General features: G+C 48.7%; 8 protein-coding genes across 20 annotated transcripts; 2 read left to right on the top strand and 6 right to left on the bottom strand.

Annotated features, from left to right (window-relative positions):
* Positions 1–7599: 7599 nt before the first annotated feature.
* Positions 7600–12534, bottom strand: TMEM151A (transmembrane protein 151A). The gene is made up of 2 exons (XM_067748252.1): positions 12294–12534; positions 7600–10066 (listed from the first exon to the last, which is right to left on the bottom strand). Exons 1-2 carry the CDS (start codon positions 12369–12371, stop codon positions 8735–8737), a joined length of 1410 nt encoding a protein of 469 aa, XP_067604353.1. The 5' UTR covers positions 12372–12534; the 3' UTR covers positions 7600–8734.
* Positions 12535–14713: 2179 nt separating this feature from the next.
* Positions 14714–19043, top strand: YIF1A (Yip1 interacting factor homolog A, membrane trafficking protein). 4 transcript variants are annotated; one of them, XM_067748253.1, is made up of 8 exons: positions 14848–15108; positions 15801–16012; positions 16177–16281; positions 16418–16496; positions 17821–17878; positions 18049–18204; positions 18654–18747; positions 18817–19043. In XM_067748253.1, the coding sequence occupies exons 1-8, from the start codon at positions 15078–15080 to the stop codon at positions 18985–18987; spliced, it is 906 nt and encodes a 301-aa protein (XP_067604354.1). In that variant the 5' UTR covers positions 14848–15077; the 3' UTR covers positions 18988–19043. The 4 variants fall into 4 exon arrangements, with proteins under 4 accessions (XP_067604356.1, XP_067604354.1, XP_067604357.1 ...); XM_067748254.1 differs by having other exon boundaries at positions 14861–15108; positions 18841–19043; XM_067748255.1 differs by lacking the exon at positions 18049–18204 and having other exon boundaries at positions 14714–15108.
* Positions 19044–19429: 386 nt separating this feature from the next.
* Positions 19430–25359, bottom strand: CNIH2 (cornichon family AMPA receptor auxiliary protein 2). Of its 2 annotated transcripts, none has more exons than XM_067748265.1 (6): positions 25200–25359; positions 21338–21406; positions 20860–20907; positions 20511–20623; positions 20266–20409; positions 19430–20071 (listed from the first exon to the last, which is right to left on the bottom strand). In XM_067748265.1, exons 1-6 carry the CDS (start codon positions 25278–25280, stop codon positions 20044–20046), a joined length of 483 nt encoding a protein of 160 aa, XP_067604366.1. In that variant the 5' UTR covers positions 25281–25359; the 3' UTR covers positions 19430–20043. The 2 variants fall into 2 exon arrangements, with proteins under 2 accessions (XP_067604366.1, XP_067604367.1); XM_067748266.1 differs by having other exon boundaries at positions 21338–21515; positions 25200–25331.
* A 907-nt stretch (positions 25360–26266) lies between these two features.
* On the bottom strand, positions 26267–33609 carry RAB1B (RAB1B, member RAS oncogene family). 2 transcript variants are annotated; one of them, XM_067748263.1, is made up of 6 exons: positions 33456–33609; positions 31742–31814; positions 31354–31449; positions 31142–31237; positions 27832–27963; positions 26267–27739 (listed from the first exon to the last, which is right to left on the bottom strand). In XM_067748263.1, the coding sequence occupies exons 1-6, from the start codon at positions 33467–33469 to the stop codon at positions 27545–27547; spliced, it is 606 nt and encodes a 201-aa protein (XP_067604364.1). In that variant the 5' UTR covers positions 33470–33609; the 3' UTR covers positions 26267–27544. The 2 variants fall into 2 exon arrangements, with proteins under 2 accessions (XP_067604364.1, XP_067604365.1); XM_067748264.1 differs by lacking the exon at positions 33456–33609 and adding an exon at positions 32723–32817.
* Positions 33610–34270: 661 nt separating this feature from the next.
* On the bottom strand, positions 34271–43990 carry KLC2 (kinesin light chain 2). 6 transcript variants are annotated; one of them, XM_067748259.1, is made up of 16 exons: positions 43852–43990; positions 42747–43021; positions 40192–40422; positions 39981–40050; positions 39101–39323; positions 38361–38448; positions 38169–38270; positions 37898–38071; positions 37696–37795; positions 37004–37053; positions 36829–36896; positions 36285–36393; positions 36023–36181; positions 35824–35948; positions 35548–35605; positions 34271–35244 (listed from the first exon to the last, which is right to left on the bottom strand). In XM_067748259.1, the coding sequence occupies exons 2-16, from the start codon at positions 42972–42974 to the stop codon at positions 35161–35163; spliced, it is 1869 nt and encodes a 622-aa protein (XP_067604360.1). In that variant the 5' UTR covers positions 42975–43021; positions 43852–43990; the 3' UTR covers positions 34271–35160. The 6 variants fall into 6 exon arrangements, with proteins under 6 accessions (XP_067604360.1, XP_067604362.1, XP_067604358.1 ...); XM_067748261.1 differs by having other exon boundaries at positions 42747–42985; positions 43852–43946; XM_067748257.1 differs by lacking the exon at positions 43852–43990 and adding an exon at positions 43704–43821.
* Positions 43991–55761: 11771 nt separating this feature from the next.
* Positions 55762–195782, bottom strand: PACS1 (phosphofurin acidic cluster sorting protein 1). 2 transcript variants are annotated; one of them, XM_067748270.1, is made up of 24 exons: positions 195224–195780; positions 94158–94245; positions 83048–83137; positions 81786–81911; positions 79243–79387; positions 78914–79005; positions 78739–78819; positions 76146–76205; positions 75192–75352; positions 74737–74830; positions 70188–70268; positions 68451–68566; positions 68177–68312; positions 66769–66873; positions 65962–66068; positions 65135–65289; positions 64890–65000; positions 64159–64261; positions 63704–63746; positions 61503–61545; positions 61116–61251; positions 58686–58912; positions 57418–57537; positions 55762–57254 (listed from the first exon to the last, which is right to left on the bottom strand). In XM_067748270.1, exons 1-24 carry the CDS (start codon positions 195568–195570, stop codon positions 57139–57141), a joined length of 2883 nt encoding a protein of 960 aa, XP_067604371.1. In that variant the 5' UTR covers positions 195571–195780; the 3' UTR covers positions 55762–57138. The 2 variants fall into 2 exon arrangements, with proteins under 2 accessions (XP_067604371.1, XP_067604372.1); XM_067748271.1 differs by lacking the exons at positions 55762–57254; positions 57418–57537; positions 58686–58912; positions 61116–61251 and having other exon boundaries at positions 61503–63014; positions 195224–195782.
* A 1474-nt stretch (positions 195783–197256) lies between these two features.
* On the bottom strand, positions 197257–211008 carry SF3B2 (splicing factor 3b subunit 2). Of its 2 annotated transcripts, none has more exons than XM_067748268.1 (22): positions 210824–211008; positions 210615–210661; positions 210262–210339; positions 209227–209475; positions 208964–209014; positions 207718–207835; positions 206914–207014; positions 206458–206554; positions 206201–206292; positions 205598–205813; positions 205308–205445; positions 204908–204988; positions 204473–204700; positions 203501–203650; positions 202782–202871; positions 202562–202669; positions 201486–201593; positions 201057–201199; positions 200864–200965; positions 198136–198235; positions 197845–198030; positions 197257–197506 (listed from the first exon to the last, which is right to left on the bottom strand). In XM_067748268.1, exons 1-22 carry the CDS (start codon positions 210957–210959, stop codon positions 197435–197437), a joined length of 2691 nt encoding a protein of 896 aa, XP_067604369.1. In that variant the 5' UTR covers positions 210960–211008; the 3' UTR covers positions 197257–197434. The 2 variants fall into 2 exon arrangements, with proteins under 2 accessions (XP_067604369.1, XP_067604368.1); XM_067748267.1 differs by having other exon boundaries at positions 210615–210664.
* Positions 211009–213984: 2976 nt separating this feature from the next.
* Positions 213985–221859, top strand: GAL3ST3 (galactose-3-O-sulfotransferase 3). Its single transcript, XM_067748269.1, has 3 exons — positions 213985–214182; positions 217581–217814; positions 220139–221859. Exons 2-3 carry the CDS (start codon positions 217693–217695, stop codon positions 221298–221300), a joined length of 1284 nt encoding a protein of 427 aa, XP_067604370.1. The 5' UTR covers positions 213985–214182; positions 217581–217692; the 3' UTR covers positions 221301–221859.
* Positions 221860–236206: the final 14347 nt, after the last annotated feature.

Below are 236206 nucleotides of genomic sequence, written 5' to 3' on the forward strand. Positions count from 1 at the left end.
GGTGGGGGCTAGGAGGATGGGGAATTGGATGAATGTAGTCAAAGGTACAAAGTTCCAGTTATAAGATAAATAAGTACTAGGGATGTAATGTACAACATGACAAGATAATTAACAGTGCTGTATGTATTATATGAAAGTTGTTAAGTAAATAAGTTTAAGAGTTTTCATCACAAGGAAAAAATTTTTTCTATTACTTTAATGTAAGTCAAATCATTATGTTGTACACCTTAAATGTATACAGTGCTATATGCCAATTATATCTCAATAATACTGGGAAAAAGAGGAATACGTAAGGTGAGACCACCCAGGGCCCTGCTCAGGCAGGAGAGGGTGGTGATCTGAACCAAGGCAGAAGCAGAGTTGGGATGGGAGGAGAGAGTAAAGTTGAGAGGTGGTTGGCAAGTGGATTTGGACCGGATCCAGTGACCGGCTGAATGTGAAGGAGGAGGACTGTGGCCGCCGGGTTTTGGCTCCCCCTGGTGGTGCCATTCATGGAGGCGGAGACATGGAAGAAGCAGCCACTTTGGAGAGATGGGTGCTATTCAGTGTGGGCTCTACTGCGTTTGCCGTATTTGGAAGTCACCCAAGTGGGCTACTCAAGAAGGTACCTGTATGCCTGAATCCAGAAGGAATTCCTTCCTCCTCAAGGAAGAGGGCCAGGTTGAAAATGGAGATTGGAGCTTCCTTTCTACCCCACGGTTGGCGGTCCCTGAAACCACCGGAGCTACCACCTTCACTGGTGAGTCCTTCACGTTCCACCCCTTGCTTTCCCAGCAAACAAACGAGCGATGCGCTTTTTTTGTTTTTGTTTTGTTTCGTTTGGCTGCACCGCGTGGCTTGCGCGATCTTAGTCCCCCAACCAGGGATTGATCCCGGGCCCCAGGCGGTGAGAGCAACGAGTCCTAACCACTGGACCACCGGGGAATTCCCCTCCAACTCCTAACTTCATAACTGTCCACAGAGTCTGAAATTTTCAAGGATCTTATGTTTGTTTTATAAGTGTTTTTTAGAGTTTTGAACTTGATTTTTATTAAAATATTAGTCTAATATTAAAATATTAGTTATAACACATTGTGGTTTTTTACAATATTTATTTATTTAGCTGCGTTGGGTCTTTTTTTTTTTAATTAATTAATTTATTTATTTTTGGCTGCATTGAGTCTTCATTGCTGCACACGGGCTTTCTCTAGTTGCAGCCAGCGGGGGCTACTCTTCGTTGCGGTGCGTGGGCTTCCCACTGCGGTGGCTTCTCTTGTTGCAGAGAACGGCCTCTAGGCGCGTGGGCTTCAGTAGTTGTAGCATGTGCGCTCAGTAGTTGTGGCTCGCGGGCTCTAGAGCGCAGGCTCAGTAGTTGTGGCGCACAGGCTTAGTTGCTCCGTGGCATGTGGGACCTTCCCTGATCAGGACTCGAACCCATGTCCCCTGCATTGGCAGGCAGATTCTTAACCACTGCGCCACCAGGGAAGTCCACCCACATTGTGTTTTATAACACAAAAATTAAAACTCTTCTACTGGAAAAAAAAAATCAGTATTTTTATTTTGGTCAGTTTTATTTTATAAGTTTTACAAACAGCAGCCAAAAAGAAGAAAAATACAACTGCCTTTTCCTGGGCAACCACAGGTTACTGAAAATTAGCCGATTTTGGTCTCAGCTGACATACCAGACAGAAACTCCTCCTTGGAGCAGAGCCAGCACAACCTCTGGCACTTGGTGTGCAGTTATCAATTTGGCCGCTCTGCTTTTCTTCGTTGCTGTTGATCTGACTCCCAGGGGCTTTTTGCCTTCACCCAGCGGGGCAGCAGCTCGCCTTTCCACCCTGACTCAGGGACGTGTCCTTGTCCTTTCCAGCCACTTCAGTGATAAATTCATACTCAGGGGCTCTGGAGGACAGAGGGCAGTGGGTGTGACCTGGGAAGGAAGATGAAACTCACAAAAAGTGCACGGGCCTGCCACCTGGGGGTGCTCTAGGGGTCCGGTAGTTCTGGGTCTGCATCCACAGAGGGGACACAAAACCTCATGGGCTGCTCTGGGTTGGGGAGGCAGCACACACTTCCCTGGCTGCCCTTCTCGGGCCCATGGGCCCACTTCCAGTGAGACTGAGTGATGCAAATCTCCTTTGGCAGGTCTGGGCCACAGGATAAGGTGAAGCGGGCCACCAGCCAATCCTCAGGACCTTGTAGCCCCAGTAACCCCAGAGGTGTTGGTAGAAGCTGTGGAATCATTCACTTAACACATGTTCACTGGACATTGACTGTATGCCAGGCGCTGTTCTGGCTGCTGGTGAGTGTGTGTGCACATGCGCAATATGGACCTATTTATCTATTTATTTATTAATTATTTTATTTATTTTAGCTGCATTGGGTGTTCGTTGCTGCGTGCGGGCTTTCTCTAGCTGCGGCGAGCGGGGGCTACTCTTCGTTGTGGTGTGCAGGCTGCTCATCGCGGTGGCTTCTCTTGTTGCGGAGCACGGGCCCTAGGCACGCGGGCTTCAGTAGTTGTGGCATGTGGACTCAGTAGTTGTGGCTCGCGGACTTAGTTGCTCCGAGGCATGTGGGATCTTCCCCGACCAGGGCTCAAACCCGTGTCCCCTGCATTGGCAGGCGGATTCTTAACCACTGCACCACCAGGGAAGCCCTGGAGTACCTATGTATAATTAATAACAGTAATAGTACAAATGATGATGATAGCTAAATTTATTGAGCACTTGCTATGCTGTAAACCCCGTTTTTAGCATGGTGGCATATTATCTTTTTTTTTTTTTTAGTACTGTTGTGATTTTATTCTTATTTATTTTTTATAGTTGATTTACAATCTTGTGATGGTGGCATATTATCTTATTTAATCCTTATGACAACCCGTGGAAGTCAGAAAATTCTATTATTATCTCCCATTTTGCAGCTGAGAGAGAGGATAAGTAACTTGCCCAGGGCCACTCAGGTGGTAGTGGCAGAATTGGAACTCCGTCAGACTGAAAGGTCTGCACCTGTTACCATTTGCCTCCCATAGCTTAGTTCTAAGAGAAGAAACAAATAATAACCTCATGCATACATAAATAAAAATAATTGCCACTTATGGTGAATGGCAGAAAAGAAATGCAAAGGGAGCTGAGGTAGAACAGTGGATGGCTTCAGACAGAGCAGTCAGGGCGTCTCGGGAAGAGCTGGGGATGCGGAAGGCTCCTGGAGCTAGCACAGCATGTGCCGAGACCTCGAGGCGGGAAGGAGCCTGGTTTGTTGTAGGATCAGGCATGAGGCCACAGTGGCTGGAGCTCCAAAAGGAGAGGGGAGCTTGGGGTTGTCCGCCAGACCTCACAGGGGTCTGAGGACCAGGGCAGGAGTCTGGGTTTTCCTTGAGGCACTGATACATACATATATATATATATATATATATATATATATATATATATATATATATATATATACACACATACATATACATATATATATATATATATATTTTTTTTTCGCACCACGAGGCATGCGGGATCTTCCTTCCCTGACCAGGGATGGAATCCGTGCCCCCTGCAGTGGAAGCACGGAGTCTTAGCTGCTGGACCGCCAGGGAAGTCCTGAGGCACTGGTATATTTTGAGTGAGGTGAAGATGTGATTTGGTTTATATTTTAAGGTGATTCTGCATGGGCTGGAGGGGATGCGAGGAAGGGGAGGCTTGTTGGAGTCCAAGGTTGTCACTGGAAGAGGACCCCCTAGGGGGACCTGGAGCAAGGTGGTGGCTTGGAGAGGACTGGGGGTGTTTAGAGAGATGTGTTGTAGGCAGAATCCTGGGTGTAGATGTCACATCAGGGGTGAGGGAGGTGTTCATGGATCAAATGTTACAACTTCCAGATCTTCGAGATAGTCCAATTGGAGCGGGGAGAAGTGGGGCAGGGGGTGTGGGTGAAATAAGACTGGTCCTGGTGGGCGATGGCTGCGGCGCTGGGCGCTGGAGACGAAGGGCCTTGTTGCACCAATCTCTCTACTTTTGTGGTCTTTGAAATTTTACGTAATACAAAGTTTTTAAAAAAAACTATGAAGAAGAAGATTGCTATACAAGCGCCTGGCTTAAGCAACAGTGGTGACACTATTTCCTGAGATGGAAAAGATCGAGAGAAGCAGGGTTGGGGGTGTGGAGATCGGGCACCTTGTTTCAGCTGTGCTGTGTGGAGCTGAGTCAGGCCTCGATCAGAGAGCAGAGGCAGAGGTCTCTGGGATCTGGGGACAAAGCTCTGCCCCCTTCCTCAGCCATTATTCTCCTTTGAGAATGGTTTAGAATGGGGTATCCTGGTTCACTGTTGGCTCAAATAGAGACCCAACATGAACAAGAGACAGCAGACCACCAGATGGGAGCTGTCCAGCAGACACTGGGGTTTCCAGTTTCACCAGGCTTTGCAGGCCTAGTGACCCTTCATTAAGAGGTGGAAATGGGTTCAGAGCCTGTATCAGCTATCCATTGCATGTAACAAACCACTCCAAAACTTAGTGGCTTGAAACGACAAGGATTTCTTATTTCTCACCATTCTGTAGGTCAGCAATTTGGGCTGGGATCAGCTCGGTGGTTCGTCTGCTAGTCTGCTACTCTTACCTGGGGGTCACTCCTGTGGCTACAGTCATGTGTGGCTCCATCTGGGCTGGCATGTCCAGGCTCTTGGCTGGGGCATGTGACCTCTCATCTGTCAGGAGACTAGGCTGGGCATCTTCACAGCCTGGTGGTCTCGGGGCTCCAAGAGAGCACAGGTGGAAGCTGCAAGTCCTCTCGAGGCCTAGCCTCCAAAGCTGTGCAGCCTCACTTCTGCCACATTCTACTGGACAGAGCAAGTCATAAGGCCAGCCCAGATTTAGAGAGCAAGGAAATAGATTCCACCTCCTGAGGGGATGAGCTACAGAGAGTTTGTGGCCATATTTAATCTACTGTAGGCTAGAGGGCCCAAATAAATGACCTAAGCATGTCATTCTGCCCCTAGTAGGCCCACATCTGATATACCACCACCTTCTCCCTCAAACAAACATTATAAAATGGTTGGTGTTCAGGAATTCCCTGGCGGTCTACCGCCGAGGCCTGGGTTCAGCCCCTGGTCAATCCCACAAGCTACACGGTGCAGCCAAAAAAACCCCCCAAAACAAACAAAACACAAAAAAACGGTTGGTGCTAATTTTTCAGACCAGCCTATAGATGTTGGTTTGTTAGGAATGGCATTTGGCTCATTGGCCAACTGCATTTTTGAAGATGGCCACTAATAGATCTGCCATCCCACGTGCTAATCTTACAATGCGATGTTGGCAAGCCTCCAGTGAGAGGCGGGGTCTTATGTTCCCTCACCTTGAAACTGGGTGGACCTTTGTAATGGCTTTAACCAATAGAAAGGGGCAGAAGTGATGCATGTGACTTCTGAGGCTAGATTGCAAAGGGCAATACAGCCTCCACTCTCTTGGTACACTTGTCCTTGGAACCTAGACACCAAGTTAAAAGGAAGCCCAAGCCACATGGAGAGGCCCTCTTTTGGTGTTCCAGCCAATAGCCCTAGGTAGGCCCTCAGCCATCCGCCAGCGTCAACTGCCGGCCACATGAATGAACAAGCCTCATGGATGATTCCCGGCTTTTGATTCTTCCAGCAGAGGCCCTAGACATCATGGAACAGAGATAAGCCACTCCCACTGTGCCATGTCTGAATTCTTGACCCACAGAAACCAGGAGAGATAATAATGATTATTGACGTTGTAAGCCGCTAAGTTTGGGGGTAATTTGTGATGCAGCAGTAAATAGGTAATAATATGGGCTGCTGGTAATAGAGACAAGAAAAACCAGTGGCTTAAACAAACTAATGGTTTATTTCTCTTTTTCACTGAGAGGGTTTGAAAGCAGGCAACCCAGGGATGATGTGGACACACCTATGGTGTCATCAGAAGCCTAGGGTCTTTTTTTTTTTTTTTTTGGCCACGCCGCATGGCATGCAGGATCCTAGTTCCCTGGCCAGGGATCGAATCTGTGCTCCCCGGTAGTGGAAACTCAGAGTCCTAACCACTGGACCATCAGGGAATTCCCAGCCCCAGGTCTTTTATCTTGCTTCTCTGCTATCCTCAGCACATGGCTACAATTCTCAAGGTCATCTCCAGGTCCCAAGTAGCTACTGGAGTTCCAACTATCACATCTGTGCTCCAGGCGGAATGCAGGATGAAGCAGAGAGGACAGAACTAGCCTTCACCAATATTGTTTCTATTTCAAGGAGCATTTTTAGAAATCCCTTCCAAGACCTTCTCCTTATATCTCATACCCTAAAATTAGGTCACACAGCCACACCATATGTGCAAGGGAGGCTGGAAATATTGCCTTTTAGCTGGGCTCATCGCCATCTAAAGTAAAACTGGAGTTCTGGTATTGAGGAGGGGAGAATGGATAGTGGTTGGTGGGCCATTGGTGGCTGAGGTGTTAGAGCAGGATGGCGGAAGAGGGAAGTCTTCCCCATGGGGACGAGCCGGAGCCACACGTTGCCCCCCTGCCTGCTGCAGCCTCCTTGAATGTTTGGGCACCACGGACTTTTCCACCTAAGTTGCTTCTGAACAAAGGTTTGACTTCACCCACTGTGAGGCAGTGGGCTGATGCACAGGGAAAGCTCTGGTCTCTAACTCCACCCTCCCCATGTGGCCAGCAGGCAGCTGGAATTCTGCTAAAAATCCTAATATGCAGTCCTGAGCTTGTCACTTCCCTGCTCAACCACCTTCCAGGGCTCCAGTTTGCCCCAGTTTAAGGGCAATGCCTCAGTTAAGGGATTGGTGTTGAAGGCCTCAGCCACCTCTTCCACAGCTCTGCTTCCACCCTTGCTTCATGCCCTGCACCCAAGCCTTTGTGCAGGCAGCTCCCACTGCCCAGAGCACCCTTCGCCTTGTCTCTGCCTGGGGGAATCCCATCCATTCTCTGCACTCTTCTAGGGCCACCACTGGCCATTATGGTGCCTTTGCATGGATTAGAAAAGGGTGCCCTTCATCCAAGCAGATGCAGCTTCGTGCCAGGGCTTGAGGAGTGGCCCACAGGTGGGATTCCACCCACACTTGCCTCTTGCACAGTGAACACCCTGCACAGCTGTACAGGAAGATGTCACTTCCAAGGGCCGCTCGAGCTCCACCACTGAGGGAGGCCCTTCCTTTGCCCTCTTCCGTCTTCAGACCCCATGCCCTGATTTGGGGCTGGCTGTTTCCAGCTTTGCGTCCTCTGACCTGCTCAGTGCCCATTCCCCCAGATTCATGACACCAGCAGCCATCGGGGGAACTGAATTTGCGCCACAGGCCGTACCTCTTCCTTCCCACTTTGGGGACCAGCCACACTCCCTTAGTCCTCAGCACACCCAGCAGCAGAATGGAAACCGCTGCTGGGCTGGAAGAGGGGCCATTTGGACAGTCTCTTAGAAGCGACCCAGACACCGGTCGGGTGGTCAGCTGCTCAGAGCAACCTCAATCTGAGTCTCAGAGACCCCAGGCCAGGCAGGGAGCTCACCCTCTCCTGGGGGTGCTGCAGCCCCACCCTGCATCCCCTCCCAGACCCAACATGGCCCATTGTGTTTGTTGTAGTGGCCTTGAACCCACCACCCAGGAATGCACGTGAGAAGACCTTCCATTTCATACCTTTTATTTTATCTGCATTTTCTCTGCCTCCTCCCTCCCCCACCGGCCCATGAGAGTGGGTGGAAGCCCCAGTTGGAAGGGAAGGGACTACTCTCTCCTCCCTGGGGGAGGGCTGGTGTCCCCTGGGCCAAGCCCCAGGGACGGGGGAAGCAGGGGCCTCCATGGCAGAGCAAGGGCATCGTCCAAGAGGCTGTGGCCGGGGCCAAGGCCCCTCGGATGCCCGATAGCCCTGAGCCCCGTGGGTCATCAGGAAGGTAAAGAGCAGAGAAGTCAGGGGGCGATGAGAGGACACAGCCTGGAAGGCGTGTGCGCGGCTGACAGAGGCGGACATGGACTTCTGGGGCCAGGAGCAGAGACCAGGGAATATGGAATTGAGATGGGGCCCTGGGAAACAACCCCGGGTTACAGGGGTGACTGGATGTGCAGGGGAGGGTGGACCAGGGAAGACAGAGGGGTGGGGTGGGACAGGGCTGTGCTCCAAGAACCAGGCTCCTGGTAGAGGGGCCGCACCACAGGGTCTGATCAGGGACTGGCCCTGAGCAGAGGCCAGAGGGCAGGCAGGGACGGGCCTGTCAGGGAAGGAGGATGGGGACTTTGGGAGGGTGGTGGGGCCGAGGCCGTGGTGCTGCCGTAGCCGGCTCTTCAGGTTCATGGATGCCAGCCCAGCTGGGCGGCCCCAAACCACCGATTTGTGCTTCTGGGTTGCTCGAGGGCCCCCGACGTGGCTTCAGCCATGCAGGGAAGAGTCCATAGGCAGCCCTCTACTGCAGGCAACAGCTGTCCCTGGGACTCCTCCCCCAGCCCAGGCTTTCCGGAAACTTCCTTCCCTGCGCAGCCTGAGAGGCCCCCAGGCTAGATCGTCCGCCATCGCAGGGGGTGGGACGTGGTGGTGGTTGGAGGGGAGCCATGCTGGGATGGTACGTAGACCCAACCGCGGTGGTGTCCCTCCGCCCCCAAAATGACCGTGGGTCCCTGCATGTTAGCCTGTCTAAGGGCTCCAACCCCACCCCATCCGTCGTGTGCTGATCTGTCTTCCCTCCTGTTCTGGATAACAATTACTCAGGCATGGAAGCCCCGTGGTGGGATGGTGGGGGGAGGGCCAGTGTGGGGGCCGCGTGGGTCTCAGAGCGCACCCTGCCCGTCCCCCTGGCAGCCGCTGTCACCGTGGACGATGAGCACGGGGAAGTAAAGGGCATCCTCGTAGCACGGTGGGCTTTCCAGGGGCTCCGTGTCCTCTCCACGGCGCCCCAGCGGCCCCCCGCTTAGGCTTCGGAAGACCCCCGGCGTGGCGCGGCCCCCGGCTCCCAGCGAGAGGCGGCTGCGGCTAAAAGGCAGGCGGGGCCCGCTGGGCCGGGCGGGGGGCAGCGAGTTGCTGCTGACAGAGCGGCGGCAGCGCTGGCAGCCACGGAGGTAGGCGCCCGAGCTGGCGTCCATGACCACGGCCTCTGAGTAGCTGGGCACCAGCTGCCGGTTGGAGCAGATGTGCCACTCGAGCTCGGTGAAGTCCACCGTGGCCACACGGGAGAGCGGGGGCCCGCTGGGCCCGGCCCCGGGTGCGGGCGAGCTGGCGCCGAAGAGCTTCTCCACCTGGTAGTGCACGTGGGCCGTGCCGTAGGCCGCCACAACGCGCAGCGGCCAGGACAGCGTGGCCGCCGACACCAGCCAGAAGACCCAGGCGCGCGCGTACCACGGCGGGCTGCGAGGGTCGGCGAAGACCATGAGGGACTCGCGGAAGTCCACGTCCTTCAGGTGCATGCCCTCCCGGGCCTCCAAGTAGTCATCCAGGCCCTCGTTGGCGCTGAAGAAGCGGGCCCGCTGCGTGAGGTACGAGGCCTCGGCCTCGGCGCTGCCGAAGCTGAAGCACTTGGTGAAGCGCAGCCGTGTGGCCGCGTGGTCGGCCAGGCCCACGAGCTCCTTGGAGACGTCGCGGACGCCGTGGGCCGAGTAGTCGAACTCGCCCCGAGCCGAGCGGCTGTCGGCCCTCTCGTGGTAGACCTGCGTGGTGGTGTAGGCGTCGCCGTTGCGGTAGCGGGTGATCTGGCGGGTGCGCCGCACGTAGTGGTAGCTGGTGGCCTTCCACCAGACGCAGGGCGGCGCCTGCTGCAGCCGGCGGATCAGGGCGAGCACCGTGTTGGCGTCGGTGCGCGGCGCCTGGCAGGAGCGCACGTGACAGTGCCAGCACTCGGCCAGGTAGAGGAGGTAGAGGAGGGAGACAAAGGCCAGTGGGATGTACAGGTAGCCATCCGAGCAGGGGCTGGCTGGGTAGGTGGGCGGCGGGCCCCCAGCCCCCTGGGCCAGGGCCGCCTCGGGCCCCAGGATCAGCCGTGGCACCGTGGCCAGGCGACACCAGGCTACCACGGCGCCGCAGGCATGGATGAGCAGCGTGAGAAGCAGGCACTTCCAGTGCGACTCGCGGCACAGGGAGCTCCCCAGGGACTGTTTCAGGGGCCGCTGCTGCAGAGTGGGCAGAGAGAGGAGAGGCGTGGGTCAGCACGCGGCCATCAGCTGTGCCTGCTGCTCTGCGGAAGCCACTGGACGAGGTGGTGCTGTGCCCCCACTTTACAGAGGAGGAAACTGAGGCTCTGAGGGACGGGGCAACTTGCTCCAGGCCTCACCCTTCTAGCCAACTGACAGTCGAGCTGCAGGACTCAAACCCAGGCCTGTCTGCCCCAAGCCTATCCTCCACCGTGCCCTGTCATCTCTCGGTCAGGGGCATGTAGGACAAAATAGACCCATCTCTGCCAAAAGAGGAGAGGACCCCCCCTCCCCCATGACTGGCCACTGAGAAAACTGAGCTCTGGTCCTGACTTTGCTCCCGATTTGCTGTGTGATTGTGGCCATATCCCTGCCCTCTCTGGGCACTGATTCCTGGACCTGGTGGTGTGGGAAGCCAGGGTGGCAGGGGTCCTAGGGGTGAAGAGCATGGGCTTAGGAGCCCAGGATTGGGTGCTGGCTCCACCACTCACTGTATGACTTGGGCAGTTCCCTCATCCTCTCTGGACCTCAACTTCCTCCTCTGTAAACTGGGGTTGTTGTGAGGATTCATCGAGATCATAATGTGTGAAGATCTTGGCACAGGGTCTGGCCATGGGAATAAATATTATTACCGTTACCCTGCAACTCCCTCTGGTCCCTTGGTCTCGCTAGGGACAGCAGGAGACTTGGGCGAGGCTTTCAAGTAAACGAGAAAGAGGAAGAGAGGGAGAGGTGTGAGTCTGGGTGGTGGGGTGGGGAGCAGATGGAGTGCCGTCCTCCACTCCCCGTCTGTGCTGGGGGTGGAGCGGCACACAGCTGCTGGGCAGCAGGGACCACTCCCTGGCCCGGGCTGCCAGCCTGGCTCCCGCCTCATCCCCAGGTGCCTAAGGAAAGAGAAGGGGTGAAAAGGGGGAGAAGGAAGACGTGGTCTGGAGGAAGCAGCAGGGGTGGGGGGTTAAGGGGCCACCTTTTGCCCCACAGTCCCACCCCCACCAGGCTGTGAGAAACCCAGGAGGAGAGGAACTGTCCCCACCCCAGCCCAGAGCAGCCGCCCGCCACAGAGGCATACCACTACCCTGACCTGCGGGGCCAGAGGGATGCACCTGCCCTCATCCGCGACCCCCACCCCACCCCACCCTACCCTAAGTTCACGGAAGAACCTCCCACCGGCAATGTGACCACTGCCTGTATATCCAGCACACAGCAGACCCTCACCAGAGCCCAGGGCGCAACCCCCCTCCCCCACTGTAACTTGGCGCACAGGTGCACACGCATCCCCTCCCCCAACCCACCCACCACAGGACACAGATGCACATAAATGTTACACATTCACTGAAGCGCAGGGACACGGCAGCCCCTTACCTACCACGGTGCACATGCCCCCACCCCTACTGCGACCTGACACCCACACCCTACAGACTACCGGGAGAGACCCACACACCGCAGGACGATACACTCACATGCACTCACACGTGAGCATTTCACCCAAGCCACCAGACCTTCACCTGCCTATAGGGCACGTATATTCCATTCGAGGTGTGCGGAGCACGCACTGACATTCACACACCCACAAGCAACCTCTGTCCACCGAAACACACACAGAGATCTACTCACCACCCACCACCCCCAACACCCCACACTGGGCCCTACAGCCCTGCAGACCCTCTTCGTGGCTAGGACTGAGGAGGGGCCATTCTGAGGGTCCCAACCAGCATGATGGGCCCTGGGGCCTCACCTCAGGGAGAGGGAGAAGGGGTACCAAAGGCCACCTCCCTCCCTCTTTCCCCTCCTCCCTCCGCTCCCCGCCCCCCGAGTCCCCGCTACCGCTGCTGCATTGCAGGCGCCGCCCCGGCACCTCGTGAGTGCCTGGGGGCCTGACCCCGGGGCTCTGGGGGTGAGGGGCAGCGCTGCAGAATGGGGCCGCGCAGGGGCCAGGTGCTGACGTCACAGGAAGGCGAGGCGGGATGAGGGGGCGTCGGGGGCGGGAGTTGCCCCCATATCCCTTCCCAGCCAACCCCACCCCTACCCCCACGTGGGCCCCTAGGTCCCAGGACCTCTTGCAGGACGCAGGCTACCCCAGTGACGTCATTGGCCACAGGGTCTCCGGACTTCCCTCCTCAGCCCCCGCCTCGGGGGTCGCCCCTTCCCTTGTCCCCCTCTTCCCGCTCCAGCCCCGGCTCCGGCCCCCACCACACAGAGCCGGTACCTCCTCCCGCAGCGGCTCGCCGTCCGGGATGAGCGCGGGCACCTCCCCGCCGTCGCCGCCACCGCCGCCCTCGGGCATGGTGTCCTGGCTGCTTGGGCGGCCCCCGCCTGGGCCCGGGGCATGATAGGGGGGAGCGCGGAGGGCTGCGGCGCGGCCCCGGAGGGCGTCCGCTCGGCTCAGCGGCCGCGGAGGGAGTGCGCGGAGCTAGAGCCTTAGCGCGGCGGAGGCGTTGGCAGCCGCGGTGGCGTTGGCAGCCGCGGTGCCCGGCGCCCCGCCCTCCGCTGACCCCGCCCCCGCGGCACCCTCTGCGCCGCCGGCAGCGCCTGGCACCGCGGGTGCTGCCCCCACCCCTGAGAAGCCCAGGCTGGGCGGACGGACGCCTGGGTTCCCTTCCTGCCGCGATCGAGCTTGCGACCTTGGACAAGTCCTTGCTCTCTGGGGCCTGAGACTCCCCTGCTGTAAAATGAATCTCGAAGAGGGTGGGTACCCGCGGGGTCCTATCTCTGAGTAGGCCCAGGCCTGAGCTCACCCAGACCCCACCCCTGAAGCCTCGCTTGTGGTGGTGGAGGGGGCAGTTACAGCCTTGAAAGCTGTGGTGAGCCTCGTTAGCTGGGCAGAGGAGCTGGGCTCCACTTAGAGCAGGCAAGCAGGAGGCCAGGACACCCGGGGCCCTAGGCTTTGTGATCTTGAGTCGGCACCCTTCACCCCCAACCTCAGTTTTCCCACCGGAGAAATGGGGATGGAAAGGTGCTGGATTCAATGCACATTCATCATGCTGTCCAGGCGAGTGGGATTCGTCCTGCATGAGAGGACCCCCTCCCAGGTACTGGTGGCCCCAGTGCAGCTCTCTGACCCTCAGGGGCCTCAGACCTTCACATCTGCCCCGGGCCAGGGCCTAGCCCCCAAGGTAGGCAATCAGTGGGTGGGACATAGGGAGCTGCAATGCTAGGTGGGGTTTGTTTTGTGATTTTTTTTTTTTCCCAAAGAGCAACTCGAAGACCATTCTGTTCAACACCCCTACACATTTAAAGATGAAGTAACCGAAACGGTAGAGAGAAAAAAGGACTGAACCAGAGTTTCATCCATTTAAAAAAAAAATTATTAGGCGCAGATGTTTATTAGGTGTCTTCTATATGCAAGTACTGTGAAGCATGCACGAGCATCGCGAAGACAAGTGTAGAAGTGGAGAATGACACAGTCCCTGTCCGCATGGAATTTACATCCAGGGCAAACTACTGCACCCAGAGGGAGCCTAGAGCCTGGCCTCCGGCCTCCGTTCCAAGCCAGGACTCTTCCCTCTGTCTGAGAGGCACAAGTTGAACTGACTCTTAAAGGATAATTAGGTTTTGGACAAGTGGATATGAGGGGGAAGGGCATCCCAGGTGGAGGGGACTTCTGGGCAAAGGCACTGCAATTGGACCACGTGGACTGAGTTCGGAGAGCAGGAAGGTCACCTGGTGTAACTGGACGCTGCGTAGCTAACTAGAGGCAGATCGAAGAGGACCTGATCTTGCTCTGTAGAAAGTGGTGGCTGGAGGTCTGTGTGAAGGGAGGCCCCGAAGACTGTCTCCGGGGAAGGTGGGAATGAGAGAAAGGTGGAGAGAAAGGAGCCCCTGAGGTCATGAGTGAGGCTTGGGGTCTCACTTCGAGATGACTGAAGGGCTGGCAATGACTCAGGAGTTGCAACCACAGCTTCAGGAGGCGAATCGGCACACCTCCACCCACAAATCATCTGGACCACGGGAGAGTCGACGGGACAAGCCTGGTGCAGGATCCTATCCCAACTATTACCACCCACTTTATTACCACCCAATTTCTGGGACTTCAGACCCGGACCTCGGTTTTTCAATACATGTAGTGTGTGTGTGTGTGTGTGTGTGTGTGTGTGTGTGTGTGTGTGTGTGTGTGTGTGTCTGTATGTAGAGAGCCCAGGTGTGTGTTTGTGTGTGTGTGCGTGTGTGTGTGTCGAGAGCCCAGGCCCTCGGAGTCTGCAGGATGGCGGCAGTAGCGGTAGGGAATTTCAGCACCAGACAGCGGACAGCACCCGCGCGGAAAGGAGTGGTGGGAGGCGGGAGGAGGAGTCAGCATCCCGGAGCTCGCTGGGCCGCGCAGTCACTGCTCGGCCCGGGCTCCTACCAGCATCCCGCCCCGGCTGCCCGGGCTCCGCGCCAGTACTGGGGGAAGTATGGAGGACGGGGAAGGAAAGCTAGCATTGAGAAGGAGGGGAAAGAGCCCCGAGGGACAGGGCTTGGTCATAGCCCCACCGTCCCACTCCCTCTTGGAGTACGTCCCGCGAGCGAAACTTCATTCCCGGAGTCCAGCCGCCGCCAGCCTCCGCCGGGTCTCTTCCCGCCGTAGTCGTGGCAGGTAGAGCGTCAAGTGCTCCAGTGCGCAGGCGCGGAAATACTTCTCAACCTCCTCCTACTTTAACCCTTCTATTGGCTGCTCCGCCGCGAACTAACAACGGCACTATCCAATCCGAGAGCGCCTCAAGTTGCTCCGCCTATTCCCCCGACCGGAAGTTGGTTATTGCCGAATCCACTTCGGCGAGGGCACGCCAGTAACCAATTGGGAGAGGGGATGGGCGAGCCGGCGCCGCCAAGGAGCCAATGGCAGGCGGCAGAGGATGACGCTGCGGACATGCTGCTGTCGTCGGACAGGACGGGGACGTGTCTGGCTGCTCGGTAACCTCGGTCGGTGCTCAGGAAACGAAGCAGCTGCCTCACTAGTATTCGTACCACGAGGCGACGCAGCGGGTCCTCGGAAAGAGCGAGCGTCGGGGCCATGGCTTATCACTCGGGCTACGTAGCCCACGGTGCGTGGGGCGCGGGGTGGGCGGGGGCGCGGGCCGACCGGCCCGAGGAGTGTCGGCTGCGCGGCCCGCCCACTCTGAGGGAGAGGGGCGGCCGTGACCGCTGCCCAGGGCGGCGGATGTCATTCGGACTCCTGCCCCGTAAGACTGTGCAACGCGTCCTGGACTTCGCCCTCTCGGCCCAAACCTGAGATCAGATCGGGCGGTGACAGCACTGCTGGGATCCCCGTGCTCTACTCGGGCATGAATGGGGTTTGCTTCCCAAACTTCCTTTCCCTGTCATGACCCTCGTAGGGTTTCTCACCACTGCCCAGGGCCTCCGCGTACCCAGCCGTCGCCTTTCCCACCCTTGTACATGCGGGAATGCCCTGCCGATTGTCTTCACCTAGCAAACTCTGTCTCCAAGGCTCAGTTCAGAGATCAGTCCCCTTGAGGAGGCCCCCAGGAACCCTCAGACGGGCAACCACTTCCAGGGGCTGCCTCAGCTCTTTCTTTGCCCACATTTAGCACCTCTCCAAAACGATCCCTCATCAAAGTTCTTTCTGGGTCAACTACTCCTCATCCAGCTAGTTTCCCGCACAGATTGCTTGGTGCTCCCAGGACCCATACAGGGCTTCCCAGCCTGGGGAAGGGGCAGTGGTTTGGGCTCATGCTTGGTATTCCTGTCACCTACTCTGGTACCTACAAACCCACAGGCTCCAAGCACAGGGCCCGGGCAGCTCCGGATCCCCCTCCCCTCTTCGATGACACAAGCGGTGTTTACTCCAGCCAGCCGGGGGGATACCCAGCCCCAGGAGCCGACGTGGCCTTCAATGTCAACCACTTGATTGGGGACCCAGTGGCCAACATGGCTATGGCCTATGGCGGCTCCATCGCATCCCATGGGAAGGACATGGTGCACAAGGAGGTGTGGCCCACCCCCAGGGCAAGGGTGGCAGGATTTCTGGCCAGGGCTGGGGCATCACGGGATCCCACCTAATCCTCACAGCAGCCCTCAGGGAAGGAGCGCATAGAGGAGCACCCTGAGGTTTGGGGTGCAGCTTGCCCACAGCCTCCTCTCTCCCCTCCCAGCTGCACCGTTTTGTGTCTGAGAACAAACTCAAGTATTTTTTCGCTGTGGACACAGCCTATGTGGCCAAGAAGCTAGGGCTACTGGTCTTCCCCTACACACACCAGGTGAGCTGCCTACCAGGTGAGCTGGTGGACCCCCTTGCCTCCCTCATCCTGCCCTAGAGTCTGGCCCCCAGATCTCAACCCCCTTCTTTCCTCTCTTGTCTTTTCCTCCTAACCTGGCTGCTGCTGCCACCACCAGAACTGGGAAGTGCAGTACAGTCGTGATGTGCCTTTGCCTCCGCGGCAAGACCTCAACGCCCCCGACCTCTATATCCCCAGTGAGTCTTTGACCTGGGCTAGGGGTTACAGGGGGACTTGTGCCTTGAGGCGCCAACAAGAAGAGAGAGGCTCATGTGTTGGTTCAGCATCTGCTCTTGGTGCTTTTGTGTGTGGCTTTTGTGGTGTCCCCAGATGCCAGGTAGACCAGGTAGACAGAGTGGGGTGACCAGTAAGCAGCTTCCTGGGTGTGCTCTCAGGGTACTCCCTTTTGAGACCTTCCTGCCACTTGACTTAGACCATGTCCCTCCCCAGCCTGGAGCCTTGGGTTTAGACCTGGCCCTGCAACTTCCAGCTATGGGACCTCAGGTGGCTACTTTCATGCTCCTGAAAAACTGGAATGACAACAGTTCCTACCACAGAGGACTGTTTTGGAAATTCAGCGAAGGGATGTGTGTGCTCAGCCAGCACGTGGCACACAGGAAGCACGCAGTAAATATTAGCCATTATCACTGTTATTACGTGTCCTCCAAGGCCTGCTTCAGTATCCCCTTCTTTGAGGAGGTGGTCACTCCCTTCTGGGTTCCCACAACTGCCTGTCTACATGGCATGGGTCAGGCCGCCCACACTGTGCAGTGGCTGGCAGACTCTGCATCTGACTTCTCTCTGTCCTGGGGCCTGCACAAGGCGAGGCCCCTGGTGGACACGCTGGAGGAGGGGTGAGTATGCCCGGGCCAGCCCTCAGAAGGGCTACCAGGAGGGCAGCCAAACAGCCCAGTTGCCCTGGGAGAGACACAGTTTCTTCTTCCCTCCTTCATTTTGTTTCCCTCTCATAGTCACTGTGTAAGGCAGGAACTGCCATCCGTGTTTTACACGTTGAAGCCAAGGCTCAGAGAGAGTTGAGTATCTTTGAGGATGCACAGCTTATAGGTGGTAGAGTTGGTTTGCTGTCTCCAGACACTGTGCCCTCTTGTGGGCACATCAGTTCTGGTGCTTAAAGGGGGCAGAGGACAGGACTGAGGAGTTGAAATTGCTGTGAAAACCCAGCTGCCGTCTGAGCTTTTGTGAAAATAGCAGAGGTGACTCTGGCCTGTGATGTAGTTTCTGAGACACAGCAGGAAACTTTGGTGAGTTTCCTAGTACAGGGACGGGGAAGGAGGTGGCTTGGTGGTCCTGAGAGAAGGGTCAGGTAGCACTTACACAGTGGGAGAGGGCTGAGCAGGAACAGGCATCCCAGGCAGGGCACTGCGGAGCTGAGTGTGGAGGTCGAGCATGTTGGGATATGCAGGGAAGGAAGTACGGGGGTGTCAGTGGCTCTGAATACCTAGTGGGGGGTGGCTCTGGTTGAGGAAACCAGGCTGATGGCATCTCTCTGGCTCTTGGCAGCAATGGCCTTCATCACCTACGTGCTGCTGGCTGGGATGGCGCTGGGGATTCAGAAAAGGTCAGTGCCAACCCCTTCCCCATTCCCACCACTTCCCCACTCCTGACTCCTCTCTTCGCCTCCCTAGGGGATTTGTGCCAGCTCCCAAGTCCACTCGTGCCCCCAGTCTTGCACCTGCCACGGGATGGCTGGTTTGGGGCTCCCCTCACCTCACCCCCACACGGCCACAGGTTCTCCCCAGAGGTGCTGGGCCTGTGTGCGAGCACGGCACTGGTGTGGGTTGTGATGGAGGTGCTAGCTCTGCTCCTGGGCGTCTACCTGGCCACCGTGCGCAGCGACCTGAGCACCTTCCACCTGCTGGCCTACAGCGGCTACAAATATGTGGGGTGAGCACCTGTGGGCCGAGAGGGAGGCTCGCCTGGGTCGGGGGTGCCTACCGCTCTGGGTTCCCGGCCTGCATAACTACAGCCTCGAACTGTGACCCTGGACCCCCTCTAGCTCCTCTCTACTAGAGGGGGCGCCTGTTTTCAGCAGCCTCCTCAGGGGCTGCGCAGTGTTGCTCAGGAGGTCAGGAATGTGTTGAGAGTCACCCCGGGAGCACAGGGGAGAGGGGTGAGCTGGGGTAGTGAAGGGGGTCTCAGATCCAGGTCCTAGGGCTGAGCCCTGGCCCTCCCAATTCATTTTGAGTCTAGGTCCCTGGGGGGACAGGTTGGGGGGAAAGGGCCCTGGTGATGGTAGGCGGGGTCTAGGCTGGGCTCTGGGGCAGTCTCAGGCCTGGACCCTTGCGAGGTCTCCAGCCTTCTCTTCCTCCCTCCCCCACCCCTGCCCGCTGCAGGATGATCCTCAGTGTTCTCACGGGCCTGCTCTTCGGCAGCGATGGCTACTACGTGGCGCTGGCCTGGACTTCATCCGCGCTCATGTACTTCATCGTGAGTCTGGGGCTGGCTCCTCTTCTCCTGGGGTCGGAGCTGGGGACAAGCTTCCCCTTCCCGGCCCAGCTTCAGCTCTCTCCTTTATTCCAGGTGCGCTCTTTGCGAACAGCAGCCCTGGGCCCCGACAGCATGGGGGGCCCGGCCCGCCGGCAACGTCTCCAGCTCTACCTGACTCTGGGAGCTGCAGCCTTTCAGCCCCTCATGATATACTGGCTGACCTTCCACCTGGTCCGGTGACCCCCGGTCCCCACTGGCACTGATTTTTCCATACATTGAAGATTTGGTTTCCTTGATTTCGTTTGAGCCTTGTTTCTGGGGCTTATGGGGGGATTTGCCGACACTTGTGGGCCTTTGCATTGCCCAGGGGACCAGGCTCGGGCTTTCTCCAAGGAGGGGGATCCAGGGAGGGCTCCCTGGAGTTGGTGGCCTTGATACTGCCTCGGAAGGCAGATGGAAGTGTTTCAGCAGAAATAGTTGTTTATCTGTGGCTGAGAAAGTGAGAATGGAAGTGGGCAGCTGCTAAGGAGACCTCAAAGGCCTCTGATCCATCTGAGGAGGTCCCTAGTGGGGTCTGTAGGCTAGTGGCGTGAGGCCAGCTGTGCTAAGGATTTAGCTCAGGACTGCCCCCTATGCAGTCCCTTTCCCCCCATCACCTCTTTAAGCCTTTTAGGAGCAGACGTGTTTGCAGTAGTTTATTCATATTTTGTCACAAACGGCCGGGGAGGGGGTGCCGGACTCCTCCAGGCAACATAGAAAATAGGTCCAAGAGACAGGGTGGCTGGGGTTGGGGCAAGGGGGGACAGGGAGGGGTCTGGAGAGAAAGCCTGGGGGAGGGGGGAGGGCAGACTAGGGGTGGGGCTGCCCCCCTGCTGAGCCTGCTCATTCCCGGTGTGGGTACCGCCCCACCTGCAGGGGGAGCCCCAGGGTGGGGGTGGTGGTGGAGGGGGCGGCCCAGAACTTCCAGGGTCAAGCCCTGCCCCGTGGCAGGGCCTAAATGCCCTCTGAAGTGGACAAGGCCGGAGGTCCCGCCCCTTCCAGGACTGACTGCCATGCCCACAGGCTGGCAGAGGAGCTCCTGCCCCTATTTAGAGCTCTGCCCAGCCCTAGTCCAAGGGGAGGGGGCTCTGAAGGCGGGAAGTCCCCGTAGCAGCAGTTTGGGGGTGGGGGAGAGGAGGCTGGGGGCACCAGTGCCCCCTCCCTCCCCAGGGCTGAGGCCTCTGCGGCCCAGGGGCAGGGCTGGGGGTGCACAGGCGTCCGGTCCGTTCTGGGCTCGCTCCCTGGCCGGCTTCCCCCTTAGAAACTCACCAACGTATAAACCATACTGTGGGAAGACGAGGCAGTGAGCCAAGTCGCGAGCATGCCCACTACTGGCCACCCACCCTGTCGCGCCCTAGGTTGCCCTCAGTCATCAAGGGCAAAGGGCAGGAACTTGGGGCCCAGCCATTCCTGGGATTGGAGGGATGGTGCCTGGAGCATCCCTTCCCTGACTTCTGACCGCCATGGGCAGGACCTCACCTGTACAGGTAATAGAAGAAGGAGAGCAGGTAGAAGGCGAGTTTGCACCAGGACTCCTTCTGGCAGTAGTTGAGGATGTCAGCATTCATGATGGAGACCGCGTCATACATGACCTCAGAACCATCCGCAGGACGGTGGAAGTACCTGGGGGGAGAGAGGGGCCTGAGTGCCCACCCTCAAGGCTCCCACCCACATCCTGCCCCGCTCTCCCATCTCACCCTCCCGAAGGCAGCTGCTACCCTCACCTCCAGAGGTGGTAGAAGAGGAGGGGGATGTTGAGGCCCAGGGTCACCCACTCTGCTGCACACAGAAACATCAGACAGAAGAGGCCGTGGATGGAGTATTCTGGGACCACCAGCTGGGGAGTGAGGGTGAGAGGTCAGCGGCCAGGTGCTAGGACAGATCCAAGCTTCAAGGGCACTTGGGAGGTGCCCACCCACCATCACCTCTGGGGACTGAAAGGGCTTCTAGCCTCCCACTCCCTCCCACGTGGCAGAGCAGATCAAACAGGCCGCAGAGGGGGAAGGCCCGGCTCTGGGTTACAGTGGCGCTGAGCTCGGCTAGGAGACTCCTGCCCCTAGCCCTGACACTGACCTTCCTCAGGAGGCAGCAGATGCGTTCGATGTTTTTTAAACGCTCGCGCTGTAGGGAGAGGAAAAGACCGCAATGGTGGAGGTGAAGGAGCGGGCACTGGGGGCGCCCCGCCCCCCTCCCACGCCCCCCCACTCCCTGCACGTGGCCGCCAGGGGGCGCCAGAGCAGACTCTGCGGCGTTTCCGGCGGCGCGGCAGGAAAGCAGCCGCGCCGTCCCCATAGCGACCGTCACCATGGAGGGATCTTCACCCGCGTCTCCATGGCAACAGCCCAGAGCCTGGCAACGGCTGCCCCGCCAGGAGGAACCCGAGCCCTGAGCCCGAGCCAGGTGTTTGCTGGGGGCTGGGACAAGGCAGAGGAAGGGGCACGGCCACCGTCCCCTCTACCTCCGTCTTCCTGTCCTCCCGCCGTCCTCCACCCGCGACATATGGCAAGACAGACGGACGGACACACCTCGGCACAACACATGTATCACTTACTGCCCGCGCTGGGTTCCCCTGGTCGATGGGGTTCTTGAAGTCGGTCCGCAGCTCGTCAAAGGCTATGATCTGGGGGAGGGGCGTGTGCCCGTCAGGGTTGGGGCAGCAGCTTATGGCCCCCCACGCATTCTTCTGTGGCATAAGATTCACACATGGGGATCGGACGAGATGGGACGTGCTGCAAAGGTGGAGAAACTGAGGCCCAGAGAGGGGTGGAGCCTGGCCCAAGGTCACACAACAATTTGGAATGGAACTCTAGTGTGCTGATGCCCAGTTCAGGACATGTCCACTACACCTCCATCCAAAACATCCCAAGGGATAGTGTGTTCTCCGCTGGGCCCCGTGCTGAACACTAGGGTCCCAGAAGCCTGGGACACAGCCCCTGCCCGGGAGGAACCCCAGACTTGGGAGAAAAACTGTGAACTACATCCAGGGTGATCAGGGCTGTGGAGTGCAGGAAGAACCTGGGGTGGGTGCCTGATTCAGCGTGGCGTGGGGATGGGCAGTTCAGGCTGGACTCTTGAGTAGGAGTTTGATGAACAAATGCGGGAAAGGCAGTCTGAACAGCAGGAACAGCAGGTACCAAGGCAGAGGGTTGAAAGAACAAGGAACATTCAGGAAGCTTGCAGGTTCTATATGGCTAAAGTGAAAGTGTGAGGCGAGCAGGAAGAAAGACGGGAATGGTGAAAGATGGGCTGGGGAGGTCAGCAGCGCCAGACGTGGGTGCCTTGTGAGGCCGGACCAGATGTTTGGACTTCAACACAGAAGTAAAGGGGAGCCATCGAGGGGTATAAAGCAGCAAAGCAGGGTGGTTAGGTTGATGTTTTAGGATTGACCGAACAGGAAGTACAAACTGGCTAACGGTCCCAGCCAAGACATACATGATGCTTCCTCCATGCCAACAGGCTTTATGTTTGTTAACTCATTTGATGCTTACAACAACCTGATGATGTAGGTGCTGGTATTATCACTTCCATTTTGCAGATGAGGAAACTGAGATAGATTAAATGACTTATCCAAGGCCACATAGCCAGTTAGTGGCAAGCCAGGTTTCTAAACCCGTTAGATTCCAGAGTTAAAATTTTAACCACTTTACTACACTCAGGCCAGACCAGTCAGGGGACTATTGGGAGTGTTGCGGCTGGGGCTTGCGGTGGGGAGGTGTGGTGATCTGAGTGAAGAGAGGGACAGTGGGGATGGAGAGGTGGGGATGGATTCCAGAGCTATTTAGAAGCCAGAATCCAGAGGGCTTGAATGGCAGTGAAGTGGAGGCAAAGGGACCCAAGGTGACTTTGGGTGTTGGGGCATCTGGTGGACGGCACTGTCCTCACTGGGATGGGAAACTCTTGGGGGGAGCAGGTGTTTGACAGGATGATGGGACAGACCTGGGGGGAGCTGGCATGGGAGAAAGGCTGGCAGAGGAGCCTTCTGGAGTCCCCTCCCCTGAGCACCAGCCCTAGGATGAAGCAGCGGGCCCACCCCCCAAGCATCCCGGACCCCTTAAGGCTCGAAAGGAGAGAACACGGGCTTCCTGGAGGGAGCTGGGGCCATCTGGAGCAGCCCCACCAACTCCCCATTGACTCTGTCAGGCACAGCAACAGGGTCCAGCAGGGAGCGGAAGGGTGCCGTCTGTCTGCCCCAGAGCTGGCACCACCAGCAGGCGGCGAGTGTTGCACCTCCCACCCCCCAGGCTGCCTGGCGCTGACTCAGCCCCCTGGAACAAACAATCCCCCACGGTGACAGCAGACACGCGTCACTCCCCACCAGGGTTGCCTAGCGACCAGTGGGGCCTGGTGGGATCTGGGGTCCTGCCCTGTAAGGTTCTATCTAATTCTTACCAATTTGGATTGAGGACCACACCTCCTCTCCCCACCTGCACACCCCTTGGCAAGCCTTGCTCTGGGCTTATATACACTCTGCTGTATATACAACAAGCCCACTTTACAGATGAGGAAACAGACTCAGGACAAGAGACTTGCTATGATCGCCCAGCTAAACAGCTGAGCGAACACAGTGCCTGACACGTAGTCGGTACTCAATGAGTATTTTTGGGGAGCACTTGGGCCCTCTCTCCCAGCCTGGGAGCCCCAGAAGGGCGAAGCCTGAGTCTTATTCATCCTTGTCACTCCCAAAGCCGACCAGAGCCTGGTTCTCAGGAGCATCGACAAGTGTGTTGGATGGAGGTCTGCTCTGAGCATCCCCTGAGGACAGGGACCCCCATAGAGGCTGTTGGGGGCCTCTGGGTGGGGAGGAGCCCAAAAAGGGGCTTCTTGAATTCCAGGAGCCTTCCTCCCAGGAGCTGGTTAGCTCTGTGTGCCCAGCCTGTGACTCTCAATTCCTTCCAGTCCTCAGGACTCCAGCCCTCCTGCCACCACCCCACAGGATTTTCCAAGGCCCTGGGATGAGATAGAAGGCTCAGAGAGACGAAGATGGACCTAGGGGAGATGGAGGAAGGGAAATAGAAATAGAGAAGGGGGCAGAGAAAAGAAAAAGCAACTGAGAGACCTAAAGAGAGAGAGGGCTGCAGATGGGGTGTGTGTGTCTGAAGGTGTCTATGGGGGCTCACTCCTCACACAGAAGGGGCGCAGTCAGAGTCCATGGAATCCTGATGTAAAAGAGACAGACAGCAAGGGGACAGCAGGGGAGGATGAAGGGAGAGACTGATCAAGGGCCAGGGAGGACCACGGAGCAGGCAGGCAGCAGGTCCCAGGAAAAGAAAGGAGTGATGAAGTGGGGAGACCAAGAAAGAAGCAGGTGAGGCAATGGGGAGGAAGAGGAAGGAAGCGGGTACAAAGAGACCGATGGGGGATAACGCGATGATCAGGGAGGTGTGTGCTGGACGTACAAGCAGAGGATGATGAGCTGAGCGGGCCAGGGCCAAGATGCACAGGCCGTGTGGAGGGGATAGGGTGGTGGCTGAAACCTCAGGGTACATAGGAGAAGAGAGGGCAGTAAAGGGGGTGGGGAGCAAGGGTCCCAAAAAATAAGCTGGAAGCTGATTGATAGTTCTGTAGTGAGTGGAAGGGAGACAGGCAGGGGACCACTGAGAAGGCCCCAGACAGTGGGGGAGAGGGACTCTCTCTAAAGGGAGGCAATCAGGATAAGGGATGAGAAATGAACGTTTTGAAGAACCAGGTGTGAGGCAAGGCTGGAGAGAGAGACAGACCAAAGGAAACAGGAGACAAAGAGGAAAGTGGGGGCAGGAAGAGGAGGAAAGCTGGAAAGTGGGGAGGAAACCTAGTAGGGGGAAGCCCGAACAGGAGGGGGTAGGGAAACCCAAGGTGAGCTGGTGGTCGGGGTTAGGCCTCTGGGGCTGCTTAGAGCCAATCACTGCTGGGTCAGGGAGTGGGGGTGGGGGGCGGGAATGGAAAGGGTTAATGGGCTCTGCGATCTGTGGGTCCTGTAAACAGATGCAGTTGCCATAGCAACTGGCTCCATCACTCTGGCTGGAAAAACCCACAAAGGGGGTGGGGAGAGTAGACAGACAAACTGCCCGACGGACAAACGGGGGCGACTAGATGGCGGGGGTTGGGGGGTGGGGAAATAGGAGGGAAAGGAACAAGAATCCCAGAATTCTGCCTCACACCCCAAGGCTGCCATGGGGCAGGGGAGGGGGGTCAGAGACCGACTGACATACCCACAGATAGTCGGGGGCGGCGGAGAAAGGGGGGGGGGCCCGGGAAGGAAGCCGATGATGGGGGGTGTTTATGGGGCGAACAGTAGCCGACTGATGGGGGATAGCGGAGAGGAGGCTCCAAGTTTCTCCGGGCCGTGAGACCATCCGTCCGTCCCCCTCCTGCTCCCAGCGGCCCCTGCCCCCACTCCGACCCCAGCCCCAGCCCCAGCCCCAGCCCGGCCTTACGTGCCAGATGACAAAGAAGATGAGAGAGGCGCACAGCACCAGGGTGAGCATGTAGCAGAACGCGGCGAAGGTGAACGCCATGGCCCCCGCGCCGGGCGGCGGCCCGGGGGGCGCCAGCGCGGGTCCCGGGCGCAAGGGGACGCCCCCCCGGCCCGCGCTTAGGGCCGGCCGGGCATGGCCCGCAGGGCTCGGGCGCGGGCTCGGGGGACGCGGGCGGCGCGGCCGGGATCGGGGCCGCGGGGCCGTGGGGCGCGGGCCGGTGGGCTCGGGGGGCGCGTCCGCTGCCGGCTGCCCGGGCCCCAATCGCTCATCCTGCGATCCCTCGCCCGCGGCTCCCTCGCTCTCCAGCCCGCGAAGCCGGCGGGGCGGAGCCGGGGGCGGGGCCGCCGTGCGAGCAGCCTCGGGCGGGCGGGGCTGGGTCTCTGTGCGCCCCTCCGCCAGCGCGGCCCGGGCGCCACCCCCGCCCCAACCTCAGGGACACGTAAGCATGGACGCACATCCCTGGCATAACCCCCCCCCCCCCCCGTCACACAACGAGCCCACCACTGCCACACTCGGCCCACTCGGACGGGTGCCCGCACCTCTGCCCTCATTCGCCGGCCACGGAGGTCGGACCGAGGTCTTAAGTGCAAAGCACTTGTCACCGTCCGAGGGGTCAGAGACACCTGGCTTGAACCCAGAGAAAGTCGGGAGAGGGGGCTGAGCCAGGGGGCTGAAGGGGACGCGGGCCAGACACAGCGGGGCACAAGGTCTGCGGCCCAACTCCCCATCCCGGACCCGCCTGTGTGGGTGTTGGCGGCGGCGGCGGCTCACCAGGTGCTCACTGACGGCCGCCAGCCGCCCTCCCGGCCGGCCGGAACCGTGCTGGGCCCGTGGGGACAGACTATAGAAGCACAAGCAGGCAGCTCTCCTGGCTTCAGGAAATGGGTCAAGGCCTTTCAACAGCAACCCTAGGACACACAGCCCAAGCCAGGACCCCCTGTGCAGCCCACCAAGACCAGGGCTCCAGTTCCTTCCCTGCCACCCAAAGGCAGCTCCCACCACAGACCACACTCAGCCACCACAACTTCCTTGCAAAAACCCTCGGCTCACCCGAGGGCCAGTGGAAATTTATTTATTTATTTTTTGTCCTTTCCGTCTTTCCCCAAGTGGCTTTTCCTTGCAAAATGCCTGACATGACACCAGAGGGGAACCTGGGAGTGGGGAGGGCACCCCAAGGGGCAGCCCAGGGACTTAAATACAAGCTGGAGAGGAGGGCACAGGTGGGACAGGCAAGAGACAGCACAAGGGACATGGCTTCTCAGGTAGAGATCAAAGGTTTGTTTTTCTGCAGGAAGAAGCTGTGTCAGAGGCAGGGGGCTAGCATCCTGGGTGGGAGGGAGTTAAGTGGAGAGGCCCCCCCCACCCTGGGTTGCACCCACATTCCCAGAGAAGTAGCGACAGAGGATGAGGATCCGCCCTCATAGGCTCCAAGGGACGGAAGGGGGAGAATAAGCCAGATGTGCTGCCTCAGGGAAAGGGAGGAGGTGCTGGCAGAGTGAGGGTTAAGGCTGGTGCCCAGCCTCTGGCACGGTGGGCCTTCCGCCTCCGCCTGCCTTGGGGACAAAGGGGCATGGTGGGCAGGCAGCACACGGGCCTGGCTCTGGCAGGGCAGGGAGTGGCAGGAGCAGGCTCCCTCTGGGCTCAAGACACAGGCCCAGCGCGGCTGCCCACCCACCTGCCCTAGATGTGCTCAGACCCCACCGCAGCTGGACGGCTCGAGCTGTGAGTGTGTGTGTCGGGGGGAGGCAGGGAGGAGAGGAAAGTGGGCTGCTGGGCCCCTGTGGCCCCATGCCCGTCCTGAGGTCCAGCCCAGGGCCCTGCATTCCAGGGCCCTGGATCCCCTGGTCCCATTCCTGGCCCCAGGTGCTGACTACAGCCAGGGGCAGTAGAGGCCAGGGAGGCCCTCGGCTCCTGGGGAAGGGGGGTGGCGCAGGGGAGGGGAGGAAGAAGAGTAAGGAGAGAAACCCACTGCAGCATACACGGGGGGCAGGGGGAGGGAGACAGACAGAGGAGAGCCCTCATCCCAAAGGTGTGTGGTGGGGTATCTTTTAAAGTCACCCAGAGGCAGCAGCAGAGCAAGCCCGCACCCTCACCCCAGCCAAAGGTCCTGGGTGTCCTCTCTTGGGGGCCCTGACAGAACCGGGGCGCAGGGCGGCAGGCAGACAGGCCAGAGGGAGATGGGGAGCCCAGGACACCCCAAAGCCACAGATTCAAATGCCCCGGGAGAGGGAAGTACCTCCTGCCCCCTCCAGGGGCATCATCTGGAGAAGGTGCCACCTCCGGTCCCACCCCACGAGCCCCTCCTAGCAACAGCCGCCACCAGCCTGCTTCACAGGGGTGCTGTCAATCTTGAGGTTGGGCCGCTCACCCCCTGACGCTGCCCCAGGCCCCATCCGCTTTTTGATCTCAGCAGCCATGGTCATGAACGCCTGCTCGACATTGGTAGCATTCTTGGCACTCGTCTCCAGGAAGGGGATGCCCAGAGAATCTGCAAACTCCTGATAAGGGGAGAGGAGAAAAGAGAAGGGGAGAGGAGGTGAGGGGCAGCAGGTCCCAGCCCACCCGGGCGGCCTGGCCCAGGCCTGCTCACCTTGGCTGTGGTGTTATCCACCACCTTCTTGGTGGTGAGGTCGCTCTTGTTGCCCACCAGGAGCTTATTGACATTCTCGCTGGCATAGCGGTCGATCTCCTGTAGCCACTGCTTCACGTTGGCATAGGATTCCTAGAGGGACCAGATCAAAAGTTACTTTGCTCCCACCTCCCGCCCCTACGCCAGCCCTGGAGAACAGGGGTTTTCAGGGGAAGATGGCTGTCCTGGGCTCCTGAGAAAGGCAGGCGCCCTGGGCTCAGGGACCCAGAGGAAGCTCCTCCAGGCTTAGCGCTCCTTCCTGCGCTCCTCTGTCTGAGACCCCAAGAGCCAAGCCCAGCAGAGCCCCGGCTGTCTACCAACAGCCCCGACACCTCAGCAGCTTAGACCAAGGGCCAGCCAGCTCTGCTTCCTGCAGCTGCTCGTGTTTACCCGAGACACAGAAAAGGCCTAACCACGTGGAGGGAGCAAATGGCATCAGGAGAGAGGCCAGAGGAAAGACAGAAACAAAGGATATCAGGTTAGCAAGAATTACAAAGTCCCCACAGTGGCCTTAAAATCCCTTTAAGGTTTGAAACCTTGGAGCCCAGTGGTAGGTGGAGGATCCTCACAGAGGAGACCCTGGCCTACGGGGGAGACAGGTATCCTGGGAACAGGGCCTGACATTTGTCCTACTTCTGACACTGACAGCCTCCGTGCTCGGCCTGGCTCTCCCGGCAGCCTGCTGCACCCCACCCCCCGACGCCTGGCACGCCGACAAAGGACAGAACTTTTAGGAATATGCTTGAGCTAGAGCCGCTTTCCCTTCTTAGGAGCCAGAGGTCTGCTGATATCACACTGGGTTCAAACGTACACCTCCTGCCATGTCCCAGGCGGGGCCCTGTGCTGGGCACTGGGTTCAAATAATGGAATCATGCCTGGGCCCTGCCCTAAAGCACTCAGGGGACAATGGAGGACTAGACTAGGGCACACACAACGGCAAGACAGGGCGACCAGGCGCTGCAGGGATAGAAGGCAGGAGCAGGTGGAGCTCCAGGATCATCTCTGCCTGGGGAGATGACAGCCGACCTACACCTGCAGGGACGAACTACCCCCGTGTGGGTGCCAGTGGAGGGACGGGGCAAGATGCAAGGGGAGAAGCAGACATATGCCGGGTCACGGGATGGGATGGGATGGGCGTGCTGTCTTTGGTGAGGGGGAAAAGCTAAAAGCGGCTGGGACACAGTCCCTGAGCAGGGAAGGAAAGGAAAAGGAAGCAGGCCCAAGCAGGGAGGGTCTTAGCCTGGCCAAATCTTAGACAACCAGGAGCCAGTAGAGGTTTTCTTAGGAAGGAAGCAGCAAGAGCACACCTGTGTTCTGGGAAGATAGTCCTGGCAGGAGTGCAGAGGCCAGATCAGACCGGCAAGGAGACGGAGACCAACTGGGAGATGGTTGGCATAATCCAGGGAAGAGAAGATGTGCCCTGAGCCAGGGAATGAGGCAGGCAAGAGCACAGGATTTAGAGTCAGACCACCCTGGGTTAAGCCCCACCTCTGCCACTTATTGTATGATCCTAGGTATGTCACTTGGCTTCTCTGAACCTCAGTTTCCTCACTTCTATAAAACAGTACCTCCTGGTGGGGCTGTTGTGAGCATGGGATAATGAATGCAGGTTTGTCTCCTAACAAGTGCTTAATTAGCAAGAGCTGCCATTATCCTCATCACTGCTATTATTACAAGGGAACGGATCTGGGAGAGATGATGGGGGAGAACAGAGGGGCCCAGGGACTGACACGATGGGGGAGGGAAGAGTTTTCTGGTCAGGCCAACAGGGACTCTGTTATAAAGATGAGGATGCAGAAGCCAGTTCAAGAAGAGACGGGGAGACCAGCACCAGACAAGCTGAGTTCTGCAGATGGTCTGGAGCTCTACAGATGGCCTGAAGGCGGTCTAGAGGCAGGAAAGGATGTGCTGGGAAGCAAAGAACCCTGGGTTCAAAACACAGGCTTTGCCTTTCCTGACTGTGAAGCCAAGTGCAGGTAACTCAACATACATCTAAGTGTGTTTCCTCATCTGGAAAAGAGGGATGCCACCACTGAGTTCACTGGGTTCTACTGTGAACATGGGAATTAACACAGACATAAAGTGCCAGCAGAACGCAGGACTCAAGAGGAGATCCACAGTGACAGCTCTTTACTTGTAGAAATCACAGAACAAGAAGCCAAACCACAAGGTGGCCAGAACTGTGCAGGGAGTCAGGAGGCGGCTTGGGGCAATCAAGAGGCACTGAATCTGGGGCCGTAGCGGGGCAGGATACGACGGACCAGTGAGAAGTCACTGAAAAGAGAATCTGCTGCAGCAGGAGGTGGCAGAGCTTGACACAGTAACTTTTTTAAAGAGAGGGAAGAGAACAGAGTTAAAAGCCATGAGAGATCAATCATGGCAAAAACTGAAATGAAGTCACAAGTTTTGGCAGTTAGAGGTCCTTGGTGACCTCTGAGTGGAGCAAAGTTCACCCACAGCTTGTTATCCAGGAGGCAGCATGAGTCCCTGGTGAGCTGAAGAGCCCAGCTGCCCCTCAGAGCAGGGACTCCTCCTGACCTGGGGCTGATACAAGTATCTCCACGTCTCCAGGGCCTGACCCCCATGAAGCAACGAAGTTTAAAGAAAACAAAGCAGGTAGAATCAGTAGGCCTGGGCTTTCTGTCTCTGCCACTTAACTAGCTGCAGGGCCTAAGAAAGTCCTACCACCCCGACCCATTTCTTCATCTGTAAAATGGGAATATAACACACACCTCTTTGGAGTGTTACAAGCATCAAAGGGCTGTGACAGAACCTGTGAACTCTAACGCGTGACAGGACTGTTTCCCGCTGTTAACATCACCACTGATGCCAATGACACAAGACTAACGCTGCCACAGCAGACACAGGGCTCCCAGAACTCTGCTCACACTGGGCCCAGAGTGCAGGGCTCCCTCACTTCCTCGTGTAAGGCCCTCCAATCGCTTCTCCACAGTGTCTTTACCCAGAAGGCCACGGGCCCAGCACAGCAACCAATCAGCTGACTAACCCCCCCACAAAAGACAGGTGCCTGGAAGGTCTAGAATAAGGTGGCAAGTCCGACAGGGAGGTGAGGCCTGGTTCTGCCAAGGCCCTGCAGCGGGGCCTGGGGAGCATCCAGGTCTGCAGCTATTTCCCTCCTTGTGAAATGAGTCCGAGAACAGTCTCCTTTCCGGACAGCATAAGAAAGAGAGGATGGGAACAGTAAAAAGCAGCAAAAGCCAAAGACCTGAGGCTGAGGAGGCCAAGTGGGGGATGGTGAGCCCAGGAGTACCTGGTCGGTGACGTCGTACACCACGATGATGCCGTGAGCCCCCCGGTAGTAGCTGGAAGTGATGGTCCGGAACCGTTCCTGACCAGCTGTGTCCCACTACAAGACAGCAGGAGAGAGGGGCAGGTCAGCCCTGGGCTCCATGCCCCAAGGGACATCTCCCCTCCCAAGGGAGATGTCTCTGCACCAGAGATTCTGGGAGGAGCAACACTCACGATCTGAAGTTTGATGGTTTTGCCATCCAGCTCAATGGTTCGGATCTTGAAGTCCACCCCGATGGTGCTGATGTAGCTCTCTGTGTATGTGTCATCCTGAAAGATCAGGGACCAGTGAAATGGCCTGAGTGAACAGGTCTGAGGCCCATCTGGAAAACCTCCCTCCAGTGTCCTGCCCCAGCCGAGCTCCCAACTGCTGAGCCCCAGTTCTCAGCACCCCAACCTGCCAGCCCTATGCGCCTGTTCAGTCAGATATGTTGCTGGCAAGTCCTGCAACTTCATCCTTGGTCTCCCAGGTCTTGCAACCACTATTCTCTGGGTTGCCCCCCTCTCCCTCCGGCCACCAGCCAGGACCCCAGATGGATGGTAGGGGAAGCTTCTTACTTACAGCAAACCGCAGGAGCAGGCAGGACTTGCCCACGCCCGAGTCACCAATCAAAAGCAGCTTAAATAGGTAGTCACTGGAGAGAAAGGATGGGAAGGTGTGAAGGAAGGCAGGGAGCCCACCCGCCATTATCCTGGAGTCAAAACTATAGCATTCTCCCACACTGTGAGGTGTGCCTTGGATTAGAGTATTAAAGCCCTCACAAGATCCTCCCACAAGTCCTGGGATGGGGAGGGTTGACCACTCCCCATAACACAGCTGGCCCAAAGGGGTGCATCTGAATTCCCACTTTACAGAGAAGGAAACGGAGACACAGAGAGGGACGTGACTTGCCAAGGGTCACATCAGTTAGGTGACAGAGCTGGGTATCCTACCCTGATTCCTGATAGACTCCATGGTTTCGGGTCCAGTAGGGGCTATTTAGGGAAACCCTCCTACACTGCCCAGTGCCATACCTGACTTGGCAGGGGAGACCACAGAAGTGGAAGCCAGGGCCCAGCCTAGAACTTAACTGAATACCCATGTAAAGAGCCCGGTATGAAGCCTCCAGAAAGACATGCTCAACAAGCGGCAATGATAATAGCAGTTAAAACGTATCCACTTCCTACTTGTGCCTGGCCTTGTGCTAAGTACTTCAAATGCATCATCTCATTTAAGCCTCACAACAGTCCAATGAAGTGAGTGCCGGTTATTCCCAATTAATGAAGAAACCAGAGGCCAGAGAAGGGAAGCGACTGGCCCTAAGTTACACAGCTGTTAACTTTAATACTGGAAACCAGGTTCAGACTCCAAAGTCTCTGTGAAAGCATGTTGGTTCCCTTCTCTGTTACCCCTTATAATCCAGCTCAGAGCTTCACCCTTCCCCAAGGAAATCTGAGGCCAGGATCTGGAGGAGAAAAAGCAAGTGGCAAAAGAGGAAGAAGATAACTGACACTAAGGGAAAACTGTCGATGAGAAGTCGGGGCAGAGATGTGGGCCACCTACCCGTAGGGGGAGTGACCAAGAAGTGAGGAAAGTTTGAGGAACAAAGAATCCCACTGGAAGGTAGAAAGCAAATGCCACATTCATCTAAACTTCTCCGGCAGGGTGACGGCGAAGGGAAGTGGGGTGACGGCGGCGCCAGGGGCTTGCGCAAACGTGAGGGGAGGGCGGGAGGGGACCAGCCTCTGGGAGCGACAGGGCATTTTGATCCAGGTAAAGGGCAAAGCGGCAGCCCCGGAGGGGAGAACCTGCGGAAAAGCTACCCAGCGGATTCCGGGAGGGCTGGAGAGCAGAATATACGACCCGACCTAAAGGGCCCGAAACTGGACCGAGACCAGAAACTCTGGGGATGGGCTCCACAATGCCAGGACCGTCGTCAGCACCCAGACCGCTACTCTCAGGCAGCAGGTGGGGAAACTGAGGCCTGGAAAGACCGGGGCTGCGGGGTCACCTGACCGACAAGGCCTGCTAGTGCCGGTGCCTCGGGATCCAAGTGGTGCCCCTCGGGGTCGCAGTCTCCGGGCCCGGGTGCAAGAACTCGGGGCGTCGAGCCGGGGTTCTGGGGCCCCCGGGGGAGGGGCAGAACCCGGATGTGAGGGGGGGGAGGTCAGCGGAAGAGAGACCCGGATGTGGGGGCGCCGCGCTGTCCTGACCCAGGCCGGACAACCCCGGTAAGCGTACAGCCCCGTACTCGGGATCGAGGCTGCGCTGCACGGCGCGGGCGGGGCGCACTCACTATTCGGGGTTCATGGCGGCAGCGGCGGCCCGCTCGGTCGCTCCCAGTCGGCTCTGCTCCGCCTCCCGTTTCAAGATGGTGGCCGCTCCGCCCCAGAGACCCCGCCCGCGACGCGCAGGCGCAAACACTCGGTACTGGGACCTCGCCGCGTGGCTCCTCGGAACTTGTAGTCTCCTTACATTGTGCAACTCACCCCGCCCCCCGCTGCGCAGGCGTAATCCTAGCCCACGCCCCACCATCGCCGCGCGTTGCCTTCTGGAGCTTGTAGTTCCCTCCCTAGAAGTACCTGGGCTTGAGGACCGCGCTCGGGAGCCTGACAGCGTCCCGGCGTTAGATCCTCAATTTAGTGCTGGCGTTGACACGTTTCACGTCTGTCTGACAGAGGCATTCATCCTTACACTCCCCGCAGCGTTGGTAAAAGTTCATTTATCCAGGGTTCTTCGTGTGCTGGCGCTCCTAACTCCCAGCAGAAACCCCAGGAAGGTGTCACCCACATTTTATAGATGAAATCGAGACTCGGTAACTCGCTCAAGGTCAAACAGCTTGGTAAGGGGGCAAAGCTCGATCAAAGCCCGTGGTCTCCAGAATCTCAGAGATGAAGGTTGTTAGAAAAAAATCCTGAATCTGTGGGGCTCCCGAACAATTCCGGGATAGGAGAAGCCTATCTGGGTTGCAGCTGCGCAGGACCAGACGTGAGCGAGACACACACACAAACACACACACACACACACTCGCAGCCTCTCCTGTACCCACCCCCAATGTAGAGACGTAGAGACGCCAGGAGCCCTCGGGCTCCGCCCCAAAACAAGCCCAGCTCAGAGTCAAACCGTCTTTATTTCTACAGCAACATTTGAAAATAGAGAGCGACCGCCTCACCTCCCAACTGGGGCAGCCCCTCCTGCCACAGGGGTCCATCACTGCCCCTAGCAAGAAGCTGCAGGTGTGGGAGGAGGCGTGGCAGGATGGCTCTACGGGCGGTGCCCGGGGCGGGGTCAGGCCGAGCCTGGGCAGGCCGGGCGGGAGGAGCAGTGCATAAGACCGGGCTGCAGGGCAGAGCCCGGCGGTGAGAGGACGGACAGGGGGTAGGCTCTCCGTCCTGGGGCACGGGGCAGGGCGCACCATTTAGAGGCCGGGAGGAAAGCGAGAATGCCTAGGGAACCCTTTGGGGAGGCACCGCCCCTGAGATGTGGAGCCTGGGAGATACCACCGCGCGGAATGGGGGTGATTAAGGCCTGGGCGGTACCACTAGAGAAGGGTGGGGTGAGGGGAGGCCGGATAGTACCAAGGACTGAGGGGAGGAGTGCGGCCAATAACTTATTTCTCTATATACAGAAGCAACGGCCGGGGGAGGGCAGGGTGCTGAAGGGACGGCAGGTGCTTAGTGTTCTTGGATTTGGGGTCTGCGGAGGGGGGGCCACTGAGCCTCTCTCTACCTTTGGAGACCCCGGCCAGCCCCTCCGCTGGCCCTGAACCTAGGGAAGAGGGGGCCCTGCTGGAAGGAATAAATAAGGGGTAGAACTGGAGTGGGCAGGCCCAGCCTCCAGGGCTCAGGCTGAGATGACAAGGGAGGAGGTTACCCTGAGATTGAACAGAAAAGACAGGGGTCCTTGGGAGAGACAGGAGGGGCAAGCAGCAGGCCCATGCGCAGGGCTGGGGTGGGGATGGTGCCGGGTGGAGGCTCTGGGGACCAGCTGCCCCTTCAGGATTAGCCCACAAGGGAGCTTCGTCGGGAGAGGTCCATGGAGCTGGAGCTGAGGGTGCGGCTATCAGAGAGACCTGTGCCTCCAGGCTGTGGGCAGAGGGGCAGGTGGCTCAGCCTTGGGCTGCCGCCAGTGCGCGCTTCCCTGGCCCGAAGGGTCCTGACACTCCCACCCACCTCCATAGTTACTGTGCTGCCACTGGCCGCTCACAGGCAGGAGCTGAGTTTCCCTCATTTGTCTCCCCAGGGTCCAGCCCAAAGCCAGGCCTGGGATGGAGACAGGAAGTGTGGCTGGATGAACAGACATGCTTGAGAAGCTCGGCAAGTACACAGGACATGCAGGCCTGGGGCCGGGGCCTCAGCTGCCCAGTGCCGACAACTATCCACCCGTACCTGGACTGGCTCTTCCACACTTTTGTTGAGGAAGTTGAGGGAACTGGCCCGCTTCATCCTGAGGGGAAAGGGCGGTCAGGATTTGCCCACGGTGGAACTGGGGGAGGATGGGGGAAGGGGTCAGCTTGGGGCAGGGGAGGGAGGCTGATGGGAAGGGAGATTGGTGGTGGGTGGAGCTTGAGCGAGACAGGGAGTTCACCCTGGGTCTGAAGTTCAGCTGGGGTTGGTAGGTTGTGGGGTGGGTTCTCGAGAGGCTCACCTGGGTGGACGGCTCACCTGGGGTTTGGGGGCTCCTGGGGGCCACCACCCTGCAGCTTCTTCACCAGCATCTCACTGCTGCGCCTCAGGGCATCTCGGAGCTTCCCGAAGGAGCCACTGCGCCGCAAGGAGCCGCTGCCGTCCTGTGGGGTGGACAGGTTCGTCTCTGTGCCATGCCGGCTACACAGCCTCCTGGCCCAGTCCAGCCCCTACTCACCCCGCTCCACTCGGCTGCAGGCCCTGCCTCCTCGAGGTCAGCCTCAGACCGAGCCCCGGCACCCGCGGGCATGTCTCGGCTGCCACGGCGGTCTCCGCGCCCACCGCTGCCGTCTTTCAGCAGCTCCACCACCTTGGTCTGGCTTGCAGGGTCCAGGCCCTGAGGGGGGGGCGGGCGCATCAGGTGGAGCAACGGGCCCTGACTGGATCACACGCAGGGCCACGCAGGTCCCTGCCCACACCCCTGCTGCCTGTCGCCCTACCTGCTTGCGGCTGCGGCTGGCGCAGTCCTCCAGCGTGTGCGCGGCTTCTAGCTTGCCCTGGCGCCGGTACAGGGCCCCCAAGCTGCGCAACGTGGTGTTGACTGTGGGGCTGTGGACGGGAGAGCGGGACGGGCTCCAACTCCGTGTTCCCCAGGAGCCAGGGCCCATCCTGACACCCAGCCCACGCTGGCCCTGAGGAACCGTCCAGCCGCCCAATATCGAGCCTTTCCTGTGTGTCAGGCCCTGTGCTAGGTCCGCCTGGATTCCCCTGTTTTGGGGAATCACCTGAGGGCCCTAGGTGGGATGTTGCCACCAGGACTAAAGGCTGGGAAGCCCAGGAGTGAGATAATCAGGCTGTCCTGGGACAGAAAACCTTCTTGGGACAGGTGGCCTGTGACCTGGGCCTTGAAAGATGAGCTGACAGAGAAGAGGTGTGTGTCCTGGGGCTGAGCAGTATGGAGTGTGGAGCCTGGCCGCGGCCCCCACCCAGGACGCCGCTTCCCAGCTCTCTGCTGTCCCAGCAGTCCCGCCCCGCCGTCCTCACCTGTCTACTTTACAGGCCTTGTACCAGCTGCCATATTCCCCATAGGGGGTGCTGTCCCGGCGCTTATCCTGGGGGAGAGATAAGCGGAAGGTAGGAGAAGGCCCTCCCCTCTACACACCCCCAGCCCCACCCTCCCTCCACAGACATCTGCCACGGCCCTGCCCCACAGAGCTACCTTGCTCTCCTCCCGTTCCTCTGCGTGCATCCAGATGGGCTTGTTGTTCCCTGTAGGGAGAGGGGGGGCTGTCACCACCCTCTCATGTGGGCCTCTGCTGGTTGGGCTGGACACATGACTGGGGTCTGGGGGGAGGTCAGGGGTACTCAAGAAGGACCAGGGTTGGGCTTCACTGAATGAATGAATCGACAAGAAACAGACCCAAAACATGACTGGCGCTCCTCTGGAACAGAGATGCCTGTGGCCCAGGCCTGTGCTTGAGGGGCCTGTGACGGGGGGTGGGGGAGCACACCCTTACAAACCTCAGGCCCACGGTGCGAGACGATGCAAGGCCTGAATGATGGGCCGGGCCGAGGGGTCCCTGAGCAGGAAGTGACTGACCGTGAAAGACCAGAAGGTGGCTTCCCAGAGTGGGAGACATCTGGGCTGGGCCCTCACGGTGAGCGTGAGTTGCCCAGTGGAGAAAGGGGAAGAGGCTCTGGGCCGAGGGCATGGGTATGCAAAAGGAGGGCATTGCAGGGGTACAACCTCCCAGGGGGCTGTGTGAGTTGGGTGTGTGTGCTCACGTGTGCACACAAGTGGCTGCGGACCAGCCAGACCCTAGGCGTGAGGCCGGCCCGGCTGAGGTATTCGTCCTAGATGCTGACGGCTGAGCGGGCCTGCGAGCTGGGGCACACAGCAGCCATGCTCACCGCTGACAGAGCCGAACTCCTTCTCATGAGCGCGGGTGAGGATCTCCTTGTACAGGGTCTCTGCATCCTGGTACTTGCCCTGTTTCAGGTAGCAGGAGGCCTGGAGGGGCAGGGCCCAGAGGGTGAGCAGGATGCAAGGAGTCAAGCCTTTTCCTCTCCTCCCTCCCCCCCGCTTCCTCCAGCCCCCTCTAGCCCAGGACACCAGGTTGTTCTTGGTCTTGGCCACGTTGGGGTCGTCAGGCCCAAGGCGTGTGGCGTAGATCTCCAGTGCCCGCCGGTAGTAGTATTCCACCTCCTCGGCTTTGCCCTGGTTCTGGCACAGCAGGGCCAGGTTGCTCAGCTGCTTGGCCACGTCTGGATGAAACTTGCCCAGAACCTGGGACAGGAGGGGGAGCCGGTGGCTGGGCTCGGGGCCGGCCTACGTCCCCCGTCTGCCCAGCCCACCTGGCCTGCCCAGCCCTGCCTGCTCCCACCTTCTCCCGGATCTCCAGTGCCCGCTTGCAGAGGGGCTCAGCCTCCTTGTACTTGCCCCGCTTGCCATACAGGACCGCCAGGTTGTTCAGTGTCGCAGCCACCTAGGGGGTGGGAGAATGGAGGCTCCATGACCCGGGACCTGGGAGCTGCAGGGGGAGGGGAAGCCCCACCTCCCACCCAGCCTCACTCACAGCTGGGTGGTCCTTGCCCAGCGTCTTCTCGCGGATGGCCAGGGCATCATTGAGCAGGTGTGCAGCCTCCTTGTACTTGTTTTGGTCCCTGGGGGCAGGTGGGAGATGATGAGGGGTATCCTCCAGCCCAAGGCCCTCCTCCTAGTGGCCCAAGATCCCTGTGGTCACTCTTCCTATACTTACTAATGAGCGAGCATGATGGGGCATGACCCAGAGCATGGGGAGACGTGGTCAGCCCCTGCTCTCTGGCTTGGGGGGCTTTGTGCAGGAAGGGCGTGCAGTGCTGGGGTACAAGCCAGACTCCCCCAGATCCCACCCTCACTGCTCCATGCCCAGTGCACCTTGTCCTCTGTTCCCCAGGGCCTCTGCTCATGGTGTCCTTTCTGCCAAGGACACCTTCTCCGACCTTCTTGTGCTCTGGGCAAACTCAACTTTCACCAAAGGCCCTCCTCAAGCCTTGGTGCCTGGAGAAGGTGTGCCCCCCGCGCCCTCGTGTGCCTTCCCCTCCCTGGTTATGTCCAAGCCTTTGTCCACCACTAGACTGAGGCATATGCATGTCTGTAGCTCAGGCACCCTGTGGGCTTGGCCCTCTCCAGGGACAAGATCCTTCTTTCTCTGTCACCCAACTGCCTGGTAGAACCCGAGTCCTGGCCCACTGCAGGCACTGAGGATTTGTGACCAGGGCTGGAGCCTTCAGGAAGAATGCTCCCATGGGTGACCGAAGCCGGAGGAGCCCTCACCGATAGACCAGCGCCAGGATGTTCAGCATGGTGGCCACGTCAGGGTGGTCATGGCCTGACGTCTTCTCCAGGTCCTCGAGGGCCTGCTTGCAGAGTGGCACGGCCACCTCATAGCGGCCCTGAGAGGCGTACTGGATCACCAGATTGTGCAGGGTGCGGAGCCGTGCTGGGATTTCATAGCCCCCGTGCTGGGCAGCCACGTCTCCTCCTCCAGGGCTGGGGGCTGCAAAGCCAAGGGCGGGAGGTCAGATGTGCCAAGTGCCTCCTGAGCTGGGCCGGCACATGCCAGCCATACCTTTGACCGACCTCACACGTGGCCCTGGGCAAGTCACCGTTAGCTCTCGGTTTCCCTGTCTGTAGAGTGGGTCTAGTCACCCCACAAGAAGAGTGGGTAGAGTCCCAGCTCCGGTGCTTCAAGCTGTGTGTCCCAGGGCAAGTCGCCTAACCCCCGAGCCTCAGCCTCGTCACGTGCAGAAGAGAGGCTCTGATACAAAGGCCACACGATCAGCAAGGCCAGTACTGGCCCGCGGATCAGCACTGTGCATGCGTCCTCCTTTAACCCTCAGAGGAGGCTCAGAGGGGAAAGAAACTCTACCAGTGGCCACCGCGCAAACGCAGGCAGAGCAGGGCTCGCACCCAGGTCGGACGGCTCCAAAGCTCTGAACTGTGATGCCTGCTCCTCACAGAACTTGGGAGATGAGAAAAGCAACATGTAAAACCTGCCTTTTAAGCTCTAATGCTGGGATGTTATAATCAGAAACGAGGCAGGAGAGAACACAGCAGCCACTCAGACCTTGTTTTCTGTGACCTCTGGGTCCCAAGGACCAGGAGTTCACACAGCCTTCCTTTCCCGCCCCCAGAGCCAGCTGCCCCTCCGCACCTGGGCTCTGCTCCTCCTCACTGGGGAACAGGTCATCCAGAGAGTCTTTGGGGACGTCCCCCTTCTCCTCCTGGGGAGGAAGACGGGATGGGCGTCAGGGAAGCAGGCGGCCCAGGGGTCGGCGGGCTGGGTCGGAGCAGCGTCTGCTCCCTGCCGCCCCTCCCTGCTCCCAGGTGCCCCCGCCCCGCCCAGTGGCCACGGTAGGGCTTACGCTGGCGGACGTGTCCTCGTCCAGCTTGCGGATCTGGCTCATGAACAGCAAGTGCTGCTTTTCCTCCTCGAGCTGGGCCACGGCCTGCTCGCTGCGCTGCAGCTTCTGCTGCGTCCCTGCCAGCTCCTCCCGCAGCCACTGGTTCTCCTGCACCAGGCGCCGTACCTGAGCCCGCAGCTTCTGCTTCTCCGACTCTACGGCCCCCAGGTGGCTCGACAGCGCCAAGATCACCTGCGCAGCCAGCCGGAACAGAGGTCAGAGCCCTGCTGACCCCCCAGCCTGGGCCCCAGAGAAGAGCCAGGCCCGGAGGAGCTGCAGGGCTGAGGGCCCTGAAGTTCTCCTCTCGTCCAGGGAGTTTTGCCCCAGTGCCCCAAACAGACCAACATAGCCTGAGACCTGAAACCAGGAGGCTTGGGGATTCCTAAGTCCTTCCTTCTGCGGTCAGGACCCAGGCTGGCTGTGCTGGACTCTGAAATAGCCCATCCCCTTTCCTGGGCCTCCAGCTAGTCCTCCACATCGATGGTCCAGTTCCCACCTTGTCGGGGTGCTCGGATCATTAAGAGCACTAGCTGGGGTGCTGCCCTTTCCCCGAGCTGTCCACTCGTTCCCCGTCTCTCCTAGGAGTTGTACTCAAGCCCTGTAGCCAGAGCCACTATACCGCTGCCCCTGGCCCAGGGCTAGCGCTTTCCCAAAGACCTTGATAGACGACTGAAGGGCTACCGAAAGACCCCATCCTGACTTCTACCAGAGAGCCAGGGCAGCCCCTGTCCTCCTGCAGCTCCCAGGGAGGGAAGGGGGGGGTGTGTCCTAAACCTCCAGTGTCTGGAAAACCACAGGGGCAGGTAAGGGGATCCAGAGGCCTCAGCCTCAGCCCCCATCCCTCCCTCCAAACTCCATGACTCCTTTCCTGAGCTTCCAGGCTCTTCCCGCCTTGGGGCCTTGCCTAGACTCTACCCTTTCTCCGTCCTTCATGGTCAGGGTCATTTCTGCAGTGAAGCCTCTTATGCCCTCAGCCCCCGGAAAGCATGGCACCTCCCCCGCCTCCATGCCATCCTGTTGTCCATCTGTGCCTGTATACACTGGGAGGGGGCCCTGGTGTGTTCACCTCCGCACCTGGCAGTCAGCCGGCCGAGGAGTGAATGCCCGACACATTGCCCTCCCAGAGAGCCAGGCAGTCTGGGACTTTGTACTTTCTAGTTGATTAGCAAACGCCTAAGTGACAGGTGTTTTCACAACCACTAGCTATTTTTAAAAATATCCTAAACAGCCTGTCCGTATTTACGGCAGATGGCACGACCCCTATTCTAAAAACAAGGAAACCAAGGGGATACCACCTGCCCAGGACTCACAGAGCCAGGCAGTGTCTCAGCCAAGATCTGAGTGGGCCAAGACTCTCTGCCCGAGAGTCTAACTCCTTGTACACCCCAGCACCTCCTGGATAGCTCTGTCTGCATGTCATCCTGGCAGCCTCAACTTAAGAGGGCCCAAACAGAACTCCTGACCCATCCAAGCTCTCTCCTCAATTTCCTCAAACCACAAACCTGGGACTTTCCCTGCCCCTCTCTGTCTCCTTTAGTCCATCCCCAGGCCCTACTGGACCTACTTCCAGAACGTCTAGGACTGACCCCCTTCTTACTACCCTCATGGCCCAACCCACCATTTCTCATTGGAATTCTAGCAGCGGCTTCCTAACACCTGCTACCTCCTTCCACCCTGACCCACAATCATTCATTCTCCACCCCTCAGCCAGAGAGTTTTAAAACCCAAGCCAGACTGTGTCCCTTTACTGCTTAAACCCTCCAAAGGCTTCTGACTTCCTGAGAATAAAACCCAAACTAATAAGGCACAGCATGATCTGGTCCCCGCCTTCTCCACAGGCCTTTTCTGTCCCTCTCTTTCCTCACGAAGCTCCAGTTAGACAGGTCTCTCAGTTCTCCCTCCACAACAAGATCTTTTCCACTTCAGGACCTTTATACATGCAACCTCTCACTTTCCTCCCTTCTCTGGTTCATTCCTTTCCTCAGGTCTTGATTTAAATGTCATTTCCTCAGAAGTCTTGCTTGACCAATAGCTAAGGTTGTCACAAGATCTTGTTTTTTTCTTTGGAGAACTTACCATAATATTGAATAAATATATGTGTATTTCTGATTCTCTTCCTATTGGACTAGGGCAGGGATCTCATGTCTTGTTGGACCTGTAGCCCTGGCACCTAACACATTGCCAGGCATATAGTAGGCACTTGATAACTTACCTGTTAACAAATTAATAGAAGAATGAGTGGGGGGATCTTTAAGGATTTCCTCTGTTTTTTTAGGCCATGCAGTCTCTGCTACCTAGCAGAGAAGCCAGATGATCAGGCTCTCCTGGGGCCAGGCAATGCCGGGGTCTCCAGAGCCCATTCATTTCTTCAACAGGTATTTACTGGGATCCTACCATGAGGCTCCAGGGGACAGATTCTTCCTTCCCTTCTGATTCTGTTACTACATTGCCAGGATTCCCCTGGAAGGCTCCACCCCTCCCATGACCTCCCTCCTCAGCACCCCAGACCAGCCTACCTGGGCCTCCCCCAGCCCCAGTTCGATGGCCTCCAGGGAGCGGCGCAGGAGGACACAGCGCTCCTGTGAGCCGGGCTCTGCCTCACCAGCTTCATGAGCGACGAGGGGAGCGAGAAGGGCACGATGCTCCCCGCGCAGGGTCTCTAGCCCTTGGATAACGGCCTTGGTGCCCAGCACGATCTCATCCTGGCTCAGCTTCTCCTCCCGAGGAAGCACCATCGTGGCCATGGCCGTGCCGCCTGTGAAGGCGAGAGGGCGGGCAGGGGCTGCCGGGCCTGGGGCCACGCCGCCGTCCGCCCCGGATTAGGTAAACACCTAGGGTCCCCGGACGCCTGGGTCCCCGGGGTGCCCCGTCCCCCAGGCAGCAGCCCGCACCGTGCCCGCGCTCGGCCTACAGGGGGCGCGCCCGGCTCGTCTTGGCCCGGGAGACGCAATGCGGTGCGACCGGCGAGGCTGGACCCGGATTCGGCCCAGACCACTGGCTCAGGCCGGCTTAGGCGACCCAGTCTCGGGGCTTCCCTGGAGACTCCCTTAGCCAGAGCAGGGCGCGCCAGAGGATGGACCTACGGGGATCTTGGGGGTTTCACTCCCGTGCGGAGACACCGTCCCTCTGGGAGTTCCGGCCCCAGCCCCCCTCGGGCAGCCCCCTTCCCAACAGGCTGGCCGAGCCACAGAGCCCCTCCTCTTGGGCAGCTCGACCCTGGGGAGACCCTTCCCCTAAGGAGCTGAGATCTCGGGTTCTTCGTCCCCCCCTCCCCCCAGGACGCGCCCCATAGGCCAGCACGACATCCTGCGGACCCCTCCCTTGAAAAGGCCGAGCTCCCGCCCCCGGCCACCCAGGACCGCGCCCCCTCCCCGCGGGCTGGCCGGGCCCTCTCACAGGCCGCGCCCAAGACGACCCCTCCCCTAGGCCGACCCAGAGCCCCCCCTCTCCCGGCCCGATCGGCCCGCGTGGACCTGCGTCTCCCGCTCGGGCCCGCCTCCCGCTCCAGCTCCGGCTCCCGCCCCGCTTCACCCCGACCAGCAGCCGTGAGCAGGTCCCACCGCCTCCATCCCGCCGGCCTTCCCAGCAGTCCCTGCGCCGCCTTAAAGGTGAAGCCTGTACCTTGGCGGCGTCGGAGGGGGCTAAACACTCCTCGGCCCGCTGTCTGCCTTAAAGGAGCACGCCGGCTGGGCCCACTCCAGGCAAAAGGAAGGGATCCGGGGGCGTGGCTCTCGGGGATGGGGCGTGGTCATTGAGGCGCCGGGCGTGGGCTTGCCCGAAGCTTAGGTTCATAGCGGCCACCTCCCACTCTCCTGCGGCCTCGGATTCCTCCGCTGTAACCCGCCCCGAGGCCACAGCGGTGTGGACAGCCTGGGGAGGATGTGCACAGCCTGGGGAGGATGTGCACCTGAACTTGCCCTGTACCGCTGCCAGAGAGGGCGGCGGAAGAAACTGGGGCCCAGGGAGAAGGCCCGGCCTCCTCAGAGTCCAGAAAGAGACAGTTGACATTTATTGACATTTATTGAGGTAGTTGCCACTTTCAGAGCGCTTACTGTGTGCGGGGCGCTTGGATGCCTTAAGTGCGATGACACATTTAATGCTTGCAAAGACCGGATAAAGCGGGCACTGCTATTATCCCAACCTCGCGGATCTGACCCCAGGCTCATTTGTCTCTAGAGAGTGGTTATGCCCCACCCAAATCCTTCGGAGCTGTCCTTGTCCCAGTAGGGGATTCTCGGCATCTTAGGGCTGCTTCTTGGGGGGAAGGGACGGAGGCTTCCGGGCGTGAGGGAGAAAAGGATGGCAAGGGGCAGTTGGGCATCGGCCGAAACAGACTCGTGACCCTGTGGGTGAGCACCACCACAGATTCTGTGGGCTGGATGATCAGGACGAGGTGATGATGACGTCATCTCCTCCCAGAGCCCTTCCCTGATTCCCCACCCCCTGTGTAGAGCAGTCCTCCAGCCCATTTCAAGCACACATTTAATTCTCTCTGTAGCATTTACTCCTTCTAACATTTTCCTTGTCAGTTTCTGTCTCCTCCCTAGAATGCAGGCCAAGATCTGCCTGTCTTGTTCACTCTCAGAGTAGCTCTTGGCTACTACATAGCAGCACTCAGTAAATGCTGTTTTTTTTTAAAAGGCAGAAGGGCGCACCTGTTGGCCCAGGTTTGGGGCTGGTGCTCTGCAGCCCTGGGTTTCTGGCTACCCTAGCTCTACCTGCACTGCTTCTAGGTCGACATCCCAGTGGGTAACAGCAAGTTAACCACACTGAGAGACAAAACGTGCCAAGCAAGGCCTGGCACTGGTATCCAGGGGCCTGGGGCGTTCCTCATGAGTCAGGGTGGGTTCAGACTCAGACTGTACCCGGTTCAGTGTCCTTGTGGATGTGAGAATCCCCTCGGCATGATCTCTGACAGAGAGATGGTCCGGCACCCCGCCAGCTCAAGTATGTCCTATGACAGGGAGCCCACTACATTCTGCTGTGAGATGGCTCTAAAAGTTAGCAAGCTTTCCCTTAGCCCCCAAAGGACCTGCCCACAGTGCCTGCCCACACCAAACTGAAGCTCTGTCCTCAGGAAGGACAGCCTGCTCCCTTTTGCCAATGAAGATATTTGGAGACAGTGATGGTGCCCCATACAGTGTTCCCCCCGCCTGGGCTGACAATCTGGGTCCCTTTACCCACTCCTGTGCAGTTTCTGACCCTTCCCCCTCCCGATTTCTCTTTTCTGGGTGTGGCTTAGCATGTCAGTCCAGACACTACTCCGAATGTGGTGCTCAGTCCAGGGCGCAGGGGTACAGACAGGGAGTGAACTGCACAGATCACAGAGGGAGAGTCCCCCGCTAAGGAGCACACCACCTGTCCACCGTGAAGCTGAACGTCAGGTTGACTTTGACAGCCACGGTACGGTGTCTGCTCAGGGTAAGCTTGTCAGCTAAAACCCTAGACTGCATGCATCCCACTTATATCCAGCCAGGTTCTTCTGCCGATTCTGTGCTTCTGCCAGTGATATTTTCCCAGGGATTTTTTTTTTTTTTTTTGGCTGCACCACACAGCATGTGGACTCTTAGTTCCCCTGCCAGGGATCAAACTGCACCCCCTGCATTGGAAGCTCGGAGTCTTAACCACAGGAAGGCTAGGGAAGTCCCTCCCAGTGATTTTTAAAGACAGTTGATACATTCACATGATGCAACATTCAAAAGGCATATACAAGTTACAGTGAGATGCAGCTCCTTCTCACCGACCACTGTCCTCAGTCATGCAGCTGCCTTCCCCCGAAGCACCTGCTGTTACCAGTTTCTTGTGTCTGCTGATTACTTTGTTTGCCTCAGTCCAGAGCTTGTGTTTATCTTTGTTAGTTTCATCGAGTCAGTTTTCATCCAGGACCCTAAAGGTTGGAGTCTTTTGCATTCGAGGTCTTTAGCCTACACAGCGGCCCTATTTCCCACAGTTGCACTGGCTGCGGTGTGATAAGCCTGCCTTTGTGCAAACAGACTCCATCATACCATGAATGCACGCCAGCTCGCTGTCAAGTTCATGGGGAGGAAATGGAATCTGGAGCCCAGGGCACCTTTGCTGTTCTTACCAAGGCTAGGTTTCAGAACCTCTTGGGAAGGAACTTTGTTAGAAGGCTCTCCTAGAGATCGGGATTCAGTAGTGCCAGAGTGGGTCCTGGGCATCTCTTATTATTTTGAAACTTCAGTGGTGCCCATGATGTGCTCCCTGGGTTGAAAGCCAGTGCTTCAATGTCCTTGTTTTACAAGTATGGAAAGTGAGACCCAAAGAGGGGAAGGCAGCTGCACGAGGTGACCACTGTGTCCTTCTCCAATCCAGAGTCCACATCATTTTGTCCCAGTGTGTAAGGGAGACTGACCCCATAGAGTAGAGGTCAAGAGGACCGAGGTCATGTTGCTTGTTCACAGCCACACGAAGCACAGACGCACGCACCCTCAACACACAGCCTCAGGCAGGTTCACCCAGGGGCACTGAACACCCATGTGCCACACTCACACCTCCACGTGCATGGGTTTACAGGCCCACGTACATGCATGCACACCACACATACTCGGGCTCAAACACAAAGCCCGGGCTTTCTAACCTTGTGCTCTCTCTCCATCTAATAAAGGAGCACATTCCTTTTATCACCTTTTTCCAGGTAAACGGAGAGAAGATTTTTCAATCTCCTTTTATGATTTTTGCTGGGTTCCTGTTCCAGCTTTTCCGCTAGCCTTAGGCTTCCGTGGTTTCTTTGTGGTTCTCTTTAGGCATCTGGCCCTGCTTCTCCCCGTGTGCCACGCAGAGGGAAGGCTGGGCCTTCCCTGCCGGGTTCTCAGGCTCTTATCTTGCTTTCAGTTCGTAACCTTGCATGTGTTCAATCTTTTTAGCCACTCGGCTTTTTATCTTGTCTCTGAGGATTACGCTGTGCTCTCCCAAGGGAAGGGACTGTTACTTCACCCTGCTCTGTTCCCCGCTCCCCGACCCCCCACCCCGCAGCTGCTGGTCTGGTGCCAGGCTGCTGATGGGTGCTCAGTTAATGGAGAAGAAAGGAAGGAGTCCATGCCCAATGGTGATTCTTACACCATTTTCCACGGAGCTCATCAGCTTGCCTCCGCCTGTCCCATGTCTGCAGAAGTTGTTCTCCCTACTTTCAACATTGTTTTCTCCCTGAAAATCACTCCCACTGCTCCCACCCCTTCCCCTTGGATCCTTGGAAGCACTGAAATCTGCTTTCTTAAGTCAATCTTTTCCCTTTGGCTAGCTTCCTGCCTTTTCTTTGAAGTGGGGGTGGGGGTGGGTGCTTTTCCCAAGCATATCATCCCCCTTGAAACATCAGCAGGTCGGGACGTCCCTGGCGGTCCAGTGGTTAAGACTCCACGCTTCCACTGCAGGGGCCACGGGTTCGACCCCTGGTCGGGGAACTAAGATCCTGCATGCTGCATGGCACAGCCAAGAAAAAGAGAAACATGAGCAGGTTCACCCATAAGCGCTCAAGATTGGAGGTTCCTTAAAGACCATGTCTCACGCAACCCCTCCTCCGTGACCGTGACGGGCAACTCACCACTTCCCGAGGAGCTGTTTCACCTTGAACACAAGGTGCCAGTTTTGGTTGTGGTTGCCAGTTTTTCTGCCACTGAGCTAAGAATCAAGTCTGCTCAGAGCTCCCCTGAGAGGCTTTTGATTCCTGTCCTGGCAGCCACGGGGCAAATCTGCACCCTCTCTTCCTTGTGGCCTCCCAGCCAGACTGGAAGGGTCTGTGTCCTGCTTAGCGGGAGGGCACACAGGCTTTGGGGGCGGACTCAGCTGCGTCCAGAGCTGCGTTTCTCCGTTTGCTGGCCAGGGAGCTTTAGGCATGCGCTGCAACTTCATCTGTTTCCACATCTGTAAAATGAGGTTCCTGATACCTACCTTGTTGGGTCCTCAAGAGAACAGAATAAAGTAGCAGAGTTAAGACCTTAACATCATGCCCTCTACATAACAGACACTATTACTAGTAGTTATTATCATTAGTGTCATCAAGTTTACTATTTGGCAGACCCTGTGCTAGTGTATGGAGAGCCCTATATTTCATGTAGTGTATACATGAAATATAGGGCAGTCTCTGCTTAGGGTGTCGTTGGAGGGAAAACACATTCAGATTGAAAGTGAGGAACAAATGAGGCAGCAAATAGGCGAGTCTGAAGATAACGGGTGCTGAGATGTTTGGTGCTGCCAGGAGGTGCCCTGTGTGGTCAGGACAGAGGGAGCTCAGCCCGGCCAGGACCCATCTCACCGTCTCCCTGAGATCAGCTTTTCCCCATGCTAAGGGTACTCAAATCTCCATCCAGCCCGGAGAACTTCCCTGCACTCCATCCAGACCTACATGTTCAACTCCACCTCTGAATAGCACACGCCCACCTTGCCCTAAACCCACCATCTCCCACCCAACTCTCCTCCAGGGATGTTCCACCATTGGCCGGTTCACCCAGCAGACGGCCCGTCCCCATCCTCGACTCTTTCTCCTTCGACCCAGTTTTCTAACCAGCCACCTACACCTCGATTCTGCCTCTTAAATAGGACTCAAGTCTCCATTTTCCTCCACCTCCTCTTCTACCCTTATCTTAGTCTATGTCTTCATCACATCTTTTCTAAATTGCTGCCACACCCTTCGAACTCCTCCGGTTTTCATTTTTCATTCTTATTTCCTCCAACATGTTGTAGCAAGGTGATCTTTCTAAATTCTCTCATCTCAGGGACTTCCCTGATGGCACAGTGGTTAGGACTCTGCGCTCCCAATGCAGGGGGCCCGGGTTTGAACCCTGGTCAGGGAACTAGATCCCACAAGCATGCCGCAACTAAGAGTTTGCATGCCACAACTAAGGAGCCCGCCTGCTGCAACTAGGGAGCCCACCTGCCGCAACTAAGGAGCTGGCGAGCCGCAACTAAGGAGCCCTCGAGCCACAGCTAAAGGAGCTGCCTGCTGCAACTAAGACCCGGCGCAACCTAAATAAATAAAAATAAACAAATTCTGTCATCTCATTTTTCTGCCTAAAATCCTTTATTGGCTCCCACTGATCTCACGATAAATTACACAGTCCTTGCTCTGGCTCAGCGTAGTAACAATAATATCTACAAGGCTCCTCAGTGCTCTGGCCACTTCCTTTCTCTTCTGCCCCATCACTCACCATTGCTTTCAGCCCCACTAAAGCACGTGTGAGTCTCAGAATAGGCCAGACTCTGTCTAATCTCTAGTTTTGCTATTTCCCGCACCAGAACACCTGTCATGTCGGTCATCGTTTCCTTTGAGACATCTTCTTGTACACCCCTTCCCAGGCTGGCTTAGCTGCCCCTCCTGTGTGCTCCCAAGCAAACTTTCATGCTCTGTGGCAATTGTCTATTTGTCTGTCTCCCCTGCGAGGCTCAGAGTTTCCTTATAGGTATGGGTAAAGACCCAGCCCTAGATTCATCTGTGTGTCATCATACCTAGGACAGGAACTGGTCCACTTTAGGAACTTAATACATGTAGGACAGATGGAGGGTTGGCAAGTTGGGATCTGAGCAGGGCCTTGAGAGATGGCCTGGAGTCCGATGACCTGGGTTAGAAATCTGGATCCTTCTTGGCCACTCTGAGTGTGTCAGACAAGTGACTTTCCCCCTTGCTCATTCCTTTATCTGGCCTTTGAGCGTTTGCCTTGTGCCAGAGTGATGGGGGCTGGGGACACAGCAATGAGGCAGCCTGAGTCTCTGCCCTCCCTGAAGCTCTCCTTCTAACATGGTACAGACATTTATTGCAGGTGACAGTGGATGTCCCGACTGAAGAAAGGACCGAGGTAGAGACTAACAGTGGGGTTTGGGGCAGAGCAGTTGGGAAGACCTCTCTGAGGAGGTGATGTGCAGGCTACATCTAAAGGAAAAGGGGACACTCAGCAGGCCAGGGAGAGCGTATAAGGTGGAGAGAGGAGGAGGGATCTGATTACTGTAAGTTCAGGTGTGGCCCGAGGGTGGTGAGCACTGGGGGGGCGGGGGGGGGGGCGAAGCTACTCAAAGTGAAATTAGAGAGGTGGGGTGGGGAGACCGTGCTGGCTGAAGGACCGTGGGGTTGGGCAGCTGTATTCAAAGGCATTAGGAAGCCACTCACTGAAGGCCTCTAGCAAGGGAGTGAGGCGCTTGCGAGGCAGAATGGACAGGAGTTGCCAAGATGACAGAGGCTGGCTCATTGGTTTCTGGCTTGAGTAATAGGAGGGATGCTGGTGCTACTTACTAAGACTGGGGAGGAGCAAGGGACATGGAGAGTTCTGTATTGGCCATATGAGGTTCGAGATGGCTGGGTGTATTCAAGTCAAGTAAATGGTTAGAAATGAGAGTTGAGAATTGGGAGGCGAGGCTCTCTGACCTTTGGCATCCTCCTTGGTAAAAAGGAAATATCAGGGCTTCCCTGGTGGCGCAGTGGTTGGGAGTCCGCCTGCCGATGCAGGGGACGCGGGTTCGTTCCCCGGTCCGGGAGGATCCCACGTGCCGCGGAGCAGCTGGGCCCGTGAGCCACGGCCGCTGAGCCTGTGCGTCTGGAACCTGTGCTCCACAACGGGAGAGGCCACAGCAGTGAGAGTCCTGCGTACCGCAAAAAAAAAAAAAAAAAAAAAAGGAAATATCAGCTGAATCAATTTCCTAGGGCTGCTCTAAGAATTCAGTGAAGTAAACCACGGGAAGCACTCAGCAGCAGCCTGGCTAAAAGAAAATGTCCGTAGTGACCGTGACAGGGCGATTTCTGCCCTTAGTCCTTGGACACAGCAGTGGGTGATGAAAGTACAGTAGCTGAACACATTGATCTGAAATCTGTGGTACAGAATTCCAAGTAATGAAGGGAAAACTCCTCACTCCCTAAGTGTGGGCTGTGCGTGGTAACCTCCTTCTGAAGAGCGCAGTTTGGAAAGAGGGTGACACCTGACTAGTCAAATGATCAAGGTTAACATCATCGGGGATATCGCGCCGACGGCATGTGCCCTTGGTATGGCATGCTGAAAAACCCCCGTCGAGGGGCGTCCTACAAAATGCCTGGCCAGGACTCCTCCAAACTGTCGAGGCCACCCCAATAGGGAAAGTCTGGGAGAATGTCATAGCCCCAAGTGCCAGACGTAGTGTGGCATCCTGGATGGGATTCTGGAATTGAGAAAAGACATTAGGGAAAAACTAAGGGATCTGAGCCAAATGTGGACTCTAGTTAATCATCATCATTAGTTATGATAGATGTACACGCCAGTGGAACACATACACAATAGAGGAAACTGGGTGAGGGGTACACAGCAGCTCTTGGTTCTATCTTTGCAACTTTTCTGTAAGTCTAAAACTATTCTAAAATAAAAAGGTTATTTACGTATCTATTTATATGGGCCGCGCCAGGCGGCTCGTGGGATCCTAGTTCCCCGACCAGGCATTGAACCCAGGCCCTCAGCAGTGAAACCGCGGAGTCCTAACCACTGGACAGCCCGGGAGTTCTCCAAGAGTTTATTTAAATAAAAAATAAAACCTGGGAGCTTCCCTGGCAGCGCAGTGGTTAAGTATCCGCCTGCCAATGCAGGGGACACGGGTTCGAGCCCTGGTCTGGGAAGATCCCACATGCCACGGAGCAACTAAGCCCGTGTGCACCACAACTACTGAAGCCCGCGCCCTAGAGCCCATGAGCCACAACTACTGACCCCGCGTGCCACAAGTACTGAAGCCCGCGCGCTCTAGAGCCTGTGCTCTGCAACAAGACAAGCCACCGCAATGAGAAGCCCGTGCACCGCAACAAAGAGTAGCCCCCGCTCGCAGCAACTAGAGAAAGCCCACGCGCAGCAACGAAGACCCAACACAGCCAAAAATAAATAAATAAATAAACAAATAGATAGATGAATTTATTTAAAAAATAAAACCAGTCCGGAGTTGGTGTGCAGATCAGATAGTGGCTCCTCTACCTTCTGCACCAAAATGCCACTCCTTTGCCTTTAAAGAACATTTCTGTTCTGGCGGCCCCGTGGGCGGCTGTGCTCTGGCCTGGCCCCTGGCGAGTCGTCTTGGGGCGCATCTTCCACCAGAGCTGCCTCGCCTTTGGAATCCTGGAAACCATTCCTGAACAACCCTCTACCTCCTCTTTGCTCAGAGTAAGAGTCTATGTTGCTGCTCCACGCCTAAGAGAAAACTCAGGTGTCCTTTAGGGCTGAGGCCTTGAAGGGTCTGAGTAGCAACTGTGGATGAGGAGTCCCATCTGTTCCAGCAGCACAAAGGCTTTTCATTCATTCTGTCAGCAAATATGTATTTGTTCACCTATGATGAGCCAGGCGGTATCCTGGGTGCCAAGGATAGAGCAGGAAAAAAATATAAAGTTCCTGTTTTCTTGGAGCTTACATTCTGGTGGGGAGAGACAAGTAATTAAATGTCAAGGAGTGAGAAGTGCTAATAAGAAAAACAAAAGGGTGAGAGAAAAGGGAGGTGCTCTTCTAGAGAGGCTGAACAGGGTAGGCCTCTCTGAGGTGGCATTTAAGCCGAGACCAGAGTGAGGGAGCAAGTCATTTGGATCCAGGGGCAGGAGCAGGATGCGCAGGGGTGGGATGGCTCGTGCAAAGGCCCTGAGGCAGTATGTGCACCGTGTGTCTGAGGAATGCAGAGGAGGCCAGTGGGTGAGGGGTAGCGTGAGAGGAGATCAGATAAGCAGCCCCAGGCAGGTCAGATCAGGTAGGCCCTGGAGGTTGTGAGGAGGTCTTTGGATTATATTCCTAGTGGGGTGGGAAGCCATTGGACAGTTTGGATCAGTAATTTAACGCGATCTAATGAACATTTTAAAAGGCTTTCTCTGGCCATTGTGTGGAGAATAGGCTACGGGAAGAGTAGATGGAAGCAGAGGTAATTAGGAGGCTATTATGACATCCAGACAAGAGAGGAGAGCAGCAGTGAAAGAGGCCAGGAGCTGCAGGGCTCTGGGTCTGTCTTCAAGGGAAGGCCTATAGGATTTGCCGGGGGGGACTGGATGCTGGGTGTAAGAGAGAGGAGTCGAGGCTGATTTTAAAGATTCCGGCCTCAGCAACTACAGAGTCGAGAAGTCTGAACACAGGGAGTGTCTCCCACCCTGGGGCTGGATGAGGGGAGAGGGGAGGCCAGAGGTCGGGAAGATGAGGAGGACACAAGGGAGGCCCAGAAAGAGCAGCCAGAGAAGAGGCGGGGAGAGGTGGGGGCCGGGGGTGGGGCGGGGAGAGCAGAGCGCCGTCTACAGGCAGAGCGAGGAGTGATCACGTGCATCAGATGCTCCTGGTCAGTCCGACAAGAAAACTGAGCCTTGGACCTGGCAACCCACGTCATCAGTGACCTTGGCAAAGGAACTCCTAACTCCTGATGGGGAAGTGAGGAACAAGCCCGAGGAGTGGGAGGACCGGAGACAGGGAACCCGAACAGCCCCTGTTGCCGAAATATCGGCTTCCCTGTGCACCAAGGCCGAACAGAAGTACGGAGACAGGGATTTTGGAGGAAGAGAAAGATGGCTTTATTTTCTGCCAGGCAGAAGGGAAGACACAGCAGGCTAGTGCCTCAAGAATTGTGCCCTCCCTCCTTGGGAATCAGGGAAGATTTTATATGTGGGGCTTGCAGTCCGGGGTATAAGATAAGGATCAAAGTAGTGAAGGTCTTGCATTCTTCTTTTCCTTTGCATTATTTCAAAGCAGTCATAGATGGCATCAGGCCGCCTGGTAACTGGGGTCTGGCAGTCTGGTAACTGCGTCCGTTTGCCTCTGGTTTATCAGCCAGTGATCCTGTTTCTGAAATGCAGAAACGATAGGGGGTGATTTGTTACCAGGGGCGTACAGAATGTGAGTGCCGGGGTGGTAATAAGGTTAGGGAGTGAGAGGCACGGGATGTAAGTCACATAAGAGTTAGGGGTGATAGGTGCCGAATGTAAATTACGTAGTGTCAGGGAGTGAGGTTAGCTTTATAAAGTACAAATCTAGTTAACTACCAATTACTGACAGTTAAAGTAAACCAAGGAGTGATTAACTCTTTCAGGCCAGGTTTTGTTTCTTCTCTAGCCTGTTTGCTGTTCCCTTTGTTTTCCCTGCTCTCAGAAGAAAGAAAACTCTCACTTCTATTTACATTGCAACACCCCCTTTTGAAGACTTTCGCTGTAAGGGGAGCAGAGACGTGGTGTGGCAGCCAGAGGGGATTTAGAACCAGGGAGCTACTACCGCGCGTCTGCACGTGGACGTGAACCACCTGGTGGAGTGGGGGAACGGATGATGCAGGAGAGGGCGCGCAGCAGGAGGAAGCCCTGGAGAAGGTGGGAGGGACCCTGGGCCAGGGCAGGGGCAGGGGAGGGTGCTGGTCTCCACGGGCAGGAGGCCGAGGCTGGAGTCAAGTCGGCAGGGAGTTCACGCCGCCTCCTCACGCTCGTCTCTCCGTCGTCTGCTTCCCCTCTCGGTTCTGAGCTGGGACCTGAGTCCACCTGTCCCACGACCGTCCCGCTCGGGCCCCCCACCAGCGCCCAGGTCCCCAGGCCCCTGCCCTGCCGGAGCCTCCGTGGGCGCCTTGGCTCTGTACCCCATCTAGCCCACCTCAGCCTCGCTCTCTCCTGGCATTTCCTCTCACTGGCCGGCTTGTACCCCTCATCTGGGAAGTAACACGTGCAGACTGCGTTTCTGGGACAACTTCCGGTACCTGACTAGACTCTGACCCTTGGAAGACGGGCACTGGTTCCATTTTCCAGGCCCAGAGAGCCTGGGTAGCCGCACTGCTGGGTCCCAGAGCCTCCCGCTGTTAGGTGACCTGGCCACAGGACTTGGGGAGCCAGGGACAGCCTGCCCCACCTGGCCGTCCGCTCCTCTGGGACTGTGTCCTGCAGGCGGTGGCGGGGGCGGCGGAGGGACACGCAAGCTCCCACTTCTGGGCACTGGCGTGCAGGCCTCTGTCCCAGGAGCGCGTGAAGAGCCAGGCTTCCAGGAAGCAGGAGCTCTGACCGTCACCTCTCAGGTTAAGGGCGGACAGGAAGGCGAGCCTGATGATGGACCCCAGCTCACTCCCTCCACCTGGGCCTCAGACTTCACCAACTTTCTGAAACCGTGGCAGGACATCAGCCTAGCAGCGGGAGAGAAGCCGAGTTCTAATCTCCAGTCGGAAGAGTGGAAGCTGCCGACGATGTGTCATTGCCTTGGGAGGTGGGATCTGGGGACGGCAGGTGCCAGAGAAAAATGGGGTTTCGGAGTGGGAATGGTGTGACGTCTGTTCCTGACCTCGGCTTGCCTCATACTGGGCAACACACCTTCACGCCTCTGTTTCTATCACCAAGCAAATAGGAAGCTGCTTCTTTCCAGCCAGTTCCCAGTTGATTTTTTTTCCTTTTTGGCTGCACCGCGCAGCTTGCGGGATCCCAGTTCCCTGACCAGGGATCGAACCCGGGGCCCCCGCGTGGGAGTGCGGAGTCCTAACCACTGGACCTCCAGGGAAGTCCCCCCAGTTGATTTTGAGTGAAGTGGCCGCGGCGTGAAGTGGGGACGAGGCTGGACAGATCTTGTGTCACAATGAGAGGCGCAGAAGCCTAAGGCTTGCTCGTTGGTAAGAAATCACCAGTTTATTGAATGAAAAATCCAACATCCTCTTAGTCCCTCCCACCCCGCCCCTCCCTCCGGCTGAGTGAGCAGCACAGCCCCAGGGACGCTCTGGACAGCAGGGCTGAGCCGGGGGAAGGGCTGGAGGAGTTTAGGGGAGGTATGGAGAATGAGAAAAACGCTTTTCAAAATGAAGTTCTGTGCAAAAACTTCTAGAAGGGGTGAGAGGGCCACGGCAAAGCTCCGGAGGCGCTGACGGGCTGGGAAGGCTGCAGCTGGAGCTCCACCCACGCGCTCCGCGTCTCCCCGAGAAGGCCAAGGCCGATGGTGCGGGCTGAGAGGCTCAGGCCCCCCGAGGCCGTGGAGAGAGGGAGGCTTGGCTAGGAGGACGGGGCCTGTCCAGGCCAGGGCTCCAGGTGAGGAGGGGAAGACAGACCGGCGAAAGGAAACGGATGGACACGGGGAGCAGGGAGCCGCAGGGACCGGGGCCACAGACGACACGTTGGATGGGGCTGCCTCCCATCTCTCCGGGTGCAGAGTTGCAGGCAGAGGCGGAGGTGTGCTGGGGGTGTGGGGGAGGAGGCTGGGGAGGAGAGCCATCAACAGGGGGAGACCCAAGGACAGGGACCAGCGCCTAGGTGAGTCACACGGAACCACCGAGAGACTGGCTGGGCGGACAACCAAAGAACCACTCAGGGACACGCGAGGCACCGACAGGGGACCTGGGCGCGGTGAACCCTTGCACGGGCGAGACCATGGAGCCCTCTCCACCCCAGAAACCCACGCGTGGCCTCAGAAATGCTGTCCTGGGATGAGTGGGCGGGAGGGCTCGTGCCCCGTCAGCCCACAGCAGTGGGAAGTGGCCTTGGCTCTGGGCCCCACTAGAGGGGGGCCGGCTGAGTGGCATCTGGCAGCTGAGCTTTAGAAAACGAGATCCTGGGGGAGATGGGGGAGGCTGGAGCCCCTGCTGTGGGCCAGGACCCTGGGTTTCCTGTTTCCGGGAAGGGAACTGGTGCCAAGTGGAGAAAGAGGTTGGAAGTCAGGCGAAGGAAGGCCCGGAGGACTCAGTTCCAGGGACCAGGGTTGGCCGCCAAAAGGCAAAATCAACATGCCTTGGGCCTGAAACGGAGGGAGAGGAGGAAAAGGAGAGAGGGAGGGCGGGGGCTGCCCACGGATGGGACCCAGCATGGCGGGGGGTGGGGGTGGGGAGCAGCGTCCCCGGTGGCAGTGGCCTTCAGGACCGGGCCAGGGAGATGCAGGCCCCGGGGCCAGGAAAGGGGACGCTGGGCCTGGGCCTGCTGGCCTCCCCCTGCCTGCAGGCGGTGAGGCTGGTGGCAGTGCCAGGAGGGAGAGTAGCCAGGAGACGGTGCCCTCAGGTGGCCTTGCTGCCACTGAACAGTCCCACTGGAAAGTGCTTGACGTGGGTGGGCCACTGGGCTGCCAGCTGGAAGAACTTGATGTCACTCCACTCGACTCCATCGATAGACACTGGGGGTGACAGGGGAGGCGAGGGGGTGACCGGGGCTGCTAAGGCCGTCTTCCCAGGGTCGCTGGGGAGGGCCGCGGCCCCCCTGCCCCCTCCCCCCTCCCCCGCCCACACCTCTCAGCATCGTCTGCTGCTGTGCCCCCTCCCCCCCCCCCCTGCCCACACCTCTCAGCATCGTCTGCTGCTGCTTGGCAGAGCAGATGAGGCGGCTGATGCCTTCGATGACCTGGCTCTTAGAATCCACCTCCTTTTCTCGAGGCTTCTTGCTCAGGAAGATGGTGGGAACTGGAAAGCAAGCAGGAACCGCCTTGTCACAGCCCCTGAAAAGCGGCCACCACTCTCCCACGTCCACTGCCCTCTCCCCCCAAGGGAAGGGAGGTGAACGGCAGAGAGCCGACTCCTCCTCCCCTGCTCCCTGGCTCCGGGCTACGTATCAGGGTCTGCAAGCTCCTGCTCTCCCTGGGCCTCGATATATTCACTGAGTAACGAGGACCCAGGGCCAGATGGTCTCTGAGTCCCTTCCAGCTCGAACGTTCCAGCAGCCTGTGGGGCAGGGGCTCTGCTGCCCTGTCGGGTGCCTCCCTCCCACCAGCTCATGCGCCTGCGTGGGGAGGCAGGTCTCTGGGTGCCCGGACGGCTCCGGGCTGTGGGTCTGGCACGGCCCTGGCCGCCCTCCAGGGGAGCTCTTCCAGAGAGGTGTGAATGGAAAGGCCCAGCTGCTTTGGATGCGCCCAGAGGAGGAAGGCGGGGCCCGGCAGTGAAGGAAGCCCCTTCCTGACGGCTGGGGGGCTGCGAGCGCCCCAGAGTCACCCTGCCGGCTTCTGCAGGCACAGAGCCAGCTGTGTGGCTTCCCGACGGGGACCGACAGCAGCGAGTGACGTCCCCACGGTGGCCTGGCCGTGGCGGTTCTTGCCTCACTTTCCCAGTGCATGGGACCCGCTCCCCCGCCACTGCTGGCGCTGAAGCCACCCTCTCCTCTGGGCTGGGCTCCGTTCCCCTGGATTCTTAACAACAGCCATGCCCTTTGCTCAGAAGGCTTGGGTGGCCTCCAGGGTTGGGTGCAAGTGCTCCGCTCCGTGGGGCTGTGGCAGGGGGACATGTCCTCCCCTGTCACACCGTCCATCCCGGAGGGCGGTGGCCAGAAAGCCTCCCTTCTTTGCGGCAGCACAAACTGCCGCAGCCCCTCAGGTGCCGATGCTCTGCAGGCAGGGACCAGTGACCCCTGGGGAGCGAGGTCTCCTCTGTGACAGAAGGAACGGCCTCGTCCCACAAGGTGAGGCGGGACCCCCGCGGGACCCCAGGCTGGATCACATGATACGTGTGCTGCCTTTGTCCTTGTCCACAGTCTCCCAGAAGCACGTCCTGTCCCAGCCCCCGAGACAGACGGGAAGGCTTGGTGGCCCTGATGGCCTGTGGCCTCACATGTCACTTACCTTTCTTGTTCTTCTCTTTGGTGACCACGGTCATTGCCATGGTGCCGGAAAGCTGGGCCTCCCCACCGTGGGGCAGGCGGGAAACCTGCACCGAGCGGAAGACGCTCTTGAGGGTGTTCTTGGAGCTGGCGTCCCTCTTGTCACCTTCCCTCCTCCGCTCCCCAGGGTGGCCCAGCCAGTAGTCCACCTGGAGGCCAATCACGTCCCCATACGGGCTGCTGGGGCTCCTGGAGAAGGGGCGACGCCGGAGAGTGGGCTCAGTTCCTGACCACAGGGCAGACGGGGTGGAGAGGGCCCCGCCAGGCTCTGGGAGGGGCCGGGGGAGGCGCCCGCTAAGTGGCTCCGGGTTCCCTCCAGCCTCACAGCACTGGCTGGTGTGGGAGTGGAGAATCAGGCTGATCTGAGGACACAGCCACGAGAGGGTGAAGACCCGAGTCCGCACGAGGGAACCGAATAAAAAGTCACACGGGAACGAGGGAACGAAGGGAGAAAGTGTGTGCATGCACACGTGTGCACACATACACAAGGACACACACACACATGCACACCCCTCACGAGCAGAGCCGGGGCAGGACCCCGCCAAGCGTGGGGGAGATTAAGTGGGGCAGAGGAGGGAGCACCGCGGCGGCTCTGGAGCGGCCCCGGGGCAGCTGGCGGAGGCCGGCCTGTGGCTTCCTCCCGTCTCTGGCGCTTCTAGCTCAGGGATAATTTTAGCTCCAAGGGGAAAAAGAGCTGATGTTTTCTTGAAAGGAGGCGCCAGACACAATAGGCTACAAAAGTCATCTGACGTCTTTCTTTCTGCCTGGATTTAGTGGTTCCATTAAAAACCCAGCTTAAACTGGATGGGAAAGGAGGTCGGGGTAAGGCTGGCCCCCAGGCCCCCAGGAAGCCTGGACCGTGAGGTCACAATGTGACCTGTGGTGGGATTTCCTCCTTTTCATGCACTTCGGCAAGTCAGCGGCAGACCCTCGATGGGAAGCGAAGGGGGAAGACAGGGCAAGGGAGGGTGAGGGCTGGGGTCTGGGCTCCGCCCTGAGAACACTTCGTATTCTGTCACTGGGGGTTCTGGAAAAGCCACTGGCCGGGGCCTACCCTCTCTGCTCCATGGGGACCATCACCAGAAGACCAGGAAGGTGAGGGTAGAAGAAAGGGAACGGGGAGGAAGAAGGAGCAGGGGCTCCTTTCAGCCCTTTCCCACCTCGAGGTCTGTTCCCTGAGCTCCGCTGTGGGACTGCCCTCCCGCCCACCCCCGCTCTGCTCAGCTCCCGGAGGCCTCCCTGCCTGCCCGGTCTAGACTTTGGATATTTGACATCCTAAAGAAATTCCCGTCCCCCTCATAGCCACCCCTCCCTGACTGTTCACAGCACTCTCTCTGTGGCTTTGGTGCTGCTGGGGCCCAGGAGCCTGGGCTCTGGAACAGGGTCCTGCCCGTGTCATTGGCCGCGGCAGCCTTTCAGTGATGGACGGACTGAGTGCCTGGAAGGAGCCGCACCCCCACGGGCCGGGCACTAACGCGCGCTCTCACTTCCGCCTCACAGCAAGACCGACGTGGCTGTTTCACCTTTACTTTCAAGGAGTTGAAACGAGGCTTCGTAACTCGCCCCAGTGACAAAGATTCTTTGCTTGACCAAACTTTAGTCAGGCTCCTGCACCTCCTCCCGGGCCCACCTGTGCACTTCCTTGGAAAATCCAGTTCTTGCAAGAAGCCCCCGGCCCGCATTTCTGGTCACCCTGGATCTCTGATCAGGCTCCGCACCCTCCACCTTCCCTCAGGAGTGTCGCCAGCAAGGCTCCTGTCAGGTCCGTTTAGCCGGAATCACACCCCTCCTCACTCCCGACGTTCCTCCTGGTGATTTTCCATCCGCTGCCCCCACGCTGCTCCTGGACTGTAAACCCAGCTGCTCAAGGGTTTGGAGTCAAGTGCCATCCCTCTCTCACTGCAAAATCCCATCGAGGTGGTCCCGACACCTATGGCGACTGTTCCCAACGTGGAGAAAGTCTCTCTTGCTTTAACAGGTGTCACTGAGTGATCTGTTCTTTAACACAAGCTAACACGGTGGACGTAACACAAACCGTGACTCAAATCCGGGTGTGTGTGACGCCCACGCCCACACTCCCTCTACCACACTGGGCAGTCCTACAGCGAGACACATGCACAGCACTTTACAGGCTGCCAAGGGCCTCTCTGCCCTTTGTCTCACTCGACCTTATACCTGTGAGGCAGACAGTACAGACGGGAGCCTGCATTTGCAGAGCTGTGTGATGACCTGCTTGGCCAGCGACCTAGCTCCACTGCTCTCGTTCCCTCCCCCCGCCACCTTCCAAGCTCAGTGTCACCGTCCTACACGCTGTGGCAGCAGGGAAATCAGTCGGGCTGCTGCCCCGATGGAAGGACGTGGCAGGAAAGACAGGAACCGGCGACAGGCTTACCCCACGACGGCCAGGGCGCTGCTCATGGACGGGGAAGAAGGAGGGGTGGCCATGGCGTCTCGGCTCAGGCCTGAGCTGGAGGGCGGCGACGTGGAGGGCACAGTAAGGCTGACCACGGGTGAGTCATCACCATCGCCTGCCAGCGGGACAGACAGACACAGTTGGGCAGGGGAAGCCGTCCCGACCCTCTGGTGCCAGGGAGTCGAGGTGCCCCCGTCTCGGCTGCAGCCTGCTCCCCACTCCGCCCCGGCCACTGCCTCGCTCCGAGGCTCGAGCTCTGCCTTGGCCTGGGACCCCCTGAGTCTTCGCCTTCTGGCCTGTTTGAATAGGAAGGAGACGGCAAGGCACCACCCTCACCCTGTAGAGGCCAAGGGGCCCCAGGCTCACCTGTAGTGGAAGGAGAGTCTTCGACCAGACCCACCTTCACCACCTGGGAGGGAGAAGAGACGCCGCATTAGATCCTCCTACCAGAGCTGGACGCGCTCTGATCAGCTGGAACCAGCGGCCGCCACCGCACACTGTTGGATCGTAGGCTTTAAGACTCTGCCGATCCCGAGCAGACCGGATAGTTAAAGAGATGTGAAAAAGCCCAGCTGCAAACAATGAGTCAGGGGCACAGGAGACCTGCAGCTCTTCTCTGGGGATGCAGGCAAGGCCACCTGGAGGGTGGGAAGCACTTTTGTGTCCTGATTTCATTTCTTCTAAGACCACTTGGGCAGGAGGCTGTCGTCTCATGTCAGAGAGAGGGGAGGACCGGGAGAAAGCCTCGGCAGACAGGAGCGGGGTGCGGCGGGGGCTTGGGGGGGCGCGTGTGCTGTGCCAGGCCCAGCGAACAGCTGGAACACGCTGACGTGCTGGGAGCAGGCCCCTCCTTTCCAGACTTCCTGGAATCTGGAGGAACACCAATGAGGAGGGGGTCCCCAGTACCGCCGCTCCCTCCCCGCAAGGCAGTGGTGTCCATTTCAGCTCCCCAGAGAATTTTAGATTCCTCTGAGAGAATTCTGGGAAGGACAGAAGGGGGCCCTCCCGTGGCCAGCAAAGGGCACAACTAGAGACAGACCATGAAGGTCAGGGCTGGGGCCTGAGGTGACAGGTGAATCCCAGCGCCCTGCAGAGGCACAGCAGGGCGGGGAGGTCATGGAAGCTGGGCCCCGGGGACGGTGGGGAGCAGGGGTCACACACGGATCAGAGCACAATGCTGCCCTTCACTGAAATTTGTTCCCGATCCTCTACACATCCTGATTTTAATTCCCAGAAAGTAACACATCGATACCCTGAACTTCTGGACACGACTCCTCTCCCCTCGCTCCTCTGGCATTGCACGAGGCTGCCAGCTCCTTTGTTTGTTTGAATTTTTAATTTTTTCTATCCCTCTGTCTTGCTGCGAGGCTGGAGTAGGCAGTGACCCCAGCTCCATGAAGACCCCACAGCTCCACAAAGACGTGGGTCAGACTGCCAGCCTCGGCTACGGGCCACGGCCCCGGGCCTCCGGCGGGGCTGTGGGAGCAGCCCCAGTGGCTAATGGGGACTGACTGGACCAGGCAGACAGGAGGCTTTACGGAGGATCTCCCCAGGATCAGGCCTCTCCCAAGATCTCTCGAGACGCCCAGGGTCTGGGACGAACAGAGAACAGGGACAGCGGGAGCTGGGCCCCTCACCCGCACATGCCCCATCTCCCCTAGAAGCTGGGAGGATCCTCAGGGAGACTGTAGGAAAAGATACCAGCTGGTCTGGAAGAGAAACTCAATCGTCTTGCACATGGAAATGAGAGTTCCCAGCCACGCGTCTGTGTCGTGCTTTGGCCCTGGGAGGGCGTCGGCTCTGTCCCCTCTGCGCTCCCTCTCTCGGTCTGTCTCTGCCTTGTGGCCTAGGCCTTTGTGCAGCAAAGGCCGGTACCACCTGACACCAAAGACACCCAAGAGGTTTTCCTTTTACGTTCAAGATCCGCTCGTGTAGAGACTCTGCCTTGACTAAGCAGGAGGAGGAAAGAGCCTCTTCCGCTTGGTGTCCACACGACTCTGAAGGCTACTGACTCCTCGGACTTCTACGAATATCATCTATCGTTATCCGCGAGGCAGCTTTCTGTTCCCTGGAGCCTGTAGAACCAATGCCCTGGACATCACTCCCTAGGCCACGGCGCCAAGTTCAGCGCCTGGTGTAATAAACGTGAGATAGCCGTGGTGAGCTGGGGATGGCCCCTGATCGGGGAAGGACACTGCAAGGGACAGCTCGGTGCCTGTCCCAGCCTGGGGCTCCCTCACCTCGGCACTGCTGACGCTCGGGGCTGGATCACTCTCTGTCGGGGGCCTGTCCTGTGCCCTGCAAGATGGTTAGCACGTCCCTGGGCTCCACCCATGAGATGCCGGTACCACCCCCATCCCCAGCTGTGACAGCCAAACTTGTCTCCAGACCAGACACTGCCAGATGTCCCCTGGGGGCAAAATCGCCTCCGGATGGGAACTGCTGTCTAGATGAGTCTGTGTGTGTGTGTGTGTGTGCGCGCGTGCATGCGCACGTGTGCACGCGCAGGACAGGAAGGCCAGGAGAATGGGTGGGTGGGGTACGTAGAACAGGGGAGTTGTACTCACGCCAATGAAGGGGATAAACTTCTGATACGAGTCTTCATCAGGGCTGTTGGGAGAGACAGGAAAGCTTTACAGTTGGGGGGTGAGACTTCATGGAGAGATGGGGACACAAGCTTTCCATGTTTTACTGTGGCTTTAAGGGAGTCCAGACACTACACAGCATCTTCCCATGGCGCCTCCGGATGGCGCGAGGAGCCACCAAATGGAGGCAAAAGCTCCGATTCTGCACACTCTACCACTGCTCCCGGGTCTGTACTGAGGGGCGCCCACACGGGTGGGGAGGCCCAGGCAAGGAAGGGAACGCCTTGGGGGGAGGCAGCAAAAAACACTCTCATATCCTCTTGAGTTCTTACCAAGGGAAATGGGGTGGGGAGAAGGAAAGTATGAAAAAGCAAAGGAGACCTAAGATTTATCTAGCCCACCCAACCTGTTTTTAAGAAACCCCTCGGTCAACTTACAACTTGTGCCTGCAGGTCAGCATGGCTTCCGCCACGGGCAGCTGGTGCGTCACGCCCGCGCCGCTGACGTACTGCATCACCCGCCCAACCACGTCCAGGTGCTCTGCAGAGAAGTCAAGAGACAAACGCCGACATTTCAGCAAGTGAGCCCGAAAACCCTCTCCGAGAGCCCCCTTCCTGCGTCCCACCAGAAGACCCCAGGAGTTGAGGCAGAGAAAGGGCTCTGAAGACCCACTGGCTTGAATCTAACGAATCCTGGAGCAAAGAGCCTCCCATCCGATCTGCGTGCTGTCCTCCCCAGCCTGCCCCTCCCGGGCTTGGCTCGCCCCTGCCTCCGTCTCTACTTGCAGCAACCTTGGAACCACTGCAGCAGCCTGCCCTCCCCATCCAACGTCTGCCCGGCACTCCCTGCAAGGCCTGTGGGAGCACTGACCACCTCCCGGCCCCGCAGAGCCCAAGCTCGCGCGCCCATCCCTGCCACCTCTCCTCTGTCTTTCAGGCGCGTTATTCATATTCCCTGCCACCCTCACAGCCCTCGTTTCCAGCTGTGCAGAGCAAATGGCAGAGACTAAACACATCCAGAGTGGAAGGGCTGCGCTTAATGGGCCTCCTTTTAATAAGTACTGAAAAAAACGAACACGCCACAGGGAGGAGAAGCGGCACGCCCCTCGCCCCTGGCTCTCCAGAAATCAGGCCACATTCTGTCTTGGTCCCTTACGAGGGGCCGTTACCTGACACCGGGGGCTCTGAGCGGTTGAACAGATCTCTCCAGCCGGAATCAAGGAAGATACTGCTATACCTACTGTCGACGGAGCCCAGGTACTTGGCCACCGGGTGAGAACCTGGTAGGTGGAAACCAGACAAGGAGAGCTGGTGAGGGGGTGAATGATGGCCCAGCCTTCGGTCTCCCTGCCCAGGAGGGCAGGGACCCAGCGCCACCACCCCGCTTCAGGAGTGGGCCCTGCTGAGCCTTTACCGAGGGGAATGATGAGAAAGCGCATGTAGCCCAGCCAGTCGGAGGTCTTGCTGGCCAGCGACTTGACGAAGAAGCGGAGGATGGAGCTCAGGTAGCTCTGGCCACCCACCGCTGCCACCTTCACCGGCCTCGGCATGGAGGAGTTGCAGTTGCAGCTGGGAAGCAAGGGGAGAGGCACAGCCAGGTCAGGTGGGCCTGCGTCCTGCTCAGAGGAAGGCCCCAAGCTCAGACTGCACTTGATCTCAACAGCCCACGGGGAAAAGCAAACCAATAAACAAAATAATACAGGGAGAGGCAATAAACCACAGTGCTTTTGCAAACAGAGAGAAACCCAGGATCAGAGAGGACAGGGAATTGTCTAGAAGGAAGGCAGAACTGGCGGAGGCTCACGGGGAGACAACTCAGCAGCACCCTGGGGTTGGCGGTGGGCATGAGCCCAGACACCCGGGAACGCCCACAGCTCCTTCCCACGGAGGGAAGACCCCGACTCTGGGTAGTCGGAGGGACGGGAGTAAAAGGTCTTGTAAAACCCTGGGCTCTCTCTGCCCGGCCTTCTTCGTCATGGGCTTAAGAAGAGGACGAGGCAACTCAAGGTGTGGCAGGGGACCAGGCGGGGAGGCAGGCGGGCAGGAAGGTGACATTTTTACCCCAACCCTCTGGGGCCAGCAGGGGCATCAGAACACCACGGTCTGACGCTGCCCAACCAGGTACCAATTACGAATTCTTGGTCTGATAAGGCCAGGAGGTCCTCTCACTGCTTAGAAATCAGGGTGGGAGGATGAGGTCAGAGGGAACCCCAAAGGGCAGGAGAAGAGCCGAGCCCTTACTAGCGCTGGATACGGGTGAGCAGGGCGGACAGCACGGCCTGGACCTCCACCGTGGAGCACGTGCACACGACGGGCTTCCGCTGGTCCTGGAGCAGCTCTGCCACGTACTGCGTGGGGTGGGGGAGGGAAAGGAGCAGGGACACAGGTGAGGCCACGCAGCAGGGGCACTGCCTCCCCACAGGCCAAGAGGGCAGCGAGGCCCAGACCGAGCTGCAGGGCCCCATCCTCTGTCGTTCAGATCACAGCCGGGCAAAGGTCAGGCTTCCGGCAGCCAGCGAGGAGAAGGCGGGGCCGGACCCCATGTAGATGGGCTCATACGGAAACGTGGGAAGACCTAGGGCACATTAGATTCTAACGCGGCCTCTGTCGCCCACACGCTAGGTGGTCCCGGGATCTAACCGGGTGGACGACGGGAGCGGGAGGGACAGGGGCCGCTGTTGCCCTGCCCCTACCGAGCGGACTTTGTGGAAACCAGGGCGCCTCTGGCATCTCACAGCACTTGGTGCTCCTCGAGGCACCTCCCTTCCGGTATGCTGCCTGAGACGCAGGGCCAGGAAGGCGGGCATGACAGGTGATACTACCGTGTTTTTAAAGCTGAGGAAACCGAGGTACGGAAAATCGGTGATTTAAGCCCCACAGGTGGGAAGACGACGGGACTGGGACTAGAGTCCAGAACTGTGGGCTAAGTTCGGGGCAGGGGGGCCTGAGAAAGGGGGGTGATTTCCTATTTCCCCACACCTTGCCTTTCAAATCTGTCTCTCGCTCCCCAGAATCTCCTCCACAGCCCTGCGACCTTCGACACTTTACCTGGCCCTGCCAATCAGCGGTGCTCACAAGGATGACGTTTTCTGGGAGGGCTGCATCCGACACCAGGATCTGATTCAGTTGGTCATATACCACCTTTCTTGGAATCTACAAGGACAAAAGCGTCTGTTGGGCAGTCCCCAGGGAGCTTGAGGGGAAGGCTGAGAATTCCTGGGGCAGGGGTGTTCAGAGAACAGCTACCAGGGACTTGTGCGGGAGACCCGGTATCCCACCGGCCAGAGCATAAGGGGAAGGAAGGAGGGGGATCAGGAACAAGCAAAGCGAGGCCTCAGAACACAGGCTGGTGCGCCAGCGGCACAGCTGGCCGTCCTGCCAGAGCAGGAAGGGCCCTGAAGGGTAATGAAGCAGGGCAGCAGGAGAGGAGGAGGAAGACGACAGCAAGCAGGCGCTCACAGGATGGAAAACGAGGGCAACGCCGGGGAGAGAACTAATGAGAGCAGCAAGGAGGCTGTGTGGGGAGCTCCCCCGGCACAGCGAACAAAGGTATTTCAGGAACAGTGATTAACAAGAAGGACAATACCTCGCCCCAGGCACCAGGCTATTCTAGTCCCGGGTTCATTTTCAGGGTTCATTTTCAGCTATAAGAGTGTCAGCTCAGAAAGCCACATGGACACAAACTTCCCTTCCAATGATAGGTAGCAGGGAAACGAACAGGCCTGCTGTTGACCTCAGGAGAGCAGGAGGTCTGTCGGGGGAGAATCCTTCCCCCGGAGACTGACCTTCAGAGGGAACAGGACTCCCGAGGGCCAGTTCCTTCTGTGCCTGCCCCAGCCACTCTTAGGTCTTTCAATCAAAACTTTTTTTTTTTTTTTTTTTGGTGGTACGCGGGCCTCTCACCGCTGCGGCCTCTCCCGCTGCGGAGCACAGGCTCCAGACGCGCAGGCTCAGCGGCCATAGCTCACGGGCCCAGCCGCTCCGCGGCATGTGGGATCTTCCCGGACCGGGGCACGAACCCGTGTCACCTGCATCGGCAGGCGGACTCTCAACCACTGCGCCACCAAGGAAGCCCTCAATCAAAACATTTTAATACTGTTGACGTGCCAGCTTGAAACCACTCTAATTGGCCCACAGCAGCACTAAGGGTATCAGAGCTCAGAGCAGACGTCCCGTGAGAGCCGATGGCTGCTGTCTCTAGAACCACTGTCCCCGCACAGTCTCCACTAAGGTCTGATGGAGGCAGAACGAGCCAGAGTCTCCTGCTCCGTCCCCGGCTCCCCAGCAATTCCTCAGCAGTAGCAAATAACAAGCATGCTAGACTTCCCCCTTTAGGTCTGCCTTCAAGACTTTATTCAGAGCCGTTCAAAGTACTCCCCGCCCCTCTCCACCCAACCGCCCAAGGAGACAACGGAACAGAGACCAAGGTCCAGGGGCGCCCGACAGGCCGGGGTACCTGCGTGCTGTGGCCCAGGTCTGGGGACCGCTCGCTGTCGGAGCTGTTGGTTCTCTCGCTCAGGGGCTTGGAGAGCTGCCGCTCCTTCAGGGGAGTGCCCCTCTTCTGCCGGGGGGTGTGAACCCCGTCCATTTTGCTGCCACAGACGTGGAAGGAGGCGGTTAAACAGCCCCCTGGCCCAGAGCCATGGCCTGCCCCCGCTTCCTGAGGCCCCTCCTGCTGGGCTTCCCTCGCTCTACCCGACGCTTTAGGAGCTTCTTCCAACCCTGAGTACCTGGGAGAGGCAGAGCCCTGGAGGTCCGTTTTACTGGACTTCATCGGAGTTTTGACTTTCTCTGGCACAACCAGACTTGCGCTCACGTCTCCAAACATGTCCTGGTCAGTGATTTCCTGCCACGGAGGAAAGGAAGCAGTGAGGGTTACTTCCCCTTGGTGACCACGGGAGCCTCGTGGTTCCTGCCAGGGCCCATGACCGTCACGAGAAAGTCAGTCCCTTGCTCTCTTTTCCAGGAAGCACAGCGTTCTACAACCCCTTCCCCACCCGACGAGGACACCGTGGCCGTTTAATTTAGCTGAGTGCACCCGCTGTGCCAGGCACCAGCTCCTGCTAGTCAGTCTGTACCCTACATTTATGAACTGACAGCCCACAAGCCTGGGCTGATGATCTAGCTTCTCTAGGTGGGAAGGAGAGTGTTTCACTCAGGAAGTGACATGACTGGAACTTCATTTAAAAAATAAAAATTTATTTATTTTTGGCTGCGTTGGGTCTTCGCTGCTGCGCGCGGGCTTTCTCTAGTTGCAGCGAGCGGGGGCTACTCTTCATTGCGGTGCGCGGGCTTCTCATTGTGGTGGCTTCTCTTGTTGCGGAGCACGGGCTCTAGGCGCACGGGCTTCAGTAGTTGTGGCTTGCGGGCTCTAGAGCGCAGGCGCAGTAGTTGTGGCACACGGGGCTTAGTTGCTCCGCGGCGTGTGGGATCTTCCCGGACCGGGGCTCGAACCTGTGTCCCTTGCATTGGCAGGAGGATTCTCAACCACTGCGCCACCAGGGAAGCCCCTGGAACTTCATTTTGAAACGACCGCTGTGCAGTATGGGCCAAAGTGGAAGATGGGTTACTCAGATTATGGGTGAACTACAGTAATGTTGAATCCAACCTAAGGGTTTGTCAGACACCAGACCCTTAATGCAGCATTATTTACTATAGGAAAAACAGCCTGAAACAATTCCTCCTCGGACCCCATTCAGCTAGCAGCTCCCACCGTAAGGCGGATGTGCAGCACACCCCCAGATGGTATTCGGTCAAGTTCTCTGTTCCCTCCCATGTGCTGGGCCCGGCCTCCAGCCCCACCGGCTGAACTGTGGCAGAACCTGCGGGCCCAGCTCAGATGCCCTACCCCCAGGTGAATGGCTCTGTCCTTCCCGGGCCCCACAGAGCCTCTGCGCCAGGTGTGCCCCGGCTGGCTCTCCTCCCGGAGGTGGATCCATGGTGTTCTCATTTTTGCACCTTCAGTGCTCAACACGTGTATGTGTGTGGAATTTCAACCTGTGTGTAATTAAATTGGGCAGCCCAGCCGATCCACCCCACGCGCCCCTGAGCAGCTCCAGCATCTCTTAGCGGAAGGAGCTGACTAGTAATCACTTGGAGACTTAATGCTGTGGGCTGTCTGGCCATTGTAAAAGCAACCTGGAGGAAGGGATGGTTTTTCGGGGGAAGATACTGGTCATCGTATCTGAGAAGTAAACCAGGGTGACAGATAGTGAGAAATTATCTAAATTAGCACTTGATCAGATCTAACTAAAGGGCAGAATGGGGACACTTCTAGTTTGCTAGTTTGGGGAACAGCGTTATATTCCACGGGTAAGGATGCTGGGAGGAAGGGCACGCAGGACATTCACAAGTCCACAGAGTTCAGCCAAAGTTTCAGGGTGGTCGTCAGGATCTTTCTGCCTTTGTTTCTAAAGGTACCAAAGACGATTTTAAACAGTTGAAACAGGAGCCCAAACCATACGTACCAGAGTGTCTGTTTCAGTCAAGCTGTCATCTTGATTTTTAATCCAAGCAGATTTGACTTTTTCTAAAGCAGCCAATTCCATCTGCAAAAATTATAATGATTAGTCATCATCAATCCAAATAACCACCACTCTAACCTGTTTTCTAGGTCCCTTGGAAGCTTAAAATACTTTCACTTAATCTGAAGACCTCATAAAATCTTTGGGACTTTCACCTTACTAGGAGCATATTTTAGTGAAAAGTGAGGTTCGGAAAGGTCAGTTATTTTGCGATCATTAAATTAATAACAGCGAGATGCGGAACCCAGAAATTCTGACTCTCACAAGATGTCACCAGGAAAGAGAAGCTCAATGTTCAGATGGCATGGCTGTGGGATCTGTCAGTCTTAACCCTGGATTCGGTAAACACCCTTGCCCAGGAGGGGCACACAGGGCCTCTTCTGCTGTCAGAGTTGCTCAGAAGAAAGGGGAATCTCAGAGTTCACGTCTTTGATTTCGAGACTAAAGACATCCATGGTAGCCAAATGCTTTTTGCGTGGTAGAAACATCTGGAAGACCCTCAAACAGAATATACTAAGCCATTTAGGTGTGAAATAATTCTCCCTTTGTCCCCAACTTCTATTGGCATTTCTCATAAATATTAAAAAAGGACTTTGCAAATACAGATACATAACCAGATTTTTCACACTTGCTAATGCTGCTTCTGGCTGTGCAGACACCAATGTCAAAATCATAAGCAGTTGTGGGTTGTGGATCTTAGCTATGGGGAAGGTCCTGGCCTCAGTGGGTCTCTGGTTCTTGTGGGGAACCAGGGAATCAGAAAGGATCAAGGATATCCCACCTCCTCCCAATGACCCAAAGCCTTTTCTCTGAGTACATAACAGAGTACAGAGAAATGGCCTAATAAGCTCAAGGGGCCACTCAGCAAACCAATGAACAAGGACCACAAAAGTAGGCCCACACCATACGCTAAGCCAGGGTTTCTCCGCGTGGGCACCGCCGACATCTGGGGCGGGTCTTTCTTTGCTCAGGATTTGAGCTGCATCCCTGCCTCCACCCACTAGATGCCAGGAACAGCCCCTTATCCCCTATCACCCCCGCTGTGAGAACCCAAAATGTCTCTAGTCCTCGCCAAATGTCCCTTGGGAGGCAAAATCACCCTTGGTTGAGGACCACTGCTCTGAGCCGTCTGCAAAACTAACCTAACACACTTTATCCAGACCCTGTGACCCCTGAGGGGGAGACGGTTTGCTCAGAGCCGCGCACAGCAGGTTGCCTCCAGATTGCACCGCTAGCTCATTTACACACTGTCTGTATGAATAACCGATGATAACAGAGTCCACGCTCCCAGAGAACTCTTCATCAGACTTAAGACTGAAGATGGTTTCACTCAATTTGGGACCTCAGCATGACAAGTGAATTAAACACGTTTCAAAGAGAAGGAATCGGGGCGATAACACCATCCTGCTGGAAGGCTCTCAGGCAGCAGCCCTGTGGTCAGCCCTCCGACAGCAGAGCAGTGTTTCATGGCACAGCGCTGTGCTGAGATGTGCCGAGCGCTCTAAGGTGGACTCGGGGTGGGGCACCTGCGGGCTGTGCACTGACTCTTCTGCACGTTTCAGTCAGCCCCACCGGGAGCAAACTCCCGATTCTCCCAGTTCTTCTTCCTGCTTCTATAAATATTTTAGGCTTTTCTCACCCCAGCAGCGCAGTAGCTGTGTTGCCTAACTGAGTGGCTCTGAGGCAGATGTGGCGGTGCAAGGCGCTGTGCCTGGGGGCGACGCTGGCTGCTGCTGCAGGGGGTGCATGTGCTTGTGTGTGTGTGCGTGCGCACGCCCGTGTGCGCGCACGTGGAGGGGGCAGAGTGCGGTGGCACTTTAGGCTCTCAATTTTACGAAGTACTGGTCTCTAGCACCACTAGTTACAGTGCTGTGGAATTAGCAACTTTTAGCAGCAGGCAGTCCTGGCAGAAAGTCTCCATCTCTTGGCCGCCCCAACTGAAGCGCTGTCGGGGCCCACTGTTATCAGCTCCAAGAACAAAATTATGTTGCTACTGTGTGCTCAAGTCTTGGGAAAACTCAACAGCTGTAATAATCTGTATCAGCAGAAATTCCTTTTGGTTCTAGGGATAAAACTGAATCCTCTGAAATTTGGGGAACAAAAAGGAAGGTTAAGAAAAATAAATGAATAACAAGGCTGGGAAATCAGGGAAGAGAGGACAAGAGCTGGGCAGCATGTGCACGCCCGCCTATGGGTGCACCATCCCCGTATGTTTTCCCTAATACGTTTAGAAGTTCTCTGTGTAAGAGCACAGCCTCGCTCTGTAGTTTCCAAAGTGTCTTTCATGCTAAAGGATTCCAAAGTTCCACACCCACATCAAGACATATGGGGCTCTTCAAAATAGAAATATCACAGAGAACCAGCTAAGTCTGAAATCTGGCCCAGGGAACCAGAATTTGAAGAACTCACTAAAAAGACATCTAGATTCTATCAATCTCAGGAGTCCAGAACTGGCACGGCTCTCAGGGTCTGTAATAACAATGGCAAAGCAGCTTCCATTTACTGATGCTCCCCATGCCGTAAATCAATCCAACCATCAGTCAAGCGCCACGCTGGAGGCTTTCGCTGCATTTTTGCACTGGATCTGCACACTGCCCTGTGAGCCATGTCCTTTTTACATGCAATTTGTAGATGAGGACACGAAGTCTGGGTAACTGCCCAGATCACACAGTGGAGTGATGGAGTCGAGATTCAAACCCAGAAGCCTGACTCCAGAGCATGTGCTCTCAAACCAGCCCTACCCTGCCCCAAAGAAATGTCTGGCCTGAACAGGGATCCTTAGGCCATCACACTGTAAAGACTGATACTCCATTGACTTTTGAGCTAACTGGGCTCCGGACCAACTCCTTTACTTCACAAATAAGGCACCCGAGGCCCAGAGCATCAAGGTGATGTTTCTCTTTAAATTTTGTAAGCCATGCAGCTGAGACTAAATGTAGAACCTACAAATTCTATCAACCCAGAAACAGCTTCATTAGTAGAGAGCAGTTTCTCTTACTGATTTAGTAACGACGATCCCTAAAATTTATTGAGCGGTCACCACATGTTAGGTGTCACGCTTAACATTTCTCGGGTATTAATCTCATTTAAAATTTGATTGCATTGTGTTACAGTAGGGCCCTTGTTCTGCATTCCTAGGACACCGTAAGACAGTCCTCCCCTGGCCAGGTCCCAGGTTTCTCTCTAGAAGAGTCATCCCTTATATTTATACTTGCTATGGAATCTGGCTCCAGGGGCCAATGATCTGTCCACGTGGACAGTGATGCTTCAGCAGGGCCATCCAGCAGCCCCCTGTGAGAACGAGCAGCCCCAAGCCACATCCTGAGCAGAACTAGTCAGGTAAGGCCTCCTCAGCCCCGGATCATATGAACCTGGGCTGGAAAGGCTGAGTGTGCCTGGTCTGCAAGTGGCGGGCCTGAGGTTTCTCGGTGGAGGGATTCTCGGTGGGGGCTGCCATTTCCCATCCCACATTTACTCGCTAAGGCCACGTGGTGCCGCTGTTCTAGGGCTGGATCACCCTGCTGCGCCTTCAGGAAGGAGAGGGATTACGTGGACGACAGCGCCACCTGGTGGCAGCAGGCAGTCCATGAGCTGACGGTCCGCAGACACCTGGGACCGGCGGCAGGCAGCCCTTCCATAGACAGCGCTTTTCAGGGGATGGAGAGCCTCACAGGCCTCAGGTCGTTTCCTCACAATTAATACCTATGCACAGGGTGAGTTTTATATTCCCTCTGTTAAAGCGGCAAGAGCAGAAGGACTTAAAGGATTCAGTTTTCTTGATCTACAGAGAAGACACTGGGCTTTCAAAGCAAACCGAAAACCACTAAAATCAGACACGTCATCCTGCCTTTGGTCATAAACAAGGGGGAGGGCAGCTTCCTAGGGCCCGAGGCGGGTACAGCATCAACCTGGGCCTCTGCCCCTGATCCACTGCTGGGGAGAGCCTTCCCAAATAGAGACAGAGCGTGGTCCTGGGGTGATGCGGGGCTCTGGGGTGCTGCAGTAGACAGCTCCTTTTCCCTCTGGCTCGCCAGGCAAAATGGAAACCAGCCCACCGAGTTCTAAATTCTTCGAGGGCACTGCTCACTTTCTGAATAAAGCCCATGTAATTTCTCCTGAACAGACCTTGGGGCCTTCCTGCCCCTTTGCATCCACCCTCTCCCCAGCCTGGATGCAGAATCGCCACCACTGGTCGGGCGCCACACTCCCAGCTACCGCATGACGGGCGTTAAGGGAGAGGTCTTGAGGCACTGCGTGTTCCGGGAGGGAAGGCGCCAGGTCATGGCGGGAACAGACCATAAAGAACACCCGCCTGGCCACAGCAATATCGTCAGAGCACTAAGAGCCCAGCAGGACTGAGATGACAACTGAGGCTGAAACAAGATGAGATGGCCCATAGGTCCCAAATGAGCCAGGAGCACAGGGCCCAGTGTTAAGCCCTGACTCTCCCCTGGTCCCACTCCCACACCCCACAGCCATTGGTCTTGCTCACAGGGCTGGTGGTGTCTTTGCCGAGGCTGCCCTTGCTGTTGAGGCTGCCAATCTCCGTCTGTGAGCTGGACTGCGACATCCCCTCAAAGAAGGGCCTGTGGCAAAGAAGCACAGCCAGGGTCAGTGGCCGCCAGGGCCCAGAGCAGCAGCTCACGGACAGCCGGGCAGGGCTGGTGTTCAAGAAAGAGCGACAACCCGGGCTTCGAGGATGCCGGCGAGGAAGGACACAGCAGAGGCTGGACCAGTAAGGACCTGGACCGAAGGACTTCAGGAGAGTCCTATCGGGGCTTTTGTCGGTTAGAGGCTAAAGCAGCGAGCTTTATCCAGACGGCAGGCGGTTCAGAAGGGGTGAGGAACCGAGATTCCCGGGTAATGGTTGGCGGGGGGTGAGGGAGGGGAGTCTAGGAGATTGCCATGGCCTAGAGAGACAGTGTGACAAGGGGGTGCAGGCCTCACTTGAGCTTGGGCTTTGGCGTGCTAAGGATGCTCTCTGTCTCCTCCATCTCGGGACCACTGTCGCTGGGATTGTACATCTCCAGACTGTCATACAGCTCGTCCAAGTCTTCTTCCACTTCTCGTATCTGTTCTCGGGATACGTGTTCCAGCCCAAAGCCCACCTGTGGGAGAAAACAAAACCTTGGAGTCTGGGGCTACCCCTATTAACAACATGGCAGACGGGAAACTCCTTCCTCCTGGGCAGGCCCCACTGGCTTCCCTACCCAGTCCCCTTAAGGGACGTGCCATAGTTTCACGCTCATCAGGGTGGTCTTGGTGTGCTGTGATTTGATCCTGAGGGCAGGGACGTGGTGAGGCCACCGGCCCCGCTCAGAGCCTCCCTAGTGCTCCCCACTAGTGCCCGGCATCAGGAAGAAGAGTGGGGTTCAGACGGTACTTCTCCCGAGGAACTGGCGCAGGGAAACCCAGACACCTGGGGCCCTGGCGGGCTCATGCTGGCCTCCTCTAGAGCCCGCAGGGGACAAATCTCCATCCCTGACAGTCCACTGAGAAGAGAGCCCACGAAAACTGGCTCTAGGCCTGCGAGCCCAGGGAAGGCACTGCTGCTCTTAGCGGCCAGTCCCTGACGCCATGGAGGAGGCCCCCACCTCACAGGCTGCTACGCACGATGTTCCCCTCGGGGCAGGAGGGAAAACTGAACGATAGCAACTGGATCTGTGCTGGACACCCCACACCCGGAAGCTGGGCAGAAGCATGTGCCCCTGCTTCGAATACCATGGAACCTTGGGTGCTACGTGTAAATCTTTCCTTCTCTTCTCAAGTAGCGGAAAGCCCTCCTTTAGCGACCCCCTCACGTGGGGCTCCTGGAATCTTGACTCCAGATTGTGCCCGAGGAATGAGGGTGAAACTCTGGGAATTCTACTCACCATCCAGCTCGGGAGTAAGGGGTCGTACCTCGTCTGAAACTTTAAACCGCTTCAGGAGGGCCACAAACTTCTGTTTGATGTTAGGTTGCTGTAGGGACAAAGCCACAGGAGTCCTCAGCCAGCAGCCCAGTCGGCAGAGTGACCGAGGGCCGGCTTTGGTGAAGAACCGGGGCCACGCCCCCAGCCCAGTAACTGCCCATGGTCACCTCCCGCTCATCCCTTTCTCTAAAACTTCAGAACGACGGTGAGAGCCACCTGTATACACACAGGCTCCTCAAACTCGAGGTTTCCAAAACAGAGCTCACCCTCTGCGCCGTGCATTCCCCCTCCTGGTCACCCAGGCACCGAGGAGTCCCCGAATCTGAACCCGGAGTCTCCCCTGACCCCCAGCCCAGGGGTGCTGCCTCCTACCCTCTTGTCCACCCGAAACCGCACCGCTTCCATCCGGCCTCCTTCCTCGTCCCTCTCTGGGGCCACCAACCGCCCTCAACTAGCTCCTCCCACCCCACTTCCAGTCTCATTCCCTCCAGAGTCCACTGCGACTGTTCCACATGCAGATCTCACCTCGTCACTCCCCAGATGCAAGGTCTTCACTGGCCCCAGAGCCTCAAGAACTTCGGTGTCACCCTGTGTCTGCTGAGGGCTGGCTCTGCCTGACCCTGGCCTCACCCACCACCCAACTCCTCACACCCCACTTAGGTGGGAACTAACTGCTTACGACTTGGCACCCCTCTGGGCCATTTACATAGTAACTTCTGCCTTGACTAAACATGTCCCCAGATCTACTTGGTGAAGTTCTATTTACTCTTAGAAAACCCATCTCCTGGCATCTTGCCCGCAAAGCTGTCCTGCTCAGAGCCGGTCACTTTCCCCTCAGGGCCATCGCTGCCCCTGACGCAGAGCTCGTCTGGCGCCTGCCCTACGGGGTTACGGTCACTTGTGTAGATGTGTCTGTGTCACTGGACACTGTGAGCTCCCTGACGGCATGGACCGGGCCTTCCTTATCTCTACGTGTCCAACCCCAGGCACGGCGACTAGCTTGTGGCCCTCAGCACCTCCTGACTGGATGACAGACTCACCGCCTGGGGATGGGGGAGACTAACTTGTGGGTGAGACTGAGCGGGGCCTTCAAGAAAGGGCGGGGCTCCCCAGGGTGGAAGGGCACCCACAGCAGAGGAGGAACGAGAGCCACAGCGACCGAGACGCAGAAGACGCTTCAGAGAACGCTGAGTCAATTAACACGTCTAGGACAAAGTGCTCTTGGTAGGGAGAGAAGGATTCGTGTGCACGGGAGGCAGGAGTGAAAGGACAATCATTCTGGAAATCTGATTGGAAAGTGCCTGCAGTTAACACAAAAAATAAAAACACCTTTCGGGGAGTGAGTGGGTGTCAAAGGAACACTGAGCTCTGGTCGTATAACCAGTGAAGCTACGGAGGCGACCACAGGAAGAGGCGATTTATATAGCTCCAGGGGGCACCTTTGGGAAGAAAACGGGGCCTCTTTGTGGTTACAGCACAGGAAAAAGAAAAACTTAGCAGAAGAAGCCACAACAGAGAGCGACCTCCAGCCTCTGCCATCATCAGAGCACAGGGTGGGCTGGAGGCCAGGATGGGCCCTACCCGGCCTAGGAGCGCCTATCGAGGATTAGAAGCCTGAGGACGATGAAACAGTTCAAACGCGCTCTAGTCATCATCCGGTGGGGGAACCAAGGCCTCAGCCTTGAGGATTTATTATACATTGAAGCCCAGGGATACCCAAGGATGCCTGGAGAGAGGACAGCGTGTTTCACGGTGGACCAGGCTCAGATACGACAGGTTCGGAAGGTCTGGCCTCCACTTATTTCACTCCTGAAGGTGACGGGAATCTCTGCTCTTGGGGTCCCTGGGCTGCTCTGCGCTAGAGAGAATCAGGATGCCTCTGGGGACAAATGAAACTGTGAACTTCTCTTCCAAAAAGCTCCTGGCACTTTTGACTCCCCCGAACTCTGGCACGGGAACCCGAGAAGAGGTCAAAGTTAACCTAGAAATTCGGGTATTAAACGTCTCAGTCCAGGACTCTAATTTCACCAAAAGTAGTGACTCCTGAGGAGATCGCGTGCAGGAGACACAATCTAAAGGCCTCTAGTCTCTAAGGTTCTGGGTCCGTTAAGGCAGGCACTGTGTCGAGCCCACAGTTCCAAGCGCTAGCCTACTATTTCTGGGTAAGTTCAACAAATGATTCCAAATGGAGATGCTCCTAGACAGGACTGGACTTATCTGTGCGGTGGACAGTACGAAACCTGAAGTAATCACCTGGAGAGGGGAGGGAGGGTGTCTGAGGGGTTCTGCTCCCCAAGGAAGCATCTGTTCCAAAGTCTACAACAAGGTTTCTCAACCTTTCTTCTATCCTAAGATAACCTGAAGAATATAACACGCTCCTATCAGGAACGCTGGTTCTCTGCAACAGTGATGCTTAATTAGCTGGTGGTGGAGGTGGAGGTACCAAGGGGTGTATCACAGCCTTGAGGGCATGGCCCTGTGCAGATGTTAAAAAGCCCCCAGGAAGTCTGAATACACCACTCCCATCCTACCCCCAGATTGCAAATCTCTGCTAAAACATTCCCCGGACCTTGGAGGCTCACCCTTGTGATGGCAGACGTTGAGGTTAGTTTCCTCCGGGTCTTCTTTACTTTCCGAAGATCCTCATCTTCATAGAACAGGTCCTAAGTGGGTAGGGGGATGGAATGAGGTTAGGAAACCCTAGGAAGGTCTGTAACTGCTTCTCGGCCGCTTTATTGAGGGGCTGTGGAAAGTTACCTGCCCGTGTAGTGGGTCATCACTGCCTTCCTGTTCTGATGAGAAACTCTCCTCCTCTTCCTCAGAATAATTGTCAATATCAGGAGAACGGTCTGGAAACAGACACCTTAATAAGATGACCTCGCAGGGCGAAGATCTGGTCTAAGAGGCTTTGGCTGGCTGGAATCATGCTCTCCTCAAGTGGAAACGCGGCCGGGGTGGAGGAGAGGGCCCCGACCCCCTTTCATTTCCAGGGAGCTCTAAGCTCCTCTTTCCTAGGAACGTGTTAGGCTTTCCTGGGATGGAGATCAGGTGACGGGGAGGGCCTCCCAACACCGCACATGTCCTACCAGACAGCTTGGATTTGATTCCTTCATGGTCAATGGGCTGGCTGGACAGGGAGTAGATCTTTATTTCTGCCACAGGCACGGAGACATCCTTCACGTTGCTGTGCAGGCCGAGTACCAGGGCGCCTTCGTTCGGGTGCTGCATCACCTATGAGCACGGGGTGGCCACGGACACACCTCACTACGGACAGTGCCGCAGAGCAGCCCGTTTTCACAAATCCCAACGGACAGGCGAGCCACAGGGAACAGTGTTCTGCTAACACATTTTCTTTTTCACTATCTTCCAGATTCAAGACTACCATTCTCCTATTGCCTGTCTCACTTTACCTTTTTTTTTTTTCCTTTTTGGCTGTGCCACGCGGCTTGTGAGATCTTAGTTCCCCCACCAGGGATTGAACCAGGGCCCACGCAGTGAAAGCACGGAGTCCCAACCACTGGACCGCCAGGGAAGTCCCCGGTCTCACTTTAAAACTACCTCCTGAAGTGTCAGCCACGGGTCAGGCCACGTGCTTAGAGATAAAAATCAAGGCCTGAGATTGAAAATGACTGCTAATCTCTGGGACTGCATTTTAGTTTAAGTCTTTCACAGAGAAACTAGCTCTCAAGGCTGTGCGAGGCTGGCCTGCAGACCGTGGCCACCTGTACCAGGCCACCTGTGCCAGGCAATAAGGGCTTGACACAGCTGGCAAAACGTGCCGTCCACATACTTCACTCCCCCCAGGCCCTCTTTCTGACACAAAACATGAAGAGGACAGAAAGATGGGCTGGGACTAGCTCACCTTTTACTATGGACACAAAATGTTTCTTACTTAATGTTCTAAAATACAGAAATAGGTTTTAAAATTGACTTGTGGCCCCTTTCCTCTTCCCCTTGGTCAGGGCTGAGAAGATTCACCAGGCATACAGGGAAGCTGCACAAACGAGCAAACATACTGAGAAGGGAATTAAAAACGTGAAAAGGAGAAAGGCTAGAGGAACCCCAAAGGTGCTGACTGGAACTGACTGGAATGTGAGCTCATGACCAGATAGATACCGAAGTGGAAACAGGTACGATGTGTATGTATATACACGTGCATATGCATGTGTACACATGTATTTCCTAGCTGCATCTGCTGAGAGGGAGGAGAAGCAATGATACCCCAGTTGGGAAAACGAGCACCTCTAGCATCCAGATCTTGGTTTCTAAATACCATTCTCCACTACAAGGAACCAGGGCTCTTTGGAGGATCAGTTCATTCTGAGGCTGGGTCAGGGAAAGTACACGATGAGCCTGTAATGTTTTGTACCAGAAAGTAAAGAAGCACGTAAAGAACGATGAGGCATATAAAAAAGGATACAGGAATCAGCTTGAAGGGGCTCTTACTGGCCAAATTCGAGAAAATTTGAGCATCAGAATAAATAATGATAGTAGCAGACTAAACCCCACTGAATTAAACAGGAATCCACAGACCCATAACTGATACAAAGAAATGAATCAATCAGTAAGTGGGGAAGAAGGGAAAGCTGTATCTTACAGCAGACGGCCAACTAATAAATAGAGCAGGAATGGTGGGATTGGAAATTCACTGTCTGGCAAACGTCCAAGTAATGACTGATTCCGGTAAGAATCATTAATAGAGGCTAAAACTACTTGGTGAAGATATGAGGGGATAAGAAACTGTTATATAGTCTCAAAATATCTCCTCCCTATAAAATGGTTTTTTTTCCATTGGTAAGAACAAAATATGTATTACTTAACTTTATACTGGAAATCCTGGCACACACCATCTTAAATTAACCAAGCGATAAGAGTTAGCCTCACCAGTAACGGAACAAATCAACACAGAGTGCTGCCTGCATGATTGCTTGCAATAATTCTGCCAAAAACGCAGAAACTGAATGTACATCTTCAGAAAACATCAGACAAATCTGAACTGAGGCACATTCAATAAAGAGCCTGTACTCTTAAAAAATGTCAAGGGCATGAAAGACAAAGAAAATCCAAGGGACTGCAGGTCGAGGGAGACTAAGGAGACAAGAGCTAAGTGCAGCCCTTAATCCCAGATGAAACCCTGGGCCTGCAGAGGACATCCCTGAGTCGCTTGGCATGACCTGGGTGGGGACTGCGGGTTAGATGGCAACCCTGTGTCGGTGCTACTGTCCTGATCTTCATGGTAGACACAGTACGTATTAACTATGTGTGATGGGGCACCAGCTTACTTTCGGTGGTTCAGAAAAGAAAACAACATGCATAACGCATATGTAGGAGAGAATAATAAGGCAGATGTGTTAACACTGAAGAATCTGGGTGAAGGGTAGATGGGAATTCTTTATACTATTCTTACAACTTTTCTCTAAGTTTGACATTTTTTTAAAGGTTCAAGAAAAAACTTTTCATGAGGGAGAAAGTTCTCGATAAAAAGAAGTGCATCCTGAATTTCCAATAAAAGAATTAATTTGTAACACAGAATAAAACACCCAAACAGCAGGCTGGGAAAATCACTGGCTGGGCCGTTGTCTCTCGTAGGCTCCGAAAGGCTGACTGTCCAGAGGCCGCCCTCTCTCACCTCTGCCATGTTGATGAGCCCCACGGCCAGGGTCTTATAGCCCAGGATGGTCCGGTTCTTGTAACGCTTTCTCCTCTGCAACATGATCTGCAGCTTGTTGGCATCTCGCTTCAGGAAATGAGGGTACTGCCGAGCACAAAACAGAGCCGAGCACAGTTAATCAGCAACTGGGTCCTCGGTGGGTCTTGGTGCTGCGAGAGGATGTGCCACCTTCCTGTGCTTCACTGGCTCCCAGCTGCACAAGGGGGTGATAGGGGCGAGGGGAGCGCCTGGTTTCCACTCTGCAGCGGGGTGGTCCACATACGCTCAGAAAACAGCCTCCTCCCTTGCCAGGTAATCAGCTGTCCGTGCACTGCAACCTGGGGTACTGGCGTTAGGCGGAGAGACAGACATACTGGGACAGATGAGGAGGAGAAGGGAAGGGATGGAGGTTGCAGTATGCAGGCAAAACAAGACTGAAGCATCCGCCTCTGCTGGGGGGCATGGCGTGGATTACTAAGGAGAGGAGACGGGGCGAGTGTGGTGGGATGGTGGGGTTAACAGCTCTGTCTGAGGAAAAGGGGAAGGAGAATGAGAGGCAAAGCATTACATACAGGATGGATAAACAAGGTCCCACCGTAGAGCACAGGGGACTATATTCAGTAGCCTGTGATTATCCATGATGGAAAAGAATATGAAAAAGAATGTATACACACACACACACATATATATATGTATAACTGAATCACTTTGCTGTACAGGAGAAATTAACACATTTTATTTTATTTTTTAGTGCTTTTCATTCATTTATTTACTTCACATCTTTATTGGAGTATAAATGCTTTACAATGTTGTGTTAGTTTCTGCTGTACAACAAAGTGAATCAGCTATACGTATACATACATCCCCATATCCCCTCCCTCTTGAGCCTCCCTCCCACCCTCCCTATCCCACCCCTCTAGGTCATCACAAAGCACAGAGCTGATCTCCTTGTGCTATGCAGCAGCTTAACACAACATTTTAAATCAACTGTACTGCAATTAAAAAAAAAAAAAAAGAACGATTTGTGGTGTACTTTTCAGCAGCCCATCTGGGTCTCGGCGCCCTTGCTGTGGCTGTCTGGGTGATTGCTCTGGTCCTCCAGGCCAGCCACAGAAGCTCAAGGTGACTTTAAATCATTGGGCTATGGCTGTTTTCGGATAAAACAGTCTCCAGATTAGAGGACTGTTCGGGATTGGGCTGGACATGGCATATTAATGATCTAAGACTGAGCAGGCTCTCACCTGGAGGGAGAAGGTTAACTGGAGCTCTGTTTCCACCAATCCACTGGCTGGAAGGATGATCTCGTTGGAGCGAAGAATCCTTTTTGAACCCTGAAACCAAGAAAATATAGGTCAAAGCTGTATCACCAAAAATCAGACCAAAAGAAATACTGTTTGCAAACAACATCTAAACTCTATAAAGATTCTTACCAGTTCAAGTATTCCACCCGTCTTTTTGTTGTACTTGATCACAATCAAGCCACTACCATAGATGTGGTTTTACATGTATTATGCTGTCCGTTTGCAAAGGGTTTTCACATGAAAATGGTTTGTTATTGCATCTGAGTTCCCCTCTCCCACCGCTGCTGAGGGAGAGGCAGTGGTGTCGCACCCCAAGCCGTGGCAGTTCTCCCCATGGCACCTCGGCCGCCCTCCTCCCGTCTAACTGACACTTCGGCCACACTGTCCTGTCTCTGGGCATTTCCACATGCTGTTTTCTCTTCTTGGATATTCCTTCATGCTTCTGTACACAGCTAACCAACTCACCTTCCCAGTCTCAGCTTTGATATAATTTTTTTCCAGGAACTCTTCCTTTTAGTGCAGCTCCCCCCGCCCCCGCTCCTCCTGCCGTGCCCCCCAGCACCCCCGCTCCACCACACCTAACGCTGGGTTAAACACCATAGTGTTTTTAGCTCTTAAAAATAAAGTTGGGCTAAACTGTTCCTCAATGTAAAAAGAGATCAGCAGGAGAGCCTGAGGAATGCCAGTATATTTATAAAAATTACTTTAGGGCTTCCCCGGTGGCGCAGTGGTTGAGAGTCCGCCTGCCGATGCAGGGGACACGGGTTCGTGCCCCAGTCCGGGAGGATCCCACATGCCACGGAGCGGCTGGGCCCGTGAGCCATGGCTGCTGGGCCTGCGTCCGGAGCCTGTGCTCTGCAACGAGAGGGGCCACGACAGTGAGAGGCCCGCGTACCGCAAAAAAAAAAAAAGAAAAAATTACTTAAAAAACCATTGAGTTTAATTTAACACAGTGAAGTGCCCCTATCTCCAGTATACAGATCGATGAGTTAGTAAATGTATATACCCGTGTAACCCACATCTCTATCAAGATGTAGAGCATTGTTACTACTCTGGAAAAATCCCTTGTGATGCCTCCCAGTCAATCCTGCGCTCCTGTCTCAGAGGAAAGCACTGTTCTGAGTTCTTTCACCATAGGTCAGTTTTTCCTGTTCTAAAATTCCATATAAATGGAATCATACAGTGTGTACTATTCTGGTCGGGCTTCTTTTGCCCAACATTTACAATGTGTCTGAGGTTCATACAGGCTGTTGAGTGTATCGAAAGCTTGTTCCTTTTTACTGCTGAGCAGAATTCTGTCCCATGAACGTACACATGTGATTTCTGTTCTCCTGTCACTGAACACTTCACATTTGGGGTGTTTCTAGTTTGGGACCATTATGGTTAAAGCTGCCATTCTTGTACAAGTCATCCACACAAGTGGATGTGTCTTCTTTTTCTTGGGCCGACACCTAGGAGAGGAATGGCTGGGACTTAGGGCAGACACATATGTAGCTTCGTGAGAAACCGCCAGACTGATTTCCAAAGTGTTAGTACCACTTTCCACCTGCAGCTGCATCCGGCGTGGTCTGTCCTGGACCCGTGGATTCTACTGGCCACGTGCAGAGAGGTCCATCACTGTGGCTGCAATTTGCATCTCCCTGAGGACTCAGCCCACGCAGCACCTTCTCAGCTGTTTATTGGTCCGCTGTAAATCTCCATTTATGACGTGACTGATCAAACTTCTTTGTTTTGTTTACCTTGTTATTCGGGCGTAAGTTTTTTATTTATATAAGAAATTGTCAGGTATATGCACCATAAATATTTTCTTGCCTATTCATTTTCTTAATAGTATCTTTTGATGAAGTATTTAATTTTGATCTGGTCAACTTTATTATTATTTTTTTCCTTTATGGTTAGTGCATTCTGGGTCCTAGCTAAGAAACCTTTGCCTACTCCAAGTAATGAAGTTATTCTGCTGTATTAGAGTAGATATTCCACTCTGTTTTCCTTTAGGAATGAAAAAATTTAGTTTTAACCTTTAGGTTTCTTATCCATTTCTAATTTTTGCTTTTATAAAATACAGATTTTGTATAATGCAGGAAGGAAAATCTCCTAAATGTAGTATTTCACAATGCTTTTAAAATTAGAATAGCATTACATTATGCCAATTAAAAATAATAAAGGACGCTCTGCCTCATGCGTTAGATAATGCTTTCTGTAACCTCTATGACAAACAAGAGTCTTGGCAAAGTTTTCACCTGAATTTATATAGGTAGGCTCTTAGGATTTAAGAAGTCTCTGGACAATGAATCTCAGAAATGCTGAGAATCCAAAATGTGGTTGATATATAGCAGTGGTTTTCAACTAGGGGTAGGAGACATTTGGCAAAATTTAGAGACATTTTTGATTGTTACAGCTGGGGTATGTGCGTGCGTGCGTGCGTGATATTTCTAGAGCGTAGAGGCCAGGGCTGCTGCCGACCAGTCTACGAGGTACAGCACAGCCCCACAACACTGCTGAGAAACCCTGCACAGCTGAAACCTGCTCCGTCCTGAAGACACTGCTTCCTGGGCTGACTGCTGGGCTTGGGGGTGGGGCAGGGTCCTCCTTGTTCCTTGTCAGCAGCTCCAGAACATCCTCCCTTCCACCTCCCCAAACTCCTGCTTTGAGTGGATGCCCCTACTCTAGCCTCTCTTCCTGGCTGTGGCTCTTGTCTGTACCTGCCAGCATCCCTGCTCATTTCTTGACTTTAGCTCCTCACGCACTGTTCTTTTCCCAGCACTACTCCCGCCGTAACTCTTCATGATTTCTTTTTTTTTTTTTAACGATAATATAACTTACTGATGAAAGCATCCTTGTCTAAATGTCTTTATTTTTTGGCTGCATTGGGTCTTCGTTGCTGCGCACGGGCTTTCTCTAGTTGTGGTGAGCGGGGGCTACTCTTCGTTGCGGTGCGCGGGCTTCTCATTGCGGTGGCTTCTCTTGTTGCAAAGCACGGGCTCTAGGCACGTAGGCTTCAGTAGTTGTGGTACGTGGGCTCAGCAGTTGTGGCTCGCGGGCTCTAGAGTGCAGGCTCAGTAGTTGTGGCACACGGGCTTAGTTGCTGCATGGCATGGGGGCTCTTCCCGGACCAGGGCTCGAACCCGTGTCCCCTGCATTGGCAGGTGGATTCTTAACCACTGTGCCACCAGGGAAGTCCCTCTTCGTGATTTCGACATGTGCGCTTTCCAATGTCCTGGCCCCTAAACCCCGTGGTTTCCCTCTCCCAGTGGTCTCGTCCTCACCCTTGTCTGAGCCCCTCCACCCACATGGTCACACTCTGGGCCTTATGGTTACCGATAATGACGGCCAAAGCCTCATCTCAGCGTCATGCACCCCACTCTCTGATCTCCACTTCCCAACTTTCCAGCTCACTCTCGCTTGTTTGTCAACAACAATAATCCCTTGAACCCCCCAGGCCTACGATCCACTGATCCCCCCACCATGTTTCACTCCTCCTCATGCCCGCTGTCCCCTCTTTCCTCCTCACTCAGCTTAAATGCCCCCGTCAGTCTGGACGAGCGGTCCCTGCACACGCCCTAGCGCCTCTGCCCGCTGCTGTTCTCTGCGCTCACTTGGTACATTACAACCCTGTACAAATCCAGCTGCCCCAGCTGAACATGCCTGTAGAGAATCATACAATCAGCTAACTGTTCTGACTTTGTTTTTTTTTTTTTGCGGTACGCGGGCCTCTCACTGTTGTGGCTTCTCCCGTTGCAGAGCACAGGCTCCGGACGCGCAGGCTCAGCGGCCATGGCTCACGGGCCCAGCCGCTCCGCAGCATGTGGGATCTTCCTGGACCGGGGCACGAACCCGTGTCGCCTGCATCGGCAGGCGGACTCTCAACCACTGCGCCACCAGGGAAGCCCTAACTGTTCTGACTTTGACTTCATGACCCCAAACGTGACGTGGGCCTGCAGAGCTGCCTGGCGATCACTGCATTTTCCCCAGTCCGGGCACTTGCCCCTTCACTCCACGAGATGACCTCCCATTCTTCTTCACACCCCAACGCCTCCTCACCCCTTCCCTCATTCTAAGCGAATAACCTTGATTCCTACCTTGCCGAGAAAATGGAAGCAATAGGAAAAGAACGCCCACCACACTTAGCTCCTTGCCCAGTCCGTATGCCCACAGGTTCCTCCCCTCCGGTTACACGGACGGGCTCCCGGCCCCCACCCGATGTCAGCCGCTCCATCCCTCCATCCCTGCTCACGGACTCAGGGAGGCTCTTCTAACCATTCTCCCCTCTCCTATACAATCAACTTCCGTCTCTCTTCTGGATCATTTCCATTAGCAAACAGGCTAATGTTTTTTCTCTCATTAAAAAAAATATCCGCTCTTGTCTCCCTACGTGCCCTGCAGGCTGCCACCCCACATCTTACCTCCCCTTTATAGCAAACTCCTCAAGAGCTGTCTACATTTTTTTTTTTTTTGTGGTACGTGGGCCTCTCACTGTTGTGGCCTCTCCCGTTGCGGAGCACCGGCTCCGGACGCGCAGGCTCAGCGGCCATGGCTCACGGGCCCAGCCGCTCTGTGGCATGTGGGATCTTCCCGGACCGGGGCAAGAACCCGCGTCCCCTGCATCGGCAGGAGACTCTCAACCGCTGCGCCACCAGGGAAGCCCGAGCTGTCTACTTTGCTCTTGAAGACTTCTCTCATTGTCTCGTAACTCCGCCACGACTGCCATTGGCAGGGTCTCCGATAACCTCCATGAGGAGGACTCCTCTTCATTCGCCTCCAGCAACTCTCCCTTCATGTGGCCTCCTGGACACTCACTCTCCTGGATTTCCTCTCACCCTCAGCTGCTCTTTCCTGGTCTCCGTGTCAGGTCCTTCCTCTCCTCCCTGACATCCTAGTCTTGGGGAGCCTGTGGCCTCCATCCTTAGACCTGTTCTCTTCTCTGTAACGGCTTCCTCCACTCCTGGGCAGCTCATCCACCTTATGGTGTCAGATACGCTGATGATTCCCCAAACTGTTGCCCTCCCCCAGACCTGTCTCCTGAACTCCGAACTCACATATTCAGCTGTCTATTCACCGCCTCCCCTCTCATGTGTAACAGCCACCTCAAACACCATGTGACAGGCTGAATTTTGGATCCTTCCCCCCAAACCTGCCTTCCCCAGTCTTCCCCATCTCACTTAATGGCGTTTCCGCCCTTCTAGTCCCTGAGGCCGAAGCTCTGGTGCCGCCCTCATCTCCTGCCAGAATCACTGTCAGAGCCCCTTGGCTGGTCTTCTTGATTCCTCTTTCCCACCTACAGTCTGTCTTCCATAGCCAGAACGACCCCATCACCTCCCTGTTCAAAACCCTCCACTTCACACAGAACGAAAGCCAGAGACCTTGCCATAACTGCGCACACCCTTCCCCCTACCTCTCTGACCTCATCTCCTCCTCTCACTCCCCTCCAGCCTCACTGCCGCCCCACCCCGTCTCCGCCCTGCCAGATGTAAGCCTGCCAGCACGTTCCTGCCTCAGGGCCTTGCCTTGGCTTCTCCCTCAGCCTGCAGAGTTCTTCCTCCCGATATTTGCACAGCTTCCTCCCTCACCTCCTTCAAAGTCTTTGCATGAAAGTCATCTTCTCAGTGAAGCCACCCCTGACCACCACATACGATTTGTAACTTCCTCCACCCCAGGGCATGGCATGCTCCATCCTCTTCACCGTATTTTATTTATTTGACATCCCCCGCCCCCCCACCCCCGCCACCTCCCCCCCCACCCCGGGACATATCACCTTCCAACAGCAGCGGCCCTCACTATTTGAACTCTCACTATCCAAATATATGCTATAAATACCTGTAAACATTTCTATCCCAAACGCATTATCTGAATTGCAAACTTGTGAACATGAACTTGTGCATGCGGGGAACAGGATGTAGCTGCGGTGCAGCCACAGGACCATGGCCAGCTCACGCGCTTCCGAAGCATGGCACAGTATTGTTCTCATCTTTGCCAACCTTCTCCAAAGATTTAGCCCTTCACGGGTCCCAGTATTTGCTTCTTCCAGGTGCCAGGCACTACCAACTTGAGTCCAATTTCAAAACTATCTGTTTTTAAAATAATTAATTAATTAATGTTTATTGTCTCTTTCCTTCCACTACAATGATTAATCTTAAACTTTTCAGTCTCAGGATCTTTTTACACTCTTAAAAATTACTGAGGACCCCAAATAGCTTTTGTTTATGTACATGCATCTTTCAATGTTTACCACACTAGGAATTAAAACTGAGATATTGGGCTTCCCTGGTGGCGCAGTGGTTGAGAGTCTGCCTGCCGATGCAGGGGACACGGGTTCGTGCCCCGGTCCAGCAGGATACCACATGCTGCGGGGCGGCTGGGCCCGTGAGCCATGGCTGCTGAGCCTGCGCGTCCGGAGCCTGTGCTCCGCAACGGGGGGGGGGCCACAACAGTGAGAGGCCTGCATAACGCAAAAAACCCAAAAAACTGAGATATTAAAAATATGTATTAATTCATTTAAAAATAACTGTAATGAACCTATTATGTGTTTACATAAAAATATTTTTATGAAAAATATCTTCTCTAAAGCAAAAACAATTTATTAAGAAGAGGGCATCGTTTTTTTATGTATATAACAGCTTTATTAGAATATAATTCAAATACTACACAATCTGCCCATTTAAAATGTGCAATTCAATGGCTTTTAGTATATTCAGAGTTGTGCAACCAGAAACACAATCAATTTTACAACATATTCACCACCCAAAAAAGGAACCCCAAACTCATTAGCTGTCTGTCACTCTGCCAACCTTCCCATCGCTCTACCCCTAGGCAGCCACTAATTTAACTTTCTGACTCTATGGATTTGTCTATACTGGACATTTCATAAAACGGAATCATATAACATGTGGTCTTTTGTGACTGGCTTCTTTCATTTAGTATGTTTTCAAGGTTCATCAATATTGTAGCATGAATGTACTTTATTCTTTCTTTAAAAAAAATTAATTAATTAGGTTGCATTGGGTCTTAGTTGCAGCATGTGAGCTCCTTAGTTGTGGCAGGCAGGCTTCTTAGTTGCGGCTCACGGCCTCCTTAGCTGTGGCATGAGAACTCTTAGTTGCTGCATGCATGTGGGACCTAGTTCCCGGACCAGGGATCGAACCCAGGCCCCCTGCACTGGGAGTGAGGAGTCTTAACCACTGCGCCCTCAGGGAAGTCCCTGTACTTTATTCTTTTTTATTGCCAAGTAATACTCCATTGTATGGATAGATCACATTTTATTTATTCATTCATCAATTAATGGACTTGGGTTGCTTCCACTTTTCAGCCATTATGCTGCCATGAACATTTGTGTGCAAAGTTTTGTGTGGACATGTTTTCATCTCACTTGGGTAATATTTATAGGAGTGGAACTGCTAGGTCATATGGTAACTCTGTGTTTAACCTTTTGAGGAACTGCCAGACTGTTTTCCACAGTGTCTGCACCACTGTACACACCTAACAGCTGTGTATGAGGCAGATGGTATACTTTTACACTTCTGTGAATCTCTTTGACATGTGGCTTAATAAAAGACAACCAGGTTCTCATACCTGTTTCTGTAACCAATCTGTTACAAAATATTGTTTTGGTTGAGTATATTAAAAAAATCCAGACTCAGAGAGATACGAAGTTAGAAAAAGGAAGAACATTTTAACAGCCTTTTCAAATAATGGTGGACTGTTTTTCTTTGATAGTATACCAAAACTCTACAAGTGGTAGTCTCTTAAAGGTCAGTCGCAAAGTAGAGCCTGAAACCGTATCAATAAGGTTTTATAGTCTGTTATATATTAACATCCAGTCGATTAACAGAAAAAGGATATCACTGGAAAAACTGGGAAATTTGAATAAAGTCTGTAATTTAGTTAATAGTGTTGTACCAATGATAATTTCTTAGTTTTGATAAATACCATGGTTAAGAAAGATGTTAACACTGGGAGAAGCTGCGTGAGGGGTATATGGGAACTCTATGTACTACTCCTGCACCTCTTCTGTAAATTTAAAATTATTTTTAAACAAAAAGTAAAAAATAAAATCCAATCCATTGACCTGTTTTGTTCTTTGAATGGATCTTTACGCAGCACAATTTTGTGACCTCATGCATTGGTCATTTGGAAAATACTGGTTCACTGAGTTACGCGAATCTTTCAAATGTTACTCATTACACAATATAAAAAAATCATGACAGTTACTATCACTACAGACCTTTTTAGGAAAGTCTTCAAGAACTGGGAAGCTGGGACTTCCTGCTGGCGCAGTGGTTAAGAATCCGCCTGCCAGTGCAGGGGACACGGGTTCGAGCCCTGGTCCGGGGAGATCCCACATGCCTCCAAGTAACTAAGCCCGTGCGCCACAACTACTGAGCCTGCGCTCTAGAGCCCATGAGCCACAACTACTGAGCCTGCGCTCTAGAGCCCGTGAGCCACAGCTCCTGAGCCCACGTGCCACAACTACTGAAGCCCATGTGCCTAAAGCCTGTGCTCTGCAACAAGAGAAGCCACCGCAATGAGAAGCCTGTGCACCGTAACGAAGAGTAGCCCCTGCTCGCTGCAACTAGAGAAAGCCCGCACAGCCACGAAGACCCAATGCTGCCAAAAATAAATAAATAATTAAATAAATAAACAAACAAATAAAAAGAACTGGGAAGCTGTTAAGCTTACAATGACAAAGACAAGTTTTCCAAAATTCTGGTTTTCACTTGAAAGCTCAAATGTCATTTATTATTGGCCCAAAATATTCTCAGTTGTTTCCCTCAAAGTGGGAAACTGTTCATTTTCTGAACGGGCTTACTCTGTTCATTTTCAAGAAAGTATCTTCCAAATACCTGAGTCTGAATAACCAGTTTGTCTGTAAGCCCCTCTTTCAAGTACAAATGGTGTTCCATGATAAAGCAGCTACTTCAATGCACAGCTCAGTTGTGTGAGGACTTGTCCTCGAGACAGCGGTAGCCTCCTCTGCGAAGCAGGAGCGCTGTATGCGCATTTCCGTTTCATCACACAGACTATTAAAAAGACGTGTATTCCAAGGTTGAGACAAAATAAATTAACAGTTTTTACTGCTTCTCCAAGGACATTCTTAAGCAAAACTGGCTTTTCCTCTCTTCCTTCTAGTTTGCGATGGTAGGCAATACAATGACTACTGACATCCTGATTTGCACTAAGGGCCAGCCAGCCATTTTACCAGTCATTGCTCTTGTAACTTCAATGCAAATGTCAACGTGGTGGAAAGGGCAAGTAAAGCCACAGTATTATCATGAAAACAGTTTGGATCTTACGTATCCCCTGAGACGGTCTTAGGGAGCCCAGGCTCTGCAGACCTCATTTTGAGAACTGCTGCTCTATCAGCACGTAAAGGGCCTTAAAGGCAGGGGTCTGGGTGTGTTTTGTTCACTGCTGAATCCCCTGTGCCTAGAACAATACTTGGCCTATAACAGGTGCTCAATAAATATTTATTAGATAAATGTGTAAATGAATAAATAAGTGACTGGATAAAGGAATGTGATAACATCTGTAATTACTTTCAGCTGCTTGGAAGTCAAGCAATAAAAAATTTAGGATATTTGTAGCTTTGGGGTATAATTTAAAATTTTACGGAATGCTAAATATTTAATCAGGAAATAAAAGGCATTATTTCTTTTGGCAAAGGCATTTAACTGCGGGGATGCAAAAGCAGCAAGGAACTTTCAAAACTGTACCAACAGTGTTTGCATTGGAAGGCAACTGCTTTTAGCTATGCAAATAACTCCTGAAAACTGGAACACTGCCCGTGACCTAGAAACAGGTGCGAAATCGGGAAAGGAGGAAAAGAACCGCAAGTTTCCACTCGCCCATCATGGTCCCACACTTGTTTTTTCGACCCACAGTGTCTGGAAACGTTTCACAGAATCGAGAGGAATTATGCACGAAGATGAACAGGGAGTCTGAATATAAGGGACACACAGGAAATCATAAGGAGTAATTAAAGTGTTTCAAGTTTTGAGGACTAAATTAACATAATGTATTTATCTCAGAAAGAGAACTGAGGACCTCGGCGTATGGTTCACATACTGCGAAAATGCTACAGACGTGGGTTTTAGTGAAGCCAAGAAACCGCTGCACAACAAACAGGTGAGCCAGTAATCAAATGTTCTGGTTACTAGTGAGTTTCCTTACAGCCCACTATTTTTCCATGAAATAGAACTCAGTAAATACACCATTCTTAAGCTGAAGGATTCCATCGTTTAGTGGTTCCAGAGGCACTTCAGACTCTCAGTAAGCTTTAGGGATCGTCATTAAAAGGGACTGATCGGTTAAGGAAGCCCTGGTGTCGGAGTTTAACGTCTACATACGTTACTGGCTCTCTGGTTTCTAGTCCCACTTCTGCCACCTGGTATCACCTGGCAACAGGTAAATTCCTTGACCTTTCTGGAGTTCAGTTTCTCCTGAAACTGAAATTCCAAATGCTTAGAATATGAATGTTTGTGAAATACTTTGGGTCCCCTGGAGTTACGGAGGTAGTTTCAAGGAATTAAATGTGGGGATGACTCAGAAGACAAAACACCCCAGTAAATTTTAAACTGTCAAGTCTAAAATAATAACCTACAAGTTTCTTCCACCCTATAGAAAACTGCCAAAGCTGCTTCCCCAACCCATACATCTCCTTATACCCAGAAATCCCAGGAATAAGACCGAAACCTACACAAGCCACCCTAGTAACTTCTGAATTTCTAGCCACCCTAGTAACTTCTGAATTTCTAGATCCAGAAGCATGAACTTCTGGATCTTCATGCTAATCCTGTTAGACAGGCAGGGCAGGGAGAGCCACTTTTATCCTTCAGACAAAGAAACTAAGGTTTAAAGTGACTGAGTGCTTTAACTAAGATGCAGAACTGGGACCCAGTAGGTCGCAGGAGCTCAATCGTCTTCCCACTATTGCACCTGCTTTGCTGAGTGAAGGACGAGAGAGCTGGTCCCCTACCAGCATCTCTGAAGCCCCGACAGTGGGCACAAGGTTATCTAGCTTCCTTGGGTCCTGAACAAACAATCCTGTTCAACTCACCTGTAGCTTCACAGCGATGACCACTGAGTTAAGGTCTTTGTCCATTTCTTTTAGCATGACAAGTTTCTTCAGGGTCAAGCTGAACAGCCTAGAAAAATTTTGAGAAAGAAGATCGAGTCAAATGTAAGGAACTTATGAGAAAAGTGACAGACAGTCTGTTGAGGAAATGCTGCTTTACCTAAAGGAAGAATGTTAGAATGCTGTATACTGTGTCTCCCACCAGTAAAACAGCATCCCTCTTATTTAACCTTTGTATTTGGTAAGTGTCAAAAAGGTACATTATTCCATGAATGTCTGTGGATGCCCCTTTATCTCCAGCCAAAACCAAGATGTCTTTTCACTCCTAATATGTGGGAGCCGTTTCTGGGAGCGGGGAGTAGACCAGGGAGGGGCATCAGTGTTTATTTTGCTTGCCCAGTTCCAGTTCCACCTTATGTCTAAGCACACCTGAAACATTTACCGATGTAAATCTGTAGCAACAAAGAGAAAATCCACGCAAACAAAACAGAAACCATTTGGCAGGAAATGCTTTAAATGACCACAAATTCGATTTCAGCCAAACTTTGCTTCAAACATGCAGAAAATCTTCAGTGCCACAATGAGGAAGTTCCCCTTAATTAAAAGCAATGGGACTGTCCCTCACTCTGGAGTCTTGGCATCTCTAATGTGACTCGACCTTGGCCTCCCAAGGCAGGGCTACCCTGGGCTTCTAGCAGGAGCTGGGAGGGAAACTGCAGATGCTGCCTTTCTGCTTCTGGTTTGAGTGGTTCAAGTCCTTAAAACATCCTTCTCCCTGGTGAGGTTCTGGAGGATGGTTATAGGTGGGACGCTGCCGACCCGAGTCAGGTCCTGAGACCCCGACTTGGCCTGGGGCTCATTTTCCCCGTTTCCCATCGGTCTCACCTCTGGGCCTCCTCCTTACTCTCTAAGCTCCAGTCGCCCCGAATTCATTTCTGCTCCTCGCGTGCCCACTCTCTCACCTCTGGGCCTCCTTCCAAAGGGCAGGGCCCAGTACAGCTGCTCGGCAAATATTTGTTAATGAAGTTTAACACTTTCTTAAAACGGCCTCCAGCTAAAACCAGGTGAACAAGAATACATGTTGAAGAAATTCATGTAATTCATGAAAAAAGGGGGACAAATCCAGATCCACAGAACTGAATTCTAATTTTGAATTCACCCTCACCCCAAACACTTGCTAAGATCTGCTGACACGAAGCAAATAAGACTCTTTCTTTCCTTTTGCTTTAAGTCACAATCAAAATCAACTAAAAGAGAGCCTATCAAGTCTTTTCATATACATTATTTCATCCAGACCTCAAAAACATGACTGTGTGTGTGTGTGTGTGTGTGTGTGTGTGTAGGGGGCGGGGTGGGGTGGGGCAGGGGTCACTGCTCTACCCGTATAACAGAAGAGGAAATAGATTCTTTTTTTTTTAATTTTATTTATTTTTGCCTGCGTTGGGTTTTCGTTGCTGCACGTGGACTTTTCTCTAGTTGTGGTGAGCGGGGGGCTACTCTTCGTTGTGGTGTGTGGGCTTCTCATTGCGGTGGCTTCTCTAGTTGCGGAGCATGGGCTCTAGGCGCACGGGCTTCAGTAGTTGCCGCACACGGGCTCAGTAGTTGTGGCACATGGGCTTAGTTGCTCCACAGCATGTAGGAGCTTCCCAGACCAGGGATCGAACCCGTGTCCCCTGCACTGGCAGGCGGACTCTTAACCACTGCGCCACCAGGTTAGTCCTGGGAAACAGATTCTAAACAGAGTAGTGACTCAGCTAAATTCCCACAGCTAGTAAGTGACAGAGCTAGATTCTAACTCCAATCTCCCTGTGGTAGGCAAATAATATCTCCTAATCCTCAGAACCTGTAAACTTTTTACAGGGCCAAAGGGACTCCGCAGATGTGATTAAATTAAGGTGGAGAGATGATCCTGGATTATCTGGATGGGTCCACTAAAATCACAAGTCTTTATAAGAGGGAGGCAGGAGGGCCCAAGTCAGAGAGTGAGATGTGACCACGGAAGCAGAAGTCGGAGTGATGTGTGGCTGGCTCTGAAGATGGAAGAACCCCAGGGTCAGGGGCCAAGGAATACAAGCAGCCTCTAGAAGCTGGAAAAGGCAAGAAAACCGACGCTCCCTGGAGCCTCCAGAAGAAATGCAGCCTTGCCACCGCCTTGATTTTGGCCCAGTGAAACCCATTTTGGACTTCTGATCTCCAGAATTGTGAAAATAAACGTGTGTTTTGTTTTAAGCCACTAAGTCCATGGTCATTTGTTACAGCAGCTGTAGGAGCTAATACGCTTCTCCTCTTAAGACCTGAGGCCTCCACTACACAGCTGCCTCCTCAGCCAATGACTGGAGCTCCCACACCTGTGCTCCTAAAACACGCTCAGGTCTGTTAAACTGGAGTCACCACGGTTCATGCTCGCCGCCCCCTCTCCCCTGCCCATCAACAGCTACCCACAGCATCACTTGTTTCTCCTTTCCCTTCAGAGTAGAAACGTGCTGGCCCAAAAGGAACTCTGGTTCTGCCAACACCCAAGGGATTATTACATTTCACATAGTTGACTACTAAGAAATGTTACTAACTACACTGTTCAGCTGATTTTCAAGCCTTGTTGGAGAGGAAAGGGAAGGAACACAACTGGGATGAGCAAATGGAAAAGAATGGATATGCCCAATTTTGTTCCTCATCTAAGGCTGCCGATTACAAATGCTTCTGATAAGTTGGGTTTTCGTTTGTTTCCAAAGCACCTACAGACGGATGCGCTGGTGCTGAATAAACTCACTGCAAGAAAAAAAGAGTCACAGGAATAAACTGGGAACACGCGTGTTTCTTCCCCTCTGCTTGTGATCCTTCACCCTCTCACACATTCCACATGTTGAGAGAGCATCTCCTGTACGCCAGGCACTGGGTTAGCGGGAGTTTAGAGGACATGGTCCACAGCCTCATGGAGATTACACAGTCTGGTGGGGAAGACAAGCAACGACTTACACGACACTTCTTGTCCTCAGCTCTTCTATGCCCCATGAGGCTCTGGACCATCTTTCCTCTTACATAACATATAAAATATTGTAATAGGTAATATGGTGGAATTTTGTTAGGAGGGAAAAACACATCATATACCAATAAATATTTGGTGAATAAATAAACAAACCTTTAGGCCACAGCACCTTATGTCAAGAAGAAAGCCAACAATGATCTAGTACCTTAGGTAACAAAATAATAACAAGACTGGATGTGTTTAGTGTTTGCTCAGAAACTAGACATGCCACATTGATTTCCATACTATTGGCAATCAGTTCAACAGGTCTTTTTGTTTGTTTTTAATGGTATCACTCAAGGGGATGTGGGGACTTAAATGTATTCTGGTTCTTCAAAGCATAAGAAAATGTGACTCATTAAGCATCTACCATGTACCAGTTGCTTGAGATACATTTCACTATTTCATGTAAGTCTTACAATAATTCTAAGAAGTGGGGTACTCTACCTAGCTTACAGATAAGGATGTTGAGAAGGATTAAGAAACTTGCCCAAGGTCACACAAGAAAGTGGTTGAGCCAAGATGCAAACTTAGGTTTATCTTAGGTCAGAACCCAATTAAAATTAGTACAGGGGCACTTATTTGAAGGTAAGAAGAAATTACTTTAATTACAAGTAAATATTTCCAACAGATATCTTAATACAACAGAAAAACTCTGAGTAAATAAGACACATTTCTCCTTAAACCCACACTCACACAATACTGATTGAAACAGTCCCAGATATAGTTCTGAGGATGACTGAGTCTGGCAAGATGTTCCGACGGAGGTGTCTCAACAAGTAAGAGGCTGATTAGATGCTGATCCTAGGGTTTTTTGTTACTATATGTTTTATCGGTTGGGCACTTCATATGCAGTAAAAATACAGTACCCAAGGCCTGAAAGAAGAGTCCTTCCCTGACCATACTCCAGCTTTAACCAGTTTTTCTACAGCAGAAAATAACTTTACACTAAAATCATAAAGACTGGTAATTCCAAGTGCTAGTGAAGATGTGGACTAACCAGAAGCCCCATACGTGGCTGGTAAGAGTGCAACGTCAGACAGGTATCTGAGAAACAACCCGGTAGCTTATTAGTAGATATTAAATACATGCCTATTCCTCTGCCCAGGTCCCAAGAGAAGCCGAGAAAAACGAGGGCACAGGCCACACAAAGACAGAATGTTCAGAGCAGCCCTAAACTGGAAACAGCCTAAGTGTCCACTAACAGGATGGACCAACGAATTGTGGCATACAAAGACGACAAGCTACTGATGCATGGGACAACATGGACAAACTTCAGAAACACTGTGCTAAGCTAAAAAAGGCAGACACAAAAGACTATATGATTCCACTCATACGAAGTTCAAGGATAGGTAAGACCAATGCATGGCGATAGGAGCCAGTTCAGTAACTGAGGCAGGTGGAGACATTGACTGGAAAGGGTCATAAGGGAACCCTTTGGGGGTGACTGAGACACCCACGACGGTGGCCACGTGGATATTCACACCTGCAAAAATCCACAGAGCTGCTTTATGTTCAAGGCCCAGGCACCACACTGTACACAAACTACACATCAAAAAAAAGACTTTTAAGACCAGAATGAAGGCTTTAGAGTCAGACATAACCTGGTCTGAATTACAGTTCTGTCATATTACTCTGTCAGTCATCCATCAGCCTATGCTGAGCTAGTCACTGTTCCAGTCACTTGTGATGCGTCAGTAAACAAAACAGACAAAATTCTTGTCATGGAATTTATATTCTAGAGGAAAAAACTGTCAATAACAATAAACATAATTATTAAATAAATTACATAGTATGTTAGATTGTGTTAAAATAGAGCTAGGTGAGGGGGATTGTGAGTGTGAGGCAGAGGAGGGCAGGGAGCGTTGTAATTCTAAGTAAGGTGGTCAGGGTAGGCCTCACTGAGAAGTTCTAGATTAAGGGAAAGAAGTGCAAAGGAGCACACCTGGTCTGTTTGAGAAATATTAAGGCCAGTGGAGCTGAAGCAGAGGGAACAAGGGTGACAGTGGTAAGGGACAAGGTCAAACACATGCATTGTGGGTAGTGGAGCCATACCAGCTATGCAAAGCTTTGTAAACCACAGTAAGGATCTGGTTCTTACTCTGCAAGACATGGGGAGCCACTGGCTTCAAGTGAGAGAGACATGACCTGTTTTACATTTTAATAGGATTCTTTTAGCTGTTCTATTAGGACAGAATGGAGGGAAGCCAAGGGAAAAGGGGAAAAGGTTGAGAGTTTAAAAGCCACTGCAGTAGTGCAAGCAACAGACGGCAGAGGTTTGGAGGGTGGGGGCAGTGGGGGCGGTGAAAAGTGGTTTGAATTCTGGATATATTGTTGAAAATACAGGCTTTGGGGCCTGAACATCTGGAAAGATGGGGTTATCATTAACTGAGATGGGGAAAGCTCTGGGCAAGGCTGGTTTTGGGAGTTTAAGATTGAGAGTTCAATTTTGGACGTTTTAAATTTGAGATGTCTAGTAGAGATGTTGAGCAGAGAGTTAAGGTACACAAGTCTGCCTGTGGGCTGGGAACATCAAGACGGAAGTGCGGCATCAAGATGGAATTTAAAATCATGAGGATGAGTGAGTATACAGAGAAGAGGACCAGGACTGAGCCCAAGAATATTTCAACATTAAGACAGAGAGATGAAGAGGATGAACTAGCAAAGGATATGAAGAAGAATTAACCAGTGAAGCAGGGGGAATATCAAATGAACACGATATTCTAGAAGCCAAGAGGGAATGGTCAGCTGTATCACTTGCTGCTGATGGGTCAAGAGGGGCACTGAAAACTGATCACTGAATTTAGCGATATGGAAGCCACTGAGGACCTCAACAAGGGCGGTTTCACTGGAAGAGTGAAAACGAAAGCCAAACTGGAATAAATTTAAGAGAGAATGGGAGGAAAGGAACTGGGAGATAGCAAATCTGTTTCAATCTTAGCTCTATCCCCGTATCCTGACTGTAAACTTCCTGTCCAACAGAAATATAGTGCAAGCCACATTTGTAATTTAAACTTCTCCTGATAGCCATATTTTTTAAAAAGTAAAAACAAAGGTGAAATTAACTTTAGTAATATAGTTTATTTAACTCAATATATCCAAAATATTATAAACAATATATTAAAATATCAATATATGTAAAAAGAATAATATACCTCGACCAAGTAGGTTTTATCTCAGGAATGCAGGACTTCCCTGGTGGCACAGTGGTTAAGACTCCATGCTCCCAATGCAGGGGGCCTGGGTTTGATCCCTGGTCAGGGAACTAGATCCCACGTGCATGCCGCAACTAAGAGTTTGCATGCCGTAATTAAGGAGCCCACCTGCTGCAACTAAGACTCAGTGCAACCAAATAAATTAAGAAAAAAAAAGGTATCTAAGATTGGAATTTATTTTCAGATGATGTGATTATCTATATAGAAAATTTGATGTAATCTTCAAAAAATATTAGAATAATAAGTGAGTTTAGAAAAGTTGCAGGAAACAAGACCAATATAATCAATATACAAAAATCAATGGTATTTCTATATACTGGCAACAAATAATTAGAAATTGAAACTTGAAAAAATACAATTTACAACTGCATCCAAAAAAATGACATATACAGGGATAAATCTGACAAATAACATACAAGACCTACACACACTGAAAATTATACAACATTGCTGAGAGAAATTAAAGAAGACCTAAATAGAGAGACACACATTGTTTGAGTTGGATACCCAATTAAAAAAATGGAATTTCAATTCATACCTTAAGTTGTCTACAGAAATTAATTCAAAATGGACTACAAATCTAAATGTAAACATAAAATTATAAAACTTCTAAGGAAAAAAACACAGGAGAAAATATTTGGAACCTTGGGTTAGGCAAAGATTCCTTAGACATGACACCAAAGAACAATCCCTAAAAGAAAAAAAATGAGAAAACTGGACTTTGTCTAAATGAATTTGAAAGATGCTATTAAGAGAATGAAAAGACAAGCCATAGAGTGGGATAAAATACTTGCAAATCACCTATTTGATAACAGATTGGTCCAGAATATATAGAGAATTCTCAAATTTTGATGTTAGGAAAACGAACATCCCAGTGAAAAAAATGGGCAAATGTATTGATCAAACACTTCACCAAAGAAGGTATACAGAAGGCAAGACATATGAAGAGATGCTCAACCTTACCAGTCAGTAGGAAAATGCAAATTACAATCACAATGAGAGACCACTACCTTCCTGCTTGAAAATCGAAATTTAAAAGACTGGGCATTACTCACTGTTGGTGAGGACGTGGAGCAACTGAAACTCACACTGTGGACGGGAATGTAAAATGTACAGTCAGTCTGGAAAACAGTTCAGCAGTTTCTTTCTTTTTTTTTTTTTTTGCAGTACGCGGGCCTCGGCAGGCGGACTCTCAACCACTGCGCCACCAGGGAAGCCCTAGCAGTTTCTTAAAAAGTTCTACTGACACCTACCATATGATCCAGTCATTCCACTCCTGTGTATTTACCCAAGAGAAAAGGAAATATATATTCCCATACAAAGAACTGTACCTGAATGTTCACAGCAGCTTTATTTGAAATAGCCCCAAACTAGAAACCACCTAAATGTCCATCAACAGACGAATGGATAAACAAACTGGTATATCCACACAATGGAATATTACTTAACAATAAAAATGGATGAACTCCTGATGCACATGACATGAATGAACTCAGAATAATTCTGAGTGAAAGAAGCCAAAAAAGAGGTACAAAGTGTTCTAGAAAATGCAAACCTTTAGTGACAGAAGGCAGACCTGTGGTTACCTTAGGATGGGGACGGGGTGGCGGTGTACAGAAAAGCATTAACTAGCAGGCCCGAGAAAAGGCCTGCTTACAGGATGGGCCCTTGCCTGACACCTTGGATCTTGGGAGGGCTTCCAGAACTGGTCAGAGTGGCTCTCTGTGCCTGAACTGTTTTTTACAAATGATGTGGTTTATGCTGAATACATGTTGCCCTCCGTGCTAGGAAGAGGGTACCCAACTGGCCAGCCCCCAGCAAGAATCTGGGCAGTACGTCTCTAAAGAGCTTCCCTGGTAAGAACATTTCATATGCGTTGTCACAATCCAGTGCTGGAGGAATTAGGTCCTGTGTGGCTCCAATGGGGAAGGACTCTTGGAATCTTGCATCTGGTTTCCTCTAGACTTTATCCATGCACTTTCCCCCCTGACTTGGCTTTTGTATCCTGTAACTGAAATAAATCATAGCTGTGACTACAACTATATACTGAGCCCTGTGAGTTCTCCTAAGAATCATCAAACCTGGACTTCACTGGTGGCGCAGTGGTTAAGAATCCACCTGCCAATGCAGGGGATACAGGTTCAAGCCCTGGGCCGGGAAGATCTCACATGCCACGGAGCAACTAAGCTCGTGTGCCACAACTACTGAGCCTGCACCCTAGAGTCCGTGAGCCACACTACTGAAGCCCCTGTGCCTAGAGCCTATGCTCCGCAACAGCAGAAGCCACCACAATGAGAAGCCCGTGCACCGCAACGAAGAGTAGCCCCCACTTGCCGCAACTAGAGAAAGCCTGTACACAGCAACAAAGACCCAATGCAGCCAAAAAAATTAATTGATTTAAAAAAAAAGAAAAGAATCAGTGGTCTTGGGGACCCCCGACATAGAGGGGGTGGGAAGGAGCAATTACAAAGGGTACATTGGAGTGATGGATATGTTCATGATCTTCATTGTGGTGGTTTCACTGTATTTGTGTCAAAAGTTGTCAAATTATACACTTTAAATATGTGCAGTTTACTGTATATCAATTATACTTCAATAAAGCTGTTTTTAAATTTTATTTATTTATTTTTGCCTGCATTGGGCCTTCGTTGCTGCGCACGGGCTTTCCCTAGTTGCGGCGAGCGGGGGCTACTCTTCATTGTGGTGTGCGGGCTTCTCCTTGCAGTGGCTTCTCTTGTTGCAGAACACGGGCACTAGGTACGCAGGCTCAGTAGTTGTGGCACACGGGCTTAGTTGCACCGCGGCATGTGGGATCTTCCCGGACCGGGGCACGAACCTGTGTCCCCTGCATCGGCAGGTGGACTCTCAACCACTGCGCCACCAGGGAAGCCCGGCAGGAGGATTCTTAACTGCTGCACCACCAGGGAAGTCCAAAGCTGTTTTGTTTTAAAAGGAAGGTTCTACCCAGTGTGCTAGAGTCTGCTAATTGCCTACCCAACATCTATCTTCCCCTTCCTACTTAATAAAAGAGCACCAGTTTTTAGCTGAGCATGTTTCTTCCTGAAATAAAAGACCACGCTTTCCGGCTTCCTTTGCAGCTAGGTTGAGAACACGTGACTGAAATCTGGCCAATGTGTAAGTGGACGTATTAGGTAGGACATGTGGGAAGACTTTTTTTTAAGGGAGCTCACTCACGTGACAGGACCCTCTTTTGTCCTTTCTCCTTCTTTTGGTCTGTGATGCAGGCTGATGGCCTGAGCTCCGGCAGCTAACTTGGACCATGAGGAAACTGTGATAATTCAATCCATGTGTCAGGAACGTCAATTAGAAAGAGAGGAGCCAGGATCCCTGACGACACCATGGGAGGTACTCTATCAGCCCTGGACTGTTCACCTCTGGATTTTTTATTTTTTATGTGAGAAAGCAATAAGCCGCTATCTTATATAAATCTTTTCTTATTTTTTGTTATATGCAGGTAAAGCTATTCTTTTTTTTTTAATTAATTAATTTATTTTGGCTGCATTGGGTCTTTGCTGCTGCGCGCGGGCTTTCTCTAGTTGTGGCAAGTGGGCTTCTCTTGCTGCGGAGCGCAGGCTCTAGGCACACGGGCTTCAGTAGTTGTGGCACGCAGGCTCAGAAGTTGTGGCTCATAGGCTCTAGAGTGAAGGCTCAGTAGTTGTGGCACACGGGCTTAGCTGCTCCGTGGCATGTGGGATCTTCCCGGACCAGGGCTCGAACACGTGTCCCCTGCATTGGCAGGCAGATTCTTAACCACTGCGCCACCAGGGAAGTCCCGGTAAACCTATTATTAATATACGGGAATAGATTCCCAAGATGTTAGGACTTTAGTCACCAGCTCCCAGATACTTTTAAGAAAACCAGCTGAATTATTCCTAGAGTCCATTTTAATGGGTGATGCCCTATGAGGAAATCCCAACTCCCATCCTTATAGAAGGAAAGGGAGTTTTCTCAAAAGTTGAAGGAAAAAAGATTCTTTCCATGATCCCTAAAAGAACCAAATCCCTAGTCTTCTGCACTTCAGAGAGCTAACTAGGAATCTCCACGGTACAGAGGGTTGGAAGCAGGTCCCACAGCACCACTTAGAAATATGGGAGCTGAATGAAGACCCCTCTGTACCCCACCCTCCTACCCACCTCCTCATCTGGGGATGAGGTGGGACGGCAGTTCTAGTTAAAAGTCCTTAATCAAAGGGGGTTTCAAATGGAAGGTATGGCTGGGGTTCCCCAGCTAGTCCACCTCCGGAACGTCAGTGAAAAGCCAGACAGAGAAAGGCCTGCCTCTAGGTAATAGAACTCAAAGAAATCAATGGTTTAAAGTAAAACAATGTCACAAAGATGGCTGGAATCCAAAGGACTTATAAAGGAGGATCCCATGTTATTCAGCTCAAAGATAATCTTGCTCTCTGCAAAGGAATTTTGAAAATATATTGATAACAGGACTTGTTTACTGTCATTTTTAAAGACTCCACTTGGAAATCTTAGTTAAGTCCCTTATTAACAAACTAATAAAACAACAAATAATGGTCCCCTGATTACTCAAAGTCCTTCCTTCTGCATCTTGATCTTTTCCTGATCCCACCCCTTATTTCCTTGTTAGGTAACCCTGGTGACCCCTTTGCCTCAGTTTTCTCACATAAAATGAAGATAACCCTTTCTACTTAATAACACTGTGATCCGGATTAATTGAGAGACTGAAAGGCAGCACAGGGCCTGGCATATGGTGAGATGCAGTAAACGCTACACTTGGACCCATCAGCATTACCATCGTCATCATCATCATCACTCTTACTTGTTTACTGTTTAAGCCTGTGTTTGGTTAGCTCTTCTGTGGGATCAACTTCTATGGGATCAACTTCCTTCCAATAAGAGCAGTGAGGCAACTGCCCTTGTAAAGAGGAGGGAGCTCCTGGTCTCTCCCCGCATTCCCTGCACTGAGCCATTTCTCTCCCACTTCACGGGCACTCGAGACCTTGCGGAGAACATCCTCACTGCGATCATCCACAGGAAGGATGAAGTCAGAGGAACACTGATGGCATCTAGAATTGGGTTAAAGACCTTCTCTTTGCCCAGCAAGATCTCCATCAACCATTTACTGTACATCTTCTCTGAACTTCAGCTCTATGCTAGAAGATGTGAGGTACATAGAAACAGGAGGCATAATCTCTGCTTCTGAGCAGTTTTTGAGAGACGGGAATTAAGTATATTGAACAGTTTGTCAACAAATGTAACACTGCATACATAATACAAGTACTAAATTACATAAAAGAAGATCACAAGTAATTGAGCTGCGGCTTCAATGAGGACATATTATTCGAGCCCAGGTAAATTCTCTCAAGAAATTGTTTTCTTTAGATCTTATTAGACTAAATCTGAAAGAATAAAAATAAAGCTTGATAACTAGGTATACAATGGAACAAAAATATAATAAGAATCTTTTGAAACCTTCTAAATTATTCTAGTTTGTGCTTTGCTGTAAGATAAAAGAGAAACAGCCTTAAGTGCTATCTACAAATGATCTCCAATCTGCATTTAACAACTGTTTCAAACTTCTCCCCAAGCAAACCAGAACTAGAGGGGCTCACCAGGAGAGAAACAGTCTCATATTCCATCCCCAGCCCCCAGCCCCATTCTGATAGGGTATCAGTGAACAATGAAGTGGCCATATTTTAGACAGAAAAGGGGGAAGAAAGGAGAAACAAAGATCTGGATGAAATAAAAAACTGAAGAGCTGGTCTCTGAACCAAACCGACAGTCCTCTTGGGACCAGAGCAGATAAATGCTGGACCAGAAGCCAAGTGACCTGGATCATTCTTTTGTCCCAACAAGAAATGGCTGTGTCTCGTGAGCAAGTCTCGCTTTTCTCCCCTGCAGTTCTTTAATCCTAAAATGGGAAGAGTGAGCTCTGCCTTCCCTCTACAACAGCATTTATCAGGATAAAGTGCAAATCAATAGAAAAAAATTATGGGAAAGGTTTTTCTTTGTGAGAGTAACTCCATTTCTAAAACGGTCTCCATTTTAACAGGGCGCCTGTGGAGGTCTGCATGAGCTTCAGTAACAATAACGTGAAAGGTAAATTTCTGAGCAGTGTATTTTATTGCTTACGAAGTTACTTGACTACGTAGATATTGAAATTATTACTTCACGTGAAATAGCGTAATTTTCACTGTGAAACAATTAACTAAGGCATTATTATTATTATTATTATTTTTAGGCATTATTATTTTAAAATGAGTAGCCCTAAAGCAGATTTTTAAAAAGTAAAGTGACTAAATTATCATCCGGAAAGGCACAACTTGGAAGAGATGGGCTGAATGAGATGCAGAGGAGAGTGGATTTTCCAGTGAATGGATAAGAGGAAAAAAGATTTCCTGTCTCTAACTGTCTCGCAAGAAATCAGATGGCACTAGGCATTGTTCAAATGGAGAAACACCAGAGAATGAGAAAAACTTAGACCCAAACAAGAAACAGAACCCAGGAAGATGCTTAGACACGTTTTATTCCCCAGCCATCTGATATGACTCTACGAAGCACAGGAATGTAAGGTTATGAATAAATCCCTAATTTTCAGCTACTGAGCATATGTTTATCTTTGGAGTATAAATGCCAATCACTTGCACATACCAACAAGATTTGTAACATTTTCCCCTCTTTCACAAAGTTCTTGATGATAGTCTTCTGGATAGGAAAACAGGCCTCGAATGTGTGGGGAGGTGTGGAGGGGGCTTGCCTATTAAAATCAGACAGGACAATTTTCAGGTCTGCAGCCCCTTAGTAAGATAGAAGAGACTGAAGTGTACGTTCTCTCATCTATAAAATAGAACTGCCGTGTGAACTAGCAAATGGGAAAGCACCTAGCACAGAGCCTGGCACATCAGAAGTGCTCAAAAAGGGTACATGCCGTCAGCATCGGACAAGTCCCAGTCACTTAAATTACTGTCCCTCATTGTGACAACCCCTTAATCCATGTGTTTCAGTGATAGAGGTAAAGGGCATGTGTGGGAAGGACAAAAACAAACAAATAAAAACCCTCTAGGGTGCAGCCAGAAATAACAGGGGCAAGAACCAATAAAATATATGAAAACAAAAATATATCATATCCAAGGAGACTCCCAAGGCACGCATGGTTGAATATTAGGAACTTAGTAATACATGTTATCACATTAATAAGCTCAAAAAATACAATTATTTTATTAGATGCTGAAAAGGGATTTGATCAAATTCAACATGCATTCCTAATTTAAAAAGACCCTTGGGAAAAGAACAACAGAAAAATACCTCCTTAACATAAACTTTAAACATATATATTTTCCATATAGTCAGCATCAGGATTGAAGGTGAGAGACCAGAGCATTCCTTCTGAAGACAATAACAATATATAGGCCTATCTCTGTTACTTATATAAAACTGGTCTTAAAAGCTGGCTGAAGTAATTAGAAATAAATGATATAGAAGCAAGGAGGAGACAAAACTAGCCCATCTACAGGTGTGTGACTGTGCACTAGAACTCAAGAGAATCAACCAAAAAGCTAGTGGAGTCATTAAGAAAATATCAAAATAAATATATAAAAATCAAAAGTCTGCTTAATGCGGATGCTAACCAATAATTAAATATAATTGGAGGGACTTCCCTGGTGGCATAGTAGTTAAGAACCCGCCTGCCAATGCAGGGGACACGGGTTCCATCCCTGATCCGGGAAGATCCCACATGCCATGGAGCAACTGGGCCCGTGTGCCACAACTACTGAGCCCATGTGCCTAGACCCCGTGCTCCGCAACGAGAAGCCACCGCAATGAGAAGTCGCGCACTGCAACAAAGAGTAGCCCCCGCTAGCTGCAACTAGAGAAAGCCTGGGGCAGCAAGAAAGACCCAATGCAGCCAAAAATAAGTTAATTAATCAAAAATAATAATAAATATAATTGGAAAGTAGGTAGGGATGCTTGCTGCAGTATTCAAGGAGGAAATGATTTCCTAATTAACTTCAAAATGCTTCAGAAAAAAATAAATAGGACAAAATTTTAAAAATTGCTCAAGGTAGGAGATTAATATATATGGGGCTGCACTAAATGCCTCTCTCTTCTTTTCTGTAGGTTTTAAAAATTTCATAGTAACAAAAAAGAAAAAAAAAGAAAGAAAGGAAAGAAAAATGCCAAGAAACTTCTAGGGACAAAGAATAACGAAGAGAGCTTGACCCAATAGGACATTAACATGTATTCTAAAGCCAAAGTAATTAAAATACCTTGGTATTGAGAAAAGAATAAACAAAGAGATAAATGTAAGAGAACAGAGTCCAAAATTAGACCCAAGTATAAATAGGAATTTACTGTATGTAAGAAATAGATGAATTACTCAATTAATAAATAGCACTGGAAAACTGGCTAGCTATTTGAACAAAAACAATGATGGATCCCTATCTTATTCCTTACACCAAAGTAAATTTCAGCTGGATTAAAGATTTAAATAGAAAAAAGAAAGAAAGCCATAAAAGTAGCAGAAGAAAATATGGACAATTAAAAAACTAATCTTCTGTTGGGGAAAGGCTTTCTAAGCATCACACCGAATCAGAACCCATAAAGGAACTGACTGATACACATAAAAATAAAAAACTTCTATACAGCAAAATCAATAATAAAAAAAGAAATCTGAACATACTCAAAAAGATTTAAAGATTTTAATAACTACAATGAAAAATATTTGTGATATGATAAAATGTCAAATCCTTAATATGCAAAGAGTTATTACAAATCAACAGAAAAAACAAATACCTCAAAATAAAAATTGGCAAAGAATATTAACAGGCAATTCACAAAGGAAGAAAAAGGAGTGGTGAAAAACACATAAATAGATATTTAATTTTACTACTAATCAGATAAACACAAATATCAACCATACTGAAACAATGAGAAAGAGTGACAAGACCCAGAGTTGTGAGAATATGGGAAAAAGGCACTCTAATGTACTGCTGGCAGGAATGAAACCTACTAGCAATTTTCAGTTTTTAGAGAGCAGTTTCATAATAAGTATTAAAATTTTAATATGCATACCTTTTGAAAGTATAATCCCATTTTTAGAAATTTATATAAGAAGATAAATAGAGCAGTACACACAGGGAACTGATTAATAAATATTATATTTATATAAAAAGCAATGTATAGTTACTATAAGGGACGATGTAGATCTAAATATATTAAATTGAGAAAACATAATAATTATGGTATAATTCCATTTTTGTTAAATCACATTTAGTTTTCATACAAATGGAAGATCGTTCAAACAAATTCTGACAGTGGTCATTGCTGGGCAGTGGGATTCTACCTTATTCTTATTTTCTTCTTTAAGTTTTTTGGTATTGTTTACATTTTAAAAATATCTATTTTTCTTACCAAAAAATATATTTACATTTTAGGAGAAAGATTTTTTAATAGTGATAATTATTAAAACTAGGTGACAGGTACATGGGGGATCACCATACTATTTTTCCTAGTTTTGAAAATCCATAAATTAAAAAATAAACAATTTGAGTAAAAGAAACAGGCTGAACAGAAATCAGAGGGCCATACAACAGGCACATGAAAAGATGCTCAACATCGCTAATCATCAGGGAAATGCAAATCAAAACCACCATGAGATATCACCTCACACCTGTCAGAATGACCATCATCAAAAAGAACACAAATAAAAATGGTGAGGATGTGGAGGGAAGTGAACCCTCGTGCACTGCTGGTGGGGATGTAAATTGGTGCAGCCACTGTGGAAAACAGAACGGAAGTTTCTCAAAAAACTAAAAATAGAACTACCATATGACCCAGCAATTCCACTCCTGGGAATATATCCAAAAAACCCCCAAAATACTATTTTGAAAAGATACATGCACCACAATGTTCATAGCAGCATTATTTACAATTGCCAAGATATGGAAGCAACCTAAGTGTCCATCAACAGATGAATGGATAAAGATATGGTATACATACACACACACACACACACACACACACACACACACACACACACACACACACAATGGAATACTACTCAGCCATAAAAAAGAGTGAAACTTTTGCCATCTGCAGCAACATGGATGGACTTGGAGTGTACTATGCTAAGTGAAATAAGCCAGACAGAGAAAGACAAATACTATATGATATCACTTATATGTGGCATCTAAAATATACGACAAACTAGTGAATATAACAAAAAAGAAGCAGACTCACAGATACAGAGAACAAACTAGTGGTTACCAGTGGGGAGAGGAGAGGGGTGGGGCCAATATAGGGGTAGGGGATTAAGAGGTACAAACAATTAGGTATGCCATGTTTTAAATCTCAAATATTTCCCTCACATGTTAAAATTATTGCTCAAATAAAAATATGTAACGAGAATGGTCAATTTGACTCTGTAATGAGTATTTTAACAAAAAACATTTTATCTCACTTTACAAGGAAGAATGAAACTTGAATTACAGCTGAAAAATACTAGATAGGCACTTAACAAGAAAGGAAAGCAGATAGCTAATAAACATAAAAAGATGCCCAAACCAATCAGTAATAAGGAAAATGCAGATTAAACCACAGGGAGATACTATTTCACTTCCACTGGAGGAGAAAAAATTATAAATCTGACAACATCAGGTGATGTGATTACGGTGATCAGACAATTAAACACTGCTGGTGGGAGGGCAACTTGGTCTATCTACTTTTGCAAAGAGTTTGGCTTTACAAAGCAAAGGCAGAGAACACACACACCCTGGGGCTTAGTCTGTGAACAGACCCTAGGGCGGTAGTTCTCTAAGTATGGTCTGAAACACTCTGGAATCCTTTCAGGAGGTATGCAAGGTCAAAACTATTTTCAAAATGATTCCAAGGTGTTATTTCCTCTTTCACTCTCATTCTCTCCCAAATATGCAGTGTTTTCCACTCCTGTGTGACACTGTAACAAATCGAATGCAGAAGCAGACAGGAGAAATCAGTGGTTTTCTATTAAGACAGTAAAGAGATTTGAAAAAAATGTAAAACCATGCCATATTTCTCATTAGTTTGTTTTGGAAACCACAGTTTTTCTTTCAGAAAAATGTTAATTTTTATTTTATTATTTTAATTTTAAAATCATTGTTTTTTAAATAAGTTAGTAAGTAAACATTTCTATTCTAATTTGTAGTACAGTGAATATTAATAGATATAACCCACCAGGAGACATGCACAAAAATATCTTTAGCATGACTATTTGCAACTCCCCCCCCACCCCGCAAAACCCCCAAACAAAGATCAAACAAAAAACTCATTAACACCACAAATGTCTATCAACATACATGCATACACAGTAATACAATGGAATACTACTTACACATCCGTGGAAATGAATGAATTACAGATATACACAACAGTAAGAAAATAGAAAACACCCAACATGAATCTATGTACATAAAGCTCAAAACACAACACTAAATAATACACTGTTTAGGAAGACAAATATTCAAGCGAATGATAAACACAGTTATGTATTGAGGATAGCAGTTACCTCTGAGGGGGAGGGAAAAGGATGAGGAAAAAGAGGGATATATAAGGAACTCAATGACTAAATTCTTTTTCTTAAATTGGGTAGTAGGTTCTTGGGTGTTTGTTGTAAAATGATTCCTTATATATTTATATAATATACCTCTTCTAAATATTCTCAAATATCTACTCAATATTTAGTAAAATACTCAATATCTAATAAGAACAACTAGAGATCACAATGGTTCAAGACTCTGGAAAAGATGAGGCAGATCTAAAGACTAAAAATGGGGAGTAAATTCACTAAATTTTTGTTCCACATCCACCATATACTACTATGATAAGTTTTGAGGGAATACAAAATACACAAAATCCCCACCCTTAAGAAGTTCACAGGAAGAGAGGCTGGACTTCCACTTCATAGAAGAATGGAGAAGCTGCAGCAGATCAGCACTCCTGCCAAGAACAATGGACAAAGCGGCTAAAATACAGGAACGGTCTGTTTTAAAGTAGTAGAGGGCTCCCCTGGTGGCAGAGTGGTTAAGAATCCGCCTGCCAATGCAGGGGACATAGGTTCCAGTCCTGGTCCGGGAAGATCCCACATGCCACGGAGCAACTAAGCCCGTGTGCCACAACTACTGAGCCTGCATGCCACAACTACTGAAGCCCGCGTGCCTAGAGCCTGTGCTCTGCAACAAGATAAGCCACCACAATGAGAAGCCCGTGCACCGCAACGAAGAGTAGCCCTCACTCGCCACAACTAGAGAAAGCCCGCGCGCAGCAACGAAGACCCAATGCAGCCAAAAATAAATAAAATAAACAAATTTATTTTTTAAAAAAAGTAGGGCTTCCCTGGTGGCGCAGTGGTTGAGAGTCCGCCTGCCGATGCAGGGGACACGGGTTCGTGCCCCGATCCGGGAGGATCCCACATGCCACGTAGCGGCTGGGCCCGTGAGCCATGGCCGCTGAGCCTGTGCGTCCGGAGCCTGTGCTCCGCAACGGGAGAGGCCACCATGGTGAGAGGCCCGCGTACCGCGCAAAAAAAAAAAAAAGTAATAAGGAGAAAACCTTTAACAAATTAAAAAATAAAGTAGTAGAGAGTTTCTGGAGGGGCCAAGAGAAGAGAATCCTGAGAAGAGAGCTGACTTTTGCAGTAAATTACAGATTCTGAATATGGGCGGGAGGCAGAGAATCTGGGCTTTGTGTCAGATATGAGCAAAATGGTGGCTTCAAGCACACTGCCAGTTTTTCTCTGAGGATGTTTGCTGAATACTGATGGTGTACGAGGCAGTAAAAACCTAAGCAAAAATCTCCTGAAAAGCAGTTTTGTTAGACTAAGAATGTGGTCTCTATCAGGGAAGAGGGTCCTGAGAACACATGAGGTCTCAGTGGGAAACCCCGGAGGGCTGGGGGGAACCAGAGGTTAGAAAGTCTGAGCCTCACCAGAACTGCAAATTCAACTTCCATCTAGCACAGCCTCTGATTGGATTAAGGTGATCAGCCAAGCAGAGGGAAAAGTGAGCCCTGACTGGAGGAAAATCTCATCATCTGGAGCTCCTACAATTATTTTTGTATACAATGCCTGGCATTACTAAACATGGCAAAAGACAGGACCATACAATTGGAAACTAAGGGGGAAAAAAAAGACTGATAGAGACCCAAAGATGACCCAGATGTTAGGACTTAGCTGGAAAGCACCTAAAAGTAACAATAATTAATCTGGTTTAAAAAACAAACAGGAACAACAAAAAAAGAAAACACAAACAGGAGAAAAGATGAAAAAAGGAGACGAAAAGATGGAGAATTTTACCTGAGAACTGGAGACCTATACATAAGGACCTATACAGAGACAACTTATCAGTTACATATTTCCTCCAATCATCAGACTTGTATATTCAACTGCTTTCTGCCTGGCAGTTAGCTCTACTTGGAAGTATCAATGGCATCTCAAATTCAACATGTTCAAAACCCAACTTTCCTTAGTAAACTTCGTCCTTTTCACTGTTCACAATCCATTCTATTAAGCAAACAAGAAACCTAGGAGGAACCTACAACAGCTCTCTCTCCCTTGCCTTCATATCCAAACCATTATCAAGTGTTGTCAACGATACCTCCGAAAGGGCTTTCAAATCCATTTCCTTCTATTATCACCAATCCCAACCTAGTCTAAGACACCATAACCTACTTCTGCAACAGCCTCCTAACCAATCTACCTACACTCTTGTTTCCCTTCAATTTGTTCTTTACCTTGTGGTTAGAGATCTTTTTGAACCAGCAGTCTGATCATGTCTGGTACCCCTCAGCCTCAATTAATATGTCCCCAAGCTAGGCTCAGTGAGGACAGTGAGAACATCTAATTTAGCTATTTTATCTGACCACAGCAATCCAAGCACCTAACAGAGTGTCCGGCACACAGTAGGCACTCAGTGAAAATACTGTTGAACAAGTAAACATACTTTCTACAATTCTGCCCTTGAAAAATGAGTGGGAATTTCTATACAGACTACTTGATTATTCATGAGCCCATTTCACCAAGCAGTGTCAACTCCAGGCAAACAAGAAAATAGGATAAGTAAAGTCTCTTAGTGGCTGACTTTAGAATAAAGAACACATTAATTGGTCTTAGGTTAAAGGTGTCACAGTCAGACATAAGTATCGGGTTCTTTTATTCTAGATGAGTTGGTACCAGTGCAAAAAGGGTTAAAAACATTTTTTAGAAAACTGTCAGGTGGAAACTATGTTTTTTCCACTCCACTTTATAAATTCAGGGAGATTAGGCACTAAATGGGAGCTGACATTTGCCTCTGTTTAGTAATATTCTCTAACAAGCACACACCATGGCCTCTGGCCATTAGAATTGATGGAGAGTTTGTAACATGGAAGACAGATCTGATGAAATTATACAAAATGTTATCAGTGTGACAATGAAATGGTAAATATGAAATAAAAGAAAACAGAAAAGTTAGATCTGAAATATAATGAACATCTAGGAGAAACAGAGAAATCAGGGGAGGGACATTATTCAAAGAGATAATAGCAAATAATTCTCCAGAATTTTCCAAAGCCACCCATCCTCAGATTTGGAAAGTCCAACAAATCTGAAGGAGGGTAAATAAAAATGAATCCACACTCAGACATATTACTGTAAACCTGCAGAACACACCAAAGACAAGAAGACTTAAAAGCTCCTGTAGAAAAAAAGACAAATAAGAAACAATCAGACTGACAACTGACTTAAAAAAAATCAATTTTATTGAGGGTTAATTTACATGTTACATAGTTCACCTATTTTAAGCGCATAACTCAATGATTTTTAGTAAATTTACCAGATGGTGCAGCCACAATACAGTTTTAGAATGTTTCCATCAACAAAATGATCCCTTGCTGCCCATTTACATTCAATCCCTGTTCCCCACCACCCCAAGAAACCAATCCATTCTCGGTCTCTACAGACTTGTCTTTTCTGGACATTTCATATAAATGGAAATACACAATATGTGTCTGGCTTCTATAAAGCTGTACATAAAGGATATATACCTAGCATAATGATTTTGAGGTTTATCCATTTGTTGCATGTATCAGTATTTTATTTATTCATTTTTTATTACCGAATAGTCATGTTACGAACATCCACACACCAGTCTTTGTGTGGACCCATGCTTTCATTTCTCTTGGGTATATACTGTCAGTGGAATTGCTGGGTCATATGGTACATTTAGGTTTAGCTTTTTAAGAAACTGCCAAACTATTTTCCAAAGTGGCTGTGCCATTATCCATTCCCACCAGCAACATATGGAGTTCCTGTTTCTCCACATCCTCACGAACATTCATGTTAATTAAGTGTTAATTAAAACATTTTCAGATAACAAAACCTGAGAGTTTACTACCAAGAGTTTATGAGAGTTTATGTGTATTACTTTTACCTACTGCTAAATAACAATACAAATGGCTATAAATAACACACGTTTATTATCTCTCACTCTCTGTGTGTTAGAAATTCAGAAGCAGCTGAGCTGAGTGGTCCTGGCTCAAGGTCTCTCAGGAGGTTTCAGTCAGGATGTTGGCCAAGGCTGCAATCATCCTGACCAGGAGGACGGCAGGGTCTGCGTTCTTTCCAGGTGGTTCACTCACAAGTACTGGCTGTCGGTTGACAAGTGGCCTCAGTTCCTCTCCCAGGGCTGACTGATATCCTCTGGACATGGGAGCTGGCTTCCTCACAGAGTGAGTGGTCCAAGAAAGAGCAAGGCAAAGGTGCAACGTATTTTATGTCCTAGCCTCAGAGGTCACACTCCATCATTTCCACGATATCCTAATGGTTACACAGGTCAGCCTCGTTCAGTGTGGGAGGGATACTAAGTGTGAATCCCAGAGAGGGTGAATCACTGGGGCGCCTTAGAGGCTGGCTTGAGCATTAATATGCCTTCTTAAGGCTATACTATAAAAATAAGAAAATGGTCCTAGAAGATCAAGGTCAAGGATAGAAAAAGAAATGATGGACAAAGAAAATCATAAAAATGTGGGTAAATTTAAACAAACTGCTAATATGAAACAAGAATGACTGTCTAATTTACCCACAGTAAATGTTATAGCACACATGGTAAGAGGAACTGCCTGAAGTCAGAGAATATTTTTAAGGTCCCTGAATTGTTTCAGAGGAAAATGGAAACTAACTAACGTTAAACTCTTAGGTACTCACTTTCAAACTTTGAGAGCAATCATCAAGAAACTGAAAACTGAATGCCTATCTTTCAAATTGGTAGTTTAAATGGAATGTGAGAGAAAAAAAAAACCAACTTAACCAATTCAAAGGAAACAGAGGAAAAGGGTTAAAAAAAGGAAACACAGGAAGAAGAATCATAATAGAAATCAGAAGTATTCAGAAAATATTCAGAACTAAAAATTAACTAAAACATTGTATATCAAAACTTTGTTATGCCACTAAAGAGGTTCTTAGAGGAAATTTTATCTTATTGTTGTTTTTTAGAGGAAACAACAGTCTTAAGTGGTTGTATTAGAAAAGAAGAAATGGTGAAATAAATGAATTAAGCAGCCAATAAGAAGGAAAAAAAAAACAAAAGCAAAAACAAAGCAAACCAACCAACCAAACAAACAAAAAAACCCAGCCAAATAAACCAAAAAAATCTCAAGGTAAGAAAATGATGAGGATAAAGCAAATTTCATAAAATAGAAAATAAATATATATGACTTAGTAGACTAATAAAATTTAGAAACCTGGAACCGTTTTTTAAACGGACATACTCCAGACAAAGCAGAGATTTATTAGAGCATGCCACAAAACATTTTTATTTAAATAAAGTTGAAAACTTAGATGAAAAAGGCAGATTCCTAAAAAATACAATGTAACAGAAATGACTAAGGAAGCTGCAGAAAAGCTGAATGGCTGTAAAACCATTAAAGACATTGAGCAGTAATTTAAACTCTTCTGAAAATGAAAACACCAGGTCCAGATAATTTTTAGAGGCAAATTCTATCGAATATTCAAGGAAGAGATAATATTAAGCTTACACATGTTTTTCCAGAGGATCAAAAAGAGGGAACACTTTCCAATCCATTTCATAAGATTTACATATCCTTAGTACCCAAGAAAGTAAAATTAAAGGCCAATCTCATTTACGATCATAGATGCAAAATTTCAAAACAAAATATTAGCAAACTAAACCTAACAATGTATTAAAAAATGCATCATGACCCATTTGTACAGGAATACAAGGATGCCTTAACATTAGAAAACCTAATGCAACTTTCCATTAACGGATTCAAGGACAAGATATATGATCATAAAGGACAAAATATATGATTATATCAATATGATCATATCATATTAAGCATCTGGGGAAAGTAAACATCCATTCGTGATAAATGCTCTTAGCAACCTTGGAATAGAAAAACCTTCCTTGACATAAAGGGTATGTACCAAAAATCTACAGCAAAAATCTTAATGGTGAAGCATTAGAACCTTCTCTTTAAAACCAAGAATAACACACAGTGTCCACCATTCCCACTTCCATTCAAGGCTATACTGTTGTCATGACCCTAGCCAGCCCAGGGAGAAAACCAAAAAACATAAAAATACAAGGATTAAAATGGAAGAAACAGGGGCTCTCCTGGTGGCACAGTGGTTAAGAATCCACCTGCCAATGCAGGGGACATGGGTTCGAGCCCTGGTCCGGGAAGATCCCACATTCCGTGGAGCAGCTAAGTCCGTGCGCCACAACTACTGAAGCCTGCGTGCCTAGAGCCTGTGCTCTGCAACAAGAGAAGCTACTGCAAAGAGAAGCCCATGTACCGCAATGAAGAGTAGCCCCCGCTCGCTGCAACTAGAGAAGGCCCGCGTGCAGCAATGAAGACCCAATGCAGCCAAAGATAAATAAATAAATAAATAAATAAATATATTTTTTTAATGGAAGAAACAAAACTCATTATTTGCAGGTTGATATGATTTGGGAAATCCAGAAGATTTCTCATTATTAGGATTGATGAGAGTTTAACCAGGTTGCTAGATTTCTGAAAATCAATTGCATTTCTAAACACCAGCAACAAAGAAATAAAACGTAATTTTTAAAAAAGATACTATTTGCAAAACAACAAAAATTAGACACCTGAGATAAAATAGAGTAAGAGCAAAAGCTAACAACTGAGCTAATAGCTGAGCATTGTGTCTCCCTATCAAATAGAAACTCTTATTAGCCCTGTTTTACAGATGAGGAAACTGAGGCACAGAGAGGTTGATTTATCTAAGATCACACAATTAGTAAGCAGCCACGTGAAGGGTTAAACCCAGGCAGTATAGTCCTGGAGCCTTTGCTCTTAGCACCCCTCCAAGCTGCCTCCCTCTCTGCAAGATGGGCAAGGCCTTTACGTAGTTGTAGGCTATGTTGACCATGCACAAATATTGTTGTGAGAAATTAAACAAGTAAAAGAGATGCCATGTTCATGTACAAGGGAAACCCCACTATCAAGATCTCAATTCACCCTCCAAACTGATATACAAAATTAATACGACACTGATCAAAATTCCAATAGGATTTTCCATAGACGCTAATTCTAAAATTTAAAAGGAAGAGGACCAAGAAAAACAACAACACTCTTGAAGAAGAGAAATGAGGTGGGTAAATTAGCCTATCAGATATCCAGGTTTATTGTAAAGCAGTATTAGTTGAGGTAGTATGGTATTAGTAAAGGAACAGAAAGGTAGACCAATGGAACAGACCAGAGTGCCCAGAAACAATTTCACAATTGTACAGAAATTTGATAGAAGAAAAAGGCAGTATTTCAATAATTGGGAAAAGAAAAAACTATGAAATGGAAAAAAAAAAATCAGATCCACACCTCACACCATATATAAAAATAATCTCCAAGTGGATTAAATACTTAAATGTGAAACACGAAATTGTAGCAGAAATATGGGACAATATCTTTCATACTCTGAAGGGCGGATTTCTCAAACAAGACAATGAAAACACTGAGAAATTCAATTATAGTAAAATTAGGAATTTCTGTTCATCAGGAGATACCATAAAGAGAGTTAAAACACAAATCATGAACTTGGAGAAGATATCTGAGACTCATAACACTGAAAAAGGGTCTAGAATATAAAGAACTCCTATAGTTCAAAATGAAAAAGACTGACAAATCAACAGGAAAGTGGGCAAAAGATATGAACAGACATTTCACGTTTCCAGAAGAGGAAACACTAATGGCTAATAAATACACAAAAGTATGCTCACCCTCATTATGAATCAGGGAAATGCAAACTGAAATCAAAATATCATTTTACACTCACAAAATAGGCAAAACTCAATGTGGCTGAAGATGTGGGGCGACGGGAATTCATATGCTGCTAGTGGGAGTTTCAACTGGTACAATCACTCAGGAAACTATCGGGTATCATCTTATGAAGCCAAACATGAGTGAAACCCATGATCTAGCACTTTCACTCCTGGAGAAACTCCTGCCCTGTGTACCAGGAGCCACATCACTGGCTATGTGACCTTGGGTGAGCCACTTCATCTTCCTATGCCCCTGTTTCCTCATCTGTAAAATGAGGATTGTAATACCAACTCACAGAGTTGTTGTCAGGATTCATATACATAAAAGCACTGAGAAGAGTGCCTGGCCCATCGTAAGTTCGCTATAAGCTAGCTGGGCTTTGGGTGGATGGACTGTGGTACTGTTTACTGAGATGAGGGAGTTGGGGGGAAGTTTTAGGGTGAATAGGGCAGAAAAGTCAGGACATTGTTAAGTTTGAGATAGCTTGAATATCCAAGTGGAAACAATAACTAGACAGCTGGCTATATGAGTCTTGAGCTCAAGGGAAAAATTAGGCTAGAGATACAGACTTAGGAGTCCTGGCATAAAGATGATATATAAAGCAATGGGAATGGTTGAGATCTTCCAGAGGAAAGTTCAAACAAGAAAGAAGGCCAAGGATGGAATCCTTGGCGTTCCGACGCATTAAAGTCTGGCAAGGAGAAAGGTCCAGTAAAGGGGACGGAGAAGCTGCCAGTGAAGTAGGAAAACGATGTGCCTGCATGAACCTAGGAAGAAAGTGCCTAAGAAGATGTGTCAAACGCTGCTGAGAAGCAGAGTAAGCTGAGGAGAGAAAACTAATCACTGGATTTAGCAAAATGGAGAATACTGGTGACCATATTAGTCATTTCAGTGGAGTAGTAAAAACAAAAGCTTGAAGTATCCTTTCTCCTGAGAAATATAAGCAGTTGTAGATGGAGCTGAGGATGGAGGAGAAAATTTTGAGCTGGAGAAAGAGCAACATGGTACAGAAGGAGGAACTTGGTCTCCATACTGACCAGTGTTAGTCTAACAATTCACATTTTCTAGCATTCAGCTGCTTGGGAGAATGTTGGGACCAAGTGGTCTCATCTAAGGTCCCCTGTGGTGCTCAGAGTTCCCCTGGAAAAAGGGAAAATAAGTTTTATCTGAGAATGTGGGGAAGAGAGGTGACTGGAGACCTGAAATGGAATAAGTCAACCAAACAGAAAAGATTTATTTTAAAGTAGCTCTGGTGTCACTCTAGAATTATATACAGGAAAAATGATATAGCACACAAGTGCCCAGAAAGCTTCAGTTGTGTCGTGCCATACCATTATCCCAGGGTCATTACTAGTTTTGAAATCACACAGATGAGGAGCTGATCTGAATTTCCTCTGTAATAAGCCTTGACCGAGAAAGTGAATAACACACAAGAAAGAAATCTTTAACTCTGTAAAGTTCAAAAGAAGCACAGTAACAGCAGGAGGCTGAAACCAGAGATCGCTGCTCTTATCCCTAGTTATGGAGGTGTCACAGCCATCCAGATGCTGCAGCTTCACACGATCTGAAGAGCCAGGAAGGAAACACCCAACTGCTAGCGCGGCTCCTTCCCTTTCTCATGTGCCTTCTCTTGCCTTTATTCCCCTCTCCCAACATTCAGCCTCTGACAGATTCTTACAATGTTTAAACAAACAAAATAAGAAAACTGTGTAATCTGGATTCAAGGTGGCTTTCTCTACAGAGATAATTAACATTTTAAAAAGTAGGTCATGTTGGGGGCTGAAACAGCTTGCCATTTTACCTTCAAATATATATACATATATTTTAAATACTGCATAACCAGCTGGCTTCTTTTTTTCCAGAGATAATTCCATCTTTCTCTAATCTCTCTATCTATCCCACCTCAAGGCAGGACCCACATTTGGCTCCAGAAACAAACAGCTGCTCTTAGAGGTGAGGTAACAGGATAATCCTTAGGCATTCTTGATAAAGGACTTCACAGAGAGGAACTACCATTATCGTAGAGTTTGAAACCATAGAGCTTCAAATAAGAATATTCTGCACGTCACAGTTTTCTATTCACAGAGCTACCACCTTGAAAAGAAGAATGCTGGGATTTGAATGAGCATAATACCTGAAGCACATATTTTAGACCTAAGATCAGAATTTAGCTTTGGATCAGAAATGTTAGAAGCAATAAACTAAAAAATAAAATCAAATAAGCCTGGTCTCAAAGCAATTACAAATGTTGAGTGGGACTGGGATATTGGGATATGAAGACAATCAGGTCAGACTTTACCAACAACTATTTTCAAAGGAAGAACTGTAATCAATTATCTGTATTAATAAGAAATAAAATTAAGTTGTGAGTATCTTTTTTAGTACAGTTTTTTAGTTATTCTCTAATGGCAAATTTAATGGCTATGCTTATGTTTACCTGATTCAATCTCTCCTTCTCTCTCTCTCCAATTCTACAAATAAAAAGGGTCATTTTACATAGAGAACAGATTTGTGGTTGCCAAGGTGTGCGGGGGGGGATGGATTGGGAGTTTGGGATTAGCAGATGCAAACTGTTATATAGAGAATGGATAAACAACATGGCCCTACTGTACGGCAGAGGGAACTATAATCGATATCCTGTGATAAACCATAATGGAAAAGAACATGAAAAAGAATGTGTATGCATATAACAATCACTTTGCTGTACAGTAGAAATTAACACAACATTGTAAATCAACTATACTTCAATAAAGTAAATTTTTTTTTTTTTAAAGGGTCATTTTGGGACTTCCCTGGTGGTACAGTGGTTAAGACTCTGCGCTAATAATGCAGGGGGCCTGGGTTCAATTGCTGGTCAGGGAACTAGATCCCACATGCATGCCACAACTAAGGAGCTGGTGAGCTGCAACTAAGGAGTCTGTGAGCTGCAACTAAGGAGCCTGGCTGCCGCAACTCAGACCGGCACAACCAAATAAATAAATAATTAATTAAATAAAAATGGGTCGGGCTTCCCTGGTGGCGCAGTGGTTGAGAGTTCGTCTGCTGATGCAGGCGACATGGGTTCGCGCCCTGGTCCAGGAAGATCCCACATGCCGCGGAGCGGCTAGGCCCGTGAGCCATGGCCGCTGAGCCTGTGCGTCCGGAGACTGTGCTCTGCAACGGGAGAGGCCACAACAGTGAGAGGCCTGCGTACCACCAAAAAAAAAAAAAAAAAAAAGGTCATTTTATAATGCCTTTCAGAATTTTTTACATCTAAAATGATATATTTGACTCCTCCCATCCCAAATTTACTGCCTGTAAAATTTTAAGATACAACAGATGCACAAGTCTTAGAAAATGTACTTTTGTGTGTTTGCATAAAATAATTTTCCCTGACAACTTCAAATATGTCTTATTTTCATTTGTGACTGTATTACTTTCCTAGGGTTGACATAAATTACCACAAACCTGGTGACTTAAAACAACAGAAATCTATTCTCTCGTAGTTCTAACATCCAGAAATCCAAAATCAAGGTGTCAGTGGAGCTGCATTGCCTCTGAAGTCTAGGGGAGAATCCTTCCTTACCTCTTACAGCTCCTGGTGGCCGCTGGCAGTCTCTGGCATGCCTTGGCTTGTAGACACATCACTCCAATCTCTGCCTCTTGTCTTCATATAACCTTCTCCCTTGTGTCTGTCTCTCCTGTTTCTGTGTCTGAAATCTCCCTCTCCTTTCTAAGGAGACCAGTTATCAGACTGAGAGTCTACCCTAAATTTAGGATGATTTCATCTTTAGATCCTTAACTTAATTACAGCTGCAAGACCCTCTCTCCAAATAAGGCCACATTCACGGGTACCGGGGGTTAGCACACTGATGTATCTTTTCCGGGGGCCACCATTCAACGCACGACATAGACCACTATCCATCTGGCTGAGCTCCAAAAATAAAGCATGTTTGCCTCTCATGCTACTCGTCATATTCTGCCAAGAATCCAACCTGACTTGGGAAAAGCTATTACTGATAGGAAGTCAAGAGCGAATCCCTTGATACTGTGAATACTCACTTCCTAAGTTATCTATTTTTTTTTTAAAAGAATCTTCTTTTTTTTTTTTAAATTTATTTATTTATGGCTGCGTTGGGTCTTCATTGCTGCACCCGGACTTCCTCTAGTTGCAGGGAGTGGGGGCCACTCTTCGCTGCGGTGCACGGGCCCCCCACTGTGGTGGCTTCTCCCGCTGCGGAGCACGGGCTCTAGGCACGCGGGCCTCAGTAGTTGCGGCACACAGGCTCAGTACTTGTGGCTCGCGGGCTCCAGAGTGCAGGCTCAGCAGCTGCGGCGCACGGGCTCAGCTGCTCCACGGCACGTAGGATCCTCCCAGACCAGGGCTCGAACCCATGTCCCCCACATTGGCAGGCGGACTCCCAACCACTGTGCCACCAGGGAAGTCCCAGTTATCTATTTTTAAATTCAAATAAGTGTTCTCCTGTGGGAAGAAAATGTAGCCTATTGAATCTCCACTTTCTTATCTGGCTGAGCTTTCAAGTGGGAATTTATTCATTGGCCTAGTGAAATTAGATTAATAGGATCATTTTATTATCACTACCACCCACAGTATAGACATTCCTATTTTTCTTTTTTTTTTTAACTTTTTATTTTTGAAAATTAGGTCACATAGCTTTTTTTTTTGGAATTTTTGAATTTTATTTTTTTATACAGCAAGTTCTTATTAGTCATCCATTTTATACACATCAGTGTATACATGTCAATCCCAATCTCCCAATTCGACACACCACCACCACTACCACCCGCCGCTGCTTTCCGGCCCTGGTGTCCATACGTTTGTTCTCTACATCTGTGTCTCAATTTCTGCCCTGCAAACTGGTTCATCTGTACCATTTTTCTAGGTTCCACATATATGTGTTAATATACAATATTTTTCTCTTTCTGACCTACTTCACTCTGTATGGCAGTCTCTAGATTCATCCATGCCTCTACAAATGACCCAATTTTGTTCCTTTTTATGGCTGAGTAATCCTCCATCGTACATATGTAACACATCTTCATTATCCATTCGTCTGTCGATGGGCATTTAGGTTGCTTCCATGACCTGGCTATTTTAGTGCTGCAATGAACACTGGGGTGCATGTGTCTTTATTTATTTATTTATTTTTGGCTGTGTTGGGTCTTCGTTTCTGTGTGTGGGCTTTCTCTAGTTGTGGCAAGCGGGGGCCACTCTTCATCGCGGTGCGCGGCCCTCTCACTGTCGCGGGCTCTCTTGTTGCGGAGCACAAGCTCCAGATGTGCAGGCTCAGTACTTGTGGCTCACGGGCTTAGCTGCTCTGCGGCATGTGGGATCTTCCCAGACCAGGGCTCGAACCCGCGTCCCCCGCATTGGCAGGCACATTCTCAACCACAGCACCACCAGGGAAGCCCACACGTGTCTTTCTGAATTATGGTTTTCTCTGGGTATATGTCCAGTAGTGGGATAGCTGGGTCATATGGTAATTCTGTTTAGTTTTTTAAGAAACCTCCATACTGTTCTCCACAGCGGTTGTTATCAATTTACATTCCCACCAACAGTGCAAGAGGGTTCCCTTTTCTCCACACCCTCTCCAGCATTTGTTGTTTGTAGATTTTCTGATGATGCCCATTCTAACTGCTGTGAGGTGATACCTCATTGTAGTTTTGATTTGCATTTCTCTAATGATTAGTGATGTTGAGCAGCTTTTCATGCACTTCTTGGCCATCTGTATGTCCTCTTTGGAGAAATGTCTGTTTAGGTCTTCTGCCCATTTTTGGATTGGGTTGTTTGTTTTTTTAATATTGAGCTGCATGAGCTGTTTATATATTTTGGAGATTAATCCTTTGTCCATTCATTCGTTTGCAAATATTTTCTCCCATTCTGAGGGTTGTCTTTTCGTCTTGTTTATAGTTTCCTTTGCTTTGCAAAAGCTTTTAAGTTTCACTAGGTCCCATTTGTTTATTTGTGTTTTTATTTCCATTACTCTAGGAGGTGGATCAAAAAAGATCTTGCTGTGATTTATGTCAAAAAGTGTTCTTCCTATGTTTTCCTCTAAGAGTTTTATAGTGTCTGGTCTTATATTTAGGTCTCTAATCCATTTTGAGTTTATTTTTGTGTGTGGTGTTAGGGAGTGTTCTAATTTCATTCTTTTACATGTAGTTGTCCAGTTTTCCCAGCACCACTTATTGAAGAGACTATCTTTTCTCCATTGTATATAGCCTTGCCTCCTTTGTCATAGATTAGTTGACCATAGGTGTGTGGGTTTATCTCTGGGCTTTCTGTCCTGTTCCATTGATCTATATTTCTGTTTTTGTGCCAGTACCATATTGTCTTGATTACTGTAGCTTTGTACTATAGTCTGAAGTCAGGGAGTCTGATTCCTCCAGTTCCATTTTTTTCCCTCAAGACTGCTTTGGCTATTCGGGGTCTTTTGTGTCTCCATACAAATTTTAAGATTTTTTTTGTCCTAGTTCTGTAAAAAATGCCACTGGTAATTTGATAGGGATTGCATTGAATCTGTAGATTGCTTTGGGTAGTATAGTCATTTTCACAATATTGATTCTTCCAATCCAAGAACATGTATATCTCTCCATCTGTTTGTGGCATCTTTGATTTCTTTCATCAGTGTCTTATAGTTTTCTGAGTACAGGTCTTTTACCTCCTTAGGTAGGTTTATTCCTAGGTATTTTATTCTTTTTGTTGCAATGGTGAATGGGATTATTTCCTTAATTTCTCTTTCTGATCTTTTGTTGTTAGTGTATAGGAATGCAAGAGATTTCTGTGCATTAATTTTGTATCCTGCAACTTTACCAAATTCATTGATTAGCTCTAGTAGTTTTCTGGTGGCATCTTTAGGATTCTCTATGTATAGTATCATGTCATCTGCAAACAGTGAAAGTTTTACTTCTTCTTTTCCAATTTGAATTCCTTTTCTTTTTCTTCTCTGACTGCCGTAGCTAGGACTTCCAAAACTATGCTGAATAACAGTGGTGAGAGTGGACATCCTTGTCCTGTTCCTGATCTTAGAGGAAACGCTTTCAGTTTTTCACCATTGAGAATGATGTTTGCTGTGGGTTTGTCATATATGGCCTTTATTATGTTGAGGTAGGTTCCCTCTATGCCCACTTTCTGGAGAGCTTTTATCATAAATGGGTGTTGAATTTTGTCAAAAGCTTTTTCTGCATCTATTGAGATGATCATATGGTTTTTATTCTTCAATTTGTTAATATGGTGTATCACACTGATTGATTTGCATATACTGAAGCATCCTTGCATCCCTGGGATAAATCCCACTTGATCATGGTGTATGATCCTTTTAATGTGTTGGATTCTGTTTGCTAGTATTTTGTTGAGGATTTTTGCATCTATATTCATCAGTGATATTGGTCTGCAATTTTCTTTTTCTGTAGTATCTTTGTCTGGTTTTGGTATCAGGGTGATGGTGGTCTCATAGAATGAGTTTGGGAGTGTTCCTTCCTCCACAGTTTTTTGGAAGAGTTTGAGAAGGATGGGTGTTAGCTCTTCTCTAAATGGTTGATAGAATTCACCTGTGAAGCCATCTGGTCCTGGACTCTTGTTTGTTGAAAGATTTTTTTTTTTTTTTGCGGTACGCCGGCCTCTCACTGCTGTGGCCTCTCCCATTGCGGAGCACAAGCTCCAGACGTGCAGGCTCAGCGGCCATGGCTCACAGGCCCAGCCACTCCGCGACATGTGGGATCTTCCCAGACTGGGGCACGAACCCGTGTCCCCTGCATCGGCAGGCAGACTCTCAACCACTGTGCCACCAGGGAAGCCTCTGTTGGAAGATTTTTAATCACAGTTTCAATTTCATTACTTGTGATTGGTCTGTTCATATTTTCTATTTCTTCCTGGTTCAGTCTTGGAAAGTTATACCTTTCTAACAATTTGTCCATTTCTTCCAGGTTGTCCATTTTATTGGCATAGAGTTGCCTGTAGTAAGTAGTTTCTTAGGATGCTTTGTATTTCTGTGGTGTCTGTTGTAACTTCTCCTTTTTCATTTCTAATTTTAGAAATTTTTGATTTGAGTCCTCTCCCTCTTTTTCTTGATGAGTCTGGCCAATGGTTTATCAATTTCGTTTATCTTCTCAAAGACCCAGCTTTTACTTTTATTGATGTTTGCTATTGTTTTCTTTCTTTCTATTTATTTCTGCTCTGATCTTTATGATTTCTTTCCTTCTGCTAACTTTGGGTTTTGTTTGTTCTTCTTTCTCTAGTTCCTTTAGGTGTAAGGTTAGATTGTTTATTTGAGATTTTTCTTGTTTCTTGAGGTAGGCTTGTATAGCCATAAACTTCCCTCTTAGAACTGCTTTTGCTGCATCCCATAGGTTTTGGATAGTCATGTTTTCATTATCATTTGTCTCTAGGTATTTTTTTTATTTCCTCTTCGATTTCTTCAGCGATCTCTTGGTTATTTAATAACGTATTGTTTAGCCTCCAGGTGTTTGTGTTTTTTACGTTTTTTTCCCCTGTAATTGATTTCTAATCTGATAGCGTTGTGGTCAGCAAAGATGCTTGATATGATTTCTATTTTCTTAAATTTACCAAGGCTTGATTTGTGACCCAAGATGTGATCTACCCTGGAGAATGTTCCGTGCACTTAAGAAGAAAGTGTAATCTGCTGTTTTTGGATGGAATGTCCTATAAATATCAATTAAATCTATGTGGTCTATTGTGTCATTTAAAGCTTGTGTTTCCTTATTAATATTCTGTTTGGATGATCTGTCCATTGGTGTAAGTGAGGTGTTAAAGTCCCCCACTATTATTGTGTTACTGTCAATTTCCTCTTTTATAGCTGTTAGCAGTTGCCTTATGTATTGAGGTGCTCCTATGTTGGGTGCATATATGTTTAGAATTGTTATATCTTCTTGGATTGATCCCTTGATCATTATGTAGTGTCCTTCCTTGTCTCTTGTAACATTCTTTATTTTAAAGTCTATTTTATCTGATATGAGTATTGCTACTCCAGCTTTCTTTTGATTTTCATTTGCATGGAATATCTTTTTCCATCCCCTCACTTTCAGTCTGTATGTGTCCCTAGGTCTGAAGTGGGTGTCTTGTAGACAGCATATATATGGGTCTTGTTTTTGTATCCATTCAGCGAGCCTGTGTCTTTTGGTTGGAGCATTTAATCCATTCACGTTTAAGGTAATTATCGATATGTTTGTTCCTATTACCATTTTCTTAATTGTTTTGGGTTTGTTTTTGTAGGTCCTTTTCTTCTCTTGTGTTTCCCACTTAGAGAAGTTCCTTTAGCATTTGTTGTAGAGCTGGTTTGGTGGTGCTGAATTCTCTTAGCTTTTGCTTGTCTGTAAAGCTTTTGATTTCTCCATCGAATCTGAATGAGATCCTTGCCAGTAGATTAATCTTGATTGCAGGTTCTTCCCTTTCATCACTTTAAGTATATCATGCCACTCCCTTCTGGCTTGTGGAGTTTCTGCTGAGAAATCAGCTGTTAACCTTACAGGAGTTCCCTTGTATGTTATTTGTTGTTTTTCCCTTGCTGCTTTGAATAATTTTTCTTTAATTTTTGTCAATTTGATTACTATGTGTCTCGGCGTGTTTCTCCTTGGGTTTATCCTGCATGGGACTCTGCACTTCCTGGACTTGCGTGGCTACTTCCTTTTCCATGTTAGGGAAGTTTTCGAGTATAATCTCTTCAAATATTTTCTCGGGTCCTTTCTCTCTCTTCTCCTTCTGGGACCCCTATAATGCGAATGTTGTTGCATTTAATGTTGTCCCAGAGGTCTCTTAGGCTGTCTTCATTTCATTCTTTTTTCTTTATTCTGTTCTGCAGCAGTGAATTCCACCATTCTGTCTTCCAGGTCACTTATCCGTTCTTCTGCCTCAGTTATTATTCTGCTATTGATTCCTTCTAGTGTATTTTTCATTTCAGTTATTGTGTTGTTCATCTCTGTTTGTTTGTTCTTTAATTCTTCTAGATCTTTGTTAAACATTTTTTGCATGTTCTCAATCTTTGCCTCCATTCTTTTTCCGAGGTCCTGGATCATCTTCACTATTGTTATTCTGAATTCTTTTTCTGGAAGGTTGCCTATCTCCACTTCATTTATTTGTTTTTCTGGGGTTTTATCTTGTTCCTTCATCTGGTACATAGCCCTCTGCCTTTTCATCTTGTCTATCTTTCTGTGAATGTGGTTTTTGTTCCACAGGCTGCAGGACTGTAGTTCTTCTTGCTTCTGCTGTCTGCCCTCTGGTGGATGAGGCTTGTGCAAGTTTCCTGATGGGAGGGACCGGTGGTGGGTAGAGCTGGCTGTTGCTTTGGTGGGCAGAGCTCAGTAAAACTTTAATCCGCTTGTCTGCTGATGGGGGGAGCTGGGTTCCCTCCCTGCTGGTTGTTTGGCCTAAAGCAACCCAACACTCGAGCCTACCCGGGCTCTTTGACAGGGCTAATGGCGGACTCTGGGAGGGCTCATGCCAAGGAGTACTTCCCAGAATTTCTGCTGTCAGTGTCCTTGTCCTCACAGTGAGACACAGCCACCCCCTGCCTCCGCCGGAGACCCTCCAACACTAGCAGGTAGGTCTGGTTCAGTCTCCTATGGGTTCACTGCTCCTTTCCCTGAGTCCCGATGCGCACATTACTTTGTGTGTGCCCTCCAAGAGTGGAGTCTCTGTTTCCCCCAGTCCTGTCGAAGTCCTGCAATCAAATCCCGCTAGCCTTCAAAGTCGATTCTCTAGGAAGTCCTCCTCCCATTGCCAGACCCCCAGGTTGGGAAGCCTGACGTGGGGCACAGAACCTTCACTCCAGTGGGTGTACTTCTGTGGTATAAGTGTTCTCCAGTTTGTGAGTCACCCATCCAGCAGTTACGGGATTTGATTTTATTGTGATTGCACCCCTCCTACCATCTCATTGTGACTTCCCCTTTGTCTTTGAATGTGGGGTATCTTTTTTGGTGAGTTCCAGTGTCTTCCTGTCGATGATTGCTCAGCACTTAGTTGTGATTCTGGTGTTCTCACAAGAGGGAGTCGGTCACATAGCTTTTAAATTCAGAACTGCATCAAAGAGGGTGATACAGTTAAAGATCAAAATAGTCAAAGGAAACAAAATAGTTTGGTGAACAGCAAAGGATGGGACGTGTGGAAGGCTAAGATGGCCTATGATGCTTAAGAAATGCCATTCTCAAGGGCTTTGTTGATGGGTGAGCAAGAAAGTACATGTGGCTAATGCAATTTGGCACTAATATCCCAATTGATTATGCATTGGTTTTGTTTACACATGTATACATTTTTTTAAAATATTCTTTTCCACTGTGGCTTATCCCAGGAAATTGGATACAATTCCCTGTGCTATACAGTAGGACCTTGTTGTGTATCCATTCTAAATGTAATTGTTGGGCTTCCCTGGTGGCGCAGTGGTTAAGAATCCGCCTGCCAATGCAGGGGACACGGGTTCGAGCCCTGGTCCGGGAAGATCCCACACGCCTCAGAGTAACTAAGCCCATGCACCACTACTGAGCCTGCACTCTAGAGCCCGCAAGCCACAACTACTGAGCCCACGTGCCACAACTACTGAGTCCTGTGCACCTAGAGCCCACGCTCTGCAAAGAGAGCCACCGCAATGAGAAGCCCCTGCACCACAATGAAGAGGAGCCCCCGATCGCCGCAACTAGAGGAAGCCTGCGCGCAGCAACGAAGACACAACGCAGCCAAAAATAAAATAAATAAACTTATAAAAAATTAAAAAATAAAGTCATATGTCTTTTAGAGAAATTAGAGAAGAAAAAAGTACATAGTCTTTTACATTCACCATATTACTTCCCGTTTCTAGTGCTCTTCATCTCTTCCTGTAGATCTGAGTCACCATCTGCCAGTTCCCTTCGTTCCAAAAACTTCCTTTAGTGTAAGTCTCCTGGCAACAAATTTTGTTTTTGTTTTTCTGGAAATGTCTTTACCCCTCATTTTTGAAAGACAGTTTATCTGGATATTGGGGTTTTGGTTAATAGGTTTTCCTTCAGTATTTGAATATATTGTTCCAGTGTCTTCTGGCCTCTGCTGTTTCTGATAAGTTAGCCATATTTGTAACATTGATCCTTTGTATGTAATGTGTCATTTTTCTCTGTTTTCAAGATTTTCTTTTATCTTTGGTTTCAGCCGTTTGGCTATGATGTACCTACAAGTGCTTTTCTTTGTGTTTACCCTGCTTAAAGTTCATTGAATTTCTTGGATATGTAAATCAGTGTTTTCTATCAAATTTACAAAGTTTGGGGCTACTAATTTCTTCAGATTATATTTTCTGTCCATTTTTCCCCTCTCCTTCTGGGACTTCAATTACAGCTATATCAGACTACTTCATATTGTCCTACAAGCCTCTGAGGCTCTGTTCCCTTTTCTTAAATATTGTTTCCCCTCTTTTTTGACCTGGGTAATTTCTATTGCTCTGTTTCCAAGTGCAGATTATTTTGTCTGTAATTTCAAAATTGGTGAGCACATCTAGTGAATTTTGATTTCAGTTACTTTCATTTCAGCCCTAAAATTTCCTTTTTTTTTCATAGTTTCCATTTCTTTGTGGCAATTCCTCTATCTGTTCACTTATTTTTCCTTTAATTCTCTGATATTTTCTTATAATTCTTTGATCATATGTATAATAACTGGTTTGAATGAAGTCTTTGCCTACAAAATCCAACATGTGTACCCACGAAGACACTCAGAAGCAGTTTCTATTGATTGCTTTTTTTCCTGAGTATGAGTTACATTTTCCTGTCTCTTTATATGTCTAGTAACTGTAGGTTGAAAGCTAGACAATGTATATAAGATGTTGTAGCAATTCTGGACTCTGCTGTGTCCTTAAGGATTGTTGGGTTTTTAAAATTCTAGTAGGCAGTTAATTTGCCCAGATTCAGACCACATATTGGTCTTCCCCTGGTATGCAGCAGCTGATAAACCTGCTCAGTTCTTACAGCTTCTAGCTACTACTTTTTAAGACTGGCTCCCTGGGGTCTCCCCTGTACCTGTGTAATTTGGCAGACAGCCAAAGACCTGGGCAGCTTATACTCAGATTTGAGGGCTCACACTCTGCAATTTTTGTGTTTTTGTAATTTCCCTCTAATTTTCTAGCTGCTCTGCCAGTCTCAGGGTCTGTCTTCTGACACTCCAAGCCAGTAAGGCTCCAGCTTTCTCCTTCCTGAGCTGTGTAGTTTAGGAATTAACTCATCTTAAAAAAAAAAAAAAAAAAAGGCATCAAACTTACAGATCTCAGTTTGTATAGGTTTGCCTTTCAAGGACTGGTTCCTTCTTGCCTCTACTTGTTTGTTTGTTTTTTGTTTTGCTGGGTCCCTTGGTGTCTCTCCTGCACATGTGGAATTTAACAATTGTAATAGTTAATTTTATGTGTCCACTCGACTGGGTTAGGGGGTGTCCAGATAGGTGGTGAACCATTATTTCTGGGTGTGTCTGAGGGTATTTCTGGAACAGATTAGCACTTAAATTGGTGAACTGAGTAAAGCAGGTGGCCCTCCCCAGTGTGGGTGGGTATCATTCAATCCACTGAGGGCCTTAAATAGAACAAAAAGGTGGACGAAGGGCAAATTTGTTTTCTCTCTCTGCTTGAGCTGAAACATCCATCTTCTCCTGCCCCCGGACATCAGCACTCCTGGCTCTTGGGCTCTTAGACTCAATTCGGGACTTATACCATCAGCGCTCTGAACTCTGACTGAATTACACTGCCAGCTCTCCTGAGTCTCCAACTTGCGGACTGCAGATCGTGGGACTTCTCTGCCTCCATAACCACGTGAGTCAATTCCCATAATAAATCTCCTCCTATATATCTATATATCCTATAAGTTGTTTCTCTGGAGAATCCCGACTAATAGAGCAGTCAACAAGGGATTTGGGCAGCGTTTTTACTCAGATGTTGGGCCTCACCCTTTTTGCAGTTCTCTCTTGCTTCCAGGATTTCCCCGTATGTTTCCTCTGCCCTCCATCCCTGACCTCCCTTCTCTGTCACCTCTCACCTGTAAGGCTGCAGTTTTGCACTGTCACTTCATCCACTGTAGCCACCATGGGGACTGAAGCACACCTTTAGGCAAAATACCCCCACAAACTTGCAAGTCTTGCTCCTTCCAATTACAACATTTTCTCCTCCAGCTTCTGTCTGCTTTTGGGTGCTTTTAGTAGTTTCTTTTATTTTGTCCAGATTTTCTAATTATTATCTGTGGGAGGGCTTGAGCAACCACTTCACTCTACCTCCTCTACTGGAAATTTCCTAATCCAACTGAGAATAATTTACAACTCAATATACTTTCTAGATTTTTTAAAATAACACCTTACCTTTAAAAAGCATAGTGCTATACATAATATTTATAAGTAATAAAAGTTTTAAAATAATGAACAACAATCTCACTAGTAAAGACCTAATTGTCTTTAGAAAATTTAAGTCAAGCAGTCCATGTGTTGCATGTAATAAAGTCAATGGCAGAAAAGGCCTGGGGCAGTTCTTCCTATTTTAATGAAGAGGAAACATAAAGTGAAAAAAAAAGAGAAAGAAACAAAGAAAAAGAAAAGCCCAGGGCCCAAATTAAAGAAGCTAGCAACTAGAATTCTGATTCTAGAAAATGAATCCTTTTCCTGCCTAGGATCACCACAACTCAGTCTGTTCTACACTTAGCAAATGAAGGACATGGGAAAAATAAAGCTCTTCTTTTGTTTTGGTTTTGTTTTGCTTTATTTTTGAGAGTCTCAATGGTTATTTTGGGGGGAGGAGAAAGAATGTGGGCTGAATAACTGTTCAACATTTACAGTACTGGACTCCCAACTGCTGTATGGAATAATGAGATGTTATATGTCTCAAAGTGCAAATATTTACAGATGGTCTGCTATAAGCAATGCATATATGTAACAGGAACAGAGAAATGGGATGGAAGAAAAGTGAATAATGTGAATAAGATCAGTTTTGCTCCCAAAGATTTTTATGATGTACTAAATAGACATGTAAAGAAAAAAAACAAAAACAGAAGAGGAGAGACACAGGAGGTGAAAGGGAGGTAGACAGTTAAGTGCTGCTTATAGACTAAGTACCTGATTTAGTAAATCTCCAAATCACAGTTAGTGTTATGCTGTGAGTTACTTCTGTCTGCGTGTGTATGTTTACGAAGTATTACCGATACACTGTAGAAAAAATATTTAGTTTATTTTGGAAATATATAGCAAAGTGAAAGAAACATCCCTATAAACCTCCAAGGAAGATCACTGTTAAAAATCCAAGGGAAAAAAAAATGTGTGTATGTGTGTCCACCAACCTTTGAGCATATACTTCTGTGCTTCCTTTGCTCTCTCTTTTTAAACAAGTCCTGTTGTTCATATTTTACAACTTACATTAAGTGGACACCCTTCCATGTGAGTAATTTTCCTGGACTAAATCTGCAGAATCTGTCTCCTCCGTGATGTGCAGCCATGATGTTTCTACTCAGGTGCTTTCTTTTCTTTCAATTCTTGTTTCTGTTATTAGACCTGACTTCCTAGGGGTTGCCCCTGTGTCTACAAGGTTTAGTGATCAGCCAATGATTGGTTAAATGTCGTGCTCACACATCTGGAGTCAGCGAGACTTCCAACCTCTGCACATTGATTTGTGTAGGGTTAAGAACACACAGTTCAGGTCTGCCCCAACTGTGACTTTCTCCCGGGGCCTCCTGCATCTCCTCTGTACATCCATTCAGCTGCCCAGCCGACCAGGGCTGTGTGGTTAGCTTGTGACCCGTCTAGTCTTACATGTGTGCACGGCTTCCAGTCGGTCAGGAATGTGTGGAGAGTTTTTCAAGCCTGTCTGTGGCTGTCATTTCTAGGACCTCTACTAAGGTTCTGGCTAGTCCATAGTCCGTTGTTTGACCCAAGTGGGGCAGCTAGTTAGGCTACCAGAGCTGCCTGTTGCTTGCCACCGAGATCATAACTTTTACTGACAATGCCAGTGGGCGTGGGCTTTTCACCTTCTGCTCCAAATCAGGTGCGTTTCCTCTGGCAGCCAGTTGCTAGCTTTTACGGTCTGCCCAAACCCCACCCCCCCACAACGGAACTACTACATTAATGGGTTGGGGGTGGCAGGGAGTAGTCCCAGGCTAAGAACATCAAAAACTCCCACTGTCCTTATCTGAAGTTCAGCAGTTTCTTATGGACAAATGCTTCTCAATTTGCTGTTGGCACGTGTGCTCTTTCCTCAGACCTGAAATGGTTGTTTTTGACAACTTTGTCCAGTTTATCATTGTTTTTCGAGGATAGATGTGCAGAATTCCTCACTCCACTTACCGACGTCCTGCCTCTGTCCTCAGCTACTTATAAATCTTCTTTCATTTCAGTGTACCACTCGGCCACATGACATAACACCACATTATAAGTCAAATACGGGATCATAAAGGAAAGTGAGCATCCTTCATGCCCAGCTGTCTTCCTAACGCTATTACAAAGAAGGAGCAAAATATAACATTTTTAAAGATGGCTCTACAACTCTACCTGGTCTAAAAGTAAACCAATGCCTGTGTTTCCCTCAAGTCTTATCTAGGTTCCAGGAGCAGGTTTCACCTTGACTCTTTTATGGAAGAAAGTTGCTTGGCTACTTTTTGTTTTCCTTCCCTGTAAGTCACACATTCTCTCTATTGGCTGGCATCTCAAGTCACCGGGCTCCTGAGAGCTGGTTACCAGATCTCTAGTGAAGGCACTGCCCTGATAGCCTTCTGTGTTTATTTGTACCAGTAACAAACCTGGGATTTATTTTCCCTCACTCTAATAAACCTTGTTTCCTTCCTCAATGTGATACAGTTTCTTTTTGTAATAGAAACGGCTCCTATTGCTGTATCTTACCCTACTGAAACTGCAAACTATCACATGGCTTGATCTGGTCATTTAGCAAACAGGTATTATTGTTACTGTTTGTTCTTTTTCTTAGAACCCAACTCAAGAAAAAACTAAACAGGCACTTCCCTGGAAGTCCAGTGGTTGACTCCCTGCTTCCAATGCAGGGGGTGCAGGTTCGAGCCCTGGTCAGGGAACTAAGATCCCACATAACGCAGGGCGCAGCCAAATAAATAAATTACTTAATTAATAAAAAAGGAACAGTTGAATACATTAAAAAAAAAAGAAAAAGCTAAATACAGTCAGTTATCAGTCAGAGGCAGACAGGAATCAAAGTTCAAGGATTTCTGATTCTTAGTTCTACAGTTACGCGCCTCCCAAAACTAAAGCATTCTTCCATATTGTTGCTACGTTGACACTGAGTTTGTGAAAGAGCATTTATTCCACACGACCCACCCTCAAGTAACTGCAAATGGCTTTTGAAACTTTCTTAAAATGCTTTTTCCTCACAAAAGTCTGCAGCAGTACATGGCTTCCCAGACTGAGCATTATATGTTAAATCAGGGCAAACATAATGGCAAAGGGAATTTCTCACTCATTGCTTCTCTTGGGTTGGTGGTACCACGTGACAGGCTGACGCAAGAGAGAAGAGCAGTCACTGGCCTGACCTGATCCAATCCAGCTGAGGACACACAGTAAGGGCATCGGCGGTGAGATGACCACACACCCACTGCCCCTCACACTTAGCGGCTACTCCAGGATGCTAGCCTCACCAGCGTGGGAGTGAGGAATACGCCACCCGAGGAAGGTGGAAATGCTGCAGATCCTGTCTCCTCCAGACAGCAAGAGGTTTTAAGTAATCCACACGGCGTCCCTGGAAGTCAGCAGTCCATTACAACTGGAGTTAACTGATAAGGTGGGGTGGATTACAAGAAGGTAATTCAATTGCAAGACTCTTGACAACACCATAATCTAATACTGCTCGGGAGGGAAATCACTCCTTTTGTTTGGCATTTTCATTAACAGAACCACCTGACTGCAGTTTAAAAAGCTGCATTAGGAAGAACAGCCTCTCATACGGTCTTAAAGAAAAAATTTATTTATTTGGTTGCGCCGGGTGTTAATTGCAGCAGGCGGGCTCCTTAATTGTGGCACGTGGGCTCCTTAGTTGCGGCTCACAGGCTCCTTAGTTGTCGCATGCTAACTCTTAGTTGCGGCATGCATGTGGGATCTAGGTCCCTGACCAGGGGTCGAACCCGGGCCCCCTGCATTGGGAGCGTGGAGTCTTATCCACTGCGCCACCAGGAAAGCCCCTCTCATACGGTCTTTACTGGATAGAATGACCTGACCCACCTATAAATAACAGAATTTCTAGTCAAGCCACACAGCTGGAGTCAATGTAGGCTAAACTTTGGTTTGTGAGTCATTCTGTTTTCTCAGTGATGGCATTCCAGATACAAATACCATTTATGGATTTTGGGTTTTTCCAGTGAAGGTGGCTAACATGTAAGGGGACGGAATGTAAAAACCCTGGACATCATTCAGATCAACACAGTCTCAGGGCTGTTCTAACAGGAAAAGCAGTGTTAGACGGCAGCTGACTCAAAACTTCCCCTGCTCTTTCTCTTCATGAGTTCATTCCCATCTGGTTTAAACTAACGGATCTGAATTATAGAAAGCGTCAGGTTTACATCTGACAGAAATTATCCACTGCCTCTTTTTTCATAAGATGCTGATTCGTAAGAGATGAGCACATTCTACCTGGGTTACAGAAAAACAATCCCTCTCTCTCTCTATATATATATGTATATATATATACACACATATATGTATATATATACACACATATATATGCACACACATATATACATGTATATATATACACACACACACACACACATATATATATATACAGTGTTTTATATATATATATACACACACACAGTGTTAATAACATTAGGGATGAGAAAATACTTTCCAAATCCACCAAAAGAGAACTGAAAGGTATAAAAATAATAATATTGCATTAAATATATAAAAAGTTCAAGATAAATACATTTCAAGGCTTTCTAAAATGGAATAACATTGCTGCATAACAGACAATATGTATAATGTACATAAAATAATGAATGTGATGAACGTATTCTTTGCAGCATTGTTTATAACAGCAAGAAAGGGGAAACAATTTAAGCTTCTTTCCTTGTTTCCTGAAGTAGAATCCAATGAAGAACTTCTCCAGACATTCCTAACCAAAACCCTCTCATACTTTAGAAAGAAGAACTTAACTAGAGGCCAGTCAAAACTCTCCCTGTTTTTGTGTTCTGTAGCTGTAGCTTAGAAGCTTCAGCATCACTTCAGAGCCTGTTAAAATGCAGAATCCCAGGCCCTACCCCAGACCCACTAGATCAGAATCTGCATTTTAACAAGACACCCAGGAGATCTGTATACACATTAACGTTTGAGATGCACCGGCCGATAGCACATTTTCAATTAAGTTTTTAATACCATATAAGAGCTTGATTTTGAGCTCATGTTACAAGAGTCATCAATACAGAGGTAAAGGTTGGTTTCGTCAAATTCAAGGAGGCCTTTTTCGTCTGTGGTTTGGCACCACCTGAGCAACCACTGTCAGTATTTGGGGCTCAGCACGTCAGACATGCTAAGGGCAAATGGTTCCATGATGTTCTCAGGTTGTAAGCATCAGTGTCACAACGGGATTTATTTAAGAAATTAATCCTAGAAGTTGGAACTTCTAAATGTCTGTTTCAGTGCTTCTCAAACGTTGGTGCACCTGGGAATCACCGAGGGAACTTGTTTGCAAAGGAAGATAGCAAGGTCTCACCTCTCAGGAGTCCTATTAGTTCATCAGTAGTGACTCTAACAATTCTAAGAAACATGACCTCGGGGCTGGGATTAGAAGGCACCTAGGGCACAAAATTTAAGGAAGTACTTATTCTCAGGTTTACCCAAGTGCAAGATTGCCACCTGAGCAAACCTCAGAGTGCCTCCTTAAATGGGGCATCCAGGGCATCTCGCTGGACTCCCCCTGGCCTCCATCCTGTACAGGGTGAGTCTGTGGCCCAGCAGCACCAGCACGGTCTGGAGCCTTGTTAGAAATACAGAATCTTGGCCCAACTCCAGACCTACTGAATCAGAATCTGCAGATTGTCAAGATTCTCAGGTTATTCCTACGCATATTAAAGTTTGAGAAACAATGAAAATAAGGGATGCCCAAATAAAGTCTTGCAACAGAGAGTAAAATCCTAAGCTCTTCCTAACACATCATGTTGCATCTCTGATACAGGAAAATGAGCAGTGGCTTTCCACTGATGTTCAAAGGACAGCCCTACACTGACCAATATTTTTGTCACTCTTTTCATCAATGGCCTGGATAATGACAGAAAAGAGATGCTTATTAAGCTGCAGGGGGCACAAAGCAAGAGGCTGCTAGTGCAAGAGGTAAGAATCAGGCCATCCTGACAGGCCAGATGACAGGCTGAACACTGAACTATAATAAGGATAGAATAAGTTTGACATTTCAGCTAAAAATTTTACTAACGAAGGTATAAAATGTGTGATGGTTTGCCTGGCAGCAAAACATATGAAAAGTCCTGGGAATAAGTCCAAAAGTATATTGTGAATTTAATACAATGGCATTTCAAATCAGTGGGAGAAAAATGAATCACTTAATAAATGGTACTGGAGTAACTGGGTGGCTAACTGGAAAAATAAATAAATTTGAACCTCTAACTCACATCTTATATCAAAATAAATTCCAGAAGGATCAAAGATTTAAACATAAAAACAAATCCATTAAAGTATGAGAAGAAAATACGAGGAAAATATTTTTAAAATAACCTCAAAGTAGGTGAGGTCTTTCTAAGCATGAACAAAATCCGAAGGATATAAAATCCAGGGGCTGTTTTTAAAAAGTTGATACATTTTATTACATTAAGAAAAAAAATCTGCATGGTGAACACCACTGTAAACAAAACCTGAAGAAAAATGACAACAGGCAGGGGAAATTTTACAACTCATATCAAAGACATAGGGCTATTTTCTTTAATGTACAAAGACTCCCAAAATCATCAAGAAAAAAGCCCAATACACCAAAGGGAAAGCTCAGCCTGGAGAGACTAAGGAGGCTGAGAGCTGTCCTCCAATAGCAGAAGGGTATTCTTGTGGAAGAGTGAAAACATTGAGTCATGTGTTGCTATAAATGGCTGAATCGGGATTGATGGTGGAAATTCCCATGAGTTAAATGTCAGCTGAACATACAGAAGAACTTTCTAAGAATTAGGCCAAGGCTAACTGGCCAAATTTTAGGAAATTCTTGGAAGGGAGGACCAGGTAAGATGGGAAACTAAGCAACATGATCTCTGAGGTTCCGTCAAACTCTGAAATTATGCAGTTCTATCCCAAAGATTACATCACCTCTGGAAAAGTTAACAGCACAAAATCAAATAACGTTAGGCTCTCACAACTCCAAAAAGATTGGAAACCATGGTGCTTATCACTCGTAACTCTTCATTATAAGTACAATGTTCTCTGGGGGCAGGGGGACAGCGGGGAGGGTATAAATGATTTGTTGACTCCTGACTCCGTACTCAGGAGTATTTTGAGGGTTTTATGGTGGGGGGTTGGGCAAGCCTTCTTCATTCATTGCTCCTGCTCCTTCATTACTAAAAGCAAAAGAAGGGTTTTAAAAGAGAGTGAATTAGGGTTGGAGAGTTAAGTATGAGGTCTCACTAGTGTGGTTCTTTGTCGTATAAAAGCTATAACCCACCACCCATGAGAGATACGTCGACGTCAAGGTCACTTTCACTATAGTCTGATTATGAGCTAAAAAGCACAAACAAATATGGTAGAAAAATTCAGCTTACAAACAGGATATAAACCAGCAGTGAGTTTTGCAAGTCAATTGGGTAGAATCTGAAACAGCACTAAAAATGTGGAGAGCCAGAGAGAAGGAAAGCTAAGAGGAGGCGGGTCCCTTGGCCAGCCTGTCAGTGCATGCACAGTGAACCCACAAAGTACCTGAGATATTGAGCATGGGCACCTTTTCCAAGTAGAAAATACCACTGGAATACTAGCAATTTATAAGGTAAAATAAAATGGAAGAACTGTTTTATTTACTTTAAATTCTAATACTTAAGACAAAGCAAATTTAGTTGAAGAAGGCTGAGACGGTGAACAAAAATGTGTTAAGGTTCTGAAGGGAGCTCCTAATGTATCTCTCAAGAGCTCCAGAAGTTGGCAACAGTGAGTCTCTATTTACTGTGGCATCTAATTTCACTTCAAAATCTGGCGCTGCTTTTTGCCTTAATAAGGACATGCCACTGAGTGTTTTTTAGCCGTGATGGGGGAAAGTTTTTAGTTCAAAAGTATAATGAAAAGATCCCCACAGCTCCCTCAGAAGCAGACCCAGTAGTCCTGGCCCACCTGGCTCCCTCTGCTGATGGCTAGTCCTTCTGTCTAAGGCAGGATACAAGGGCCTCAAAGCCCTACCCCTTTCCACCTTTGACATGAGGGTTGAATGCTGTGTATCATGGCTTTTTGTTCATTTTGTTCTGAAATTAAAGTATGCAAAAAAAAAAGTATAATGAAAAGAATGAGTGAGGACAAGAAATAAGATGCTTTTGAGGTAAGACAGCAGTAAATAAGAAGCCCAAAGAAGAGGCAAGAAGGCTTATCTGAAGCATAACTATCTAAAATGCAAGACAGAATAAAAGTGTGTATAGGGGTAGGGAGAGAATCCCCCGCGAAGGTGGGAAAAGAGGAAGATGACACCGTGGCCAAGTTTCTCTACAGGCCATCAGGGGGCACCATCAGCCAGGACAACTCAGCCGCTCCAGGTGGCCGAGAGACACCTCTAACAGGACTTCCGATAGTTGTAGCATATTCCCAAACTGGAAAGCTCTACTAATCTATCAAGCTTTAGAAATGCTTTCATAGTCAGGTAATCGAGAAAAAAATTAAAACAAACAAAACCAGTTATCTGCCATCTGTTTCTGTATTTGCTTATCCAAATCACAAAGGGCAATGATAGTGTCATTTGGTATCCAGAAGGAAGGAATGCCAGGGAAGGCTGGAGAAATTTCTTCAAGGAGCTCCTGATGCTCTGAACCCTGAACCATCCCGGAGCAGCACACAGCGTGCTGAGGCCCCTCAGACCCAGGCTGCGGTGCAGGGGAATTAAGCGAACAGGGATTTCAGCAGGGGGCAGGGGTGAGAGGCCTGGAGCAGTGACCTCAAGGATAGATATGTTTCACGGATATGTTAAACCTAGCTTTTCATATCTCTGAGAAACGCAAATAAACATGGGGTATATTTCACAGGCGGCTGAAAAAGTAGGAGGTTAAATGTCTTGCTCGGTATCACACTTAACCAGGACAAAGATTACTGGTATAACTGTTTGGTCCAGTTTTTTTTTTTTTCCATTAGATGCCAGAGATTCACAATTGTTTTTTTAAACAAGGCAGAAAGTACTGCTTTAAGATACATTTAACAAAAAGGTCTGCTAAATATCTGAGCCTGGATAACACATACAAGCAAATCTGTCCCTTCGGGAGCTACTTTGTGTCGTCCTCATCCCTCAAACCTGCTGCCAGGCAAAATCTTTCCAAGACGTCTGTTGACCTATATTACTTTATATTATAAACCATGAGACATACTGGCTGTTCCGATGATCTGTACTGGGGTTGACAGCATCCTTAACCCTAAGAGTCAGTCAACAGTGAGGCCTCCAGCAGCCACGAGAGAAGCCAAAGAGGAGGCCGAGAGGAAAGAAGGCTGAGGGTTCGTGCAGAGAGGAGAGAAGAGAGTATAAAAATGGAGAACACAGAAAACGGACAGAAAGGGCAAAAGCTGGTTTAGTAGTTTAGACTACACAGAGTGCCCCCAAATTGTCTTTAGGTGATGTCCCTGGGTACTGACTGCTTTGCCCTGCTCCCACAGTGGAATAGGAATAATTATTCATCTGTGCAATTTTAATAATATTGGCTTAAAACTTAAATAACATAACTACATGTTAGAAATATCTTTTTCTTTTTTTTTTCCTTTTAGTTCCCTGACCAGGGATTGAACCTGGGCCCTCGGTAGTGAAAGCCCAGAATCTTAACCACTGGACTGCCAGGGAATTCCTTAGAAATATCGTTTTTACATCAGATGCTTGGTGTTTAGGAGCTGGCCCACGGAAGGGAATGAGCTTTCAGAATTCAGGGAGGCAGCTTTACTTTGAGACAGAGGGTAGGGGGCACACACTGCCAGGTGGCTGCTAGGTGTTCTCATGTAATTTCATTTATTCCTCACCAAACACCAATAAGGTACGTGTTATCTCCATTCTATAAATGACAGAACACACCTAGGGAAGACAAGTGACTCACCCAAGGCCTCAAAACCAGGAAGGGGTAGAGCCAGATCCTCATCGAAGGCTCTAAAATGACAGCTGCCTTCCTCTCACTGAGAAGCAAAGAGCAGCTCCTCCGGCCGGAAGCACGTGGGCCATTTACGACTCTGCAAGAGACGCTGCCTCGAAAGCCTATTCATTCATTCAAAACAGATGTCCTAACTGCCACCATATCTAGAGCACAGCTGCAAATACCAATACAACCGTGAAGGAGAGACTCGGTGCCCTACTCTTGTAAAGCTAGCTGAAAAGCAGGGTGAGGTAGTGATGCAATGAATATATACAACAGACAAATAACACGACATGGGAGAGTAACAATGACTACCAAAAACATGACACAGGCAGGAGAATGGGGCAAGGGTCCTAATTCAGACTGAGTGGTTAAGAAAGGCTACACTGAGGGGGCTAACATAAAGCTGAGAACTGAAAGACAAGAACCAGCCATGCAAATAGCTAGCGGCAGAACATTCCAGGTCACATGCAAACGCCCCGAGGAAGAAACAGGCTCGGTATGCAACAAAAAATAGACCTGTTTGGCTGGAGCAGAACAAGAGATGGGGTTAGATGGATGCACAAGGATAGGTCGCGTCGGTCCTAAGGCTAAGGTAAACAGAGTTTGCATTTTATTCTGTGATTGGAAATGATCAGAGGTTTTTCTAAGCAGGGAAGTGACACCCTCTGACTGGTGTTTGTGAAAGGTCCCTCTGGCTGCTGATGAACTGGGGGGAGGCTACACTGAAAGCAGGGAGGCCGGCGGGAAGGCCACCGCCGGCCTCCAGAGGACAGATGATGGCGATGTGGTTTAGGGCAGCAGCAGCGGGTGGAGCTGAAAAGACAGCAACAGATTTGTGCTCTATTCTGGAGTTAGAATGTTTAGGACTTGCTGATGGATTGGCTGTGGGTGAACATGAAAAAGGAAACAAGCAAAGAGGCCTCCCAGGTTGCTGGCTTAAGCAAAAGGGTGGATGGTGGTGCCCTTTTACTTAGATGAATAAAGACTGGGAGAGATTGTTTTTTTTTAATGGGAAAGGGATAAAATAAAGAGATCTGTTTTAGCAATGTTAAGTCTGAGATATCTATTAGATATTCAGATGGATCTATGAGGTAGGCAGCGGGTATACAAATTTAGAGATGCAACAATCAAACTGAAGATGCAAATTTAAGAGACACATGTAAACCTAATGTGTTTCTTCTAATTAGAAGAAAATATAGGGTAATTTCTTAGTGACCTGAGGATGGGAAAAGATTTCTTAAGATATCAAAAAGCACAAATCTTTATACTTGGAAAAACCAAAGAAAATGACATACTAAAACATAGGATTTCTCAGGAATTCCCTGGCGGTCCAGTGGTTAGGACTCTTCCTAACCGGCGCTTCCACTGCAGGGGGCCCGGGTTCAATCCCTGGTCAGGGAACGAAGATCCCGTAAGCCACGAGGCACGGCCAAAAAAATAAATAAATAAAATAAAATAAAACATAAAATGTAAGATTTCTGCTGAATAAAGGACACTATGAACAAAGTTAACAGATGGGCAAGGCCAGGAGATGACAGCTGCAACACTTATAACTGATTTAGGATTAATATCTAGACCATATAAGGAACTTCACTGGAAAAATGAGGAAAGGATATGACCAGGTCATCCATAAAAGGAAAATCCAAAGACTAGTATACACAGAGATTCTCGTTCTCACTAGCAATCAGGGAAACAGGAATTAAAACAAAATAACACGCTACGTTCGCCAAACTGACAAAAGTCTGAAAGTCAGATACCGCGTGCTGCACTATGTGGTGGGAATATAATGAGAGCAGTCATGCCACACTTAGTGAAATTAAATGTGAGTATACTCTGGGACCTAACAATTAGACCTGTTGGTATTTAGCTGGAGAAATTCTTGCTCAAGTCCCTAAGAAGATACACGTGAGGATTTCCATCAGAACACTTGTTTGTGGTGCAGGGACCTGGAGAACAAACAAGGCGTCCATCACTAGGGGAAATAGATAAATAATATGTGGTAGATGCTAGTGATAAAATACAATAAAGGAGCTAAACACAATATAGAAACGCAACAACATGGACAGAACCTAAAAATGTAGTTTTAAATGAAAAAAGGATCAAAATGAGAAGTATGGCATAATATTATTTAATATAAATTTACAAAACAAATCATACAAGGATACAAACATATCCAAGGATAAATACTGAACACATTATAGAAGAAGTTAACGGGAATGGGAGAAGAGATGGAAAATGACAATAATGAGAAATAATAACATGAGAGGGGTCTTGCAATGTCAGTACAATGTTGTATGATAAATTCAGCTCTGCACTTGAGATCTAAAAGGAAAAACAACAAATTTTACAGGGCAAAAGGAATGTTCATCTGTTCCAACTGTCTTTCCCAAACTGCGTGACATTCTGTCAGTTGACTCATCTGACTTAACAGGTGATTAAGGGACCTGGGAGGGAGGAGGGCAGGCACCAGGGCACAGTGCAAATGGAGCCCCGCTGTATCCTGCACCCACCTTTATCACCACGGCATTCATTACACCACTGCAACTACATGCATCCACGACGAGCTTCCCACCCTGAGCGTTAGATCGCATTCACCCTCATAAACCCAGGACTCAGCACAGTGGCTGTTGCAAAGAATAGATTCAGTCACTGCTGACTGGCTGACCTCTTTGCTGCTTGGTAGACTGGATGAAAAATAAACCAAAATTAGAACTCAGCTGAACCTTCTTGACTGTTATAATGTCGCTAAATGAATGTTCAATGAATGCTGACTGGCTATGGCTAGATGTCCCCCCTGCATCATTTATTCTAGCACCAAAAGGCATGTCCATTTGGATGACAGACACATGAACAAACATATCACAGAATTCAAGTCGACTTGATGGCTGCAAGGAAACTCAGAGATGCTACAGCAAAATCAGAAATGCAAATGATAAAAGTTCATTTTAAGTGGGGGAAAAAAAGAGACGCAGCACAAATCGGATGATTCCTGTTCCTGGCAGTGCTAGGTAGCATTAACCTCTGAAATGACCATTTGACCCTATATGTACAAAACGGAAAAACCCTTCTTATTCATTTTTAAGTCAGCTTGATTACAGTATAATTTATATATAATAAAATGCACCCACTTTATTTATTTATTTATTTTTGGCCACACTTGTGAAATCTTAGTTCCCCAACCAGGGATCAAACCCAGGCCCCCTGTAGTGGAAGTGCTGAGTCCTAACCACTGGACCACCAGGGAATTCCCGAAACGCACCCATTTTTTTTTTCAGCGCATCTTTTTATGTTTAAAAAAATTTTTTTTACATCTTTATTGGAGTATAATTGTTTTACAATGGTGTGTTAGTTTCTGCTTTATAAGAAAGTGGATCAGCTATACATATACATATATCCCCATATCTCCTCCCTCTTGGGTCTCCCTCCCACCCTCCCTTATCCCACCCCTCTAGGTGGTCACAAAGCACCAAGCTGATCTCCCTGTGCTATGCGGCTGCTTCCCACTAGCTAGCTATTTTACATTTGGTAGTGTATATATGTCCATGCCACTCTCTCACTTCATCCCAGTTTACCCTTCCCCCTCCCCATGTCCTCAAGTCCATTCTCTACGTCTGCATCTTTATTCCTGTCCCGCCCCTAGGTTCTTCATAACTTTTTTTTTTAAGATTCCATGTATATGTGTTAGCATATGGTATTTGTTTTTCTCTTTCTGACTTACTTCACTCTGTACGACAGACTCTAGGTTCATCCACCTCACTACATGGCTGAGTAATATTCCATTGTATATATGTGCCACAGCTTTATTGATTCATCTGTCGATGGACACTTAGGTTGCTTCCATGTCCTGGCTATTGTAAACAGTGCTGCAGTGAACATTGTGGTACATGTCGCTTTTTGAATTATGGCTTCCTCAGGGTATATGTCTGGTAGTAGGATTGCTGGGTCAGATGGTAGTTCTATTTTTAGTTTTTTAAGGAACCTCCATACTGTTCTCCATAGTGGCTGTATCAATTTACATTCCCATCAACAGTGCAAGAGGGCTCCCTTTTCTCCACACCCTCTCCAGCATTTATTGTTTGTAGATTTTTTGATGATGGCCATTCTGACCGGTGTGAGGTGATATCTCATTGTAGTTTTGATGTGCATTTCTCTAATGATTAGTGATGCTGAGCATCTTTTCATGTGTCTGTTGGCAATCTGTGTATCTTTGGAGAAATGTCTATCTAGGTCTTCTGCCCATTTTTGGATTGGGTCGTTTGTTTTTCTGATATTGAGCCGCATGAGCTCCTTGTATATCTTGGAGATTAATCCTTTGTCTGTTGCTTCATTTGCAAATATTTTCTCCCATTCTGAGGGTTGCCTTTTCATCTTGTTTATGGTTTCCTTTGCTGTGCAAAAGCTTTTGAGTTTCATTAGGTCCCATTTGTTTATTTGTGTTTTTATTTCCATTTCTCTAGGAGGTGGGTCAAAAAGGATCTTGCTGTGATTTATGTCATAGAGAGTTCTGCCTGTGTTTTCCTTTAAGAGTTTTATAGTGTCTGGCCTTACATTTAGGTCTTTAATCCATTTTGAGTTTATTTTTGCGTATGGTGTTAGGAAGTGTTCTAATGTCATTCTTTTACATGTAGCTGTCCAGTTTTCACCACTTACCGAAGAGGCTGTCATTTCGCCATTGTACACGCTTGCCTCCTTTATCAAAGATAAGGTGACCATATGTGCATGGGTTTATCTCTGGGCTTTCCATCCATATTTTAATATAGATCAACATAGTTTTTGTGCCAGTACCATACTGTCTTGATTACTGTAGCTTTTTAGTATAGTCTGAAGTCAGGGAGCCTGATTCCTCTAGCTCCATTTTTCTTTCTCAAGGTTGCTTTGGCTATTTGGGGTCCTTAGTGTTTCCACACAAATTGTACAATTTTTTGTTCAAGTTCTGTGAAAAATGCCATTGGTAGTATGATAGGGATTGCACTGAATCTGTAGATTGCTTTGGGTAGTAGAGTCATTTTCACAATGTTGATTCTTCCAATCCAAGAACATAATGTATCTCTCCATCTGTTTGTATCACCTTTAATTTCTTTCATCAGTGTCTTATAGTTTTCTGCATAGAGGTCTTTTGTCTCCTTAGGTAGGTTTATTCCTAGGTATTTTATTCTTTTTGTTGGAATGGTAAATGGGAGTGTTTCCTTAATTTCTCTTTCAGATTTTTCATCATTCGTGTACAGGAATGCAAGAGATTTCTGTGCATTAATTTTGTATCCTGCTACTCTACCAAATTCATTGATTAGCTCTAGTAGCATCTTTAGGATTCTCTATGTATAGTATCATGTCTGCAAACAATGACAGTTTTACTTCTTTTCCTATTTGGATTCCTTTTATTTCTGTTTCTTCTCTGATTGCTGTGGCTAAAACTTCCAAAACTATGTTGAATAACAGTGGTGAGAGTGGGCAACTTTGTCTTGTTCCTGATCTTAGAGGAAATGGTTTCAGTTTTTCACCATTGAGAACGATGTTGGCTGTGGGTTTGTCATATATGGCCTTTATTATGTTGAGGTAGGTTCCCTCTATTCCTACTTTCTGGAGAGTTTTTATTATAAATAGGTGTTGAATTTTGTCAAAAGCTTTTTCTGCATCTACTGAGATTATCACATGGTTTTTATCCTTCAATTTGTTAATATGGTGTGTCACATTGACTGATTTGCATATATTGAAGAATCCTTGCATCCCTGGGATGAACCCCACTTGATCATGGTGTATGACCCTTTTAATGTGCTGTTGGATTGTGTTTGCTAGTATTCTGTTGAGGATTTTTGCATCTATATTCATCAGAGATATTGGCCTGTAGTTTTCTTTTTTTGTGACATCTTCATCTGGTTTTGGTATCAGGGTGATGGTGGCCTCATAAAATGAGTTTGGGAGTGTTCCCCCCTCTGCTAGATTTTGGAAGAGTTTGAGAAGGATAGGTGTTAGCTCTTCTCTAAATGTTTGACAGAATTCACCTGTGAAGCCGTCTGGTCCTGGGCTTTTGTTTGTTGGAAGATTTTTAATCACAGTTTCAATTTCAGTGCTTGTGATGGGTCTGTTTATATTTTCTATCTCTTCCTGGTTCAGTCTCAGAAGGTTGTGCTTTTCTAAGAATTTGTCCATGTCTTCCAGGTTGTCCATTTTATTGGCATATAGTTGCTTGTAGTAATCTCTCATGATCCTTTGTATTTCTGCAGTGTCAGTTGTTACTTCTCCTTTTTCATTTCTAATTCTGTTGATTTGAGTTTTCTCCCTGTTTTTCTTGATGAGTCTAATGGTTTATCAGTTTTGTTTATCTTCTCAAAGAACCAGCTCTTAGTTTTATTGATCTTTGCTACTGCTTCCTTCATTTCTTTTTCATTTATTTCTGATTTGATCTTTATGATTTCTTTCCTTCTGCTAACTTTGGGGTTTTTTTGTTCTTCTTTCTCTAACTGCTTTAGGTGTAAGGTTAGGTTGTTGAGATTTTTCTTGTTTCTTGAGGTAGGATTGTATTGCTATAGACTTCCCTCTTAGAACTGCTTTTGCTGCATCCCATAGGTTTTGGGTCATCGTGTTTTCATTGTCATTTGTTTCTAGGTATTTTTTGCCTTCCTCTTTGATTTCTTCAGTGGTCTCTTGGTTATTTAGTAGCATATTGTTTAGCCTCCATGTGTTTGTATTTCTTACAGTTTTTTTCCTGTAATTGATATCTAGTCTCATAGCGTTGTGGTCGGAAAAGATACTTGATACGATTTCAATTTTCTTAAATTTACCAAGGCTTGATTGTGACCCAAGATATGGTCTATCTTGGAGAATGTTCCATGAGCACTTGAGAAGAAAGTGTATTCTGTTGTTTTCAGATGGAATGTGCTATAAATACCAATTAAGTCCATCTTGTTTAATGTGTCATTTAAAGCTTGTGTTTCCTTATTTATTTTCATTTTGGATGATCTGTCCATTGGAGAAAGTGGGGTGTTAAAGTCCCCTACTATGATTGTGTTACTGTCAGTTTCCCCTTTTATAGCTGTTAGCATTTGCCTTATGTACTGAGGTGCTCCTGTGTTGGGTGCATATATGTTTATAATTGTTATATCTTCTTCTTGGATTGATCCCTTGATCATTATGTAGTGTCCTTCTTTGTCTCTTGTAATAGTCTTTATTTTAAAGTCTATTTTGTCTGATACGAGAATTGCTACTCCAGCCTTCTTTTGATTTCCATTTGCATGGAATATCTTTTTCCATCCTCTCACTTTCAGTCTGTATGTGTCCTTAGGTCTGAATGAAGTGGGCCTCTTGTAGACAGTGTATATACGGGTCTTGTTTTTGTATCCATTCCGCCAGCCTGTGTCTTTTGGTTGGAGCATTTAATCCATTTACATTTAAGGTAATTATCGATATGTATGTTCCTATTACCATTTTCTCAATTGTTTTGGGTTTGTTATTGTAGGCCTTTTCCTTCTCTTGTGTTTCCTGCCTAGAGAAGTCCCTTTAGCATTTGTTGTAAAGCTGGTTTGGTGGTGCTGAATTCTCTTAACTTTTGCTTATCTGTAAAGGTTTTAATTTCTCCATAGAATCTGAATGAGATCCTTGCTGGGTAGAGTAATCTTGGTTGTAGGTTTTTCCCTTTTATCACTTTAAGTATGTCCTGCCTGCACCCATTTTTAAATGAACATTTTGATGAGTTTAAATGAATGCAGCTACCACTACAATCGAGATATAGAACATTTCCATCACCTCAAAAGTTCCCTCATGCTCCTATGCAATCAGTCCACATCTCCACCCTGGCTCCAGGCAACCACTGACTGCCCTCTGTCAAGATACCCATCTTTATATTTTTTTCTAGTATAAAAAAAGGTTCACTTAATATTTGGAAAATTTAAAACACACACACACACAGAGTAGAAGAGTATAGTGAAAGTGATTTACCCAACACTCAGCTTCAACGATTTTTAATGCATGACCAATCCTGTCTCATCTATACTCCTGCCCACGCCCCTGCATGGATTATTTTGAAGAAAATCCCAGACATTATTTCTCTTCACATGTAAATACTTCAGTATATATCTCTGAAGGATATTCTTTTAAAACATATCCATAATACCATTTTCACGCTTAAAATAATTAAAAATAAGCTTCTCAATACCATGAAATAATCAATCAGTACCTGCATTTCCCAGATTGCCTCACATTTTTTCCTTCATTATGTTTGTCTGAATCAGATCCATATATTACTATTGGTTCATTCATCTCTTAAGTCCCTTTTTATCTATAGGTGTCCCCTCCATCTCTTCTCCCCCACCCCCTTATAATTTATTTGTTGAAGAAACTAGTTTGTCCTATACAGCACCTGCAGTTTGGAATTTGCTGACTGCTTCCCTAAAAAACATTTACCAAGTTTCTGTCCCTTATATTCCCTATAAATTTGTAATAAGATCTAGAAGTTGTAACAAATTCAGGTTCTGTTATAGCTGGCAAGGCTACATTATGGGCGGTATCGTGGACCTCTATCAGGAGACACACATCATGTCCCATATTCTCTTTGTCTCACGTTTTGAAAACCATAGTCTTTTCCTCAACTAATTGAAAAGAAAAGCATTTATGATAGTTTATAAGATTCATATAATCTAGAAAAGTGTAAAAGTATAGGACATCGACCCCCATTTTAACAGACTGATTCTGGACAGTGGTGTTCCTACAAAGGAAAAATAGGCTTTGAGTCACTGTCTCAGATGGTTCCATCCATCATATCCACCTATCACTTACTTGAAGTCACACACTGAACACACGCTGCCACGTCCGTCTTCTGCGCATGTCTTATCTCCGAGAGGAGAGGTGCAGAGGTGGCCTCTCCTCCACCCTCATCACTGGCTCTGCACACAGGTATCACCCAGGCAAGAGTGACCATCATACGCTTCTCCGCTGAGGAAAGGCCCTTCTCTATCCCTGATGAGGTCCGCCTCCTTCATCAGCTCTTTACAACCTTCCTCCAGAGCCAGCGACATCCAGATTTTACCAATCAGAAAACAGAGGTGCAGAGAAGAAATATGACGAGTGAATCGGTGGAAGTTTACCATGAGAAATCACAGATCACTGATTGTTCGGAGAAACCTGCTGAGTTGCACGTGTTTCTACTTTAATGCCTCCTCCTTCCCTTCAGGGAGATGCGTGAGTCTAAACAATCTGAGTCTCTGAGGGAAAGGGCTGTGGATGCTGTTTACACAAGGAACCAGAGGGCCCGGTAAAGTGACCTTCCTGCTCTCTTTGGCAGGGCAAGTCCCTGCTTGACAAGAACTAAGTTATCACAAAAGAGAATAAGAATCAGTTAAATTAAAGAGATAACCTGGGACATTTGGGATGGGGAAGAGGAAAGCAAGTTTACATTCCAACCTCACCCAAGTCCAGGGGAGAGGCCCACTGTTACTGAGCCATGCGGAGGAAGTTAGAGTCACTGGCAGGACGACTGGGGCCTCTCTCTTTTTCCCACTCTGATAAACCCTCAGCCACCTGCAGCACGATGTTGCACTAATAGCTACAGGGCCCTCCACTGCCAGCCACCTCCTACTCATCTCCGTGCTGGGCTGGTTCTTACTGCCTCCAGAAGTAAAAGTTAGAATATGATAATTATTGTGCCAGTAACTACTGCCTGGTAACGTAAGTTCCAGAAGCACAGGCCTCTGCTTACAAACAGCATAACCTTCAGTACAAAAGGATCGAGTTCTCCCTCATCCTGGCCCCCACCTCTGGACAAGCACAGATTAAATTAAGAATTCTCAAAATTCCCAACGGTGTCAAGCACATTTAAAGCTGCCGGGTCAAAGATCCATTTTTGCAGCAGACAACCACAAAGGATTTCAGTGTTACATACAGTGGAAATGATTGCAAGAAATTCTAAATATGGACAGACCAGTAATTTAAATTCTTTTTCTAATGGCTAATACTTCCTTTCCAGTTCAATATCTGATTCTAAGTCAGGCTCCAATTAAGGAAAGCAAGACCCAGTTTTCTGGTTCCACTGGGATTTACTTGTTCAGGGATTACCTGGCTGCATGTCCTGAGTCTGTTTCCAGTCAGTGCTCTGCTGGGAACCCTGTGGTGACTAACAAACGTGTTTCAGGAGAAGGAAACACCCTGATTACTAGCAGTCCAGGGCAAAGTAAAGCCCAAACAAGGAACTCTCACTCCTGGTCTGGTGCTTTCCCCTGCAGGCCACTACTGCTGCGTCAAACCAGCCGGCTGTGTGAAGCTGGTAAATCAACCTACCTAGGTTTTGATTTCCTTTCTTCTAGCAGCTTCACTCATAATAGCCAAAACCACCCAGAAGTCCACCGATAAAGAGACAGACAAGGAAAAACAACGGCCCCTCTTCCTCAACTGGATATTCTGGTGTCTATCTGTGACACCTGGAATGGCGACAGACCACCTGAGACCACGGGAGCAGCCAGGACAAGCCAGTGTTCTGGGGATGGCAGGGCAGGAAGAAAAAAAATGAACGTGGCTCCCCAGCTGCTGAATTAACCAGCTTTGGAGCCACCCTACCTCCAGACTTCCTGTTGTCTGAAATACTGCCTGTGTGTTTAAGTCACTGAGTTGGCTCTTCTGTTTTTCTTGAAGGTAAAAGCATTCCAACCGATGACACTTATTGACCTAAAAGGTTGCACACCACTAGCTACGTGCAGCAATGAAAGGCAGAACTGGATCTCTATAATTAAAATAAAAAAACAAGAAAGCAAAACGAAATACGCCATTCTTGTCATTAAAACATGAGAAAGGCTTTGGGACAGGTAAAGAGCAAGGTTACGAGGAAAAATACAGTAAGTGAATCCACACGTTTAACAATTCAATAAATAAACTTGGACCCGGAAACTGGCCTGTATGAACTGATTGTGCTTCATTTCAGAAATATTCATTAGAAGACGATGACTTTACATACGGTACTTATGTGTGCAATAATCCTCTGAGAATAGTCACACTATTCCTATTTTACAAATGAGAAAACTGAAGCACAGAGAAGCTAAGTAACTGGCCAAAGTCACTCCATCCATGCACTTTTCTCCACCTGGAACTCTCCCCTTTCTGCCCTTCGCTAACTCCTACACATCTTCCAGGTTCCAACTTGAATAAACATCACTTCTGAGACTTCCCTGGTAGCGCAGTGGTTAAGAATCTGTCTGCCAATGCAGACGACATGGGTTCAATCCCTGGTCCGGGAAGATCCCACATGCCACGGAGCAACTAAGCCCGTGCGCCACAACTACTGAGCCCACATGCCACAACTACTGAAGCCTGCGAGCCTAGAGCCCACACTCCGCAACAAAGAGAAGCCACCACAATGAGAAGCCCACGCACCGCAACGAAGAGTAGCCCCTGCTCACCGCAACTAGAGAAAGCCCGCGTGTAGCAACGGAGACCCAATGTGGCCATAAATAAATAAATTTATTAAAAAAACAAAACAAAACAAAACAGAAACATCACTTCCTTAGAAGAAGGCTTCTTTGACGTGTCCAGACAAGGTCCAGAGCTCCTTGTACACTCCACTACATGCAATGCTCTACTGAAGCACTGTGTGTACTCGCGATTATGTAAATATTTGTCTTCCCCAAATGTACAGGATGTACATGCCCTGAGAACAGGTCTTTCTTGTCCACCACCACACGGCATTTCCAAAGCTGATCAGAACACCTTGCCCTTAAGAGGCTCACAGTCTGAGAGACTGCAAATGAACAGTCCCTTCCAACACAATGCGGGAGGCGGACAGAGGTGTGCACAGGGCTCTATGGAAGCAAAAGACAGTGGGTCGGGGGGAGGCTTCATGGAGGAGAATCCCCCAAGCAGAGCCCTGAAGGACAAGGAAGTTGGGAGGAAAAGAACTGAGGACAAGGGTGTCCTAGGCGGACAGAGCATTAGGTATATCTTTAGAGAAGAAAGCGGCCATGGAATTTTAGGGGAACTACGAGCTCACTACGGCTGGAGTCTGAGATCAGACAGAGATAAATGAAGCTTGAGAGACAGCAAGATTCAGTTCGATATTCAGAGATAGCAATACGTTGTAAAGATCCCTAAAATAATCCAATAACAATGGATATGATGGAAGCGCTCACTGTACATCAGGCACCACGCTAAGTACCTCATATGTATAATTTCATCTTCACAACCACCCTGAGCATTATTACTCCCACGAGGAGGTAAGATCGCACACAGCTAGCAAATGGCAAAGCCAGGCTCTGAACCGCAGCTGTATTACATGACTCCAAAGCCTGTGCTCTTAACCACAGTCTAATCCTTGTCTAGCTCACTGCGCACTGACATGATCTTATATAGTTGTATGTAATTCAAATAATTACCTTGATCCTACTAGAAGAGCTGGCTATTTAAGGAATCCCATGTCTTTTTCATTAAGCGAATCATAAACACAAATATTTCATACATTGAGATTGTTTAAAATAAAGTATATAATTAGTGTTCAATAGACATTTTTTTTTTTCGGCTGTGTTGGGTCTTCGCTGCTGCACACGGGCTTTTCTCTAGTTGTGGCGAGCAGGGGTTACTCTTTGCTGCAGTGCGCGGGCTTCTCGTTGCGGTGGCTTCTCTGGTTGCAGAGCACAGTCTCTAGGCATGCGGGCTTCAGTAGTGTGGTGCGCGGGCTCCAGAGCGCAGGCTCAGTAGCTGTGGCACACGGGCCCAAATGCTCCGCGGCACATGGGATCACCCTGGACCAGGGCTCGAACCTGTGTCCCCTGCATCGGCAGGCAGATTCTTAACCACAGTGCCACCAGGGAAGCCCTTTTCAATAGACTTTTTAAAATGAAGATCAAATGAAAATTATTCAGAGACAGAAAATGCAGTGTCTTGACTGATATTCCAATACTGTCTCTAGAATTACGTTACCTCTAAACCATCAAAAATTATGCTAAGCAAACACTAGAACTTCTAAGTCGCCTCATCAAAACTAACCTTCCTAAGGAGAATTAAACTTATTAATTAAACAACTCAATTAATTATTGAGAATGGGTGGAAAGAAAAGAAAGTAGCTAAGACAGAGGAAAGATGCTATGACACACGAAATCTCTTTTCCCCACTATCATTTGCTTTAAGCATAGAAATTGTCACTGAATGTGTTTACAAGGCAAGGTAAACAGTCTATGTGCCAATTCCAGTTAAAACATGAGCAGAAATTTTATCAGTTAGGGAAAGTCTTGGTTCAAAGAACTCAGTTTTTTCGGAAGCCGTTCAGCAAAAATGCAAATGTACTAAGTCACAGTTGATGGGCTATTAATAAACCATTAAAGCAAACTGCTGGGAGATCTTTGCTTTTTTAAATGTCTCATAATGTACAGTAAGAGTTCACAGACTGACAATAATTATCATAGTTATACCAGATTAAACATTTATTAGTGCCAGGAGTTTTAAGAACAAGTGCTCACTTCATTCTTACAGCCTCGCTTTCGTATGAGCTAACTAAGGCACAGAGAGTTTAGGTCAATTGCTCAAGGTCACCTGGGTAGGAAGTGACAGAGCCAGGATGTACACACAGGTCTGTCTGATGCCGAAGTGCATGCTCCTTCCACCAAGCAGCATCATCTCTACTGGGCTGAAAGGTGCCTAGAGATTATCTGATTTATTCACCAATCAACCCTATCATTTAAAAAGACCTGTAGGGAGGGTAAAGGACTTTCCTTACTTAGGTCCTTTGGCTAGTTTACAGCACAACTGGGAGTGAACCCCAGATTTCCTACTCTGAGGCAAGCACAGTCTGTAATCATTTTGACTCATACCAGATACTTTCTTTTTGAGAAATATTAAAAGTTTCCCCATAAAAGAGACAAAACAAGAATGATATATGTAAATGCCTGTCACTGTGCCTCGAGCTATGGATGCATCATGTTTTCGTGGGAGACAGAACAAGAGACGCCTCAAACACTTCCTGTGCATTACTTGCAACCAGCTAACAGGAGATAACAGGATTTCATGCATTCCTTTCCACCACCATCATTTTTGCCGCCTCCTGCCTTTCAGTAGGGCACTAAAAGCACGTTAGTGAGGAAAAAAAGCAGCCAATGAGCCTGGTGATGTTCCAATAAAGTTTAATATTTGGACTCAAAAATTTGAATTTCATATAATTTTCACAGGCCGTGAAATATTATTCTTGATTTTTCCCAACTACTTAAGAAGCTACAGCTTTCAGGCTATAGAAAAACTGGTAGTGGGCCAGAGGGCATATGCTGACCCTGCATTAAAACAAAGAAGTAAAAGGCAGAAGTGATCAAAGGAAAAGCAGTTTGCAACAAAGCAAGGCTACGGCCTTTTTCTTGACTCAGTTCTGGAGTCACTGATTCAGGAGGCCTTCTTGGGCCATCCCCACTCCCACTTGGGGCAGGTGTCCCACTTTTGTGTTCTTACTGAAACTTGGGTCTATCTCTATCCTAACACTTACCATAATATGTTCAATCACTCATTTGTATGTGCTTTTGTTTGTTTTCAAATCTGTATTCCTAGCCGATGTGGATGCTCAAAAATAGCGGGGGTAAGGGCGATAAGGAAAATAAAAAGGAATAAGCTCAGAAATTCTTATCTTTATACAGACACTAGATATCAGCACAGAGTCTTGACAGTGGTTCCATGACATACACCTAAGGAGTTAAATCAGTGGTTCAGCTACTTTCTGTATCTGTTAACAATCTATGTTGCTTATGCCCTATACATATGCACCAACCCCTCCATCTAGTCTCTATACTTATACCTCCCTCAAGCCAGGCATCGGACTAACTTGTTTAGACTAATCTGCATGAAAAAGATCCAAGCATAAATTTAAAATGACCACTGAGTCTCCAGAAAGGCTCGGGGTACCCTGGGGGTCTGCAGAACACAAATGGAAAAGCTACTGTCCTATAACACTAGCCTCAAAAATGAATGATGAAAAAAATAAAAATAAATAAAATAAAATAAATGAATGATGGCTTCAAATAGTTTGAAGAAAACCTGAAAAGCCACAATTACCAGATATAACGTGAAAATCAACATGGAAAAGTCTACTTCATCGTTATCACATAAAGCATAAAAGAGAAACAAATATATTTCAATCACACATGGTCGGGTGGATGACCCTGTACGGTGGGATCATTAACCTCCTCTGTGCCGGGGGGCCCTCTGGCAGTCCGGAGAAGCCAGCAGATCCCTGCTCAGAACAATGTTTTCGAATACATAAGACAGTATGCATGGTTTAAAAAAGGAAACCAGTTATAATAATTAGCCCACACCACCTCCCCCGACACTTCCTGTCTCCTTTCCCTGCTTTATTTTTTCTGCTTAGTGTTTGTCACTATCTAACACGCTATGCGTATTTTACTTCTGTTCTCTTATTTAGTAGATGTCTTCCCAACTAGAACCTTGCTCCCATGAGGGCAGGCAAGTTTATCTATTTTGTTTACCACTCTATTTCCAAAACCTACAAAATGCCTGGTAGCTAACAGATGCCCAATAAATATATTCTGAATTAGTAAATAAACGTCTTGTCTCCTAAGAGCTATTACTCTCAGAGGAATCACAGGCAGTTCTACTAGGATCTGTCATCCTTAAGCAAGATAATACACAAGGCTTCATGTTTACTAACTTCTTAATAGCGCTGGAAACCTTTTATAAAGGCAACTTCATGCCTCCACAATAAACTTAATATCTACTGACTGAGGGCGAAGAAGGGAGGTGAGGCAGAGAAGTCAAATGCCTCCAGGTTAGTCAGTGAGCAAAATCCATGGGCCAGGTCTCCTGCTTATTAACTCTGCCTTCACTTTACCCTTTGTCCTCTGAAGCTTTTGCTGCGTTGCCTTCCGTCTCTTTCCCACTGAAGGTATCTAGCTGCACGCTAACGATAAGAGACAACCCATTCACAACGAACAGCCACACTCTCCTTGGCAACAAGGTTCTAGGGCTTCCAGCTTCTCGCCAAGGCAACTCTTAAATAGAGGGAAAAAATTTTTAATTCATCTTATTCACAGTAAATTAAAAGGTTAACAAGAATGTAAACCCTCAGACACAACAGGCTGCCTATGCTGTTTGTCTCACAAAGTCTTAAGAGGAAGGAAGCTAAGAGCCAAGACAACTCGAAGCTCCAGAGAAATGTAATAATTTCTACCAACTGCAACGCCTTCACGCTGTAGTGTGATAACAGATTGGAAAGGCAAACCAGAAACCAGAAAAAGAAAGGTGGGAGGGAACATGAGGTTAACAACAAGGTCAGTTAATACAACAGAAACAGTGTCCTGAGACTGTTTCATAACTAGGCAGCAGTCAAAACCTCACCGGAAGGCAGTCTGGGCCCCTCTTGGGTGGTCACGCAAACGTCAGCCTGTTCCCCAACCCCAGCGCTGGCCCAAAAGCAGAGCGGAGGAAATGGCGCTTGTATCATGAGGGTTTTGAGACACTCAAACCCATCTGCTTAAAATATAACCTCCTAAATCTCCTTAAACATCAGAATTATCCATATATGTGTATCTTCTTACATACAGGGCAAGAAAACGGGAAGAGACGGGTTTTTGTGGGTTTGTTTTTAATATTTCAAGTGCTAATAAACCAGCAACAGCTGGTCAATGACAGAAAGTTCCACGGCAATGATGTGTATTAACAGGATTTCGAGTTGGAAGAAAAAGGGAGACAAAAACATTTTTCACGTAGGCTTGACTCCAGCTCAATGGGAAAATATTAACCTAGAGCAACCATTATAACCAACTGCTGACTTCCTGTATTGTCCTAGATCTGATCCTTAGAGATGTATGCTTCTTTTGAACTAGCCAGATAAAAACTGTAATACAATTTTGTAACTACTGTTGCTTTATAAACACACCTTAAAAGAAAGCGCTGAAGACACAATGATAAATAAAACCCACAAGCACAGAGAACTTATATTCAACCCTTTCTTTCAAAGTAAAGGTCTTCAAACAGTGTCGTTCCAACTTTACAACATCAGTGAGGTATTTCTCACCCCAATAAGCTTAGAAAATGTAGTATGGATAATTACATAACTGAATAAGAAAGAAATGAAAAACCTTAAAAACACAAATTATTTACATTAGTCTAAATTCAATTGACTGTTAAAGTGAAAATCAGAAACAAACTAAATATCCACCTGGTGGGATTAGTTAAATAAACTGTGTTTTGTCAATTCTATGGAATAGTACACAGCCATGAAAAAGAATGAGAGAGACCTCCAAGTACGAAATGGAAAAATCTCCAAGACACCTTTGTTACAGGAAAAGAGCAAACTGAACAACTCATAGTGATTCTGCTTATGTAAACCATTTACGTGAACCTGTACACATATTGTACTCAAATACTTGGGAAAAAGATCTAGAATACATGCCAAATTCTTAATAATTATTTCAACTGGGGGGGAGGTGAGAGAAGAGGGGGAGTTTGGAGAAATTTTTCACATCATTCACATATCGCTTGTATATTAAAAAAAACTTAAAGCAGAAAAGGGACTAGATGATTCTATGAATTAAAGGGAAGAAAGGGAATTCCCTGGTAGTCCAGTGGTTAGGACTCCATGCTTTCACTGCCAAGGGCCTGGGCTCAATCCCTGGTCAGGGAACTAAGATCCCACAAGCCAAGGGGTGTGCCCCCCAAAAAGAAAAAAGAAATCCAACTAGCCTTGATGGCAAATTCCAACAGCATATCTGAAAATAACCAACAGCACTACAATTAAAAAGATACTTTGCCAACTAGAGATAGAGGACAAGAGACCCAAAGGATGCTGGTACTGATTCATGAACTGGAATGCCAGCATGTCTAGGATGAGTCGGCGGGTGACTAGGGGATCTTGAAATTTAAAAGTCATCTGCCCAAGAAACAGTCAGGTAAGCAAGACAAGAGAAATCCAAAGTACTCTTAAATGCAGGCACCACAAGTTTTTTCATCAACTTTATTGAGATATAGTCTACGTATAATAAAATGGACCCATTTAAATTTTATGTTTCAATACATTTTGACAAATCTATACACCTGTTTGACTGCCACCATACTGAAGATATAAAACATTTCCAAAAGCCTAAAGGTTTTCTTGCGTCCCATTCCAGTCAATCCACTCCCACCCTGGGTTAACTACTTTTCTGTCACTCCAGATTAGATCTGTCTTTTCTAGAATTTCGTAGAAATGAAAGGATAAGTAGTGCTCTTTTGTGTCTGGCTTCCTTTCACTCAGCATAATGTTTTCAAGGTTCACTCATGTTGTACCACATATCAGTACTTCACTCCTTTTTATGGCCAAATGATATTCTACTGTACGGACCACAATTTGTTTATCCACTCATTTGTTGATGGACATTTGGGTTGTTTCCAGTTTTGAATTATTATGACTAAATCTGTGATGAACATGCAAGGCACCAGAAGCTTTTCATTCCTTTCACTTTCTACTACCTCAGCACTGTCCATATACTCTCAGCTCACCACAAGTCCCATTCTTACATTGGCCCTATGTGCAATGGGAAAAGCAATCGCTTATTCAACAAACATATATTAAGGATCTACTGTTTGCCAGGGACTGTTCAGGCACCAGGGACACAGTAATGAACAAGACAGTATAATCCCTCTTCTGTAAAACTTAGAATCTTTTTTGAGGGGAGGGACTGCAGAAGGGGAGATATACAAAAATAAAAGAAAATTTCACACAAAATAGAAAAAGTTAAAAGTAACATATTCAGAAAGTGGCTAGAAGCATGGGTGTCTAATTCAGATCCGGCAGCCAGGGAAGGCCTATCTGAGCTGAGATCTGAATGACACCAAGGAGCCGGCCATGTGACTATCTAAGATCAAAGCATCCCAGGCAAAGAGAACTGCAAGTGCAAAGGCCCTAAGGACAGACTGAACTTCTCCTCATCTAGGAGCAGCAGAAAGGCCAGTGTGATAGAAATGTAGTGAACGAGGGACTGACTTCCCTGGCAGTCCAGTGGTAAAAAATCCACCTTCCAATGGATGCGGGTTCAATCCCTGGTTGGGGAACTAAGATCCCACATGCCTCGGGGCAACTAAGCCCGCGCGCCGCAACTACTGAGCCCGTGTGCCGCAAACTACAGAGCCCACACGTCCTGGAGCCTGCGTGCCACAACTAGAGAGAAAAAAACCCACATGCCACAACTAGAGAGAAGCCCATGTGCCGCCACGAAAGATCCCGTGTGCTGCAACCAAGACCTGATGCAGCCAAATAAATAAATAAATAAATTTTAAAAATAACCATAACAACAACAACAAAAAAAATAACCATAACAATTAAAAAAAAGAAAGAAAGAAATGTAGTGAATGAGGGTAAAAGATGAGGCTGGAGAGGCGGGCAGAGGCCAAGCCAAATAATCTTATGGGCCAAGAAGTCTGGGTTTTACTGGAGGCTATTAAGCAGGGGAGTAAAATAATCAGATTTGCATTTTAAAAACATCACCCTGGCTGTGTAGAGAAGAATTGTAAAGGGAAAGAGGAGAAGCAGATTAGTTAGGTAGCTACTGCATGATGCAGGTGGTGATGGCTTGGACAACAGGGAAAGCAAAGAAAAGAGAAGAGCTGGGGATGATTTCAAGATATCTTAAAAGTAGAATCAATAGCTCTTGCTAATGGATTAGATGTAGTGGGAATAAAAAAGAAGAATCTAGGATAATTTCTAGGTGTTTGGCTTGGGCAGCTAGGTGGATGGTAGTACCATTTACTGAGATGGGGAAAATTGGAGGAAAAAGAGGTTTGGACTTGTAGTCTAGTGTATTCTGCACATCTTTCTTTGCTCTCCCTGTAGTCCAGGCCATCGCCACCAGAATGAAGCTGTGATGCTGATTAAACGTCCAAATGCAGATGTCAAATAGGCACTTGGATACATGAGTTTGAAGTTAAGACGAGAAGTCAGTGCTGGATGTATATTGATAGTATTAGAGAATAGTATCTGAAGCTGAGAAACAGATTCTACAATCGTGCTTCTGAAAATATTCTGACATATACCTCAGTGCACCTGGATCACACCAGATGAACAGGACTCCAAGAACAATTTTACTGTGATTTGGGGGTGAGGGGGTAGGGAGGGATGAATTTTATATTTGAATGCACACATGTAAAGACTAAAATGCTGGATTTACACAACTGTTCATGATTAAACATAAGATTTCAAAGCCATTTTGTGTTTGTGGCTGGCAGCCTTCGGACTATACCACAAGACACCTAGTGATACATCTTCATGTATCTCTTGGAGTATTTCAGGAAAAAAGTTGGACAAGTATCAGAATACACAACAATCAATTAGCAAAAATGTAACATATGGACTAGAGCCCAGGGCCTGAGGCTGTGGGGCTCACAAGAAGGCAGAGCAGCACAGCTGTTAGGACGTGGACTTCAGAGCCCACGGGCCTCGGTTCACATGCCACCTGTGCTGCTCATTAACTGTGGAGGCACAGGGTCACTGCAGGGGTTAAATGACAGAATACAGGCAAGGTGCTTAAGCATAGCCCCTGGTTAAACACACGCCCCAATATTTTTTCTCTACAGGGTCTCACTGTATAATAAGATCTACAAGACATAAGTATCAAAAGAAAATAATATAAGTTACATATGAAAAACGCTAAATGTGGTTGGTAGGATTGGTCGGGAAAGCACTGAAATCTGGGCTGAAGAAGATTGCTACAGGAACCCCACACACTGTTAGCGGGAATGTAAAATGGTGCAGCCAGTATGGAAAACAGTATGGGGATTCCTAAAAAAATTAAAACTAGAACTACCATATTATCCAGCAATTCTACTTCTGTGTATTTATCCAAAGAATATGAAAACATTAATTCAAAAAGCTACATGTACCCCAATGTCCACTGCAGCATTATTTATAACAGCCAAGATATGGAAACAACCTAAGTGCCCATGAATAGATGAATGGATAAAGAAGTTGTGGTATATGTATATACAATTCCATATTGGCAATGGAATATTATTCAGCCATAAGAAAAGATGAGGGCTTCCCTGGTGGTGCAGTGGTTAGGAATCCGCCTGCCAATGCAGGGGACGTGGGTTCGAGCCCTGGTCCGGGAAGATCCCACATGCCGTGCAGCAGCTGAGCCTGTGTGCCACAACTACTGAGCCTGCGCTCTGGAGCCTGTGCTCTGCAACGGCGGGGGCCACTGTGGTGGGAAGCCCGCGCACCGCAACAAAGAGTGGCTCCCACTCTCCGCAACTGGAGGGGGCCCGCGCACAGCAGTGAGGACCCAATGCAGCCAAAAATAAATTAAATTAATTAATTTAAAAAAAAGAAGAAGAAAAGAAAAGATGAAATCTTGCCATTTGCAACAGCATAGATGGTCCTTGAGGGAATTATGCTAAGTGAAATAAGTCAGATGGAAAAAGACAAATACCATATGATTTCACTCATATGTGGAATATGCAAAACAAACAAAATAAATGAACAAACCACATCAAACAAAAACAAATACGTAGATACAGAGAACAAAGTGGTGGTCACCACTGGGGAAGGGGTGGGGGTGGGGGAAGGGCGAAATGGGTAAAGGGGGTCAACTGTACAGCGACAGATGGAAACCAAAGTTTTGGTGGTGAGCACGCTGTAGTGTATACAAGTAGAAATATGACGCTCTACACATGAAACTTATATAAAGTTATACATCAATGTTATCTTAATTAAAAAAAAATTTTTTAAGATACAGGAAGACCAGAAGGCTTTCAGCTTTTATTTCTTTTTATTTTTATCTCGGGGGAATAAATAAAGGAAAGACGGTAAAACCAATGTGGAGAGGACAGGAACCACCATTTACTGAGAACTTGCTGAGAACTCTTGCCTGTCAGCACTTTTTTAAACAAACTTCGAGATGCAACTCACATGCGCTATATAATTCATCCACTTAGGTGTACGATTCAGTTGTTGTCACTGCATTCACAGAACTGTGCAACTATCACCACAATCCGTTTTAGTACCTTTTCATCATCCCCAAAAAGAAACCCCATACCCATTAGGAGTCACTCCCCATTTTCTTTCAACCCCACAAGCCCTAGGCACTCACTAATCTGCCTTCTGTCTCTATGGATTTTCCTGTTCTGGACATTTCATATAAATACAATCATACAGCATGTGATAGGCTTCTTTCCCTTAGCACAATGTCTTCAAAGTTCACCCATGCTGTAGAATGAATCAGTACTTCATACTTTTACTGCCAAAAAATATTCTACTGTAAGGATATACCACATTTTATTCATCCACCCATCACTGATGGACAGTGGGTTGTTTCTACTTTTTAGCTATTATGAGTAACACTGCTATGAACCTTCATGTACAAGTTTTTGTACGGACATGTGTTTTCACTTCTTTTAGGTATCTACCCAGGAGTAGAATTGTTGGGTCTTATGGTTAAACTGTTTAATCTTTTGAGCAACTGCCAGACTTTTCCAGTCAATAAAGTTAGCTCCAAGTATTCAAATGACAGTAACTAACTACCTGACTAACATCTTGGAGCACTTGAAGTTACTACCACTTCTCACACTTTAAAATTGTTTAATGATTTTTAAGTTGGTGGTAAAGAGTCTGTAGGAAAAAGTAAACATGTAGGAGATAGCAGATTAAAAGGCTAGAAAAAGAGAACACTATACCTTTGTTTGCTCCTTGAAAACACTGAAAAGCTTCATGAGACAAACTAGATACAAAAGCCAAACTTATAGTTCTTTATGAGAAATGAGAAAGAGGTGCTTAATATCAACTAAGTGCATCCGTGTATGAGGATGAGTGTGTACGAATGGGAAAGCTATAGCCCAAGTGAAATCTTTTGCCAACTCTTGCCTCCTCTTGGAGTCACGTTGGCAAGACTTTCTTCTGCAACTTACCTCCTCTCTCACTGTCCAACAGCAAATAAACACACTGTCTCTCAACCATGTCAGTCAAATAACTTTGATTCATGCTCCAAAACAGGCTCATTACCAAACAGTCAGAAAATTTACATTTTCAATAAATATTACAGTTGCCTGAGGCAGTATCATCTTGCAACAAGATTGTCCTTCTAGAGCTCCATGGTCCAATACGGTTATAACCACTGACCACGTGTGGTTGCTGAGCACTTAAAAGGAAGCTAGTTCGACTAAGAAATGACATTTAAATTTTTTATTTAACTTAAATGAATTTAAATTTAAAAACGGAAGCAGTGGAAATTCTTTTACATTGATCACTTGCTTTAGATACAGTGGGTTAAATAAAATACATAATTAGTTTCACCTGTTTCTTTTCCCTTTTTTCATGTGGCTATTAGAAAATTTTAAAGTACAGTCTCTGTGAATATACTAAAAACCAGTGGATTGCACACTTTAAATAAGTGAATTGTATGGTATGTGCATCCCATCTCAATAAAGCTGTTTTTTAAAAAAATACATGTGCAGCTCACACTGTATTTCTACTTGACAGTGACAGTTTCTCCATTTATGAAGGTACCATAAGTCAGTTATAGTAATACTGAGAAAGAAAAAAAAAGAGAAAATCACATTTATTTCCTGTTTGTATAATAGCCTTTGTGATAGACCTATTTACAAAACAAGGCCAGTAAAATTCTAAAGCTAATAAAAGAGAAAAGAGAATCATCTACTGAAGAAATTAACTTCACTAATTACAACCGACAGCTATCAGAGTATCAAAAAATATTCCATGTGAGGATGGAAAAGGAAAATGGTTTACAGAGACCAAAAGAAGTATGTGAAGCCCAGGGCTATGGTCAAGAGGACCAAGAAAGTTCCACAACAACTATCACCTAGTAAATGTTCAACAAATGTCCGGCAGAGGGACAGAAGAACAGATGGATGAATGAACAAGCAAAATTGGAATAGAAAGACAAAAGGAAAGGATAATAGGAAAGAAAAAAGATTTTTTAAAAAACCTTTTTTAAAAGCCTCTACTACACAATTATAAAAGCTACTGAAAATAAGTTCAACCTATGTATCAGCAGGTCACCTGTCTGGGGAAGTTTACAACCCAAGGACTAGAAACATTATATACAAAGACTTGGGAACAGAACCAACAGAAAAGAGAAGGACCACAAATAATATCTATTAGACTGAGTACTTTACGGAGTGTGCTATGAGGTAAAGCCATGCCATCAAAATCAGGAGGTGTCTGGTAGGAGCTTAGGTAGTTTATCACAGGGTCATAAAGCACTTAGGCAAGTAGTAAGTGCTTTTTGATTATTCCAAGACCATGAAGCATTAATGAGACTGAGGCAGGAGAAGGCTGCTCCCTCGATGGCCATGCTGTGAGAGAAATCAGTTACACTCTCATAAACGCGCCTGGGCACAGGCAGGAGAGCCAGCTCAGTTTAAAATGTATGGCAAGCAAAACAAACTTAATTTAATGTTATGTGTATCCCCCTGAGAAGGAGAAAGAAATGTTGGCTTACTATGTGTGGAATTCTCAGAAGTCGTAACTGATCAAATCACTTGCACCATTTATACAGTAAGAACTTCACAAAATGCTGCATCAGTAATTGCAATTTTATGAACAGAGCATTAATGTTGGCTGACAATTTCCTTTAGCATTTATTAATGGCAAACAGTAGACTCTGATGGGAACAGTTTTCACTTAGCATCAGGAACTGCCTCTGCAGAAAGCTAAGAGATGAGAACCGAGAACTAAATGTTCAACTCAACTTGTTAAGGAAAAGTACTGAGAAAAAAAAAAATCAGTAACTTTCTATAGCGAATGAGAAGAAAAGTCATGGATTGTTAAAATAAAAGGGAAAAATGTTGGGCGGGGGTCAAGGTTGGGGAGAGGGGCTGGAGGACTAAAGCCAGGGGAAGACAAGGAAGAGGGTTTAGGCTAGAGGTGGAAGGAACTGCCTTCCTGTTGCTGTATATGTGTATTATTACCATATTAGTACACTATATGCTATGGTGCTGTAACTATGGATATATTTATTGACAGATCTGCAAGAATATTACACAATCTTCTCAAGTATGCTTTCCCTGACACAGAGATGCACCCTCACAGTACTTGTCACCCTTGTCTGTCTCCTCTGCTGAGCCGTGGGCTTCATGATGGCAGGGTACAGGATATCCCCTGCATCCAGCACGCATTTTGGGACATGGTTAGCTCTCAGTAAATGCCAGCTAAAATGCTAATGAAGGCCACGCCACCTGTGTGCTATCTCAGCTGAAGCATAATGTTATTCCTTCCAGTAAAAGAGATAACACTTACGGACTGAACTGTGTCTCCTCTCCCCAATTCCCACCCCCAATTCACATGTTGAAGCCCTAACCTCCAATGTGACTGTGTTTTGAGACAGGGCCTTTAGGGAAATAATTAAGGTTAAATGAGGTCATAAGGGTGGGGCTCTAATCCAATAGGACTGGTGTCCTTATAAGAAGAGTAAGAGATACCGGAGATCTCTCTCTCTAAGTGTACACAGAAGAAAGGCCATGTGAAGGTGGCTATCTACAAGTCAGGAAGACAGGTCTTACCAGAAACCAACTCTGACGGCACCTTGATCTTGGACTTCCAGTCTCCAGAACTGCGAGAAAACAAATGTCTGTTGTTTAAGCTACTCGGTCTGTGGTATTTTGTTATGGCAGCCCGAGCTGACTGATACTCAAACTAGAAAATGAATGTTCCGTTGGTCTCACTGATAGTTGTGAAGATGTACGGGGGGGAAGCTCCTCAGTAGCAGATTATGAGATGGAGCCACATGCAAGGACATCAAGGCAAGGTCAGTACGAGTCCTTCGAAGCTAAGATTAGGTTTCTCATAAATGGGCAGACTAGGATAGGGCATGCAAGATACCAAAGCCAGCTAGCTAAGGCAGATGCAAGAGTCATACACTATAAGCTAGACTATTACACTTCTTGCATTTTCTGTACTCATTTCTCCATTGTTCTTAACACTCAAAACGTTTCCTTGGGGACATCCCTGGTGGTCCAGTGGGTAAGACTCTGTGCTCCCAGTGCAGGGGGCCCGGGTTCGATCCCTGGTCAGGGAACTAGATCCCGCATGCATGCCGCAACTAAGACCCGGTGCAGCCAAAAATAAAAATAGATAAATAAATAAATAAAATGAACACCCCCTAATGAAAACAAAAACAAAAACATTTCCTTGAACTCTCCAGCCTATCTCAATTATGCCAAAGCAGAACCAAGAGATGTTTTCACCTTTGCTCATTAAAGGGGAACAGAGTACCCCTGGGGTCAAGAGGGTATGGTAGTAACAATCACATAAGTAAGATTCCAAGTGCAAAGTGAAAGTCAGTGTCCCAATCACTGTAAATATTCAACAAATATTTACCTAGCGCTTACTATACAGCTGACCCGAATCTAACCACTAGGGATGCAACAGTGAACCAAACCAGCGAAAATCCTTGTCCTCACAGAGCGTCCATTCTAGTTAAGAGCAGGGAGGAGACAGTAAACAACAAACATAATATATAAGAAAATTATATAGTGTGTTAGAGGTTGACAACTGCTATGGACAAAAAGAAGCAGGAACGACATGGGGGAAGGAGGGCTTGGGGCAGACTTCACTGGGAAGGTGACTCTTGAGTAAACACTTAGAAGAAGAATGAGAATGAACCATGTATCTACCGGCAGAGGCAGTGCAAAGAGGCAGGTCACGTGACATTTTCAAGGAAGCGCAAGAGGCCCACTGAGAATGGAGTGACCTACGGGGAAGTGGCAGGTGGTCAGATTAGTAAGAGGGGCAGACAGCCATATCACATAGGCTCTTGTAGACCACTGGAAGGACTCTGGGTTTTACCTTGAATTAACTAAGATACTTTATCATCTTCCCATTTGCTAAACCTGAGAGGTAATATTCCCTTAAAGAGCAGGCTGAAATCGTGGGATCTTTCTGTATTTTGTTTTGCAGTGCAGAATTCCAGCCCCTGACAAGACACTCAGACGAAGCCTAGAGGCAACGGCTGGAACACCAACTATATATAACCTAGAAACGTAGTTAGGTAGAACAAACACAAACACCTATTTAAATAAAACGGCTATAAACTCACCACATCCTTGGAAGATGTATAGCGAACAACAATTTTGCACATAGAGAAACTGAGGTACAAAGAAAAGATTTATCCATGTTTTTAAAGGCAGCCTAAACGTGAAATGGGAAGAAAACCACATGACTGCTCCAAATGACTGCATCCCCGAGAAAATGCTGCCTTTCTATGGAAAAAAGAAAAGCCAGGCAGAACGTGCATCTCAGAATAAGAGGAAGGCGGAAGTACTGCTTTGAGAAAACGCAAACATAAGACATTCTCACCCAGACCACTCCTTCCCACCATGCCTGTTCATGTTCCATTTCAAATAAAAGGGCTTTTGTCTAAATGTAAGCTTACATATAAACCCAAATCAGGCTCTAACCAAGAATGTTTACAGGCATGTCCTGCTGGGAAGTATACTGTAGCAGTTTACCATGGGATAAAGTGGACCATTCACCCATAATGCCCACCAACCTTTCCAATACTAACTCTAATTTCTGATTATTGCATTATTTGTGACCCAAGCTAAAGGTTATATTTCTGGACATGGTGCAGAGGTACATGTATGGGGCGGGCGGAGAGGCATAGAAAAATTATATATTTTTAAAATCATTATTGAAAATATGAGAAAACAACAGTATTAAAGAAAAATCTGGAGAGAAAAACCACCCCAAAAATCCACTGTCTTAAAACAATGATTTCGTTTTTGCATTATCTTCTAGCCTTTGCCCATATTCATATATATTTTACAGAGGCAGTGTGCATAAGATTTTGACCCATTATAAACATGTTCCCACATTTCTACAATCTTCATAATTACTAGTTTTAGTTGCTGCTTAACACTCCTTGTATTGATGAACACTTTTCTAAACTTTGTTGGGGGAAAATTATAATGGATTTACATAATAGCATCATTGTCACCTAAAAATACATCACTCTTATCCCCCCAAGAAGCTCCAAATGTGTCTAATGCAGAAGAGGAGCAGAAACACTAATGCACTGACTTGTTTATTCAATAGTTGTTTACTGAGTGCCTGCTAAGTGTCTGGCGCTAATCCAGGCCCTGGGGATAGAGTAGTGAACAAAATATGCAAGAATCCCTGACTAGTGGGAGAGAAAGACAATAAATAAGATAACAGGCAAACAGGCAGAGAAATTCTTAGAGAAACTTGCTTTCTCAGGCTACAGAGTGAATGATCAAGACAGAACAAAGCAAACTCCCAGGCTTCTCACTCCTATACATCACAAACACGGCTGCTCCTTACCAGTACATTCAACACAGCCTTCCGCCAGCACTAAACCCAGGACCCAGTTTCCTCTGGATCAGGGGTCAGCAATCTTTTTCTATAAAGGGCTAGACAGTAAATATCTGGGGCTTCACAGGTCATGGGGTATCTGCTGCAATCACTCAACTCTGCCTCTGCAGGGCGACAGCAGCTGTAGACAATGTGTGCACAAATGGATGTGGCTGTGTACCCGAAAAACTTTACTTACAAACACTGGCTGACAGTAGGACTCGGTCTGCTGACCCTGTTCTATACGGCTCAAAACAACCACTCAAACACTGTTAACCAGAAACAGAGGGAAGAGACACCTGCTGTCTGCAACGCAACAATTCCATTGCCTTTTCCTCCACAATGACTCATATCTGCCATTTACTTTCCACTTCCATTGCCGCAGCCCTAAACCAGACTTGTAACCCCTGTCACTTACCCACATTTCCCTCAACCTGAATTCTCTTCCTCCCACTATTAAATCTTCTGTGAAGTCCAGCTCAACTGGCTGTAAGTAGTTAATATTAAGGACTTAATTATTTTAGGCGGGATAAAGGTATCGCTGTTATATACTCTTAAAACGTAAATTATTTTAGGAGGGATAAAGGTATTGCGTTATATACTCTTAAAACGTGTCCTTACCTCTTAGAGGTATATGTTGAAATTGTTATAGAAGAAATCCTACGACATCTGGGATTTGCTTCAATTATCTGGGAGTGAAAGTCGGGGTAGGAGGTAGGGATACACATGAAACAACCAGCTGATAATGAAGCTGGGTGATGAGGTCACGGGGATTCATTACACATTTTCTCTACTTTGGTATATTTTTGAAATTGGAAAAGGTACTAACAAACATGGAAAAGGGTAGGGCTGGAGAGAACCTTGAGGTATTATACTGGAAATGAAGGTGTTAGTTTGAACTCCTGGGTCTTTTACAGTTTTAAAAAAAACATATGGTTTCTCTACAGAAATAGAGAGTGTGTGTGTGTTTTTGGTGGGGGGGGCGGGTATGTGCTATAGATACTCACTTACATTTCCAGGCTCTGTTCTCTTTTTTCTTTTTTAATAAATTTATTTATTTTTGGCTGCATTGGGTCTTTGTTGCTGCACGCGGGCTTTCTCTAGTTGTGACGAGCGGGGGCTACTCTTTGTTGCAGTGCACGGGCTTCTCGTTGCAGTGGTTTCTCTTGTTGCGGAGCACAGGCTCTAGGTGCGCGGGCTTCAGTAGTTTAGCACGTGGGCTCAGTAGTTGTGGCTCACGGGCTGTAGAGTGCAGGCTCAGTAGTTGTGGCACATGGGCTTAGGTGCTCCACGGCATGTAGGATCTTCCCAGACCAGGGCTCTAACCCATGTCCCCTGCATTGGCAGGCGGATTCTTAACCACTGTGTCACCAGGGAAGCCCCAGGCTCTGTTTTCTGAGAGCACCTAGAAGTAATGACATCCTGTAACAATGAGCACAACAAACCTCCAATCTTGGCTTCTAAATACCATCCTCCACTAAAAGAACCAGGACTCTTTAGAGAAATGGCTGATTCCAGGGCCAGGGCAGAGAAAACACAAGATAAGCCTGGAACATCTTGTTCTAGAAAATTACAAGTGTTCAAAGAATGCAAAGAACATATAAAAGGGAAACAGCTTGGAAGAGCTCTCACTGACCAAATTTGGAGTACTTTGAGCATCAAAATAAATAATAACACTAGTAAATTACAACACAATGAATAAATCACAAATCCGTAAGTCCATACTGAAAGGAAGAAAAGGAGCGAGGGAGGAAGGGAGGAAGGAGATGATAAAGGCTCATCTTTACAATAGAACAATTTATAAATGTAGAAGGAATAATGGAAACAAAAAAAAATCACCATTTGGCAAACACATAGTGCTTGCTGATTTAGGGAAGACACTAATGCTGTAAGTTCGAAGTGTGATGAGGAACAGAATATTGGCATAATCTCAAACTGTCTCCACACAAAATACTCATCAGTTACAAAAAGAAAAGTCTGCAGAAAAGTAGAGATACGTCACAGACACCAACATGACCAGATGATCAAGGTTAACATCACCGGTAATGGGACTGGTTAACACCATGTGTTCCTTGATGTGATGTACTGAGAATATTCACAGAATCATTTCTGTGATATTTTTGGCAAGAAATCACAACCTGGTCACAAGGAAATACTAATAGATTCAGCTTGCAGATCATCCTACTGAACATACAACGAGCTGAGGACATGAGCGACAGGAAAAGACTAAGAGGTTATCCCAGGTTGGAGGACACGAAAAGACATGACAGGGGACTTCCCTGGTGGCGCAGTGGGCAAGACGCCGCGCTCCTAATGCAGGGGGCCTGGGTTCAATCACTGGTCAGGGAACTAGATCCCACATGCATGCCACAACTAAGAGTTCGCATGCCACAACTAAGGAGCCAGCGAGCTGCAACTAAGGAGCCCGCCTGCCACAACTAAGACCCGGAGCAACCAAATAAATAAATGAAATGAAATATTAAAAAAGAAAAGACGTGACAACTAAATCCAATGCATGTTCCTTGGTGGGATCCTGGAGCAAAATCAAAAGGAGGTATTGCTGGGCAGCTGGCAAAATGTGATTGGGGTCTGTGGATTGGAGAAAAGGGTTTTATCAACGCTAATTACCTGACTTAGAGGGCGTGTACTAGTTATTTAGGAGTGCACTTGATTCGAGGGAATATTTGGGGGTGGTAGGGCATCATGTACATAACTTGGTCTCAAATGGCTCAGAAAAACTAATTTAGAGAAAGTTAGCATAGTAGAATAAATGTGGAAAAATGTAAAAAGTTTGGGAACTTGGGTGAGGTGAGAGGGATGTGGGAGTTCCTCCCAGTCACAGACTGGAAGAAAGTAATATCTATCAGAGACACACACACACACACACACACACACACACACACACACACACACAGAGTCACATGCACAGACCTACATCTGAAAGGACTTATCTGTAATATATAAAGAACTGCTACAAATAAATTATTAAAAGACAAACATACCAATTTATAAAACAGGCAAGACTTGAATAGATACTTCACAAAGGAAGATATCCAAATGGCCAATCAGCAGATATTCAATGTCATTATTAATTAGGGAAATGCAAATTAAAACCACAAGGAGTGAACGTTTCATACCCACTCACATGGCTAAAATTAAAAAGACTGACAAAACTAAATGTTGGTGGAAATGTGGAGCAACAGGACCTTCTGTATACTGCTGGTATTAGTTATCTACTGCTGCACAGCAATATTACCACAAACTTAGCAGCTTACAGTAACACATGTTAATCATCTCCCAGTTTAAGTGGGTTAGAAGCCCAGGCGTGGCTGGGCTGGGTCCTCCACAAGGTTCCAATTAAGGTGTCGGCTGGGGCTGTGGTCTCACGTGCGGCTTGCGTTGGGTAGGATCTGTGTCCAAGCTCACCTCCTTGTTGGCAGCATTCAGTTCTTCGTGGGCTACTGGACCGAGGGCCACGTTTCCTTCTGGCTGTGGACTTGAAGCCGCCCCCAGCTCCCTGCCACGTGGCCCTCTCCATAGGCAGCTCACGGCATGGTAACTTGTTTCTCCAAAGCCAGCAAGGGAGTCTCCCACAGGGTGGGCACTACAGTCTGATGCAACATAATCACGAACATCCCATCACCTCTGACATCTTCTGTTAGGAAGGAGCAAGTCACAGGTCCCGCCCACGCTCAAAGGGAGGGGATTACACTAAAGCATAAATATGAGGGGACAGGGATCACGGGGGCCACCTTAGAATCTGCCACAGGAAGTGAGAATGTAAACTGACATAATCACCTTATAAAGTTAAGCATAGAGACATCCTGGTGGTCCAGTGGTAAAGAATCCGCCTTGCAATGCGGGGACGTGGGTTTGATTCCCGGTCAGGGAAATAAGATCCTACCTGCCCGCAGGGCGACTAAGCCCTCGTGCCACAAACTACAGAGCCCACGCGCCCTGGAGCCTGCACGCCACAACTAGAGAAGAGAAAACCCGCATGCCACAACTAGAGAAGCCCACACGCCGCAACGAGAAAAGATCCTACATGCCTCAACGAAGATCCCGCATGCTGCAACTAAGAACTGACGCAGCCAAAAATAAAAATAAATTAAATAAATACTATAAAAAATAAAGTTAAGCATAAACCTATACTAAGTCCTACCATTCCAATCCTACATAGTTATCCCCAAAGAAATGAAAATGTAAGTCCACAAAAGGCTTGTACAAGAGCATTCATAGCAGCCTTATAAAGAAAAGCCCAAAACTGTACACAACCCATATGTCCATCAGAATAGATTAAAGAATTGTAGTATTTGTTGGCAATAAAAAATAATGAACCACTAACACACAACATGGATGAATCTGGCAAAAGAAGGTCAACACAAGAATATATATGATTCCACTTATATGAGGCTCAAGAACAGACAAACATAATCTATGACCATATAAACCAGAACAGTAACTGCCTATGACAGGTGGGGAATGACTGGAAGTGACACAAACATTCTTGATTAAGGTGTTGGTTACATGAATGTATATGTTTGTCAAAACTCATCCAACTATAACCCCAAGATCTGTGCGTTTCACTGCATTCAAATTTTACCTCAATTAAAAAAATGTTTAAGTGCATATTAATAGACAGTGAAAAAAGTGTAGCACAGTAGTTAAGAGCATAGATCCTGAGGCCAGACTGCCAGGGTCCGAACTCTGGCAATGCAGCTTTCTTCAGCAAGTTACCTAACCCCTTTGCACACCTCTACCTATCTGATAATTAAATGAATTAACACGTGGACAGCAATTAGAGCAGCACCTAGTACATATTATGTATTCAGTTAACATTAGCTATTAATCAAACAAAACTAAAAAGATGATTATGGATGCTTGGAAAAACTAAAAATTGGCCAGGAAAGGAAAATCATAGTTGGCTATATGGCTCAACAGTGACTTGCCCTTCTACGGTCATAATAATAAAAGTCCTGAATAATAATATAACCAAAATTACAATTTTATTGGGAGAATAAGGTGGTGGTGAAAAAGCCAAACAATCTTCCACATTTGGAATTCACCAGATACTATCCAAAGATTGTTTCTGAAAGGAGCCTTGTAGAACTACTTGACTCTTTAAAATATATGTACAACTTTGACTAGAAATAAATACAACAACAAGGGGAAGAAAACTATTAAGGGGAAGTGGACTAGTAAAAAAAATAAAACCAGGATGGAAAATAATCAAATGTTGAAACTTCAAATGAAACCAAAATGCAGTTCAAACGAGCATCAGTCTGTATGAGAAGGTGCATTCCAGAGGTACTACGGAGACTTAGTTATGGGAGGGGGCGAGGAGTTCACATTGTAATTCAGTTTCATACGAGTATTAAGTATATTCCACGTTAAAACTGCAGAGACAGTATCCTTCCTCTCTCACAACTTACATTCCAAAATCTTATCACCTTTTCATCCAGTAAGAGGCCAGGGATTTCTCAATCCACTGGCTGGAAGGCCAGGGTTATAGTGAATTAATATGAATGAGAATTTAATTATAATAATGTAACACCTATATTCACAGGGAAACTTTCACTGAGGAACATAAAATTTGCTTAAATTTTACCAGAATCCTCAAAGCACTTCTAAGCAGTAAGATGATGAAGGAAATGGAAAGTGAGTGGTTTGCCTACTTTCATGTTGAAAACCAGAATTTGAATTAAGACACAGGAATCCCAACAGAGTAGTGCTCTTGTTGCCTTCCTATAAACACACAGCTTTTAAAAATCAGACACCACTTTCCATGAATAAGTTATCTCTAAAGTGACCAAACTCAAAGAACCCCGGACTGGGCAGATCCATACCGTTTAGGAGACTTCGTCTTGGTAATTCTGCCTACAGCTCCAGCAAAAACTGAAGTTAGCAAACTCATAGACCGACTCAATGGCTTTTCTATAGTACTCTAAGACTTAAGATGGCATCTATAAATTATTTCATCTGTTCTTCCCAACAACCCTGGGTAGTCAGCTGGATAGTCTTTTTTCTTTCTTTCCATTCTGATGAGATGGAGGCTCAAAAGGTAACCAACCCCAAATCACAGTTTTTGTTCAAGGAAGGATTTAACTCTTCTGGCTCCAAGTCCAGTGTTCAATCCACTCTACCAGTCTCTCTGTACAAACAGAAGTCTGTGAAGATTAATCATTTGCTAGTTTTTAAGGTCTAGATTAGGGATGACAACATTTGAAATTGCTGGTTTACTTTACGTCTCTTCCTAAAACAAACAAAAAGCCAAACACACTGGAAGATACTCAAGCACACTTATCATCTGGATGTAACTCTCATAACTGGAATATAATGGTGGTGCTAACGCCTCCAGGGGGCTTTCTGGATTGTCACAGTGACTAGAGACTTCACTGACATTCAGTGGTGGAAAAAACAAGAAAGCCAGACCTCCTACAACCCACAATTCCTCTGAGCCCCTCACAATTAAGAAATGACTAGCTTCCTGCACAATTTCCAACATTCACGTAAGTGGAATGTTCTGACCAGGGGTAGAACCAGGTCTTGTAGGGCCTAAAGCTTTTACAAGCTGGAGGGTCCTCTACAGGAGAAGCATGCAAATACAGTTACAAAATTAGGTCTAGGATTTTAAAGTATCAAATATATAAGAATACATCTAAAGAAAGATTTACAATACTTCTATGCTAAAAGTGCAAAATCAGTGAAAGAAGATCTAAATAAATGGAGGGACATAACACATCCATGGACTGAAAGAACCGATACTTTAAACATTTCAATTCTCTCCATATTAATCCACAGAGTCAATGCAACCCTAATAAAATTCTCAAAAAACTTTTAAGGAAATTGAAAATTTGATTCTAAAATTTTTAAGGAAATGAAAGAGCAGGGCTTCCCTGGTGGCACAGTGGTTGAGAGTCTGCCTGCCGATGCAGGGGACACAGGTTCGTGCCCCAGTCCGGGAAGATCCCACATGCTGCCGAGTGGCTAGACCCGTGAGCCATGGCCGCTGAGCCTGCGCCTCCGGAGCCTGTGCTCCGCAACAGGAGAGGCCACAACAGTGAGAGGCCCGCGTACCGCAAAAAAAAGAAATGAAAGAGCAAAGACAAGTCAAGGCAATCATGAAAGCACAAAGTTGAAAACTTACACCACCAGGTAATAGGACTATTATAAAGATAAAGGAAAGATAAAGGAGTAGAGCAGGGGGAACACTGGTACAAGCATGGACAACCTGACCAACGGTACAGACAGAAAGTCTAAAAATAGACCCACATGTAAAATGTCATGTGATTTACAATCAAGGTGACGTGCAGAGCAGTGGAAAAAGATGATCTTTTTTTTTTTTAGTTTTGTTCTGTTTTATTTTCAATTTTAGTCTAATGCATATACAATAAAATTCACCTATTTTGAGAGTACAGTTTTATGAGTTTTGACAAATGGTGTAAGCGCCATCACAATCAAAACACAGAACATTTATTTCCATCAAAAAAGATGATCTTTTAAGTAAATGGTACAGGGGTAATGGAAGATCCATGTAGGGGGAATGTATCTTAACCCTCCATTCCACACACAAATATCAATTCCAGATGGACTACAGATCTAAATGTGAAAGAAAAATAATACAGCTTGAGAAGAAAATATTAGAGAACCTCTTCATGATCTTGAATGGACTAAGATTTCTTAAACAGGACATAAAAGACACTAAATATAAAGGGGAAAATGGATAAACTGGACAGATTTAAGAATTTGTGTTCAACAAACACCACCACTGAAAGAGTAAAAAGGAAGCCCACAGAGTATGAGAAGATATTTGGAAGAAAAAGAACTCCTACAATTCAATGAAAACAGACACCCCAATAGAAAAACTACCTGAACAGACAATTCATAAAAGAGGATATCGGATGGCTGCTAAGCTTATGAAAAGGTTCCCAACATCATGAGGGAAATGCAGATTAACACCACTGGAGCAGCCATTTCACCTCCACTCAGAATAACTGAAACGCAAAAGACAATCCCAACTGATGGTAGCGATCTGACCCAAGCGGAACTCTCACACAACTCAGCAATTGCACTCCTGGCTGTCCTCTCAAGAGAAACGAAATGAACTGTACGAGAGTGCTTATGACCTCCGACAGACGGGTGAGAATGTCCATGGCAGCCCTATTCACAATATGGGAAATCTCCTATATGACCACCGCCAGCCCAGTGATTAAATAACTTGTGATACATGTGCACATGGAATACCGTACAGCAACAAGAATATATGAGCTGCAATCATATGCAACAACATGGCTGATTCACACAAACATCATGTTGAGCAAAAGAAGTCAGATACAAGAGTATACACGGTAGGAAGTACCAAAGCAGGCAGAGCTAACTTACGCTCTTACACGTTAGGATGCTAGTCATCTTTGGTGGGGGCAGAGGCAGTGATTAGAAGCAGACAAGGTAATGTTTTGGGGTGTTGGTAATGTGTTGTTTCCTGATATGGGTGCTAGTTTTGTTCAGTTTGTAAAAAGTCATCAATTGTACTTATTATATTTGTCCTTTTCTAAGTACTATATATTATACTTTTTGAATAAAAAGTTTAAAAAAAAATTAGGTATAGGGCCACAGAAGTAGCCTGAAACTTAAGTTTCATTAGCTTCATAATAAATTTGCTTTGAATTTAAGGCAAATAAAGGACCTTGAAACTTAAGTTTCATTAGCTTCCTAATAAATTTGCCTTGGTCTTGCCAGACACAAACGTATGTAAATAAAAAGCAGCTTATAATGTTCTAAGCCTAGATTTAAATAGATTTTACATAGAAACTTAATTGATTTTTTCACCAATCAATATACACTGGATTTTCCAGGAATGTAACTACAGTAAACAGAGAAAAGACTATATTTTGTTTTGTGTAGAATTTGATGAAGATTTATCCACCATTTTAGAAAACTGTATCACCGATGGCACTGCCTCATATCATGAGGCACCCATGCAGTACACCTGTGTCAGTCTCTATTTATGGGAGCCATATCCACAGAGATACGGCGATGTGTACCTGCAAGCACCTGACAGCTATGGTTTCTAATGTGCTGTGAACACTTACACATGTCTTCTGAGAATTTACATATAGAAACACATACTGTATTACAAACAGCCTTCCTTTTATTTTTCCTTTATAGTGCAGTTAAGACATTGTAGAAGGCTTCCCTGGTGGCGCAGTGGTTGAGAGTCCGCCTGCCGATGCAGGGGACACGGGTTCATGCCCCGGTCCGGGAAGATCCCACATGCCGCGGAGCAGCTGGGCCCGTGAGCCACGGCCGCTGAGCCTGCGCCTCTGGAGCCTGTGCTCCACAACGGGAGAGGCCACAACAGTGAGAGGCCCGTGTACCGCAAAAAAAAAAAAAAAAAAAAAAAAAAGACATTGCAGACATGCTGGTAAATCTGATTATCTGGGAATTTCATTTCAGGATAGAAAAGGGGCCATAAAATCTGATAGTTTTGAGAACCAGTTACAAACCATCAGTCTATCAAATAACTGTAAAGAGAATTCTAATTCTTGAATTTGGTAACTGCTCTTTTATGCTACTCACATTATCCAAATCACAAGTAATATATTTATCTAAAATGTTTTTAAAAAAAAGAAAAGAAAAACCCAGCTACCGTTTTCAAGAGCAATTACCTAAATATATCTATTATAAATTTTGCCTAGACCTGGTGAGCAGGACAAGAGGGAAACTAGAGTTCAAACTACAAGATCTAACTGAGCCCTTTTCCTTTTAAGTCAGTAAGATCCAGCTTGGCATTCACAAGCAAAGGGTTCCATTATTTTTCTGTTCTCTTTCAAAAATAGCTCCACCTTCAAGATTACACAAATTAGATCATTCTGCAGCAGGATTCCTCCTTATAGAGCAGCTCCTAGGAAGCACAGACAGGCTGTCGGCTGTAGCAAACCAGTCATTTAAAAAAAAAAAAAAAAAAACACAGATGTTTTTTATTTTCCAGTTCCACCGGGTCAGTGACAAAGGGTAGGTGCTATGGCTGTTAATGGCCTCTGCAATAGAGCTCCCTCACCGAAAGCCATCACATAGGTAAAGATCACAGAGGAGATATCAGACCAAGCAAATGTGACAGCAGAATAATTAGGGACGTTGGGACTCTTCTGCTCCAACACCTTCACCATGGCCTACAGCATAAAAAGAATTTATCTAGATTTTTAACACAATCAGTCGCCAACCTATGGATTATTCCATCACCCAGTAAATCCCCAAGGAAATTTATTCCCAGTTAATCACAAATGGCAAAAATAGAAACAAACAACCTTCCTCAAGAGCTTTGAATAGTTCTGTTACACAGATCTCATTCTCATATGTCACTTATGATAAACAGATGACAATCACTATCATTTTTTTAGTGAAAAACTGACACAAGGAGGTTAAATGAAATCTTGAAGTTGTCCTTGAATCCTTTTCTTTTGTCATATCCCAAATGTAATCCATAAGCAAATCCTTTAGGCTTGAAAAGACTATACCCGACTCTGATGACTTCTCATCTTCTCTACCACCCTGGCTGAAGGCAACATCAGCTCCCAGTACATCATCTTCATACTCCTAACTGGACTCCCTGCTTTCACCCTTGCCCTTCCCTATGGGCTATGCTACACACAAGGGCCAGTGGTTATTTTAATATGTAAGTCATTACCATGCCTCTTCTCTGGCTCGAAATTCCCAATGGCTTCCTCATCTCACTCAAGGTCAAAGCCAGAGACCTACATTGGCCCACGAGATCTGGTCCCTTCACTTCTCTGAATTTCTCTCCCACTACTCTCCACCTTGTTCACTTGGCTCCAGTCCACTGGCCTCCTGGATATTCCTGGAACCTACTAGTACTTACTGTTCCCTCTAATGACTTGCCTAAGTGTGTGCTCCACATGATGACTCACCTTCTCTGGGGTCTTCTAAACTACCTTATTTAAAAAAGTAACACTCTCTGCCTCACGTATACCCCTTTCCTGCTTTAATTTTCCCCATCTGACATACCCTACCATTTGCTCACTCATTTGTTTATTGCCTGCTGCCCCCTCTGCCCCTAGAAGGTAACCTCCAGGAGAGCTTTGATTTTACCTGTTTTATTAGGCACTCTCTCCTCGGTGTCTAAAATGGTGACTAGGCATGCGGTTTCTGCACGGTGAGTACCTGCCAACTAAATGAAGTTACTATTAGGGAGAGGACTCACAGAGACTTATGCAAACCCACATGGTGAGGTAAAGCCAAATAAGAAACCAGATTCTAGAGCCAAAGCATTTTTGGCACGTGGTTTTAAAGAGATGATAGCAACTTGCTGACTTTTTTCCTCCAGATATATTATAAGAATAGGAGGAAATACCTGAATGAGCATCAAACAAAACAAAGCAAAACAAAACAAAACCCAAACCCAAATAAAGCCATCACCACAAACGTTCTATAAAACGTTCTCTTAAATGGACTCCAATCAGACGACGCCTCAGCACACGGAGACATGGCACTCATTTATCAGTGAGGCTGCCTGAGAATGAGGCCCTCCTGGAACATAAGCAAACACATCGCTGGCCTAAGTCCAAAGCACACCAAACTAATCCTATGCCAAATCTTAGTTCAGGTCATGTCCCATTTCCAACCCAAGCATTTGTTTTCCCAGTGAGATGACACTTTCCTTTTCCTCCACGGAGAGAAAAGTCAACCAAAAAGATTAATGGGCAATGTTTAATAACATTTTAGCTGCTCCTTTTCATAAGTTTTTTTTTTAAAAGAAAGGAAAGATAGAGGGGATTATCCACAAGTAATAAAAACAAAGGGATAATGATATCATATACAGTTAATGAACAATTCTCCCCATTAAAGATAAGGGCATAAACAATTTATTGCACATCTTGGTGGCAGAGTGGAAATACAATTAAATCCATTAATAGCTACTGAGCTTTTATGTTCCCAGAGGACGCTGGTTTCCAGAGTTGCTTATTCATTTTCATCCACAGCAAAAACAGTACATGGCATGGATGACTGAATGCTGTAGTCTACCTTCCACATATTTTAATTTTGAGGAGACAATTTTATTAAACAACAGACTTAGGGTAGATTACGCTGCCACATTCTATTGGATATGACCTGAAAGTGCGAAACAAAAACCTACTTGCAGAGACAATGTAAATGATGACTAATGTAAATCAGGCCTACAAATACTATACCATCATATTCATAGTTTCACTGCCATTACCCAAAGATGTTAAGGTAATGATTTCTATGAATATAGATGCTCAAACATTTTACAAATATTTTGTTTCTCTGCACAACAAATCAACAAGGCCAAAAAGGGTATCCCCACTTGTAAAAAAAAATCAGGAGAAAAAGTGACTTGCCCAGAGGTAATCAAAATAGATTTAACTAAGCACTAGATATAGGGTTTTGCTGACTAATCCATAATAGTAATAGAAGATTAAATAGTTAAATAGAAGATTAAACCCTCACCCTCAACTCACCAGCAAGCCTACCTCTAGAGCACAAACTGGACCGAGAGGTGAGCATAACAGCCCCGCTGTGGATCTCATGCTCTCAGATTACACTGCCCATTACTCTCAGCCTCACATTGAGAGCCCGTTCCTTCTTAACATATTTGACTATATGATTCTTCAGCTCATGGAATATTAGAAGCAACAAAGCAGGAAGAAGGCATACTGATAGCAACAGGGAGAAGAGAAGACAAAAACAAAACTAAAAAAGCAAACATATGACTTTAAAAACAGTCACGCACCACGTACCGGTCCACACTCTTCATTTCAAGCCCTGATGTTCGCCATGAGGGTCCCATTCATCATGACCATCCGCACTTGAGAAGCGGTAAATCTGTGTTTTATATATTCTCAAGGAAGAACCAGAAAAACATAAATATATTTGTGGGTTTCTAACCAAAATGGGAAGATAAAAAGTCTTGGTGCTTATTAAAGGAGAAAACTGACATGTATACCAAGATCCAAATGTTTCACAATAGGCCTTAAATGTATTATCAGGTTCTCCTACAAAAGCAGAATACAGTTTTTCTATAGTTTGAGACATAAAAAGGAAAGCTTAAGGAGAAAAGAGAAAAAGATCAACTCCGTTTAAATCCTGATTTTCCTAGGAGTCGCTCAGCTTTTACTGGTGATAAATGGCTAGCTGTAAACCGGTTTAGTTGCTCTTCTGGCTGCCAAAGCGGAGCTAAAGAAGTCAGCAGGTAGAATAGGGAAGCTGTCAAGTCAAGTTGGCTCAAAACAAAGTTGTGGTTTGCAGGCCGGGCCTGAACCATCTCTTCCGTTCATATAAGCTGGCAGGATGTAGAAACAGGATCCCGACCCAGCCACTGCTTCAGAGAACCAAAATATTTTCCTTTGACTTTCTAGTCTATTAAGCTTGGGGTTTGGCAGGATCTGTGGCCAAAGTGAACCCAAGACCTTGTAATGGTCCCCCTGAGGAAATCAGAATATAAACAAGGTTGCCCTGATTCTAGACAGAAAGCAGTTTTTCGAGGGGTGTGGGGGAGAGACAGAGAAGCTAGGCTGGCAATAAAGACAGCAAGAGTAATAGTAACATTTTTAAGTGTTTTCTATGTGCCACATAAGCACTTAAAGTGTATTAATCTCATTTAATCCTCATAATAAATGAACAGTAGGGGCAATTACTATGCCCATTTTACAAGATGAGACAAATGAAGCATTAGAGAAGTTAAGTAATTTGCCCAAGTCACTCAAACACTAAACAACAGAGTCAGGATTAAAATCCTGGCTAACTGGCTCCAGAAATGACACCTGTAGCCACTGTGCTACGAAGCCTCTCACTGTCAACAGTCTGGTAATAAAGCAGCATTCTGTAATCCCAACATTAGAAAGTATAAAGCATTAAATATTATCTGTCAACCATGAGAACCAGACAGAGCTCAGGGGACACCAAGTTTTGTTTTTTTTTTAAATTAATTTATTTATTTTATTTTTGGCTGTGTTGGGTATTCATTGCTGTGCATGGGCTTTCTCTAGTTGCAGCGAGCAGGGGGCTTCTCTTGTTGTGGAGCACGGGCTCTAGGCGCGCGGGCTTCAGTAGTTGTGGCTCACGGGCTCTAGAGCGCATGCTCAGTAGTTGTGGCGCACGGGCTTAGTTGCTCCACGGCACGTGGGATTTTCCCAGACCAGGGCTCAAACCTGTGTCCCCCGCATTGGCAAGCGGATTCTTAACCACTTCACCACCAGGGAAGTCCTCCACCTAATTCTAAACTGGGGAGCCCTGCAGAACTGCCTTCACCTCCCTGGGCCTCGACTTCCCTTCCTGCGGAGGTGCTGTGCACATAGCAAACGCTCAGCAGTCTGGTTCACCTCACCCAGGCATCAGCCCAAACAGCACCTCACCAGAGGCCTTCTCTGACCACACTACCCAACCCTCTCAAGTCCACACTCCGCTTTGTTTTCCATCATGGCACTACTCACCACCTGACTCTTCACTATAGACCTAATTACGTGTTTATTATCTGTCTCCCTCCACAAGAATGTTCACTCTAGGAGAGAATGGACTTTGTCAACCAGTTTGCTGCTGGTTCCCCAGCACCTGGAGCAGTATTTGGCATATAGAAATACTCAAAAAATATTTGTTGAATGAAAGAATTGCGTAGGATAGATTTTCATTCAATAAACTTTACAAATAAACAGGCACTGTTCATTGACAAATGTATCCATCAAGCACCTATAAAGTAACTACTATGTGAAGTAATGAACAGGATTATTTCAGATGATGGTAACTGGTGTGAAGGAGATTTATAAACTCCCAGAATGGAATGGGCAGGTGAGAGAAGCTTTCCAAGGTAGCAGGTCAGCTGAGACCTGAATGATACCCAGGAGCCAGCCACACGATGACCTGGGGACACAGCATTCCGGGTAGAGGGAACAGCAAGTGCAAAAGCCCAAAGGCAGGGTGACTGTGCCCGGGCCCAACTTGCCCAGAGCCAGGTGTGCATGGGGAGAATGGCAGCAATGAGGTGGAAGCCACAGGAAGAGTCCCACCACGAAGTATCTCCTAGGTCATAAAAAGCGTTTTACTCTAAGTGTGATGAAAAGTTGTCTGATAGGGTCTCTCATCTTCACCCAACAGAATGGACACTTCATGAGATCAAGGATTTTGTTTGTGGCACATGACGGCTGGTCTACAAGCATTTGCTAAATGAGTTAATTGGGAAGATTATGAACAGGGGAGTGACATGATCTGATTTTCATTTTAACATATCACTCTGAACTGCTACTAGTGGTTACCTTCTGGGAGGAGATCAGGGTCACAGAGGATGGGTAGAATTACACATGAGGGAGTGCGATGTGCTTTCCAGGCACCGTAAATCACAGACATGGGAGGAAAAAGCTACTATCTAACCCCTGAAGCCATTTGGTGTTTCTAAACAACAGACAGGAAAAGGTCTGGGAGGAGGGACCAAATAAATGACAACTGATGTCCTAAGCCTTTTGTGTTCTCCTAAACTGTTATAAAAACAAAAACAAAAAAAAAAACTACAAAGAATCTCTGTTTTGCTTATAAAAAAAGGAACAAAAGGAAGCTCAAAGCCAGACATACACACACACACACACACACACACACACACACACAGAGTTTTGGAGAAAAACTGTAAAGAAAAAACACCTTCCTGCATCTAAGCACAATAACCAGGCTAAATTTCCTCAGGGACAATTAACATTCCACTTACCACATCCAAACTGTTACCTGGGGGGAGTCTTGCTCAGAATACTGCTCTGAGAGGCAGACTGCCATTCAGAGGAGTCTGCAGACTAAGAAGACAGGAGCAGGTGCTGTAATAGGAACCAAGTTTTAAAACATCACTCCTTTCACGCCTACCTATACCTGCACCAGGTCACTAAAAAAAACATACAGGGTAAACCACTCAGGGTGTAACTGCTAAGAGGTCTGTCACAGTTCTAAAAAAATTTTTTGCCAAAATAGGCTCTGGATATTACCTAGTGCCTCTGTTTATAGAACGAACTGCAAGTGCTGAAAGGATGAATGAAACACAGGTTCATCTGAGAGTCGTGGAGGATCATTACTTCCAAGGAGAAAAGAGGAAGAACAGTACTCGGGGTCAGAAAAATTGGTGAAGCTAGAACTAAACTCAGATATTCTGACCTTTAATGTATTTAAAAACTTTACAATCTGAAAGAAGCTACATGGGACTTTCCTGGAGGTCCAGTGGTTAAGACTCAGGGCACCCAATGCAGGGGGCACAGGTTCGATCCCTGGTCAGGGAACTAAGATCCTGCATGCAGCACGGTGTGGCCAAAAATAAAAAATAAAAATAAAATAAAAGAAGCTACACGAACATCAAATAACTAATGTGCCTCTATCAATGCCCCCCTCCTCACCTGTGCCCCACCATCCACACACCGTGAGGTGGGCAGCAGGCTAGAGCATTCTCCAGTCACCATTTTTGCTGTCAATAAAGATGAACAAGCAACTCTAGAACCAAGAAAGGAAGGTGAGTGGAGTGAAACCTCAGCTCCCCCCAATGTCTTCATCCATTCAATAAATCCTATATTCTACATCTTTATAGCGATATAAAATTTGTAAGGTTCCCTCCTTTGAGGTACGTATACAACCGAGAAGAGTTGATATGCATCTTTAAATATATATATATATATATATGTATATATAAATATTTACTCATTTATTTGGTTGCACTGGGTCTTAGTTGCAGCAGGTGGGATGCATGTGAGATCTAGTTCCCTGACCAGGGATCGAACCCAGGCTCCCTGCATTGGGAGGGTAGAGTCTTAACAACTGCGCCACCAGGGAAGTCCCTAAATATATATTTTTAAAACAACATTTACTGGTCTTTTCTGTAATACATGTCTGTTATAGAAAGTCTGGAAATCACCAAAAAATACACAAGGACAAAAATTAGTATCACACATAATCCTACCATCCAAAACCATTTTGGAGTTAATGCCTCCAGACAGTTTTCTCTGTAGATATTGACTAAGACCTAAAATTGTGAGAAAAAAATGACAGGGAAGCACCAGGAAGCTAATTCCCTCCAGGAAGAAGTGAACAGACTAGAAGGTAACAACACTTAAAGGGGGAAAACTAACAAAAGAAAACTAATGGGCCCTTGGAATAGCGAAGAAAGGGGACATTTTAAAATAACTTGGAAGAGGACAGACTGAGTACTCAGTCTAATTAAACAAATAAGGAGAAGCCATAAATATTAATATCAGAAATGCCCATACTTAGGCAGTTTTCTCTCTAAAACAGTGTTATCTAACAGAACTTTCTGTGGTCCTGGAAATGTTCTAGATCTGCCCTGTCCAATATGGCAGCCACCAGTCACACGTGACTGGTGTGAAATGAAATGCGGCCAGTGCAACTAAGGAAGAGAATTTTAAGTTTCATTCAATTTTAATTAATATTTAAACAGCCACGTGTGGCTAGTGGCTACTGTATTGAACAGCACAGCTTTAAAGATGAAATAGCCTATGATCTTAAGACATAATTGAATGTCAAAGAAAATGTTTTAAGTAACTGTTTTCTAGAAGTTATAAAAGCTCAGCAACAATACATCATCATTTACTGGCCTTCTCTACTGCGCTACCCAAGGTAGAGGCCAGGCACGTGTCTGCCTAAGCAGCTCCCTAAGCTGTGACTACAGCTATTCTCTGGTTTGTAATAACATAAAAGGGAAAGCAGGTCCAGCAGGCTTTCTAATCAGATAACTGCCCTGTGAATGACTCCAGAGTTGGTGCCCAGGCACACACATTGGTTCCCTAAAGTCCTCTGAAGTTATGCTGGTTATTCCTTTAATTAGGCCTGGAGAAGGGAGGACTGCGTCAGGGCTCGCCAATCTAGAACCAAACCGCCTTGCTCAATTCCAGCCCAGTGGGCTCTGAGAGACATTTTAAGGCCAACTTCAAACTCTTGTCTTTTCTCAAGAGCCCTTAATACCGCTCCGAACTCACACTGGAAAAAGACCAACTCTTGCAATCATTCCCACAGCTTCCCTGGATTCCCAAAGTACTCCCAGAATGTGACACCACAGGTCCAAGCCAAGCCGACTCCAAATTTCGGAGGACCCACTGAGTCTGCAAGTCCGGGCCAAAACAGGACAAGCCTCCTAGGGTGAAGGAGTGAAAAGACACAGCCCAAACACCTTCTGGCTTGCACCTCCCTGGTGCACAAAGAGACGGCACCAACCTTAATAACAGTGGCAGCTTATTGGCTCAGCTAAGAAATTGGAAATCTAGCTTAAAAGGAAATCACATAACCACTAATGTGTCCAAAAGATCTGTAAATCAATACATGTAAGACAGACTCTGTGAAAGTCATTCTCTTTCTGACTTAAGGAATCTGAGCTTCCACAGGGACGGTGGATTATATTACTCCGATAGAGAACATATTCTATTACAACACTCACAATGTGAAATTCAAATCTTCTAAGATACAAATATGCTTCCAAGACTTTTTTTTTTTTTTTTTGTGGTATGCGGGCCTCTCACTGTTGTGGCCTCTCCCGTTGCGGAGCACAGGCTCCGGACGCGCAGGCTCAGCGGCCATGGCTCACGGGCCCAGCTGCTCCGCGGCACGTGGGATCTTCCCGGACCGGGGCACGAACCCGTGTCCCCTGCATCGGCAGGCGGACTCTCAACCACTGCGCCACCAGGGAAGCCCTGCTTCCAAGACTTTTAACGCTAGGGAAATAAAAGAAAGTTTAACAGCTCTCTCTTATTTGATCAATTACATTTACTTTATATCTATCATTTAAGAAGTACTTTCTCCTGTGGATCCATAGGTCCTATTTTATATTTATTTCACCCACATCTTGGAATGGATAGTAAGTAAAAGTATTCCCAATCAATGGATGAAAATGCTAAGGTGTGGGAGAGTTTGCCCCAGCACACAGGAAGCACATACAGCAATACATCCTGGCTTGCCCAGTGCTTTCATGGTTAGAGAGGTAACTGGCCTCAAGTATCTTCATGAAATTAACACTTCTATTGCAGGACAGTCACACAAACTTGGCCATGGCCACCTCCCCTTTTCTTTTTTTTTGTTCTAAATGTGGTCTAAAGGAGAGATGTGACTGATAACCACTGAACTCCTTCCCTAAGCACACAGATACGGACAGGCAAATGTGCTCTGTACTCAAAGGCAAATGTGACACAGTTAGTGGGTGACAGAGCAGAGCACATTTTGTCTCCTGACAGTCAGTTTTACACCCCTGAGGAAATTTTGTACACTTAGGAAACTGAATAATTTTTCAGTCTCTCCTACTTAAGCAACTCAAAAAGAGAAAAGAACATCAGGGGAAATGTCACCATACAAAGACCAAAGAGAAAGGGTAAGTGAGACTCTAAAGCCCTGCCTTCAATGTCAAGCATCTTGCCACCTGGTACCTACGACAGCGCCACACCACTGTCCATACTCTGGACCACAGACCAGGGAGCACTCCTTAGTGTGGAGGGAAAACAGCGTCCACTTCCAAAGCTGTGAATTTCATAATGGAACTGTAACAGACCTACCTGCTGGTGACAGAATCTCAACCGTCAACTGTATTTCACAATGATTACCTCTGGGGAGTGAGAAGAGACACAGGGCTGGGGCTTTTCTTTACCATTTCCATCTTTCTGTACTGCTTGAATTTCTAATCATGGACGTGTATTGATCTTTTTATTTTAAGCCATGGGGATGTAATGTACAGCATAAGGAATATGGTCAATAGTACTGTAATAACTTTGTGTGGGGACAGATGGTTACTAGACTTATCGTGATCATTTCATAATGTATGCAAATGTCAAATCAAATGCAAATTAAACCAACATAATATTGTATGTCAACTATATTTCAGTTAAAATTTTGAAATTCCTTGTGAGAATAAAAATCTACTATCAGGAAAAAAACCATCTTTTTATTTTAAAAAATGCTGGTAAAAATGGCAATGAAAAGAACAATTTAGTTATTTTAAAGCCAACTATAGGTATGCTCTTCATTCATAAAAAGTAAAAAAAAAAAATACTATGGATTCTGAGAGAATTTAGTAGCTGTTAAGTCAGAGCAGAGTACATACCTGAGAAACAACAACTTTATTTAAACATCTAATAAAGGAAAAAGGTTTTTTTTTTTCCAAAAGTAAATTATATTCCTACAGGGATCAACAAAAGGAGCATGACCTTCCTAACACTCGACTTTTCAACTCGCTTCTCTGCACTAGGAAGAGGATGACAATTTCACAAGACTGAATCCCAGGACATTTTATACACATCCAACCTTAGATCATACAATCATGCGTGCATTTCTCAAGTGCATATAAATCATACATTTGTGTCTCATTTGAGTTACACAAGACAAGAATGTTAATCCTAGACGATATTCAGCGTGCTGTATACAGAGTGCTCGCTGCCAATACATTCCAAACAATGTGAACAAGCGTACCAAGGAGACTTCAAATTAACTGGATGACTCTAATCACTGGAAGGGCCAATAGCAGGCCATTTTCTCCCCACAGGGTGTTATTTTCCATCCTGCAGATAAAACAGCCTGCTCCAAAGAGCACAAGTGTTTCACAAAGAGCTGGGAGGCACAAGGGTGCCGGTTAAAAAATAAGTCAGAGCAGGACAGCTGACAATCCCAAAGATTGGTTGGTAGACATGACAGAACTGCATGCTCCCTGCAGGTGAAAACAACAAGACAGTCTAAGGCTCTCACACCAAGTCAACATAACAATTACTGATTTGATCAGGATGCCTGGCTGTTTCTTTGGCTAATAATTTATTGTGTGGACCTTTCAGTGACCAATAGGGACAGATTGGAAATCAACAGCAATCAGTGTTTTTATTTATCCCCCTCGGTTGCACAGCAGCTTCTTGCCAGTAGGCTCACGCCTTTCTGATCTAACAAGCTAGAGAAGGCAGCTGTCCAAATGTCACCAGTCAAACAGTGATAGATGTGACGGAAGAACAGGCAAGCATGCTAACACTGGACCCATGGAGGAAAGGACCCAGTGCTTTTATGTTTGAAAGAAGTAGATGAGAATACTTCAACTATAGATGGGCCTGTACAGAAAGAGAAAGGCAGGCCTGCTTAGGACCAAGAGAGGAAAACCACCACATACTAAACTCCCAGTTGCGTCTGGTGTGTGTTAGGGTACTGGCCAAACCTAACTAAACTAATGTGGCTCCTGATTACCCTGAAGAAAGGACAGAGAAAAAGGAAAGTATAAATCAGTGAAGTGAACGCTGAAACACAAGGGACACGAAGAGTAGAGAGGGGCTAATGGAAAACAATTCAGCATTATCTAAAAATGTTCCAGACGTATATCTCTCAAATAGCAATTCTACCCCTACATATAAAGACATCCTAAAGAAACTTTTGCAAGGAGCACCAAGAGTCCTGGACAAAAATATTTACAGCATTACTGTTTGTATTAACAAACAGGAAACAACCCAAATGTTCATCAAAAGGAGCTTTATGATACATTCACACAATGAAATTCTACCCATTAGTGAAAATACTTAGAGCCACCATACAACACTGATGATTCTCACGAACTTAATGTTGAGTTTAAACACACACACACACACACACACACACACAAACAGGCCACAGAACACATACAGTATGATAGCATTTATATAAACTTCCCAAAACATCCACAACTAAAAAACATAGCTTAGAGATGCACATATGTCAGTAAAACTAATTTTATAAGACAGGGAAATGATAGACACACAATTCAAAATAATGTTTACCTTTGTAGGGGGAAGAAGGGGATGTGATCAGGAAGTGGCACCCCGAGGGCTTCAACACAATTGTAATGCTCTTTCTCAAGCTGAGTCAAGTACAGAGATGTACTTCTTGTCATTTTTATTTACAATCCTTTCTAGGACATATATAATCTTGCATGCATGAAACAATTCAGAATAAAGGGGGAGGCATGGAGAAAAATAAAGAGTTGAAGATGTAACCAGACAATGCTCCCCAACCCCACTTACACGTCCATCTGCCCAAGACAGGGCTGACAGAGTAAGGAGCCAGCCAGACTCCAAGCCAACAGAATCAACTCAGTTTACAGGTGACAAAAAAGACAACCTCCAGGCACTTCTCTGGGCTTCCTGGGTGAAATCAGCTTCACAGTGTCTATTCAAGGGGTAAACTGTAGGATGTTGCACCCTGTCCCCAAAGAGTTTGAGAAAGACTGCCTTGCCAATACAGAAACAGAAAATATCCCAAACTCAGGTATATTTTACCAATGGAAGGAAAGTCCCCAGATGGTTCCAACAGACAGAGGGATGGATTGAATTTAGGAACAGGCAGTAATTTTATGTAGCCCTGCAGGGCTAGAAGTTGTGACCAGTTACTGGGGGGTGAGGAGGGAGAAGAGGATGAAAAATACACTTTAAGACACATTTAATAGGACTTTTACAAGACGTAGAGGCCGGGACACAATGTGTGTCTTTGGAGTACAAATGAACATGTGTGTTGAAGACAAACTAGAAGCGCCAAGGGTTACTATACCGGCTTTACCTGGCAGAAGGTGACAACCGAGTTTGACACGTGCCAAGTATATTGGGAAATAATATCTAAAGAGATCCATACCACATCTATGTAACATATGTACAGCCCACGGGAGCTGACAAGGCCGGGAAAAGAGTCTGTGACTTTCACAGGGAAACTGACAGGAAGGCCGGATTCGGTCAGATCAACAAGAGAAGGCCCAGGGCTGAGAGTCCAGAAGGCCCAGCTCAGAGAGGGGAAGAGGGTGGCCCCGGCCCCAGACAGAAGGTGGGGATGCCAGGAGAGGGCGGGGTCCATTCGGGAGGAGTCCCGGGAGGCCGGGCAGGAGCCAGGCCGGGCGGCAAAGCAGCCAGAGGGAATCTAGGGTCGGGGTGCCCCCTTGGGCGATGGGACGGGGAGGAATGGGAAGGCGGGGGCCTGCCACAGACCCGGCTGGGCGACCCCCGAGGGCCCGGTCCCCCCCACCCGCCGCTCACCTGGGCACGCAGCTGGACGAGCTCCGGTCCACCTCCCAGGTGGCGTACAGGTTCATCTGCACGGGGGCGGGGGTGCGGCCTGGCCCCGGGCCGCCGGGAGTCGCAGAGCCCGAGGCCACCGCGACGGCCATGGAGGTGGAGGTGGACGAGGACGAGGAGGAGGCGGCCGCCGCCGAGGTGGACGAGGACGACGAGGTGGCCTGGGCCAGCTTGGGGGGCGTCGGCTGCTGCGGCAGCTGCTGCGGCGGTGGCTGCTGCGGCGGAGACTGGGCGACCCCAGAGCCCCGCTGGCCACTGCCGCCCCCGGCGCCTCCGGGACCACCGCCCGCCCCTCCACGTTCCGCCATGGCCCGGCCGGGGATAGGGAAGCACAGGGGTTACGGGAATCAGGCGACGCCGAGCGGACGCCGAGGCTTCTCCGGCGGCGGCGGCGGCGGCGGCGGCAGCGAGGGCTCGACTCGTCTGCTCAGCCCGCCCGCCAGAGCGCGCGAGCGAGAGACTGCACGCACGCGCGGGGCCTCGCGGCGCGCGGTCCTCGCGCTCGCCCGCCGCTGCCAGTTGCGGCTCGCGCCGCCAAAGCACTGGGTGGGCGTGTCCGGGGAGGGGGCGGGGAGGCCTGGCCCGCGCCCGCCCCACCCAGCGCCGAGGGGCGGGGCCGGGGCCGCGCTCGCGCTCGCGCCCCGGGCGGGCCTGTGGGCGTGCGCGCCCCTCGCTCTTCAGGAGAGGGGTCGGCGGTTCGCGCCTCTGCCGGATCCTCTCCATAAGTTCGCGGCCCGGCGGCAGCCAGCTGACCCCCCTCTTCTCTCGCGTCGTCCTTTCCACGGGGGCGGCGGCAGCCGAGCCAGCGGAAACCTCGCTTTTCCGGGGCGCGGCCCCGGACCGGAGGGGGCTACCGCGACAGCGCGCCTCGGCCCTCTCGGGTCTGTGGACCAGAGGCCCAACCCGCTGCCCACCCAAGCCCGCTTTCCGACCGCCGCCCTGGCCCCCACCCTGCGGCTCCGGGGCTTCTTCGCCGTCACGACCAGCGAAGGGAGCGATGGAGACCCAGCGGCCGGCTGGGCGCCTGTGGGCCGGGCAGTTTCCGCCCCGCTTTTCCCCAGTGTGGGCAAGGGCTCAAGGACCTAGAGTTCAGAAGGCCTTTGGCACGGGTGAATCTGAAGTTAAGCCCTGACCCATCTGGAGCCAACCACCTATTTTCTGCCCCTAATGTCCCCCTCCCACAAAGAACCATCACAGTCCCAAGCCATCTCTACCCTCAATTTCTTCTACTTGGGATGTTTTTCTGCTTCGTCACTTAACTAAATTTCTAAAATCCTATTCTTCCCGAGGCCTTACTCAACTGCCTCATCCTCCCTGGAGTCACCCACACTCCCGGCTCCAGAAACCACCTCGAAGCCTCCTGCATGCCGGCACCCCAGATGGTGGACTTGGACCAGCATCAGTGGTACAGCGGCAGTATGCGACTTCCCTCCCCAGTGCTTGGCAAATGCCTGTTGGAACCATTGGTCCAACGTAGTCTAGCCTGTCAGAAAGACCTCCCAGGACAGGGGAACTAGAACCTGGGAAGGCAGCCCCCGCCCACCAAAACCTGGAGACTTGTTGATGAAACCACCCAGGGGCTCACATGGACTCAGGACAACCTATACAGACTTTGAGCTGTGCTCTCTCCCACGTAAGGACTTGGACGCTTGGCCACAAGGTCTATTAGGAAGGCCTGACCTGGCCTACTTCCCAAGCCCACTGTACTTCCTCAGCCCAGCCAGGGCGCTAAGCTGGCTATTTTTAGTCCCCAAGGACACACCAGTAAGGTCAAACCAGACCTGGAGGTCCCTCCCCCAGAGCCTTCCTACAAAAGCAGGCAGTGGTAAAACACACAATCTCAGTGTGGCTTTAGCTTCATCACCAGTCTCAACTGCAACATCTGATCCAAGTGCCTGCCCCCAGCCACTGGAGCAACTTCAGGTTGTAGAAAATGGCTGTTTCCGTTCTTTTGCAGGAGGGGACTAAAACAAGATGAACGAGGATGAGCAGGGTTACATATTCATCTCTTTCCTTGGGAAACAGCTTTATTTACAAAACAGGTCTAAAATAAGAACATGAAATAACAAGCCCCTGGGAAGAGCAGGAGAGCTGGCTTTTGGGGACCCACGTGTGAAGAAGCCCAGGTGTCCAGGCAAAGGGCCGAAAGGAGGGCCAGGTGTGTGAGGGGACCTAAAATTTGAACTCCTTGTATTTCTTGCTGCCCCCACGGCTGTCCTGGGGCTGAGCTTTCCGTTTCTTTTGCTGTAGGAGAGAACGAAACAGGTTACAACAGGTTAAACAACCGGCTGATCCCCAAAACAAAGAGTGGGCAGCCTGACAGAGCCACACACGTCTGTGGAAAAAGTACTGAAACTGGAATTCTCAGAGTTGGATGAGTTCCCTCCCCTCCCTGTGCCTGTTTCATCATCCTTAAAGAGGGCAGCCCACTGGAGGATTCCTAGGTTCCCAACCCCAAGGAAGCTCAGGGCAGCAGGCACTGCGTCCTCCCTCCCTCTCACCACTAGAGGACACCAGCCCACTGAGAAAGGCGGCCCTGGTCCCTGGCGCTCACGAAGCCAGGCTCCTGTGTGCGCGCCCACCTTCTGCTTGGCCGCGTGCTCAGCCACCATGTCACTGAAGTCTTCTTTCTCCACTTGTGCCTGCTGCTCCCGCACGTGCTCCTCATACTTCTGGGTCATGGCCATGGGATCCAGCTCCAGCTCTTCGGGTGCCAGGGCCACTTCCACACCTTGTAGCTCGGGGGCCGGGCCCTTCCGGCTCATAACCTGGAAGAGGAATCAGAGCCTTGTCATCTCCAAAGGGGAAGCTCAGAAGCCCTAGCTCCTGACCCACTTCCCAGCCCCCAAAAGCGGTATCCTCCAAGTGCTCACCGTGGACATGTCATAGATGTGGGTTGATCCCATCATGGCGCCCCCAACAGTGGCCGTTCTCTTCTCTGGCAACACAGTGAACAGCTGAGGCGTCTCACTTCTGCAAAGGACGAGGGGGTCAAGCCCAAAAAGGAAAGGATAAAAGGGTCTCCAGGAGGGACAGCAAAAGGAGTAAGGGCAGCATCCCCACAGAGCTCCCCAGCGAGGTTCCAAGATACCCAGGGGAAAAATTCTGCCCAAGCTGCCTCTGCAAGTCATGGAGACCCATGGGAGGAAGAAGTGCCACCTGTTTCAAGAATGCTACTCGAAATACAACAGCAAATCTACCAATACCAACCCAGACCATGACTTCATCCCCACCCCTCCCCCTGGAAGAGGTGAAAATCTATTCTCACAAAGCAGCCAGAAGGAAAAACGGAATTCACATCCTGTCACTCCTTTGCTCAAAACCCTTTGAGGCTTCTGATCATTGTTTGAATAAACCCAAACTCTTTATCATGACCTATAGGGTTCATCATCTGGTCCCGTACTTAATCCCTGCTCACTACAGTCTAGCCCCAATACCCTTCTTTCTTTTTCTTCCTCAAAACTTGAGACTTCTGCTTCTGGATAAGGAGTAACAGGGACCAGATTTACCCTCCCACCTGAAACTATCAAAAAAGGGGCAAAATATATGGAACAGTGGTTTTCAAGTCACTGGACACGAAGCAACGAAGGACAGTGACTCCTGAGAGACAGGAAACAAATGAGGTGATTCCTTCAATTGTCCATCCTACTGCACTGAGAGTTTCCAGGCTACAGAATAAAGAGGGGAACTCCTGTAGAGCCCAGAGGACTCTAGGAGTTGAAAGGATGAAGCTGAAAGTGCAGAGAGACTACGGTGACTAGAGATCACAGGACAGAGAACTGGAGAAAAGAAAGCAGCACAGAGACTCGAGAACTCAAGAGACCTACAGAGAATCCCCTCAAGTTCTCAGGTGAGTACTGTGTGGATGGAGACTACCAAGGCCAGGGAAAGAACCACCCGTTAGCATTAGTGGTATCATACATGCCTGCTCTTCACACGGGACTGGGAATAGTGCCTAGTCCCACTAGCCAGACTGAAAAACCTCCTGATTAACAGGATATTGGATAGAGTATAGGGTCTTGTGCCTCAATAGTGAAGAGGACTGAGCACTGCTTCAGTCCTGCCTAATGAACCTGAAAAGCAAGACCTGAAAGAATCGAACTGTTTCCAAGTACCTTAACTGTAACCTTGAACAAAACTAAAGAAGATTTATAGGACTATGAAAGTATTCTGGACCTGACAAGGTACATTTCACAAAGTCTGGCATCCAATCAAAAATTACCAGATATGCAAAGAAGCATGAAAATACAATCTTCAATGAGGAAAACAATCAATCCACTTAAATCAACCCAGAACTGGCACAGATGTTAGCATTAGCAGGCAAGTACATTAAAATGTTATTATAATTGGATTCCGTATGTTCAAAAGTCAAATAAGAGACACAGTAGATATAAAAAGACCCAAATCGCACTTCTAGAGATGAAAACTACACTGGATGGGATTAATGTCAGATTAGAAATAGTGGAAAAACATATTAGCAAACTTGAAGACATAGGAATAGAAAACTTCTAAAATGAAATAAAAAGAGAAATGAGAAATTTTTTAAATGAACAGAGCATCGGTGAGCTGTAGGTCAACTTCAAGAAATCTAATAGATGTATAATTGGAGTTCCCAAAGGAGAGGAGAAAGAGAAGGGAACAGGAAAAAATATTTGGAGAAATAATGGCCAGAATTTTTCCAAAATTAATAAAAACTATAAAGGCACGGATTCCAGATGCTTAACAAACCCCAAGTAAAGAAACAAAAGATGGGACTTCCCTGGCAGTCCAGTGGTTAGGACTCGCCACTTTCACTGCTTTCACTCCTGGCTTTCACCAGGTTGGGGAACTAAGATCCTGCAAGCCATGCAGCATGGCCAGAAAAAGAAGGGAAAAAACACCCCACCAAACCATTTTAACAAAAGAAAGAAATACGAAGAAAACTACACTACTATGCTGCACTACACTGCATGTCATAATCTGTTCAAAACAGTGATAAAAAGAAAATCTTAAAAGCAGCCAGAGAAAAATGGCACAAATGCACAGAGGAACAAAGGAAGGATGATGACAGATTTCCTGTCAGAAATGATGCAAGAAAGAAGACACTGAATCAACATCTTTAAAGTAATGAAAGAAAAAAAATCACTGTTAACCTAGAATCCTGTATCTTTCAAAAAGGAAGGCTACTACATGGTTATTATTTTTGTTTAAATGGTCAATTATCTTTTAGAGAGATTTAAATAATAAGAATTGTCTATTATCATTTCCAGTGTTCTTTTACTTGCTCTTACAGTTCTTTCTGCCCCAGCTCTCAGCCCAAATACCTCTTCCTCCATAAGCCTTCCCAAAGGCCTCCCCACCACCCAAATCCCTCTACATCCTATTACTCAGTTTCCTTTGCTACGCGTCTTATCCACATCTGAAATTATCTTGTTCTCTGATCCCTTGTTTACCTCGCCTGACTTTTTCACTGCAGATGTCCCAGTGCCTAGAGCAGTGCCTGGCACAGAGCTAGTGTTCAATAATTGTTTAAAAAGAAAAAGGGGGGGGCCAGAGAAAAAGTCAGCCAGTCCACCTAGAGGCTGAAAATCCTCCCCTCTCAGCCCTCCCTGGTTCCCTCACCCATCCATCGCCTCCTCAATCTTCTTCTTCCTCAGTTCAATGAGTTCAGGGGTCTCCATTCCAGCTGGCACTGATGAGAACCCTCCAGGAGTGATGAGGCCACTGTGAAGAGAGGAACAAGCTCTGGAGTAAAGACAAGGCCCCCAAAGACAGACATACCACTTCAGAGAGGCAGACTCTCTGCTTCCCCCACCTGTCTGCAGGGGTAATGAAGCCCGTCTCATCTGGCTTATCTTCATCACTTTCTTCCTCTTCCTCTTCTTCTGAAGACTCTTCATCAGATGGCTCCAGCTCCCCCCAAGGGGTCCGATCAATCTCTTCTTCCTCAGTCTTGGTCTGAAAGATATCACTCATTCATTCAACAAATGTTTACTATATACCTATTATGTGTCAAGCGGTTGTAAACAGAGGAATATGAGAGTAAACAAATAGACAATAATCACCACCGACAAAGAGCTCATATGCTAGTGGGGAGCTTGCATTACATCTCAGGAAAACATATGTCCCTTTTTCAGACTTTGAAACTTCAGAACTTCAGCTCTCTGCTAATGAAGCTATAAACCAACTATCTCTGAACTTCATAACCTTAACTAAGACCAAGCTTGCCAGCCGTGGCCCATACCTGAAATTCAGCAGCATTGGTTCCAAACACATCCCCATAGAGGGGTTTCCCGGTCTCATCTACTGGGGGTTTGCCCCAGCCACCAGCATGGTACCCAAAGGAACAGCTCTGCAAGACAGGAAAAGCAAGTCAGTTCCACTCCTATGCTCCAAAAGAAACACTGAAGCCCTAAAGAAAAGTCATGCTCCAAAGTACAGAACTAACACCTGGGAACTCTGGAGATTATGATTTCAGAGAAGAATTAAATCTTATAAAGCATTACAAAGCGAAAGTAGTAAACAATAAAAATCTGGAGGTAATAGGATGGGGAGATGGGAGCAGAAAGCATGCTAATAATTTCAGCCTTTGTGGCAGAGTCCATGCTATCTGAAACTGAAACATACACTTTAAAAAACATTACTCCAACTTCTTACTGATTTTTCCTAACTTTGGTAAGCTTTTAGAATCTATTACTCTTAAGGGACAGAAATTTTTATCTGAAGTTTAACAATTACTTCTTTTTCACTTTAATAAATCTTTCCTTAAAAAAATTTTAAAAATAAAAATAAGTTCAATGCCATTCCTGAGATAAAATTATATCTGTCTATCTCTCTGATAACATCAGAGAGATTATCTGGAAACACATTCACCAGATATTAAATTTGGTTATTTCTGAGTGGTGAAATGTGGGTGATGTGTTTTCATCTTTGTACTTGTCAATTCTGATTGACCACTTTATGACAAGCATCTCAGATTCTTTTTTAAAACAAAAACCATTACTCCTTTAAAAAAAAGAAAAAAAAGGACACATGGTAGAATGAGAAAAGGGAAAAGAAAATCATCCTCTAGTTAAAAAGTAGAGCCAGGGCTTCCCTGGTGGCGCAGTGGTTGAGAGTCCGCCTGCCGATGCAGGGGACACGGGTTCGTGCCCCAGTCCGGGAAGATCCCACATGCCGCGGAGCGGCTGGGCCCGTGAGCCATGGCCGCTGAGCCTGCACGTCCGGAGCCTGTGCTCCGCAACGGGAGAGGCCTGCATACCGCAAAAAAAAAAAAAAAATGTAGAGCCAGCTAAGAATGAAAGAAAGGACAGTACTCACCTCGGGGATAGGCGAGTTCAGCCCAGGGATTTTCAGGTTGGGGTACGACGGGGGTGGTCCATATCGCTGCATGGCAATCAGCCACGGGGGAGGGACCTTGTGGGCATTCTGCAGGAAAAAGAGGACAGGATACCATCTGCCCAACCCTATCCCCTTGTCTCTCTCCTGCCCCAATTCCCAACCCCTTCTCTACTTTCCCAGTCAGATAACTGGCACTCACTGGTCCTACTGGCATCCCCAAGGAAATCCTCAGCTCATCAGACAGATCTCCTGGCTTCTTCTCCTTCAGTCGTGTCTCAAACTCCTTCCCCTGAGGAAAAAGCCAAGCATGCTGTATTGTGGACACCAGACACACGCTGGGAGGTCAATTGCAAGAGGACGTGAGAACAAAGACGAGATGTCCCAATCCACATCAGACACACAGTCCCACTGAGGGCTACCCAGTTCCCACTCTGATTCTCATCACTTCTTTCCCTGGCTAGAGTAGGGAAAGGAATAAAGGCCAGGAAGTAGGGAGAAAGGCAAGACTCCCAGTGCAGTCACTAACCCACTATGAGAACGTGGCCAAATCTAAGGACAGGCTTTCTCATCTGCTAAATGAGGACGTTCGAGAAGATGATCTCCAAGGTCCTTCCACTTCAAAAACTGCACGGTGATTATTTCAAGCATCAGAAAAAAAATACTTTTCTCCTACCCTCAATACTAAACGTTTCCTAAAAGCATCTGCCCTTGGCCCCTCTGTTCCTGAACCACCCACAATAAACAATGATCACCTCAAAGACATAGTCTACATTTCTCTTTCAGAAAACTACCTCATTCCAAACTCTAAGGCTGAGGGGAGGGGCCCCATACCCGCTTCCAGCTTCCAAACCCCTTTTGACCAAGAGTTACACAGCCATGCCCAAAGGCCCAGCCTTGCCTCCCCGCCCCCTCCCGGACCTCGTAGTACAGGTCCCCGTGGATGGTCAGCTTTGGCTTGGTCTGCCACTTGAAGAAGGCGTCATGCAGTTTCTGGTAGTCAATGTCGATCTTCCCCATCTTGGGCCGAACCTTCTCGCGCATCTTTGACTTCATGGTTTTCTGTTCTTCCTGTGGGGCATGGCAGAAGACACACCATAAAAGGTATTCACCAAGTTCAACTCTTGGTAGGTCTAAATTCCCACTCCCAAAAGAGACAGAGGGAGACCTCATTTGGCTCATTCCAAAAGTCACCAAAATCCTTCCTGCTCAAGCCCCTCAAAATTACATGATCCACGCTGAACAAAATAGATGTAACATATGCAATCAGCCTCAGCTATCTAGGTCAAATATTTTTTAAGCCATCTGATCAAGAGACTGAGCTCATCAGTTGCCTCTGCAGAGAGCTAGGTGACTAGAATCTAACTGGGAGACAGTTTTCACCATGTGCTTTGGTACCTCCTTAATTTCTGCACTACACGCAACTATTACCTAATGAGAGTATTTAATTAAAAATTTTAAATTCAAGAAGTTACACAACCACCATACATTTCTAGCCACAAGTGCATCAGGTTCACACAGGGGGCAGAGAACTACAGACACAGCAACCTGCAGAGGGAGGAGTCACCGTGTGCAAATGAGAGAGTTGGCAAAGTGCAGGCAGGGGGACAAGGAGACAAAGGGGCAAACCGAACCGCACAGAACCGGAAGTCTCAGCGGGGGCAAGAGAGCGAGCTCTGAGCATACAGGTGAGGTCTGCCTTTTGTGAGATGTCCTTCCCCTCCTGCCCTCCCTGCCATGTGTGACATGCAGTGCTGACTTCTAAACTGAAGAATAAATAATCAGACAATTAATGTGTAGGTGGGTTTTCGGAGCCAGCTGCAATTTTGAAGCCGGTTGCTGCTAAGGACGTGGATCCCCCAGGGCAGATCTGAACCCCAGCCAGGCCCTCACCTTCTCCTGCAGGGCCTCCCGCATCTCCTGGATGCCTGTGCGTTTGATGAAGTCGGGTAGCTCGAAGGGGGGCTTCTCAATGCCTCGTTTGCCCTGCAGGTACTTGCGCTTAAAACACCAGTGGCGAGGCACGGGCACAGAATTCCGAGTGGCCTTGAGGTGAACCAAGAGCTTGGGGTCCTGCGCAGTCACGTCATGCATCTCCACAACGTCGGGCCGAGCCACAAGCTGGAAAACACAGCAGCATCCCTCTGGAAAGCCTGAACTTCTCAGATCTAAAGCTTGCTTGCTTGCTCTTCCTCAAAGGGCCCCTCCCGGGCCTCCTTCAAAGCCCTCCTCCCCACCCCGAGAGCAAACCCCCTGAGAGGTTCCGGGAGCTCCTCGTGTGCTCTCCCAGCTGGGCTCCAGGCCCTGATGGAGCGTCTCAGCTCTCACCTGCTTGAGTTCAGCCACAGTGAAGCGATTCATTCGGCGCAGCTTCTTCTTGGACAGCTTGGGGGCTTCTGGCTTCTTTTCCTAGAACAGGACATTTTTTCTTTTTCTTGGCCTCACTGCACGGCTTGCGGGATCTTACTTCCCCAACCTGGGATTGAACCCGTGCCCCCTGCAGTGGAAGTGTGGAGTCCTAACCACTGGACCACCAGGGAAGTCCCAGAACTATCATCTCTTGTGAGCAGGATTCTTAGGTGTGAATCAGACCGCCCAGCTTACCCTGAAACTAAAGCCACCAAAGGACTTCTCCCCTGCAAGAGTTCCCCATGGCCCCTCGCTGAATGCACCTCAGCTACTCGTCCCCAGAGTCCTTGTTTCCCCAACAGGAGAGCGTGGGCTTCACCTGCTCGTCATCACTGCTATCATCATCGCTGTCCTTGTGCTCCTCCTCAAAGCCCTTCTTCTTGGGGGCCGCGGAGTTCTCCAGTTTGTCAAGTTTCTCTGGCTCCTTCTCCTTCTCCTTCTTCACGTCATCAGTGAGCTGAGGAGGCAGACAGCATGGAAACCCCAGCCCTGGGCCCCTCCCCGGTTCCTGAACCTGGCACTGAAGAGGTGCCCTCCTCCCCTCGTCCTGCCCCATCCCTGCCCCTACTCTGCTAGCTCCGCCCCTTCCGAGGGCGCTCCTCCTTGTACCTTGAAAGCCTCAAAAATCCTCTTGAAGAAGATGAAGTTGGGCTCATAAATTTCAGGCTCTTCAGTCACGTACTCAATTTCCACATCAGCCGCTGGGGAGTCAGAGCCACGGGAGCGGCTTGACTCTTTGTCTCGGTCCCCAGAGCTCTCAGATGATGCCCCCCGCACCCGCTGGGGCTTTTTCTTCTTCTTTCGGTTCCGACGCTTCCGGTTTTTCTGCCAAAACATGGAAAACCAACTGGGTCAGGGAATCCAAGCACCATGCTTGCCTCCCAACCGCCAATCTCACCCAATTTCCCCAAGTGACTGAGAAAAGAGGCCTTGAAGTCAGACCACAAAGTTCTACCCCTCCCAAGCTGTGTGCCTCTGAGTACATTACTGCATCTCTCAGAACCTCAGTTATTTCAGCTCTAAAATGGAGGCAGGCATCACACTCAGAACTCAAAGGATTTAGCCAATTGAATAAAAAATACCTGTAAGACGCTTTGGACAAAGAACTGGCAAGAGACAGCAGCTACTGCTTATTGGACACTTAGAATAGGGGTTATTTTAGGGCCCAAACCCTCTCTCTGACATCCCTTCCAGATCCAGCTCCATCCATACCTCTTTTTTAGATATGGACACTGTGTCCTCCTCAGTCTCTGACGCCGAGTGGCCCAGGGACGAGCGAGTATCTGTCTCCATTTCCTCTTCGTCTGTAAGGGAGGAAGGAGGCCATCAGTCTCTTCACGGTAACCCCTCTTTACCAAGAGCCAGTTTCTCTCTAAAATCCTCCTCGGGGGAGGGAGGAGGGAAGCAAACTTGGCTTCAGCTCTGCAGGCTCTGTCCCTGCAGCCCTTGGGACACGGTGACACACTCACCCTGCTGAGAGTTCATCTCTTCCTGGCGGCTCTCCTTTAGCTGCAGGATCTTTTCCAAAGCCTGGGGGATCTTGGGGCCCACAGAGGGGTCATCCATCTGCCAGAGACAACCCAGGCAGAGGGGGTGATCACAGTGCCCTTTTTCCTCCGACTCCTACCTCTTGTACTCGAAAGCCTGCTGGCCAGGTGTTGGGAACAGCAGATAGGGGACAACACCAACTGAATTCAACCATCCCTCAGCATCCCTCAAAGTGAAGCCCAGAACCCTACCCCAGAAACGTCTCCCAGACCCTACTTCCTGCCCTACCTAAGTATGTTTTAAGTAAATATGGCTCCCCGCACCCAACCCCACGCCCAGAAGTTCTCCCATCTTCTCTGGAATCCTTCTCAAAAAATCTAGAAACAGTCCCTTTCTAAAACACTCTCCTGTCCCTAGGAGGAAATCAGCAATCTCACCTCTCTGTTCTCATCTCCAGGAGGTGGTGGGGGACCACGAGGCCGAGGAACAGGGGCCCCCATAGGCAGGACAGTGGGAGTGGGACCCACTGGAGTAGCCACTGAGAGGAGAAAAAACAAAATCTCAAGTAAGAAAAGACAAATCACACATTTTAAAAATTACCTTCCTTGGGGCTTCCCTGGCGGCTCAGTGGTTGGGAATCCGCCTGCCAATGCAGGGGACATGGGTTCGAGTCCTGGTCCAGGAAGATCCCACGTGCCACAGAGCAAGTAAGCCTGTGTGCCACTACTGAGCCTGTGCCCTAGAGCCCGCAAACTACAACTACTAAGCCCACATGCCACAACTACTGAAGCCCACATGCCTAGAGCCCATGCTCCACAACAAAGAGAAGCCAACGTAATGAGAAGCCTGCGCACCGCAAAGAAGAGTAGCCCCCGCTCGCCGCAACTAGAGAAAGCCCGTGCACAGCAATGAAGGCCCAATGCAGCCAAAAATAAAATAACTAAATTTTTTTAAAAAGAATGATTTGAAAAAAAAAATCAAAACATAAAAATTACCTTCCTTGCTTCAAAGTCAGGGTAATGGTTACCCTTGGGAGAGGGGGTGGCTAGAAGGGTGCAGGGCTTCTAGGGTGCTGGTAGTTTTGGTTCTTGGTCCAAGTGCTAGTTGTATGGATGTATTCAGTTTGTGAAAATTCACTGAACTGTACGCTTACAATATGTGCACCTTTTTATGTGATGTATACTTAAGTTAAAAATTGTCATCATCTTCCTTGCCCTTCCCTTCCATTTCCACGGTCTTACCTCGAGGACCCAGAGGAGTGCGAACACCAATTTGGCCCATGTCTTGTGGGGGCCGAGGGACTGGTGTGCCCATCTTGGCAATCTCCTGCTGCCGTTCCTGCTCCAGTAACACAGCTGCCTATGAGAGGGAAGTAGGAGTTGGAGACACCGCTTTGGAAATCCATTGGGCAGGCAGCACCTGGCAAATGCAGCCTTTCAGCCAGGTAACTGGCCCAAGGAGAACTGATTAATCAGGTACCACCCGTGTTCTGACATCCTCGCCACACCCACACTTCCAGGCTACTGATCCAAGTGAAGGAGCCCTCTCACCACAAAAGAAAACCCCTGGAAATTACACCAGTAAAAACCCTGAGAAACTTCTGGTTCCTAACAGAGAATTTAATACTTAATAAACACTACCTTCTGTTTTTTAACAAGATTTTTCTTCCCCAAGAGATTAAGTTATTTCTAAGGAACACTGAATTCTTTTCTTGTACCTGCCCCTCAAGATCTAACACAATCTGGGCAAAGACAGTACTCTGTAAATATTTCCGTATTTGTTGCTGTTAATGCTTATTTTCTAATACTCCTGAGTAACGTATGGGGTAACAACTGATATAATGCGTCTCTGTGGCTGAATGTCTTATGTATCATTTCCTAACTCAGAGCCATCACGTTTAAACTAAATCTGATACAAATAACTAAATTAGCCCAGAGTTCTCTCCAATGTACCTCAAATGATATCATGTAAGACTAGTAGGGGTCAGGAAACCTTTTCTGTAATAGGCCAGTCAGTAAATATTTTAGCCTTTTCAGACTGTCTGTACAGACTCTGTTGTGTATTCTCCGTTTGTTTTTTGTTGTGTTTTTTTAAACGATCCTTCAAAAATATAAAGACCATTCTTACATCACAGGCCATACAAAAACAGGCTGTACTCCACAGTTTACCAACCCTTGGGCTACATGAAAGAGAGAATTATTTAGGAGATACTGGAACGTAGATGAGGATGAGGTAACCTCCACGGAAAACTTTTTTTTTTTTTTTTTTTGTGGCCATACCATGCGTCTTGCAGGATCTTAGTTCCCTCACCAGGGATCGAACCCAGGCTCCCAGCAGTGGAAGCGCAGAGTCCTAACCACTGGACCGCCAGGGAATTCCCTCCATGGAGAACTTGAATGGTACTTCTCGTTTTAGACACTAAGCACTAAAAGTGACAGACAACGAATTGGACCCTGAGGTCAAAGGTTAGAATGAAGGAGGCATTACCCGCTTCTGCTGCTCCAAAAGTTCATGTTCCTTCAGTGAATGATCTCCCTGCTTAAAAAAGAAAACAAGCTCATACCGGCACCAATACCCCACAGGCCAGTCTGCCACAACTCTGTTTCCTGGCGTCCTCTTCCAGCCTAGGGCCCAAGTCTTTGGTTCAGACCTTCCCAGAAGCCTTGGCCCCAGGATCCGGCTCTCTCTGAGGCTCCACTCCCCTTTCGGGACCCTGATGAGATCCAGGCTCAGGCCGCCACCTGCCCTACCTGCTTGGCACGCTCCTCCTGCTGCATCAGCAACGCCGCCTGCTGCTGCGCCAGCTTTAGCCGCTCTTCCTCTGACAGCGCCACGGGATCGCCCACCCGGAGAGGAGGAGGGGGCCCCAGGTTTGGTGGGCGGGGTCCAACTGCCATAGGAAAGCCAAGGCCAAGGCCGGGTGGGGGTGGTGGGGGTGGCGGAGGAGGTTGCAGAGGAGGGAGTCCCATTGGGGGGGGTGGCATGGGAATCCCAGAGAGCTGTGGGGAAAATAAGACCGTTAACTAGGCAGCATTTATCTAACTGCAGACATTTGCTGGGGAACTGCTATAAGCCAGGTGCTGGGATGTGAAGTCAAATGACGCATAATTCTTGCACTCAAGAAAAGAATACTCTACAGCAATATCAAGGATATCGAGAATACTCTATAGCAATGTTAACTCTGGGGCACCAACTAATGGAAGCTATCAACTCGCTCTCCAGAAAAATATCACGAACACAGACTTTGCATACAATTTCAGGAGATTCAGGGACACCTCAAAAGGCCATCTAAGAACTTCTCATCCCACACATAGAAGTCCCTGGACCCCAAGTCAGAGCCACTGCTCTAAAGAAAGAGAGTCAAATCCTGGATCAGAAAAGACATGGAAGTTGAGAGGAGCTGGAGCCACTGTGCCCCCAAGGACTCACTAAATATAGAGAATATGAAATCAAATCAGGGAGTAAGCCCTAGTTTCTCACTGAATAATATGGCAACTGTGTGCTGGGAGGGCAGAGAAGAGGGTGATTACGTTCCACTGGGGGAGGAGTAAATCAGGCTTCCGGATATTTAAGCTGAATCTTAAATGACATGTAATATTTGGAGGAGCTGACACCGAGGAAAGAGGCAAGGATCAGGACCAAGGGAGAATTGAAGAGTTCCCAATACTGTCATCACAGTACCTCCCTGCCCAATCGGCTAGTTGCATCCCTCCCGTACATTCCATGTGAGAGGATGGGCTACTGTGAGTAGAAACGGATCTTATCAAGCCGGACAATCTCCTTACCTGAGCTGACATAGGAGGGGGAGCAGCTTTGTCCCCATCTTCACCTCTCAGAACGGGCCGATTCAGGACGATGCCAGTCTGAGAAAGAGAAGGACTCTGAGTCAGCCCAAAAGGAGTTCTTCCACTGAACAACATTCGCTCTGTTCAACAAAATTTACCCAGAGCCTGTCTGCCAGAGCTCGGACTGGACTCTCAGGAAGACCGATATATCTGAGCAGGCAAGAAGAGGCAAAAAGAGCAAGACCCCACTTGCTGTACGGAGATACGTTAAGAACGAAGACCGAGTTGTGAGGGATCATTAATGCCTCCTCGAAAAGCTCGGCCTACCCTGATGTCCCGCCACCAACACTTACCTGGCGGGTGTAGGTCTGCAGCCGCTCCACCAGCTCCTCGCGAGTCCCTGCTGGGCAAAGCACAGGATCAATGGGGTAGGTCAGGCGGAGCAGGCCCAAGTCAGGCCCCCACGGCCAGCCTCCACCCCCGCCCCCGAGTCTCCGGGGTAACCAGCTCCGCTTCCCCGCAGGCCTGCACTTTCCCGCTCTTGACCTCCCGTGCTCCTCACCCTGAATCGGAGCTCCGATCTCTGCTAATTTGGCCTGAAGCTCCTGGGCAGCCCAGGCACCATAGTGCCCAGGGGGCGGCGGCGGCGGCGGCAGCTGCAACTCCCCCTTAGGGGGTTCGGGATGCTCGGCCGCCATCTTAGCCGCAGGAAGGCGCGCGACCAACCCGGAAGCTCGGGCCAGCCTCCCAGCCCACTTCCCGGAACTTCCGGCAGCGCTCAAGGGTTGTTAGGCCTTTCCGATTAGGGCCCACCCCCTGCCGTTCTCCAATGGTGCTAAGCGGCCTGGTCGCGAAGCCTTCTGGGAGTTGTAGTGCGCAGGTCACGGTCTCTGAGGGTCAAAAGCCGGGAGGGGAGAACAGTGGCCGGCCACGGCACCGGGAACACTGGGGGCCGGAGCTGGGGCGGGGCTGCGGGGAAAGATGGACCTGCCCGGAGGGCGTGCTTTCATCGTCTTACGGGTCGCAGCACTGACCTCCCGCCTTCCGGCCCGACTCCCTGGTCGGGCGTGAGAGGCCCGGACGCTTACGTTCCGGGAGGACTCGTTCCCCCGGCGGCCGCGCGCTGTGGGCGCCAAGCGGGAGGTTGCAGCCGATGCCTGTGATAAAACAGTGTCTGATTGTCTGCCCGCCCACCCCCGGCCCAGGCATGGATGAATGGGCTGAAAGGGGATCGGAGCCGGGAACGAAGTGGGCCCTCCCGGCTGAGCTCCAGCTGCCGACCTGGGGGAAGGGCCACACTAAAGCCCCTTTTTCCACCTTCCTGGCCGGCTCAAATGTCATCTCCTCTAAGCTGTCTCCCGCCTTTCCTACCCTGGAGTGCCCGTAACACGTCGAAACCTCCACCATTTGTTTTGAATTCTTACTTGCCCTTTCTCCGCACTTCCAACTCCAAGACAGGAGTTTTTACTGGCTCGCAGTACCTGGCGTTAAGGAGGCGATCAATAAATGATTACTGAAAAAAACAAAACAAAACAAATGTAACAGTCTTTCTGGCTACAGGATTTGGGTATTTTTTAGTCTTGAAAATAACTCAGTGGATTCCCTGGCTGTCCAGTGGCTAGGACTCAGTGCTTTCACTGTGGAGCCGGGGTTCCATCCCTGGTCAGGGAACTAAGACCCCACAGGCCTCACGGCGCAGCCAAAAAAAATAAAGAAAATAAACTCAGGACCTTTTCTTCCCTCATCCCCACCAGCCTACCATTGCAGCTGACCCTGTCTGCTGCTCCCCTACCTCACCAGTGGCCTGTGCCCCTGAGGGAGGGATGGGCGGGTGCCCCATGCTTGCCCACCTTCTACTTCTCCCTGTCCTGACCAGTCAATTCAGTTAACCTTCCCCCCTCTGCCACTAGCTGTGAGGTCCCTCTCCCATTCTAGCTCTGCTCTCTCACTGACAGCCAGGCTCCCGTCCTGTGTGAGTGTGTGTGTGTTGGGTGAGAGAGCTGGGAACCTCAGAATGGTCTCCTTTCCCCCGACACCCACATCTTTCAGATCTTCTCTCTAGCATGCTCTATTTCACCAACCACCCCCAACAGAGGAGTAGCTGGGAGCAGGGAAAAAAGAATGGGATGTCAGGTCCAGGGAAGGTGAGATTTAGGAGAGACAAAGAAAAGGACTGGACCAGGAAGGTTGCTCACATCCTAACCCAGGCTAGGAAATTCTCTTTGCTCCCACCCAAACCTGGACCTTCCCCTTTTCATCACTACCACCATCCCAGTCTCCTGACACTCCCAGAGGAGAAGCCAAACCCAGAAAGGACAGAAGAAAGAACAGCAGTGCCCTCCCCTCCAGCTTGTCAGCCCACTCAGGCAGCACCATTCCTGACCCAGAGGAAGTGTCTTTCTGCTCCCTGTAACTGGAGAGCCACTGCAGGTCATCTGAGGCCAAAGGCCCCAAAGCATGTGTATGTGCTAGGGAAGAGGTTGGGGGTCTCTGAGGCAGGATAAACTAAGGGCCGATGGGTGAAGATGCAATGTAGCCAGGGCCAGAAAAGGACAGGCCAATTGGGGCCTCATTTTCTCCCAACAGCCCTGGGACCCAGGCAGGATATGACCCTCCTCCAGTTGTGCGGAAGGGAAGACTGAGGGGCAGAGAGACACTGATGTCCCCAAGGGGTCAAACTGGGACCACAAGCAGTTCTCTTGACTCTGAGAGTCCCCATTCCCTTCTCCTTAACAAGGACCCTCACACGATACCTATCTGTGTGGGTCTAGCACGGAATCCAGTCCCCTCCTTCCCATACCAGGCAAGGTCCCAGTTTGGGGTGGCTACCCCAGCTCCAGGATCCTTGCCATACCAGGCCAGGAAGGCAGGAGAAAGCAGGGGTTCCTGAGAACCACATAACTAAATGTGCGGCTGGGGCTCTTGGTGTCTGGTACGACTTTGGGAGCTGCTGCTGCTTGGCTCCCAGGTGGCTGGAGCTAAGGACAAAGAAGGCAGTAGAAAATTCAGGATCCTCACACAGAGTTCACACAGAGCCTTCACATGTATCATCTCTGCAGCCTGAGAACAGCTCCAAGAACAGCTCCCTATTGTAGAGCTGGAAGCATCCAGGCCCAGGAAGTTGCCTCTTGACTCCGGAACTTAAGTTCAACCCGGGTTGAACTTGGGTTCTCTGATTGCCAGCACACAAGTGCCTAGGCAGGGGTCCCGGGCCCACTACAGTTCTGGCCAAGAGTGAGTGGATCTGGACACTCGGTGCAGAGTAGGAGTGGGTCAGCAGCAGGGGCTGGAAAGGAAAGGGTCCCTAGGGGTGTGAGGAAAGATGGGACCAGACCCCAGGCTGGAGGGTATTTCTCGGCTGGAGGTGGAAAGAGGAGAAGGGGGTGGGGGGAAACCATGTAGGTACTTGTACATGTACCTGTGTCTCTAACTCTCCCAAGGGTGACCAGTGGGGCCCAGCAAAGCCGGAGTATCCAGATACCGTCCAGGCCTCAGTTTCCCCTCCTGTAGAGTGAGGGCAAGCAGCTGGCCACCTTGGTGTCCAGACTCTGCAAAGGCTGCCCAGGGAAGATGCCCGCATGCGAAGACGCCACTCGGAGAGTGTTCTCGGGGAGCCTGCGAGTCAGGGCTGCCCCCTCCCCTTCCCACTCCTCTTCCCCTCCCCCTCCCCTGCTCGCCGGCCCCCGCCCCCGCCCCGCCTCCGCCTCCGGTGTGCGATGGGGGGCGGGCGGCGGGCAGAGCCAAGAGCAGCGGAGCTGAGCTGACGCTGCCACCTGATCCCATCCAGGCGCGGAGAGGCGAGCGACCAGCACTCTGCTCGCAGGGCCCCCAGCGCCCTCGGACCCTCAGCGGATTTCGTGGCCAAGGTTGGGAGGTAGCGGCGACCACCCTCAACCCGGGTCAAAGCAGAGCTCGCTCAGCGTGAGTACTGCAGCGGGACGGCCTGGGGCTGGAGGCGCGGGGGTGGACCGGACCAGGATGGGGGATGCCGGCTGGGCGGGAGGGTGCCGTGGGGGCCAGTCCCCGAAGAGCATGAGGAGGCGGGCTCTTGGCCCCCTGCAGAGCAGGAGAGGACGCGGGTGAGAGAGAATCTGGCCTATCCCTTATGGGGACCAGATCCCAGTGACCGATCCCTGGGGGAGGCTGGGATGCAATTGAGGGAATGGGGGCTGGGAGGGTGGGCAGTAGTGATGGAGAGAGGAGGATGAAGGGAATTCAGAGGCAGGGATGACGTGGGGGTGGATGACAGGGAGAGGGGACTGGAGGGGGGGGCTGACCTGGCGCAGGCCGGGGGTTGGGGGGGAAGAAAGGAAGGAAAAAAAGAAGGTTGAAAAATATTTGATCTCCTGGGCCACTAATTTGCAGCCCGCTCAGCCCTTGGCCCTTTCCTCTTTAGTGCACTGGGCAGTTGCCCTACACAGTGGGCTGTGCCATCCTCAGGTAAGGATAGAGTCTCCAGGTCATCCGACGGTCAGATGCGGGTGGTCCAGGCCAGGGTGCCCCCCCCCTCCTCCAAAGGCACCAATATCAGCCCTAGAGCTTACAGGGAGAGAGCAAAGGGCTTATGTGGGAGTGGGTGGGCATCCAGGCCGGTTTTCAAAGCTTTGGCTAGCTAAACCATTTCTTCTTTGGTTCCCTGGAGAAAGGAAAGCAATTTGCAAAACCAGGCAGCAGCCTGAGGTTGATTGTTCTGACTAAAATTAGCACTGATTTTCTGATGAGGCTGGGCACCCTGACTTGTCTCGGACGACTGAGGGAAACTCTGTCTCCACAGAGAAGGCACCGGGGATGCCAGGGAGTAGTCTGAAACAAGTGAGGGGCAGGAGCCAGGGCTGTTGCTCTAAATTCTGGCCCCAGCAGACTGCCGCCCACCCCACACCGCCCCGGAGGTTACAAAGAGAAACCCAGCCCCAGGTGGCCCCCTTCCTGGGTGCCAGTGACCTGACTCCGTCTCCAGAATAGGCATCGCGGAGTGAACTTGCCAAGGGAAGGGAGGCCTCCTCCAGTGTCCGAGCAGCACCCTCTCTCGGGACCTGGAATGTTTAGCCTGGCCGAGTGCCCACCCAGAGGAGACAGGGTTACTGCTTTGAAATACCTGAAGGTCTGTCATGGAGAAAAAACGGTTCGTGTGGTGTAGCAGGGCAGTACTAGCAACCATGAGAGTGGGAGGTGGAAGGGGACAAGGGGAGGAGGGCGCCGCCAGTGGCAGGCTGATCCCAGCTGTCCCAGAGACAACTTCTGAACAGCCAAGGCTGCTCAGAAACGGACCAGGCTGTATCTGAAGGCGGTAAGCGTCCAGTCATTGACCGGGAACACGCAGAAGCTGGTGCCCACCTTGGAGGGCTGGTGTCCAGGGGATTCTTGTGGTGATGATACCCTGTACCCAGTGGGCCTCAGACTGGGGTCTGGCTGGCTGCCCAGGGCTAAGCCATGGAGGGGAGTGGGATGGAGGGGGCTACCAAGCACCCCATCACCCTTCTCTATATGGCCTGGTTGAAGCGTCTCCCAGGGAGAGTCCCACTGCAGCTCTCTCCAGGCTTGACCTCTCCTTGGCTGACCCAGAGGCCACTGAAAAATAGGGTGGTTTCAGTGAGTTGAGCAAAGATGGGAGTAGGCTGGCCCTCCACTTGGCCCCCTTGGGAAACTCCTGCCTGGTCACCAAGTCCTCTAGGCAGGATAAGTGACAGGGAAAGAAGGTGTGCACCTTGAGAGGGCCTTGGCTGTGGCTCCCTCCTGCCGGCAGCCTCACGTGGGCAGCGCCAGCCCTCCTCTGCCCTAGCCATCCTTGAAGACAGAGGGACCTTAGCTTGGTTGCCCTCTGTGGCTGGACCTTTCATACCCCTTGGCTCCTGGAGGATTAAGGCTATCTGCAGGGGTGGAGGAAATCAGGTGATGGGAACTGGAGAGAAGGGAAAGGCGTAACCAGTACACCTTTCCACCCAAACAGGTTTAAATGTAATCCAGGATTAATTGGGGGAAGGGGGGGCTAAAGGAGAAGGATTGGAAGCCAAGTGCAGGGGCCTAGGGGAAGGTCATGGTCAAAAGAGTTTTACCATTACCTCAACCCTCCTGGGACTGAGGTGTCCTAGTTCCACACACATGCACATGCCCATAACGTTCCAGGCTCCCCCTCCCCTTTGGAGACGGGTGTGTGCGAGGATGAAGCCAAACCTGAACCTGGAGACTGAGGCTGCTGAGACAGAGAGCCCACCCTAACTGGGGGGCAGTCATTGCTACTGAAGCTGACTTTCCCCTGGAGCTGCCCTTGAGCCAAGACATTCATGTGGGGATGGGTAACTGACCAGAAACCAGGCCCTTCTCCTGCCTCTCACTGCTGGGATAGAGGCCCACCTCTCCTGGAGAGTCTCAGCAGAGCAAGCTCTGTATTCCCCTCCCCCCTCCCTTGGCCAGGCACCTCTCACTGCAATCGTCTGATGAGGTGGCCAGGGTTTCAGGTGTCTGGGGATGGAATCCAGATAGGGTTCCAGGATTTCAAGTCCTCCTTTCTTTCCCTCGTGGATTTATTGGTCTTGGGCCCTCGGGGCTCAGAAGCATGCAGGATTGCCAGAGTCCAGGGCAGGGATGGGGAAATCAGTTCTCTGCAGAAGCAGCACACATACTGTCTGAGGGCATGGACTTTGGAGCCAGAAGGAACAGATCTGAATCCAGACTCTGCTAATACCACCTGCATGACCACGGACAAGTGACATAATCTCTTAGAGCCTCAGTTTCCTTGTCTGTGAAATGGGAATACCTATGTTAGGCTTGCAGCGAGGATTAAATGGGATTAAGTGTGTGGTAGTATAATATGTAGAGAAAGCCTCTTCCTCATGTCAGAGACTCAAGAAAGTGAACACCTGGTCAGTGTTTCTGAGGAGCTCAGCATCTGGGGAGTCAAGACCAACCGTTGGCTGAGGCAATGAGGCAAGGAGTCCTAGAGGAGAGGAAACCCCGAATTGAGACTTCTGTGCCCTGAGCCAAGTGCTGGTGCTAAGGCACATCTACAGGGGAGACAGACACAAATGGCCATGAGACAAAGACAATTAGGGGCAGGCAGAAAAGCAGAGACAGGGCTCAAGGAAGGGAGTGGCTACGGCCTGAAGGGCTGGCCAGACCCCAGAGCGTGTAATTCCACCCAAGACTAAGTTATCTGGAGCAGTGTGGAGATAGGGTCATGGTAACAGGAGGTAGGAATCTGATCTTCCCTGGCCTCTCTGCTCACCCCACGCTTTGCAGCTCTCCTTTGCAGCAGTCCTGTTGGGGCTCGGAGCCCATCTTCTCTGCCTGCTACAAACCTGTTTGCCTCCTTCTCCTGCCAGGCCTCACAGGAACACTGGCCCTGCTACCAGAGCCCCAGGAGCCCCCATGAGTGCCGGCGAAGGCAGTCCTGGATAGTGAGGCCCTGGCTGGTCCAGGGGTGGGTACCCCATCATGCCACCCATCCTCCAGCGCCTGCAGCAGGCCACCAAGATGAGCCGCAGGAAAATCCTGCTGCTGGTGCTAGGATGCAGCACCTTAAGCCTCCTCATCCACCAGGGGGCGCAGCTCAGCTGGTAAGGGGGCGGGGCCTCGGTGAGGGGGCGGGGCTCGGCAGTTGGGTTCCTCTAGAAGTCAGCTGCCTGGTTAGCGTTAGCAGACGGGAGCTCCCCTCGTTCTTTAAAGCTGCCAGAAGAGTCCATCTTCTGATGGGCTTTGCTCCTTCCCTCTGTTCTGAAAGCGCTTTCCATACATTTGCTTTAGATTCACACAACCTCCCTGGGCAGGGACTTCACTGAAAGGGTTGAGTGAGTAATCTGGGATTCTATTCCAGCTCGAGTCTTCCCTCGGCATCTCCTTCTGAGTGCCTCCCTGTCAGAAGGCAGAGATGTTGAATAATATTCTCCAAAGTGAGAAGGAACTTTAAGACCAAAAAATGAAGTGGGCGACTCCATAAACTGCAACTATGAAGTTTATTGTGGGTAACTTACATACAGGCAGGAAAGAACGATCGGACAGTCAATCCAGAGGCCTCCGCCGCATTCGCCGCGGCACCGAAAGGGGTACAGGGGGGTTTAAAGGGGCCAGAGCTAAAAACAGAATCTGACTATTAGGGAGAAGCACATCCGCGTGGATGGGAAGGATGAGGTTCCTCCCCGCCCCCGGGGGGGTGGGTCTCATGGCCATTAACCATCTGCATCAGCAAAAGACACTCTTGCAGTTTTCACATGGGATGAAGGCAAGCGTAAAGGTTGGCAGGGAACTTATCGGGCTTGGACGCACCCCTTGTTCGTAGGCTAAAGCTCAGTTTCGCAGAAAGGGGAGGGGGTAGGACTGTGGCCCTACGATGGAGCTGACAAGATGGAGACAGTGTGTTTCAGCCACACACTCCCAGAGAAGTGCAAACAACTTCTCACTACTGTTGTGCTGGCCAAGCCTCCTCACTTCTCTGAGCCCATTTGCTCATCTATGAAATGGGAATGATGTATGTGTGACCCAGCCAGTCACCCTGATACAGGATACCATGTGATGACTAGTAGCAACCCTGACCCTGCTCCTGGCTCACTGTGAACCCAGTGAATCCTTGCACCCCTCAGGGCCTCAATTTCACCATGTGCTACATGGTCTGCCCATGAGAACAGTGTGAATGGGCCCCGTCCCTCTTGCCAGATGATTTGCTGGTCTTCAGGAGCATCCATGCAGACGTTATCCTGAACCCAAACCAGCCACTGATAGGAAGTCTCAATGGTATTCTCAAAGCTGCTTAGAGTTGTCCTTGTTACATGACGCTGAGGATGGCAGAAAAGAAACAGGAGAGTGACTCAAAGTCTGAAGGGAACTCACAGGTCACCTGTAATCCCGAAGGCCCTTGTTTCAGGAATGAGGAAACAGAAATGAAAGCTTCATGAACGCTAGGATTATTATGTTTTTTATACTATCATATTTCTTGAGCCTAGAACGGTACCTGGCACATAGTAGCTGCTTTAAAAAAATACTACTTGAATAAATGAATAAGGTTCCAGAGGACTTAACAGAATCACATAACAACAGGTTCCTTCAAAGCCCATGCCACTCACCTACAATGTGAGTAGCCAGTGGAAAGAAGACAGAGAGCAAGAGGATTTGGTGACTTAATCTGAGTTGCCAAACTTATAGAAATGATTTTTCTCCTTCTGTTCCTCAGTTTGTACATCTGTGAAGTGGAATTCCTCAAGGATCTCCAAGGGCCTTTGTCCTTGTGTTATCTTTTATGTGTAACGAAGTTACCTCAAAACTTAGCAGCTGAAAACATTAAACATTTATTATGTCACTCCTGTGGGTCAGGAACCCAGGTGTGCCCTAGCTGCATACCTCTGGCTCAAGGTCTTTCACGGAGTTGCAATCAAGTTGGCTGCTGGGGATGCAGTCTCATCTGAAGCCTTGATTGGAAGGGCTCCACTTATAAGCCCATTCAAGTGGTTGGTGGCGGAGCCTTCAGCTCTTCAAGCAGGCTGATGGACTGAGGGCCTCGTTCCTTGGGGACTGTTCCCACCTGGTACCTCCTTGTCCCCTGCATGAGCTGCCCTAGAGAAAGTGAAAGATACCAAGACAGAAAACATAATCTTTTTATAATGTAATCTCACAAGTGACATCCCACTATTTCCGCCCTGTTCTACTTCCTAAGAGGCATCAATAAGTCCCACTCATATTCAAGAGAAGGGAAATACACAAGAGCGTGAATGCCAGGAGGTCAGCAGGGATCACGGGGGTCATCTTAGAGGCTGCCCACCATACGCCTCTACTGTTCTGTGGGTAAAGCCCAGGATGAGCCCTGGCCCATCCCCACCATCCTTGGGGAGAAGCAGGGTCAAGCCGCACCCTTCTCACTTCCTCCTCCCTGCACACCCCCTGAACCCTGCAGGTACCCCAAGCTGTTCCCTCAGAGCTGCCCGCCTCTGCAGGACTCTCCGCCGCGCCCCAAGCACATGACCGTAGCCTTTCTGAAGACGCACAAGACTGCGGGCACGACAGTGCAGAACATCCTGTTCCGCTTCGCCGAGCGCCACAACCTGACCGTGGCCCTGCCACACCCGAGCTGCGAGCACCAGTTCTGCTACCCGCGCAACTTCTCGGCGCACTTCGTGCACCCGGCCACGCGGCCACCGCACATGCTGGCCAGCCACCTGCGCTTCGACCGCGCGGAGCTGCAGCGCCTCATGCCCCCGGGCACCGTCTACGTCACCATCCTGCGCGAGCCGGCCGCCATGTTCGAGTCGCTCTTCAGCTACTACAACCAGTACTGCCCCGCCTTCCGGCGCGTGCCCAACGCGTCGCTCGAGGCCTTCCTGAGCGCGCCCGAGGCCTACTACCGCGCGGGCGAGCACTTCGCCATGTTCGCGCACAACACGCTGGCCTACGACCTGGGCGGCGACAACGAGCGCAGCCCGCGCGACGACGCCGCCTACCTGGCGGGCCTCATCCGCCAGGTGGAGGAGGTCTTCTCGCTCGTCATGATCGCCGAGTACTTCGACGAGTCGCTCGTGCTGCTGCGGCGCCTGCTGGCTTGGGACCTAGACGACGTGCTCTACGCCAGGCTCAACGCGCGCGCCGCCAGCTCGCGCCTCGCCGCCATCCCCGCGGCTCTCGCGCGGGCCGCGCGCGCCTGGAACGCGCTCGACGCCGGCCTCTACGACCACTTCAACGCCACCTTCTGGCGCCGCGTGGCGCTCGCCGGCCGCGCCTGCGTGGAGCGCGAGGCGCGCGAGTTGCGAGAGGCCCGAGAGCGCCTGCTGCGGCGCTGCTTTGGTGAGGAACCTGTGCTGCGGCCTGCGGCGCAGATCCGCACCAAGCAGCTGCAACCCTGGCAGCCTAGCCGCAAGGTGGACATCATGGGCTACGACCTGCCCAGCGGCCGCGCCGGCCCGGCCACCGAGGCCTGCCTCAAGCTGGCCATGCCCGAGGTGCAGTACTCGAGCTACCTGCTGCGCAAGCAGAAGCGCCGAGGTGGCGTGCGCCCCCGGCCCGAACCGGTCCTGGACAATCCCCCTCCTCGGCCTATCCGGGCGCTGCCCCGGGGCCACTGAGCTCCGGATGGGAGTCTGGACCCTGCCCTGCCCATCAGGATCTTGCCTAGGGCTGCCTCCAGGTCCCACCCCATCGGGGCCCTTTCTCCTGAGAGGGGCTGCAGCAGTACTTGGGGGCACAGCTCCCTGTCTGAGCCCATCTCCCGAGGGGGAGCTGAACCCCGCCTTCGGGGAGGGTGCTGTTAGGCCCGATCGAGCCCCGGGCCACCCTCTCCTCCGTCCTAACTGGTTGGTGGCTTTGCCAAGAGGTCTGAGACCCGTGCAGAACCGCCCACCCTGCCTTTTTATGGGGATTGAGGACCCCCACCTGTCTTCCGCAAGTGGATGAGCCCATGCCACAGAAAGGGGCTGAGCCCTGGGGAAGGTTGTGCTGCCTGTCAGCCTCCCCCGCTCTTGCTCTTCCTGCCAGGGGTCAGAGGCCCCCCACACTGTCCGTCTTCCAGGTTCCACCCTTCCCGCAGACCTAAGCTGCTCCCGGACCCCCAGAACCCAGAGTTCTTGGGTTGAGCTTTTTGGTTGGTTGGTTTTCCTTGTTTTTAATAAAATATTTTAAAATGTACAGATTGCATGTCACTCATTAAAAGCCAGATTCCCCACGTTTGAGGATGAGGCAGATGCCCAAGAATAGGTGTGGCTGTTACCATGAGGATGGGGCCCCAGTGAAACCAAGCAGGACCCTGTAGGGCTCCTGGCACAGAAGCCTTTTCATGTCCCCCATTTCTTGTTTGTAGGGGATGCAGACTCCCACCTCCATGACCTTCCCTGAGTTCCAAAGGGCAGATTCTAACGGTTGCTAATCAGGGAAAGGAGGGGATGCGGAGACAAGGGAGGAGAGCCAAGAACAATAGTGCAGCCTTGGGGCAGGTCCTGGTTCACCTCAAGGGACACACATAACAATATCTTTTGAGCTTTATAGAACTAAAACCCCCAATAAATGGAAGATGTCAGCATTCTTCATTCCAGAGAAGACTGCCTGAGGCTAGAAAGAACAAGAGAAGCTCATCAAGAGATTACCTGAGACCAGATTAAAGGAGTGCAGGCCCTGCACACACACTTATCAGCAGCCCCGCCCTTGAATCATTGCTATAAAACTCCTTACCAAATCCTCCCAGGTGGGACACAGTTTTCGAGGGCAGGAGCCTGCTGTGTCCCCCCTTTGCCTGGCAAAGCAATAAAGTTATTCTTTTGTACGTCCCCCAAAACTCTGTCTCCAAGATTCGATTAGGCACCGGTGCACGGAGGCTGAGTTTTCGGCGTCACCAGGCTCAATCACTGCCCTTCCCAGAGGCTCACGACACTCAGCAAGCCCTTGATTGACTGGGTTCACCAGACTGGCCACCCCAGCCCCACTCACTTCTCTTTGAGAAGATCTAAATCATGCCTTTTCATTCATTTCAGCACCATGTATTGAGCGTCATCCCCCTAACTTAGGGACACAGGGGAACAAGGCAGATAGGACCTTTATCCTCATGGGAAAACACCGACAACCCCTCCTTGGGCAGAGCAGAGGCTGGAAGGAGGATCGTTTCAGGTCAGGAGAGGCTTAACTCAGGACTTTATCTCCATTTTGAGTCACTGACTTCACCACTGGTCTTCTTTCCCCACAAGAAGACAACACTGACTCATGAAGACCACTCCCTGCCTCCAATGTCCTTTAGCACAGTAATACACCCAGCACTTTCAAATGAAACCTCTGTTAAGACCAGCAGAGAATCAGGACTTTTCCTGTTACTTTCTTCAGTGCTATATTGACACATCTGGACAAGCAATAAAAACAATAGCTTGGGCTTCCCTGGTGGCGCAGTAGTTTAGAGTCCGCCTGCCGATGCAGGGGACACGGGTTCGTGCCCTGGTCCGGGAAGATCCCACATGCCGCAGAGCAGCTGGGCCTGTGAGCCATGGCCGCTGAGCCTGCGCGTCCGGAGCCGGTGCTCCACAACGGGAGAGGCCACAACAGTGAGAGGCCTGCGCACCACAAAAAAAAAAAAACAAAAAAACAAAAGAAACAATAGCTAACATGGTATACTATGTGCCAACTGCTGTTGAAGGGCTTCACGTGTATTAATTAATGAGATAGGTACCATTTTATGGATGAGGGAATTGAAACTGGGAGAGGTTAAGTGATGCTCAGGGTCACACAGCTAGAGTTTGAACCCAGACTGATAGTTCCTAAGTGCTCTCACACTGCCACTAGAATAAAGGAGCTCCCACTCCCCAGGCTAGGCTGATGCCCAGGATCTTCCCCAAAAGAATGATAAGTGAAGAAACCAAGACATTGCTGTCAGCTCCTCTTCCTTTTACCTTTCACAGAGACAATCGTTGGCCTGGTTGGGCAATGGAGATTGCAAGGTTTAGTTGGCAGGTTATATGACTCTCCCTGGGCTTGAAAACACAGCACTTTTTACTGTGGCACTCTGGAAAAGGCAAAAGACAATAATTAGAGACCTGCAAAGACATAATTAGGTTTCTGGTGTTAAGCAGCTTTAAAGAATTGTACTAGACTCGGGCTTCCCTGGTGGCGCAGTGGTTGAGAGTCTGCCTGCAGATGCAGGGGACATGGGTTCATACCCCGGTCCAGGAAGATCCAACATGCCGCAGAGCGGCTGGGCCCGTGAGCCATGGCGGCTGGGCCTGCGCGTCCGGAGCCTGTGCTCCGCAACGGGAGAGGCCACAGCAATGAGAAGCCCGTGTACCGCAAAAAAAAAAAAAAAAAAAAAAAAGCATTGTACTAGACTCAAAGTCATCTATCCAAAAACAAGCAGTCAGACATGCTGTGGCCCTCAGGCCAAGAAGATGTCTGTCCACTACTGTCCCCCACCCCTGCTCCCCCCAGCCCTAGCCTCTGGTCATACCTTTGCCAGGAACATCCTTCACCGTGCCCTGTATCCTCCTGGAAAACTCATACATACCTTTAGATTTGCCTTCATAGGCCTCTCCTGCCTTCCTTCATCCTCAGGCAGCTGGGCCTCTTTTATAGACCTTGCCCCACTTCAGCAAAGAGCACAACTCTGGACTCAGAAAAATCTGGATTCAGGGACTAACTGGAATCATCTGGAATTATCAGGCCACAGGAGAGGGTTTCTCTGTTTGCGGTAGGAGCAAGGGCAGATCCTAAGCAGACACTGAATCAAAGATTAGCCTTCAGTGGCTGAGACTCTGGTCTGAACATCTCCAGCTTCAGCCACAACCCAGAGGAACAGGCCCCGGCCCCTGGGACCCCAGTGCCCTGCAGAGAGACTCCTTCCATCTGTGCCCTTTGTACATGTCTCCTCCTTGAGAAGCTCACGCTCAGGTCTGGGACAGATGTGTAAGCAGCAAGCTGGGTGACAGTGACTTGACGGAAGCAACTACCTCCATCAGTGCTTTGGAATTCAAACCCTGGCTCTGCCACCTACTGGTTACACGACCTTGGTCTTAGCATTTGAGCCTCACTTTCCTCGTCTGTGAAATGAACCCTCCAGAGCTTTGTGAACAGTAGTTGAGATAAGGCACTTAGCACGGTGCCCGACACATGGAAATGTCCCCAAAGTGGCCGCTCTGGCATCATCAGGGCTCCTTCGAGACAGACACCCTTCACGCTGTAGATGTTATAGGTTGGCACATCTATTCCAAGAGTTTTCCAGCAGATGGGAGAACGCACTTTGAGGTAAGGGTGGCTTTTTGCTCAAAGGCACTGTATGGACGAGCAGCAGCTTTGACTTTTATGATTATAGAAGGATGTGCAAAGCATGTGGGTGATGCCAAAAAGTCGGCCTCTGTGCATCTGTGCCTAATAAAATCTTGGAGACAGAGTTTTGGGTGAAGTAGAAAAGAATAGCTTTATTGCTTTACCAGGCAAAGGGGACACAGCGGTCTCCTGCCTCGAAAAATGTGTGTCCCTTGGGCTTCCCTGGTGGTGCAGTGGTTAACAATCTGCCTGCCAATGCAGGGGACATGGGCTCGAGCCCTGGTCTGGGAAGATCCCACATGCCTTGGAGCAACAAAGTCCGTGTGGCACAGCTACTGAGCCTGCGCTCTAGAACCCGCAAGCCACAGCTACTGAGCCTGCGTGCCACAACTACTGAAGCCCACGTGCCTAGAGCCTGTGCTCCGCAGCAAGAGGAGACACTGCAATGAGAAGCCCGAGCACCGCAATGAAGAGTAGCCCGCGCTCGCCACAACTAAAAACAAAGAATAGCCCCCGCTTGCCACAACTAGAGAAAGTCCACGCACAGCAACGAAGACCCAACACAGCCAAAAATAAATAAATAAAATTTATATATATAAAAAAAAGAAAACTGTGTGTCCCAACCCCGGAGGATTTGGAAGGAGTTTTATAGCAACAGTTGAAGGGTGGGGTTGCTGATAAGATTAGTGTGTGTGCAGGCCCTGCCCTCCTTTAATCTGATCTCAAGTAATCTCTCTCTCTGTCTTTTTTTTTTTTTAATATATTTATTTATTGGCTGTGTTGGGTCTTCCTTGCTGTGCGTGGGCTTTCTCTAGTTGCGGTGAGTGGGGCTACTCTTTGTTGCTGTGCGTGGGCTTCTCATTGTGGTGGCTTCTCTTGTTGCGGAGCACGGACTCTAGGCGCACAGGCTTCAGTAGTTGCAGCACGCAGGCTCAGTAGTTGTGGCTCAAGGGCTCTAGAGCTCAGGCTCAGTAGCTGTGGCTCACGGGCTTAGTTGCTCCGCGGCATGTTGCTCCGGACCAGGGCTTGAGCTCGTGTTCCCTGCATTGGCAGGCGGATTCTTAACCACTGTGCCACAAGGGAAGCCCTCGGGTAATCTCTCTTTTTTTTTTTTTTTTTTTTTTGCGGTAAGCGGGCCTCTCACCGCTGCGGCCTCTCCCGTTGCGGCGCACAGACTCCGGACGCGCAGGCCCAGTGGCCATGGCTCACGGACCCAGCCGCTCCGCGGCACGTAGGATCCTCCCGGGCCACGGCACGAACCCGTGTCCCCTGCATCGGCAGGCAGACTCTCAACCACTGCGCCACCAGGGAAGCCCCTCAGGTAATCTCTTGATGAGCTTCTCCGGTTCCTTGAATCCGGTCTCAGGTGGTCTTCTCTGGAATGAAGAATGCTGACTGCACTTGTTGGGGGTTTTAGTTCTGTAAAGAGCTCAAATAAATTGTTCTGTGTGTCCCTTGAGGCGGAACCAAGATCCTGCCCCAAGGCTCCACTATTGTTCTTGGTTCCTCGTCCCTTGTCTCCGCATCCCCTCCCTTCCCTGATTAGCAACTGTTTGAATCTGCGCTTTGGAACTCAGGGAAGGTCATGGAGGCTGGAGTCTGTTCCCTACAACAAGAAATGGGGGACACGGAAAGGCTTCTGTGCCAGGAGACCCACAGGGTCCTGCTCAGTTTCATGGGGAGCAGAGGAGGACAGGAGTGTCTGCCTGAGCCGTCTGGAGAGGCGCCCTGGAGAAGGTGATAGGGATAGAGTAGGATAATCAAATAGTTAGTTTAGAAATCCCACTAGGGGACTGTAGATAGACAGGGAACTTTAGGGGGCTTTGGGAGACCACAGTAAGTTAATGATCACTGAGGAAAGCAATGGGAAAATCCTGAAACAATGTGGGCTTGCTTGACTCACGAAGCAGAGCAAGGTGCTTAGCAACAACACTAAGCAATGGAGGCACAAATCATGCCTCAAGACAATAAAACAATAGTAGAAAAATAATGCCTACATCCTGCCCAGTGATGTCAACAAGATAATGACCTCTAGGGCATACTCTCTGCACTCATAAAAAACAATAATTTAGGGAAAGGTGACATTTCAAAGTGAAAGACCCTCATTATACTGAGACCTGAAATAATTTTTCCATAGTGCCATGACAGTCCCAGATGGGCCATATAGGGTCAAAAAAATACCCCACCTGACATGTCGGAGGAGTTAATGATGGAAGACTCAAAGGAGAACGAGGAAGAAGGTGGTCTTCTCCCCCACCCCTCTTTTCCTTTGATTATAAAGATGTAACCCACTAAGTACTTGGGGCAGTGCAGCGAGATGCTCACCTGCCCGCTTGTAAGCCTCACAAGCATCCTATCCTAATTAATCACTTCTTATCTATCACTTTGCCTCTCACTGAATTCTTTCTGTGCTGAGACATAAAGAACCGGAGCCCCTTGGAGTTCCCTGAGGCATCACCTGGCAGTTTCAAAGCTGAGAACAGGGACAGGGAAGGGTGCTCCAGGTAGAGAATGCTGGGCTACCAGTGTGGGGAGAAGCATGCCAGTGTCCGGTTAGGAAAGGCCTTGAATCTCACGCTTAGAAGTCCAGCTTGTTCTGCACCGGACACTGGAATAAATGGAATGGCCAGAGATGACCAGCAGGGGGTGCTGGGCTGTCCCCAGAGGGGAGGGAGTCACCGTCTCAGCCCGTCTGTAGCCCATTCCTGGCACAGCAGTGCACCAGGTAGGGAGCTCTGTTATAGATGATGGAGCCACTGAGGGAAGCAGGAGAAAGGCCTTTAATAAACTGCAGATGCTGCAGGGAGAAGGCACGGTAAGGAGGGACGTGGCACCAGCTAACATTTATTGAGCACTTGCTACGTGCTGGGCGCTTTTCTCCATGCTTTCTGCATTTTAACTTATGTGCTTCTCAACAACAACCCCGTAAGGTAGATGCTATTCTTATCTTCTTTTCACAGAAGGGGAAACTGAGGTACAAAAAGGTGATGTGCCCAGGCTCACCCACACACTCAGGGAGAGCCTGAGCAAGGACCGAAACCAGAATGCAGGCTCCTTGTTAAAGAGCCTCTTTATAAAAGCCCCTGAGAGTGGTTCGAGTGGGAGGGAGGGGCAGGGAGACACTTTGGGTGTCGGAGGTGAGGAAAGCAGGGATCTGCCAGCGCAATTGGCTGGCGGCGTCTGGGGCTGTGCGAGAGGAGTGGAGAGGGGCTGCAGGGCAAGAGAACCTGAGGAGAGGGGACAGCCCCCCAGGCCATCCAGAGAGGGGGATACAGGGCAGAAGGGGAGGTGATGGGGGGGGACCTGAGCTGGGCTCTTCTGACCCAGCCAGGCCTCAGGAATCTGGCTGGCCATCGTCTCCTTCCCAGGAGTCCCCCAGCACCCTCCAGCAGGCCGAGGACAGGACAGGAACAGCGTCCTCCACCGCCCTCTCAACCCGCACCCCGATCTCGTGGGATTTTCACAAAAGCCAGGCAATAGGAGTGCAGGAGTCAGACCCTAACCCCCCACTACGAATGGGGAGACTGAGTCCCCGAGAGGGAATGTGGCTCAGAGGTGGCCTGGAGCCAGGGCAGAGTCAGGAGTGGGGACACTCCCATGAGTGTCCTGCCACTGGAGCCCCAGGAGGCAAGGTCCTGGGCCCTCTTTCCCAACTTGGCCTCCAGCCCAGGGCTCCCCTCCTGGGTGTTCCCGGGATCGTCAAACCCACTATGTGCAAACCGAACACTCATCTTCTGCCAAACCAGCTCCTTCTCCAGCACTCTCAGTTTCAGGGACCTGCGCCCCAGTTCCTGAGGATGTTCAAGCCCCAATCCTTGATGTCCCCTTCATGTGTCCCTCACCCTTTCCCCAGCACCACCTATCCGTCGTTGCATCCTGTAGATCCAGGCGCCTGAATAACTGGCATCAACCCACCTCTCTTTCCCAACATCTTCTGTAGTCCCAGCCATCAGAGTTTCTCTGCTGGTTATGCCAACAGCTTCCTAACTGACCCACCGGCCTCAGGATCCCCACAGCAAACAGACTCCTCTCTGTGTGCAAGCATCCTTCTTAGAGCCATCTGATCTGATCTCATCACTGTTTGAAATGCCACCCCCTTTACCAGCCCACAAGGCCCAGCCTAGTCTGACCTTCCAAAAACCTTTCACCTGCATCTCCCATTACTCCTCTATCTCCACCCCCCATCTTGCTCACTCTGGATAACACATCATTTCCTGAATGCAATGGTATGCCAGGTCTGGCTCTTACTGGCTCTAGAATGCTGAATTTTGCCAGCTGGTTGTTGAACACAATTAAATTGTATTAAAAATTAAATTAAAAATTTAACTAGATTACATAAACTTACTATTAAATAAAGTATATTAAGAACAAAGGTAATAAATACTCACAACTCATTACTTCCTAATTCGTTTACTAGATTTTACTATTATTTCTGCTCTTAAGGTTATGTAGGTCTATTGTATCTGCCTGGTGGAAATCCTAGAGAATAGGATGCTCCTTATTGTCCATTTCTTCCAGACAGTGTTCAGCGACATTACACTGGTAGCATGAAATCAGCCATGGTGCAAGTAGTTATACTGCAAATCAACAAACACTATAAATCAGATCGATTTATTGTTTTGTTAATCGTCTAGACCAGGGATAAGCAAACTACAAGCCAAATCTGGCCCACCACCTGTTTGTGTAAATAAAGTTTTATTGGAACCCAGCCACACCTATTCTTTTCCTTATTGTTCTGTGGCTGTTTCTGCACTACAATAGCAGAGTTGAGTCATTGCAACAGAGACTGTGTGGCCCTGAAAGCCTAAAACATTTACCTCTTGGTCCTTCATGGAGAAAGTCTGTTACTCATTAACAAAACCAAAAAATAGCAACCAAAATTCACATCAGAACTACACATGGAGAGAGAGGTGTCAAATGCTTCCCAGCACACCACTGCCTGAAGGTGTCAGGACAATTCACACCTCTGTTCTTGGCACATGATCTTCTCTTTGCCCTTAGTGCCTTTTCTTTTCTGATCCACCTGTAAAGTTCCTCACCATTCTTCAAAACATCCATTTTCCCATGCTCCTGTATTAGTTAGCAATGTGCTGTGTAACAAACCACCCCAAAATCCAATGGCTTTTAAAAATGCATTCTATGGACTTCCCTGGTGGTACAGTGGTTAAGAATCCACCTGCCAATGCAGGGAACACGGGCTCGAGCCCTGGTCCGGGAAGATCCCACATGCCGTGGAGCAACCATGCCTGTGCACCACAACTACTGAGCCTGAGCTCTAGAGCCTGTGAGGCACAACTACTGAAGCCTGCATGCCACAACTACTGAAGCCTGTGTGCCTAGAGCCCATGCTCTGCAACAAGAGAAGCCAACACAGTAAAAAGCCCACGCACCGCAAAGAAGAGTAGCCCCCACTCAATGCAATTAGAGAAAGCCCGCGCGCAGCAACAAAGACCCAATGCAGCCATTAATTAATTAATTAATCATAAAAAAAAATTAAAAATGCATTGTTTCTCATTAGAGTATGGGTCGTCTGGGTGGTTCTGCTGATCTGGGCTGGGCTTGACTGATCTCAGTTGTGCTCACTCGTGGTGCAGGATCAACTGCAGGGCGGGGAGGGGTTAGCTAGTCTGTGATGGCCTCAGCCCATATGACTCAGCTATGCTCCATATGGTCTCTCTTATCTTCAGCAGAGGAGACTGGGCTTGTTCTCATCGCCCAAGTGTGGGTCCAAGAGAACAACGAAAAACGGGCAAGCTCTTTTGAGGCTTTCAAGAGACATTCCATCACTTCTGCCCCATTTCATTAGCCAAACCTGTTCAGATTTAAGGGGTGGGAAAGTCGATGTTTCAAAGTCACATTTCATGGGGCATTATGGATAGAAGCAGGAGAGAACTGGGGTTATTTTTATGTTCAGTCTATCATACTACCTTCCCCTCTTTCTTCAAGCGAAGGAGCTTACTCCTGATTCTGTTTTCATCCAGCACTCCTAAGAAGCAAAACAAAACCCAACCCGTCATAAGCACTTTGTTACAATAAGGAAGATACCGGAAACATTGATTTATTTACCTTTGTGCACAAAGGGACAAGAGACGAGCTGTAAGTTTCTTTAGACACAGAAAATGGCAATTTGTGTATTTTTTAAGTTACTGGGGAATTCCCTGGTGGTCCAGTGGTTATGACTCTGCGCTTTCACTGCTGAGGATGTTCAATCCCTGGTGGGGGGAACTAAGATCCCACAAGCCACATGGCACAGCCAAAAACACCAGAAAAAGCCCACCACCACCACCACCAACAAAAAAACACTCAAAAAGTAAAGTTACTGTATCAGCCAGGATTTAATCAGAGAAACAAAATTACTGGGAGCGATTATAGGCAGTAAAGTTGTATCATATGGATAAGACCCTACATAATTGTGAGGGCTGATCATATAAGACTGCCATCTTTGTTTCTGGTGCTGGAGCTAAAAGATGGCAGGCAGACAGCTGGAATGAATGTGATGTGAGGTGAGGGAGGCAAGAATGAACTTGCACCAGTGAGAATAAGCTAGTACCCACAGGATGGACCAGAACCTGTATCAGTCTCTCACTGCGTCTAAGCTTCCAACTTTAATGAAGCAGATGACCCACAGGAGAAGCTGGCACTCCACCAGGGAGCTAAACATGCACCTGAAACAAGAGTAGCAGAAGCTGGAGTAGCTGTGGACCCAGGTACTGCTCGATGCTAAAAAGGTGAGCTAGCAAATGAGGGTCATTGTGAGGGAGATGCAGCTGCTTCTGGTGCCCCTGCACCAACCTTCCTAGTGGAAAAAGGATACAACTCCTGTTTCACTTCTACTTCCCAAATCTTACACAAAATGCCACTCGTGGCCCACACTAAAGAGAACTATGCAGAGAAGGGAATTCTGGGAAGCAGTTCCAGCATAGCTAAAATGACACCACAAATTCATTGCAGCTTCAGATGTTAATTCGAATATTATTACCCATGGAGACCAGTTAGCACTAAAGGCCTTTAGAGATGAAAGGTCACATTCCTGAGGCCCTCAGATTCACGCTGTGGTTAGTTCCACCATTCCAGAATTGATTGTGAGATTAGTACTCAGTAGCTGGCAGACTCTCACGTTGCTTCCCTTCCCCTGTAGTGTGGACGATTATGGTAAAAGGACCAAGTGGAAACCTCTGGAATTGTCCCCCCACCCCTGCGAAGTTATACATCAAGTGATACAACAACCTGAAGAAACTGCAGAGATTAGTGCCACCTTTAGGGGTTTGAGAGATGCAAAAGTGGTGATTCCAGGCATATCCCCTTCTTATTTGCCGGTGGAAAAGCAAGCTTAGTGATGTGGCAATGCCAATCACAGCTGCAATTCTAGATTTGAGATCTTTATTGGAGAAACTCAGTATAAACCCCAGCAACTGTTATGTGGCTATTGAACTAGTAAATGCTTTCTCTTACATTCCCATGAATATGGGAATTTACACTGTTTGCATTTACATAGCAAGGATAACAGTATACCTTTAGTGTCTTGTCCCTGGATTATGCCATCTTCCAGCAAACTGCAAGGTCCAAAGGGACGTTGATAGTCTTTTTTTTTTCTTTTTTTTAACATCTTTATTGGGGTACAATTGCTTTACAATGGTGTGTTAGTTCTGCTTTATAACAAAGTGAATCAGTTATACATATACATACGTTCCCATATCTCTTCCCTCTTGCGTCTCCCTCCCTCCCACCCTCCCTACGTTGATAGTCTTGACAACACAGAGAATACCATCTTGACACACTCAACTGAAGCTATTATGCTAACTGTACACTATGATCAGGAAACAGCAAGCGTTAAACATATGTGTGCCAGAGAGCTGGAGATGAACCCCATGGAAGTTCAAATTGCCTGCCACATCAGGAAAGTTTCCAGGGGTCCAGAGGTCTGGGGAATGTTGCATGTCTCTTCTAAAGTGAGAGACAGGGACTTCACTGGCAGTCCAGTGCTTAAGAATCCTTGCTTCCCCTGCAGGGGGCGTGTGTTCGATCCCTGGTCAGGGAACTAGGATCCCACATGCCATGTGGCGCGACCAAAATAAATAAATAAATAAAATGTAAAAAATAAATAAAGTGAGAGACACGTTGCTGCCGCTTAACACTATATGTCACGAAGAAAGGGGAGCAATGTACGGTGTGCCTTTTGGATTTTGGAGCCAACGTAGGTCCCATTGGGGCAAACTGCTTTGACTCATTTTCTGGGTAACCTGTAAATCTGACAATGTTCGATCTGGATCTAAAAAAAGCTCTGCAAAAGTCCAGCCTGTGGTGCAAGCTGCCCTACCACTTGGGCAGGTGTCAGCCAAAGATGCCATGTGGCATATCTAGCAAGCCCCAATAGGAGGATCACAGCTAAGACCCATGGAATTTTTGTCATGCTGTCCTCTGCCAACGACTATTCTATCCTCTCAAAAGCAGCCTCTGGCTTGCCTCTGGGCCCTGGTGAACACTGAATGACTGATTTATGGAACACCTAGTGATTATCAGACCCAAATGTTCATCATAAACTGGGTGTTATCTGGCCCACAGAATCATGAAATTGGATTTTCACAGTTGTATCCCATTAGAAATTGAAGTGGTATATATGATACTGGGGAGAAGGTATAAATTAGCAGTTTGGGATTAACAAATACATGCTAGTACCTATAAAAGAGGTAGTCAACATGGACCTCCTGTATAGCAAGGGAGGTCTGATCCAGAAGACACAAATGAATTACATGAGCAGGTGCTTCAGCCTACCGTGATATCTGTTTCTAATGCTTCATCTCCTTTCCCTCTGTTTACACTCAAAGGCTTCAAGGGGAAGAGGAAAAAGGACAGACCTGGTTTATGGAAGACTTTGCACAGTAAGCCAGCGACAGCCAGAAGTGGACAGTTGCTGCACGACAGCCCCATTCAGAGTTGGCCCTGAAAGACGGTGGTGAAGAAAAATCCTCCCAGTAGGCAGAACTTCGGGCAATACATATATTGTCCACTTTGTGTGGAAGGAAAGAGGGGCTAAGGTGCAGATTCATATGGGCTCTTGAGCAATATCTGATGGGCTGGTCATTTACAGAGACTTGGAAAGAACACAACTGGGAACTTGATTATATGATGGTCTAGGGAAGAGGTCTGTGGATGGCTTCTTAAAATGCTCACAAAATGGAAAGTTACTCATGTCCCATGTAAATGCAATGTAAGGTAGTCAGTGCAGGAGTCCTCACTAATTGGATGAGATGACCCATTCTATAGATTCAGCCAGCCTCTTTCCTCAACTAAATTGGTGCTTTCTCAATGGACCTATCACAAAGTGGGAAGCCACCAGATTTCTATTGTCTGTATAGGAGATGTCTGTGTTCTTCGTTCAGGTTTTCACACAGTTTTTTTTTTTTTTTTTTTTTTTGCGGACACAGTTTTTTTTTTAATTAAGAAAACATTTATTGTGGTAAAATATTCATTAACATAAAATTGGCCATTTTAACCATTTTCAATGTACAATTCAGGGGCACTGAGTACACTCACACTGTTGTGTAACACTCACCACGGTCCATCTCCAGAACTTTTCATCATGCCAAACTGAGACTCTGCACCCATTAAAAAATAACTTTCCATCATCCCCTTCCCACAGCCTCTGGTAACCGTTATGTAACCTTCTGTGTCTATAAATGTGCCTATTCTGGGTACCTCATTTAAGTGGAACCATATGATATTTGTTCTTTTGTGCCTGGCTTATTTCACTTAGCATAGCGTCTTCAGGGTTCATCCATGTTGTGGTATGTTATCAGTAGTTCCTTCCTTTTAAGGCTCAGTAATATTCCATTTTATCTATGGACCACATTTGGCTTATCTCTCCACCTGTCCATGGACATTTGGGTTGTTTCCACCTCTTGGCTGTTGTGGATAATGCTGTTACAAACAGGGGTGTATGAATACCTGTTTGAATCCCTGCTTTCAATTCTTTTGGCACATACCCAGAAGTGGACTTGTTGGATCATAATCACAGGGGTTTTTTTGGTTTGGGGGAGTGGTTTGGCCACGCACGCCATACCACGTGGCTTGCAGGCTCTTAGTTCCTTGAACAGGGATGGAACCCACTCCCTCAGCAGTGAGAGTGTGGAGTCTTAACCACTGGACTGCCAGGGAATTCCCCATAATCACAGTTTTTTGTGTTTTTTTAATTAAACAAAATTTTTTTTTGGCTGCATTGGGTCTTTGTTGCTGTGCGTGGGCTTTCTCTAGTCGCGGCGAGCAGGGGCTACTCTTCATTGTGGTGCGCGGGCTTCCCATTGCGGTGGTTTCTCTTGTTGCGGAGCATGGGCTCTAGGCGCGTGGGCTTCAGTAGTCGTGGCACGCAGGCTCAGTAGTTGTGGCTCGCGGGCTGTGGAGTGCAGGCTCAGTAGTTGTGGCGCACGGGCTTAGTTGCTCCGCGGCATGTGGGATCTTCCCGGACCAGGGCTCGAGCTCGTGTTCCCTGTATTGGCAGGTGGATTCTTAACCACTGCGCCACCAGGGAAGCCCGCAGGTTTTAAACATGCTCAAGTTAAGTCTTTGTTTCATCAAGTTAACCATTTTGCAGCATCATTCTTTTCTTCATCTCCAAGAGTTTGTGACGCCTGTTCCCCCCTGTTAGGAAAGAAGTAGTGTACGTGGCAACAACAGGTTTTTGTTTGTTGGGTTTTGATTGGTTTTGTTTTTTTTCTTTTTCTTTTTTTTGGTCACACCACGGGGCATTCAAGATCTTCCCCAACCAGGGATCGAACCTGAACCCCCGCCTGTAGTGGAAGCGTGAAGTCTTAACCACTGGACCGCTGGGGAAGTCCTGGTTTTGTTTTTTTATAACAGCAGTGAAAACTCTTATGGAGCCAACTTTTGATGGAAACACCATCAGTTCAAATGCCAAGACAGTTCTTCCAAGACAGACCTTCTGATTCTAGATATGAAGAAAACATTAATCATATCTTGGCTGTTTCTATGTAAAAGCTGTTTGCCGCAGAAAAAGAAAAGTCTTGATTACCAGCATCATTTACAAATCTTAGAAGTGGCATTTATCAGTGAAATCTGTTGACTCATCAGCCTGGATAAAGAATCTGTTAGTTTTCAGCTAATTACCAAGAAAAAAAAAGAGTTCTTCAGCATCACGTGACATCAGTACGTTGTGTTGCCACTCTCTCTGAGAGTAGAACACTTACACTCTTTTGTTGAGCATCTTGCGCTAACACGTCACTCA

The sequence above is a fragment of the Pseudorca crassidens genome, chromosome 9 (assembly GCF_039906515.1).
Source record: "Pseudorca crassidens isolate mPseCra1 chromosome 9, mPseCra1.hap1, whole genome shotgun sequence".
In the NCBI taxonomy this organism is placed as follows: domain Eukaryota; kingdom Metazoa; phylum Chordata; class Mammalia; order Artiodactyla; family Delphinidae; genus Pseudorca; species Pseudorca crassidens.

Coding starts and splice junctions, on each gene's coding strand:
- TMEM151A (XM_067748252.1), bottom strand. CDS start 12,371: ATGCCCGAGGGCGGCGGTGGCGGCGACGGCGGGGAGGTGCCCGCGCTC. Junction 10,067..12,293: donor GCGAGCCGCTGCGGGAGGAG/GTACCGGCTCTG, acceptor CCCACTCTGCAG/CAGCGGCCCCTGAAACAGTC.
- YIF1A (XM_067748253.1), top strand. CDS start 15,078: ATGGCTTATCACTCGGGCTACGTAGCCCACG. Junction 16,282..16,417: donor TCTTCCCCTACACACACCAG/GTGAGCTGCCTA, acceptor TGCCACCACCAG/AACTGGGAAGTGCAGTACAG. Junction 17,879..18,048: donor GCGCTGGGGATTCAGAAAAG/GTCAGTGCCAAC, acceptor ACACGGCCACAG/GTTCTCCCCAGAGGTGCTGG.
- CNIH2 (XM_067748265.1), bottom strand. CDS start 25,280: ATGGCGTTCACCTTCGCCGCGTTCTGCTACATGCTCACCCTGGTGCTG. Junction 21,407..25,199: donor TCTTCTTTGTCATCTGGCAC/GTAAGGCCGGGC, acceptor CCCCTCCCCCAG/ATCATAGCCTTTGACGAGCT. Junction 20,410..20,510: donor CTCTTCTACCACCTCTGGAG/GTGAGGGTAGCA, acceptor CTCTCCCCCCAG/GTACTTCCACCGTCCTGCGG.
- RAB1B (XM_067748264.1), bottom strand. CDS start 32,802: ATGTGGCATTTGCTTTCTACCTTCCAGTGGGATTCTTTGTTCCTCAAA. Junction 31,450..31,741: donor GCCTGCTCCTGCGGTTTGCT/GTAAGTAAGAAG, acceptor CTGATCTTTCAG/GATGACACATACACAGAGAG. Junction 31,238..31,353: donor AAACCATCAAACTTCAGATC/GTGAGTGTTGCT, acceptor GCTGTCTTGTAG/TGGGACACAGCTGGTCAGGA.
- KLC2 (XM_067748259.1), bottom strand. CDS start 42,974: ATGGCCACGATGGTGCTTCCTCGGGAGGAGAAGCTGAGCCAGGATGAG. Junction 38,271..38,360: donor TGGGCAAGGACCACCCAGCT/GTGAGTGAGGCT, acceptor CCCACCCCCTAG/GTGGCTGCGACACTGAACAA. Junction 38,072..38,168: donor CACTGGAGATCCGGGAGAAG/GTGGGAGCAGGC, acceptor CTCCTGTCCCAG/GTTCTGGGCAAGTTTCATCC.
- PACS1 (XM_067748270.1), bottom strand. CDS start 195,570: ATGGCGGAACGTGGAGGGGCGGGCGGTGGTCCCGGAGGCGCCGGGGGC. Junction 63,747..64,158: donor CTGACCTGCAGGCACAAGTT/GTAAGTTGACCG, acceptor CTCTCCCAACAG/CCCTGATGAAGACTCGTATC. Junction 61,252..61,502: donor AGACTCTCCTTCCACTACAG/GTGAGCCTGGGG, acceptor TCCCGCTGGCAG/GCGATGGTGATGACTCACCC.
- SF3B2 (XM_067748267.1), bottom strand. CDS start 210,959: ATGGCGGCCGAGCATCCCGAACCCCCTAAGGGGGAGTTGCAGCTGCCG. Junction 205,814..206,200: donor TGTCCATATCTAAAAAAGAG/GTATGGATGGAG, acceptor ATGTTTTGGCAG/AAAAACCGGAAGCGTCGGAA. Junction 200,966..201,056: donor TTCATTACCCCTGCAGACAG/GTGGGGGAAGCA, acceptor CTCTCTTCACAG/TGGCCTCATCACTCCTGGAG.
- GAL3ST3 (XM_067748269.1), top strand. CDS start 217,693: ATGCCACCCATCCTCCAGCGCCTGCAGCAGGCCACCAAGATGAGCCGC. Junction 217,815..220,138: donor CAGGGGGCGCAGCTCAGCTG/GTAAGGGGGCGG, acceptor TGAACCCTGCAG/GTACCCCAAGCTGTTCCCTC.